The sequence below is a fragment of the Melozone crissalis genome, unplaced genomic scaffold (assembly GCF_028551555.1).
Source record: "Melozone crissalis strain CALT ecotype California unplaced genomic scaffold, PUWL_Pcris_2 ptg000033l_1, whole genome shotgun sequence".
Taxonomy (NCBI): Eukaryota; Metazoa; Chordata; class Aves; order Passeriformes; family Passerellidae; genus Melozone; species Melozone crissalis.
Window position 1 is genome coordinate 4,658,600 of NW_026535811.1, and position 243,793 is coordinate 4,902,392.

The window sequence follows — 243,793 nt, forward strand, 5'->3', positions numbered from 1 at the left end:
TGTCTTCATCATACCTGCATAACACCACCCATTGCACTTCAGCTGCAAGCTCTGTGTCCATCAGGAGTCCAAGACACATGAGTTTATAGAAAACTGGTTTCCTTATATTCCAGGACCCTGCTGGTCTTTGCAGAGGACACAAAACATTGAACTTTGTTAGAGAAAGAGGCAGAAGATAATGTTATTCCTCTTTCCCCATGCAAATCCTGAATTCTCCCTGAATTCTCCCTCTCTAAACATTTTTCCTCTTAGTTATTTGCTGACATAAAGGAGAGAATGAGCATGACTTCTACCCAGTGTTTAGAGAGCTCACTTGGTGCATAGGAGGGTTGTGATGTAGTTTCACTAAATAATTAACCCAAAATAGTGACAGCAGAAGTCTGAGAGAACCACCCACACAAGGCAGGATTTCAATCATTTTCCTCAGATCTAATTCAAGATAGAAAAGAAAAAAATCACTTCTCTAGCTGTCATGTAAAAGCAATTTTTCTTCATTCTTTTAAATGAAGTTATTCAAGTCCATCAGTGACTAAAATTAAAGAACAACCAAAGTCACAAGTCAGGGAGAAAAAAAGCACCTAATCTTCCAAATATCCATGAACACAATGACCCGCATCCAATTTCTAGTACTAAATAACTAACTAAATAACTAAATAACTAGTGATCTACTGTTAAAATTAATCCCTATGTTTGTAGGAACCCAAAATGCTCACTTCTCATTTGTGGTAAGCTGCACACCTAATTCTGGGCCCCAAATTCTGCTAGACAGCCCAAATGATTAAGCAGCGACCATGACAACATTTCACCATTTTTGTTACATTTGATCCCCAGCTATAGAGATGATCTAGTAATATTTTCTAACCACACAAGAGTATAATGAAACTCACATTCGTGCTCTAGCAATTAAAAGGCCTTGAAAACTTCATTGAAAGACACTGTTTAAAAGCAAGTTGCTCTGGAATGTACAAAACCAAAATTAGATTTTATTAGGAATAATCTTTGGTGAGGAAAAAAGTATATGGGAGAAATGCTTTAGTGCTTATTTGGAATACAGTGGCAGCAAAATAATTAAGGTTTGGCCTTTGGAAGGCCTTTCTTGGTAAAATCATGCTACACAATGAGATTGAATATAAAATACATTTTGGGATAAACACTCATTTCCTCATTAGGATTTAATTAGTTTCAGGAAATAAAATTATTATTGATTAAATAGACTGATACAGCTTAATAGCTTCTCTTTTCAAGAACAAAAGTCATCTAACTCATCCTATGTCATAATTCTTTGAATAAATGTTAGCTATCTGTACTCTGGAGAGAGGGAGATTCATGAGTGTGATTAAAACACTCTTAAAATACAATAAAATAAGAACTGCAGGCCTGACACTATTGTTGCTGGACATAGAAAAATTCTACTAAAAATTTTAAACCACGTCAAGGCTGCTTACTGCAAGTCATCAGTGCAAATTATTTCTGGCAAAGCCTGGCAAGCAAGAAGCCATCTACCTGGTTTTGGACAGGAAAAAAACCAAATCCTTCCTTTACTCCTACAAAATATCCAGGAGAATCACACAAAAGAAAAAAATAATTTTTTGGCCAATGAAATTTGGGATGTAAGAGAGACTATCATGGCAGAAACATTTCCTCTTCAGCAGGTGAAAATGTAAAAGTTGTAAGGTTTGCTTTTCAGGTTTTAGATTTAGTTACCTTGGACATAAAATATGACTCAGTCCCTATATTTATGTCCACCTATGTAGGTCCTGACATTTTTGGCATCTTCAGTTCAACTCATCATGCAAAACCTCACAGCAGAGTGGAGTTGGATAAAGCAGCCACGATTTGTGGTGCTCACTGTATGTAAAACTACTGCCAAAGCCAGCTTGCTGAGCAGCACAATATAAACAGCCTTTAAATCTTCTTTACTTATAATAAATGGGCAAAGGCAAAGCTGGGCAAAATTTATCTGCCTTTTTATTGGTTTATAGAGAAAGAAAGCTCAACTTGCACTCTGGGCAATGCTGGCAATCTGAAAACTGCGTATATAAAGAGCACAAACAGTTAAACAATTCCATCTCTTTAAAAAAATTGAAACTATGACATTCACATCAGTATGCCTGGGAGAAAACTCTGCTGCAGGTGAGCTTGTGTCAAACCTTAAGCTCAGGAGAATTTGGGATGTAGGACTGATCTTTCTGCAGCTAAGGCTCATTTTACTCACTGGGTAAAACCTTCCAAGCCCATGTCCATCATACTCAAAGTAAGCCAAACCCTCTTCCAAAACTCTTAGGAAGAAAAATAATCTGACTATTGGTTTTGACCAAGTTAAAGGACATTTTCCACCCTTCCATTTCAGAAAAAAAAATATTATTACAATATTCAACACACTTCCATGTTCATCTAAGGAGAAACTCCTTCCTGGCACAAAGATCCACAAAGATTTAGCACCATGCTGACCTGATGATAAATAAGAGTTCTTGATAAAGAAGTTAAACAGAATAATTGTGCCTCTCATGCACTGCAGCAAGAAGTTATGGATTAAATAATGGGATCCACAAAATATGTGGAAGGAACAGAGAATTTAAATGTGCCTGCACAAGGGTTTATTTTTAATAGAAGCAATGTGAATGGGACTAAAATACAAAAGGTCAAAGATAGGAAAAGATAACCATCTATGCATTCTGTTATAATTTTGATATTACTGAAAATTTCAATATAGTTAAAGTTATAGGATGGTTAATCCTATATAAAAGAAACAGCAATCTACATCAATTCTATTAATTATTACATTTAATATTTTTATTGTAGGCTACTTCTGACAAGATTTCACTGGAAAAATGAAAGGCAGTGTGCAAAAAATATTACCTTTCTTTCAGAAGTAGAAAATAGTCTTGCTTATCCGTATTGACAATCCAGACTTCCAGAAAACCATGTAATAATGTGGAAAGTTGTCATCCTGTCATAATATCAGCAAACAAAAGAGATGTTAATCCTCTTTGCAGTCCTTTCTTGTCTTTGTTTTTTAGCAAAGAAAGGAGAACTGGAAAAACAAGCAAGGTTTTAATTTTATATCACCAGGTTTAAATTTCAATAATTGATATAGCCACACCTAAATCCAAAGATTTACAATTAGCAATCTCTTAGAGGACACACCTAAGGGATTCCCAGCCCAAAATTAAAACTGACAAACTCAAAGTTAAGTTGTTACCCTTCGGAACACCAAGACTTCTGAAAAAAAAATTAGTAGGGAGCAATAGAAGTGCGGCAAGTTATATTTATTAACACATTCAAATAGGCCCATTGTGCTAGATACCTTCAAGGAAAATGGCAAAGAAAGGTTTTTCCCCACACTTTCCAGAGAAAAGCCATTATGCCCAGATTTCAGAAAAGATTTTTCTAAAAACACATTCTTAATCTGCAATATCTGGTTTCAGCTCATTTCAAAACCAGAAGCTGAGTGAATGCAGCAGGTCTGTTTGGAGGCCTTACCTCTGCAGCTTTTGCATTCTTCCAGTTCACTTGGATTTAGCTTTGATACACATAATTCTTAAAGTTTTCTTAAGCATTACACACAAGGTTTTCTGCTTCATTTGCAAGGTCAGAAAGCGCATTGAAAGAAACTATTTACTAATGCCACGAGAAATCTGAAAGTTACCAAAAATAAGAGTGAAAACACTGGGGAAAATAGAAAGGAAGGAAAGAATATTATAGCCATTAGAAAAGCCTAAAAACGGGAATAGTAGCAAGCCTGTATTACCTAAAGATTGAAAATATAAAACCTCACTCAAAGGATTCAAGGACATTGAGATTGTGGCTGCTTGAAGGACACCAGCCTCAGGAAAGGTACAATTCCTTTGCACAAAAGCTGACATGAAAACTGATCTTGTATTTTCCCATCTCCCACTCTCACAATCCATGAGTTCTTTCCCTTCTTTAAGATAATAAAATAATAATGATGATAAAAAGGCTTCCCAAGCACAGCCATGTGCAATGTGATATAATTTCTATCTAAAACAGCACTGGCTGATCAGCAAACCTGAAAGGTTCCGCTCTGGCTGGGAAAAGCAGAGGTGTTTCCTGTGCAATCTCATTTATTTTCAGCTAGAATGCTTTGGGGTGGGGATTTCCAGCAGCACCCTCCTGTCTGGGCTCTGGGAGATCAGCTCTCCCTGGAAGGAGGTGGTTTTTGGCAATGGCCAGGATGACAATAATGACACAGAGGATGCACACCACGTCACTGGTGGCTCAGTTTTCCATGCCAGTGTCCCAGCTTTCCCTGCTCCCAGAAATCTGAAATCTGCTGGGCTCTGCCTCAACCCCTGCCATGCTCATTCCTGCTGACACAGGATTTGATCATAGGGGTTTTTTTTTTTTCCCTTCATTTTCCCCCAAACTGAGACCGTGGTATTTCCCATTTATTTCTCCTTTTTTTATTCCCTTTGCTTTTTCCAGAGGGAAACAGCAAATATAACAACAAATACAAATGGGATTTCATTTTAAAGGCTTTAAGGCTTTGCCCTGGGGACAAGCCTTATGTTTCTCTAACACCTTTTCAAAAGTTTTGTACATTCAGCTTCTGCCCCCACTCAAAATGCAGACATTTCATTAGCAGGGTCTGTTTGCAGCATAGTTGACATTTCTGAATGCAGATCCTCACTCCATGTAAAGCAGTGGCAAAGTTAATACTAGAGGAGTTAAAAGCTACACTAGAGGAGTTAGAAAGAACCCCTCTATTCCCAAAAATAAAAACAATTTTTAAAATTAATGATAAAAACCTTTACCTTTGAACAAGTCATCTTTAAAACAATACCCCATAAATTAACATAACCCATAAACCCAACTGTAAAAAACCTTATAACAATAGAAAAAAACTTCACAATGACATATTTCCCTAAACAGCTACACCTCATTAAAGAAGCCACAAAAAACCTTATTTTCTCATATAAAAAGTCTCTATAACATTTACAAAAAAATTTCTCTCCCTAAATTAACCAAAAAAGTTATTCTAAAAATAATAAACTAACTAAAAAATTAGGTTTTCTTTCTTTACATTATCAATATGGAAAAAAATATAAAGAAAAGTATTCTGAAAATTGTACTCTAATTATTATTATTCTTTCTTTTAATGGCTATTAATAAAATTCTCTTTATACCCTTTTAAAGTTTTAAACCTACTTTACCTTTCTCCTAATCCTACCTCACAACAAAAAATAAATACATTAATAATTAACCAACACTAAACCCACCACACTCTTTAATACAATAACAAAAAAAAAATCTCAAAATTAACAAAATCTCAAATTAACAAAGGAAAACCATTACAAGAATGGACACACACAGATGCAAACTGGTTGGTGGTGAAGTGAGAACAGTTTAATCAGCCTGTTGTCTTCAAGTCAAATTTGATATTTCAGAAAACACAGCACTGGGTACTGGGATCAGCACACACTTGGGGAGCCAAGGAAATGTAGGAAGGAAAAGCTACAATGGGAGAAAGAGCGATTCTTTGGGGCTGGTTTTTGGCTCGTTTCATGGATTTCAAGAAAGGCAGGAATTACATTTAATTTTTTTTTCAGTTGTCCAAATAATCCCTTAAAACACTTATGAAATGCCCTATATTATATATATTATATGCATTTATACATTTTATTGTACGTATTTTTATATATTATATACATTTTTTTCTGTTTTAATTTTGGCCCAGACCCCTTGATAGCATCCTGTTCAAGCGGAGAAAGGATTTTGTTTTGAGACTTCTGAGTTCAGTGACATTTTTGAGGTCCATGCTCCTTCTCAAATTATGCTCCAAAGAATGTCAAGGTTTTGGTGGTGAGAGTGTGAAGTTTGAAAATATGAACAATCAGCTGAGGAGAAAAGGAAAAGAGGGAGGATGAGCTATAGGAATGATCCTGCAAACTGAGAGCCTGCTGCAATCCAGGGAATTGAAAATTGCCATGGAAAAACAAGCTATAGGAGAGGTAAAAACAACTTTGGAAAAATTTTATCTATTGAAAAGTGTTAAGGATAAGAAGTAAAAACTCCTCAGAAGAGAAATTAAAGATGTACAGGCTTGCTCTGAGTTAGAAGGAAATAAAATGCAGGAGCTGTGAGTTCCAGAGAAAAGGGTAATTCTGTATTACTGTAGCTTCAAGCTGAGTCTCTTTTTTCCAGTCTTTGTGCTCTTAAAGCCTCAACCCCCTGCATCTCTGCTCTCAGTTATTTCTCACTCCAAATCTCTGAATTAACTGGCGAAATCAGGGAGGACAGGCCAGCGCCAGTTCAGCACAGTACCATGGTAATTCCCTGATTCACTCTTTTTTAGACACAAAAATGCCATCATCATCATCATCCTCTAAGGATTTCAGACCTACTGAGCCTGGGTCCAACTGTAATCAGAGGCCCATTGAAAGAGAACTCAGTGACTCACTAGGTAGGACACTACATCCTCCTCACAGGGCAATAAGCCAGCACCCAGCCCAAGAGAAAGAATAATCCCAGTTTCCCCTCTCCTTCCCTATCTATCAGATATTATTTATCTATATCTATCTATATATACATAATATATTTAAATATAAAATATCTATATAGTAGATACAATAATAGATGTTATATTATCCATTATCTATAATATATCATATATCATATATTATACTATATAATATTATATTAATAGTAGTACTATATAAATAATATATACAGTACTAGTAGCAATATACTAAGAGTGTAATATATATTAATAGTACATATTATATATATTATATATATATAATATTGTATATATAACACTGATATTCAGGAAATTATTATTATTATGCTGATATTCAGGAAATTAACATCAGGAAATTACACTGATAGATATATTTTTATATGTTTTATATATTATATAGTATAATATATATTATATAAAATATATAATATATATAATATATAGTGTATATATATAAGATATATATAAGATATATATATATATAAGATAGATATATATATATAAGATAGATATATATATATAGTGATAGATAGACAGATAGATAGATAGATCGATATAGATATAGATATAGATATATCAGTGTAATTTCCTTCAATATGTATTTGGCCAAAGAATCAAACAAAACCCCCAAAAATATCAGTTTTCACTCCTGATTTTTCAGTTATGAAAGAGCTTGGATTTTTTGCCCTATTTCCTGCATCAGGGCTTTAAGAGCTTTTAGGAAATGATCCAGAAGTGCAGCGACACAACAGAAACAAAATGCCCCAAGTCCTGAAGATGCTGAGTTCTACAAGAATAGCAGCACAGCTGACAGGGGGTTATTTATATTTACCTTGTCAGGAAAGCTGCACAAAGCTCACACACTTCTTTGGTGCTGGAGGGGTTCAGAGGCACTCAGCAGCCAAGCACATAATGTGTTTGCTGTGAGGAGCCAGGAACTTTCATTTCTATTCCAAAACTCACTTTTCCAAATTAAAGAAAGCACTGCCAAGCCAGGAATCACTTTGGCTCCATTGCTAAGCTTATTAACTGTGGTATTAAACAGCACATGAAATGTGTGCGATGAGATTTACCACACAACTCTTCAAATCACGAGAGCGTCTGGGAAAAGAAGAAACCCTCTCTCAAAATTACTCCCAGAAAAGCTAGCATTATCCTCAATCCTGGAATACAAAAAAATCAATCCCAAAAATGTTCCTGAACACAATCTTATGGGATTTATTGTTGGATGTAAAAATATATGGTTTTTTTAAGGCTATCCCAGAAAATAAAGATTTTTTTTTACTGAAGGAAAGACATTAATAAGATGGTTTAGAGAGTAGCTGTCTCTTACCTCTGTTGTAGACATCATTCCAAATTTAATCATAACAGTTCTTTCCTGAGAAGTAATCCTTGATAAATTATCATGACTGTATATATGACTTCCCCATAAATGTCTCCAATACAATGTTAAAAAAAAAAAGGGATGCAGCAAATTTTACAGGAGTTTCAATAAAAAGGAAATAAAGCATTAAATAAATAAAAATGTTCATTTGCTTACATTTGGATCTTCGTCCAAACCAAGGAAGAGGGTATAAACCCCTAAATCCAAAGATAATAATGGTCAAACTTCAGTGACCTTAAATTTAGAAAATGGACCCAAAGACTGAGCCTGTTTCTGTTCAAGGAATAAGACAAGACAGAGGTGATAAAGAGAGCAGCATCTTTTCACTTTGTTTGGCTTGCTTTGCTTTCTTTGCTTTTCAGGGATTCTAGAAACTTTACTAAGGTTTGCTAATTACTTACTTACTTTTGGACATGCAATTTACTTTGATGGGCAGAAGCTCTCCGTACCTCCAGACTTCAAAACAGCCACATCCACCTAGAAAAGTTTCTGCATCAAAAAAAAAAACCAAAAAACCAACACCATACAACCAAAAAACCAAACCAACAAAAACACCCCAACCCACCTAAACCAATAAAGATCAAAAAAATCTTGGTACGTGCAACCAAGAATAAAGGGATGTGGCATCACAACAGTCTCCCACATGACCACCATGCAACCTGATCACTCCAGCTCCACAAATATGCATGGACCTTCCCCAGAAAAGTGAATACCATCAGGTGAGGACAAAGAAATTTACACACAGGGCACAATTTCCAGCCCTCAGCAGCAGCCTGTCCAAACCCCTCCAGGCACTCTGGTGTTTTCCCTCCTCTTTTCCACAAATTTATTTTCAGCTCAATTTTTCTACTGATGGATTTCCTGCAGGCATTAACGTCCCACCAGCAGGAGCAAAGGCATCCCTCAGTGCTCTGTTTGGATTTCAGACTGACAGGAAACTCAGTCCCCTCCATCAGCTGGGGAAAAGGCAGAGTTTCATCCCTGGACCTGTTTGCAACACTCCTCCAGAACTGCAAAGGAAATGGGAGCATCAGGAAGTTGTACAGGAGTTGGAAAAGAGAAAGGAAAAGAAGTCAGAGAAAACAGAGAGGAAGAATCCAAAGCACAGCCACGGTGTGATCAAAAAATGAAATATATCCAACCCACCAAACTGCTACATCCTTTAAGAAAAAGCAAGTTTTCCAAGTACAGAAGGACTGAAGTAAATCAAGTACAAAGCCTGTGATTTGGAGTATGAAATTTACTTCAGCCACTACAGCACTGAGTAAAAAGAAATGAGCATTGCCAGTAGCAAAATCCAATATTCACTTTCAATACAAAATTATGATAATACTATTGGGCAGCCAAGAGAAGCACTTGCCTGCTGTGTAGAATTTTGTGAAATAAATTTAATTTCCTTGCAACTGAAAAAAAGAAAGAAGTTGGAAGTTCACGATATCTACAGCTAGTCTTAATGATTGATTTTTTTTATCTGAAAATATTCTGGTGCATGCGTGCAGGGCCCTTATGCAGCAAGGATAGAAGTAATGCCCCTTAAGACACCAAAAACCTTCTTCATCTCAGCACCTAAGAGCATTCTGGTTTAGAAACTACCACATTATCAGTCCACATTATCCTAAACTCCCTCTATATCAAATAAACTGGATAAACCCACTGAAGTCAATGGAAATATTCTATTGGTTAAATTTAATTTTATGGCTTTGACTTTGTTAGACAACCTTTTTTCTTGTATCTTGAAGAAAATTGGCTCCAAAATTGATGCTTCCCTTTTAACTGAATGGTCACATGGTGTTATTGATTTGCAATTTTTACACTGCTTCAAGTTTTTCTGTTGGAAATATACTTCCAGTTGCAAGTAGGGAAATATCCACTCTAAAAGTTCAGTTATGGTCAGAAGATTGGCATTGTGGAAATTTCTGGGTCTGGGGGAAGCTTCAATTCTGAAATGCACCGGGTGAATAAAGTATTTATTTCTGATTCACTGCTGGGCCCTGGCCAGAACAGGAGAGGAATCTGACACTGGGAATCATTATGAGGGCTGTCAGCAAAAATCAGACTGAAGTAATTGTCATTGCAGAGTGACACAGGAGGTGGAAGGAACATATTTGGCATTTCAAACTCTGATGGTTTAGGCTGCAAGAGATTGTCCTACATAATCCTGCTTGCAGGTTAAGAGATTGATTCACACAGGTAAGGCTGCAGAAGAACAAATAGAGCCTTCCACAGCCATTTCCACAGGGATGTTTTCCAACTCTAATTCCGTTAGGCAGCCTAGGACTGGCAGAAGTTTTAAATGACTGTTCAGGGAGATTTCCCAGCCTGTAGCTGCTTGTGGCACTAATGAGTTTGGTCTTTGGGGAAGAAATCCAAATTCCTGATTGTTCAGCATAAATTTGCAAAGGTAAATGGGAAGGCTCCCTCTTTTCTAAAAGGCAAAAAGAAATTGGAGTGATAGCTGCAAGTTATAACATTTTGATAAAGATTAAAATATAAATCTGGGGTTTTTTCCAGACTCAAAGTGTTTGTAACTGATTGATAATTTGCATTGTAGTAATTTTGCTCCACTTTAAGCAAGATCAAATTCAAGATGGTATTTGTTTACTCAGTAATTAGGCAAGGAGACTTGTAGAGAATGTACAGAGAATGTAGCTGTAAATGATGCCAGATTCACAAATACACATATCTTGATTTATCAATGAGTACAATGAGAGATTTCTGCAAGTTTTGTTGCCTTTCTGGAATGATTCAAAGGGATAGATATGGCAGGGGCTGTGAATGCCTACAAATATTTAAATAGATGTTTACTAGAAACAGTCCTGCATATTTCTACTGACTAGTTTTCATTATTTCAGCATGATATTAAAAAATCCTGTTCTGTAGATGAGTGACAGCCTTGTTCCAACTGGTAAAAGAAAAAAAAAAAAAAAAGAAAACATATATAAAGAAAAAGGAAATAACAACAAAATACAACCAGGTTCAGAATAATTCTGATACAGAACAAGCCACAATAAAGTCAAGGGTAAATTTTGTTTCAAATCATAAACTCTCATTTGACCTGCATTAGGATTGCAATGCACAAGTCTCACTATGCCAAATTCTGTTTGAAGCTGAGTGTGTTTTCAAAGCAGACCTGCAGAATTAATCAGCCATCTCCAGACCCCAAACCAGTTTTGTTAACATCCTGCAGATGCCATCACAAGACCCAGGAACTTGGATAGTGCCTGGAATTGCAGAAAACCATGTATTTAACTGGTGTTTGGGGTTTGAATTCTGCCACCAGCTGAGGATGTCCCAGCCTGGCCATCGGAGCTGTGGGCAGACAGGGATGCCACACTGCAGGTGAAACTTCCACTGATGTCTGTTCTCCTTCCCAGGCCCCACTGCTGGGCACTATGCACTTGAAATATCCTGATTTTATCTCAGACTCTTGTATAATTGAAATATTTTAGGGAATAAGTTAAAAAAGTAAAACAATTCAACAGAAGTCAGATGAAAGTCATAAGTCTAGTTTGCAAAGGTCAAAATGTTTTAAAGAGATCAGTATAACAATAACTTTTTAACAATGCTTTCAATCTGCATAGAATTTTTTTTGGTCATTGTTACAATTTAATGAGCTTACCCAAAGGTCAGTGCAGTCAGAGGGAGCATTTCCATTTACATCCACAGGCTCTGGATTCAGCCAACAGCTTGACAACTACTCTGGGACAATTTTGGGTGAAATCATCTGCACAAATGAAAGCTTAAGCATCTCTAATGAAGCAGTATGGATTTCAAATTGCAAAGAGACAAAGGATGAAGAAACCTGATTATATATCCCTGGAGGTGTAGCCACTTTTGTATTTTCAAAAAAAATGTTGTCATGAAATGTAATAATTGTATTTCTGAAGCAGCTTTATCATAAATAGAAAACTGCACTCACAGGTTTGGGGAGAAGGAGGGAGGAGTTAAATGACAGGTACCAGCATTGAGGGGCTTTGCTCAGCTCACTTTCTGAGATGAAAATACACTTGTGCAAATACAATATCCAGTAGCTTCCAGTATGGTTGTGTTCCATTGTCAAATGACTAAAATGGTCCATAAATCTAAGCATGTTCTCATTTTAAAATGATTTGGTGAGATTTGGTGATGTTCTAAGGCCCACAGAATTCAGCAGATCAAGGACATCTTCACTTTGCATTGTCACTTGCAGCGGCAAAATCAACTTCAAAATAAAAAAAATAAAAAAGCAGAGATAAATAACTAAAGAAATCATAGTGTAAAAATTTTTTTTACTGGGTTTCCTCTGGCATTCATCCTTTCCCACAGCTTAGAGGGTCACACCAGTGGAGGTTCTCATGTAGGAAGTGCCACAAAGAGATTTACTCCCAATGTTCTCTGTCAACAGGCTCTGTCTCCTCAGTGCTAAACCAAACACACTAACGTGCATTTTCCCCACAGAAAGCTCCAGAAAAAACTCCGAGTTTCAGGTTGAGCAGAGCTGAATCGCAGGGAGTGATCCCAGGTTAAATTCCTGTTAATGCACTGGAAGTGGATTAGGAGATCAAAGCAGCTGCTGCCAAAACCCATCCGTGTGCATCTCAGGGCTTTCCCTCAGAGCAGCTCCAGAGTGGACTCTGAACCACGCTGTTCATGCAGTTCAAAGGACGATTATGCTCTCAACTTCTGTTTTCTTGGGCATGAGGCTCTCAGTGGGTCAGTCTGGGAAGTGCCATTCAGCCTTTGTTTCCCACAGAGAGAGAGCAGCAAACTGCTCAGCCCCTGGCAGAGTGTACAAATACATGCAGACCTCACTTCTGCCCCTGATTTTGCTCCTGTTCTAATTCTTTCCATCCCTATAAAACAAAAAAACAAAACAAAACAAACTCAAAGATAATAATAACAACAGTAGAGTGCTTGAAAGCAGAACATTCAGTGTGTGCACAGAGAATCCTACTATACCAGTATGAATAAAAACATATCTGAAAAACTAATAGGGTTTTTATTCTAATAAAATACTTTATTAGCTTAAAAAAAATGCTTCTTAGGGCATAGAAAATAGATTCCATGGGTTACCTGTATGTTTGGAAATGCTTCTTAAACCACCAAGAATTAAATAAGGTATCAGCGCTGGGCAAAATTCTCAGGTATGGAGAAACTCAGGCCACAGATCTGAGGGATCACATAAAATTCTCTTTTTAGCTGATGAAAAAATGAGTTATTTATCCCACAAAAATACCCTCAAAATTTGATAACAAAAATAATTAAGTTGGGTAGTGATCTAATAATCCCAGTTACCACCACTTCCTTAGCATCTTGAAAATTCCAGAATTAAGACACTTCTAGGCCAATATGGAAAAAGAAAAAAACTCTTCCCAGTTCTTTGGCTTGGCTTTCTTGTCTTCCAGAGACCAAATTTATTTTGACCTGCTTTTTCTGGAGAACTTCCTTCTCACATCCTCTTCCTCCTAAGGATTCCTACCCACACTCTGCTCAGCTGGAGCAGCAAATCAATCCCTGCTCCTCACTCTTTAGAACTTCCATCACATTTAAATTGCTTCAAAGAAATGCTGAATGTACAGTGAAATTTATTTGCTCACATTTGGTGGAGACATTATCTAGATTCAGGATTTTTGCTTCCCATCTATCTCAGCAATTTTATCCATGGATTATCAGCTAATATTTGAAATTACGTGGAAGGAACTGAAATTTCCAGCTGATGACCAGGTGGTGAATTGTCAAAACACCCACAAGCTGGAGAGAACAGAAGATGGAGAGGGATATTCAGGCAGCATTTCCTGGCTAAAAAAAATCTGGAATTGTCTTCTTCTGGTCACTTTAGTGCAATACAACACTTAGGCATCACTGGCCCCCAGTGCTGTGCTCAGCTGAGACACCAGTGAACTGAAAACAGAGCTCAGCAAACCCCAGCAATTCACTGGAAGGCACTCCAGGGAATTGACAGACAATGTATGGCAACAAATCTTGTTTTCTTGCTAAGAGCAAAGCTTAACTATTCCTTCCCAGCATTTTGTGCCCTAAAGCATAACCATGAATGGCTACAGACACTGATGCGAGCTAAACCAAAGCAGTTTGGAAAAATAAGGGAATAAATAAATGGATAGAAGTAGTGATTTTTGACTGCTTTCCTTTAACATCTGTTCTGCAGATTCTTTTCCTTGTCAGTGCTTTTAAACTTTGTTACCTATGAAGAGGGTTTTATATAGGTGAACTCAAATTCAAGGAGTTCAGGAGAGCAGAAGGGAAACACTGCATCAAGGAACTGGATATTACCAGATAGATTTCAATAAATCAGGTTACCATCATTTTATATAAGGTGCTCTTATCCTCAATACTCGGAATTTAGATCTGTTTGCTTTGATTATTGGAAGTTGGCCTCTGACCAAATACATTTTAGGAGAAATTTCTTTTAATTTTTTTAAACGTGGAACTACATCCTGATAAAACTAGTATAAATTCAGACAGTCCCTCTACAATCACTGATCATCTGATTTGTTTTTTGGAATTTACTTAAATCTACCTTATTATTCATACTCTCCTTGCATAGCAAGAAATTGCTGCAGGTATTTCAGAGCACCAGAATCCAGCCACAGAAAGGACAGAAGTGTTTCAGGGACAAGGTTTCAAGCAACAAATGCACCCAACAAAAACAGAATGCTGAATGTTGATAGCCCTGCACTGAAGGTGTTTCTATTCATTCCTTCTCTATTAAGCAAGACTCCTTTTGTTTCCAATGCAAACCTATTGTTACCATAGCTGTATTTAACACAACTGGAGAATGGAGAGGGCCTTGCCTTTCTCCATTTACAAATCTGTTATGCTCAGCCTTATTCCTAGCCAAGGACAACAACACACCTTAAGGCAACAAGAAGGGGAGGTTAATCAGGGAATGTAACACTTAAATCTACTTTACATCGAATTTAAATCTACTTTACAAGGAAAGGCAAGGCAGAGGCACAAGCAACTCTCCTGCTACCATCAGATTTCTCAAGGAAGGCTCTATCCCTGTCCTTTGTCTCAAATTTTGCCCAGAATTCCACCTTTTGCCCTGGTTTCCACACCAGAGGTCAAGCAGAGCGAGGATGAGGGAGCTGCACTCATAGAAGCACAGAGGGGAAGGAGAGGGCTCTGTGGGCTCTTTCAGGTGATTGAGATGTTCTAAACAAAGTTTCTAGAAATCCTAACTCTGGGTGGGCACACAGGTGTTAATAGCAGGCAAGGAGATCTCTTTCATGACTCATTTTCTCTCTGCTTGCTGGCAAAGCTCTGTTGTGCTTTCAAAGATGCAAAGCATCCTCATTGATATGGGAGAATGTATGATAAAATATTGCTTACTTTTAAAGTCCTAAAGATATCAGAATGTCAAGATTTAACTTCTTTTTTTATACTGGGAAATCTAATAAGAAGGCAAGGAACTGAAGACAGGGACCACATCCTACTTAGAAGTTGAAAGAAGTTAAATATATTTTTATAAATATTCCCTCCTTTTCATCCCAATACAAGGGTCACACTGAACATTTTGTGCTTGAAAAATCTCTTTCATTCTCAACTCCTCAGCTTACGGTCAAATTCTAAAGCAAGACCAGGCAATGATTTAAAGAAATCCAAACTATCTAATTTGTTTTTTAAAGATCAGAATCCCTAATTATTTTCCTATTACAACGCAGACAAAACTGTTGAAAGGAGCAAAGGAAGGAATGAGAGAAGAGGAAGAGGCAAAACATAAGCAAATTCCCCCTGCCATTTGGAAAGCTGATTGTGCTCTGAGAAGTTAGGATGCTGCACATGAGTGCCAGAAGATTGTTGGGATTAGACTTTATCACAACATTTCCAGAAATATCCCCACAAAATGTGTATCTGGGTCAAGATGTCCCAGGAAATCACAGCATTCACCTGGACTGAGGTGTTCAAGTGAGAAGCCAAGCAAACTGCAGCTTCCAACTGCTCCACACCATGGTTTTGAGACTCAACCCAAAGTTTTTGGCTCAAATTTGAATCCCCATGTTACATTTTCTTAGAACTCAATGACTGTCCTTCATTCTCATTAACAAGCAGCTGCCTCTCAATGTTTTCCCTGTATTTTGGTGACTAATTTGTTTTGAATGCTCTCTCCCATCCAAGTATTTCACGGAAAAGTGTGTTTCTGCAAATTTCCTGTGAGAGGTCCTCAAAGTCAAAGCACCATCACAGAAGCTCCTGCACTGAATGTTTCAATGCCATTCTGTTTGGTCTTAACACACAATAAACATCTTGAAATCATTCAAATTCCCACAAAACATGCAGTTCCCAAGCAGTCTTCCCTGAAGTTATCACACAGAGGGGCATCAACCCCACTGCTGGCTGACACCCAGAGGTTAAGGTCATCATCTCCCTCATCAAAGCCTATGTTTCATCTGAAGGTAACAACATCCTTCAGTTTTACGTTCTGCTTAGAGATAGATTCTGGGCAGACACTGCTGAAACACATGATGAAGAAGCAGAAGGTCAAAGAGCAGAGCAAACAACAGCACCCTACACCCTGCAAACTAAACAGCAGCACAGGAATACCAAAGCAACATTTTGGGCTTATTATCACAGCAACTGCAAAAAGAAAATCCTGGTCTGCTCCAAACGAGAGAGGTTTAACAGGGACATCAGCAGAACTGAAGTACAAATGATAAAGGTGATGGTTCAGATAAGACAATGAACAAATCAATCTCCAATCAGAATTTCTCTATTTACAGCATGTAAGACAAACTGTGAGCATAACAAAGTGACCCAGGGAATTCCATGCCCAGCAGAGTCAATTTTTTTTCTCACATTCACTCCCCATAACAGCAACAACTTCTCTCTAAGTTTGGATTTTTCCTTTGCAGCTGCAGAGATGAGGAGAATAAAGATTTCACACCCTTTTCACAAAAGAGAACTATTTTCTTTGTATTTTTCTTTTAGGAAAAATGCAAGCATCCACACACACGTTGTAAATTGCATGTGAACTAAATAAAGAAACTGTTCAAATGGTTCTTGTTAAGAAAGCCAAATATAACAAATGCTGAAAGCCTCTGTAGCTAGAGGATATAAAATGCATTGTAAACCATTGAGACAACAATGAGGAATAAACAATATTTTGTATATATTGCCACTTGGAAACAATTCTCCCCATCTTATATAAGTAATCTACTAGAAAGATTAAAAAATGCAATAAAATGGGAATTAAAAAAAAAAAAGGAAAAAAAAAAACCATGGAAATACTAATAAACAGCACCCTATAAAGATGAGTGAATGGATTAGCAGCAGTAATCCTAAAGACTGGGAAAATAAATTTTTTTTTTTCCCCTCACAAACTCCTCTCCTGACATTTCCCTTGTCCATCAGATAAACTGATTTGCAGCATTCCCTCATTCACCTGGAGTCTGCTGAACGACCTCTTGACAGAGTAATACTCCCAAAGAGCAGACACCAAAGGAGCAGCGCTGAGCAATTTCCCAGATAAATGGCTTTTCACGGCTTCCAGGTAACAGTGCCACAACTCAGGCACCTTTGAGTAATGACCTTGAGCAATCTGGAGCTGCTGCAGGAAGGCAGGAGCACAGAGATTGGGTACTGGGAAAAACTTCTTCACAGAAATTGTTATCAAACACTGGAACAGGCTGCCCAGGAGAGCAGGTGATTCACCATCCCAAAGGATAATTAAAAGATGTGTAGGTGTGGCATCTGGGGACACGGCTAGTGGTGGGCTGGACAGTAAAAGCTGGAATTCAATGACCTAAAATGGTCTTTTCAGCCCCAATGATTCTGTGATTGTATGGAAATCGAAAGAGCAGATTGCAAAGTGAGAGGCAAGATGAGAAATGCATTGCTCAGAGTTTCACCAGAAGAATAACTGCAATGTCATTTTTTGGGAGCCAAGGTAGCTAGCATCCCCATGGAATAAAGTGAGGTGATGAGTGTGAGGAAGAAAGAAAATTGATATGGCAGTTTCACCCTCAGGAGAACAAAGGCTGGTGGTAAAGATGAGTAAATGCATCTTATGAGAAAAAGGTGGGGTTTTATGTGCCATAAACCACTCAACATACACATATTTCTGGAATCCACCAGCAACATGAACTGCAGCATCATGAATTGTAGGTTTTGAGCTCATCTTTGGTATTTTTGCAGCAAGGGACCAAGAGAGGTCTGACCAGGACCAGAGTGATCACTTTCTGCAGAACATTTCCCCATTGTCATCACAGTTTTGCCCTTCACAGTTTGCCAGTGAGAGCTCATTCTGCTGCAGAGTGGTTGCTTGGCATCACACCTGCAGGAACACCTTGGGCATGTTCCTGGAAGGGCAGAGGCAGAATCTGGGAATGCCTAAAGTGCTTTTATGTGGGGAATTTACTGTTGCAGATATGGACAGATGAATTCTGTATGTTTTTTTAGGTGTGTTATGAGAGCTGCTTTGCTTGTACTCAAGGTAATGCAGACAGGGATTTGTAGGAAGTCCAGCACAAATTCTGATTCTGGGCAGGTTTCTTTCCATACACACACCCTTCTCTAGTAAAGTTGTGAAGGCTTAATGGATTTCCATACAAGGACCAGAGAAAAATGGTGTTTAAGGGGTGTAAAACTACCTGGACTTCCTTCATACTGAAGTATTTCCTCAAAGTTCAAGTAGCTCTCTCAAAAGCATGCTTCTTCCTCTGGAAAAGTATTCCTTATGGGGAAAAATCACCTTCAGAATAGAGTTTGATGACTCTTCTACTATGACTTGATACCTCTCATTATGGTTGATGAATTTAATAACAGCAGTTGCACCAGCTGCAATTCTTCTTTATAGATAGTTATCTGTACTTACTCCTCACAAAAATCCCCATTCTTCAGCACAGAGATCAGATCAGAGATGCTCCTTTCTTCTTTAGTCTGAGGGAGAGGTTCCAGGGCATTACAGCAAATCAATCCTGCAGTTTTACCTCAAGTTTTAGAAGGGATTTAAAATCAAAGTACCAGTGAGAGGCACACCCATGTGAAGGCAGAGAGAAGGGATTTAAACAGAACCTGCTAGACTTTAAAGCACTCATCAGTTCAGTAACAGGCAACTCCAAACCTTGCATGCACTCCTGCAGAGTTCCAGGGGAGAATAGCCCAAGTATTTTCAAGAAACTATAGCTTAGGAGTTTAATGCTGTTGGTTTCTCATCTCAGAGGCTCACTGGCACAGGCATCATGCTGTGAGCTCCAAGCCTTGGTGTCTAAGTAGAAACAGCCACCAAAAACCCAGATTTGAATCCTTTGTTTGAGTACAGAATCATTTTCAATACCAGCATTCAATCTCAAAATATATTATCAACAACTGAGCTGGAAAGATTTTGTTCCCTAATTAAAGTGCACAAAGTGTTACACTCAAGTTCCTCTTATGGAAACCAGGACTGAGCTAGACTTGACTGGTGGTGCAACTGCTCCAGCAATCACCACTATGTATTTTAGATTTAAATGGCATTCTGCTTCCAGCTCTAGAATGGTTTATTTCCATGTTGCTCTCCTAAAGCTGCATGCCATCTCTCACCTAGCAATAGTTACACAGAAAGTGGATCCCAGATGGCCAAACCAAGATGATCCTTCCAGCTAAGGTTGAACAGGTTCAGTGAAGATGTTGATCCTATTAGTAAAAGTGTCCGTGTTTGCAAATTTAGAAAATTTGGTCCAAGGGAAAGGAAGTGCTCTAATGCAGATATTAGGAGTCCAAGCTATCATTTGTAGATAGAAGAACTTACCTGACATTCATCAAGCTATGCAGCAGCAGTGTCCACAATCATGTTGTTGATATTTGCCAGTTTTTAGTTCCAATTTCTGTTTCCCCCAAGCTTCCGATCTTTGTTACCCTTCTGCTCATAAATACTGTAACAAATCAGATGATAATATTTATTAAAACATCTCTCTATAACACCAAAAACTTTACAGAACCAGCTCACCTTGTGGTTGCATACAGGCTGCTGGAAACAGATGAACAAAGAATTTGAATTTCAGGGGTGTCAATGTTACTTATGATGGTAGACAGGTAAGTCAAAACATGTAACATACTTGTCTAAATCTTCATCTTTTTTTTAACTAGAAAACAGCTACAACCTTTTCTCTTTTTTAAAATAATTTCTCCCTTTCTACCCAGGGCTACTTGTCCTGTTCCTGACTCTGAAGTCCCCCTTATGCCATCAGCGATCAATTTAGTGGTCTTCCCACTAAGATTTTTATCTTATATCTGACCTGGTCTTCCCCAAAATCTATCATTTTATGGCATGGAAAAAGCAGCTAGCAGTGAGGGCCCAGCACAGTGCACTTAGGGGTTTTCAATATCATCTCTTCTTGCCACACAAGGGGAATTTTTCCTCCTCAGACCACCAACCTTAACACCAAGGCCAGCCAGTTCATAAGCCCACAAATATCACAGCCACTACCAGAAAATACAGTTTGAGACAACTTTTCCATCTGCAGTGTTTGACTTGCATTCAATGCCACCAACATGAGGTGAAGGAAATTCCCTTATCAGGCCTTTGTTGAAGAACTGGAAGATTCTCGTGCCTGCTCAACAAAAGCTAAACTGTGCTTGATCTCCTTAGCAACCGTAGCAAATAAATATGCTCAGAAAGGGGGGAACAATCTACTAACATGGAATCAGGTTCAGGTTTTATCTACATTGTCAACACATTTTAATGCTAACCAAGTCCCAGCTGGGCAATAGCAGCTATAAATCTATATCCCTTCCTGAAGGCATCTGAAATCACCCAGTTGGGGCACAAGCCATGCAACTTCTTTTCAGCATGTGCACACCTTGAGAACTTATTTTTAAGGAAGCAGAATCAGTTTTATAGCTTTTAGCTTGTGGTACTTTCCTCTGAGTGGTGGGCTCTTCCATCCCTTTTTATTTTCACTTCTGCCATTGAAACATCTTTTCACAAGTTCAAGATAAATAAAGAAGCCAAGTCACATAAAGAAGATGACATTTTTCAAGAAAAACCCATATTCAGCTAAAAGCCAAGCTCTATCCCCAACTGAAGGGAAATAAATTGAGAAAAGACCATTTCCCAAAGTTACCAAGCATTGTTCTGGCTGAAGCTTTTCAACTACATCAGATAGTCCCAGACCAATACTACACAGCTCAGAAACACAAACTATTCCTACAGCTTCAGTGAAACTCACTCCAAACTCTTGATGCATCAGTCTGATACTTCTGTTTTGTTTCTAACTACTAGTTCAGTTTATACACCCTTCCCAATGACTGACATCAGACTGACAGTTCAGAGAGACAATAAAAATGAAGTCACCACTTGTTCTAAGCAAAAAGAGAAATTGGGATTTCTTTGTAGACTTCATGGCTTAGAAAGAAGCATTTGACTGTGTCCGATTGTAATTAATACCTCTGATTCTTCAATTAGCAGCAACATGTCAATCTGGTGACTTCACTTGGAAATCAACATTTTGATAGTTAACAATTGTGAAAGAAGGACTTTAAATCCAGGTGGTTGCTCTTGATCCTTCTCTAGGGTAGTTGAAAGAGGGGTAGGGGAACAGAGGAAAATAAAAATAAATAAACAAATAAAATAAAATAAAAACAACAATAAAAACACCCAAACCTGGAACAAGTTTTAAGTCTAATCTTGGGTGTTCTTCCAGGAAGAAAACCCAACTTAATGATAAACCTGTCCTGCTTATTTGCAAGTGGGCCATATCACAGCTTTATGTGCCCTAGGGAAATATTATTTTATCATTTTTTCTATTCCTCACTAAAAAAGTGGATATAATAGTACTGATTTGACTTGTGAGCTTAGAATAAAGATAAAACCATTTCTAAATGTAGGCAAGCTCTTCAACTTTGATCACGGACTTCAGGGCAAAATGTTAAAGGTTTTAGGTGGAGCTGAGAGCACTAGAAGCAAGGTGGTAAAATAAAACCCCAAAACTCTAATGGCATCTCAAATGGCCAAACTTTAAACATGTAACCAGTTTCTTCTCCCACTCTGAGAGTGAGAGAACTCTTTTTTTAAACTATTTTCATTTAGAAATGAAGAAACAAAGACGAGTAGGAATAGACAGGGGAAAGATGTCAGCTCTGGCACTTGGGGCATTCTTAGCACCCTTTGTAAGTGACACCCTCCCATCATCCCTGCTGACTCAAGTGATTGTGCATGGTGATGTGACACAGAAGAAGGGAGGGATTGGAAGGGACTGCACACCACAGCTCAGCAATCCACCAGCCCACACAGCTGGAGTACAAGTGGGAATTAATCAGACCAGTTAAGGCTCCTGAGGAGCACAATGACCCTGGCTCTGTTGTGCACAGAAACTTCCACATGCTCTGTGATTAACATAGAAAACATATCAAATTTACCATACAAAACATACCAAATTTATCATCCAAAACACACCAAATTTAACATGCAAACCTAAAGCAGCACAAATGTGTCTCTGCCGTTCCACAATCCAGAGCCTGCCATCCTTCAAGGAGCTGAGTGCAGTCCAGCACAGACAGCATGTGTAGCCATGATATTTTCTGAAAAATCCTTTCCTTAGGATTTTTCCTCCTGAGAAGCTGAGAGGCCTCAGGCACAAAATGCAAACAATGATTATCTGCTGCTGTGGAATGCAACAGGTGCATCTGTGATTGGTCTCATGTGGTGGTTTTTAATTAATGGCCAATCACAGTCAGCTGTCTCGGACTCCGAGCCACAAGGCTTTGTTATTCATTCTTTCTTTTTCTATTCTTAGCCAGCCTTCTGATGAAATCCTTTCTTCTATTCTTTTAGTATAGTTTTAATATAATATATATCATAAAACAATAAATCAAGCCTCCTGAAACATGGAGTCAGATCCTCATCTCTTCCCTCATCCTAAGATGAACACCATCACACAGCAAGCCCTGTGCAAATGCAAATTAGGTGCTTACTTAATTGTTCCCCTCTCTGGCCTTTCATCCAGGTTTTGGCAGGAGAAATTTGCTGTGCATGCAATGGTGGCACTGAAGCAGTTCAGATTCCCTGGTGCTCCCCCCGTATCCAAGGGGTTTGCATGTTGAATCATGTTCCTGGCCTCTGAAACACCTTTATTTGCCATGGTTTTCCCACAGGTGTCTAATGAACATAACCACAGGTCCATGAAAGTTTTAAAGTGCCTCTCTACCACTCTGATAGCCCTGGAACCAAAGCACAGACACCTTCCTCTCCAAACCCACTCACATTGTCAGTCCATGTGCATCCCTGCTTGTGGAAAGGACCAGAATTTATGGCAGCCTTCCAGTCTGGGCTGGATCAATGACTCACCCCAAACACACAAAATCCTCCTCCTCCTCTGCTCCCACATCTGAAGATTTTGGACAATAGACCTCAATTCAGCAAGACATCCGCAGACAAGGTGAAGGTGTTGCCCACACTCACCCAGATGCCAGGATGAGTTTTGGTGGCACTCCTTGCCTCCTCTGTCTTTGGTGAGGCACCACACACAGCTCCTGCAGAGGTTCCTGCCCTCCCCATCCCCACCTCTGATAGCCCCAAAATTCCACAGAGTCACCACTGATAGCAGAGTGCACCAGGAGAGAGGGCACTGTGCAACAAAACACATGCAGAGATATTTTGGCAAAAAACAGAGCACCTGTTACATGAGTCTTTGAAAATCTGGCATCAAACACAGCAAAAAGCAATCATCATTGTTACACACAATATTATGTGTAAGTTCAAGAGGCATATAACTCTATAGAGAGAGATTTTTAGGGGATGATTTAATGCTTGTCCTTAACTTTTTAACTCTTTGTTTATTGCTTCTCCATAATTTTTTTACTCTTTGTTTAATGCTTCTCCATAATTTTTTTACTCTTGGTTACAAAAGTTATCATTGACCCTCAAAACAAATAAAAATCTGATCCTTGTTTGGATTGGAAAAATAGCTTGAAATCTGAGGGATTCTGGGCAAAAGACTCAATGCCTCTGTGAAAAATAAAACCAGCTTAGGCCTGAAGTCCTGTTTCCTATCTCCTGCCTGATTCCCCAGTAAATTACTACAAAGAATGGGAGCTTAGTTTCTCCTCACTCAAAGTCACACCCATTCCTGAAGGAATGCCTTTATTCCCATTGCCCATTTGAAAAGTCAGAATGTACTGCACTGCCTAAAAAATTATCTATACTTGCAGCTTATGGAAACAGGTTTTGAAATAGATTAAATTAGGTTTAACCATCTCTCACACATCCCAGCCTGAAGGAGCACCCTAGCAACAACCTTCAGCATTTTGCAAACATTTGCTACTAATTATGGGTTCTTAGAACAATAATACAAGGCTCCATGCTTCACAGAAAGAGGCCAAAAGCAGTCTCAAAAGTGAGCCTTGGGCTTTAATTTAAACCAGTGCCATACAAATTCTCAAATATACATTGCAAAGGCTTCCCAAAACACTGCTCTCCAGAACCTTGTAAAAGCTCAGCTGTCAAGCATTAAAATGTAGGCTGAGAAAAAGCTCATGTAGAGCTAAATAAAATAGTTAAATAAAAATCCTTTTAAACTTTTCCTTTTAAAGCTTTTCCCTGCACCTTAAGCAATGGCAACACAGCAGAGCAGCCCACAGGAGAGCTCCCAAGAGCTGTGGGGCTTGCTCTGAGCCTGCCCAAGGGCTCCCATGTTGCAGACATCTTTTATGAAAATCCTTTCCTTAGGATTTTTCCTCCTGAGAAGCTGAGAGGCCTCAGGCACAAAATGCAAACAATGGTTATCTGCTGCTGTGGAATGCAACAGGTGCATCTGTGATTGGTCTCATGTGTTTTTTTTCTAATTAATGGCCAATCAGTCAGCTGGCTCAGACAGAGAGCAGAGCCACAAACCTTCGTTATCATTCCTTCCTATTCTATTCTTAGCAAGCCTTCTGATGAAACCTTTTATTCTATTCTTTTAGTATAGTTTTAATGTAATATATATCATCAAATAATAAATCAAGCTTTCTGAAACATGGAGTCAGATCCTTGTCTCTTCCCCCATTCCAAGAACCCCAGTGAACACTGTCACACTCCCATATCTGCTTCCAGCCGTGAATCAGACCCTGGGACAGCCCAGGCTGCCCCATCCATCCCATCTGTGATCTCTCAGCCAGCCCTCCATGGCTCATCCCTTCACATCACCAGGCACTCCCTAAATCTCCTCTGGTACTGCCTGAGCTCCTTTCAGCCTTCAAGTGCTCTTTGCTTCCCTTGACCCTAAGCAGGAGACGGGCACAGAGGCAGCATTTTCCTCTCCAGGTCCCTCTTGTTCTGATTCTCAGATATTTTTAGCCTCAGCAAGTGGCCAAGCAGTGTCCAGCCCTTCTCCTCTGGGTGACACCACTTGGGCAAGATGAGGTTCTGAGGTTCTTCCAACCTTAGCCCTTCTCTGATTCACATTATCTGGGCTTAAGAGAGACATTTACCACAGAAAGCTCAGCCATAATCCCTGAGAAAATGCACTGACAGAAACCCCTTCAGCAAGAGACTCTGGAAGATGCAACATCTGCTCAGGATGCACCTGGGTCTTAGGAGAAAATAGCATCCTTGCTGAGAAAACAAGGGGTCAATTTTTGTGGTTAATTTTTATTTGTTCTCTTCTCATTCTGTTCAACATTTAACTGTTTAACACTCACTATTTAGCAATTCCCGGGTAATTTTTAGTGAAACAAATTTGTGGCCACAGCCTCTGCAATGCATTTTGAGTTTTCTCTATGAAGGAAAAAGGAAGGTGTTATGAAACTTTTCTGTTTGTCTTTAATGCAAAAACTGCATTGGCTCAGAAACTTCAAAAGCAGAATGACAGAAAAGAATAAGCACAACAGATTACTGGCATTGCCTACCACATATTCCAATGATTTACATGATGGCAGAATCACTTTTACTCATAGAAACTGAGAATATGAGAAACATCAAGGAACAAAAAGAGTTTGCTCAAGTTGGAGTTTCCTTCCATGGATTTCAGCATCAGAGGCTTTCTGGTTCCCTGTGTGTGGAGAAGCAGAAAGGAAAAAAGAAACAGCAGGATGGTTTTAGCATGTAATACACTGGGAAAGCAATGTCCCTGCAGTGAACCAGCTACTTTGTCCTGTGGGACTGAAGCCTGCTCATACTCTGCAAAACTGTTCCTACAGCAGACAAAACTGCCCCCAAATTTCCCTGGATCTGACAGCTGATTTACTGCCAAATATTCACCACATCTCGCAAAATTCCAACCTGTCCATGCTGCCTGACAAATCACTTCTGATATGCTGTGGAAAGGGGGGATTAAAGCCTTTCTCCCCCACTCCCAAGTACTGTGGAACAGCACTCCCCTGGCTACTTCACAAACTTACTGGAAATCCACTGGCTGTGTGAGGGAGGAGAAGAAAAGAGGAGCCAGAGGCCTCCTAGAGACAGGTTTGATATTCCCATAAAAAAAAAGCCCAGGGGCTTTATCAATGTTTCATCAAAACACTGAACCTGCAGCTGTGTGATCATGGTCCTGTTTTGTTTTATGATCTTATTTGGAGGATTTGGGTAGCTATAGAGGTGAAGCAAAGAAAAAAGAAAACTGCTGGATCTGATCTTCCCCCAGGCATAAAAAAAACCCAAACAAAAAATCCTTGGATCTGAGTCTTCTGGAAGTTTGGGAAAAGCTAAACTCCAAGTGCTGCAGTTCTGGACAGTCCTCACCTAAAACTTGCATTATATTGGATTCTCACAGGTCTGGGTTATCATGAGATCACCATGAATTAAAAACTGCTGGGTTTGAAAAATTTGATAGTGATGTCAAAACAATGATTTTTTTTTTTCCCTTGTGCTTCAGGGGGAAAAATGCATTCCAACAAAAGTAGGCTTCTACCCAAAGGCATCTCAAGATTCCACTAAATTATGGGGTCTGGTTTATGAAACAGAAGAGTGTGTTTTTAAAATAGCAAGAATTTTTGCTTTGTCACAAAACCAGAATATATATATTATATATATATATAATACAGCAAAAGTATATACATGTGCTGAATTGTTTGGAAATGACAGGTATGTGTAATTCTCTGAAAAATAGTGGTGATAAACTTCTTGCATTATTACCCTTGTGACAGACAGAAAACAGACCTTTAAAATGAGAATTTTGGTGAATTTCAGCAGTAAGTGTATCTGTGCTATGATTTTATCATTAGACAAAGGCTGAGATGACACAGCTGCTACAACATTGAACAAGCTAGAAACATGAAAGGGGACAAAGTTTGCCATCAGATCTGAAATTAACAATAAATACATCATTTAAAACATACCTGGTGGTGCTAATTTTTGAAGATATGCTCATACTTGTTTTAAATTTTGTCTTTTGAGGGGCTGAAACAACAGCAGAGCTTCTGTTGCCCATTCTTCCCTGCTGCTCATCCACATGGCAGCTTGGGATTCACAAAGAACTCCTTGTCCACCTCTGACATCCTCCAGCCCCTGTGCTTGAGAGGACAGTGCTTCCAAACAGGTCAATACTCAAGCTGTGAGGCTTCCTGTTATTTGTGGCTCCTTGCATGTCTCTCCCAGCACTTCCAGGGGCTTTTCCTAATTAACCCAGCCTCAGCCCCTGCTGCAAGCACCAGCATGTGTTTTCCTGGTGTGATTCATGCCTGGCTGCTTTGCAGATGACATGAAGGCTGGAGATACAGCCCATAATGCTGAATCCAACTGCAAAGCAGGGCAGGTGCCATTAAAGTGTGAGTCAATAAAGAGGGATGGGGCACTCCTGGCTCTCACATTCCCCTAGGAAGGAATAAAAATAAACAGCCCACAATGGAGGACAGATAAAAGCAAGTGAAGGCAGTGAATAATTTAAAGAGAATAGTTTCCTATCTGCTTTCTTTCTTACTCTTAAGTTTCGAAGCTGTTCATTCCCTGAGGTGCTGGACTCCTGTTGCAATAATGCAGAAGGTAAAGACGAGAAGTTCTTCTGCCTGAAACAATTAATTGCTCTTTTCTCTTGCAAGCCAGGGCATAGGGTGCAAATCAGGGCTCCTGTGTGTTTTTTGGGTCAAGCTTTCTGTCTCTCTCAAGCTACAGGAAAGGTTAAAAGGGAAAACCCCCTTGCACTAATGGAGTGGCATTGTGTTAAGGAGGTGTCAGAAGTGGGAGAAGAGCATGAAACAGCAGCACCTGTTAGCTGTTCCTGGGTCTAATTACCACCCAATACCATGTTCTTTTTACCTTCTTTTACAAAGAATTTACGCCTGAAGAAAGGGCACTGGGGTCAGCAGATAACTCATGTGGATGCTCTACAAATGGGGGATATGGCATGTCCCAAAGCTTCTAAACATTCAAAGTTCTACTGCTTTAATTGTTAATTGTCTCTTAGTTAACAGAGAGAGTAAACAAGGCTTATAAATAGTTACCTATTTCGATTTTTGACCCCCTCACCTGCTTCCATCTTTTTGTGCCACTATTTACTATGCATTTCCCCCTGTGGAGCTCCTCAACTCATTTAAAACGTGCTTTTCTTCATACATCACAAATATTACTTATTTGCTATTTATTATTCACTTACTACTACTTATTTACTATTCACTTATTTACTATTATTTACTTATTACTACTTATTTACTATTTATTATTTACTTATTTACTATTTTTTATTTACTTATTACTATTTCTTTACTGTTTATTGTTTATTATTTACTTTTTATTTTCTTATTACTATTTATTATTTATTTATTTACTATTACTTACTTATTTCGGTTTTTAGCCCCCTCACCTGCTTCCATCATTTTGTGCTAATATTTACTATGTATTTCCTGCTGTGGAGCTCCTCATCTCATTTAAAACATGCTTTTCTTCACACATAACCAATATTTAAATTATTTGCCATATCAGAATAATGAATAATCCCTTAATAAACAATCCATCACCAGTGCTTAGTGTTACTTTGACAAGCGAAATTCAAATAAATGGCAATATGAAAAACTTACAGGTGAAACGGATCTTGGGTAGATTTCCTGCCAGTTCCAGGTGCAGCTACAGAGCTGGATTTGCTCTCCTGTGAGGAACCAGCCCAAACCATAAATCTGCAGCATTTATGGTGGGTCAGAAGGGAACAGAAGCACTTTGCTGACAGGAGCACGAGGCTTCCATTAGCCTCAGTCCCAGGACTCAGAGGTGCCATCTCCCAGCATCTCTGACAACTTTTTCTGAGCTGCAGCAAGACACAAAGAAAACTGAATATAGAAGTCAAAGGTGTCCAGATATAAGCGAGGTGAACACGCTCGAGTGCTTTTTCCAAACAGCAGGACAGGCAAACACAAGAAATGACCTTTTCAGTGTATCCCCTATGGATGCTAGATTATCCTTCTCTGCATTTTTCTTATATGCTGCAGTCAGACGTGAAGAATAAGGCAAGATGGATTGTACGAGAAGTTTTTGGTGCTAACTCCTCGCGCCTCTTTGTCTCCAGCACGCAGCAAGCCCAGAGGTAACAGGACCCCAGGGGGAGATTAAAGAGCCATCACTCTGAGCAAATCACCTAAAACACAAAGGGGTGATGGAACACGGGGATGTCAGTGCAGATTCAGAGTTTGGTGCTTAGGCAACAGACTGGGGGAGCAGCAGGGGTCAAGCCTCACTCCCTGGGCACTGTTCTCCAAGGATTCCCAGCAGAGGGGCTGCTCTGTGGGGAATCCTGCAGGATCTGTGGGGCAGAATTCTGCAGGATTCCCAGGACGCAAAGCCCCGACCCCACAGACCCCATGGTAAGGGAGAGTTCTTGGAGTGAGTTTTGTCACAGCCAACTCTCTGTGCAAAAGAATTCCACCAACTCCCAGGCAGAAATGACCCAGCTGAAGGGAATACAGAGAAAATAACAGCGGCCAGATACTTTATATAAAATACCTAGTGGCAAAAATAACAGTAAAATCTAAAAACAGATTAACAAAGGTGTGCATTGCCACATCCTCACAGAGGCAAGAGAGACAACAGCAGCCATGCAAAATAAATCTCTGTCCTGACAGAACAGCGAAGGACTTCAAGGGAGAACTGGCAACACACAGAGTGGGTACAAAAGGAGCTGAGAAATAAAAGGAAGGTCAAAAGTGGTGCAAAAATTTTGAAATTTAAAAAGGGGAAAATGCGCTGAACAATGCAACCCTGCAAAAAACAGCTGAATTTAAGTCTCTGAATTTTGGGGATGAAGGATTATTTTACAAAGCCCTGTACCACAAACTCAATGAAAAATAAGATTTCATCTTTGTATTTCCTCAGGATCTCTCTGGGTTTGGAAAATAAAGTTGATCTGTAACAGGTGTGAAAAAAAGAAAGTACTGACAATCTTCCTCTTAGTCACAACAAAGAGCCATTAGACAGGAGTACTTGCTACACATCATGGTCTCTATTTAGTGTGAGGAACTGTTTCTAGGTTTTGTGGTGTTGTGTTGAGTGTGTTTTTTGTTGTTTTGGTTTTTAAATGGTGACTTTTCAAACAAAAAACCCCATAAAACCGTATATTTTAATGGCCACAGGGAAGTAAATAAATTTAAATAAGGTTAAATAGAGGAATTCAGCTTGATAGATTCCACAAAAAAATCAAACTCATGTGATCTTCCTGTGAAAAGGAAAACCTGTTTAATGGCTTTATAGACTTGAGCAAATTAGAAATTTGCTGAGTTATGCCTCTCTTGAACCAGCACTTCCCTTCTCTCACCCCTTGCTCACTAACGGCAAAATGTTTAAAACTGTGGTAAACTGAGACACCCTTGAGCAGAGCGTTGTCATTCCTGCAAAACGCAACAATAAATTCGAGCTCTCTTTAAACAAGTCATAACAGACCCGCTAACACAAAGTACAAATCACAAAACCAGCGAGGATGAAAACATCTGCAAATGTCTTTGTGTGCTGCAGTGCCTTTCCAGGGGCTCAGGCCGGACTGAGGGGTGATAACATCCATTAGAGCCGTGTCAAATGCTGAACACACAGCCCAGAGCCAGCCTGCCAGGAGCCCAGGGAAGGCAGATTCCAGCTTGGGTGCTGGACCATTGCTGTGCCTCATCCTGGCTCACACAAACATCAAGCCCTCAAGTAACTGCTTTACCAAACACTTAATCCCCATGTAAAATAATGAAGGTAAGTGTGCAACAGCTACAAAAATGACTTTAACCAGCCACAGGCAGCTGAGGGCTCAAAAGGTGGGAGAAATCCCAGCAGAACTCGTTGGTGCCAACACAACTCTTTACAGTTGGAAAGGTCTCTGATGTTAATTTCAGGATTTCAGAACGTTTTGCCCAAAAGCTGTGGATGTCTGAAGCAGAAGCTGGTGCAGTGCATCCTGGAAAGAACATCCAACAGCATTTACATGATCAGCAGGTGCATACATAGAACAGCTTGGCTAAAAACCATAAAGACTCCTAAACACCAGATAAAGATTTTTGTGGGAGTATCAAATTGAAATTCCACCTTGCTTGTCTGCTACATTTTCCAAGACAAAGAAGACTCCAACTACTCCAGTATCCTTTTTTTCTCCTCTAGTATGGATCCATCATCATGCACACACTTTTCCTTCCCTTCCCAGTTCCGTCTTTCCTCTGGGGCTTAAGCATCCAAAATGTTTTTATAAATCCATCTCTAGTCTGACATTTAATTGTGGAGTTCATTGTTTAGAAATAACCACCAAAATCCCTTTTCTGATGGCCAAGGTTTTTTGTTTGGTTGTCTTTTCATTGTTTTGGGTTTTTTTTTCTTTTGTTGAGTTTGTTCCTGTTGTTTGGGTGGGGTTTTTTTTGTTTTGGTTTTTGTTTTGGGGTTTTTTCCAAGTTTTTTTTTGTTTGGTTTTTTTTTTTTACATCTAATTCATCCTTTTGCTTAGGAGAGTCAAAAAAGTGAAAATGTCTTTCTTGGAATCACAACTATATTCCCCAAAATAAAATTATTTCAGAGCACCCAAGATGCTTTCCTGTGACATGTGTAAAGGGTTGGGGTACTAAGTACTGATTTGGATATGGGAATTCTAAGGGACCTTCTCCTAATTTGTCTATCTCATTCCTACTTTACTTTTTCATTTTTCTCCCTTGTAAGAGGAGAAAACACAGTCCCAGCCTCAGGGCTGATGAGATTAGGAGTGTTAATAGGGGTCAGCCTAACTACAAAGGTAAAACCTGAGTTTGCATGGCATGCTGAGGATGTCAGGCATCAGTTTTACATTGAGGACAAATGTATTCATATCTGCAACCACTAACTAGGACTATCCTGAGCCATTTGCTCCAATGAATATATCACAAATTCATTTCAGTACATAGATAATGCCTTCAAAACAGCTGTAAACCATAATCCATGGCTGAAAAATACATGGTGGAAGTGGTGAGGTTTGGAGGGGAAGCTCATTGGTTTGCATTAGGAGATACATTATTAAATTAGCATCCCTAGCAATTAATTTCAGTCCACTGGGCAGATTTGCAAACCATTTCACTGCATTTGAGACTTAATCTTCACATCTGCTTTGCTGTACACATTAGCTGTGGGATAAAGCATTGGAAGAGTGATTGCAGAGAGTTTGTGCCAAAAGCAGGGTCTGCTCCCTGCAGAACCATAAAACCACAAACCATGCCAGCTCCTCTCCCTCTGGAAAGCTCATCCTGCACTCAGTGTGCAGCTTGCAGATGTCATTGCCATCAGGTCAGCTGTTATTCCCTCCACTCCTCCACACTGGCCCTGTCTGAATGGTGCCTTTTTTAAAATTTTCAGAGGATTTCTTGTGCTTCCAAAGGATGCACACCCTGCAGAACAGCTGCTCCCTGAGATGTTCAGCAGCATTGATGGCTTGTGAAGGCTGCCCTAGAACAGAAGCTGGGCAGAGTTACAGAATAAAGCAGGGATTTATGAAAAGGCCTCAATGGATCCACCTTGGGCGGCACAAGAGCCCAGCCAGGGCTGCACCCAAGATGAACCAAAATGGTCCCAAAACGGACAACTGGTCACAGGGTCTCTCACTTTTATAAATTCTGCTCTATTTGCATATTGGAGTTAATTGACCAATTACAGCTTTAGCTTTTACGAAACCACATCTTTCTTATTTTTCTCTCTGGTCCACACTGTTTATGCTCTTGGGCCTGAAATTTGGGTGGTTGTCCTTAGCCCCCAGCTAGAGAAGGAATTGTTTTCTCTACCTACTCTGTAAAGAGAGCTCACCATCCCCTTGCTATGAAGCTCAGAACTACACTATACAGCAATACAGAACCTGAAAAATATAAAAGCTAAACCCTGAGGCATCAGTATAGAAACCCATGAATATTCACTCAGTAATGCCAGCTCAGCTGGATTTACAGAACTTTCCTCTGCATGTGATGGGATGGGGAGGCTCTTGTGGCAGGGCAGCACAGAAACCCCCTATGTTCCATTGAGGGAAAGGTCAATGGGACAAGGCTTTCAGCCTTGCAGGGGCTTCTGAGAGCAGCAGCAAAGTTACAACAAAATCCTGTGGTTTTTAGCAAGAACGCTCAGTGAAAACGTGCATTTGAGCAGAATTTGGGGTGACCATCCATAAAGATGATCAGACACACAACTACAGCAATCCACAGGGATGTGTGCAGCTCCCAGACTTATCCAATGGTGACATTCCACCTCTCCTCACCTTTAACAGGCAATTCCCACTCTCAGAGGGGCACAGCCAAAACACAAAAAGTTCAAGTCCTAAGATTGCGTTGAAAAGTCAGGTTTCTATGTACCAGAATAACTTTTTAAACACTTGGGACAGACCCAGTTTAAAGAAGGCTGTTGCCTTATTTACCTCACCCCTGTGGAATTCTGAAGTCTACCGAGGTTATTTATAGACAAATATTCATTTTTCTATTGTTCAGCATTTTTGCAATCCAAGTATTCTCTGGTAATATCCTAATCCCAAGTGCCATACTCACATACAGATTTCCTGACAAACACAACCATGTAATTTTGTGGTGGCAGTTATTCCAAAGTATATTTTTAAGGACCAGGAAATGTGGGAAAGAGATAAAATAAATAGCATATCACAGAATAATCATAATAATATGAATCACACAGCACATTTTTTTATGTTAGCAATGTGTAAATGATCCAGTTTAAAGTTTAGCTGAGGCTGCTGCAATCTCTTCATTTTAACTGATCTGGAGTGCCACCAAAAATAACATGTCCTGACTGTAAATCAAGGTGAGACAACTTATGTAAAGCCTTAGATGTTATTCCTGCCCATGATTCTCCTTTTCTGCTTTTCATCCCTGGCCCTTTTGGACCCTGGGGGTTTGTTCTGGAAAAGGAAAAGTTGTTTTTTCCCACCAGCCTGCACTGCTTGGGTGGGGGCTGCAGGGTCCTTGCCAAGGAGCCTGAGCTCTGGGGGTTTGCTCCAAGTGCACCAAAGCTTTCCAAGAGAATATCACCTCACCATGAAGCTGTTTCCAGAAGCCTGTAACAGCAGAAGATAAAGGATTCTCACACAACTTCCTCAGCTTCTAAATATGATTTGAAACAAGCTGATTTCGTTCCAGAAACCAAACCATCTCAGTTTAGAATATTCTCAGCAATTATACATTCAGTCACTTGGTTTAAACTTAAGCTTGTTAGAAGACAAGGCAACTTAAAATATCAGTATTTGGAGCTGGTGGATGAACAAATACATCAAGAAAAGAGGAAATGGTCCAAACACTTGCTTAAAGAACATTTGTCTTTGCACCATGGCTGGAAATACAACACAGAACTGTAACCTTTAATGATAAAAGGGTTAAAGACTTGAAAGATTCTCTTCCATACTTTTGATTTTGTGGAAGCCCTGTTCTAAGACTCACCTGCTTCCTTTCTTAATGGACATTACCCAGCAATGGTGGACAGGGATTGATGTCCCCGGCTCCATCATCATCTTCTTCCCCACACGAGCCGCAGACCAAAACCAAATCCTGGCTCCTGGCAGCCCTTAGAGGTATAATCTTATAATCTTCTGAGTACTTTGAAAATCAGAACACCTACAAAACATAACTGAGGGACCCTTGAATCACGAGACAAAGAGGTGAAAGAAACCTTCAGCTAATTTACCTCCCTGGCATGTCTGATACCAACCATAATATCACTTAATTGATGCTCAAGAAAAACGTCAGAGATGCGCAAAATAAATCATAGACTTTTTGTAAAGTTTACCCTACAACTTTTAGTTAAATATTCAGCCTTAATGTTGACCTTGTTCATGTTCTTGTTCTCCATTACCATGAGGACTTGACTTTCTTTCACCTAAGCTGAAAAAAGACACTACAAGCTGAAAAAAAAAATAATCAGATATCAAAGGATTAAAAGAAAAACACAAGAATTGTCTATTTTATACTCCCTTCCTCTTGTTGCTGTGATAATGTTTTACTGGTAACCTTTTACCAGCAGAGAAATTAAAAAGAGCTTGTGGGAGGCTCTCATCTGTGGAAGAAAGGGAGGGAAATGCCACTCAAAGCAGCAGCTCCCTGCATGCTTCAAACTGCTCAGAGACACCCAAAGGAGTGGAGGAGCCTCCTCTGACACCAAGGAACACAATCCATGCTGGAGGAATTATAACTGACCCTATTGCTCCCGCAAACACAATGGGGGCTGATGAATGGAGCTGGAGCTCAGCAGCAGCCAGGATTTGTTTTCTAGCATGGCAATATGTCAGGTGAAAAAGCCAGGCAGACTCTGGTACCCATTACAGTGCCAAATGTCACAGACAAGCTGAGTAAACAGGGTCACGCCAGGCATTTCTGGAGATAAAGACTCCTCTCCTTCAATTTCTATATAGGGCAAGAGTGGGGTTCATCCAGAGCTGCTCTGACTGCGAAAACCTCCCACATCTGCTCTTACCACACCCTTAGTGTGTCCAACAGGCTGCTTCACAAAAATCCCATCACTAAATGCAACTTCTCAGTAAAACACAAGCAAAGCTCACCAAGTACTCACAGAATCTGTGACATCTCTTCATGGTTCCTACCTCCAACATTAGGACAACTTGCTTTTCCATGCTCTTTACTTTTCTCTCAGAGAAACAGAGAAGTCCAGATGAACACTGAAAGTCCTTTGAACTGGGAGGTAGAGGGAGAATTTAATTTTTAAGAAATTATTAAAAATATTACGGAGATATTTTATTTGCTCCTTGAGGTTCCACAGGATATTTGAAGAACAAGATAAAGGTACAGGAAAGCAAGCTAAATTTGCTTAGGTGTTTATTCTAATTAGGGAACATAGTGGGATAAATAGCACTTGTAACAAATATCTGAGCATCATAAAATTTCAAATCTAAAGTACATAGGGAAAAACACCTGAACTATTGACTTTTTAATTTTACCTCATTTTCGGGGGCTATTTCCAACATGAACAGCTCTGAGCAACTTATACAAGGCAGTCATTCATTACTAAAGTATCCCTTGGTCTTTTTACTGTTTTGTCAAACCTAAAGCAAGAAAATCTTTATCTTCCATATGAGAGCCGCATTTTTATTTTTCATAGCTGAGCACAATGTCATGGACACATATTTCCCCAGAACTAAAAGAAGGATCTAGTAACACCTGCAGCTCTTCATGGAGCAAATCAAAACACCAAGAGCACAGATGGAGATGCTTCTCTGTAGATCCACAGCACTAAACAAATCCGAGCCTGTTTTGGTTGGCTCAGTGCTCTTGAAATAAAAAGCAGCTCTAAATTCAGATCTCAAGTTACAGACAAGCATTCAAAGATGCTCAGACTGTGACGAAGTTTAATTTTCTGCAGGGAAGGTAAGAGGGGAAATAGGGTTTCTGGAAAAGAAAGGAAGGAAATGAATGCAGAACTAAAGATGTGAGTTGGGGAGAGCAAGAAAGGAACCTTAAACCCAGCACCATGATGGATTTCCAGTCTGGATTGCACACCCAGACTGTCTGAAATGCTGCACAGTATCAGGGACATGGGGGAAACCAAACCAAAGGGCTGGGGCATGATCCCTGCTGCAATCTGAGCATGGAGAAATGGGAAAACAGGGTCCCAGGAAGGCGTGGGGTCCTTTTGAGCATTACAAAGAACCTAAGCACTCCAAACCAGTTACTGCAGGCAACCTCCTGATAAGAATGAATATCTCACTACGTTTTTGGAAGGATTTATCCCTTTGCCAAGCCAGATGCACTCAGGTGCAGGGAGGGAATTCAGGGACCCAGCTCCAGCTGTGCGGACTCGGTTAAGCAGACCCCACCTGACAGCAACCAGCTTGCACAGGTTTTCACCTACAGGACAGGGCTCAGCCACCTGCCCTGGGGTGAGGTGAATCACCTTGGGGAGGGAGCTCTCATGGCTCTTTGGCCTGCCACAGCAGGCTCTATGGGTGGGTGAGATGCAGGATGGAAGTGTCTCAAAGCACTTGCACCATCATGTCCCATTAATCCCTGCACTAATTGGGTGGCACCAGCAGCATCAGGAGCCAGGGTGGGCAGGACCTTTTTGTTTTCCTTCCCAGGGACAGGAGCCAGCTCCCACCCCAGCCAGTGTAGCTGTCAGCTGCAGAAACCCAGAATTATAGCCGGCTTAAAATAACCCCCTTCCCTCCTCTCAGGAGCTGGTGCAGCATCGTTCCCCACTCAAAAGCTGTTCAGCAGCTCTGGGAAAAGAGCAAGGCCTATTTGCATCAACTTTCAGAATGCAGTTTATATAATGCCTCACCAGCCTTTCTGAGAGAAAGGACAGCAGCTGTGGAAGCTCTGCAAGTGTTTTGCAGCACACACAAGGTTGGGAACAATCATAAGGGAAAGCTCTTCTCTCAAGATCTCTCTCCTTCCTTTCTGCCACAGTGACCATGCCAGCTGAAATCAAATTGGGAAGGAATGAGCCAGATCCCACAGGTGGGGATGCTCAGATCTGAGATGATGATTGCCAGTTGCAGAGCTAAATAAAGTACACCTACAAAATCAGAAAGAAGGTTCATGCAGCAGCATCCATCCATTTGTCTTACTCGGATTCAGGCTGCTGTCTGGGGATATCTTTAATTTGTAATCCTCATCATAGATTGCAAGGAACAAAAAAATAAAAAAGAAACAAAAAAGAAAAAGAGACAAGGCAAACTTCTCCCAAAGAAGCATAGAATCAACTCAACCCATCACTTCAATCCTTTCTTCACAACTTACTGCAAGCCTGAACGTCTTTGGGGCTTAAATAGAAAAAAAAGAAAAAAAGGAAGAAAAAGAATCAATATGTTTCAATATAGCTGCCTTTTGCTCCTGTCTCCATTCTGTTCTCCACTGAAAAGCATGGAAGATGTGCCAAAATAACACAAAATTGCTGTTCTTCCTCCCATGCTCCCAGCAAGACAGGAAACACTATGGCCTCATGAGAATATTTTTTAAAAAACAACTGTGGCTGATCCTGCACTGAGCTCCATGGAAACTACAATGGAACTCATTGCTGGACTGCAGCCTAAATCTGGGGTTTAGCTCCATTTTTTTGAGTTTGTTCTCATTTTCTCCAAAACAGCCTACACATCCCTGGTACAGCTCTGCTGATCCATCAGGAGCTAAGCTGAGCTCTCCAACTTCTTTTTAAAGAAGATACCAAGCAGCCATGAAATGGTAATGACTTTGAGTACTTGGCCCAGTAACCCACAGGAGGAATGCAGGTAAAACTTTGTTGACTAATGCTGCATTATGTAAAGCCAGGATCAGATAAGTGCTGATATTTTTTCTATGCTTGCCACAATGAATAAAAGCACACAAAGCTCTATTTCAAAATATAAATGAGGTTGGGCTGAACAATTCCTGTAGCTCTTTTAAAAATTAGGCAGTTGAAAAAGAATTGTCAATCAGTTTTATAGGGAACAATGAATGCTAAACCTCATTCAAGACTGTTTCTGTACTGGTCTTATTTTCCTAGCATAGAGTGCATTTTGATCCACATATCAGATGGTATCTTTATGCCCTGCTCTTTGAATGATTTCATCTTTTGTGCACAAAGCCACCAGAGAATCCTGAAAGACCTTTTCAATTTGTTGATCTGAAAGAGTGTTTGAACACTGGAGAAGCCCAGCCATTTTATATCCTTGACTTCATTATTTTTACAAAGTACAGCTACATGTGTTCCACTTTAGCCAATAAGGATGCCATTGAAAAGCATAAATATGCCACTCAGTATGCAGGGCTTTTTTCCCTGGCTGCAACAAGATGTTCTGCCAACTAATTCACATTTGCATGACATTGTAATATTTCCATTAGCATAGCTGATAAAAGTTTTGAAGGTCTGGACATTTTGGCAATCTTCACCATTTGTTTAAGAAACTTCTGCCCTAACTCTTCTTGAGGAAAGGAAACAACAAAAGAGCCAACCTGAAGAACTAAACCAAACCATCATGACTTAGAGAAACGATGGGTTTAGTTTAAGTTTTATATTTGTTTTAGGTAGGAAAGCAATTCCATTTTTTAATGTTATGCTGTTTTAAATGTTTTGAAGAAATTGGCATCACAAGCAAAACAGACATTGAGAAAAGTTGGGCATAAAGCCAGAACTGGTCACACTTGTGAGTCAGCGCAGTCCAGAATTCTCCCATGCACAAAGACATGAGTCAAACACTGGAAGCAGCCAAAGGCCAGGAGGATGAGATAAAGGATAGCAAGGAGATAACTTTGAGCAGCTTCTACTTTATAAATCCTGGGAGCAGTTGGCAGATCTTGTCCAGAGAAACCCAACTTTGGATGGGCAAACAGAACCCACAAAAAGTCGACTCAAATCCCTCAAACAGCAAAAGGCCAAAGCACCAGAAATTCATGCAGCAAAGGAAAGAATAAATAAGGAAACCGATATTTCTGATGGAAAGCAAGCAGCTAATCAGGATGCTAAAGCCTCTGCTGCTCTAAGAAACAAGGGTCAAAGAAATCACGTGGGGTAACCGCTCTGTTTGCATCCTCAGATCCCCTTACGTCACCTGAGATGGGCTCACAAATCCTGTAAGAGGGAAGTTTTTTTTCTTCTTTCCATAAATAAAGCCAACTAAAATATAAAGCTTGAATAAACACAGCAAAAAGAATAAATTCAGCTCAAGAATATTGGACAAGAACCCAGGCAAAGAACACCAACAGCTCCTTTCTCCTCACTCAGAGCTTCAGACCCAGCTGCTGGTGGCAAGGGGAAAGAACACAACCCCTAAAAACCTCACAAGTTTCCTGTTGTGAGGCAACATTAACCACCTACTTTAACACCCTGAATAACCACAGATTGAGGCACTCAACTTCACCATTAATTAGCTCATCAGCATCTTGCAATCAGTAGTGTGCAGCATAAACAATCCCAGCCCTGCCCCACTCAAAGCTAACTTAATTCTGATGAGTATTTTGTGCATCACTGATTGTAAGTGTGAGTTGCTTTCAGAACTGATAATTGAAGCCTCACTAAGTGACGGAGCTGGAGCATTAATTTTTCTGGAGTGTTTCACAGGGGTAATATTTGGGGCTTCTGGAACCATCATACAGATGAGGAATTCAACCTATCCTCTCATGACAGTATTTCTTTCAACATGGAATCATTCACAAAGTATTTTTACTGAAAGTCTACACATTCATAAAGTATTTTTACTTAAAGTTTGAGCACACATTACACTCATTACCTGTAAATTCTTGCACCCATCTACTGCCCCATGTAACACAGCAGAGTCTCACACCGGAACAACTCAACCAGGCCCTAAGTAAGGCAACATCTTAGAGTCCAAAGTTATGTTCCAACTTAAGAATTTTAATGCTCTGCAAAGGTCCCTGGCCAGTGGAAGAAAGATACTTTTGCTTCTTTTGCTCTTGGTGTGCAAGGCAGACCTGGTACCCATTGGAACAACTCAGTTTTCACTGGGATCATCCCAGGGATTACACAGCTTCTGCATTAAATCCTTTCTCAAGGAGCAGGAATAAAGAGGAGCAGACTCCATCATATCTCTAATGTGTGGCCATGCAAAAGCTCTGGTAGGAAGCAGTTTAGAGGCCCATGTTCATCCCCCCTCTGCAGGGCAGCATGATGCTCCTGCTAATTTAAGTCAATTTAACCTTTGGGTTTAAACTTCCTCATGATTTTGCCACTAATTTGTTCACACTGCTCTTATGAATTGAAAACAAGCCTTTGAGGGACCTTTCCAAATGTCTTTACGTGTCCATACCACTAACTCAGACCAAGAATAGCTCCAACCTAACTAAATACAGCCTTTAACATCTCCAACAGCAGTGGGTGAGAAAGAGCCACCCCTAATGAGCCTCAGTCCACCAGAGCATATGTTTGTCAGCACTGCAGATTGATGCCAGGATGCATTATGTAAATTATTACACAACCATTTCTTGAGTCTCCACTACTAATGGCTTGCTGTGAAAATAGATCATAAGCAGAAAAAAAAATGAAGAAAGAAACCACATTATTCATATCTGAGTGGTTTTACTTCTGCCATCCATTCCCCAGCCAGAGCAATTCTTGAGATAAATCCCTTAATCCACCAGTGACTGCCAATGAGTTTCTGTGTTTGTGTCAGCAAAGGGGCCTAATAATAGTACAGACAGTGTGGTACACACTGAGAACCAGAAAGGGAAACAAAAGAACCTCTGACTCAGAAGATCATCTCACTTTGTACCCTTTGAATTCCATAAGGAGGTATGCTTACACAGCTCATTAAAGATCTGTTTTTTACAGATGCTGGTGCCATCCATTGATGGCCTGATGTTTCAATGACTGCTGCTCAGAAACCTCCCATTTAAAGGTACATATTCTGCATCATTTTGAAATTATTTTGCAGAAATAAAGGGTTAAAAATGTATGCTCACAGCAGCATCTTTCCACAGGTGTGTAACACCTGCCATGGAAGCAAAGGCAGGCAACATGAACCATGGAAAGAATATTTTATGGTGCCTCAGCTCCTTGCTGTGGAGCTCACCCTTTCCAAAGCACCGGTCAAAACTCCACATAAGTGAGCACTTACAACCAAAACCCATCCTTTTCTATTGTTTTGATTTTTATATCTGCTCCAAGTCTCACCTGCTTTTTTCTTATTTAAAAAAAAATTAGTTCTGACCTCTGTCAGAAAGAAACACATTTCAAGTTAACAAGCTACCTCTAAAAACATCTATGCTGCAGCCTTAAAAGTGACTGACAGATGAGCAGCTCCCAGCCCTGTGCTAACTAATTTTAGACACTTCACTGCTGTCACCCTGAGCACTCCAGGAAACAGCAAGGCCCCTCCTGACAGCAGCTGAGATCACGGTGGGACAGGCTGCTCATTTCTCTCTCAAACTGCAGGGGAGACAGCACAATTATTTTCCTAACTGAAGTGCATTAATTACACACCTAAAGCCATCCAGGCTTATGCAGACATAACATTTACAGAGAATCACTGCACTTAAAGCACTTCTGTGGAGAGCTCCTACTTTCTAAGAGTTTTTAAAGCTCCTGTTACATCTTCAGGTACCTCGTTCCCACTGAATTAACTGGGAGCTGGTGAACACTGTTTAATGAAGACTTTTCCTCAAAACAACTGTGGAAACAGGTGAAAGCTCTGCTTTCAAATTGAGTTACCTTACAGGTATTTCCAGCACCTCCTGGAGAATCCTGCTGGCTTTGTGATTGATGTAATTCATGAAGGCCAAGAGGGCAGCAGCAGCTGTGGATGGCACAGCTGGCAGTGCTGCAGAGGGGCACAAGGCAGTGACAGCATGCAGAGTTTCCCTCTGTGGGATGCACCACTTTAACCCTTCATTAAAACACGCTTACAGAGGGCTTGTGCATTTATCTGCTAGATAAAAATCGTCCTTTTTGGCAAAAATAAACTGTTACAGACTAAACAAAACTTGTGTTGAAAGTAAACAGAGGCTCAGAGGAGAAAAGCAGCACACACACATGAAATTGGCCAGGCTTATTTAAGCCTGCAAAAAGAGAGTGGAGGATTTACCAGAGCAGATCTGATAACATCTCATATGTAATTAGAAAAAGGAAAACAAATACATCCTACTGTATCTAGCACATCTCCACTGTGTGTTATGGGAAAAAGTGCAATCTCCTCCTCCCTGCTAAAATGGGCTATTTAAACCAATAAAAATACATCAGCTGGGTTTTAATGTGTATTTTCACATTAATAAGAAGCATAACACAAAATACTGAGAGGTGTAGGCAAAAAAAAATTAGGAAGGAACACACAGACACACAGCTCCACACTTCCTACAGCTTCCAGCATGCAAAGAATAAGATGCAATACCAAATTAATCATGCAATGCCAGCCTATCCTTTATCATTAATTACTTAGGAAAAATAATGAGTTAGGAAAAAAGTGTTATCCCATTGGTGAGAATTTCAAATACATCTCCACATGGTCTGATCCTTAGCTCTAAAATGCCCAGTTTTCCAAATACCAGACTCTTCACTTCAGACACAGCTGACAGAATTTAATCTTTTAGTTAATACTAGGATACACTACAAAGCAATGTGCAACTTAATGTGAAAGGCTGATTTGACAACCTTGGGTCACTGCTGCCAATATTTACTTGTGAAAGGGATAGATAAAGGTTTTTCCATGGAGAAAAGCCAATTCTTTGCAAAACAATTTGTCACAAAGTGTAACATAATCCATTTAATTTTTCTAAGATACAGCAAAATATATTGCACTGGGTGTGCTCCTAAATGGGATGAAGGGTGGAATGCCTATACCCTTCTAGTTTAAATTATATTTAATTATGTTTTTTATTTTGGCTGAGCCAAATGTCTGCATTCAGCCATGAAAAATGCTGCATCAGGCTTCCTGATCCTGCAGCTGCAGGTGAATGTGGTTTACAGAAGCTGAGGTAATATTGGAAACTGGTGTCAGCACTCAGCTGGAGAAAAACCAGCACTTCAGGGCAAGTCTGCTCATTGTATTAAATAAAGGCTGGATTTTAAGTAAGTTGTGGTCCATTTTCTTAATTATAACACATGTGATAGCTGGGCTCAGTAAATAAAAAAGCTTAAAAAAATCTCTGGCCCAGAGCAGGTTATGTTTCTACAGCAAAAAATTAATGACAACATCTAATAATCTCTGCAAGTCTCTAAAATTCTCTGGATCTAATAGTTCCCCTCCATGAAACAGATATGACGTGTATTACCCTCACAAAAATCACCAAGATGATGAAAAATATTTCTTCTATCTAACCCTTCTTTCAAGGAAAAAAAAAAATCCTTAAAAAAAGATTAAAAACCTGATGGATACACAAGCTTGATGGAAGCTCAGGCACATTTTCCCTCGTTACAGAAGACACAAAACACATGCTCATATGGGACCTTGTGGCTCCTCTTTGTGAATTCGCTCTCTGCTGGAATTCGGAGGATTTTTAGCTCCTTGTCGAGGTGCGCGGTGGCCTCTAGTGGTGTCCCTGGTAATGGGACACTTCCCTCTCCCGGGACATCCCAGTGAGATCCCTGATCCCAAACCATCCCTGTCTGAGCTCTCCCATTCTCCCAATCGGGAAAGGTGTGAAAGAGCTCATAAGGAAAGCCCTTCCATAGTTTGCATTTTGGGATGACAAATACAGTGAAGAAATAACTCAATTTGCTCTCTATCTCTTTGCAACAAGCTCAGCGAATCCTCACTTTATATATCTTAATCTTTTATCCTGGTGCCTTGAATTAGTCCTCTTCCCTAGAGTTGCCCCCAAAGTCTCCAGGGCCTCCAGTCTTTTAAATATACCTGAATTCACCCTCAGCCCAGGGATAAAGAAATCTGGGGATGCTCTTTCCTGACAGAGACACAGGTAAACTTCCAAAACCATTGGGACACAGTCTGCAACAATGAGCAATGATGAGGATAGTTTTAGGGTCTGATTTTCTCCCAGGAGAATTGTTTTTGAACTTCATTCCTTAAGCTGCCCTTTAAATATTCCTCAGGTTCACTTCAGAAGCAGAACACTACCCTCTGCTGAGAGAAGCACACACATTTTTCCTCTCACCATGTGAGGAAACATTTCTGCATACACTCTCAGGCCTCAATGACTTCTTTGCTAGATGTCATTTATCATTCCTCTCTTTTCTGTCTTGAAATCATCCTCATGAAGAGACTAAATCATCCAAACCCTCTGCTGTACCACTGCAAAAATCTTTTAATGGTTGTGCTTTTTCCTCTTCCTCACCTCAGACCTGCACTAGAGGCTCTAAAACCAGCAGGAATTTGTAGCTGCCATGGCAGTGATAATTTCAGCCATCCCATTATTTAGTGTCTCTGAGACAGTTTATTCCCAAGGCACTTGCTAGCAGAAATCAGGAGCACAGAATGTTTGTCAGAGGTGTTTGAACTGGATGTGTTGGGGGAGAGCCTAATGCAAGGTGAATCTGCCCAAAACACACAGAGCTTTTTTTTTTTTAACTCCCATTTTTTCAATGGCTTGTACAGAACTCATTCTGTTCAGCTTTTCATTTCGTCTGAAATATAGAGCATTGAACAGACAACTTAATAATGGAGGCTGCCTTTCAGCAGCTCAGCTGGGCTCCCACAAGAGCCAGAAGCCTCCTGGAGGAGCCCAGGGAAGAGCTTTGAAGTGAGGACTTTTGTGGGCTGGGAACGGAGTCACAGATAGAGCAGCACACAGATAGGATGTGACAAGGTCAGGAATAAACTCCAATTTTCCCAGTTCCTAGGATCCCATCCTAATCCCTGAACACATTCTTCATCTTGGGAGGGTTATTCCATAATGAACCCTTAAATCCCACCACCATTCTCATCTTCCTCTGGCCAAATGATACCACATGTTGCTTTCATTACTGGTTTGTACTATCCTTTGGCTCTCCTGCTCCACTCCAGCTCACTTGGCTTGGCCCACAATCTTTCCAAAAGCACAGTGCAAGCATTAATTCTGTTCTATGCAAAGCTTGCCTAAATTTGTGGCAAGGAAGAGGCTGCAGAAGAACTGTATCGTGTGACTCCCAAATGAAACCAGCTGCCTGTGATTTCCATAGCTGTAACTTCAGACCAAATTCTGTGAGCTGGAAAGCCAATCTTTGGCCACCCTTTGACAAAGGGAGCGTTCATAATTATTTTTATTTACATTTTGCACTGTTAGCATAGAAATTTGATTGCAAATGTGACCTTGTTGTCATCTCCTCTCGCTCAGCCAATTTTGCTGCTACGCTAATTACAGTGGTATGGAAAATTTGCCTTAATGGGTCATTTCACTGCAAGTCTACTAATAAGAAACCAAAATTCAGTGGCACCACCTCCCATAGGTCATTGCAAAGCCCTCCTGCAGTCCTTGCCCTGCTTCCTGGCATATTGTCATCGTTATTGCAAAAGTTCCATACCTTCCCAGTGATTTCTCATGTGCAGCTCCTCACAGCACTGACTCCTCCTTCACAGCAGAACCAACAAACTCCATCCCTCTCCTCACCCAGCTCACCCTCTCTTTTGGAGCACTCATCTCCTCACTGGACACAGCTGTGGCCTATTAAGGGCAGGGCTGTTCCTAATCTTTGGTGATTAGCACAGCTGCAACTCCTCAGGTGTGAGATTACCTTCTGCACTATCTTTATTTTCTTACATTCTATCCCTCCACACTGGCAGGCTGTGAAGGCTTCTGCCAAACTCCATGGTACTACAGACCATCCCTGTCTGCAACCAAAATTAAAATTTCAGCACACAGGAGCTGCATCTCTTCAGGCCTTGAGTACCAAAACAGCTGTGATCCACAGCTCTTACCTCACTGCAAGTTGTCTGTGTCTACAGCTCATCTGATCTGCATAGACTTCCCCTTTTTGTGCTTTTTCACTTCTCACCTTTTCAAAAGCCAAAGACTCACACAAGTCAATGCTCAAAATGGCTTCTGCAACTCAGTGAGAGATAGGCAACACGAATGAGGCTGCAGATTTGTAGCAGGCAGAAATAACAGATGACATGAGATACTTTACAGTATTCCAAAGAAGGAAGAAGGTATCTGCCACTGATATTATGGGAAATGTGAGCATCCAAAAATAGAAGGTGGTGGAAGCAGGATGATGCCTCAGTGCCAGGCCTGGATTGCTATGGTCCATTCACAGCCAGCACCTTGAGGCTCAGAGTAAATCCCGCAATATATTTCCTCCTGAAAGGAATTTATGGGCAGGAAGAAAGCTGGCTAGTGGTATGAACTCATTGTAAAACAAACACATGCACAAATCCTGCTATTCTTCGAAGGGTAATAGATTCAAATCGACTTCCATCCAATTATTTCTTAATTTTCAGAGGGCACAGTGGAATGAAAGTGTTCAGAGGAATGAAAGCAGTGAAGCTTTATCCTAACCCTGCCAGATCTGCATAAGAGAATGTGGTTTATAGCTTAAGGCAAAAACACAGTTATTTGCAGAACCTTTGGCTTCCTGGCTGCATATCCCACGGGTGGTGAGCATCCCACATCCTCATCTGGTTCTCAGTCTCCAGTTCAGCAGAACATACCAGAGAAAGTGAAAAACTCTCAGTTACCCAGCAAGCAAGGCATGCAACAAGCTCAGCATCTCCTCTGACAACATCAAAGTGCAGATGATGTCCGTGGCATTCCCAGAATAATTGTTATCTTTTAATTTCCAGAAAAATGAATCCAGAAATAAAAACATCTTAGTTGAGAACAACAACAGCAACAAAAGGCAGACGGGAAAAATCCTAGATCTATGCTCACAGATTTTGCCTTTCAGAGATAACTCAGAAGAAAGTTCCCAACTCTTCATGGTTCTACAGATTTCATTTTCTTGCATAGCTTTGCCAAAGTTTTAGGGTTTGAAAGCCAGCACAAGACTCTCTGGAACATGCTAAGTTATGAAAGTCACCCTTGTAGTTCTAAATTAATATATGCACATATTTCTTAGATATATATTTATCTAAGTATCAAGCTGATAAATATGCTGATAAATAAGCTGATAAACATGCAAACAAGTCCTGGAGAGTCTAAATTACAGCTTGCTTCTGGTAGAGTCAGTAATCATTTGGTTTGCCTATTGATTTTCAATCTATTGCTCCTTCTAATATACTCATTGCTCCTAAAAGCTTGCTTGTATTATTATCAGTACTGATGGCTGCTTTACACGCACTTGGAGACCAAAGCCTCTTACTCGTACATGCTGTGTGCAGCAGGCAGAAATGCTCTGTGATTGGTTTTAGAGGAGTTTCTGAGCTCTGATGTGACCATAATCCAACAGAGCCACGTGGGCTCAGCCCAGCCCCAGCTCAGAAACCCTTCCCACTGTCCCTGTGCCCCATGCAGGGGACAGGAGCAAAATCCTGGCAGGATTCTGGCAGCTCACAGTACCTAGAATACACATGCTACTGCAGGGTTCACAGGTTATTGTTAAGGCAAATTCCCATAGGATTCTGCTGTGATTTCTACTGATTACAACATTTTCAATCATTTAAGTTTGCTTACATTTAAAATTAATTTTCTTCATATATATATATATATATATATATATATATATATATATGAATAAATATAAATATAAATATAATTTTTTTCTTTTTTTTTTTAGTCTTGGAAAAACTGATCATAGCAATTCCTTTAGTTAAATAATCCACACTAAAGTGACTGAAGCAAAGGTATTTTTTATAGAAACTTTGCAATGAATAAACAATTTGAAATGGAATAAAATGTAGCCTGAAAATATTTCTGGTCCTTCTGCTTTCCCACTACACTGTCAGAGCATAGCTAAACCCTCTAAAGTGGCAGTGCTGGGCTTGTACCCACTTTGGGATGCCCAGCCTGAAGCTCCAGCTTGCACAGACAGGGTTTGCAGCCAAGAATTACCATCAGCAGATGAAATCCAACCTGGTCTTGATCCAGCCATCACAGTTACAATATTTCATAGGGAAAAAAATATTCCCAACAGATCTGAAGATTTCACTCCTATGTCTAACCCTAGACACCATTCTTGGATTCTCTTGAAAACAGCTTCCTCCTCAGCGCCTGCAATTATGTCTTTTCTGTCTTGCATTTTTATTATTCCCATTTTATCCTTTCAATAAAGTTAATAAATAGTAAAAGTTTAGCAGTACAATAAAATTTTCCTTCACAGCTTCAGTTAGTGTCTCTTCAGCCAACCTCAATATACAAACTTACTATAACCAATGCAACATGAATGGAAGCTTTTTGAACATTTGAGCAGCCCATTTGAACAGCAGAAATTCTAAACCCAGTAAGACTCTTTATAAAGGTTTGGGATTTCTTCTGTTTTGGAACAAATGCAGAAGTTTGCTCCATTGTTTTCAGAGTCACTATGACCAGGCTCAACATTTCTGGTCTGTCAGGCTGCAAGAACTGATCCAGTCACTAAGATAATTTACTCTGTTAATAGACCTAATTTCTAACCTTAACTCACCTTTGACACAGCAGATTAAGTGCTTTGACACAGCAGATTTAGTGCCAGCAAGTGCCAAGCCATGTGGAGCTGTGCTTTGCTGCTCCTCACAGCAGAAGCACTTATTTTTCACTTGTACAACAATCAGAGTGATGATTACAGGAGGAAGCTTCTTATTATATGGAATTGCAGGCTGGGGATCTAGACTAACTCTCTCCATTTTTCTCTACATGAAAAGAAATCGAGTTCAGCTTGGGCTGGGTCACACTGCAAGCACTCAGATGCAGCATTTGACCAATATTGACCACAACAATTCTTGGTCTGCGCCCTCTAACCTTGCCCCAGGTATCTCAGCCACAGAAACATCTCAGAACAGACAAAATATCAGTTTTCTAGTTTCAGCTAGCAATTTGCTGCAAATCATTTAACATTCTAAGCGAGGCTGAGAGGGTGCAAGGCTTTGAACATTTTACTGCCTTGCATCCCACTCCATGTTGGTCATGATTAAAAAGACTCCTTTAACTTGAAAATAAAGATGTTTATGAATAATATGCTACCTCATTAAAATGATAAATAAGATGGACAAAGTAAGCCTCTTTCACAGCTCTTGTCTCGAAGTGAAATAAGCTGGAAAAAGGATGAAGCTCTGGTTGAAACTTCAAAGCACCTGAAGGCCTCCACTGATTTAATAAGGCCAAGTATTTTATCATTTCCAATTTCTTCCTTTATTATTTTTTCCTATTTCCCTTTGAGCACACAAAACTAATAAGTATTTTTTTATCACAGAGAAATAAAGTAGCACTGCTGAAATCTGCAAGAGCAAGTGGGCATGGAAATGCCTTCTCTTTTTTTTATAATAAAAGCTTTAATAAAGATGTATGTATAAGCCTTGAAGCTCTTCAATAAAAGCCTGAGCCTGCATGGTGCTATAGACCTCAACTTCCCCTGAAGTTGGCAAACTATTTCACAGGAAACAATCTTTTATTTCTGGATTTATTTTTCTGGTCCCAAGGCAATGAACAATATTGTCCAATATATCTTTCCTATCTTGAACCTCTGTGATGAAGTTCTTAATTATATCAGTTGGAGACTATTAGGAACACAGGAGAGTGGATATGCAGATCCCAGCTATTTTTTCTCCTGGTGCAAGACGTAGGGGACACACTCCAGGACTTGTTTACATGTTTATCAGCTTATTTATCAGCTTGATACTTAGATAAATATATATCTAAGAAATCTGTGCATATATTGATTTAGAACTACAAGGGTGACTTCTATAATGAAGCATATTCCAGAGAGTCATGTGCTGGCATTCAAACCCTAAAACTCTGGCAAAGGTCTGCAAGAAAATGAAATCCGCAGAACCATGAAGATTTGGGAACTTTCTTCTGAGTTATCTCTGAAATGCAAAATCAGTGAGCATAGGATCTAGGATTTTCACATTTGGCTTCCATTGCTGTTGTCCTTGACTTAGATGTTTTTATTTCTGGATTAATTTTTCTGGTCCCAAGGCAATGAACAATATTGTCTTATATACATTTCCTATCTAGAACCTCTGTGATGAGGTTCTTAATTACGTCAGTTGGAGACTACTAGGAGCACAGGAGATGGACATGCAGATCTCAGCTATTTTTGCTCCCAGTGCAAGAGGTGGGGGACACACTCCCAGTCTTTTCCAGTGCGTGCTGGGGGAAGAGAAAGCTCCCAGGGTCCCATCCACTCTGCCATGCCTTGTGCTGCTGCAAAAATGCTTCAATTGCAGGCTCTGATATAGAAATGTGGCAGCCAAGGCCTTGGTGGCCAACAGGCCTTGCTGCTACTAAAGGTGTTAGAACCCAGGAGCCAGGGATTCATGAAATCATTTAGTCTGGAAAAGAGCTCTGAGATCACAGAGTCTGATTTACCCCAGCACTAAACCAAGTCCACAGGTGCCACATGTGCACTCCTTTTAAATCCCTTCAGGGCTGGGGACTCCACTCTGTGGCAGTTGTGGGTTTCTCTGGGTCTGGATTGAAGGCACTTGAGACAGCAATTCATGTTTGGACTCAGGCGTTGATTATTTCTTATCAGTAAAACAGTCTCACTACTGTGAGTTCAGCAGCACAAAATGGCCAACGATCTCTTGTTATAAGGTCTTTTAAGGACTAAACTCTCCCATTAAGAACTGACACCTGGATTATTTTCCCTTTTAACCCAATAACTGATCCCAAAGAGCCCCCAGTGGGGACTTTTCTGCCCAATTACAAAATGCCACCCAAACCCATGGAGAAGAAGGAAGAAGAAGCATGAAGAAGAAACCCAGCACAGCACCCTGTGCCCTCCATCTTGCTTCCATCCACAACACACTAAAAATCCCAAAACCTCAATTTCTCTCCAAGTGATTCACCTACACTGCTCTCTATAATCTATTTCACACTTTTATGGATTCCAGTTTATCTTGAAGTCTGGGAAACTTTCTCCATGAATGAGGGTCAGAGTCAGTGCTGCCCTGGGGGTCAGGGCACCCCAGAGCAGACGCAGAAATATCCCCAGTGCCCTGGGTTTCCACACCACTCCCTGGGGACTGTTCCAGTGCTTGACAACAGTTTCCATGAGGAAATTTTTCCTAATATCCAACCTAAACCTCCACTGGTGCTGCTCCAGGCCATTTCCTCTTGTCCTGTTTCCTTTTCACTTGGGAAAAGAAAGCAACTCTCAATTGCAGTAAGCAGTGAATATGTTCCAGGAGGAGTACCTCAAAAATAATTTTGGAGCCAGTCATTGATATTTTTTTTCAAAGTAAATGAATCAATGCTGGTAGCAAGAGATTTCTGTTTCAAAAGGGAAGACTTGCTAAATTGGAAGCACCAGTTAATAAAACGAACTAGGCTAGTCAACCAGACAGAGAAACCTGGGGATCTGAATGCCTGCCTGCAATTTCTGCAAGTTCATAAAAGGCACATAAACTCATAAATTCACAGCAAGTTCATAAAAGGCTTTATAACACACGCTGCCTGTGAGAGCAAGAAAGATCTTTCCATCCTCCTCCCAAACCATCCCACATGCTCAGCCTCAAAGGGACTCTCAGACCTCACTGGTGTCCAGCCACCATCTCAGACATGGGTATCCTCAGCACAAGGAGCAATTCTGCCTTCAGGCCAGAGGAAAAGCTGGAATAAAATTTTGTTTCTCTTGCTTACGGCTTCGACACGCTCTGCTCAAAATGGAACTCCAGAAAATTCAACTTACATTAGCGGTTTTTTAAAAACGTCTTATTTGTGTTGGTATTCAAAATTGTGCTCAGAGTTGATTTACACTGTAATAAAGAAGTAATATTCCTCTGGCAAGTATTGTAGCTACTTAGATATTCCAGTGGGAGCATTGCTTTAATGAAAGCAGAAACAGTAAGAAAAACAGACAAACAAACAATTTTCTCTGCCTGTTGAACTGTGACAACTGTTTTACCTCCTATCAACCTTCATTAACAGGGGGAACAGTTTTATCCAATAAATATTTACAATAAAACCTGTAGGCAGCTCCAAGTTTGTGGAGATCAGCACTTTGAATTTAATTGCAGAGGCTTTTTAGAACACAAAAAACATTAAAAAATTAAAAAAATTAAAAATTGAAAAAATTACAAGTTGTGTGCTACAAGACACATCCAATTAAGGAATAAGCAGATCAGTTATTTACCAGAAGAACTGATTTTGTTTTAAGGCTAAGTCACACTTAAAACCAGCATAAAGGGTACAACACACAGATTTACAGATGTGGGAGGCCAGGCTGGAGGTATGGAATAGAAACAGCAGCTGAAAGGATGTCTCCTTTCATGAATCATTCTGACAAGTCAGAGACTTCTACTGTCTTTTACTGTTTTACTGTCTTTTACTGTCATTTTTTTCAGGTTACAGGAACACTCAGAGGAGCAGAGTATATGAAACTGAGACAATGATGAAAATTGATTTTAGTAGCAACCAGCCCAGGCAAGTGCTGCTGTGCCACAAACAGCCACACTTGGGTTCAGGTAAAACCAGAAATCTGCAATTCAGTACTTGAATAAAAGTTAAATATAAGGTATTGCTGTTACTGCCTGGTAAAAACACTGGAAAAGTTACAGAAAATTTAATTTCTGAGGCTCAGGAGTATAACATGTCACAACACATCTCCCTCACTTTCTCCCTTGTGTCTCAGTTTTACCATTGCTACCAGATAACCAAAATAGCCAAAGCTGCAGAGTTCTTCAAACTTGAGTTTCATCCTCTCTTTTGACATCTAACATAGAAACTGAGCAAAATGTGAGCACTTCAGAACACTGGCCAACAGGATGGAAAGCACAAAACCCAAAATCCAACTCTTGATTCTACAACTACTTTGTGTCACTTTCAAGTCCAAGAGGTAAAAGGTACCAGCAAGAAAATGACAACCATTAAAATACAAAAGCTAGGAACAGAAACTCTCATAAATTATATAAATGACATCATAAGCAGCCACAGTTATTATAGGCCCTGAAATGTATAGAAAAAATCCTTTGTAGGTATGACACTATAACTTACTTATCTCCTTAAAAGCAATCTGGATGCAAAATAAAAACTGGATCTGTGAGGGATTGCTGAAGAAAGGGAGAGGAAAATAAAGGTCTTAATTTGCAATCCATTCCAAGCATGCTACCTCCAAGGGACTTAATTCAGCAAAAAATCTAGATCTGTGTGCAAAGACAATCTGGATGCAAATCTAATCTGGATGCAAAGAAATCAGGTATTTACATAATCTCAATCTTTACATGATCATAATCTTATTGCTACAGATTGTACATAAAAACTCAAGTATACTTAATGCAGGCTTAAGGAATAAGGGAGGAGGGAAATAATTAAACAGAAAAGAAGCTGCCCATGTAAAAGTCTTGTCTAGTGTCAAATTTTATGAGCACAAAAAGCTTGCCTACCTTCTGATTTTGGGATTTCCACAGCAAAGCTCACCACTTGGACATCCACCATACCCAGTGCCTTCATGGGAGGATGTTCTTGTTGGATTTTTTGGGGGAGATTTTTTTTTTTTTTAACACAGTGGGTCAGCACAGAGTATAGGAAAGTTACAGCCCTTTTACAGGGAAAAAATCAAGAAGAAAAAATACCCAAACAAACCACAGAATTATCAGTATCCTGATGGTATCAGCTGAACTCACTGTGTCTGATCAAGCCAAGTCCCCATTTGCTCCAAGAGGGAGTGTAAGAAAGGCCAGGTGAGGCTGAATGTGCATCCATAGGGTCCTGGCCCAAATATCTCCAATGTCTCTTTCCCCCCAGATTTTGCTTATCTAAAGATAACTACAAAGCAACAAGCAGGGTATTGTCTTGTCTTCCTGAAATGCAAAATCTGCCCTGTGTTCAGCAGTGAAATCCAGGTGTTGTCCTAAGCCAGGAGTTCAATTTAGTGTCAAATTAGAAAAGAACACATTTTCACTTGTGCTGCATGAAAAAAACACCCATGACACAGTCACTTTTGCAGCCCTAGTGACTCACAGCAAAGGATGCATAAATTGAGGTAGTCTGGCTATTCAGAGCCACAGCAACCAAATGGAAGGAAAACTGTGCCCACTGGAGACACAGACAAGTGATTTATGTATAGAAACATTCAGCTTTTCAACTAAATTTGAGCCAAAAAGCAGCTAATTTCTCGGGCGCTGTCAGCAGTGCAGAGAGAAGAACTTGAATGAAAAGAGGAGAAAAGAGGAGAGGCCACTGCCTGCTCTGAGCAGAAGGGCAAGGATTTGATTCCTTCATATTCAAGTTCTTCAAGCATGGAGCTCTCACAGTCAGGCTCATGGCTTGACCATCTCCCTGCTGTTATGGTTTTTTAATTTATATATGGTTGAGTATTCCCCCTTAAGAGTTTATATATGGTAGAGTATTTATATATGGCAAAGTATTCCCCCTTAAGAGTTTCAAATGGGGAAGTATTTAATAACGACAGGAAAATAGAGGGGAACAAAACCCAACAAACAAATAAAAAACCCCAAACTACTGTATGCAGTTCTGGCACTGCTGCCTTGAATTAAATCAGGGGGAAAGTGTTACAGAAATTTTCATTGTGGGCAGAAACAGAAGGCTGACTCCAAAAGCATTGATTTGATGCCACACAATATAAACCTTATTTTAACTGTGTTTGTCCGCAAAGCTAAAAGAAGCAGTGAGTCCAGAAGTAAATGGGACTTTGGAGGAGATGAATGCAAGCAGGAGGAGAAGGAAAGGGAGAGGAGAAGCCAAGCACCTCGTGGGAAATAAAACAACAAGGAAGAGCCACACACAGCTGTGGGACCAGGCACTGCACCCTACACGAAGGTGGATCAGATTGCAGTTTGGTATTTAGATGAAATTATCAGGCCCACAAGACAAACAAATATTCTGTAAGTATCCATTAGCAAACCAGACCAATACTTCATTCAGCTCTGGGTGCAGTTTGCTCAGAGCAGTCACAGGCTGCACCTCCCACAGAATGCTGTTACTTAGCAGAAATTACAGATAACAAATCATCCTGTTTGCTTTGCTTGTAATCTTCACAGCAGTGTGCAAATAAGGGCATGAAGTAAAAGAAAAAAATCAACAGGAAAACATGGTGCCATAAAACAGAGTGAAAGTAGCCTGGTGTAAGTGGCAAGGAAAAGGTTTGTGCTCCTAGCAAACATCCCTGTTCTCAAGGATCATACAAAGTCAATCCTTCCCTCAAATTAAATTTGAATATTTCTGAGGGGGAATCTCCTGTGTAAAAGGAAAATGTTTTGAGTGGAAACCATAGGCAGAGCTGTATTGTCATGAATCTAGAGGTCAAGAAAGACTATTACTTGTTAGTTGAAGTCTCAGCTAGTCAAGAATCATTTTCTTCTTCCTTATCCACCTACCACACCAATAGCCATCACCTCTGATGATAAATTGCATAATAGCTATAGTTATTATGCTATAATAATAATAGCTGATAGTTGTGATGGATAGTACAACAAAGGCTATCATCTTCAGAAATGAAAATGCACAGATTTTTCTCTACTCTCTGTGGACCTGATTGGAGCCTGTAAAGATCTGGATGAGAGAAAAAAGAAATAATCACATGGTGGCACATATCATGGGTTCTTACAGGAGTGCTGGAGAAACCTGACATGATTTTCAATAGAGAGATGTAAGCATTAGAAAAACCATTCTGAAGCTGACAATTGTAAGGAAGACTAAATAAATATTACAAGACTACTTTATGCCATTGGCTCAAAGAAATACGAATTAGCCAAGAGAGAAGATCTGTGATTTGTAGTGATATGGCAAGGATTTAAAAATCCACCAGAAAGATGGGAAAAAAAAATAGCAATTCCAAAAGTTTCCATAAAATTAAAAATCAAAGATCTTCCTTTGTGACTATGAGGAGGAGTCAACTAACAAGACTATAGAAGTCAGTGAAATGGTAAATGCAGTAATGTATTTACAGCTAAGGTACAGCAGCAGAGTAACAAGCACAGCTGTGATGGTGTGGTCAGAATTTCAGAAACACATTAAAAGAACTCCATGCCCAAAATAGCACACCAGTATTTAACACACCTGATTGCATGGATGTCTTCCAGCATTTATAACAAAACACTTGGAAGCAGACAGGTATTTTATCTCAGCACATTTTCTATGGGTCAAATTAGCAATAGGCTTTGTTTGCAAATCAGCAGCACAGGAGAAATGAATTCCACACATAAATCCAACAATGTGAAATAAAAGAGACTGTATAACAAAGCTTTAATGAAACTGCATCCAGCATTTGGGGACACTAATTATTTATGGAAAAGATAGAGAAGCTTCTTCTCAAGAATTCAGCAAAATAACATTTGCAACGCTCTGATAAAACAGGAAGAACCGTGTAATCTTCTTGCAGCCTGCTGGAGTGTAAAAGAGCAACATTCATAAAAGTCATTAGAATTTCAGAAGTGGATTGTTCAAGAGACTTGTAAGTGATTTTTTTTTTTTCCCCAATTGATGTAAGATGTTAACAGCAAAATGGAACTTCTGCAAGTTTCTGTCTCCACCACCAAGCCAGAATTATACAAGGAGAAAAATCAGAGTTCCTGATGCCAACCTACAGCAGCAGCTCAGGAGAGACAAATTCTTCTCAGCCTTTCCAGAACACACAGCTGAGACCTCCCATTCAGGTGGATCTTCTGACTATCAAGAAGATCAGCAAGACACTGAGCAAATCTAAATATTCAGATCGTTTCCAGTAGGTATATTGTGCTTATTCTTATTGCCTCTGGTTTTTGGTATTTTTCCCTGCTGCACAAGAAGTGACCAAACAAATGGCTTCTCTTTTACACAGTATTTAACTTTGGAATTTCTAAAGTGGAAAGGAGAAAGATGATTGCTCTTTTAGTAACAGCAATCTATTTTTAAGATGTAGGGAATGTTCAAAGCCCAACAGCCATGAATTCCTGTTATTCAGAGAGGACACAAAGTACCTGCACAAATAATGAGGGTTGTCTTTAATACCTCAAGTTTTGGTATTGTTTTTTAAGAAAACATCTCAATGGGTACAAGAACTACTTCTGCTGGGGGAAAAATAATCAGTCAGCATGACACTTAGAAATAAACATGCCAAATGTCCTTAGTTAAAGGCACTACAAAGAGTTTATCTTCATGGAGTTATAAAATATGTTTCATTCTGGAGAGCTAATTCAGTGTAAAAATGCAGCAAAAATTAAAGCCTGTGTTGGTTTTATGTGAGCTATTTAGTTAGGATAACATCTATAAAGGACTGACTGAAGTGAAAACTACCATCTGCTCTGCATTAGGATCTTACCACCCAGCCTTTCTGAAGTTACTTTTCTCTTTTTTGAAGTCACTTAGCAAACCCAGCACCAAAGGATTTTTCTCTCTCCCTGCTCTAATCCAGTTTGCTTCCTCTCTGTCAGATCTGTCAAGCAGTGAATGGTTGGTGCATTTCTGGGCATGTTTTAGTTCAGCTGGTCATGGCAACCGAGCTGACATCTACCAACCCACTTTTGGGCTACTCCCTTTTTGAAAGAGCTGCTGGGGAAAAAAAATCAAAAATCAAAAACAAACAAACAAACAAAAAAAACCAAAAAAAACCACACAAACCACCACAAAAACAAAAAAACCCAAACAAACAAACAAACAAACCCAAAAAAAACCAACTTTGCTGAAAGATCAACTTTGAATCAGCTCTTCCTCCCTCCCTGGCATCAATTGCTCCAAGCCTGTGGCTGCAGCTGCCATTGAGAACTCCAGTGGCAGCAGCACCTGCCTTTCCATAAAGTTGTCCCTCCCCATCTATTAAAAAATCCCTTCCCTTCACAAACAAAAACATTCCCTGTATTTTCAAATGGCAAATTCATTGCAGGAACACCACTGGAAGTACCAGAAATGTTCCAGGTTTTATAAATTATTTCTTGCAATAAGGGACTTTTTTGCAAAATTAAGTCCCTTGGAGGCAGCATGTTTGGAATGAATTGCAAACTAAGACTTTTCTTTTCCTCTGCTTTCTTCAGCAATCCCTCACAGATCTAGTTTTTATTTTAGAATTCTTATTTATCGCCGTTCCCCATTCCACTTTTGACGGATGCCAAATTGCCAAATTCATATCAACCTCTATCAGTTTCTTTACTAAAGTAAGTTTTTAATAGAAAAATGAAAGAATCAAAGACATCAGCAAAAAGGACTAAAATTAATGGGTTTTTTGTTCTCTTAGCAAAACTCTCTGTCAATTCTCATGCCCTAGGATACATGGAAAATAAAATTAACACTGCAGTCAGATTTCTAAAAGTGTCAGCTGATAATAAAGAATGTAATGACAATATCTGGAAACAATAAATTGTCCTACATACAGAGAATATTATCCAAGGATGCATAAAGTCCCTCTGGCTTCCTTCTTACCACTCTTAGCTCAATAAAATATTAGTTATTGCACTGTCAAAATAATTGCACATTAAACTTCTCCACTCAGACCAGGCTGGCCTTAAAATTCTGGCCTGGAGCTGTGTCCAGCTGGGGTCTCAGCATCCCAGCACCTCACAGAGCAGCTGGCAGCTCCACGCCAGGTTTCTGTGTGGCACCACTCCCCTGCCACCAGCCACACACACTTGGGGCACAAAGAGGAAGGAAAAGGAAAAAAGGAAAAAAGGAAAAAAAGGATAAAAGGAAAATAGGAAAAGGAAAAAAAGGAAAAGGAAAAAAGGAAAAGGAAAAAGGGAAAGGAAAAAAAGGAAATGAAAAAAAAGGAAAAGCCTTGGCTGCTTAGGGAGGAGATTCTCCCCCATCCATGCACATAAATGAATCTCTAGACACTGTTTCATCTTCCATCAGGTGTAGCTCTGTCTGGGCCCTACAGAGGCTCTCTCATGCACTCCTGTATATTTTTAATTAATTAACAAGGAAGCCTGTAGAGTAATTCCCTGATCCTGAGGCCTCCATCACCTAATGAGCCATGGACTGCAATAAGCTCCAGCACCAGTGTTCTCCCTGCCCCTGCCTGGCCCTGCAGGAACCTGGGAGGAATTGAACATTTTTACAGCTGGGAGCCCCCACCTTCCCTACCTATTGTATTTGTGGAGCTCTCAGACAGAGGAAGGAATGATGGATCTGACTCCATGTTCTCAGAAGCCCAATTTATTGTTTTATGATACTATATTATATTAAAGAATGCTATACTAAACTATACTACAGAATACAGAAAGGATGCTTACAGAATGCTAAAAAGATAATAATGAAAAACTTGTGACTCTTTCTAGCCTCGACACAGCTTGGCCCTGATTGGCCAATAAGTCAAAACAATTCACATGAAACCAATGAAACAATCACCTATGGGTAAACAATCTCCAAACACATTCCACATGTGAGCACAACACAGGAGAAGCAAATCAGATGATTATTGGTTTCCTTTTTCTCTGAGGCTTCTTAGCTTCCCAGGAGAAAATCCTGTGTGAAGGGATTTTTCCAGAAAATGTGAATGTGACACCCACCCAAGGAAGGGCCACCCTGCAGCTCCTCACACACCTCTCTCTAAATTATTAGAATAGAAACATCACTGTTTTATAACAGAGCTGCAAATGGGTACATAACAGGCCCCAAGCCTTTAATCTTTCCTTTGTGAAGAGTAGCACTTCTCTTCCTTACCAAATTATATAATGATGCTGTGTTCTTCCTTGCAGGTCTAAACCTTGCAATTCCTGGAATCAAAGAAGACAACAAGATTATCATGATGATGGTAATACAGCTGCTGCAAGACTGCCCTAATAATATCTTCAAATCAATCAACTTATTTACAATTAATCATTTTCATCTTAGACAACTGCACGCTCAGCCTTAATCAGAGTTATTAAAAATCTCCAAATACAAATTACACTATCTAAGCAACTCATTTTGAAACTCCTGACCAAAAGACTTGCAGTGGGTAGCAATAAGTGGCAAGATTAAATTTTCCTACTGTTTTTCAGCAGGATCAAGGCCAAGCCTCAAGGACGATTTTGTGTTTTCTCCAGTATCACCATCACCTGTAGTCAATGAGAACATGAGGGTCTGTGCTGGGCCTTGGCACAATTTTGCTTCTTGACCTCCTTGGTTGATTTTATTTTTTTTTTGGTTAATTATTTTTGGTTGGGTTTTTTCCTCATCAACCCAAAGATGAGATATAAGCAAGTCAATGCAAAAGAAGGTTTTGCTACAGTCAGAAAATTAATGAGACTTCCTTAAAAAGAGCCCCACAAAGAATTCTGACCAAATACAGAGACCTAAATTTAAGTGCACATTCATTCCTACACAAAGGCTAATCATGCAAATCCCACCAAACAATATGGTAACCCAGCCTTTTCACAGCTGGAATGAAGACTATGAATTAAAAACAAAACACAAATGAACAGAAATAAAGAAACTGGAAAAAAATAATAAAAACCTTGTTATGAAACATGGGAAGTTGGACAAGTTAGACAAGTTTCACCACCACACACTAACAACTTTCTCGCCCCTCCCTTGACAGGTATTTTAAAGTTTGAGGGATTATTTCCCTAATAATACTGCTCTAATTGAGTGGTAGTGAAGCATTTGTTTTGATTTGCAGAACAGAATGGCTTTCTTTGAAAGCAGAGAAGCTTTATCCCAGAAACCCCTACACTTTAAAAGCAGTTTTTTGGCCTTAACATTGCAGTCACACTTTCTCCCATTGAAGACCTCTGCTAAATCACTGAAAATAAATGAAGTGAAATAATAATGATGTCTCAGCTATTTTATTCTCTTGTTCTAGATACTGCTGAAATCATGTGAAAGTAAAATGTGGAACCAAAGTCATGTAGTTTATCATTTACCCCCACTATTTCCATGATATGAAAGAAACCACTTAAAGCTGGAAGCAAGAATTTAAGCAGAAACTGTTAGCCAGAAGTAATACCCAGATTAAAATCAGCCAGAAAGCAGAAAAACAGAGATGATGAAGAAGAAAACATCCAGTTAGGGAAAGAGAGAAGATGACAAGGGACCAAATTACACTAGGTTAGAAAGAATTGCTATTAAAGAATAAAACACTTCTGCCAATTAAAAGGCAACAGCCCTAATTTCAGTAATAAATGCTTTTATCTCCATTTTTGTTACAATGACATTTCTAGAGAGGATCTTGGTGCTGATGAACAGTTGCTACAAGTTACCAGAGAAGCAAAATGCACCAGCAGAATGAAATAATTCTGCTTCTTCTTAGCAAAGTGGAGATTTTGCACCCTCTGCAGGTCCAGGAAGATACAAAGAACCTCGAAGTATTCCATCCTGTGGTAAAATGCATTTTATACTTTATTTATCGGTGCTGCCTTGCTGTGGCAATGTCTGTTTTCCCCCTTTAAGACATCCCTGAGCGTTGTCCTTCCCAAACAAAGCAATATAGGATATTTCATTTTCCCTTTCTCTTTTGTCTGTAGCTCAGAGCACTTCCCTGCCAGCTGGGTTCAGGCCACTTGCAGTGACCACAGCCTTCTTTAGACAGTGTTCTTTCCTTCCCTACTTGGAAATATTATTAGAATGAAGGGGTTTCAAATGACCAAAGCCTATGGTACACACAGCCTCACCTAAACATGATGCCCTTGTACTCCACTGTATATTGGTTTTTTCCTTCATGTTCTAGTTCAGATTCTTTGTACTTCTCTGTATGAGACTCTTTTGACCACAGACAGACTGAAAAAACAGCAGCCATCACACAATTCCTTGAAGAAACAAAATTATTTCAGGTAAAGCACACCTTTTCCCAGAAATAAAGAAAAAAATAAATAAAAGAAAAAAGAAGAGGGGCCAATTTTTAAAGTCAATATATATCAATTTAATAATGTAATGAAAGTTCACTGTGTAAACATCATCTAACCCAATACACTGTCACAAAATATCAATATAAATAGACATAAGGAATTCAATCAACGGACTTTGAACTTTATTTCCTCAAAAGCAAGTAATCCTCTAAAATATTAAAAGAGAAAAATCTTGACAGTGCCTGATAAAAAAAAAAAGGGAAAAAACACTGTATTTAAGATGAAAGTGAGTTTGATGGATTTGGTAAAGCCAGTTATATATTACTGTGCACCCTTATCGGATACAGCTGCTCCAGTACATGTCCCACTGCAGCAAACATAAACAAAGCCAGCAACTGATGATTAAAATTTGTGATGAAAAGACATATTGGACTGGTCTCAAGTATATTCCAGGGAAAGACTCTACACCACTTTTCCTGATGACTTCAACATGTGTTTGAAGCAGGCAGCTGCTTTCAATTGCCTTTGAAACCTCCATTGACGTCAGCGAGAAAACAATGTCAGCAAAAGATCCATGACCAAACAAGATGAGCGAGTGTTAAGAGCAACTGTGCTTTTGGTTATTTATTTTTAAAGTACTTTGTTGCTTCCAGTGGGACTCAGATGAAAAACACATTTACATTTAAGGGTATGAATCCCCTGTTTTTCCTGCTTCTTTCCCTTTTGGATCCCTCATTTCTCATTTCACACCCTGCACCTCCTACACAGAAGCCATTCCTAAGCCTTCCCCTGGTTTCACCACCAGTTACAATTCCACTTTCCTTCCCATTTACTAAAGATCAGCAATAAATTTGTTCTCTTAAATCATTGTTACCAGATTTTATAGAATATCAGCCTAAGAAAGAACTAAGAAAACTTAGAACAGACTATGCACTAGGTTTAAACATTGTAATTTAATTTTCACAATCAAAAGACCTACAAGTATAGTACTTTCTTATTAAAAGCCCACAGCTGACATCCAGGTAATGCTAATATTTTATGGGGGTCACATAAATACGTTAGGAAGGTTGGAACATATCTCCAGCTAAAGAAATAGCTTTAAGATCAAGATTATGCCAAAATTGAAGGATGAATGGCAATACAGCTTGCCCACAATCTTGGGAAAGGTGGAGCCTGACATCTTCATTCTTTTATAACAGCAGACAGGTTTTCAAGCTTTCTTACAGTTTTAACTGTTTCACTGTTTTAACAGTGAAAAGAAAGAAAAAAACCACTTTTTCCCCCCTCTTTTTACTTAAAACATGGTTAAGTTGGCTGTTTTTCCTAAAGGTATTTAAAAGGTGCACTCTTTGTTACAGGATTGTTAGCATAGTCCAGCTTTGCTGATAGTTTGATTTTCTGAACAGAAGAAAACAAAATTGTCACTTGACCTGCCCTGAACTGGTTTCAGCACATGGTTGTCTTCTCTTGCCAAAGAAGTTACAAAATTCCATTTGGAAACTGATCTGCAGGCAGTTACAGAACCCCTCCTTTTTACCCATATGCACCAACCATACTGAAAACTGCTGCAAGATACAAGTGGATATGTGAGGAAAAAAGAATTGAACTTCGAGTGTAGCAGTGTAATAAAAACAAACAACTCTGTTTACATAAGTGTGGTTACTCACCATTTCTACATGTGTGAGTCAGCTGGGGCGGCCACAAACTCAGAACAAAAACACAAAGAGAATGTTAATTTCTGTCGCTTCACCCAGAGGGGGATGCCCGAAGCAGCACCTGGGCAGAGGCACAAGACAAAAAAGCAAAAAAGACAAAAAGGCAAAAAAGACAAAAAGGCAAAAAAGACAAAAATGCAGAAAGGCAAAGGCACTGTTGAACTCTGTCCATGCTGGAGGACCACTGGACTTGTGGGCGCCAAGTCAGTGAGGTGAGTGTGGAGAAGGACGGGCAGAGCAGATTCTGCATTAATGTCATCCCCAGCTGGACATGTGGAGACTGCAGCAAACTGTGCCATGCCAGGAAAGAGCCTCAGAGCCTCCTGCCCTTCCTCCAGACCAGGACTGGTGTGTCCTTGCATCAGGACATTTTAGAGAGATGCTGTGGTAAATGAAAGAAGCCAAATAGTGTTTACATTAATATCTGCTATTCAGAGCCAGTTTTCTTTTTTTTTTTTTTTTTGCTTTCCACCCTTTGAATTTCTTTGGTTTTCTCCTTGATTATTGAAGTTCTATTAAATAAAAGTTCTATTAAATAAAAGGCAGCAATGCCAACATCCACCCCATTTAAAAATCCACCATTCTCAGTTAGTAAATGTAAATATCTTCTCAGGGATGTCACCCTGGCGTATCTGTTTGTTCATATTCACAAACAAGGGCCTCTATGAACACTTCAGAGTGCAGAGAGCTGGATTCCTGCCAGAGCAGTACATTTCCTCATCCATCACAGCTTTTCTGCACTCTTCTCGATGAGCAGCCACCCCCGCTTCCTTTGTGTGGCTAATCTCAGGTGATCTGAGCTGTCAATGTTCTTATCTGGATCAAAGGTGTTGTCTCAGCTCTTTTCAAAACACTGCAGTGGAAGAGATCCAAGATTCAGAGGGGGAAAGGCCCTAAAAGCAAGGAATAAGCAGCAACCAGACTGTACAACTGGAGAAAGCCCTTACAGGATTTAACTCAAGGCTCCTCTGAACACAGTTGGAGTGTGCGCTTATGGATGTGGCAAATGAATGTGTTAGGCTGCTTAAAGGTATTAGTGAAAGCAGCTTTTAACATAAATTCGTAAAGATGCAATTTAACAGAATTCAGTGGCAAGACCGACTCCATTACTTACCGCACAGGTGAAGCATGCAAAGGAAAATTGCATTAGAATCAGTTCAGAATAATTTACATGGGGAACAAAAAAGAAAAGGTGCAAAGGGTAATGGTGCAAAAGGGTAAGGTACAAAAGGCCTTAACAGTACTTGGTCATTGACTAATTTAATATTTATAAAGTGATTAAATAAGACTTATTACAATTACTAGAATGACCTAGCTACAGTTTCAAGATAGCACCATTGCTACTGGAGAGGGTATTTGAATTAATTCAGATACATGCATAAACAGAGATACCACTATCTATACCTGTTAAAATTCCCCTTGAGTGCAGTGGAATACTTACATTTGATGCCTTTGCATCTCTCAGTGGGTGGAGGAATGGAGTTATCAGCCCAGGCCCTGCCATCAGCTTTTGGAACAGCCTTCCAAGGATCAGAATTGAGGGCTCATGAGCTCTGAGAGGATTCCACTCACAGAGAGGTGCTGGCACAGCCCACTGTGGCCCAGGAGAGCTCAAAAGGTCTCACTTAGGACCTAACAAGAATCCCAAAGGTTGTAGAGCAGCCCCAAGGAGAGGGGAGCAAAGGAACCACCATAATGGAGAAACAGCACATAGCTTGGGATTCAGTGGACACAGCTCTGGTGATTCTTTCCAAGGAATTTCTAAACCTGCCCTCAGAGTTTTGGTGAAAAGTTTCACTTCAGTGTTTTGAAAATTGGTCTTGCAACCACTCCAAAGGCAGCTGCTGCAGGGAAATTATTTCAGTAAAAAAATCCACAGCTTGCTGATAAATGTAGGCACTGTCCATTGCACTCACTGAGGAGGGAATCAACCAAAGCATTCTACAGATGTTTCTCTCACATATAAACTTTCTTCACTGCTGATGTACCACTTCCTACTGACATTGTCAGATCCGTGAACATGATGTTGTGCAAGTAAGACTGACAGTAGATCTGTCTCAGTAAGAGTAGACCTCTTCTGCTTTAAGTTACTGCCATTGGTTTATTTTTGTTTTTAGAGAGAGGCTGAGAGCATGCACCAATTCACAAACACGCTGAAGACTGGGACAGGCTACAGCATAAAAGGGAAAAATTTGGGTTCCACAGGCATCCCACAAGGTGGATTTGGGCTGCCCAGGGCATGACAGGGAGGTGACTCAGCCAAAGCACAGGGAATTAATTAATTAATTAAGGGATTGAATCCTCCCTCCTGTTAGGAGAGACTGAGAGAGATGAGGACCCTTAGTTGGAGAGCAGAAGGTTCAAGGGGGATCTTGTCAATGTACATAAATACCTGAAGGGAAGGTGCAAAGAGGACAGAGCCAGGCTCTTTTCAGTGGTGCCCAGTGCCAAGATGAGAGTCAATGGGCACAAAGTGACACAGAGGAAGGCCCCTCTACTATTACAAAACACTTTTCCACTCCAAAGGTGACTGAGCATTGGCACAGTTTGCCCAGAGATGTTGTGGTGTCTCCATCTGTACATAGCTCTGAGCAACCTGCTTGAGCAGGGAAGAGGTTCAACATGAATTCTAGAGATCCCTTCCCATCTCAGTATTCTGTGATTCTGTGCAATGTCTCGATCTTCACCCATTGCATATCCTGAAAATGTGCCCAGTATGCCTTTAAAACCACAGGAAAAAACCCCAAGTTTACTAAAATATAAATAGTGATACTTACCTTCTTAGCGGTTAAAAAAATCACATTTGCTGTTTCACTGGTGTTGCAATCAATACATTGCAATGTTTTGTCAGCCACGCAGGAATAGACATTTGTGACAGGCTCCTCAGCATTATTAGTTCAGGAAAACAATGCAAATTGTTTCCCCAAGGAACCCTATCAGCCAGGCTGACTCATGTTGGGACTTTCTACATAAAAACTTCCATATCTAACAGCTGGACCTGATGGTCTTGGAGATCTTTTCCAGCCTTAATGGTTCTGTGATTGTCACTGTGATATTTTCTGAAAAATCCCTTCGCCAGGATTTCTTCTCCTGGGAAGATGAGAAACTTCAGCTTCTCCCTGTTTTGCTGCTCTGAAATGTGATTTGGAGATTGTTTACCCAGCAGGTGAATGGTTTTAACTTAATGACCAATCCCAGTCCAGCTGTGTCAGGGTCTGTCATGAGTTTTTATTATTCATTCTTGTCTATCCTCTCTCTTTCTTTAGTATAGTTTTAGTACACCATTTCTTTTAATACAATATATATCATAAAATAATAAATCAGCCTTCTGACTACTTAGAGTCAAATTCTCATCTCTCACCTCATCCTGGGGACCTCACAACACCACATATGATTGTGTCCAGACAAAACACTCCCATTGGACTGCCCACATAAGAGATTTGCATTTTTTTGCCTTTCACCAAAATCTGCCATGCAGGATCACCATTACTCTCTAGAAAAGTCACTCCAAAGGAGGGACAGCTCCGAATCAGACACTAGGAAATTTCCAGTCAGGTGGTAGCGACCCATGGGCATGATTAACAAGGCTGTGGACAAGTCTCCACCTGTGCCTGCAGGCTCTGATTCATTAAATATCAGGGCAGGATGCCCGAGGGAGCTGCCAGGCTCTGCAAGGAGTGAAATCACCGTGACTCAGCTAAAAATTGAGGTGAATGGGCTCCAGCCACCACCCACACTGCATCCAGCAAATAATAGCAGTTAGAAAAAAATTAAAGCCTCTTAAACCCTCATAAAGTCAGGTTTTATGTGGCTCTGAATGATGAGTTGCCTTCCTCCGTACAGATAAAGAAATCAGAACAAAAAAAATGTTGGAATAGAAAAGCTTGTACACATAACAGAGTCCTTCCAGCAGTTCTGCTCTGCCAGCCCATGCTGGGGCTGAGTTGCCAAAATCTCTCCCTGCTCCTCCCTGGCCTGCAGGAAGTTCACTCCAAAATCATTAATGTCTTCAAAAAAAATTTATAGGGAGGAAAATTGTTGATGGCTCTGTTAAACAAATGGGTAAAAAAAAAAAAGAGGCAATTATGTGGGGTTTGTACCTTCCACACCAAGATTTATTGCAATTAAAGCAATAAATAGCAATTAATAGCTCCATCTCAGCATTTCCTAGTCTAATCTGTACATAATTTTAATCAGTTCCTATTGCTGTAACACCCAAGTGCCCTTAATAAAAAAATTAAGCAATATGGATATGACAAAGACTTGGTATAAAATCTTTTCAATGTAATTGGAGATCAGTGTAAGAAGAATAGTGTGGTCCTTTCTAGCCTCAAAAACAATGTACCATTACTAAATTTATAAAATCCCAACAGATTTTTTTTCCTTTTTTTTTTAACATCTTTCTTTTCTGTCAAATTCATCACATCTCTCACAGTAGCTTTGTCTTTTTCTTGTTTTGGGTGGGGTTGTATGATCTATGTATTTTTTCATATTTGTTTTCAATAGAAGACACCTCCTCTCACTGCTCCAATTTGACTATATTGGAATTATCAGCCACTTTGAAAAATCTGATTCCCTGCTTCTCTGTCTCTACTTCATATCAGTTTGGGGTTTTTTCCCATTCTGGAATGTGTGATGACATCCAAGGCAACAGAAAGATGACAATAAAGCCTGCTTAAGCCAATGGCTTAGAAAGCAGGCCAAGGAAACCAGGAAGAGATTTTGTTTATATTTAAACACAGAACATGAATTTGCTAGCCAGCTGAAAATACTGCCCCACAAAAGCAGTTTAAATAATGAAAAATGCACATAAATTTTAACAAATCACATCAAACATTGATTTAGTGGCTCAATAATTCATGGTTGCTTCTACATTTTGGTAGGCAAACATTGAAAACTAAGTATAAAATATTTAATTCTGGCTTACACCATACAAGTCACAAGATGACACCAGTGGAACTTCCACAGCATTTAAGCTGGTGGTCAGGGATCAGCAGTGAGCAAGTAAGAGTTTATAGCAATAGAAGGAAAAAAACCCCAGCAGACTCAAGCAGGAAAGCATCCCTGCTGTGACAACTAAACACAAAGTCCCTGCGACATGTGAGATGCCTAAGGAAGGGTGTTGAACTTACATCAGCTCCACGGTGTGAAGCATCTTTTCTTCCAGTCTGCTGCCAGCCAAGCAGCCCAGTCCCTCCAGGCTCTGCCTCTTCATTTCTGAGGCACTGCTCTCATACAGAGCCTCCTGCCGCCTTTAAATATCACTTCTTGTGGAAGAGGTTTTACAGAGACCTCTGTGAGCCAGAGGGAAGTTTTGATAAGATGATCCATTTTTACCCCTAGAAGAATTTCCTAGCAAGGTCATGGACACAGAAACCAAGACAGAAAGAAGGATAAATAAGAGAAACCTGCAACTGTTTATTCCAATGAGCACTTTGTCTTTCCTGACCAATGGGTAAAGTGCAAACTCCTGAGTTTTGTAAGAATGTATAAAAACGGGTTTGAAAACTTCTGAAAACAGAGTTCTGTTTTGTATTGTGACCATCTCAACTAAGACAACTTTTCACCCTTTGCAAAAAATCAGGGAGGTTATTGGGACTAAAGCCCCCATGTTGACAAACTGTAATCACAAATCGTGCAGCACCTGACACCCTACCAGCAGTGGGTGAAATTTTAACTGGGGGCCAGGGAAGAGATCCCTTCACAAAGACTGGCAGTCCAGCAGGGAGCCCAGCCCTCTGCAGAGACAGGGAACACAGAAATGAGCTCAAAGGTAAGGCCACGTTCCCTTTTAATGAATTCTTCTCTGAACAACAGGCAAGCCTAGTATTTTTGAGGAAAAATATGAAAAATTCAGTCCATTTGCCACCACTGAAGAAAATCCTCCAATGGGCACCCATTGCCTTGGGCAAAAATTCTCACAGCAGCCCACAGGCTCTGCCAGCTGTGGTACCATAGATTGATCAGAGATAGAAAAGACTCCAAAGTCATCGAGTCCAACCAGTCCCCATCACATCTGCCACCAACCCATGTCCCCAAGTGTGGATGCCATGGGACAGAGAGAAAGAAAGGGCATGCATTTCTCACAGCAGCTTGTGAGAATTCTCAGGGAGTTGTAAGGATGTGATAACCTGTTAAGTACAAAAAATCTGCGGGTGATGTTTTTCTACTTCATCTTTCTGTTCTTCTCAAGGACAGTGAGGAAGGTGTTTTTGTTAGCTAGCCAATTAAATAGAATGCATCGTATCACTCTATAAAAACCACGTGGCTCTCTCGAATAAGCCTTCTTTGCTTTCTACAACACTGCCTGTTCCTGTGTCATTCTCAGCGCAAGAGTGACGCCCAAGTGCCACATCCATACACCTTTTGAGACCTTCCAGGGGTGCTGATTCTTTGCAGCAGAACGCGTGCAAAGCGCGCCAGGTCGGCTGCTGACACATTTTGCTCTGGGTTTGCTGAGACATTTGTTTTGGGTTTCTGAGACTTTTGCTCTGGATTTGCTGAGACGTTTTGCTCTGGGTTTGCTGAGACATTTTGCTCTGGGTTTTTTGCTGAGACATTTTGCTCTGGGTTTTTTGCTGAGACATTTGCTCTGGGTTTCCTCATTTTCAACAAGTAGCTAAATCATCCCCAAGCCTCCCTGCAGGCTGACGGGCATCGCATCCCATCCCATCCCGTGTGTGCGGCCGGTGACGAGGCGGGGAGGGGCGAGGCGGGGCCGGGCCGGCTCCGGTGCTTATAGCGGCTCCGAGCGACGGACGGACAGGCGGACAGCTGCACCATGGCCATCCCCTGCGTGGAGCTCAGCAACAAGATGAAGATACCCGCCCTGGGGCTGGGCACCTGGCAGGTACCGGCGCAGGAGGCAGGGCGGGGATGCGGCGGGAGATGCCGAGATGCCGAAATCAAGATAAAAACAATAAAATAGAGAAGGAACCAGCCCTGCAAGAGCGGGATCTGTGCCCTGCGTGGGCCGATGGCGGCCGCTTGTGTAACCGGGCGGGATGCCAGGCAAGGGGGGGGCAGCGGGGAGCAACGGGCGAGGGGGAAAAGGCAGGAAAAAAATAGAATTTAAAGGCTGGGGAAGGGGGAAGGAGGTGCAGAATAAAAGAAAGAAACGAACAAAAAGAGCGAGCGGCAGCCCCCGCAGCCCCGCGATGGGGTCGCGGTCGGAGTTGGGGTCGGGGCACGGACCCGCCCTGGCCGGGAGGATTCGGGGAAGGTGAAGTGGCGAAACTGCTTGGGCAACACGGGGGCAAAGAGGGGAAATGACAGTGCGGGCTGCGCTGCTGGCAGCGGCAGAGCTGGAGGTCTTGCAGAAATAAACTCCTTTCCTACAGAAACGCTGCTGTGCCTGGAAACTCCGTCGGGTTTCAGCGAAATGCAGGGGATCAGCAAACCCCTGGAGCAGCTGGAAAGGGGGACAGTGAGATGTCACTGCCAAGGGGACATGGCAGAGCTCATGGCTGGCTTCTGCTTGCCCCCAGGCTCCTCCGGGAAAGGTGGAAGAGGTGGTGAAGTTTGCCATCGACGCCGGCTACCGCCACTTCGACTGCGCCTACTTCTACCAGAACGAGAATGAAATCGGGAACGCGGTCCAGCAGAAGATCAAGGAGGGAGCTGTGAAACGGGGAGACCTCTTCATTGTCACTAAGGTACAAGGATGCAGGATTATTGCGGCATTTAGCTTTTCTTGCAGAGAAACCCTTGTTGTAGCTGTAAAGTCACATAGGGACCTATTCCCTCCTCCGACATTCACTTAATGGTTTTCTTTTTGTGTATTTGCATCTCATCCTATATTTGCAGTTTGGATTCGGCTTTATCAGGAACTGCTGAGAACTTAGGAAAGATATCACAGCTATTGATTATCCAATAATTTCCTGACATCGATTAAGTCAATTGTACCGGATGTTCAATTGGACACACCCAAGATAAGGAGGGAAAAAGTAAAAAAAAAAAAAAAAAAAAGGCAAGATAGTTGTCTGGATTCATCAGTGCTAAGCAAGACATTTGAAATTTCTGTTATGTACAAATGGTACATAACAGAGATTTCAAACGAAAAATTTGAAATTTCAAATGAAAAATTTGAAATAAAATACTTTGATTTCTGCTCTGAAAGGGAGCAGAAATCAAAGTATTTTATAGGTGTCTTCTTTGTTCCTTATCTCATTCACTTGTCCCAGACGTTCTTCTTAACAAAAAGAACAGTTCAGCTAATAAATTTGGGGGTTTTCACCAGCAAAACCAGAAAACTTTATGTAACTAAGTGTATAAGAGTATAACTAAGACTTCCCATGTTGAACTTTGTTTTTGTTAAAGAACATGGTTTCTTTTAATAATACTTGCTCTTCTATTTAAACTACTTGAATTTTGATTTTGAAAATGAAGTAAAATTGACAACCATTCTCCATTCTCTCCTCTTTTCTGTCCCAGCTAAAAGGGACAGAATGAAGGTATCTATGAGCTGTTCAATAGTCAAAATTAAGGGTGAAAAAAATAACTGTAACACTGACAGCTTTGCTGCGTCCAATGCCAGATTTTTATATTTACACCTAAGAATATTTTCTCATAAGTGGGAATCCTGACTCCACCTTCATGACAGTTGGCTTTGGGGTCTGTTTGTCCTGCCTTTCACTGTGAAATGTCACATCCTCATCTTCAGCATGCTCTGACTTCAGTGGGGAGGGAGTTTTCCTCCCACCTCCAAGTGAGAAGCTTCTGTGCCCTGGTCTGCCCTGTGGGAGCTGTAAAGTGACATTCAGGCTTGTTCTCTTCCCACAGCTGTGGAACACCTTCCATGAGAAGTCCCTGGTGAAGGTAGGGTTCCAGAAGAGCCTTGCTGCCCTCCAGCTGGACTACCTGGACCTCTACCTGATGCACTTCCCCATGGGATTCAAGGTACTCCTGCTCTCCACACCTTTCCTCCTTTCCTGCCCACGAACACACTGAGTTCTCTCATCTTTGCTGGGGCCATCTTCGTCACACAGCTGGGATTTGGGGTTCATTTGATCCCTGTAGTAGCAAGAATTAGGTGTGTTATATCACAGGGGTCTGGCTTTTCATGCCTTTTGGAACGAGGTGTAGGTGTGAGCACCCTGGGTCCTCTGGTAACCAGCACAGGGTATAGCATGGACATCTTGATTTTTGGGGATGTTGGCTTGGCCTGAAGTAACCAGCAGTGAAAAATGAAGCGTAGCACAGAAGGAATGTGTTTCTTCCCCCAGTCTACATCTGTGTGAAACTAGAATAAAGGGGCTGTGGAGTGTCAGTTCCCTCATTTCCAGGCCTGCCAAAGTTACATAATTATTACTAATCCCCACACTCTTCGCATGCAGAGACTCATTTTGCAAAATATGGCCTTCATCCAAAAGAAAATACTAATGGACAAGCATAATTTTTAGTTATGCAAGATGTTTAAACAACCTGCTAACTCGCTGTAAATGCAGTCCAAAGTCATGGCACACTGTGGGAAATCCAATACATTAAAAAGTCAGTGAATTATCTGCTTTAACAGGCTGGTGAAGAGCTGCATCCCCTGGATGACAAGGGGCACAGTGTTCCCAGTGACACAGATTTCCTGGACACATGGGAGGTAAGTCACTATTTGCTCTTCAGAGAAAGTATCAGCTCTAAAGATGGAGCAGAGATATGTGTGCAAAATGAAATTGAGAGATATGTTTGAGTGTGAAGGACAGCCACACAAAATTGTATTTCAGCCAGCTTGTATCTCTTGTTTTGGGGAGCATGAAGGGGATGTTTTAGTAAGGCTAAAGAGAAGGAAGCTGTCAGCTCTGTAGTTACTGTTCCTAAAACATTTGGGTACACACAATGGTAGAACCAACCCTTCAGATTAGTCTAGGTGTGGCTGTTAATTTACTGGGTGTTCATACTCTTAGGATTCTATTTTCTTTTATGAACTGAGATACTTTTATGTAATCTAATCTAGAGTTGTTTGTTCATTTGCCACAAGCTTGACAGAAATAAAATAATGCAGTTTGACAGCAATACCACCAACTCACACCCACCTTGGTTGTCCTTACTCACTAGGCCATGGAGGAGCTGGTGGATGCTGGCCTGGTAAAAGCCATTGGAGTCTCCAACTTCAACCATGAGCAGATTGAAAGAATCTTGAACAAGCCAGGACTGAAACACAAGCCTGTAATGAACCAGGTGAGAATTTTCTTTCCCTTCCTCAGCTAACCTTGCAGTCTGGAATCATAGAATGGATTAGGGTTGGAATCATGGAATGGATTAGGATTGGAATCCATACTTTAAGGATTGCCTAGATCCCCTTTCCATGAGGCTGGGACCTTCCACTTAGGAGTGTTCCTAAATATATTTAGAATATATGTGTGTGTGTATATAATCAGAGTATACCTAAATTCATATAATATATAATATACATAGTCTATAAATTATATATAATATGTATTTATAAATAATATATAATATATAATAATATATTCTATATAAATATCTATTTAGATATATAAATAATATATAATATATATTTAGAGTAATCTTAAATATATTCAGCAAAATCCCCACTGGGAGTTTCTACACCAGCATGGGACTATCCAGGGATGCACAGGATTTACCCATTTTTCAACACAAAATAAACCACTCAACTTCATTATAGAAAGGAGGTTGAAGAGTACAGTTGCATAACAAATTCTCATCACATACCTCACAAATGTAATCACAGGACAGCAGGAGCTTAGGGATCTTCTGATTTTCTTCCATTTCCAAAACTCTTTGCACGCAGCTGAGGCTGCTGAATGCCCATCTCTTCCAGATGGGGAGTACCCAGGGGAATCCCCACACCAGCTCAGGTGTAAGTTAACCACTGTGCACGTTTTTCACGTCACCATGCCTGGTGGTGAAGCCCCAGTGTCAGAGACAGCTGTGTGTGAGCACAGGGCCAGGTGAGGAGCACAGACACAGCCCTGTGGCCCTGCCATGGCTTGTGGCAGCTGAGCAGCACATCCCCATGGACCTCCTGTTGATTTCAGGATGCTTTACCCAAACATCTGTTTGCAAACTGAGCTTGCTTCCTTAGGTTAGCTCAGATCACCTCCCCAGGCTTCTACAGGAATGAGAGAGGCTCCTCGAGGCAAGGAGAGGTTGGGTGCATCAGAGCAGAGAATAAACTTGAGGCATTCTGAGCTGCCCCTCTGACGGTGCAATCCTGCCCTGCAGTAGTCCAGGAAAGCTCATTGCCCAAATTGCACATAGATAACACTCTTCTCATCTATTTTTTGCTTTCTGTGGGTAATACATAGCATGAGAAAGCTCTGTCCTCTAGATACTGTGACTTTAATAACTGTTTTATAAGATGGATTTGAATCATGATACTGGAAGTCAAGTCTTCACATTTTCTTTGACCCAAGAAGATTTAAAATGTAATGCTCTGCATCTCAGCAAGGTCTGCCTCTTTCATCAACCATCTTTCTGTGCTTGCAGGTGGAGTGTCACCCATACCTGACCCAGGAGAAGCTGGTCAAGTACTGTAAATCCAAAGGGATTGCTGTGACAGCCTACAGCCCCCTGGGCTCTCCTAACCGCCCCTGGTAAGAGAGCTCTGCAGCCTTTCTGAACACAAAACACTGCAATTGAACTAGGGAGGTTATATTGTTATTATTATAATAATTATCATTATTATCATTATCACTATTATTATTATTGAATTAGGTAAATGATACAGTTAAAATGAGAAAAGTTCTGTTGTATTGATGCAGATTGTCACATGATGTGACAGTCCTCCAGAGAAGCCATCACCTTTCTACTGCCACCATCTCTGTTTTTTAACAGGGCTAAGCCAGGGGAGCCCACACTTATGGACGACCCCAAGATTAAAGACATTGCAGCCAGACATCATAAAAGCCCTGCCCAGGTAAGTTGTCAGAGAAAACCATTGCTCCTCCTCAGATGTCTTACAGGCCAGTCCCAGCAGATGCTGCCTTCTCTAGAGATCCATTATAATGTATGACTCGTCACATTTGAAGAGTCTCTTCACATATGAAGAGTCAAATGAATGACTCTTCATTATGCCCAAGTTCTTAAGAGCATTCACAAAAATTATCAGCTGTTTTCAAGGAGGTCTTGAGTGCCAACTTTTGGGTTGGACTTATTAGGAATGGTACATGCTTACCTCAGGTGTTCACCTTCCTAAATTTTTATTCCTTTCTCCAGCTAATTGATTCTTCAGAGGAGTCCTGTAATTTGGAGACACATTTGATTGCTTCCATTCTGCTTGTGTTCACAAGGAATTATTGAAAGCTGCTTGATTATTTAAGAATTTTTTTTTCTCTATTAGTTTGCTAGTCACACAAATTAGTTGTTGCCTGGGGTGTGCAGAACTTGCACTTCAAACAAAGCCACATGTTCACATGCATTCATATTTTAAGGCAGAGCATGATGAAAACATGAATGCAACAGTTGCGTTTTTGGAGGGGGAACTTTTAAATTCTGTAAATATGTTTTTCCTTTTATGGACTTCCAAAAGCTGAACCTTTGTGGGTACTTACCTGTGAGCCCAAAATAATCTGTGGTGGCATTATGCTCATTGAATCTGAGCACTCACATAATACAAGCCACAGCATCATCATTTTTCTCCCCCTGCTACTACCCTAAATAAAACCAAAACAAATCCTGCAAAAGCCACAATGTAGAAACAACATAGGCTAGAAGAAAATATGGTTTTCCAATCTTCTGTCAAATACATGAGCAAATCCTGGCATATCAAACTCCTGTGTGCAAAGTGGTAGTCTTCCAAAGAGTGAAAAGTAAATTGTAGATTAAAAGGAAATAAAATCCACAAAATGTGTTTGAATAGATTTTCTGGCACCTCAATGTTCATGCTCCTTGTTCTTTCCTAGGTCCTGATTCGCTTTCTGGTGCAAAGAGACATCATTGTCATTCCCAAGTCTGACAAACCTCACCGTGTTGAGGAGAACATGAAGGTGAAATTCCCTTGGGAAATGCAGCTGCCTGGTTTTGTGCAGGATGGGCACCCACACCCAGAGCCCCTCTGTGTTTCCAAGCAGCACCTGAGGCACTGGAATGGGCGTACAGAGATTTGAAAATCTGGGGAGAAGCATTTTGTTCCTGGTAGGAGAAAAATGGGTTACACCAGGGCTGCGCCAGGTTTGGACTTGCCCTTGGGGAAAAGGTTAACAAGTCCTTAGGGTGTAAAGGAACAAGCTGAGAACAAACACCAGATCTGTTAGGGTTTGTCTCACTGTGAGGCTGTGGCTCCCCTTGGCATTGAAGTTTGAAGTTTAGCTGGAGGTTTGCTCATAAAGTGTGGCATCTTATATAATACCTCTGTATTGCTTTCAATCTATGGTGAGAGGGTTTGGAGTTATTTTTCCCATGAACCTCTATCAATAACTCTTCAGATGATGACCTGTGAGGCAACTATTTGCAGTTGATACCCAGTAGCCCTCTCTGGTAGCAGAAAATTTACCTCCAGTTCAGTATTTGTGACACATCCTGAGCACCTGAAGTCTTCTCTGTGTGCATTACAACCCAAAGCGCAGCAGTGTTGGAATTCAGCTACCCAGAAATGTAAGACTTTGGTATGAGCAGCAGCTCAGAAACAAAAGGACTGTCTTGATGATTTCAAGGGTTCTTATTTGCCTGAGAAATAATGCTTAACTGTGCTTAATGCATTCCTGCCTCAAGTCCTAAGTGCATGAAGCACACTTAGGAGCTAACTACTCACAAACCTAACTAAAAAGAACTTCTTTTTTCTCTTTCCCTGCTAGGTGTTTGATTTTGAACTGTCCAAAAAGGAGATGGATGTCATCCTCAGCTTTAACAGGAACTGGAGGGCAGTTCCAGTGATCCAGTACGTTCCTTATCATCCTTACTATCCATTTGTCCTATTTCTGCCTGTATTCTCACTCACCCTGTCTTGAAAACATACATGACCAAAGCTTTAAACTTGAATGAGGCATGTCCTGGATCTTCAGGAGGGAGATTCATTTGGAGTGTTCCCTCCAGCATGTTGGTGTTCCAGGGGCTTTCTCCAGGCCTGTGTTCAGTTTAATTACACCTGCAGAGTACATTTGCATTTGGGGAGGGAGGCTGCAAAGGGAAATGCTGCCCAGGGTATTTTCTGCAGTGCTTGAATAATGTCTCTCTCTTTTCAGAGCTGTCAACCACAAGGACTACCCATTCAAAGCAGAGTATTAAATGCAGGTGGTTCCTGCAGGACCTCCGTTTACCTCCTTCCAGATTAGATGTGCTCTGCAGCTTGATCTTCATTTCTTCTTTTGTACCTGATAATTGTTATGAGCAGTTATTTTTTCCGCCTTTTTTTTTAAGGAGGAGACCACTAACTGATATAAGAATGCAGCAATAAGGGTGGGGTTTTTGTAAAGATGCTTAGCAGAAATCAGGTTTTGATTAGTAGTAAAAAGACAATGTCTTTTCCTTTTCCTTCCTTTTAATCTGGGTAATTAGAGACATACTTAACAAAAAAACAGGGACTTACATAAACTTTTTATATGTTACTTCCAGTGTGGTCAGTCATACTGACTCATGAGTCACTGTCTAAGAATGCTCTAATTGCATTGCTTTTTTATATATTTGTGATTTTCATAGAGTATTTCCAATGCTTTAAAATTTTATATGAATAAAGTTTATCAACCACAAAAGTTGATCAGTGTGGTCCTTAAATTGTTTTATATAGTTTTTCTACAGTCTGGGGTTTTACAAATTTAAATACAGATAGAAATAAGTTTCTATAATTTCTGTACCAGGACATACAGATCAGTTTGTGGATTATTCTTCAAAACAAGATTGAGCTCTAGGAAGGACCTAAAGGACAAAGGTTTCCTCACACAACCCTTCCTCTGAACACCCAGAAATTGAATTCCTGTGTGATTCGTGGGGAAAGCTGAAGGCAGCATCATGGGCAGGGATAACTCACAGTAAAACCCAGGCACCTGAACACAAGGGCTGTCTCCAACACCAGACTGGGAGTCTCAAACATGAACTTAAGATTTTTGGAGCTCTGCTGGCAGCACCCAGGACATTACACTCAGACACAGGCTGGCTTTATCTAAGGAAAGCACAGAAAAAACTCCTCTTAAAAAATCACCAAAGCAAACCCTGAGACAGCCTCACAGTTATTTGCTCTAAGATATTTACAGACAGATTTTGCTAGGCCAAATCCAAGCTGATTTGTGGCATCAGGAGGGACATCCTTAGGGGTTTTTCACCTTATCTCACAGGGACTCAGCACAATTCCTACCCCATTTACAACAACTGCTCCATTCCTGCTCATTGACAAACGGGGCTGCTGATGGAAATATTCCATTTATTGCAGATGCAGTTTCAGAATACATTGTTTGAACAAATGGTTTTTATTGCAGCTATCAGATGCATTCGAAAGACTCAGAGGAGTGTTCACAAAAGCCCCAAACGAAACCACGACAACCCACAGACAATGTCAGGCACAGTTTCACCCCCTACAGATAACTTTGTGCATCCTTATATGTAAACAAGGTGTTTCAGCCAGGCAGGGGAGCCCAGCTTTGGGTTGGAACAGGAATTTACACTTCTTTAGGAAGAAGTAAGGCATGGAAGTGGTGATAAGGGAGGTCCTGGGGGTTCTGGTGCACAACAAAGCTGTTATCAATGTGCCCAGGGGCTGCCTGAGTTGCTCAGTTTATGCCACCCATACACTGTAGGATGAAAATGCTAAACTGCAGGGCATGTAAATCCAAACCAAGCTGACGTCCTAAAGCCATGTGTTTACTATGTACAAATCAAAACATCTGTCAAGAAGATATTCAGGGGAGAGAGGTAAAAAGAAGCATGACAAAGATAGAGGTTTACTTCATTTTCTCTGGACCTGGTGTAGGGCACTGATGGATGGCAAGATTTAGTGTACAGTCATTTGAAACAAGCTCCAACTCTGTTTACAGTTTTTTCTTTTTAATTATGGTAGTTTTATATAAATTAAACTACAACGTTTTATACAAGTGACCTATTTTTGATCCTCTATACCCTTACCTTTTCCTCTTTTAAAAACTATACTTTCTTTTTAATTACCCATTACTGGGCAACTGACATTTAAATTTTTTTAATACTTATCTCACCATACCTCTAATGACAATTATGAAATCTTACTATAGAAAAGTGTGTGATTTTGTCTTTATTTTTTTAAGCTGTGATACTGGCTAATTATGTATGTTTATTGCTAAATATAATACTCTAGCACATATTAAAGCATTCTACCATTAGTAGTGCCTTTAGGCTAAACTTTGTAAAGCTATGTGTGTATATATATTCTAGATTGCATTCAATTACTAGTCACTAACAACAAAAAGAAATATCAGTACCGCTGTCAGCTAACATAATCATCCAAATTTAGGTATTAACTTAAACTAGAATGGAAAAATTGATACTTAAAAAAAAGTATAAAACAAAAATTAAAACACGTTATTGATGCAGTATTTCTCATGACATGGGCAACTTACAGAAAATATTACATTGTCAACTAAAGATATTTCTTCCATGCCTTAGTCTAAAGTGCAGAAAGAAAAAAGACTTCTGTATTACAAAAGTAACCATCGGTTTCATAGGTTTACTGCACACCTTTCCCAAGCAACTTCACTTTACATGTGTTTTGGGTTGACCTCTAAAGCCAGCTGAAATCACTGTTCAGATACATATTTATGACTTTCAGTAGGAGAGTCTATATATTTCACAGCATGGGTTTCTTTAGGAATAAAGGCTCTTGTGCAAAGGCAGTACTATTCTGATGAATGTCTAGACTGATTATTAAATACAGTGCTAATATACATGGTTTAACTGGGATAATGCAAAAAAAAGAGAGACATTTTGGTAAATAAACATAAATATAAAAAGAACAATTTAGCACTTTTTCCTTTTTTTGTTTTTTCCCCCAAACTGATTGGTCCAGCGTCTTTAGTGGCCTTCTAGGGTTCTTGTCTCACACCTGCTGAGAAAGAGACAGATTAAATATGGCTTGAAATAACCCAGACACATCCCTAGAACAGAAAAAGCTCTCTAGGATAACATGTAGGAAGGCAGGACAGAGCTGGGTGCTGCTCTGCTGCTGTATTGGGGTGGTTTCCAGGTGGACAAAAATCAGGATTTCAGCCTCTGGGGAGAGGCTCAGCAGTGTCCAAACCCCTGTGCTGGGACTGCTCCTGTGGGTGGAAAACAGCCCAAAAACCCCTCTCCTGACACTTTGGTTAGAAAAGCACAAGAGGAGCAAAACTATTCTGCTTTGGACAACTCTCAACCAAAAATAAATGTTCACAGGTGTACCATACATCTGGCTTTACATAAAACCACTAAAAATGTGTGGGCACACATGGAAGTGTAAAAAAACCAAGAGTTTTTCTCTATTTGATCATTTCATTCTTAGCAAAGAATAGAGGGATGCTGCAAAGCATTCTTAAAGCTATTAAATTGGTCAGTGAACTTCCATTCTTCCCCACTGGTTCTTAGCCATACAATTCATTTAATTTGCTTTATTTGGAGTGCTTTACAATAAAAAATAAAATTAAAAAAAAATAAAAATAAGTACATATTAAATAAAATTTAAAATAAAAATAAAAAATATGAGGGATATTTTGCCGATTTCTTTCTGTAAAACTAGGTTGTGTTTCACCAGCCAGTGGTTTCAAAATTACAATAGCATAACTATTTTTGCCCTGAAAAGACAACAATGCACAGCTCCAGCAAAAGCAGCTTCTCAACCATTCGTGTTTCAATGATATTTTGATGGAGTTTTTGAAAGGCAAAGGCAAAAAGGGGCTTCTGCATCAACATGAACAGCTGCAGAATTTCAAAACACAGGCACACCTATGCAAAAATGTGGCAATGTTTCTGTATAATAATAGGTATTACAATGTTTGCATTGTATCATTATATGTATATAATCAAATATTGTATGTATTTTATTAAATATATTAATCTAAATATTAATATAATTATAATAACATAACATAATAATGCTATTAATATAATTATTAATATCATACAAAATAGTGTATGTTTACACTATCTGCATAACATGATTATATGATATGTATGTCATAATATGTATTGAACAATAGAAACAGTTGCAATATATGCATTATGGCATTACTTACCATTAGTCTCTGATTTTTTCCCTGTAGCTGATACCTGTTTGATAAAGCAAAAACACATTATTAAAATCTCATATAGGAGAAAATTGCTATTTATAACAGGAAAAAAAAAATCAAGAGATGTCCAGACATAACACAGCTCTGCCCAACATGAATATAAAAGTGATACGCTGCTTTCTGAACCTCATTGTGCCTTCTTTTATAGACAAAAAGGTGGGTTAGCAACAGAATATTATCCTCTAACTGCTGCCCAGAAGTGTTATTACCTTAGAAGCAGCACCTGGCTTCTCCACTGACTGCTTCTCCCAGAGATTACGTTTGCCAGAGACATCTCCTGGTCTTAAATCCTGTATTTTTAATGTCAGAGAACAGAAACCAACATTAGTTCAGGTATATTTCCACTCGTTAAAGAAAAAGATAAAATGCAACTTCCTCACGAGAGAAACTGAGGAATATCCACAGAGATAAACATTACATTGTCTATCAGTTATAAAGAATTATATTTCATAAAATACCTCCACACATATCCTTGTTTTAAGACAAAAAACAATCCTGTTGTATCTATTTTATATGACACAGACTGGTCTTAACTAAGTATGTTCAACTTAAGAAGTGTAGTGAAGAGTTACTGCACCCTCAGATTTTTGTAAAAAAACCAAATGCAATTTTTTGCAGAAAGAAACCAAAAAACCCCACATTTTTTTTAGGGAAAGTGTTTCTGCTAGGGAGGAATTCAAAAGTGGATCAAAATAAAAATCTTTTTAGATTTTAGATCAAAATATTTTAGATCAAAATAAACATCTTTTCTTTAAAAAATTATGTAAAAAACAGAGTTGTAGTTTTAATACAACAGAAGAGCAGATCCTGCTCTACATCCTTAAATACATATTTCAGCCCTTATCACTGTAGTCCTTCGTATCCATTTAAATTTCCATTTCCATTGCATCCTTAGGATGTGCCAATCACTAGCCCGATAGAAAAAAAAAAAAGAAAAAAACAACCAAAACAAACCACATGAGGTAAAGTGATTAAAGAATAGTAGTAATCTCTGAAAATGAGCATATTATTGAGACTTTAATCAAAGCTCCATAAAAACGTCAATTAGCTTCTTGGAGAAAAGGAGGGCTGCAAATGAAAATGAAAACTGCTGGGCAGCTGGATTGATATCCACCTTTGGGCATGGCAAACAAGAGACTCAAGCAATTTTGCACATAAATAATCTCCTTTTCAGGAAGCATTCAAGTCCTGCATGGCTTCCAGGATTTTGTACTGGCCATCCATAGGGAGGTAAGTTTTCTGCACATGAGAATTTCTACCTGTAAAATGCTCAGTAATGAATGGAAATTAGATTCTTGCAAGGGGTTTTTACACCCAGCAGAAACCCCAGAACTGATCATAATTTGCAGCCACACAGGGTTGCTGATGATTAAAATTTGAAGCCAATTCTGCTCCTTAAAAAGGCAGTTCAGTAATAACAAAGGAAGGAAGAAAGCAATTTTGACCTTATCACAAAGCCATTTGCAGGGAACATCATCACAAATCCACTTCCATAATCCTGAAATAATTTGGGATCTGTGACTTTGATTCACTGTAAAATTGAAATCTTTGCTCTGCCTTGAATTCAATATTTTTCCAAAACCCACAAGAATCCTGCTGGTCACAAAAACTTTGAACATTTTTCAATTTTGGTGGAATGTGATGAGTGTGAGAAGTTATTTGCTAAATAAGAAATTCTAGCCTTCCCTTTGGTTTATCCTGACTAAAAAAAAGTACAAATCACATATTATAGATGTACATAAACCTTCATAGTCAATGATAAACAGGTTTACCTGACCAACTTAGCAAACAGACCCCCAAAGAAGAAGAATAGGAGGAGGGCGCGTTCCTTCAAGCAGAGACATTGAAAGAAGAAAGAACAATCTATTGAGAAAGAGGGAAATCAAGACATAGACAGAAACAGTTGGCTGAGGGAAAAACAAGAGATTAGTTGTACATTGTCTGAAAGATACAATTTAAAAGAAAAGATAGAAAAATCTGGAGGCAGATTCTGTAGTGGACAATGCTGCAAATTTCAAACTCCTCTTCAGGACAAATAGGAGTGTGAAATGAGAAAGTGTTTTTCAGGCTGCACTTTGCATAAAGGGCAGGTGAAAAAAGAAAAACACTTGGCAGAAAAACACTGCACAAGGATACAGGCATAAATCAGTTCTTTAACAAAATCCTGAAGTTGAATCATTAACATCACAAACAATTCTCCAACATGTATATTTAGGTTTCTCATCTTTACCCTTCCCCATCCCACAGTTACCTCTTCCTGCTGTTTCCCACATCCCCAGTTTATTACCTGAACATCATTTTTTGCTCTGATTCCTGCTGAACTAATGGGCAGGCTAAAGGGCCTTCATTAGGAGTTACATTTAGGCTCATAAAGATCTAAATTATTTCAGTTGCATTTTAAAACATACTCGGAAGATTTCTACAGGGCAAGGGCCAAACTCCAAGTATAAGTGTGCAACCTGGGGTCTGTGGCTGGTAATTTCTAAATTAATGGTAAGCCCTTCACAGGTGGCAAATTAAAGTCATCCTCTACCAGAGAAGTGCTTCTCTGAGCTTTAAGGTGAGAGCTGCCCTGTTTCCTTTCCCCATTTTCTGGCTACAAGGAGCCAGCATCCAGAGGGCTGTGAGCTGCCAAGAGGACACACAGCAGAGCTCCTCCAAAGACCACCAGCTGAAGGAGGAGGCACCCCCTGCCCCAGGAGAGAGCCCACCTGCTGAAGAGATGGCTGTTCCAAGGTTACTTACAGAAGGTTTTGGAGCAGGGGATTTGTTGCCCTCTGGGGTCTTGGTCAACCACTCGTTGATACGACTGGAGACACCAACCTTCAGCCCAGCAGTTTCCTGCAAAATGGTAAAATCCAATCAGACAACTTTCAGAATGGCTTTTGACCTGTTTGCCATGGTTTAGATTTAAAAGCCAAGCCTGGTTTAATAGAGATGTCCTCACTGAGCCTCTGGCTTGCTCAGAGACATCCTGTGTGCTCTGAAAGTTTTGTCCCTATGAATTACACAGTGCTGCTGCCCTCTAGTTTTCAAAAATTGTATACATGAACTGACAAAAACATCTCCACTTTACTGCTACCCCAGTATATAAATGTCAGACATAAACATGCTGTTTCTACCACAAGCCCTAACTCCAAAAATCTTTAGCTTAATAGAAGAGACATCAGTTCAAACCTACTTTTTTTTCCTCTTGTGAAACTAATTTTTTTCAAAAGAAATATACAATAGAGAAGTGGCCTAAAATTTAAAACATTAAATCTTTAAAATGCAAGAACAAATTACTAACATTTAATTGCTATCTGTAATAACCCACTTCAATCCACAGCTCATCTTTTTGCCTATGATAAATGCCCAGCAACTCACATCAATTTATAGAAAGAAAAATATTGCTTTAAGGATTTACACAGAAAAGATAAAGGTCTCACAAGTACTTCTATGAACTACCTAGAAAATATCATCACTATCCTGCCTGTTCAAAGCTCTTCTGCTCCCCAGAAGAATTCTGCCCAACTCAAAGAATTTCTTTGTACTCTGCTTGAATGACCCAGATGTATTTTTCTAAGATATCTGATGTGGCTCTGGAATGTCTCATAACTGAGCTCAGTAGGTCACTGAATTCTTCCATTATTCTCAATATTGCAGCCACAAAATCTTGTGGCTTTCTGAGGCCTTCGGGATCCTTTGGGATACCCTTCACCAGTGATGCCAACAGGAGCAGACAGGAATATGAATGCAAGGCTAGGTCCTTAATAATAAGAGCATAATTCTTTATAATTGTTAGGATAATTAAACACATACCTTATTTGGTGTTCCTGTCCCAGAAGGTGATGAGAAAACATTCCCTTTCTCCCACATGCTCTTGATGTTACGGACGCCCTCGGCCGGAACGTGCAGGTCGGAGGCTTTAGGTCTTGAAGCCTTTGCGCCCTGGGGAAAAATTGGGGCCAGTTGGTGTTTGGCATTGAGAGCTGGATTTGCAGGGTGGTCTGACCCTGGGGAATGCAGCATTTCCATGTGGCTCTAGCACTGGCTACGCAAAGATGAGCAGGAGTACCCAGCTCAAGAGGTGCCACTGAGACTCTCTCACCTTTTAGATTTGCAGTTTCACCCTTGATACAACCAGCTGGGAAAGTGGCACTCCCTTATTTTTTGTGTTTATTGCCTTTCTAAAAGCTATGGCAAACCTTATCTCTGCACACAACTGATGCAAGGATTTAAAATCTTAGCTTATACCTGGCTCCTGGAAGCCTGGGTCCATCTTTTAGGGACCAAGCTAGGGGAATTCCTTTGCAGGGGTAGGGCAAAAGGCTGTTCTGTCATTCAGCATCAGACTGCTCCATCTGCCCCAGACAACAGAACCTCAGCATTCTAGGGGTAAATCTCAGCAATTAAAATGTTTTTAAAAATGTGTTCTTTTGAAGAGTGGAGAATTGGGTGTGAGTTTTTGGCTGGTTTTTGGGGGGAAATGTGTCTTTTGTATGGTTACTAAAAACACTGGCCAAATTCTCCTCTTCTTCCTCTTTCTTCTTTTCAGAATTCTTGCACATTTTACATATCATTGATTGGATGAGAATAAGAACCTGTATGAGTGATGCTTTGCTTCTCTCATCGCAAAGCAAGGCAGATATGGCAACTTGTGGACAAATCAGAAAGTCAGCAAAGGAAATATTTCAAGTCAGATGGCAGCTGGATACAGTGGTGTCAATCTCCTATTTTACCTTGGGGACAGAAAAAGGCCTCAGTTCTGGCTCTTAGCCACAGTTGTCAAAATCATGTGGGGTCAAGTTCTGCATTTTAATGTGATTTTGATTTCCCTTTTGTCACTGCTTAACTGGTTCCCTGTCTTTGCCAAGTAATTCACTGTGGGGTGGCAGCCAGCAGCACAGAGCCAGTTCTTTGTTCTCCTAAATCAGCTGCTAGGTCAGCTCTGCTCAGGATAACCATCAGCTCTGTGCTGACAGGGCTCTCACCAGCCAAGCAGAGGCTGTGACTGTCACTCAAGATGCTGGCTGAACCCTCCAAAGCTACTGCCAGCTCACAAAACAGTAAATTACAGCATAAAAAGGAAGACCTAAATCTGAGGTTTTGTTTAGATGCATCTCTAGATGTTGGTTACAGATGTGCCTCAAGCACTTTGTTCTTGAAGTCACATTAAAGAAGAGTTTGTGATCAAAAACCCCTGCAATTCTTGAACAGCAAAACAAAGGCTGATTAAAGGCCCCAGAGCCATTAGTAACCAGATCCATTTACTGGAATTAACTTACCCCAAGTGCACTAGTGTATTGCTCAAGTCTACTGTCAATCTTTGAGACAACTGCTGTTGTCTGGGTGGGCTTCATTCCACTGTAGGAAGTAGGGAAGAAAAAAATATATTAAGAATTATTCTTCCCTCCACTTAAACACTGCTGTTTGAACAGAACGTACTGTTTCTTTGCTTTACCTCTTTTGAGCAGATTTGTTCAAAAATTCTGTTCGCTCCTCTATCTAGAAAAGAGAGAAACAAAAGCTTTAAGTTTAAAGTTCATAAAGGGTCAGCCTGTGCAAGGCCAGCCTGAAATGCCATTTTAAATGTCAAAAAAGTCAATTTCAAAGATATGCATTCCAACAGAAATTTCACAGACACACACAAAGGTTTTATAGACAGGAGCCTGTTATGCTACAATTCATAAGAGTGGATATATTTTCTGCATGAATGTTTGCATCCTACACATTTCCTCAGTGTCTCATACGTAGCAAGAAAATAAATGAACAACACAGAAAGAAGAAAAGGGAAGAAGTCTATCTCATGGAAGGGACTTATATGCACAAAAATCTATGTCATCCTCACATCTCCCACACAAGAGCAAGAATGTATCTCTTGAGACAGATAATAAAGTTTTTGCAAATTTAATAAAGTTTTTCTGAGCTGAGAGACCAGACTAGGCCAGGTTTGGAGCTCAGCCATAAAGCCTCCCTTACTCATGTCTTTGGAAGACACGATCAGTTTGAATTTGGGCTCCAAAAAAAACCATCAGTGTAAACTCTTCTCATGTTCAGGATACTGCTGAATCAGTATCTACAAGCTGTTATTATACAAACTGGTATCTGACATTTTATCATGTTTTTCTACTCTGTAAATACAAAATATTGTGATACCTCCAAGGAGGATGACTCATTAAAGTCTCAAATGGCTTCTGTCAAATCTCTCAATACTTTGAAAACAAAAAACTCCATCCCTGAATAAAGTTTTAAAACATTTCCCTTTGGGTAGTGGAGGGATGGGGAGTGTGTACTTCTATTTGTATTCAGGGTCAAGAAATATTTTCATCAAACTTCCTCAAGTCTTATCAACATTGCATTGTTCCACTTCTCATGCCAGGCTCTACAGTTTCACTTAAAAGTAAAACACATGCAAGCAGGTCCAGGGGATTGAAATGATTAATAATCAGCCTGGCTGGATTCCTGGGGATTCCCCAGTCTCAGCAGGGGATCTCCATTTTCAATTTGCTTTAACCCTGACTGCTCTGGCACTCGTGCCTTTAAAACAAGGCAATGACAGCCGTTCCTTTAAATGGTTCTCTTCAGTGCCTTAAGCATCCAAGGCTATCCCAGCACACCAAACCCCACAGCAATCCCATCAAAGGGCATGCACAGTTTATTTCCCAAGCCCTTGCAAGCAGGCAGTTCACTCGGGTGCAGAATTTGCCAGAGCAGCTCACTGGAGGAGCTCCAGCTGCCACCCACCCAGCTCAAAGGCACCTTGAAACTCTAAAACGTACATACAGTTTACAGAGTCATTTCCATCACCACTTTCAGCTGCCAAAACATGAGCTAAAAGCAGTCCTGAGTGCAAAGATGGGCTTTGCCAGGACAAATCCCCTGTTTCAGTGGAAGGATGTCACAAGGTGGCAGCAAAAGACCAACAGAAGCAGTGTACACCCGCAGAGAAAGATTACAGCTCTCGCCCAGAGGAGATGGCAATGCCATAAAACCAGCAGGGAAATGGTTCAAAAGTGACCAAACAGACCGAGGATGGTCACTTAAAACACATGGCCTCACTTCTGCTATGGTACAATAGGAGTTTCCCCAATGCGGACTTCTGGGTCATAACCAGCAGCGCAGGAAAATAATGAGTTACTCCAGCAAGAGCCTCCAGCTTATCCCCAGATAAACATCAGTGAAACCATGGTGGGCAGCAAGGACAAATAATAGGGACTGTCTCAAAGAACCAGGACTCAAGGCAACTGCCCAATAATTCATTTATAGGATCTTCACATTCTTTTTATGTGCAGGCAGGAGAGATGCTTCTGCACAGCAGGAAAACCAGGCTCGAGTGGGCACTAGTGGAAGAGGTGGGAAAAAAGAGGAACATTTTTCTTTTGGTTGTAGTAAAAAGACAAAAGTGGGGTTGTTCTTTACCCACTGGTAACAGAGGTTCTCAGTTACCAGTTACCACTGTGTATTACTCCGTTATCAGCTGTGGGATCAGGAAAAACTCAGGGGTTGTTCAGAAGAGGAAAATGGAAAAGCAAAACCAGAAAATAAACAGAAAAGAGTTATGAAGAAACCCTCAGAGCTGAGCAAGGTCTCTGGCTGGGGAAGAAGGCGCTTTGCATGGAGGGATAAAATACCTTCTGCACATTTATGTGAGGATTTATTCCAGAATATCCTCCTCAAAAGGTAGCAGAAGCAGACATTGAATACACTTAGAGCAAACAAACCTCTACACACGTGTATTCAACATAAAAGTCAAACACATTTAGACTGCACAGCAACATCTAAAGGTCATTTACCCACTGCACATCACACAAACTCCATGCAAAGAATTTAAAATGTTTGGCACATACAGTAAACAGTATGACAAAATAGATCTGTAAAACAAACAGGCAAAGCAAGGTGGTTAACATAAAATTCAAGATGTTTTCTCAGTTTTCAGGAAATAAGAATAATCTTTTTACTGCATTCATCTTATCAGGATCTTGTTAAATAGCATGGACTATGTTTTGTGACCATGGAATACTTTCAGAACACACATGTACTCAAAAAAGTCAACTCTAATTAAATTATGAGCAGAAAGAATGAGTTAACACACAATATGAGACCATGAGTTGGGAAACAAAAATCATTGGGTATTCCCAGTAAAACTTGTTTTAAAAAAAGGTATTACATTGATTCATAGGAGTTTTAAACTGTGTATTGGATATTATGAACTTGTAAATGGATCTATCTTCAAAAAATGAAGGAGGAAGTGGAATAAAAAACAAACACAGAAAATCCTCCCTGGGAGAGGCTTCTCCTTATCCCCCCCGAGTGGCTCACACAGCCTTTTGCTTCACTAAGCACAGTTCTGCTTTTCCCTGCTGTCAGCAGCACCTGAGCAGAGGGTGCCAATTCAGCTCAGTTTACCTTCCAGACCCCAGTGCTGCCATCAGCATCAAAGACGGGGAAAAACAAATGTCACATATCCTGCTCTTACCATTTTGTTTTCCCTCTGCCTCGAGAATAGCTCATCTAGGGAGAACTGATTGTGTGGAGTCTAATTCTCCAAAGACAGGGATTTGGAGAAAATCCTGCCATTGCTCCCTCCCCTCAACACCTAACTGCTTTTCCATTTCTCTAGTCGTGGTGTTCACCCCCAAGAGGAGACTTAGTACTGTTCTTTCCTAATTAACCCAGAGAACAGAATAAAAAGACTCAGTAACCTTCCTTCTCAAAGGAAATATGAGGAATGAACTTGTCTGAAAAGCAAAATGATCAAAGATTTTTCAGGAAACATCATTCTTTGAATGCATCATGTTTTGCATTAACTAAATTAGGGAAACGACAAGCTGGAGGCAGACGGGAGAGCAGCAGAGCTTGTTCCAGGCCTTGTCCTTATTAAAAAAAAAAAAAAAACAACAAGATACAGGACAGAGGCTGAACAGAAGTTTGGTACCACTGCAGCCCACAGGGTGTCAACCCAGCGGCGAGAAATCCAAGCTGCTTCTGTGCCTGAGCTGGGGATGAACTTGGCCTGTATTTACTGGGCTTGTTTCCTTTTCACTGTCCCCTCAGAAGGAACCAACCCTCAAGCTGTCACTGAGAGGACTCCACACTGTGGTATCTCTGCTGAAGTTTTGCCTCAGGTTTGAGGGAAATTTACCAGTTAAAACAACAGGAGCTGCCAACACTGTGATTTTTAGAGGCCAGACCTGACAATCACAGCAGGTTTTCCTAAATATAAGCAGACATGTATATTTTGCCCATGTTCATGTGTGCACATGTACATTTGAGCACCCATGAGCTGTGTCATACATGGGGAGGAGCTGCACATCTTTGTCTCTCAGTTCTGGGTCTGCAAGCCCAGCCAGCCCATGGCCTGCCTGGTGGGCAGATGCAGCACCCATGGGATGGCAATATTCCACCCTGCTGCTCAGTTCAGTTCCCTTCTTCCCTTTGTTCTTGTAGTTCCCTTGGCAATCAGCACACCCTACTTCCCTCATACCCGCCACTCCTATGAACTTCTTCTTCTTCCCAAAAGCTTATCACATCAGGGAGGACAGGGAAGGAGTAAAAAAGGTGCTTTGCCAGATTGTTACCCAGAAGGAGTCAGAATGTGCACATGTATCATGCATTATTTTTACACAGAGCCTCCCTTTTTTCAGTATTAATTCCAGCCACCCACCCACCCCTGTGCATTTGGGATTCTCACATGACTCATGGCAGATCTGAGCTGATACATCCATCACAGGAGAAAACCTGTGCCAGATGCTTTACAAATCAAGAGATAACTTGGGCAGTGCAGAGCAGACAACGAGAGAGCTGCATGCCAGCCAGCTGAGACCAGCCTGGGAAGTCAGTCCAAATTAAATCCAAATTAAAGGTAACAAAACAGACTTTCTTCTCACAACTGGATTTTGACATCAAGTTTCGCATCAGGTTAATAAACTCAGATTACTCTCCCCGCAGCTCTTGACCACAGGATGCCAAGAAACAGTTTGGGGTGTGAACTTTTACAACATTACACATCCACACTGGCCACCCACAGACACTGGGCTGGAATCTGCAGAGTATCACCAATTTCTCAGAGAGAGAAACAGAGAAAGGAAAAAATGTGCAGAGTTCCATATATCAGGTTTTGTAGCAAAAAAACTTCTACCTAACAAGACACAAAACCCAGCATAAAAAAAATGTACCTTGCAGCCTAACAACATTTTAAAAATGTCAGCTTTCCTCTGAAAATACACTTAGAATACTGTAGCATCCAGTACAAAAGGTATCTGAAAGCTTTCAGCCTCCTGCCAAATCCAGTGTTGTTTTACACTTTCCCCAAAACTAGGATCTATATCCTTTTTACTTTGTGTTTTCAAGTACAATTTCCTCCATCCTGAGCCTTCTGTGAATTAAAGCTCCAAATGTATGTCATAAAAGGCATCTCAATAAACAGAAGAAAAGGAAGCCCTCCCAGGGGGGCTGGGAAGAAGCTGTACATTTACAGCGTCTGTTAGAGACATCACCTTTAGCAACCAAAATGGCAAGACCAGGTTTACCTAATCACAATAAGCCATGAAGATTTGCAATCTTTGTTTACAACTGTGTGCATTCTGTCCCAGTATTTCAGGTTCAAATGTTCAAAAACATTTGGACTCAGTATTTGCTAGAACTGGACCCAAAACAGACCCAAATCTCCAGACTGAATCAAAGTGTAGCTAAATCTAATTTTGTCCAAATGCAATTTTTCACTCAATATTTACAGTTTTAATCTTATGGAGATCCAATTCATGGTTCAATGAGCTCCTACTTGCTTCTTTTCTCTCCTATTTTTTCCCATTAAGTGGCCTTTTTGACAAATGTTTTGTATTCTTAAATGACTAATGACACAAAATGCAAAAAGGAAAAGAACTTTGAAAACATTAATAGATCTGCAGTTTGAGATTGAGCTGAGAAAGCAACTGGACTGAATTCCAAAACAATACTCCCAATAATTTCAGTGGGGCCAGGATTCCTCTTCCATGCTGAAAGACCATTTAATTGATTTATCACACTTCTAATATAATTTGGCCACAAAAGACCATTTAGAAATCCTGCAGCAACAGAAGGGTGAGGTTTGTAATTTTTTGTTATGTAAGAAAATGAAATCCAGCCCAGTACTTCTAGATGTTATTTTTAGGGGGATTAGACATAAGCTAGAATTCCCATGCAGGTCAGTTATAATTAATGATGATTTGGTTGAATATGCTTAAGGACAAAGCAATCTGGCAAGCAAGACAATAACTGTGCATGTGGAAGGAGGGAGAGAACATTTGTGACTTAATGCTCTTAAGAGATCTTTTCCAACCTAAATGATTCTGTGATTCTACTCCAGTTCACAAAGCACTCCCATAATAAATTTAAAACAACACAGTATTACTGCTCTAAGTTTCAAAAATCATTTTCTCTTGGAGATGAGGGTCCTTCTTGGAGATTCTTCATCAAGAAGAGACAGCTGCCAGTCTACTCTCTATTTCTAAGCAGGAACTCTAATTTTCAATCATCCCAATGAGTTAAAGTCTTTCAGCTAGAAGTTTCAGGTTAAATCTATCAAAGCATTTTCCTGGGTTTGATTACAAGTATTTCAATGTTGCTTTTGATGTTTTTTATGTCCTGTATAGATGCTAATGGGAAGGTTACCTTGAGAGATGAACCTTTAGGACTCAAACATTTAAATGGCTTCTTGTCTTCAGACACACCATCTTCTGGCATCTTTTGGCGCTTCTCAGCAGCTTCAGCCCTTCTTTTTTCGATTTCTTCCTTCATCCTCCTCTTTTCCTCCTTGAAAAATATGAATGTTTACTCGTTCTTTCAGAATCTACATCACCACCACAGGGCTGTGCAGCCCTGCAAACATTTACCAGATATTTCTAAATACAGGTTTTTATGCCAGTTGAAACAGTTCAGTGATCTGCCTGAAATTTTTAAAGGTGTTAATGCCAATCCATGCCGGGAAGACAATTAGAGTGTGCTGCTCTAGTGGCTCCTCACGGTAAAGTCACCAAATTTACTGCCATAGAGTTCCACTTAAACAGAGAAAAAGGCTCAAGCTCAGTTTCTCAGTATTCTCATGTGTCATATTGGTATTGTTCTCGTGTCCCTGTACTCTGACACTCATTGTGCCAAGGTTAATATTTAACATGAAAAAATCAGTAGGTGGCCAAGAAACCCAAGATTAAACGCTTGCAGATCTCCCTCCAGAGATGAGTTTTGCTTCACGAGCCACAAGTCAAACCATGAGCCCTCAAAGCAACACCAGTGTGAGCACTGGTCAGTGGGGTCTGTGCAGTCTTGGGGCATTGTGCAATCTTGGCATCTGCTGAGTTCTGCTGCAAAGAGCTCAGAGCATTAAAGGAATTGGCATTCAGCTGCCAGATACTATCGGTATTATTCATTTACCATTTGTTTTCCAAACAACTAGGATTCCTAAATGATGCACCAGAGACTTGGAAATCCTATTTGTAGAATCCCTTGGCAGAGGAAGTACAAGAAAACAGATGTGTTGGATACTCAATATTTAAATAGACAAGAATATCTCCCTAATGAGATCTAGCCCATTGTAACTATATATAACATTAGCATTCCAGCCCATATGCAGCAGATAAATTTTGACATGCACTTTGTAATTCAATCTGTATAAGGTACTAAAAAAAAAAAAAACTGTGGCTATAGCACTGCCCCAAGATTCTGAATCCCCAAGAAAATAAGAAATTTGCAGCTATCTCTGAGGAAATCCTGACTCATAAAAACAGATTTTAGAGCCCTGTCTGTCCTAAGGCTAGAATTAGAACATTTTTTCATACCCTGGGTGTTGTGGTGTGTTTTTACTCCTAATGGTATGTTCTGTTATTTCCTAAGTTAATGGTTTGGTCCAAATTATACCCTCCCATCACTCCATTGTCAATCTACCCTGAGCTCCCTGTCAATCCTACCTGGTGCCAATGTCCTGCTTGGAATTCCCCTTCAGAAATCCCCTAAAGTGAGACCTCCCATTAGTCCATATGGCCCAACCCTCCCTTCCATGTCCATGTGGCCCTTCCCTCTTTGAAAGATGCTTTTGTGAACCATGCCTTTTACCCCTGCCCAGGATATCTCAGATTAGCTTCTGATTTATCCCCTCCCCTTGAACTGCCCCCGTTTAAAATCCCCTCCACACCTGTGTTCTGTGTTTTTTGGTCCCTGACCCTTCCATAGAATAAATCCTTTTGGAAACCATACTAAAGACCTCTCTCTTGTCCTTGCTCCTGCTCTTGAGGATTATCAGCTTGTGTTGCAGAGATAAAGCCCCACAGGTGTATCCCAGACTGTGCTGCTTTCTGGGAACAGCCCACTCCTGTCATGGAGCTGGGAGCTGGCTGGGGAAAAATCCAGCACTGCATCACCTGGATGTTGCATGTTTTACCTCAGGTCTTCACTAGACAATGCTGCAAAGAGCTGTTGACTAACGCAAGGAGAGTGAAAGTAAAATAGTAATTGTTACTATCATATTTTCTGAAAAATCCCTTTGCTAGGATTTTTTCCTCCCGGGAAGCCGAAAAATCTTAGAGAAAAATGAAAACAATAATTACTCGATTTGCTTTTTTTGTGCTTTGTTGCTTTGGAATGTGATATAAGCACTGTTTATCAACTGGCCATTGTTTGATTAGTTTCATGCGAATTGTTTTGACTTGATGACCAATCACAGTCCAGCTGTGTCGAGGCTCTAGAGAGTAATGAGTTTTTCATTATTATCTTGTTAAGCCTTCTGTAAGTATCCTTTCTTTAGTATAATTTAGCATAACATACTTTAATATAATATAGTAACATAATACTTTATCCTTCTAAGAACATAGAGTCAGATTCGTCATTTCCTTGCTGCCACAGGGCACCCTAAAAATACCACAAGTATATAAAAACACCACAAGTAATAATGGAATAAACCCAAGTGCAACACTCCGTACTTCACACTCACCTCCTCTCTGATTTTCCTCTCAGCCTCCTCCTGCTTCTTCTTCTGCTCCTCTTCCTCCAGGACTTTCCGGCGCTCCTCCCGCTTTTTCTTCAGCTCGCCCAGCTCTGCCGCCGCCTCCTGCTGCTTCTCCTTCAGCTTCTCCAGCTCCTCGCTCTCACTCTCACCCCGGCGGCGCCGCTGATCCTCCAACCTCTTCAGGGCCTCCACGCCCGGCTTCGCCTCCTCCGCGGCGCCCTTCGCACCGGAGCGCCTGGGAAGGCAAGAACAGTGACAATGGGGCCATGCTGTCATTTCAGGGTTTATCCGAGAAGCTCTAGTCCCTCCCTGAAGATTCCCTCCCAGGTGTATCAATCACCTCTCCTTTCTCCCCACTGTCGGTCCTGGAATTCCAGAAGGGCATCAAGGGATTGGCAGATTCAAAGGATGCCCTCTACCCCGACCTCCTCTCCTGTACCTGGTTGGTGGCTCCCTACCCCTTCCCTGCCCCTTTGTCTGGACAGTTCCAGACAAAGCCCAACTCTGTAGGGGCAGTTCATTATAAAATAGCCCTAATTCATACCTAACAACCCAACAAACATTGGCACCTCTGCTGATGCTGCCAACCCCAATCTTCTACTCAGCTGATAAAGGGTCACTGAACAGGGTTCTTCACAACTTCATGAAACAGAAGAACAAAAAACAAAACAAAACAAACAAACAAAAAAAATCCAAACAAAAAAAAAAGGAGTGGAAACTCAAATCTACATTTTGCCACTAATGCCTCTCTCCCACAGGAAATAAAGCAAATGAAAACACATCAAAAATATTTTTAGAAAATCATTGTCGTTACTGATGATGTGACCCAAGTTTTGAGCAAGGCCAATTTCCTGCTGTTCCATCTCCATCACTGCCTGTCTTTTGGCCTGAGGTCAGGGTGTCTCCAGGGTCTTTTGAACTGCATTTTATTTTGAGAAAGTTTGTTTTTCCCGGCAGAATCATGAGGGGAATGCTGAGATACAACAGCAAATCCCAGCTGCCATGCTCAGATTTCTCAAAGTGCCTGGAGAGCTTAACCTTTCCCTTGCCTGTGTCAATGTAAAAGAGGAAGAGAGATGCAAAAGGAGAAAAATTTTGATTTCTAACCTACTCATTACTGGTTTCCTGCTGAAAGGAAGAATTTCATTTCTATTTCATCTATCCCACGCTTTTAGCAGGCAGGATCTTTTTAAATTAAATTTTCACTAGAAAAATGTTACCTTCTTTGAATTTCCCGATATAACCACGAGCCAAATATTTCCTTTAAAAAGAATCAAACTGTGACACAGATTATAAAAAGGAAGGGGGAAAAAAAAAAGAAAAAATATTATTTTGGCTAGGAGAGGTTTTTACCTAACTTGAAAAACACTTTTCTAGAGAAGCCATTAATTTCAATGTTTGCCTTGAAATTAAGAGAGAAAGAGCTTCTCTCTTGGACATTTGAGAAAGCACATAAAGCACAACTGGATTGTGCTTTATTCTGCTAATTAAAGATAGGTGAGTAATTGGAAATACGTTACTACAGTAAAAGTTGAGATTGGGCTAAAAAAATTGGAGAACACAAAATATAGGGTTTTGTCACTTTTGGCCTCTGTGTAGATATTAGAAATAAGGCAGCAAAGCTCTAGCAGAACAAAACCAAGCCTCTTGTCTCTGCTGGGAGAGCAAGGCCATTTCCATCTGCTTTCAGGACTTCATTTTGTTCCTGCAGCAGAGTGGGGACAGCTCAGAAACTGCAGAACCCAGGGAACACCTGAGCCACTACTGATGGTGCCAGCCCAGTTCCTCCACTCAGAGCCCCATAGGTGGCCCCTGTAGCACCAGCAAGCCCAGTTCTCCTGTGTCACTCACCCAAAAGCATTCTCAGTGGGTTTCAGTTTGGAGGCAGGGGGTTCCCGTTCCCCATTCTGCGCCTTCTGTTCAGGAGCGCCCTTCTTGCGATCCCAGACACTTTTCATTTCCTCTTTGGGGGCTTTACCTTTGTCATCCTGCTCAGAAGACAGCACAAATCACAGAAAAAAACACAAGACACAACAAAAAAGAAGAAAAAAAAATGTCAGAATGAGGCATTCTAAATAACAGCTGAGAAATACAAATTTCTTGGCAAGATTGGGAACCGTCTTCAAACTGTTTATGTGCTGTAGGGCAGAAGTAGTCTGCAAAGCTCTAAATTGTGATCAACTCTCTCTTTGCTGTCCTGACCTGAATTCCAGGTCCAAACATCTTGAAAATTATATTATCAGTCTTCTAATAATATTTTGGAAAAATCAAGTCAAAGTTGGCTGTGGCCATAGGATCATGCCACCACACTGCTTCACTCCGCAACTGCACCCCCAACTCTTCCTCCCACTGCAGCATCATTCACCTCTTGCTTCTTAAGATTGTGGGTTGCCAACTCTCTGGGACTTGCCAACACTTTTTTGGTGCCAGGTTCAGGGCATTGGTGCAATAAAAATAACACATAACCTCCAACAAATGTCAAGCTTGTTTGACAAAGTTTATGCTCTTTTCAGTGTCACAGCAGAGGGAAACTTCATTACTGCAAGAATAATGGCCAAAACACAAAATCATCTTGATATCAGAGCAAAATACTCTGATAAAAAGCACAGTCCTGCCTGGGGCTGGTCATGGGTAGCATTATCAGACATGAATACTTAAACCTGTGAAGAAGGAAAGGCTCTGGAAAACATGAGTAAAAGTTCCCTTTATCCTTAAAAAAGTTTTGTCTTATGATTCTTAGTAGTAATCAAGAATATTTTGTGCATAAATTTAATTCTCCAGTATTTCTTCAGAGTTATGAGCTTGAAGTATTTATGAATACCACAGATGGCCTGACCCCAGCATGCTGAGTCATGGCTAGATGCTGGTAAAGGAGAAAGTGAACTGATTCAAGTTAGCATCCTCAGGTAGAAATATTCTCTGTTAGTTAAGACTAACAGCCAAAACCAACTTCCAACAGCACATGAAACATTTACCTCCAAAATATTTATTTGCTTTCCCCAGCTCTGTGCTGAAGGAAGAAGAAATACCTTCTGTGTAGAATTCAAATGGAGGCCTTTAGAAAATAAACACTTTGGAAGCCTGTTGCAATCCCATTTGCTAACTAGAAAGATAAAGAACTTCTGTAACTTTCCTGTCTGCAACACAGCTGCTCTTAAAGGTGTCTTAACATGTACCTTGAAATGAAAAAGTAGAACACTGCTTCACACCCCAAATCAAAAGAAATTTCTGTTCTTCCTCATCAAAGAGGAAGAGCATCCATTCATCTCAACTCTTGGAGAAGCAAAATCTTTACCTACAAAGGATGAGTTCAGAGCCTTCAAAGCCAAGATGCTCCTAAGGCTGGTGCAGAGTGAAGCCCCAGAGTCAGAGCCTGACTCTACCTGAGGCCAGTTTGCTGCTCAGAGAAGCTAAGCAGTGGATGCCACCATGGCAGCACATGTTAGAAGTGAGCACAGGATGCTTAAATCACTTCAGCAAATTTGCTGCTGCTGGGGGATGTTCGGCACAACCAACAGAGGGATTTGCTCTGCTCTGAGAGCAGATTTTCCCACCCTATCCTGCCAGCAAGGCCTGGCAGCAGCTCCCTGAGGGACAGGAGGGGAGCTCAGCTTCCATGGCCATGCATTCTTTGGCCATGATGCTGCAAGAGAGGGCCTCAAGGAATGGTCCTGCTGGGCTGGGACAAGCAGGGCTGTTCATTTATCCTGCTGAATGCCACCAGACAGCAGGATCATCTTGTGGGCCTTCCCAACTCAAATGGGTGATCACGTTCACAGCAGCAATGTCCCAGCCCTTCAGCCCCACTCAGGGTGATGCTGAAACAGGCAGTGCTGATGGTGCAAGATTCCTTGTGCCAGGATGTCTGTCCTGGGGTTTTGAGAGCATAAGATTTCCTTTTGCTGAGATTTTCATCAGGACCTTCCTAAGTCTTATTTAAAAAGCCAACACTTCCAGCTGCCTTATGGATTCAGGTCCACTGGGGAGGGTTGTATCTCTTACATCTTAATTGAAACCACTGAGAAAACCAATATTAAAACAGTATAGTTTAAAAATTAATAGGTTAGGAAATAGCATTTCAGAAGCCAGTATGATTTATGACAATGTGTCTGCATTTGAGAAAACCATTAACACAGCTTGGCCTCTTCATTCAAAAAGATGGCAAAACAAGATAATACAGAAACATTTCTGTAATCACATCTTTTGGGCTCAATCCTTCTCCTGCTAATTTTAACACCAAAGCAGAGATTGATTAGCAAAGAAGCAGCATCCTTTGTATCTCAAAGACAGACAACAAAATAAATTCTTTTAACTTTGTCTCACTGCCTAATTACAGACTAATTCAGCTTCTGCTAAATTCAGAAAGGACTCCACTTGGAGCAGACAGGTGATATTACCTGAACTGAAATAGCTCACGTGATAAATCTCACAAATCGTGATATCAAGCTACAACATGACCAAAGGCATAGTTAACAAATTTCCAAATTTATATCTATATTTTTATCTTTTTCCATACTGCCTCTTTTCTGTTCAATTTTTATGCTATTATTTGAGAGCTGAGATTTCTAAATCTTGAATTTGAACACCTTCAGACTGAAGCAAAACAGTTACTGAGGCTGGGGCCCATCTGGCAGACCTGATTCCTCACTTGGGCTCAGTTATTTGGGGAGTTAAAAGCTGTGGGCATCTGGGTCTGGGGCTCCCCTGTGGAGTCAGCTGCCACCCCCAAACACCATGAGAAAAGCAACTGCTGCAGCATGTCTGGCCAAACTGGAAGCAGGAAATACCAGGAGTCTCACATCATGAGAAAGCTTGGTCTTGTGAGCTTCTCAGGTCACTTTCAAGAACGAAAAACTGTGCAGAAGTTCAGAAAAAGAGACAAATTTTTTCTTGCCAAATTAATCAAAAAACCTGAACTCCGAGGTCCAAAGCAAAAGCAAAACCTGATTATGCAGATACATTCTGTTCCCCCAGGGTCTTGTTCATGGAACACTGGCATCCTCTCAGCTGCATGCACATTCAGAAAGAGACCTCACTGAATTTGTGTGTCCTGAAAAGAGGGGGGAAAAGTGGAGATGGGAGCCTGATCTTGCCTGGTCATCAATTTTTGTTCACAGGTAAAGAAGCAACAACTGAGATTTTCAAGACATTTTGAATGTTCAGGATGGGTATTAAGCACTGCACTAGAAGTGGGATTCTATTAAGTTTTCTCAGCTTCAGCATCCAAAGATGGAAACACTAAAAATCACAAGTAACTTTCCTAAGTCTTGCCAATTTCCTGGAATAATCCACCCAGTGGGTAGGGTTTGAAAACATGATGAGAGCTCCAGGAGAGCTGGCCAAGTTCTCCAAAAGAACAAGCAGGACAACTGTGTCTCGAGTTCCCACAAATCAAACTCTGTGGTCAGCTACAGACTCCTCTTTACATTTACTTGTGATATTCAAAGACTGCATGCAAAAGTGAATAATGGAAATTTATTCTGTCTTAATATAATCCATCCCTTTTTTTGTGCAGCTATTTACGCTGCTCTCTGAGGGTGAGCTAAGCATATTCCAAACTCATCTGCGAGCTAAGGACCCTGCAGTGGACCCTCCACAGCCCTCAATGGTCCCAATCTACTGGATAGACAGAAATCTGTGCTGTGGCTCCCTTTAAGCCACACAGACCTGTCTGAACCCAAATGGGTCCAAATTTCCAAGGCTCTGAGCAGTCTCCCCTAACCAGGATCAGGGACTGGTTTGAGATCTGCTGCACTGACCCAAGACCACTGCACAGCACTGAGCATGGCTCCCTGTGTCCAGTGTACCCTGAAGAGCAAATGGTCCCCAAATCTTATTTACTTACCATACAGTAAAACACCATGGCACCAGCTCCTGTGTTTACAGTGGAAATGCAATGCAGTAATTTTGGTGGGTTTTTCTCTTCAAAACAAAAGAAGAATCTTGGGTATGCACAGTTTACATCATGGGGTGTTGCAGCTTGCAGGGGAATTATTAGTTAAGGCAGTCTGCTGGCCAAAGGGCCTAGATTATTGTTATCATTATGATTATTATTATTAATTATGATGATGATGATTAGAGTAGGTTTTGTTCATAGGGAAAAAGTTCACAGTAAAGTGAGAGGAAACCAGAGAAGGATGATTAGTTGACGCTGTCCTGAAAAATTCATCCCCAGAGGGAAAACCATACTTGTGTTGTTGACTGAACTGAGTTTCCTGAAACATTTGTTTTAAGACAAACAGGAATTGGTCCTAAAGCCCCAAAAGAACAAACTACTTAAGAATTTACTTAATTTTAAGCACTTAAGGAGCTTCATCCCTATTTATTTCAGCAGGATTACCCATGTTCTTGAAGTGGAGCACAAGCTTAAGTACTTTGCTGAAGAATCAACATTCACTTATAGGTGCCTTATTTGTTTTCATATCTCTAGTTTCCCTATCACATGTACATCAGTGCTTTATGAGTTACCTGATCTTGTACGGAGGTAGCTTGGGGCTTCTCTTCTGGCAGCTTTTCCTTTTTAGCTTCCACTTTTTCTTCCTCCTTTGTTTTTGGGTTTTCAATAATTTATTTATTTTTTAACAAAAAAACATTGCACCTGTTTGCATTTTTTGTTTCTCCACGCTGTGTTCACGTACCAATCCAGTGTGCAGCCACCACTCCATCAAGTGCTGCTGTGCCCGCACCTCTGTGTGCAGCTGTGCCCCCTCCACCCTCTCCAAATCCTCCCAATTTCCCCCCTTTGGGCCTTTCTCCCTGGTGTGGCATCATGCTCACGTGTCCCAATACAGAATCTTTTCTTGTGATTGCATTTAGCACACAGCATTCCTTACACACTTCAACAGGTGCTCATAATATTTTCTGCCAATGTGTCTGCCTCCACCTCATGGGTTACTGCATTAGGCCAGTTTTTATAGCAGCTGAGGGGGAAAAAAGGCAGCAAAAGCACATGCAGAGGTCTGAACATTCAAGGTTTTCTCTGAAGGATGGGGTGAGGTCAGGCCTGTTGTGCACCGAATTATTGGTAAGCAGGAGGGGATTTATTTTTAAAAATAGAGAGCAACAGCACAAGTGTTAGTAACTTCATACAGGACTAGATCTGTGACGAAATTCCAATTCAATCTTTTCTTGCATTACATTTCACACAAACCACAGGTGTCTTATTTTGGTGCAAAATGCTTACTGTACCTGTTTTTTTAAGGCAGCTGCTTGACGTTTTTCTTCTTCTATTTTCTGTTCTTCCATCTTTTGTTTTTCCTTTAATTTCTCTGCCTCTAGCTTAGCCTTTTCCTCAGCTGCCCTCTTTTCCTCTTCTGCCTTTGCCCTCTCCTCAGCTGCCCTCCTTTCCTCCTCTGCTTTCTGTTTTTCCTCAGCTGCCCTCCTCTCCTCTTCAGCTTTAGCCCTTTCCCTTTCCTCAGCTGCCCTCCTCTCCTCCTCTGCCTTTGCCCTCTCTTCAGCTGCCCTCTTTTCTTCCTCTGCTCTCTGTTTTTCCTCAGCTGCCCTCTTTTCCTCCTCTGCCTTTGCCCTCTCCTCAGCTGCCCTCTTTTCCTCCTCTGCTTTTAACCTTTCCTTTTCTTCTGCTTCCTTCCTTTCTTGCTCAGCCTTTTCCTCATCCCTGAGCTTCTCTTTATCTGCAGCATCAGCTACACTTTGCATCCCCTCTGGCACAGCATTTGTATCATTCTCTGCTTTGTGTTCCTCTGCATTTACAGTTACTGCCTCTTCTTTATCAGTGGGTTTTTCTGCTGTCACATCTACCTGATTTTCCTCCTCCTTTGGTTTCTCCTCCTCCTTGTCTTTTTCTTCTTTTTTCCCCTCTTCTTCCCCATCTTGCCTCCAGTTGTTCCTCTGGTAGGATTTGGTAACTGTTTCAGTCTCCTCTTTCCCCGTGGTCGCGTTTTCTTCCACGTTGTTCACTTCTCTCCTGCTGGGCGCTGACAAGCTCCCGTCTGTGATCGTGGGGTCCAATTCCTTCTGCCGTTCCAGGGCCTCCTGCAGGCGCTTCTGGCGCCTCTCCTCCCGCCTCGCCAGCCTCTCCAGCAACGCGGCTTCATCGTCCAAGGAGCGCTTGCTTTCCTCTCCTGCCACGCTGGGCGAAAGGGACAGGCTTGCATTAAAAAACACAACCCACAAAAAGTCTTTCTAACAACATATGCACTTCAGTCTTTCTAGGAAAAAAGCTTGTATCGTCATTCCACAGGTGGAAAACTCAACAGGTTACACACTTCAAAATTTAGCTGCTGTTTTGTTATCTACATTCATTCTCCTTGCCTTAAATAAATTGCTTCTTGTGCAGTTTATGATAATAATAGATACTGATCTATTAGCACTTGCCATCACAATTTGGGTTTTTTCTATTGGTTGTGTTATGGCCACTGGAAATCTGGGTATATTATTTCTATTAATCTTTGTATGAACTAAACAAATGATGGACAGACAGGAAGGCCATCTCTGGATGGACAGGGAGTCCACTCAGCTTTGTGGTGGGTGGTGATAGGAGTGATGGTGTAAAGCTTTAGGGGCCAGCAGTGTCTGGGTTGATGGTTGGACTTGATGATCCTAAAGGCCTCTTCCAACTTGGATGATTCCACAATTTCAAGTGTCACCTCCTTCCATGAGCTTTTCTGCTCTTTATACCTGTGTGACATTGACAATGCCAGGTGAGGGCTGTGCTCTGGAGCTCACACCCAGCACCTTGCAGGTGTATTGCAGCCAAAGCTTGAGGACTGGGTGCCCCCATGGTGCCACGACCCCTGTGAGCAGAACCAGAGCTGTGGTGTTTTGTGAGGCCAGATGCACCCATTCCTGAGAGCCTCCATGAGCTCTGGCTGAATTACCCCACAGACAGCCTTGAGGATACCTGGATATGCGCCATGAGCCAGATGTGGGATGCTCCCACCCTACCACACAGACACAGCCAGGCTGATCCTCACTGTGTGAGGTCCTTCTCCAGTTTAAGGATGGCCAAACCCAGCACTTCAAACTCAAGCACCACAGCAAACCTCTTCCAGGCCCTTCTCTACTCTGAACAAAAACTACCATTGCCTTGTCAGTAAACAACATCAGACATTTACCTGTTCTGGGCATTGACGTCAGATTTCTCTGTTGCTTCTCCTGAGAGATCTCCTTCCTCCTTTTGCCTCAGCCTCTCCTGCCGAGCCCGCCGGCGCCGTTCCCTGGCGGCTTCTTCATCATCATCATCGTTCCTCTGGTAGGACAGCCTGCAACAGAGACACATTGGTGCTATGGCATGTTGGACACTGAAAAAAGTCACAGAAAGCAGTTTTCTTGGGCAAAGTAAGCATGGCTACAGTGGCTGCTCCATGTGCTGTTGTGAAAATATTCTGTGAAGTTGAGATGCATCATTTCAAACCCTGGTTTTCTTTTCTTTCTCAGAGAAGAACTCGAGAAAATAGTCCCTGTGAAAGCAGCAGCCACACCACACTGGCTCCTAGAAAACACCAAGTCCATAAAAGCCCAGCTCTATAGCTGAGCAAATATCCTCCTAGCCTGCACCATGATCCTGTTGGAGCACTCACAGGATTTGAGCAGACTTGATCAAGCCCACATAACTGAAACTGGACTCAGCAAAGCAGCTTTTCATTAGTCTCCTCTAAACATCACATGCTGAAAACAGTGACAGAATTCTACATTTTAAAGACTAGAAAGCAAAGAGACACAAGTATGACAGCAGTGGGTGGTTCTGAGTGCCAAACATCTGACACCCACAAAATGTTTGTGAGCCCGGAGCCCTGCCAGGCCAAATCACACAAGATCTCTGCTGTGATGAAAGCCTACAGCTGAGAACCCATTGTATTCATCTGCCCCAACAGATTACATTTAGTTTCATCCTGCTTGAAAAGGAAAGCAAGACCTTAAAATCCTAATAATCCTGTGTCCCATTCAAATCTTTGCTGAGGTTATTACTGTAGGAGATAAAGGGAGAGGCCTGCATTCCTCTTATCTTTTTGAGCAGGGAAAGTGAATTAGGAAGCTAACATGTGCCAGACCCAGTCAGGACATTCATTTACTTTGCTTTTTGCAGTGGTCTGACACATCATGGTTAAGAAGCCTCCCCTCTTTACACAGTCACGTATTTAAGTTAGCAGGGCAGCCATGAGCACAGAAAAAAGCCAGAGTTCTGCACTTATAAAATCAAGTACAGATAATGTTAGTTTTGCAAATATTTAAACATTAAAAGCAACTAAATTTTGATTTAGCCATCAATCAGACTCTTTGGGGCCAAACCTCTCCCATCACCATGTTCTGATACTACTTTTCTCCTTTGCTGAAAGAAGGGTGAAAGTATAGATTCAGCAGCAGTACAGCTACTCCAATTTTGCCTTAAGAATTTAAAGTGTAAAACATGGCTGAGCCACTTGCCAGACCTAGAACAACATTTTCATCCTCAGTGCACCAAAGAGTTTAATTTGCTATTTCCATGCTCTGCTTTAAGAGGTTTTTCTTTATAGAAACAACTCTTCTCAAAGAGAGAGCAAACCATGAGCATGGCCATGGGGGAACACAGTGGGGGATGAGGAACAAAGGAAGGAGCTGAATTAAAAGCACTAAAGGTGTGATACAGTAAAGGCAAGGAAAAGCAATTCCTGCCATTTGTAAGCAACTTCAAGGGTTATCAACATTTCATTTAGGTCTGGAACAGAAAGAATATGAATACAATAATAAACCAGTGGGGTCTTTAATTTCCACAGGAAGCAGACTCTGGAATAAAACTGCAATAGCAAACTGACCAGACACCACCTTCATTAGTAAGATGTTCTGGCTGCAAGAAGCCTGTGATCTTTTCAGCTCTGAAGTCCAGCTGTAAGGGCACAGGAGAGGACACACTGCTCCCAGCCTGGGGCAGCTGGACAATGGCCACAACTGAGTCAACACCCAGCGTCTACAGCTCAGGATTTGTCTTTGCAGTGAGACCACACAAAGATGAAGAAGTTTATTCCACTCTCTGTACCCACACAGAGCACCCCTACACAGCAAGGAGAACAACTGCTTCTAAAAGCCTCTTTAAAATGCCTTATTTAAACCACCAGTGGCTCAGCAAACTAAAAAAGGAAGCAAAAAGAATACCCCAAGGAAAAAATTCCCATAAAATCTTATCTGTTAAACAGATATGTACTTCCTGTCCTTGGACACTTATCACATAGATCATCTGTTAAGAAAGCTGAAAATGTCTCTTATTATGATTCTAAGCACATCCATTGCCTTGCTACATATCACAGCAGTTTCCTACAGTGAGCAAGCACACCAGGCTCTTCATGAGAATCACCTTAAATATTCATTTCTGTTCACCAGCAATCATGAAATCTGCTCAGTAATCCAGAAACAGTCATAAGGAACAACTAGTTGCAGGTTTTTTATGAGAAGTGTTTCTTGGTTTCCTTACAATTGTGTTAACACTGCTTTCAGTGTTAACACAATTGAGTGTAAGGGGTGACCCTCATTCTCCCACTGCAACAGATCTCTGTAGCAACCTACCATGAGCAAAATCAATTTGGGAGCTCTTCAGAGCTTATCTTCTAATTGCCTACATCTTTTGACATCCTTCAGCAATAGTAAATAAATAATGAAAAGTATGTCTTCCAAGATTTCAGCTCTCTTTATCAGACAGATGGAAATCTGATGGTCCACGCTGGCCTGCGCTGTTCCTCCACCCTTGGAGACCAGCCTTGCTGCCCAGCACACACCCAGCAACTCAATTAAACTGAACTTATATCCATTTGTGGCTTTGCAGGCAAGTTTCTCTCCACAAGCAGCTGTTCCAGCTGTCTCAGCGGGACCACAGCACAGCATCATCTCCAAGAGGTGTGCCAAGCCTGCTGATAACACTCCCTTGGGGAATATTCAGATCACAGAATATTCTGAGCTGGAAGGGACCCACAAGGAACATCAAGTGCAGCTCTCAAGGACTGAAATCCCAGGCCTGAAGAACTCAACAACAAATCTCATTAACATCTGAGTAAGTCTAAAAATGCTGCCCTCAGATTGAATGGGGGGGACTTTGAGTGAAAAATAAATCTGCTGGATTGGGAACACAGGAGATGTGGCCATCTGCTTCAGACCTTTTTCAGAGAAATACAGCACTCTGCATTTTACACCAAACACTGAATTTATGTAAAGTTATAACCCAGCAAGAAACTTGGTAATAGCTGGGATGATCATGGGGCTGAAACCATTTCATACAATCCAGCTTTAGCTGGTTTCCACGTGAAACCTCAAATCAGCCCGAGCATAATCTAAGGCACTTTGGGTTTGGAGTTCCTTGCTCAGTACTAGTACATTATTATTTTCTGAATTATGACAGCACTGAAATTTCCTGATCAAGATCATGGGCTTCTACAATAGGCAATTTATGAAGATTAGGCAAAATCTGGTCCCCATTCTAAAGAGTGTGCATTCTGATTAAAGAGAAACCTTATAATTTGTAGCACAATCTGCCCTCAGTGATTCAAAAATAAACCTGATGAACCTAAATTCTTTTTTTCATTTTTCACAGGAGTAGAAAAAACCTGCCTAATTTGAGCTGGATCCCACTACTCCATTCTAGAGGAGGCAGGGAGAAAGAACTGCAGTGGATCTGAACTCTGACTCCATTTCAAGATTCAGAAATACATGAAAAAAATTCCAAACAGAACAAAAGCCTTTAAGATTTTTAAGCAGTTCATATCTGGCTTTTCTTTCCTCCATGGTTCACTCAAATGCCAGTCTGGTTTTTATGCCTGCAGAAACACCTTGCATCCTCCTCAGCAGTGCCCTCAATTAGACACAACTGCACCTATTCAGCAAGCTCTTTCCCACACTGCTTTGTTATCCTGGAGCTTTTACATGTGTTACAGATTGATTTTGCCCATGGTCCACCCCAAGAAATGAGATCATCCATCCTGTACCAAACTGCTGCACCTCCAACTTGCTACCTAACCTACTTCTAAGACCTCTGCCCTTTATTACGTAAAACCACAGCAGCTGAGGTGATATCTGCTGATTTGTGGCTCCAGATTTATGTCAGATGGAGGATGTCAGTAAAATGTCCTCAATGACAGATTTCACTGCCAGACTCAGCCCATAAAAGCTGAATTTGTTGGCCTTCTGTGCTCTTAGAAAGTCTTTCTGTTTACCCAGGCTCTTCCTGAAAGGATGGGTGGGGTGAGGATGGACTTTGTTAAAAAACCCACTGGGGAGTGCTCTTTGTGCCACTGTTGACATTCAGCCCCGTTTTATTTATGATGAAATATGTTTTTAGACTTTTTATTGTTTGCTTAATTTGTGTTGTGATAGGCACACTTCAAAACCTGAATATAAACAACTGATCAATCTTCACCTCAAAATAAAAAAATAAAACCATAACAAGGGCACATGCTTCCACAGAGGGCTGTGCCTCTCTCTTTCAGGCTCTGCGGTGTCAATCTCAGCTGCATTTCATTCAAGTCATACCTAAAAATGTGCTGAATGGTGGGGGGCAGTTGTGGGGAAAACTGTTTTTTCTAATCATCCCTCCATCATTCAGTGAGAGCTGCCAGAATTCTGCTCAGACCTGCTCAAGAAGTTGCATTTTTTTTATGAGGGAATGAGCAGAATTTCAGTCCAAAATGTTCATGCTTCAAAAAGATGTAGTGAGTGAAAACAGGAGATTATGGTGGAGACATGCAGACATGCCACCACAGTTCTCAGTCCAATGTTGTGCAAAAATGATGCTATTAACACCCATATTTTTCACATATTTCTCAATTTGACATGCATAATTTTTTTTTTCCACATTGAATGTAGGAGAGACAAGTGGATAAAATTAACCAATGGCTGGGAATGAAACCCAGACAAATTAAAACTGGAAATTTAGCACATGTTTCGAACAGTGAGGATAATTACACACACAAGAAATGAAGGAACATCCATCTCTTGCATCGCTGCATTAAGATGGATGCCTTTTTGGAAGTTATACTACAAAATAATTCTGATTTTTGGGTACATTGTAGATAGCTTGGTGAAATTCCACTAACACTTATGTATAGGAAGTTAGACTAGATTATATAGTGGAACATGTTGGACTTAAACACTACAGCCTTCCATTTACAAACACTACATGTTTCTCATTTTGCCCACAATTTATCTCTGTCTCAGAAATATTTTTACTCTGTTTATCCATCCATTCTCCACAAGTACACAGCCTGTTCTTCTGAGCAGGCAAATTGCCCAGATATGTCCACAGATCTTAGGCCAAAACAGACACTGGTGCACCTTTCAGTGTATCATATTCTCATTCACTTAATTTTCACACTGTGTTCCTAATACACTTTCTTCTTTTTCATAGCTCCAAAAATTTCAAGGATTATTGTTTTTTTCGTATCAAATATGTTTTCAGAAAAACATTTTTCTGTCAGACCTGGCATCCTTTATTTCCTACTATACCTTTAGAAGCATTTCTTCTACCATAATCCTTGATCTAAAATACCTAAAAGGCTAAAACTTTTGGCCATTTTAACAGCAGTTTTTTTGTTTCAGCTGAGCAAAACCTTTGGATTATTTACTTTGGTTAAGGAGTTGGCTGGGAGGTTGTTATTTTGTTTACATGACAAAACAGTTAAGCATGGGAAAGAAAAGGTCTTCTGAGAGTTTCAGTTTCTGACTTTTTTTTTGGTTTCTTTTTTTGATGCTTTTGACATTTACATTTTTTTAACAGGTAAGGAAAGAGTAGGTAAACTCATCTCTCTAACAGTGTGATTCTGAAATCCAGGGTGCAAGCCATCCACATTAAAGAATGAAGGATAAAAAGTGACACGCAAAGTAGAAACCACAAGGAAAAAGGACTCCATAGGGACAACAAAAATCCTTGGTGACTACCAAACAATTAATGCCAAAACCATCCAGAGATTTGATTTCTTTGCTGGGGATGCTGGTGAAGCCTCTAGGAAAGTCCCTGGCTTCCCAAATTACTGGTTTCCATTAAAAATGCAAATTTCAGTTTTGTAGATGTCCAAGATTTTCCCATGCCCTGTCTCTTTTCCTTTTTCCTGCTCGTAACAGCAGAGTGCCTTTAGTTTTAGACTCAAGCCCTAAACCTGGGCCTCGCAGTTAGATCCATCTGTACCACCACAGCATCTCTCTGCACAAAGGCAGAATGACTCATGCACCGGCCTATTTTTCTTTTTTCTTTTTTTTTCCTCCCTTTCCTCATGGCTTAAAACTGATGATCTGTTTCATAATATGAAATGCAAGCAGATTCTGCAACCACAGCCACATAGCTCTGGTAAATTGCCTCTGAGCACCTCAGCATAAATCCAACACAGGGCTGCAAACATGAAGGGTAAAACCCTTCTGCTACCGAAACAATGTCAAATTTGCCTCCAACGTATATTATATTTAGATAAAAGCGCTTGCTGGAAATGTACCAGGGGGAAAGCACATAATTCTCTCAATATGTGAAGCCTAATGCTCTGCAGTTTTACTGCATAACAATAGACATGGCATTGACCTGCCAGAGAGCAGAGCAGCTTATCCAATCTGTTCTAATTTAGAAGTTTCACATGGAAAAAAAAAAAGAAAACAGAATAAAAAAAAAAGGCAGAAAACAATAATTGGCCTTCTACTTGATAATTTTTTACTGTTTTCCTTGAAGCTTGGTGGAGTTCACCCAGATCTCTGTTTCCCTGGCATATGCAAACATTCAAAAAAAGTGTACAAAACAAGTTTGCTTTTCCAAACGTGGAAAAAGTGGGAGCAAATCCCAATCAGTGTGCATACCACTGTGGTTAATGTGGTATTTGTTGACTCTGGAGCAAATTGCTTGCTGCCACCACCTCCAGCTTTTAGTGCTTTATTGCATATAAAATCCAAAATAATTTATGCCACAGCCTTACCCAGTAAGTAATATTTCAGGCACATGACTTGAGAACAATGGGCATCTTGCCTAGCTGAGGCATAAGTCAGGCTTTACAGGATTTGCCCTAGAATGCACAATCCACAATTTCTACAAAGACAAATAAGAAGTTTTCTTTCTTGTGGTTTTGGGCTGCTATATTTCATATGGCTTTCAAGGCAATTTTATATGTCAGATTGCTAGCTTACTGATTGCATCCAAAATCAAGACCCAACTCAATGTGCAGTTTAGCCCAGTAGCTGCAGCACACAATATTTTTTGAAAAGATGTCGTTTCAACTTTAAAAAAAAATGTTTCTGGTGTGGTCTTTTTTTTGTTTTTTTTTTTTTTTTTTTTTTTTATTATTTCAAAGCTGCATCCTCAGAAATTAGCAAACAAGAACAAATTGATGATTTCAGGAAAGCACAAATTGAATTTACAATAAATCATGTATGAATTCCTGACCTGGAAACCCAGCCTTCAATTTCTTTTGCTCATCTACTTTCACCCTGTTTACCAGCTCTGGAGGCTTCTTTAATGCAGCACTCTGGGAAATAAAGGGCCTCTTAACAAACCAACAATTCCACTTCATTTCCTCCACAAAGACCAATAGGATTGCTGCATTTTAAGAGTGCTGTATTTTAAAAGGAGATGCAGGACCATGAGGATAAGGTCCCATACACACAAAGCTTTAATTTCAACCTGTTCTTGCTCCACTGAATATCATGTAAGGACAAAAATTAACAAAGTTAACTCAGAGAATCACTTGTTTGAGGAATGAAACATTAACATCCAAACCAATCTCAGTCACACACCCTATTCCTCCATCACCCTGCCCAATCTACTCACAGTCAACTCCCAGCATGGATTCATTCACCATCCACCCTGATAAAACAAGAGATTTGTGAAACTGGAGATGGAACAAGGCTTTGGTTTTCAGAGATGACAAATTTCTGAGCAGAAATGCCTTTTGCACTCCTGCAGTTTCTTCTCTTTGCAGGGTATAATGAAGGACCACAAGCCAGGACTCCACAGAAGGCGAGTGCTGAAAGGAAGAAAAATCCCAGCATCCCATGGATTGATATCAAGCACAATGCCCACCAGTAGTGCTGGAGCCACCCTGGAAGGAGTTTTTTCATCTGTCACTGAAATGCTGCCATGCCTGGGGTGGATCAGATTGTGGATGGCTTCACACCCAAACCAGAGGTCTCTGATTTAGCGCTGACCCTGAAATTCATGCTGGATTTGGGACAGAGGTACTAAGTGGGGCAGGAAGGAGGAATGTGGAAGCAGGAATAGCAGGCTAGGTCTGTAGCACAGGAACAAGAAATGTCCAGGGAGAGAGGAGACAGACCACAGCAAATGGATGAGGAGCCTCCATCCCTGCAGTAGGGGATGGAGAACATTGATAGAGAAATACTGGGAGAACAGGGAAAAGGGAAACGGATCCTTCCAGGAATAGCAAGGACAGGGCAAGTGGCTGTTACCAACACCCAGCCAGCTCCAGAGGGCTGTCCAGGGCCTGGAAAACCACAACCATGACTGATGGAAGGGAAACCGTAACATAGCAGGTTGTGACTACCCAGGTTACACATCACTCAGTAACCTCTGAAGTGTTCTGTGGTCTGAAACACCTACAAACAGCCCGGACACAGCATTTCTGCTACTTGCTCCATTGAAGGTATGGGTGTTAGCATTAGTCTGGTCTCTGTGAATCGTCAGAACTGCTCTGTCTTTCCCAGGGGACTAGAGATTGTCATTAAATGACTATTACTCAGAGCCAGGCAGGTCCCCAAGGATGTCTGCTGCAGCTTTCAGAAATACAGCAAACACTGTGCTGACCAGCAAAGTACAAGGCATGTACAGGGAGTCTGGAAAAATACTTTCACCAGATAATTCCTCAGATAATAATAGAATAATCTTTTTTTATCCACTCTTCCCAGCACAAAATATGCACTAGAAGGACACAGGCTGAACATAGCACAGCAGACTATTGAAATAAATGCCACAAACAGGATAGCAGACAAAATGCAAGGCCAGAACATGCACCAAAACAGAGCAGACTGTGAACCCTTATGCTAACTGAAATAAACCACTTGAGGGGAAATATGGCATTACAAATACATCCAGTGCTGCAGCATGTGGTGAGTAGAAAAAAAAGTTAATGAAAATCAGATGTCTCAACATGTTCTGGTACTGATTCCCCACGCACACAACTCACGGATGCTGTGCAGGTGTGGATTTTGTTTCAAGGGAAATTCATGGCTGTTTGCTTTTAGCATGGGCAAGCATCTCCCTCTTTCTGAGGTGTTTAAGAAGCCTACTGTCAGCAGCCAAGGTGATTAGGAGACACTTTCAGTGAGGCAGCAGAGGAATTATTAGTGCAGATCCCGTCATTTGCTAACAGGATTAGGGGCAGACACATTCCATGAATCCCTGTGAAAGCTAATCCTGATGTGTCTTTCACCTCCATGAAAGGTAAAGAACCCTTCCATAAAACAGGTCTGTACAGATCTGCAGGGTCACATACAGCACTTTGAACAGCACACTAACGGTACAACAATTTGCAGACATCGTAGAACAGCACTGTGCAAATTAAACAGCTGGAGATTTGAAATGCAGCCATTGTAACTACACCCACACAAACACAATAAAAGATCCTGCCTTTATCCTTTCAATTAGTTTTCCCTTACATGTGCTTGTTCTTCTCATATTGCTGCACTGGAATCCTTATTCCAGAGATGTTACTCTAAGAAATTACCAAGCTCAGTACTGGAGATTCTGTCAGGAAAGCTGGCTGAGCTCATGAGAGCTGATTAATCACACTGCAAATACAAATCCAAAAGCCACTGTTCTTTTAAAAGGGGGGAGAGGGACAACAGAACTCTAGCATCCAACAAAAACCTCTTCTATTTAAAAGACTCACTAGCAAATTATCCACCATTTATAAGCTGTTCACAGAAGTGTCCAGATAAAAACCAGAAATCACTAGAAAAGAACAATTTGCTTGCCCTAAAAGTGCCCACAGCCTGGAGACTTCCAAAGGGACATAGGCAGCTGTAAAGAGGCACCTAACACAGAGAAACTGCCCTGTGGAGATATAGGGACAGGGTGCATTTCAAATTCAGTGTGATTTCAAACCACAGCAGTTATTATGGCACCCCTGTTGGTGCTGCTGCTGATAATTTCAGTTTCTTTCTGGGAAAGCAGCTCCACACAGGAAGCCAGTCAGTAATAGTAATAGTTTCAATAGCCAGTCAGTTGCAAAATGCTTTACACAGGTGGGCAACAAGACAGGAAGGACAGCAAAGAGCTGCTGTGATAAGAAAGCAATGCAGCCACTGGAAACAGACTGCAAGGGCTGCCAAAAGAGGATCTGATCCCAAAGGTGAGAGGAGACAAGCCATGATTGCCACCAGTTTCCATCACCAAGAGGCAAAGCTGTCTAACAGATTCAACTGACATTTTTACAGAGAAGGCAATCAAGAAATTCATCATTAAATGTACACACCCACAGATGTTTAAGCCAAGGCTTCTGGTATAATCCATTAGATTCCAGAAGTGCATGCAGACTGACGGCTATTTCCCCCTTGTCATTATACTAGTTCTTGGCACTGGTTAAATTCTTTCCATCAAAAGATCTCAACATGTTTTACAAATGTTAAGCAATCCTTGCAACCCTTCTGACTTCTGTGTGATGAGTACCATGGCTGTTATAATGCCAGTTTATGGAATGGAAAAACAGATATATGGATGAATTTACTACTTCTAGTCTAAACACAGCAGATTTGGTTTTCTTTTGGCTGCACTACTTCACACCTGCTCCAAAAACTTGTAGAAGCTACAAGGAACTCTTCCAGCATCTTCTGAAGGGAGTTGTCGTGGGTATGTGGGCTCCTTTCTCCCAGTCCCATCTCCAGCAGCTGCCCTGTGCTGACTTCCACTGCTGCTCTGACAGAAATCATCCTGAGATAGATATTATCAGGATACCCACATCCTGATCATGTCAGTGAAAGCCACTGACAATTATCCTGAGATGTCTTTTTCTGGCATACTGAACAGAGAGACATGCTACCCTGAGTTCTCTCTGATCAAGTGATGGCCTCGCTCTCCTCTACATTTTAAATAAAGCCTTCTATTGCTCATTTCCAAGGTGTTTCCAAGGTCTTTCCAAGTCAGTAGTCTACATTTTTAAAAATATGTATGCCTGCTGGGAAATAGGAAAGGAAGGGCCAAAAGCAAGTTTAACCCAGGGGTTCTTGTGGCCTTGTCACTGCAAAAGCACCTCAGACTTTTCACAGGGCTCAACACAGTCTGCAACCTTTTGGAGCACTTGGTTTTGAACTGAGATACACTTAAATGCCTGAAAGTATGAAAGAAATGGGATCGTCATTGGGAAACAAGGAGCAGAAACAAGGTGTGGCCTGCTGCCACACCCTTCTGCTTCTCAAGCTTCCACAGGTACAGGAAGCTCAGCAGGACTTGGTGAGGCAGGACTCCCAAAAGCTGATGGAATGAGAAAAACCAGAGAGGTTTTAGTCCTAGAGAAACTGCAGGAAGTCACATGGGAATGCTTCTGTGCATTTCCACAGCTCTCGGTGCTCCCTCTTTGGTCCCACAGGGGAGATGGGACTGACCTGAATTCCAGCCAACCCTTCCAACACCAGCTCTTGCAGGGTTGGTCTTGATTCAAAGTCAAAACTTCTCCCCTCTCACCTGGACTGCAAGACAGAGTGTTTTGGGGTGTCAGTGAGACTTCTGCCACATTTGCACAGCAGATGGATCCCAGAAGTAACACCAGAGAGCAGACTTTACACTTGATCCAGCCAGGCACTGCTCATCCAAGCATTTTCCTCCCAGCAATCCACTGTAACCATTCACAGACACACATCAAGGCCATTGCAAGGGAGGTGCAATTCCATCTGTCCTTTGATAAAAGTTCTCACTGAATTTAAGTCATGCAGCCTGAAAGGCACTGGGAGGGGCCAAACCCCAAGCACTGGACAGTAAATTCACACTTAATATACTTTTGAGAAAGTTCAACATTTGCAAAGCGAGGATTTGGCAACGCAAAATGACAAATACCTGGCACAACATAGAATTAGGACAAGTGTAAGAGAATTTGAATTCTACTCACACAGAGTAGGAATTCAACATTTCAAGTTGAAATGTTACCACATTTCAACTGAGATTACTGAGTAAACAAGAATAGGGTCATTATCTATCTGAAGCAGATAACCTTTAGCAGCTACAAGGTAACAAAAAGGTCTAGGGATCAGCAATACTCTAAATTGAAAAAGTTAAGACTACTTTTAGTTCAAGCTATTAATTCTTAATTAATTTAATTCTTAATTCAAGCTATCTTAATTCTGCCAATGAGGTGCACCTGGATGTACTTAGGGGTGCTTCTGCCAGCTCAAGATGAGCAAGAGACACACTGCCAGTGTTGGTGCATAACCATAATCACACACAGACAGGTTTTCTGGACATTTGATCAAAATACCACCACCCAAAATTGTTCAGGTGCAATAAACATAGAGCTGGGTGGGAGACACTGTTTCCTACCTCAGCACTTCACAGGGTGTTGGGTGAGCTTGAAAGGCAGAGAAGAATCCAGGAATTCAGGTAGGTAATTAACCCCATGGCTTTCCCAAAATGCCAAAGGACCAAATGCAGCTCTTAGAGATGCAAGAAAGGAATATTTGTTCTCAGCTGAATGGGCTGCAAATTATCACTAAAGCACATGCAATCAGTGGGAAGATTTCACAGCCATATAGATAAGGACTATGGGAACAACAAGATAGCTCTGCTACAATGTCAAGAGAGTTTTGTGAGTTTAGTAAGCCTTGAGTAAAAGTTATGTTTTCAGAGAACAACAAAACTGCTTTGCCTTTATGGCAAATTTAACAGAGGAAGCAAGGAGGACGTTAGTCCTCAAACTTCATCTTTCTAAGCAAAGTAAAAATTTAGCTGGTTTTGGAAACAATGTGGCCTCTGCTAATGAGGCTTTTGGGCTTTCTGCAATCCTGAGAAAGAAAACTGCTGACATGATGTGTCTGACCACTCCTGTTCCAGGAGGAGGGAGATGACTAAGGCCAAGATGCGCAACACCATCTTACACACCCAGAGCACATGCCAGTGATTTTCCTCTTGCAGGACAAACAGAATCCTAAAAAAAACCTCAGGCTTCATAGAGAAAAGATGAGTGTTATACAGAACACACACCCTGATTTAAAAATAGAATTCTTCTTTTATAGACATCAGTGTGCAAGAGAATACAGTGAGGTTGGAACACATTTCATTTGGATTTTGCAAAATAATCAAATAAACACTATCAAGAGATGACTGACAGGAAAAATTTAAAAAAGGGGAGAAAGGAAACACATGATAATGGAGAATGCCACTGTAGCTCATGGGAGCTAGAAAGCCAGGAACAACCTAAAAATGACCCAAGAGACTGCACAGGTTCCACCATGGCCATGTCAGTGAACATGTAGCACATGATGATAGTAGCACACATCATTGAGTCACAAACTCCACTAAATCAGGTACAACAAAAGAAGTACAAACAAACAAGCAAAAACAAACTCAAAACAACAAAAAAAACCCAAAAAACCAAAAATCCATGGTAAGGAAGAAGCCAGGACAGCAACAGTTGTGATGTTAAAAGGTATTTCTGTAATCACACCGCAGCAACTCCAGTGCTGAACGAATTGCAGATGGAATCTGGCAAGCCAAAAAAACCTCCTGTTCAGAAACATGTAATATATTTTTATGCTTAAAAAGGCCTGTGGGCAATTTGGCTTCAGCAAACCAAACAGAAGCCAGAATTTTACATCCTGTACTGTCAAGTGCATTGGTCTCAAGGACACACCTCTAGGACAGGCCTCCACCTTTCCAGAAGAATCGTGAGAAGAAAAACAAATGCACATGGATGGCTTCTCCAGGAGCTTTTTTCTCAATTTTTTAAAATACATAGCACACAATTTAGGAGATATTTCTCAATAATATTCAGTCTGCAGCCAGAATCATCTTTTATTCTTTTGTTCTGTAATACAGCAACATTTGCCTTGAGGACCTGCAGCAGGACCAGATCCTGCTAAAGAGAGGTATAAAGCAGATTGAAAGTGATCTGAAAAAGATTCAGAGTTCAGAGTGAAACTTCTTGCAGAGAGTTATTCCTCTCCAATTGGTAGGTGAGGTTCTGCCAGAGCCAGTCTTGCTCATGAGAAACTGAATATTTCTCACTCTTGCTCAGTCAAGGTATGTGGAAAAGTGATGGATGGAAATTAAAAAAGAAGACAAAGTTAGCCAAGTCCCTGATCTTCCAGAGAAATGCTGGCTAAGGAAGGGTCTGAATACAAATAAGCATCTTGCAAAAATAAAACCCCAAACCCTACCAATCCCCCCCCCCAAATTTGTTTATTAAGCTTTTGGGAGTAGCCCACACCTAATGGTGTATCTGTATATTTTGCTTAATGTGAACTGGTACCTCCAACCCCTGCTAATAAAGCTGTTTATTTTCCTTTTCTGGTTTATTATCATCCATTTGTCTTTCACATCCTTTCCATACAGCAAGCTAACCTCAATTATGCCAGGATATGTACTCTAGGATTACTATGGTGGGGAGCAGAGGAAAAAAAAGGCTTCACAAGTGATGCCAGCAAATGTACAGCATTCAGAAGAAAATAAGCAAAAGAGTGACAGAGAAAACTGGGTATTAGTCATTAAGTTAACCATTACTCCTCCTACAATCAATATGCACATCAGAGCACCAGGTGGAAAGGGGGCAGCCACTTTACATCAGTTTCAGTCTCCTGTTGCAGCACAAAGTGAATTTAGACAGAGCCAATATTTGGCTTGATATTCTTTTACCAAGAGATAAAAGAATAGAGAGACTGAGAAACAAAAAACCCCAAAACTCCAGCTTCTGCCCTCATTTGAAACTTTGTTCACCATAATTCAGCCTAAAAGTCAAGGAAATACATTGAGTTCAGATGTGAAGCCTGTACTTAAGCCTGGGATGTGCTGCTCATCTCTGGAATTCAATATGCACATCCAAAGCAATTGGAAGGAAAAAACAGATGAGCCATCAGCTAAATCTTGTAGCTAGTACTTTGCTTCAATAGTGGGTTTTGGAGAAGAGAGAAATTGCATTGAAATACTTTGGAGTACGGTGTGATTTTTCTGACATCTTCACAAACTGCTTAAATGCTTTAGAGGTAAAAAAAGAAACCCACATGGAAAACAGTTTTCCAAAGTGCTTGCTGTTCCCCAAAAAGGTGATTACAGCACTGCACTGCTGGACTCACAAAAATGCCTCGTTACCACATCCATCTTGAGTGTCAGGGTGAGACTGCACAGCAGCAGCTGAGCACTCGTGAAAAGGAGAAGGAAGAGAGGAGGGCAAGGCAAAAGGGGGAGCGGGGGAAGCCCTCCCTGCCTGCCCTGCAAAGGATTTGAGCTGCAGAAAAGAGGAACCGCGTCAGCAAATGCCAAACCAATGCGGTACCTGCCAAACCGCACCTTATCCCTCTCAATCAGCAAAAGAAAAAATCATCCACTGCCTGATTTCTCTTACCTCACCAATAAAGGGCTGGTTTTTTTCCCTTATTAGGACAGTCTCCATGCTGTAAAATTCCGGCTCTAATAAGTGCCTTTAACAATATGTGCTGCACATCAGCACAAAAAGAAAGCAGCGAATAAAAGGAAAGCACATAAGGAGAATAAAAGGGCTGAGTCCTAAATTAAAAAGGACAGCATCAGCTTAGCTTGGGCTCCAAAATTTGATCATAGATTTTATGAAATGGGGAATTAAAATTGGAATGGATAAATGCATGAAGGCTAACATTATACAGAGATATAATTATAAACTTGGCTCTGCAGCCACTTATACATGCAAGCTGCCTTACTGAACTCAAGGAGACTTTTTCACCACATTTAAGAGCTTACACATCCCAAAACATAAATCAAATAGTCAGTACATGAAAATAGTGCAAGAAAGGGTTTTTCAAATGTTTTGGAGTTTTTTTACAAAGTAAAATCTTGACAGAGTGAAAAGTTACAGTAAGTTGAGCCTCTATGTTTTAATTATTTCAATGACTGATGGAAGTGTTTTTCTTGGTTGCATTTTTAAGCATTGGATTTAATTTACTGGACATAATTGACTTCATCTACTTTATATGGAAATATGTACATATATATGAACTGAGAAGCAAAGAGGGCCTGAAGCAATCACCAGAGAATTTCCCTGAGTTTTTCCTGATTTACTCTGAATTGGAAGAGGGTGGATGGGCAGTGCAGGCTTGGCAGGAAGGGAGAAGGCAGGGGTAGGAAGAAGCAGGATAAAGCTCTACCACCCCCATCCTGCACTGGTTGAACACCTATGCCAACAGTGTGACTGTGGAGGAGCTATCTGGATTAAAGATCTGCACTAACAATGAATTTTCTAGTTTTGCTGAAGCAGAAGCAAAAACCCTTGTCAGAGTGAAGTGGTATGGAAAATGTTCAGGGCTGTTTTTTTTTTTTTTAATTCAGCCTGGAACAAGAAAGCAAATCTTCCATGTAAGTTTTTTTTCTTTTTACTTTTCTCTTTGAAAGGTAGGTGAATTGGAATCAAAATATTTTTAAACATCAGTATTCTTTATTTACAAAAAGAGCAAAGGTGCAACTCACTAATTTTTTATGTAGGAAGTGTAGAAAAAAATTAAAAAATAAAGTATTTCCTATTCTTTTAATTTAGACAAAGCCAATTTCAGAAACCTGACACAAACTCATAACCAGCTCTGCTCTGAACCATTCTGAAAGAGTTCCGGCCAAAACTCTCCCATATTTCTTAGGTTTTACTAAATTTACCTTTCATCAGAAGCAGTTCTCACAGCTCATTTGAGGCATTTGGATTCCAAGTTCCTGGCCTGAACCAAGGCTTGCACAGGGTAGAGAATTTAGCTCAGAATTTTTATAAAACTCTTCCAAGTCACTTGTTCTCTGACAAAACTTCAGATGCTTGATGCTCACAGTCTCGAACTAAGACTGAGGTGCATGCTCCAATCTCCACTCCAGCTTTGTGCTCCTGAGAGCTTTTCTTATGCTGAAAACATCTTTCACTGAGGCAAGCAGGCTCAGAAATTTCAGATGTCTCCCTATAGACCTGTCCTTTCTCTGCCACAGAAATTCCCACTCAAAAATGTTTCAGGTCTTTGTGTAGACTTGTCCCTGCTGGGGAAGAGCCTCTTTCACAAGTTGAGACTGGGATTCTTTGCTTCCAAACCAGAAAAATAACCTCACTATGGGCAAACATCTTCATATGTTTTGTTTGTAGTTACATTATATCCTTCTTGTAGAACCTCAGCAATGTGAAAAGGCTTTTACAAATTAAGGATTCAGGCCTTTGCCCACTGGAGAACAGGGATGAAGAGCATGGTCAAAACAGAAGACCAGAAGAAGAAAGCTTCAAATGAAAATTAACAGCATCAATTTTTGGAGCAGAATTAACCAGACAACACAGCGCCAGCAACACCACTGCTATCTGTGGAGGAGTCCTCTTAAACCCTTCTCTTCTCCTAAAAAATTAGCTGAAATCAGTCTTGAGCATCCAGCCAAGATACAGAAAAGATAACCTACAACACAAAGAAAATTCTGCAAAAAGTGAGCTCCAACAACCAAACTGAAGTTTGAGCAGAAGTTATCATTTGCTGGAAGAAAATATTCTACCTGTTGGCAAAGAGAACTTCTGTTTTCTCTAGGAACTTGCACAGTAAACACTTTAGTGTCCAGCACAGCGAGCCAAGCCAATCCCTATACATTCATTAAACAGACTTCATGTTTTCAGGCCAACCAGAATTTCTTGGCTCCACTGAGAGCTTCTGCTTTTAATTTCTAGTGTATCAAATGCTAACAGGATTATATTCAGCTATTTAGCAATTACAGAATTTTCTACAAATACCACAAGTCCACTGAAAGCACAGAAAATATCTTTAAGCGACGCAGATGAAATGATCATATAGAGGGGCCATTAGAGGACATTTGCAAGAAGTTAACAATCACATTGTACCTCATTCAAAATAATGCAATAACAGCCTCCTCCTTTTCCCTGGAGAGTCTCCAGAAAGTGAACTTATAAGGATTTGAATACTCCTTTTCTTTTCCCCTGCGATGAGAAGCCATGAGCCCTTGGAATGATTACGTTATGCCTCAGCCTGGGAAGGGCAGTATTTCATCATGTATTTATTTCTCTGAGCAATGCTTTGAAGAAACCTTTGTGGGTAATGCTAAAGGTGTCTTCCCTCTTTTGGCCTGAGGTCATGGAGATGTTTGTTACAAGGAAATAAATCAGTTTCCAAGTTCTGGCCACACATTTGATTTCTCTTCAGAGTCCTTGCCAAAGAGAACTTTGCTTTTCTTCCCCAAGCATGCTACTGTGAGTCTTGACAAAAGAAACCCATGTCTGGTTTTCAAGGTGCGTCTGCTTTCGTTAGAAGCTGTTGCAGGACGCAGGACTCTCAAAATGCAGCAAAAAAACACTGCAGTACCTACCCAGGCTTCAAGAGAGAAGGACTGTTTTCACTAAGGCAGAATTTCACTGATTTCAGTGAACTCACTTCACACTCAAGCTAAGACTTTGCTCCCAGCTTTTACTCCCCAAACACATCAGATATGCCAAGTATAAAGGCAGCACACTGGGACTGGAGGAGAATATCTCCCAGCAAGGATATCCAGTGGCTCCCAGTATTTTAAACAAAACAGCCAGACTGACACATCACTAAACTAGGTACAGCACAGACTAAAAAGGATCTCAAGGTCACCTCAGAGGTCCAGCCTGCACTCAGGGCCAGCTCCCCACATCAGGTATCACAAGGCAATTATATAATTATACATGATTTTATATATATATAATTATGATTACATAATCACTAAAGTGTCCAAATCTCATCCACTTTGCCCTTTCCCCTCCCTTGCTTTCCCCTTGCAGTGAGTACAGAGAAATTGGTGCTCCCTGTTCCCATACAGAACTATGGGAGGGCTGGCTACTGTGGCTTGTGGCTGTGTTTCACCACAGAACAACACACAAAAAAATGTCATCTGACATGCCCTTAGTTAAATTATTATTCACTACCCAGTTTCTGAAATCACAGTGAAGGATTTCAGATTCCTGGAAGGGACTTCTTGGAGGGGCTGAGTTTCAGAAATCCCTGAGCTCCCTCTCCCTCCAAGAGCACAGGATTTCATGCTGGAAACTCTAAAAAACAGGCATAGAAATCTCAGTTGCTCTTCAAAACCTCTCCCAAGCTTTAAACCAAACCCTTATATAAATCACAGCAATTTAGAAACATAGCAGTGCCCTGTTTCCTACCCATCAACTCACAAAGCAGACCAACAAAACAATACAGGACAGGAGTAAAGCAGATTATATTACTGGCAATATTATACAGGCTAATTGATTTTCTCCTCTTGCTTTCCCTTCCACATTCAGGCATGAATGTGCCATGAGGACTGTATTTACTCAGTGAATTAAACAATCTGAGTTATGCGAAAGCTTTCACACTAACTATGAAACTTCTGCAAACTTCCCACCAACAGAACTCCAATCAGCAGCCAGTTCTCCCAACATATCCTTCTACCACTGAACAATTTGAATTCTGCAATCCAGGTAAGAGAAACTCACGAATACAAAGATTTTAGAAAACAGAGCACAATATAGCAAAATAGAAGCAAAATAACCCTATCTGTTGCTTATTTCCCAGTTCAGCCAGCTTCCCAGCTGTTCTGTTCCCATTGCCATTTGCACCACCCCAGCATCAAAAGGCTGAATCCATACAGATAAAACAAACTGGCCACTCACTTGGAAAGGCTGGACAAGTTCTGCCTGCAGTGTGATCTGCTGATCATGTCTGCAGAGAATGAATCAGTGCAAGCTGCTGGCAGCTCCAGGGAGCAAATGGACGGATGATCAGGGCGTGGAATGAGATAATAAAAATGCCATTATCCTTTCAGGCATGTGAGGCTCATTGGATGCTCTTTCCAGCCCACAGGTTAACCATTTGGTTGGTCCTGCAGCTCCTGGAATGACACTGGGTATTTGCCTGTTGTCAAGCTCATTATCTCTCTCATATCCCCCTCCCCTCTGCTCTCTGATCCTATGATTATTTTTTTTACTGTATTCTCTCTAATAGATCCTCCTCCTCATTTCTGGGCCCCCAGTTAGAGAAATTCCTGCAGATTCCTCAGCTGCTTAAGCTGCCGGACAAACTCTTGCTTCCCATTCAGCTTTCACAAGAAGGAATTCTGTTCAGGCAGCTCATCCAAGCAGCCTCAGCACTACACAGAGGTGTTTTTACAAGTGCTTGCTCACAGGAAAGTCACATTCCAGCCTGCTGAGAGATGAGAGCACCCAGATATAAAATAATGGTCCAGGGAGCAGTGCTCCCTTTTGATAGTAAATCACTGCCTAAGCATTGTGCAGGCACTTTCATCCAGTCTAACTCGTGAAAGGCGAGGCTGGATCAGTCAGCTCAAGACTGAGGGTGATTTCTAAACACAAACAAATCCAAGGAGGTGAGGAGGTGCTGCAAGCTCAACTTGCAGTCAAGGTAAAACCATCTTTTGTTTAACAACAGGATTGAAACCAGGGCTGGAGCTGAACCCAGCCTAACAGACTGTCCGTCCTCAGTGTTCTTCCATGTAATGCAGTGAGCAGGGCAGGAAATATAAATGAAAACGGATTTAAATGGAGACACCATCAGTTACCAGTTTCAGTCTGGCTGTCATACCCCTTCCCCTCAAAGCCCAGAAATGTGAGCAAACTGGAACCACTCACTGTGCTGTCCTGCAGCTCTTCCACCCCAGGCTGTGATCTTGTTACCCCTCATAAATTACCAGACTGGGTGTGGATGGATCAGCACCCCAAAGGGAAATGTCTGCTGTGAGCTCTCCTGTCTGTGGGGAGGAACATGGGGTTCAGCAGGTGGCACTCTCACCTTGGGGTGACACCCAGGCCACCCTCTGCACAGAGCCAGGGACAATGCACAGCCAGGGGAGCAGCAACTCTGACTCCTCTTTCCTCAGAGCTTTCCAGAATCCAACAGCTGCACGTTGCTCAGGGCACTGTTATTAATTCAAGTTCTGCTTAAGTCCCATAGGCCTTAACTGGTTCTTTTTTCCTCCCAAAAACTCTCTCCACACTTTTGATGGGATAGATTCTTTGTGAAAAGTAACAATCCTGTGCTTTATGGAGAGCAGCACTAACAGAACCAGAGGCCACAGTGTCAAACTGCTTCGGGAGAGATATAGGTTGGATAGTAGGAAAAAGTTTTTACGGAAGGGACGATAAAGTTCTGGAAAGGCTGTCTGGTTAGGTGGTGGAGTCACCATCCCTGGGTGCGTTTAACAAAGCCTGGGTCTAGCTGAGGTGATATCAGGCCATGGGCTGGACTCAATGATCTTGAAGGTCTCTTCCAACCCAGTGTTTCTGTGAATGAAATTCTGTGAATTCAGCTGTGTGTGAATCCAGCAGCTCCCTAAGCTTACAGCAGAACTGGCTCCCCTGAAAGAAGCTGAAACACATTGTGCCATACTTGCAATCCCTTGGAAAAGAAGTGGGAGCAGGATCTGAAGCAGCTATAGAGGAAAAGAAGTGGGAGCAAGAGGATCTGAAGCAGCTATAGATCCTTGCACTTCATAATCTCTTAATTATTTGGAAGCCAAATGTTTGCTGTTTACTTCAGCACCTTAACCAAGAGGGATACTTTCAGTACACTGTGGCCCTGAGGTGAAGATCTTGCATATGGAGCAGGAAGAGGCAAATCACCTCCCAGATAATCTCAAAAATTCACATGGGCACCTAAAGCACAAAAACTGATGGGGCAGGAGACATGTCTCAACCTGCATTCCTTGTATGTCCTGATGCTTCAGAGATCTAGGACACCAAAACCCCCAAAGAAGACACTAGAAAGAGAAGAAAAACCAGAGCAAACAAATGCTAACCACACTAGAGCACTTGTGAGGTGTCATTCATGCCAATGAACTCAAGGCAAATGGCTCCAGCAGAGGGGTAAGGTCATCTATTGCAGCAAGGAAAGGAACTACAGGGCCTTTCCTATTTTCTGAACATTAAAAGCAGTGAAATGAGGAGGAGGAAGGAGACATGAGAGCTTTCCAAAAAGGAAATTATTACTGGGAGGTTGCAATGTCTACTCATACTAACAATAAGAATGTCCAGAGGTCATCCAGAGAGCCACTTAATATTTTGTTATTTTTACTTTAACCATTCCTGCAGGCAAGGCAGAGTTTTCAGTGAGCTGATCAAAAAAGCCTGTGAACCTTTGTTTCTTTTGAAATGACAGTGAATTTAGAACCTGACAGAGGCACATGTCCAGACCATTACTTTCCATATGTAGCTTATTCTTTTCTGTACCTATTTGTCAACAGGGATTTCTCTGTGATGCTCACTGGTCTTGTCCTGTTATTCAAATACCTTCATGTTTCTTTAGCTGTTTGGTCCATGTTGAGGCAATTTTAAAATGGAAAACTTAGAGAAACACACCTGATTGGTTTCAGAGACAGTAAATAACTCTCCCTGCACTGCCCCTTCTCTGTGCCACAAGTCTGAAAAAAGCAGGCAGAACTTGCAGAGGAGTTTGCAGAGCTACTGGCATTTTGCAAGAGAACAACTGTTTTTTATGAAAATCCATTCTAATGACATTAACATCTGCTCCTTATTTGAAGAATATTTTTAACTGTTCCCTCCCTGGGAAAATGAAGGATGCCACAGTTTCTTTCATGTTCTCACGGAGCAGACAAACTCTGCTGGTTTTTTTAAGGTCTGTTCTGAAATGCCCCAATAGAGTTCACTGCAGGGAACTCAGTGGATGCATCTCACAGGGCAAAAAGCATCTGCATTCACCATCCTTGGAGATTTCCTTCTAGGACACTGGCATGTGAGCAGGGAATTTATTTCACAGATGAGCAACACTTTGTGTATTAAATCACATGCTGAAGGTAAAGTCTGGCTGCTCATACATGAGCTCTTGGAGTATATCTCTTGAGCACTTACAAAAACAAGAGTTTGCACTTTGTCATCAAATAATGCTGAGCTGTCTCTTACTATATATATTTTTTCCAAGTCAAGCTGTAAATATCCCAAGTGAAGGAGATTCTGCCATTTCCCAGTCATTAGTTTTCCAAGCTCTTTCAGGATTCAGGACTAAGAATCCATCCTACAGCTATGATATCTATTCTTCCCTTCATTCTTTAACTACTTGGGTGCCTATAAAGAGCAGCAGTTTAATTTAATGTGTTCAATGAAACCTGTGAGTACCCAGCTGCCAATAATGTAGATCGAAGTTCTCTTTGCCCCAACTGTTCCTGGGAATAGGTAATTTCAACAACAGGTTTTATATGAGATTGTTATTTTTAAAATATTGGAGGCATGCTGCAAAGATAACTATTCACTTCAGCTTGGCCACAAAAGCCAAGCTCTTTCAAGATTCAAGACTAAGAATCCATCCTACAGCTATGATAACCATTCTTCCCTTCATTCTTTAACTCCATCCCATATTTATAACTACTTGAGTGCCCAAAAAGAGCAGCAGTGTCAAAAAATTTAATGTGTTCAATGAAACCTGTGAGTACCCAGCTACATATGTGGATTTATGTATTAAAACACATACTCAAATTGGAATATGTAGGTTTGGGCATCTGCATGTGCAAATCATGGAGCCACACACAAGCAGAATTTGCATGTTCACACTGACACATTACCAGGTAGCAAATGTCTTATCAGAAAACAGAACTATTTGCATAGACCGGTTCTGCAGGATTAGGAGCACAAGCCTTGTACATTAGAATGCAAGAGCCTGCAGCCCAGAACTATAAACACATCCAAAATATGGAGCTCCAGATAAGACCCATATAGAGTCCATGCAGCATTCAATCCTATCTGATGCCTGCTTTGCTGAGACAGGATGGATTTTGGAAGAGAATTCAATTTTCTCTGACTGTCCTCAGTTTTTGAGGTAATATTATCCTGCTTTTCATATGGAAAATTTACTGACTGCACGCATGGTTGAAACAATAAGCAAAACAAACTCCAAGACAAGAGTTAAAACCATATTCCAAGAAGAGCTATCACTGTAAATTGAAACTTGAATAGAAAGACATATTTGCTGGTGTTTCCATTTTCTATCAGTCACTTATGGGGAAATCCAGAAATAAAGCAGCATCACATTTCCTGGGTGTGAGAGACCATTTCCACCAAAGCACAGCTTTTGTTTTATGTCATGTTTTCACTGCTTCCAAATAAACATGGAGATCCAAACAACAGTCCAGGATATAACCACCAGGATACAGATAATTTCTGGTCACCAGACAAGTAGAATAGAGGAAAGTGTGAGAGGGAAGCAATCACAAAGGTTTTATCATTTCTCCCTATGCCCTGGCACTGTCACAGGTTAGGGACAGACTCTGGTGCCCTCCTGCTTTGAGCAGGAGCCCATTTCTCTCCCCACTCAACTCCATGCCCATTCTTTTGTGTTTTATGCATTTCAGGGACACATGGTAGTTCTCACAGCAATAAAAAGCAATAAATTATTTTGGCTTTCAATCTTTAAAATTTGCTGTCTCTCATTTATACCTGAATCACAATGGCTATTAATAAATTTCAGCTTTACCAGTGTGAAGGATAACACTCAAAGCCCAGACCTGTAGCACTTCTGCTCACAGCCGTGTAGGATAATACTTGCAGAGCCCACAAAACAGAAAGCTGCATAAAGTTGCCAACAATGTAGATGTAAGCCCTCTTTGCCCCAACTGTTCCTGGCAATAGGTAGTTTCAACAACAGGTTTTAATACGAGATTATTGTTGTTTTTAAAATATTGGAGGCATGCTGCAAAGACAACTATTCACTTCAAGCTTGGCCACAAAAGTCAGAAGGAGCCACAATGTGGTAGGTGTGATACAAATACAGATGAGAGATGCATCTCCAGGCAAAACGGGCTCTGCCTTGATTTTACTGCTGAGAGGGCATGGGTGGAGGCCTCAGCCACAGCTCCTGAGCAGACAGATCAGTAAACAACAGCAAGCTCAGAGTGTGAAATGTTGGATCTGTTCACCCCTGTGTGCCACTGCATGCCAGCAAGAGCATCCAATGTCCTGCTCCAGTCTGAATCCAGGCTTTGGGCTTGATCCTTCACTGCTGGGAGAGTTTTATATGAATGTGTGCACACATGCACACAGCTCTGGGAGGAGAAGAGCTTTTCCTGCCAGGCCAATTTATGGAGACCTTCCTGTACCAAAAGCTCCTGTCTTACGACACTCTGAATTTTACTCGTGAGCGGTAAAATGCAGAGTATCGCAAGACAGGAGATTTTGGTACAGGAAGGTGTCCATAAATGACCTGTAAATTGGTCATTTACAGGTGCCCCAGTCAGGATCTCACTTCACAAACAACCCCATAAACTCACCCAGCAAAAGCCATCCAAACTCCATCAAAGGCACCAACTGTTCAACAGCTCAGAAGTATTCAAAATGCAAACTTGACCAGAAACACTCAGTTTGGACCTTTTTTATCCCTCAGCTGAAAGTGGATCCTCAGACCAGGCCCCTGCTCCATGCAGGTTAATGCTCAGTTATGCAACCCTGTCTGACTGGACCAGTCATTTTTAATATCTGGTGCTGGCCCTTAGGTGTTTTAGGAGCAGCTTTATTTCGCTGGCTGCACAGGGATTACCAGCTAACCGGATGCTCCCAGGAACTTTTGGAGAGCAAACAGTGTCAGTTTATTTAATAACTTTCAAAGTGAAACTAAAATCTTGTCCAAATCATGTCTCTTCTGATTTAATTAAAAGGCACCACACATACTGCACTGCTCTGTTAATCATTAACTAAGTTAATTCAAGACAGAAGATGAGTCTTTTCTTTTCTTTCCTTCAAAAGCCTCCAGCCAGCGGAAAACTTAAAAAAATCCAAAAAAAGACCAGAACAGTATGATTTTTGTTAGAATGGTCAACACTTCAGTATGCTTTTCCCCTTTCTTCTGTATTTCTGATTCCTACAGGAATGCATGTTAAAAGAGAGGGTCTGGGTTTTTTTCTCTTGCTTGGCAAAATACCTTTCCTAAATTTTCTAAATATTGCCTGGTATTTGCGTCAATATGACAGTCATTGGGTTTGACAGGAATCAGATTGCTAAACCCACACAAAAACGCTTTGGAAATTAGGAGCTAGTTGTACATTCAGTTTCATTCAAATCCACTTCAGCAAACTGGCAGAGGGTGGATCTGAACTGTCTCTGTTGCTCCTTCCTTCCATGGCTCACTGCAGAGGTTCCTGCAGCACATTCATCTCCACACTGAGTTTGAGACACAGCTCCTGTCTGATAAATCTCCTTAGCACTCCCATCCCAACCCATTTTTAGTTTCCAAGATGAGCTAGCAACATCCAACTTACTCTCCCTGTACAGCAAGCCTTGCTAGCTTCCTCCAGGGAGGAACCAAACAGGACATTAAATGGTATTAGATGTGCAACACTGCATGGACTACTCAAGAAAAAGGAAACATCCAACACCTCTTTTTCCAACAGTTCTCCTTTCTTGAAGGAGACCAAAACAAAACCACACACACAAAAAAAGATTTCTTTCCTTTCTTTTCATTTTAGGAAAACCTAAATATGAACTCTTCCAAGTCTCATCTGTACAATCTAACAGGATTTCCCTCTTGAAAGCAACAAAGGGTAGGGGCTGAACACTTCCACAAGTCCTGTCCTATCAGATCAGGACAGTGCTCCATCAAGGCTGGATTCTTGCCTCCAGCCATGGCTCACGCCTAACATTTTAGAGGGAAGCAGTGGGAAAAGGAGAAAATGCAAACCCCACTGCACCTGGCCCATGGAGCAGAGTTCTCCCTGCACACAGAATTCCTCTTCGCCTGCTCTGCTGGGGCTCTGCCCTATCCAGGCCTTGCAGGCTTTCAAAAGAAGAAAAAAGTGTTTATTGCATGGTAATAGACACAAAAGGGCACCAAGAAATTAAAATTGAATCGCCATAGCACAGGACATAGTCTCAAGCTGCACCAGGGGGGTTTAGGTCGGACATTGGGAGGAATTTCTTCACAGAAAATTGGGAGAAATTTCTTCACTGATGAGACCTTTCTGCGATTAGACCATTAGAAACCTGGTCAGCATGCAGGGAGCTGGTGGAGTCACCATCCCTGGAGGTGTGTAAGAAAAGGCTGGATGTGGCTCTCAGTACCACAGTACCAGTCTAGCTCACTGTGGTCATAGGCTGGATTTCATCTCAAAAGCCTCTTCCAAATTAATTGATTCTGTGATAAATGTTCATCATAGCATGTGCATCAAGGGCATGATGATCTGAGAGCTGAAATTACTTAAATTTAGTGTAATAAAAGACCAAACTATATTTTTTCTCTGATACTTCTCTGCATATCCAAGTGCTCATCCTTATTTCTGCACTGAAGTACCTGGAAGCTGTTATAATTTATAAAAACACCATGTGAATAACTCTGATTTTAGGCACTCCATATCTGCTTCCTAGCTTCTCCTGGAAAATGGCTCTCTGGCCATACCTGACGCCACCAGGACACGGCTGAGCCAGCTCTCGAGCCCCTGGTTTCTCCCCATCTGCAGTGACAGATGATAGCAGGAAAAGCAGCTGCAAGTGTTTCAGGCAACTGGAAAATGCTGAATTACTTCCTTCTCAGCATCTCTGGAACCAAGTGGCTTGACCACTCTCACAAGGATCAGCATCCCTGTGCATCTCCTGGGTCTGCCATGTCACTGCACTTTGCCAAATTTGCACCACCCTGTAGGGGTTTCTGGTGTGCTGCAAGAAAAGCTCTGAACTCCAGCTGTTCTTTTGCTCCTCAAAGAACAGGAAAATCCCCTTTGTCACCACTAAACAAGAAAGAAATCCTTGTCAGCCCTCACTGGCTGGGATGGGTTTGCATCCTCTGCAACCTGCCACTAACCAATACCCTCCCTTTAAACTCAGCACCTCACAGAAGCTGAAAAAATTGAAAAACCTGTCAATAAGAGGCTTAAGAGAAATGTAGCCTTCCCCAAAACAGACAGATTTATCTTCAAGGAGATTTCAATAAAATAGCTATCAATAGAGTCAGTAGCAATCCAGTTTGCAAAGAGAATATCAACCACTGGCTACAAAGAAAAATAATTTCCTTTTTCCAATGGCAAACCTGCCCTTCAAGATCTGCCAAAAGCTGCAGCCTGAGTTTTAGAGCTGTGGCCATACTTTCATGCCCTGATGATGTTTTCTGCCTTGAGACATGGCTTCAGAGTGTCACATTTTATGAATAAACCTCATGGGATGGGAAGGATTCCAGGAACTCCTCCTGCAGGGGCTCTTACAGGATTTGGAGGTTCAGGAGAGATTAAAGCATATGCAGTATTACAAACTTCCTCCCAAAATTAGCCATTATAACAGGAACTTACCCTTCCAATCTAAAAAACTTAACATTCAGAAAGTGAATTTTCTATCATTCCAAAGCACAGGCAACTGAAGACAACCTTGTTCTTAAGGCATCATCTTCACACTTAGAGAGATTCTGACATTTCAAGGTTTCCATAGGAATAATTAGAAATATCTCATTAAAATGGCCACCAGACATTTTTTAATTTCACTAGGGCTCTTCAAAAATATTAAAATAAACATTTCAGAAAAGTCTGAAAGAAATCAGAAGCATTTTCAAAAACTTGACAGGAATTCAAGCACTTCTAATACTTGAGAGCATTTTTTTTTTCTTTTGGGAAAGGTTTGCAGCTTTTTCCTCAGCGTTCATTTATTTACACCAAAGCTGCTGTGAAATTCTGTCCTTAAGACTAAGAAAGGATTTCAGAACACAAAGAAAGTAGAAAAATCCCTGCAGCTCCAAATGCCAAGGTAGAACCTAAAAGCAGGATGGAAGCATTAAACCACTTGTTCAATTCAAATTAATTTTGGTCTGGCAAAGAGTAAGCTAACAACTATTGCTGTGATGTTCTGTGATTTAACTTGGCTCTTTTTTAATGTTGGAAATAGAGAGCTGGGAGAAACTGGAGCAATTCCCAGAGGAGATGTCCCCCCTTTGGCAGTGGGACCAGCAGCAGGTCCTGCCTCTCTGAACACCACCATGGACAAAGGCTCCTACATCACTTTATGCAATTTAAGTTAACAACCACAACCCTTAAGAAATTATACAAAAACAGCTGGTCTGGACCAATTCTGAACAAAAAGATTGATAGTAGATATTTTGTATTTGGATATACACTTGTTTCTTTCTGCACAGATAAGAAACTGTGCAGAAAAGAAACAAGTGTATATCCTTTGCTGGCATTTTATTCCTATCAGCATTGTTTAAAATGCATTCTTCTTAAATACAGCCTTTTTTTCCAAAACCCAGCTTTGTCCGCACCCTTCCATTTGAATCCCAAACACATTTTTTAAAAGTGTACTTCTTAAAAACACAAAACCCAGACTATATACATCTCAAATAACCCAACCAAATTATGGGATGTTTTCTTTCTCCATTGTTCCTTAGTAGGAAAAATATGAGTAATAATATTGACTAGACAGGAGACTATTTTTATGTTTACATTTTTATAATTTACAAAAACAAAACAGGGACAATTTTCCAACCATTATAACTTTCTGTGATGTTTTTTCCTCTAAAATATTCCCCAAAAAAGACTTCTCACCTATGATAAGATATGACATGCAGAATTTCAGGGGATATAAAATTCTTTGAAGAAAGTCAAGAGGAATTGATTGAACTGGGAAGATAAGCCCTGATCCTCAGCTGTAACTGAGTTACTCCTGGTGCACAAAACAAGGCTTAACAGGTTAAATGTGGCCGTGAGAGGAGCACGGTGCCTTTTTGTTTTTAGAAACTCCACATTTAATTGAAACTGGAGATAAAGAAAATGATCCTTTGATGAAGGATGAGCGGGGCCTGGCTTTAGGCATTTTCTTATCAAGATGGACATGTTGAGAACCCACCCACCAACATACCAGAAACCACAGTTGGCAAATGCTGCACAAAGGCATTTCCTGCCTCCTGACTCTCTAGCTGAGGGCCAGATGCTCCACAATCCTTCCTTAAAAGCACAGCTAAAGCAGTGGGAGTGCAGAGCCTGGCCCAGTCTTGCATGGAGCATGGAAAGGCCAGGCAGCATCCCAGCATCAAACAGGCCACGGTTCCTTCCCTGATCCTCAGCTCCCTGTCCTAGTGGAAGCCTGGGCCAAAGAACAGCTTTTCCTAACCCATCACCTCAAAAGTTAGACTTTACCATTTGAACCTTGAAGTGTCAATTCTTTAACTTCTTTTCTGCCACTCTCAAGGTCAGGATTGAAGAACTAAGGATGATATTTCATATTCGGGCTCAAATGTTTATGATTTCTTATCTGTATCACAGTTCTGCAAGTTGTGAGTTCTACAGCATTCTACTAACAAGCTACAAAATGCCTAACTCTCTTTCCCTACAAGGTCTCTTAAGGCTAAACTATCCAATTAAGAAAAGACACCTAAATGATTTTTACTTTTAACCCAACAACTAATCCCCTCATGCCCTGCAATGTGGACTTTTCTGTCCAATTACAAAACACCACCCAAACTCACGGAGAAGAAGGTAAAGAAGAAGGACCAGCCACTGCCATAAAACCTCCATCTTGCTTTAAATATATTACTATATTCTAAAACCTTAAACTGTAAGTTTTCCACCCTATGATATCACACACTTCTATTCAAACTGCACACCCATAATCCCAGTGCTATCAATCAATTTTGGAAGCTTTCTCCATGGCCTCAGGTCAAATGTAATGTTCTCTTAAGGATCAGAGCCTCTCAGCTCATAAAGTTTAAAATTCTCAGCATCCAGGGTTCCAGCATCTCCCCCAAGAGCTTTGTGCATCCCCAAAAACACACACAAAGAACTTCATTAATTCTGTAACTGATGTCAGAAACCTTGCAGTTAAGAGGTGCTCCAGCCCTTGTCTGTGGGTCCATTTTAGCCTCTTTACACCAAATATTCTCCTCTATTTATCCAGAGAACCAGATACAGTCCACACACCCAGCACACATGGCTGCCACCTCCAAATGATGTTCTCAGAAACAAACATCACATGGTGTTTCTTTTTTCCCCTGAAGAAGGATGACAAATGTCCCCAAAGGAAATATGGTAAGAAGTGAACCCAAGCCTGGGATCAAATTGCCCTCTTGTAGCTGCAGAGGAAAGAAAATGATCCTTTCCTCTTCCTGCTTTGGCTCTTTTATTCTTTTAAGCTAAATTAGGCAGGAAAATAGAGCAGGTTATGATGGACAGGCAGATATTATTATTTTATTATTGGTTTTTTGACCACATTTGCCCTATACTGATCTTGGCTCCGGCCATATTATAGCTATGTTAAAAAGAAGGGGAAAAAAAAGGAAGCAAGAGTTAAACAAAGAGTCTTTAAGTACTAGCAAAACATTTGGATTCAGGCACTCATTCATGCGCTTTAAAGCCATTATTTTAAAAAATGTTTATGCAGCAGGGGCATTTCTCCTGCACATAAAAATTCTTGAAAAACAGGAAAAGGAAATTAATGCTTCCTTCGAAATTAACAACTATTGGCACAGTCTTGGGTTTCTTACTGTGATACTCTGTGGTGCCCTTACCTTTGTCCATATTTACAAGAGCCTGTGTTTATTTGGAATTTAAGATCTGAACATTTTTACTCATGTCAAACACTTTGCCAAAATTATTTTTAAATTGCCATCAAATTACAGGAACGCTATAAACAAACTATCCAGACTATCATACTTTCAGAATTACAGGCAGAATTTCAAGGAATTTGCATTGTCCCATCGAGGCTCTAGGATGACACAGTCAGGCATCACTTTAGCACAGACCAGTTAGCAAAATTTTGTTGTTCTGGCAGTGTTTCTCCTCTGTAGCAATTTCCATCCTCTGCCCAGCATGCTGTCACCTTGCTGCATTATTGGGAAGGCTCCCCACACCTCAGGTGACCTCTAGCACACCTGTGCACTACCTGAAATCGCATGCCCTCCATACTTGCACTGGTGGAGTTAAACAGGGCCTGTCTTGATGGAAAGATGATGAGCTGAAAAAATCTTGAATCTAATCCAGAAATGCAAGGGGGCACTTCTAAACCATCCAGGCTGAAACACAGCAAAGCTCCTCAAAACTTCCTTAAATCTTGCTGACAGCAAGAAGTGTGTACAAGCCCGAGTCTTGTAGCCCACACAGATGGATTAGAAGCCACCACATAAATTTTGGAGGCATCCTTACCCAGGGAAAACATGGCAATGATATTGATATTCTGTGACACGCTGCAGTTCATTTCTGCTATTAAAGTGCTGCATTTTTGCAGTAGTCAGAGGCTCAATTTGGATTTACAATAGCAATGAAAAACTTTCAGCAGACTGTGCTGAAGGGAGCACCTGCCATGCTGGCAATGGGAGCACAAAGGATTGCAGAGATAACCCCTCAAGCTATTACAGCTCATCCCAAAGAGATAACACCAACCAAGGAAAGGAGCCCTCCTTGCTCCTCCCCACGGAGGCTGGGCACAGAATGTCTGCAGCACAAATTCTTACCACATAAGTGTTGCATCAACCATTACCATGTCTAACAGCTTTGGAAGACTTTAAGAAAAGGTTTGATCAAGCAGTGGCTGTGTTTCAGCAGTGCCTATGTGATGCCTCAGGGTTTAGCTTTTATATTTTTCAGATTCTGTACTGCTTCAGTGTGCAGTTCTGAGCTTCATATTATGGGATGGTGAGCTCTGTGCACAGAGCAGGGAGACAAAACAATTTCTGCTCCAGCTGGGCACCAAGGACAAATGATCCCAATCTCAGCCCAGGAGCACAAACACGGTGGGCTGGAGAGAGAAAAACAAGCAGGGTGGGACTGCAGGGGCTAATGCTGGAATGGGACAATGAACTGCAAGGTGCAAATGGAGCAGAACTGATCCCAGGGACAGACCCCGTGCCCAGCCGTGCATTTTGGGGCCATTTTGGTTCATCTTGGGTGCAGCCCTGGTCGGGCTCTTGTGCTGCCCAAGGTGGATCCATGGAGGAAATCCTTTGAATAAATCCCTGCTTTATTCTGTAACTCTGTCCAGCCTCTGTTCTAGGTCAGCCCTCCCAAGGCATCCTCTGTGTCTGAAGTCACCTCTGGCAAGGAGCTGTGCTAGACAGCTCCTGACAAAGTTCAAGCCAAACTCCATCCCAGTGCAGCTTCCCTGATGACAGAGCCCCCACAAATCACATCCTGTGTTTACTTCATGGAGGGGAGCCCATAAGCACCAAGTGAGTGGACACATCTCTTTGTTTACAGTAAACTTTTCAATACTGAGGGCTCAGTTGTATTTTCATGTCAGAAGACACTTGAAGGGGAGATCCCTTTGGCAAAAAGTTTTTCTTTCAGTGAAATTTGCACTAAATTTCTTGTCCTGACATTCTCTGAAAATTATCACATATGGCCTCACAGTTTTCAAACAGCAAATATATCCCCAGTCATCTAGGATAGAGGAAAAATTATATCAGAAATAGACAAATATTAATGAAGAAAATGACACAAGTTTTACAGTTGGTTAGCTTCCCCCTGGGTCACCATTCCTCCACTCACAGTGAAACCACTAAAGGCACATTAAAGCACATTAAAGCTTTTCCTCTGACATGAATAGTTCCTGTAAGGATGATTGTGAGCTAGAGCTGACCAGGCTGACCAGGAAGGACACAGAGGCAACACAAGATATAATAACACAAAAGAACTCTGGGAAGACCCTGTACATCTATAAAAATGCTGATTTTTAATCCTAGACACTTTGGATTCAAAGCCACTGGATGTGCATACAATACCAATATCTAAAAATTCTGCAGTTACAAAGTTTTTCTTTCCTTAGCCTCTGGGAGAAGAAGCCCAAAGGCTTTTTAGTTTTACCTCACAACTAAAAAATTTAGGATACTAAAAACTGTGCAATGCAATGGGCCTAAAAATGGCGTCATCTTTCATGGATCAAGTCTCATGAATTATGGTGGGCAGTAGCAAAATCCTGCAAAAAAAATCTTCCCAGGGCATTTTCATTTCCATGACCAGAGTCCTAATAAGTGAGGTAGATTCTGTTATGATTACTGTGACCTTGAATATTATATAACTACAGTCTGGGAGAGATTTTACTGTTGAAAAAGGTTCATGTAAGAAAAAAACCTAAGCTACTAATGGTCATGACAGAAGGGAGAAATTTGATCTGGTCACATTCTCAACAACAGAGAAAGGAAAAAAAATACTGAGATTGAATAAAGCCACGGTTTCATCAGATAAGAAAGGCAAGGTAACAGTGAAAGAAATCATTTGACTGCATCCCATAAACTGGGAATGTAATAAACTTGGAGGTCTGCAGCCAGGTTTTATGGACTCATTGCACCTAGCACCCTTGCAGGCTCACTCAGCAAAGCCACCTCTGAGTCAAGGCAGTGGCACATGCAGGAAAATTCCATTTGGAGCACACCCTGCCACCTTTGGCTTGGGAGCCAAGACACCACTGTGGCTGCAATCCATCACCTTTATCCCTGCTGACCTCCAGAGGTTTCTGGCCTCCCTGCTGGAATAACACAGCCAGTACTGACTCTGCAGCAGGGCACAGCACCAAGTCCTGCTTCCATCTGCTTGTTGCTTTTTCTCCTGGGCTTTGTCTGCACAGGGCCAGAGTTCCACCAGAGTAGCTGCTTATTTCATATTGTTCTTATCTGTGGGATTTCACACTGCTGAGATTTTTTTAAACTCAGGTGCTTTTACAAACAGATTTGGCCATAAACCCTGGCAGGCCGGGCGCTGAGGGGAGGGGACACCTGACCAGGCCACAGTGGGATCCGTGGGTTCTTGAGAGCCAGTGTGCTAATAAAACCTTCCTACATTTGGTCAAGTTTCCAGTTTTCTGGTCAAGTTTCCAGATTTCCTTCACCATTAGTCAAGATTTTTTCTTATAAGATCATGTTTAAGTTCACCTTTCTGTGTCCCTGTACCTGGCTGGGTTTGCCCTGCCCCAAAGGGTCTTTAGGAGTTTAGTCCCTGTACCTGCACCACATTTGTTCCTTTCCATTATTAAAGTTTTTATTTTTTGGCTAGCTCCATTGCTCCTGTCCCTCTTTATTAGCCAGCTCCTCCTGGCCAATCCAAGCAAGGGGATCACATTGGGCTTCAAAGCTCACATTTTCCAGGTGGGTTCTTGAAAGTCTCTTTCAGCAGAGACTTTCCAAGACTACATAAATCTGCCTGGGGGAGTCATCAGCTGTCTTTGGGCAGCAGGTCCCAACCCTTTTGCTGATCTGGGCACAGACCACGCTTTCCCCAGTGAGGCCTATCTGAGCCCTCAGCCTCTCTTCACCCACCAAGCTCCTTTCTCCAACATTTGCATAGCCTGGAAGGTCAGATTTTCTGCTTAGTAGTCATGTTTAATAACCTCTCATCTTCAAGCAAACAACATTATAGATGGGAAATTAAGCCCTGATCTTGGTGATCATGACATTGCTCACTCAGCAGGCCAAACAGAGTTACAGGCTGCAGTGAAGGTGTTTTTTTTTTTTTAAATTTTCCTGTCCTCATAATTAATTTTCTTTACCCATTAATGCAGCAAATGAGCGGTGTGGCCTCCAGCACAGCAGCATTTGAAAGCTGCAGGGTATGTGTGCACATCGACCTACACATTTATTTGGCAAACACAAATTAAATAGTCAAATTAACAATAAAACAAGCTGTCAAAAACACAAATACAGTTCCCATGAAGTCAACAGCACTGTTTTACAAACATGGGCAGGTAGGTTACAGGCCACAAATCCTTATCAACTGTGCAGAGAAAAAGAGGCTTAAAACATCTTTTATCTTCTAAATAAACACCATCCCCTCATGCAGGCTAAAAGATGCTCCAGGGCTGTTGGGAATAGCAGAGAGCTTGGGTGAGGTTTTCAAGAGAACACAGACTGTCTTTGGTGCAGCCCCATGAGATGAAAAGAGACTTCAAAGGCAAATCTCAAGAGGTATTGAAATACCTTTTAAAATCTGACTATGTACAGGACAGATCTCACATATTTTTTGCTGTCAAATAATCCTCCATACTGACAATTTAGGTTATCCCTGTCTAGAAGGTACCCAATTCCCATTTATTGTTCGGCTTCGCAAGTGTCAGTCTTTTTGGACTAAAGAGAATTGTGAAAAATAAAAAAGGTCTGACTAGATTGCATCACAGGTAAAACTGTGAACTTCTCTCAAAGGCTGCACATCAAATTATGTCAAATTTTACCTGCTTTCAATCTGGCCCACAGTCTGCATCTTTCAATTTAACACATATTTGATGATTTTGTAGATTCAAATTATGTATTGGCTTGTGTAAGAACAAGCTTTGTTATGGACAATATTTTTAATTTGCAAGTCTAGTTCAGCATAATGCCTTTATTTTTATTTTTTCCGTGGTCCAGCATTAAGTATTGGTACAAGCAGCAGCTCTCACAAACTTGCCAAAATAAAGTGGAATACTTTCTGTGGGAGTATAAAATAGATTGGCCCCTGTTACTCTATCAAGCACATGAGTTCCATGCAGGAGAGAAGCAGAAATAAAGTGCTCATTCATTACCCAATTTACGGGGACAGCCTGGTGAGATATCCCGTTTACATTCTGATAGCCCCATGAAATGAACCCAATTCCCACACAGTCACAAAAGGCCAAAGTGAGCATTTTCCTTTTAAAAAAATAATAAACTCTAGTCTGCCTCTGGAGCAGATTGGCTGTAACCTTGAACCTTAAAGGAAATTAGAGGGAGAAAGAGTGAGCAAGGCACACACCATAAGAGGGGGTGGGGAAAAGCTAATGGCACTGGGAATGGAAAATGTGGGCATTAAAAGAATTTCCTACTCTAAACAATGTGCAAAGTTAAAAATATCTTCTCCTGAGATTATCCTCAGCATAAATACTCACGACAGCTATTTATAGCTGTCTGGTAGCCTCCAACAAAGATTTTTATTCCAACAAAGGAGCTACATACAAATGCAGGACCTGTTTAAAGAGTTATTAAAATGGAAAATAAACCACTCTTGCGTCAGCTAGCCGTACTGGTACCCTTTTCCAACTCAGTCTAAACACAGCTTTCCTGAATGCTGACAATGGAGCTTTAAGTACTCAAGGGAGGGAAGGAAAAACCCCTTGGTGCATTTATCACAGGTCAAATACCCACTGCCATAGAGGCTGACACCTGAGCACTGCAGGGCTAGGTGCTGAGCTGAAATAAAGAGTGAGCAAATGTCTCAGCCCTACCTTGGCTGCCCAGGAGCTCTCTCACAGCAAGAATCTGGAGCCAGGATTGCCTGGGACAATTCAGGAGCACCCCCACACCCTGGATATGATCCTGCACCACTGGGAAACCTCCTGGGGCAGAGTCACCAACTCAGCTCATGGGAGATGCTTTAAAAATTTCCTCCTCCTAATGCGTTCTCCCTCTTTTAAATCTTTTAACTACCCTTGGTCTGAGCACTCCCAGCACTTGCCAACTTCTCATTGTTTTGGTTGCCTTCAGCCTTGAACAAGGAAAAATAAAATTGCTTGTAAATATACTTTTAAAATCTATAGGAGTCTTCATTTGGATAACTCATGGTAGTGAATTGCAGCCATTATGGTATAATTTTTTAGACCAAGGCACACCTGTGATCCAAGCGGGGTAAGGTATCCCCACACCTGTACATGACAAAGGGCCTGTGTCCCAGTAGGTGGATCTAACAGGGTCACAAATGGCCCACCTTAACTCCCCCCAAGGAACTGTGTCCTTCGTTTTTGTCTCAGGGAAGCAGCAACATCCTGGAGTGTAGAAGTAGGTGAGAGATTTTGCTTTGTTCCTTTTAACTCTTCCTATAAAACTCATCCTTCAGTGAAATCCCTGCGTCTGGGTCACATTTGCCAGCGACTCCACAGTCAGTCTGATGAGTCCTGACCCCAGTTTGTGTTATCTGTAATTGCCTGACTCTATGTTCTGCCATTTCACTGTCAATCAGCTGTGCACACCCTGTGTTAATTAAGACAGCAAGAATTTCAGAGCAGAGGTCCTTCCCTTGCACATGTGTAAGCAACTCTGCAGTACAACTCTGCTCATAAAGTTCAACTGATGTACACTTTTCAGCTCAGCTTTGGTTTGGTTTCAGTTTGGCTCCTTCAATTCAAGTTAATATATGAATTTTAAAAAGACTTTTAAAAGTCATTATTTGGACTGAGTTGCTTTTCAGGAAAAGAATAACAGCTTAAGTTAAATATGACCTTGAAACTTGTTTAAGATTTTGATGTTGGTTTCCAATTTGTGACTCCAAATAATACTGAAAAACACTGATTTGAAGTACAGCAAAAAGAGGAGTTACTAAGCACAATTTAGGGACACCAGGGTCACAGCTCAGTGAAGGCAAGGCCTCTATCCTTATTTCTCAATGGAGCCATCATCAGAAAACGTTCTCCATCTGGAGAAAACCAGAGCTGCTCATTGTCACCTTGCAGGAAATGTAGAATTTGTCCCCTTCCCCTTCACTTTCATACATGAGAAAGGGTTTGGGGTAAGCATTCCCAGTTTTCAGCACTCTTTCCTAGCTCCCCACCAGCCATCCAGGTTTTCATGGAAAACAAGCCTACAAACATTTCATCCCATTTTTGTAATGAAGTTAATCAGGATTTTACTGGCAGCAGGAACAGCAAACAGGCACCTTGGAGTGCCTGAGTGATAAGACTGTCATCCCTTGCATGTAACTTTCAGTGGAAGCAAACTCTTTGCAGCAAAATAAGCTGTTTTGAGGCATGGAATTTAAATGGCAGTGTAATCAATCACACACAGTGTAGCAACATAATGAGGAGCCTGTGAACCCCACAAGACCTCCAGACTGACATCCACATTTCATTCATAATGTATGGTTTGCAACAACCACGGCTGGATAGTGCAGAACATTCTGTTCTACCAATGGCAACTCAACAGCATCCTCTCCATCTGCCTCTCATTCTTTCTGGTATCCATATTACAGCTTTTGGAACAGGATAACAACTATTACCCCCCTCCCTGATTTCGTGGTCAACAGCTCACTACTCTCAGCATATTTAATTGATAAATAATGAAGAACCAGGCTAGGGAGGAGGAAGTCTAGAAGGGGGAAAAGGAAAGAGGGGAAAAGGAAAGAGAGGAAAAGGAAAGGGGAAAAGGAAAGGGGAAAAGGAAAGGGGAAAAGGAAAGGGGAAAAGGAAAGGGGAAAAGGAAAAAAACCAGGGAAAAAATACTATCTGACATGGCCATAGCTGCTGTCCCAGATGATGAATCCAGTTTAAATGGCAGAAGAGCACCTCCACTCAAAGGGTCTGGTATTGCTCCTGCCCTGGTTTCTGATTGCTTTCCCAAAAATGCAGCATCATGGTTGTTAGTTTTGGACAGAATAAGTCTCCAGATGTCTCCCGTGTCCTCCTCTCACACACACATTCAGCAACAGTACAGTGCCCTATCCACTGACCATTCAAGATGTGACTCCAAAGCTCGCACAGACATTTGAAACACCCTTCAGTCTCCTCAAACAAAACCTGTAGAGGTGAAATCCCACAAAATCCAGGTGGAAAGGAGTTACAAGGAGGCGTTACTGCTCTCCAGCTTCTGAAGAGGTTTATTAAGAGCACAACTGCTCCATAAAAGCCCTGCAGTCCATGCAAATCACCTCAGTGCCAGCCACCCAACAGCCATTGGGCCCAGCATTATCAGGGTATCCACCTTATCAGCCTCCCTTGCCAGGAGAAATCATCAGCAGACACACTGCAAGATCTCCCTATCAGCATCCAGGAGCCAACAGCCAGTGGCAGAGATAAGCAGTGGCTCCACATGCAATTTTCCCTGCCATAAAACACACACAGAGTCCTTATTAGATGTAACAGAGGTGGGACAATCTCCAAAGATCTTAAAACTTCTGTAGAATGTTTGCTGAAGTCTGTGACCAAGGCTGATTTTCATGGCTTCTCCTTCTAAAAGTGGCCTGTACCAAAGTGCAGGTGCTAAAAGCTGTGGGCCTGGATGGTTTGCACATCGTTCTCCAAATCCTGCAGCCTGGAGAAGATCTGGTAAGCAAAGAGGCAAGCAAAAAGCACTAATACCTCTCTTCTGATAGGTTTGTGGCTGAGTCCCTCCTCATTCCCCATTTGGAAAGGTAAAGGAACAGAACTACCCTGCTAAAAGGATTATACATACATATATATATATATATATATATGTATAGATAGATAGATGTATATACACATATATACATTTAGTAAATAATTGATAAAATTAAAAGTTCTAGTTATAGAGGTGTACAAAGCAGCTTTCATCATGAGAAGCACTACAGTCCTAAAATGAGGAGCAAAAGCAGTAAAAAATAGCATTTCTAATCCCAATAGAAGGAATCACTTTCAGCTACCTTTCAAGAAGTCTGCCCTGGCCACATTTCTTTATGTTTATGCTTACATCCTTATTTCACCTAATTAAGCATTTAAGCTTTAATGAGTCTGCTAGCTAGCAAAGTTGTTGTCCTACTAGGAAAGTCTCAATTTTAAACCCATTCTGCAACTCCGTTTACCCTGTGCTGCAGAACAGCTTGAAGGCGCCACAGAAGCAGGCCATGAACACAGAAACCCTTTCCTTGTGGAAGGTGACAATTCACATGATAACAGCTTACATTTACAGAAGCATCTTTCATATCAAAAGTGTTTCACAAACTATAGAGACACACATCTCCAGCAAAATGCAGTAAAAGGTGGCAGCCTACAAAATCACGCACTCCAACGGGACAAGGAAACATTTTTAGCTGAGAACACTCCATGTTGCCCATTAAAATGGCACATTCTTTACCTCAGAGCACTGAAGACCCCAACATCTACCATATGCAACGCAAATAAAGACAACATCCAGAATATTTTGATTGAAAACAATTGTCTGGAATACAAGCGGCCGAATTTACAACGTGTTGGGTTGCTGCCGGATGTCAATAGAAAATGAACACATGCTGTAAATTCAGTGCTGGCTAATTAGGAAAATCTGTACATTTCCCAAGCCTGCTTCTCTGTAGGTAGGACTAAAGGGCAACATTATGTCATTTCCCTTTGCGCAGGGACTCCCTGTTGGCTTCCATAAAGAATTTGGCTTGGAAACTGATGACAGGGTACAGCCCAAGCTGAGGGAAGAACCACCAATAAATAAATGAAGATGGGCTGGTGATGGAAAAGTCATTGCTAGTCACCAAGACATCTTAGCAGGATTTCTGCCAGCAGTTGAATGAGGATGGGACAGAAGAACCCTGCTCTCAGTTATACCAATCCCTCAAATCCAGAGTAATTGTTAAACATGCACAACCACCAAAAACAGGATTCAGAATGAAACGAGGGCAAGCCTTGAAAGAGAATGCAATTTAACATGGAATAGCTTTGAATGTATGACATGGCCTGTTAAATGGGTCCCCTGAGTTTAACTGGCAGCCAACCCTTTCCTCATAGACCTACCCTGCTTTAAAACATTTTCATTTGTATTCACTTGAATTTCAGAATTCTTCTGTTATCTCCAAGCAAAGAGAGGAGTTTAAAAGCTTTCATCAGCTAAACTGCATGTTTTGTGGTCTTTGCTCCACTTCTGTGCATTTATGCCTTTATCTCCTCAAAGCAAGATATTCTATCCAGCAAAACCACACAGCCAACAGACTGAGAAGTCACATTTCCTCCAAAGTCAGCACAACCACAAGCATGCAAGACCAGTGGTGATATCAAAGGCAGTACATCAGCATCTCATTGAAAGGGTGATGTGAGCACCGTAGGTGAAATCAGGATGGAGCTAGCAAAGAGAAACAGATGAAGAAAGTTAGACTTTCAAGATATGAGTCACCGAAACAACACCTTCAAGCACTTCTCTTCACTCAAACAGTGTCAGAGCTGGTGACACAGCTGAAGTCTTTCATTATGTTCATAGTTTATTAGGTACTGTATCAGGCCATCTGATAATAATCAGTAAACTAAAAATTAGATTACAAGTCCATTGGATTTGCCTGAACATTTCAGGTTTGCCTCGAAGATATATTTTCTTCATTCAATTCATGTATATCCTCCACTTATATTCAGGCCTGAAAAAACATGATGATATTTTCATTACTTAGTAGGAGGTTTTCTTATATTAATTTAATCGCCAATATATTCCTTCTTGTTAGAATTTTGAAATGACTCATCCATGCCAGCAAAAATTTGGGTGAGAAATGAGAATATAGCCCTGAAGGAACTTACTCAATCCTCCAGTCTAAGACAATTACATGCTAATGAGAGAAAATACTCTCTAGTTTGTATGAGAGAGAGGGGGAAGGGGGGCTGGAATTAAATCTGTTCCTTAAACAAATTCCTCTTGTGGCATTCCAGCACAGACAAACCCTCCAGCTATCATAACTCACTGGTTTGAAAAGGTCATTAGCACTCTATCTCATTTTTCTGGGAGAAGGAAGAGCCAAATTCATGGCCATGACAGGAAAATTTGCCCTTGGTATTGCTGTGGGATGACCTGATCCCTGAAATCCTGCAGAGGACATTCTGAGGGGCCTTTTTTGCAAAATAACAGCAAAATCCATCCATCCTGATAGTCACAAATCCATCCATCCTGCGGCAATAGCATCAGTGCCAAATACACAGAACTTCAGGCCCTGCTTTTTCCCCTTTATTCCACACTTCCCTACCCAACTATTTCTTTCTCCTCCTCAGAACAGCCTGGATGTGTGGCACCAGATAAATGATGCCTGGACTCAAAAAATAAGCAGCAGTGGGAAGCACTTTGTTATCCGTGTCCTGACCTTCAGAGGAATACCCCACTGTGCAAGCTGGACCATAAAAGGAATCCATGTGTAGCCTGTGTTTAGAAAATCCATCTCCTTGTCCTTCCCAGCTCTGGCACTGCCTTATTAAGACACTGAAGTAGTGGCTGCTGGAGAATCTCGGGAATGATTCGGGCAACAGTGCCCAGAACAAGCTTGTCAGTTTGTGTGGGCTGAAAATGAGCTTGTAAAAGCTCTGAGGACTGCTCAGCTTGGTGATCACAGGCTAGCCAAAGAAACCTCTTCTGAAGAAACTGCATCATCCTATTCCTGTGGAAATACACACAATTTTCTTTTTTTTTTTTTTTTCATTTCTAGCCAAGCATTTTCTATGTGGGAAAAAGGGACAAAACACACTGCAGGTGGAAGTCTTTGGGATGGCATGATGTGACATGCCAATACAATGATATAATCATCTCATGAGGGGGCAGAAGGACAAAAAAACCCCTTCTGTTTATGGATTTCCAGTCTCTGCTGTGCTCTGGTCCTCTGAAGAAATTATAGCACTGAAAAGTGGGAGGTATAGAAGCAGCTTTTGTGGTGGTTCACATCCCAGGTGTAAGCATTTCTGTGAAAATCTGATGGCTATGTTTTGAGTAAAAATTCTGGAGTTCAGGTGAAGATCAAAAAACAAATTTGTGAGGTTTACTGCTTGTTGTTTTTCCCTGCTCCCAAAAGGTCCATTTCATTTAAAGCCATTTATACCACCATATTTTTTTTCTCTGCTAAAAACCACAGATGGATAAAGTTTTATTCTTTACATTAAGTAAGCATTCTGCTCTGGAGCCAACTTCAGTCCTATATCTTTCTCACCATTGTAATTATAACTCTGCCTTTCAGAAATTCCCAAGATTGATACACTGAGTATCTGATCTTCTCCCTATCACTAGAGGGCTGACAGTGTTATAAATGAAACCAGCTTGCTCCTGTTAACACTGTCTGCTCATTGGAATTCTGCTCAAAAGCAACCTCCCAACCTCAAAAGATATATTTCTCCAAATTAAGTTATTACACATAGGAACCTGTCTGGTGGTGGGAAGATGTGACTTGTGAACACATGACTGCCTGTGTTCTCAGTGACTTTAGACGAGCATCACAGCTACAGAGTCCTTGCTTTTGCACAGAAATAGAGAAAATTACCTCAAACCTGGTTTGAAACCAAGTGCATTAAATGTGTGCAAATCTCCCAGTGCAAATGTGACTGTGCTCACCCTCCCAAGCTGTTTCACAACAAAACCTGCCTTGAGAGAGGCTCAGCTGACCAGCAGTAAATCCAGTCACAGTGATTCGGTTTCTTTCCACTCTGTGCATTTAATTGACTCTAAAATTTGCCATGATATTCAGGCATCAGGTCAAAGAGGTCTCACCAAGAAGGGAGTACTTGCTCAATTCAATCAATCAATCCATACACCAAAATGTTGCCTACACCAAAATGTGGTCTCAGGCTGGTGAAAGAGGGAAGTAGGAGTATGGAGCAGTAACTTCACCAAACCTTTGAAGAAGTTTTTGGGCACCAATTTAGAGCACCTCTTCTGGTCCCACCACAAAAACCCAGCCCACCTAGAAGACAACCTTTGCTAGAGCAGTCCTTGCTGTCTGCTTCAATTATGTCTGCATTGAAAATGGGTCACAATCTACCTTAAAGGAAACTGAGGCATGTTTTTAGAAAAATGCTAGAGAACAAAACCCAAAACCCAAAAAAGATAGTCACAACTTGCTGTTGAGTGTCAGCCTTCCCTTGATTTCCTATGTCAGCATGACAAACTTGCTGGCCTTTTATTCAAGACTATCTAGCAAAGATAAGCAAGTTTACTTGGACCAACCAACAGATTTTGACATAAAAAGGAGCAAAACAGCATCTATTTATATTTCCTTAATGTCAACCAACATGAAGCTAACCTTTCGCTGTCACACACACTACCCACTGGTTTATACTCTCCAATAAACAAAAAGAAATGCATCCTGCTTACTCTTCCACTTCCCATCACCCTCGCTGCTCCCGAGGAAGAGGAGGGTTCAGCTGCAGCACCAACACAACCACTACTGATCCTAATCTGTGGCTGTATCACTTGTTGACCTGTTCCTCTGCTCAGGCTCCTGGGGACTCTGCTGTCACCACACTTCTTCCTCAAGGACTGGTTGCCCACTTATTTCTGGCCAGGAACATTTCCTGTGCTGTGTGCTGATGAATTAATTATCCCAAGAAGCACAGCCACCTGATGAGTTCCTTCATGCCATGAAAGACCTTGATCAGGCAAGGACAATCTGCTGGCAAGAGGGATTCTCCTTGTTTAGCATGAGCTAATAAGTAGGTTATGATGAGAGAAATAAAGCTGCTTATAAACATTTATCTTCAGTAATTAAAAACTTGTTTAAAGGCACAAAGCCAAAAATGCAGAAGCTAATTGACCAAATGAGATGCTTCTGCAAGTTGAAATCAGTTTGGAGTTTCATTTATAAATCACATTTTTCGTCTGTGGTTCTTTGAACTGAGCTGTGAAGGGATGGCTTTGCCTGGGCTGCCAGCAATCTGATGGTGTTTACATAACTCTGCTTATTCGTGTGTAAAACTTGTTAGCATTTGACTTCATTTCATCTATTATCCTGCAAACCAGTTGGCCTCAGCTTTTTAAGGGGAAGTCTCATCTCCTGATTATCTGGTTTAATTTCAGATATTAGATCATAAAGACATTAATGAAATGCAAACTCACACTGAGAAGCAGATGCTCCTAGAAATACTCTGGCTAAATTTATTTTCATCTCACTCCTTAAAGAGTGTTACAGCTGGGCAATAACTGCAATTTCTCTCATGCCTGATAATTTCTATCATTCTGAGCCCAGAATGCCCTGAAAAAAAGTAACATCATTAAGCAATAAGCTCAACAATGCCCTTGTTCTCTTAGAAGAAGGCAGTTAAATGTAATAACTAAGAGATATCGTTCCAAGTCTGCAAATTTGCAGTTTTAAAGGCTGACATGAGCTGTTCTTCATGTATTCTGTAGGCTGCATATGTGTGTTGCAAGGATCTGTCCAGACCCTTGCAACACACATATGCAGTCTACAGAATACATGACTGCAGGTAAATATATCAAACATATTTGCCTGAAGATTGTTTTTAAACCTTTCCTAAGACACAGGGATATTCAACCATCAGCTTCTTCTGTATGGGAACAACACACTATTCCCTTTTCTTTTCTTTAAACTGAATGAAATTTGTTGCTGAGCATCACTATTAAATATAAGGCCTTATTTAGTCAAAAGAAGAGTTAATGCAGATTTTTCAGGCAACTCATTTGTAAGCACAGGGTGAGGTAAACTCTTATGGCATGAGAATGCTTTATACAGTGAATTAAATTAACTCTGCCCCTTGCACTAGTTGTGGATATCAGGCACATGGAAAATTACTAACCAGCTGAGAGCTCAATTACATCCCTATAGTCTAGGAAGAAATACAGAAATAGAGGGATTTCCCTGCCTAAGAGTCTGACAGAAGTAGACCAGGGACCAAGAACAGAACCATTTTTAACTCTGAGTCAGTTTAGAACAATGCTCCTGGTCTCTGCCATGTGGAGATAAGAGAAGTTAAGCTGTGTGCCCTGCTGTGGATGGCACAGGAAGTTTGAAGCATCTGTGCCTTCCCAACCTTAGGCCAATGTTCATTGACACAGCCTTTTTGCATTTCAAGTATCGGAAGTCTTTTGTATGAGAAAATTCTGGTGGCAGATATGACTTACACTGTTTGAAGGGCAGAGATGCAAGAGTGCTGCAGTCTGCCCTGCCTTAACAGACTGCATACTGCCAATTTCCATCTAAGATACTAAACATATGTAATTTTTTGAACACAAACATGGCAGGAAAGCCATTGACACTTATTTGTACTATATCAGCTACATTTCTTGAGACTCGCTGTTTTCTTTGTGCTGTACCTGTGTTTTGGTCTAATCCTGAAAATCATGATAAAATTCCATTTTATATTTCTTCTCACATGGTGCTCTTTTAAGCAGGCATGCTTGTCAGAATTATCAACAATAAGCACAAAAATCTGTGTCTCCATGCCTGTATTTATTAGATGTTTAAATAAGATCCAGCTCATGAGGGACATCAGTCCAGTTAAAGCTAATAAATTTACAGTAGGAAACAAAGGGCAGGTTTTCCACTGGCAGAAGGTGGGTTACCTGATTACAGGATTGGAGGGGACTCTTTTAGACCCAATTATTTCCAAAATTCCTTGGTGATTGCAAGAGATGAAAGATGGGCATTTTGCCAACTGTCTGGGTGCTAGATTGGAGCTGCCCTCCTAAAAGCTTGGCTGGTACAGGATACAGAGTACACAGATTACAGAATGATGTTAATTTACTATAATCCATAATCTGGATTGTCATACGAAATACTAAGGAGCTGATTTTGTTTTCTGCTTAGGAATTGCAGTGGGTTCAGCTCAGTAAAGTCTGTGCTCTGTATGACTAGCTCTCTCTGGAAGAACAAAACTGCTTTTATGAAACACTTCTCTTGCATTTTAAAGAAAATGCAATCTGAAAAACACACAAAAAAAAATTAACTACTAAATTCTACCAAGCTTTCCATACATCTGATTATTTCCTCCAGGGCATTTGAAATGCTGCAATAGCAAAGATTTGTTTAATATCCACTCTCACTTGAGAGTGGCTGCAGTAGAGAAGGTTTTAGTGAGCCACTGGGTCATGCTTTTCTGCCTGGGTTGAGAATGAACTCCAAAAATTGCACAACAGAGATTCAGCGTGAAGGGCCAAATCCACCCCAACAACCCAAATATGTCCTGTCAGTCCTGGAATTCCAGGCAGCTGTGAAGACAGGTTAACAGCTGGAGCACTCTGCTTCAATTTGTTCTCAACTCTCACGCATCTCTAATCTTATTTACTCAGTGCCTCGATATTTAACTCCTGGGCAGAAGATGTCATGTCTTGGCTCTAGTAAAAAGTAAGTATTTTACAGAAAGACAAACAGAAATCCCCAAAATATTTGCAACTTCAGGATATATGAAATTCATGGAGAGAGAAAACCACTGTAGGTTTTTTTCTAGTGGAAAAAGAGACTTGCAATAGACAGGAGCACAGCCCTTAGGAGGACAGAGGCTAAACTTTTGGGAAAGTAAATTCTGAAATAAAACATGAACATTGGGAAATTACATGGAACACATATGGAGCCAGATTCTCTTATGGTCAAACATGCACTCATTGAAAACTTGTATTAAGATCATATTCTTCTTTCCTCAACACCAACCTGAATTGAAGCATAATCTCTGAAAACTCTTCATAAAAACATAACCAGATGCTTGAGAACAAGAAATGGGCCACTCCTAGTGTTTCAAGAAAAAGGAAACCAGAAAGGAACCATTTTTGTGTGATTCCTAAACTCCGAACTGTCTAACATTTCTCACTAATGTACACCCCGTACCAGGGCTAACTCCACTGCAGGAATGAAAACAGCTTCAAAAGTTATTTGTGGTCATTCACATTGATCTGACATGGACACAGCCTTACCCCGCTGTCCTGGACAGGAGAAGGGCATTTTTTACTTTCTGTGGCTGGCAAAGACGACATAACCTTGCTCTCCAGAAGCATTAAGATGCTATGGACACAAATGTGTCCAGTGTTAACTTCTCCAGAAGATAAAAAATGTGCTTCTCATTGTCCTGCAAAGATGTACCCTGCTGGCTTGACCTTCTTAACTTGCTGAATCAGTCCTTTGTGTGCTGCCAGAGCTGCAGCAGCCTCAACAGGAACAGCAAAAAGCACATTAAATGTCTTTCTGGTTCTCTACACACCTTCAGAGATCCAAACTGAAATCCATTTCACTTCTTTTTCAGTTATACCAAGTTGGGATTAACCACATATCTTGTTTTAGCAGAACTTCCAATAATCAATTTACTAACCCAGGAGATTTTTAGCCTTCTGGAGGTTGCTGCCATCCCCAACCTGCAGGATCTTTTTAAAAAAAAATAAAGAAATCTTTAGCCACTGCTTTTAGAAATTAATGATATCAGGAACCATACAGCTTTGTGGCAGTGTTTTTCTCTATGTCCTACTCACATAATGTTTTTTAGGGTGAATATAGTAATTACTAGTAAATAAATAACTAGCAATAGTACTTGATCTAGTTAACCCCTTCTCTTTGTCATATTTTCACAACAGGATGACCAACATCTCTCCTTCCCCATGATATGATCTGCAATCCCTTAGGGAAGAGCATGACACAGGGCAAAACTCTGGTTCAGATTCAAAGTTAAGCTTCATCTAAACGGAGGCCAGCCTGACAATGCCCCTAAGACCTTCCTGAAGTCTGCAGCAGTGATGATGTGACAATGGAGCAAATTGGATCAGCTTTCCAGTATAATTTAAAAATAAATAAATAAAATCAACAAACAAAAAGCAAATTCAAACAAAATAACAACCACAAAAAGTAGAAGCGAAAATTCATTGCTGGTTCAATGGCAAGTCAGCCACTTGTAAATTTGAGGCTTTAGTGCTCAACAGATTAACCTAAGAAATATTCTTTAGAGAGTTCAAGAGGCTTATTTTTGCTCTCAGTTATGCTGAAGTCAAGGAATTAGGTCCACTGTCATTACAAGAATTATTTCATCTCATTTTTTCAGTGCAGCTGCAGCAGACTGAAGTGGACCAGCAAGACACTCAGAAAGCACCACCCCTGCAGACACTCACAAACTACCCAGCTCCAGGCTAAATTCCTCCAGCATCACTTACAACATCAAAATGACGAAACCTGATGGTTTTGTTCAAGAGGACATCTTTTACTGCCTAGGAAGAGGCACAAAGCAGCAGGTGGTATTTGCTTTTTCCCTTGCTGAAAGCAGTCAGTCCCCTGTGCTCCAGTTCCACGTGGGATTCTTCCTGTCAGCTACGTGCAGCTCCCTTGTGTGACAGCCCTGACACCCCAGCACACAATGTACCCTGTGCTGGGAAGGCAAAGCCTTCACCCAGCTCCTTCCAGGGCTGCCACTGCCTCATAAATCAGCTGGCTGGAATAGCTCAGGTAGGGCTTAATCCAAAGGCCACTGAAATCAGTGCAAAGGTTCCTTCTGTCTCCAGGCTGGTACCTCAGGGCTTCATAAAACCCAGGCAGAGCAGTCCCTCTGCCCCTGGGGACAGCACAAAGCCTCAGCTTTGCCACAGAGCCATTAAAGATGCAGCACATCCCATCACCCCAACAGCTGGAGGTTTTCCTTTTTTCCCTGACCTCACAGCAGATACAGAATGCTGCCAGATGGGCACAAGCTAACACTGCCATACTTTGTCCTGGCTTTCCCAGGCTGTGCCTGAAAAGTCTCCTTCCCCCCAAAGTACCTGAGCTGCCGCTGGGTCCCTGCCAGGCTGAGCACAAGCAATAAATCTGACAGCCTGGGAGAGAGCTGGACAAGGTCCCACATGTCTGCTGTTGGAAATGTGCCCCCTAGACAGGTCTGCAGTGCTGCTCCAAACACATTGACAGGCCTCCAGAGATCCAGACAAATATAAATAGTTTAAAAAAATAACTCTGGCTGGACAACATTTCTGGGTGGGCACAGTGAGCCTGTGTGGGGAATCCAGAATGTCTGGAGTACCTTCAAATTATAAGAACTTAAAATGCAAAAAAAACCTCACTTTGTTTTTGGGTTGGTGTCAATTTTTATCTGAGTTGCCTCTGCATGAACTACTAGCCACAGCACATACTAGGGGTGAAATGCAATGTTGGTATTCAAAAGATAAAATGACTCCTCAGGATCAGTCTTAAGCATATGAACCCAGAATACACAGCACAAGAAAATATCATTTCCAACATGGAAAATTGAATAAAACCCCAAAACACAAAGCCTAACACCAGACCTCAAGGACTGAGCTTACACTGAGCTTCTCCTAATATTGAATAGCTGGACATGAGTGGCCCCAGCATCACAAACACTTGGGAACCTGACAGCTTCTGTATCCTCACCACTCCCAACACAGCCTCTGGCTCTGATGAAGGCATGATAACACCAAGCCACTTGGGCATGTGGTGCAGGAGTCCATGCTGCTGCATTTTCACCCCTCAGTCTTTCTTGGGCACAGCATCCAGCTAGAAAGAGGCTTCCAATAAACATTTATTCCAGGAAAAGGCAAAATGCTGAGTTCCAACACTGCTGGTGGGAATGGCTGCTGGCATTTCTGGCTTTGCTGTTCTGCTCAAAGCCTAAACAGTGTTTGAGAGACCTGGCAAGCATGTTATAGCCTACACAGATATCCATCTCTCCATCTCCCAGCAGAAATGTCTTCAACCAGTGCTGGATTCCCCACAGCAAGGCTCCAGCCACTGATGGGAGGGCTGGGGAAGTGGCCTCTGCTTATGAAGGAACATTTCCAACCTCCATGCTGCGCAACCTACTTTATAAAACACCTGAAAGCATTCAGAGGCAAGTCTGGCAAGCAGATTTCTGCAGCTTATGACATGTGAACATGTTGTGGTTATATTATTAAAGGCAAAGATGATCCCCAAATCCCCAAAAATCTGAATTTGCCAAAACCAATGCAGCATCACATGTTCATTTGTTAATAACAGCCCCAGTGCTGCTGCCCTTCCCTCTGTGTGAGCCCTGCAATTGGGGCAGATGCTCAGCTCAGCTCCTGCCCCACTTTGCGCCCCATCTGGGGCAGGATTTGGGAGGTGTCAGCTCCCAGTTTCACACCCCAACTTGAGAATCAGGCTCTGTTATTGTTAAGGCAAACCAAAAATAAAAAGGCCAGACTAAATTATTTTTAAGATCCTGAGATTTTTAAAGCAGTCTTGTGACTTTTAAGGGGTCTGAGTCATTGTGCTTGAATGCTTGAAGCTGGCAGCAGCAAAGGGAGGACAGCAGGATTTAGCGTACAGTAATTTATTGTTGAAAGCCTTCAACTGTGTGGGAAAGGGCATGGGGCACATCTGCAGTGATTAGGGGAAAAAGGGACACAGGCCCACACAGGCCCAAGCCCTTCTCCTCCAGCCAGGCTGCCACCAGGCTACTCCTCCATGAAATCACCACATTAAACCCCAACAAGGCACCCCAGACATGGAAAATCCACTTCCCATTAGCAGGATGGGACACAGGTGACACCCTGGATTCCAGTTCCAGGGATGGCAAGGGCAGAGCCCACTGTCCCCAACCCTGGGGCTGTCCCTGCCTGCCCAAACCAGCCACACCACAGGGCTGATGCCCAGGTCACCCTGCAGCCTCTGAATGCTCAATGGGAGCCTGGAGGCCTTCAAAGAGAAGTCAAGTTGCATTTTTCTACAGAAAATCCCAAACTACAGCCCCTAACATCCTCCACAGACCACCCAAGGCCTCTATTCCCAGCAAACCCCAAGGTCTTGGCCTTTCCTTTAACAGCTTTGCTCAAAGAAGAAGAAATGAAGTCCCTATTCAGAATTAAGTACAAAAATTAGAACAAAATGTGCTTAAACCTAGCTTTTTTTTTTAATCAATGCAGTGTTAATAAACTAAATCAAATCTTTTTATCACTGAAGACATTTCAAAAATAAATGGAGCCTTTCTTCCTGCTTACACTGGTATAAATCCTGACATTTCATTAAAGCAAACAACACTGTACAGATGTAAAATGGGTTTAGTTAATGAAATGTCATTGCTAGTATTTTCATAGTATTTCTTTCATAAATTGACATCATCATCATACCCATATCAAATTCTGCTCTCATTTCACCAAGGTAAATTTGTGACAAGTGACAGCAAATGCTGCTCTTGCTGCCCACATAAAGTGACTGAAAATGAATAAAAAGCAGCAGGCAGTACAAACACAACAGCAACTGCCCAGTAATGGCAGACAACTCACACATATGCTACATATACCAATTGTATCCCAGCTTTCAAGTTATAATATATAACTTTACCTTTAGTATATATAATATCTGATATATAAATATCTGGCAAACACAATCCTTTCTGCACAGCACTCACACAGCATCTGAGGATGAGCTTTCCTTTCCATGATTTCCATAGAAATATTGCCATATTTCTATGCCATATTCCACCACCTCTGCTGTTTACATTTATCCATGTAGCAAAATAACTAGGAGCCAGACATTTCCAGCAGTCTAAGGAAATTAGAGAACACAAAACCCACAATATTAACTAAAGCTGATATTTTGGCACATATCTTTAGCTCAAAGACTCTTTGGAAGGTAAGGCAGAAATTCTCACAGCCACTGCTAATCAAAGGCCAGGCACCAGCACCATTTTCCAGCTGCAGTAACTCACCTCTCTGCTTCCAGGCGCATTTCCTCACGCTTTTGCCTCCTGAGCTCTCTGCGGCGTTCAAAGTCATCCATGGTGGGTGTTTAAGTGTTCCAAGCTCCGGGAAGATCCAAATCTAAAAGGGAGATGATCACTTAGATGAGAGTGAAAGCACAAGGCATGCATCTAACCAACTGAGTCCATTTAGTTTTGTTTTGCTGTCTTAGCTCTGCTGTAACTATTTTCTTTTTCCATCAAAAAATTCAACTTCCTCGGTATTGTTGAGATAAACAAGATTAATGAAACGTCTTGAAGGATAAACATAGCCCGTGCCTGCGTTTAGTTTCCTAGTTAAAATTAAATCAACATGCTTCAAGCAAGGACTGTATACATCTGCTAGCCACAGACTAGCTATTTGTAACGTCACAGGTCTTTTCCACTAACAAAAGCAACAATTCAGCAGGATTTTTAACTTCCAGTTTTCAATTTTTCACCGCAAGCGATAAAAGCACTGCACAAAAAGAGCTCTTGTTTTCTTTAGCTGCACAGATAATTAAAAGTTCTGCAAAAGTTAGTCCCCGGCTGTTCCCACCCCCACATTCAGAAAAGCAGAAAAAAAGTGAAGAGAAAATGAGAGAAGAAAGAAAAAGAAAAAAGAGGGGAGGGGAAGAAAAAAAAGTAAAGGGAAACAAGAAAAATAAACCTCTGCTTTTAAATACTAGCAAGAGAAGTCAAACTCTGTACAAACCCTGCTCAAAGAACGAAGAGCAGCAATACGTTCGTTGCAGCTGAATCCGCGCGTTTTGCCCGTGCCCTACCTTCTTCTTTATGATTTAGTCCATGAAGTATTTTCCCCTTTACAGTTCTTCATATACAAAGCCTTCCCAGCCTCGGTTTATATCCCATCAAGCCGACTATTACAGAATTCCCCTGCAGCCCCCAAACCAAAAATGACTACCAGAAAAGGGAAAGCTGTTCTCTTTTTGTCCCTGCTTTGTTTACAGAGCTGTCAGTGGTTAGTTAAACTCTGCCTGGAATCTGGCATTTAAGGCCTGCTCTGAGATTGCTTCCTGTGCAGGGCTGGAGGCCTCAGCTTCCTCTGCAATCCCAGCCCCCAAAATCCACTTTTCCCAGCCCCTCACTCCGCAAGAAAAGCCCAAAACTTCCAAAGGTGGCTCAGGAGCTGCTTGCAGCTGGGGGCAAACCAAGCCAAGGTGTATTTGGGCATTATTTGAAGGGGTCTGTTTGCAGATGGAGATCTGTCTTGTGGCATTATTTATGTTCCTGCCAAGTGCCCTCCCCATAAAATCACTGGCACCAGCAAAGCCTTGCTTGGCTTCAGGGAATTTGTGGCTTTTTCTGCCCCCTTTTTTGGATTAAAACACTGCTGAGGGCAGGGGTTTTGTGGAGGTTATTTTATTAGTTTACTTTCCCTGGGGGTATTTTTCTTTCTGATTTGTTCCCAGATTGGGGGATTTAAATTTTTGATGTTGCTGATGCGATTTTCCTTGCGTTTGTCTGGGGTTGTTTTGTGGAGATTCAAGGGAAAGATTAATTTTGCAAATCTGATAGAGACATTACAATTGCTGCCTTTTTATAAATTCAGTTATACCATGCATCTAAAAAACAAGTTGCAAACAGATTTTTTTGCCAATCTTGTGTTTACTGTTAGTGCAGGGTACTCCTTGAAGAGGCCAGAACAGCAAATCTTCCATTTTCTCCCAAGAAGTGCTTCCATCTCAGCCCACACGTGCAGCTAAATCTGGAGGACTGTGAGTTGCAGGGCTGATGTGGTTCCCCCTGGCTGGGAGACAAGGATCAAAGGAGGAATAGCACACTACAGAACAAGTTCAAAGCAGCACACTGGGTTTCTATGCAATGGCAGTGTGCTCAGGAATTAGGACTTTACCAAGCAGCAGCATTTAGTCTGTGTAGCACAGTCACCATCAGGAATTTAAACAAAGAGCTGGCTGTTGGGATGACAGCTCACATGCTAGAAACAAGAATCCCAAAGCTTTTTCCTGCTTTGCCTCTCCAAAGCAGACGTGCTTTGATATTTGATTTATGTGCACGTTCATCAGCTCCCACCCAGCCAGGCACATCCCTCACTGCATCTCTCAAGGTTTTGTGCACCAACATTACCCCCATGCCCTCTCCAAATATCCCAGCCCATCCTCCACATGGTCCTCAGCACCACCTCCCATCTCCAAAAGCTCAAGCTCTTCCTCGCTGAGGAAGTCTGAGGATGACAATAACAACAACCCAGAACTATTTCTGTTCTTCCTCCCCTCTTTTCCTCCCCAGGAGCACTGGGGAGATTGCCCAGCAGTGATAAGGAGTTCCCTGATGCAGCAGATTTTCCCCATCCTCAGGATACTTTTCTGTCTTGCAATGAAGATCAGATGGACTGATGTCCTGGGAGGATGTCAAGGTTTATCCCAGAGTAATGTTCCCTCTCAAAGGACTGAGGCACAGCCACTGCATGACATTCAGAAAGCTTTCAATCCAAATCTCTCTTTCAGAACTCAGGAAGCCACTTGGGTAATGGAGTTCAGGTCAGCAGTTTGACCTTTAGCTAGCAAGGACATATTAGTGCAAGAAAAGGAGGCATCAGCCAGAAGGTTCACTTGAAGAAGTCACTTATTCAGTGCTGTTCACTGTCTCCCCAAAAATAACAAGATGTCTTTCACCTCTCAGAACCACTTGATAATAACACCTAAAAATTCTTCCAATTTCCACAAAAATATGTAACATATAATATAATACACATTTTTATATATGGTATAAAATCTAAGATTCTCAAAAGACTCAAAAATTACATATTGATGTAGATATCAATAATTAAAAGTGTTTTCTACAAGCCCTTTTTTTTTTTTTTTTTGGAGTGTGTACATTTTAATGCTTCTTTTTTAAGATTAAAATTATTCATGAGTAAAAACATCCTGGGACAAAATGTAACACTCCACCCAGCTCCCCCTCCATGACCTGGCTTCAAAGCCACTTGGGAAAATGTCTTTGCACACTTTGGAAGGTCACGCAAAGACATTTCATTTTTCTACTCTTTGATTGCATATTTATTTTCCTGTAACACTTATTTTTAATAAGTTGGTATCAAACCAAAAAAGTTTTATTTTCTGAAAAGAGAAAAACTATCCCAAGAAAACTGTTTCAAAAGCAATGTTTCATTCAACCTCAAAATGGAAAATTCCCTAGTTTTATTTTAAACATAAAATTTTGGGGCTTCAAATAAAAATGGAAAATATTTTTATATGTCAATTTATTTTTTTCCAAATTATTTTCAGGTATGTTTTTCATCAAATTCACCTAGACACCAATAAATTTTAAAGAAGCATAAATATATATATATTTATGAATAAATATATATATATATTGAATAATATATATATAAATATTTATTGAATAAATGTGGATGTCTGAAATTATTTGAGCAGTTCTATTCCCTGGCATCCAGACCTATGTGCAAATTACTGGAAGATGGGCTACTCTTGCAGTGTGAAAAGATCCACCACTTACTATTTAGTTGTTTCTACTTCAAAACAAGACCCTCAGCATCTTTTCAGCTTCTACACCACTGAAATAATCTGAATTAAACTTGTGGGGTTTTTCCACCACCAGGTTCAAAAGAGGGACCTGTGGAAGACTTTACCTACATTGCCACGTTGCTTGAACCAGAATTACAGCAAACTATGTGCCCTGAAAATGTCACGTGTCCCAAAAAAATCCTTTAAAAGCAATACCAGTCCCTCCCTCCCTCCCCCTCACATAATGCCTTTGATCTTCAGCTGACTATGGTTTATTGTTAAAATTTGTTGAGTTTTTCATTGTCTTGATAAAAAGTATTTTCTTCAAGGACAGCCACATTTAATCCCTCCCAGAACAAAGCACACACATGCAAATTCCACTCCCCTTTACATCTCATCCCATGAGAGACTTTGAAAATTTTATCTCCTTTCCTAAGCTTTCCAGGTAGAAAGCAGATGGTAATCGCAAATATGTGATAAAATATTTTACTAGTACTTGGTGGGAATATGCCTTTTGAAAGCAAACAATAAATTGGCTGAGTATAAATACACACACAACTATATAATTGTATAATCCACTATGGAGAGCAAAATAACCTCCTGCTCTGGCTCAGATTTAACACTGCCCTCACCCTATTCTCAGCACTGCTTTCAGTGACAACTCGGCATCCAGGGGGTCTAAAAAACAGACAAGCCAGTCTGGCAGACAGCAAAATGCAAACTACTACTCAGGTCTTGAGCAAGAAATGTCTTTCAAGACCTCCCAGTCACCTTTCTGTGAGGTTCAGGCTGAACTTCTACACCAGCTTCAACCTGGCTGAGCCAAGAAACTTCAAACAAAAGCAAATCCCCTGATATGACATGGCCATGTACTGCACTGATGCCTCAGGTTTGAGCTTTGATATTTTTCAGATTCTGTGCTGCTTTAGTGTGCAGTTCTGAGCTTCATATTAGGGAATAGTGAGCTCTGTGCACAGAGCAGGGAGACAAAACAATTCCTGCTCCAGCTGGGCACCAAGGACAAATGATCCCAATCTCAGCCCAGGAGCACAAACCCCATGGGCTGGAGAGAGAAAAACAAGCAGGGTGGGACTGCCTGGGCTAAAGCTGGGATGGGACAATGAACTGCAAGGTGCAAATGGAGCAGAACTTATCCCAGGGACAGACCCCGTGCCCGGTCGGGCATTTTGGGGCCATTTTGGTTCATCTTGGGTGCAGCCCTGGCTGGGCTCTGGTGCTGCCCAAGGTGGATCCATGGAGGAGAACCTCTGAATAAATCCCTGCTTTATTCTTTAGCTCTGTTCTAGCTCAGTCTTCTCAAGGTATCAGCACAAGGCTCTGTGCTGGCCATGCCTGTTGACTGCATCGCACAAGCATGTTCCATCTTATTTCCCTCTTAGTACAACAGCAAATTTCCCAATTTCCTCATTCACCTGAAAGGAAGCAAGGGGATTTGGCTTAGGTTTCTTTGTAACCAGAGAAATCTGCTGAATTTCCCATCGTATCTCAAGACCTCTGCACGCTGTGCCTCGGGTGTGTCCCCTCCCTTTCTGAGCCCAAAAAGCCTCTCAGGATGGTGAATAAAGGTGGGCTACCAGCACAGGCCCATCCTGCAGAATAATCCCAGTTCTGCAGGAGCTGGTAAAAATTTCAGGACCCTTCCAAGTCCAGCTACACAAAGGTTTCCCATTGTCATGGTTTGCATGCAAAGCTTTGCATCAGTTCCCTCAATGTCTCTCATGCCAAACCATGACACCCATGTGCTTGCAATTAAACATTCGATTGTCTTCTGACCTAAGTTGTTGCTGTCATTGCCCTCTTTATTTTTCTTAATACTACCACCAAAACCATCAAATTTCAACTTAAACCAAGACTTCATGCAGCTTTTTGACTTGCACTCCATTAATCCAAGTGTCCCATTTTCCTATTTGTGTCCACTTCAGGTGGCTCAAAGCCCCGGTGTCAAAGCATGGACCTTCCAAAAGCCAGCAAAGGACTGGTCAGTGAGGAGCACAAAGGATATTTCACATTAGCTGGCTAAATGCCATGACATGCACTGTATCCCTAAGACTACCATTGCCCTTTCTTTTTACCTCCTCCACCTCAGAAGTGAAAACATAACCTCTCTATTGCCCCTTTTGAAGCTGAAAGCAACTCGGCAAGCAACACTCATTGTCTAAATGTGACTTGTTTAATCTGGCACCCGTGAAATGCAGGTATGACAGGCATTCTACTGCAATATCTGGGAGAATTAGAGTTCCTTAATCTATCTTCAGTCAAAACAAATAAATGTGTTTTTTATTAAAATCTGTCAGAAAACATTTGGAAATTATTTTCATTGCTCCCCTATTAATTCTGCTTTAGAAGCATTCCATGCCATTCAGGTCTTTCAGAAACAGGCATGACTTCATTGAAATCAAAAGGTGCAGTTCAAAGGATTGATTTCTCCTTTGTCACACCTCATGCATGCTCCTTCTTTAATCCAAGATGTTACATATCACTGGAATTATATATTACCAACAGTAAGGCTCCATAAATTCATTTTCAATGTTCCTTTCATGCAAAACCACATCTGCAATTGTTTCTGTAAATTTGGCCAAGCATTCACAATGACTGCAGAAAATAAACTCTTGTACATATACATATATACACACATACCCACAAACCAGTATCAAGCAGCTTTATTCCTTCCCAAACAGAATAGCTCATTTGGGATTTGAGGCAAAATAAATATACTAGGTCACATGAACACAGTTTTATTCCTATTTAGCTCTTCTTTGTTTCATCTGACCATGCTTCTTAGGACTTGCAAGGGCAATTAATCAATGGCAAGCCAACCTCAGCATAAGAAAATTCAACTTTGGTGTTTTCACAAGGTCCCTGTTTTAGTTCTTTGAACATTTCACTTAGAGCTACATGAGTATTTCCAAACTGACCTATGAGAAGAAGGCAGTCAATTACAAAGAATTTCAACAAGGAAATCAAACCCATCATCTGTTAAAATCTCTGCTTTTGGTATGAAGTACATTTTCCATCTCATCTTCCATGGAAGTGAAAGAAGCTCATGCACATTGGTGGGTGAGGCATTTGCAAACCTGATGAATAGATTAGCGAACACCTCTGTGGCACCCTAAGCAAAAATCTGCAGTAATTACATAGAATAGAGATTTGCATCCTGAGCAAAAATCTGCAGTGATTACACAGAAAAGAGATTCCCATCTGGTGCTTTGCAAGCTACTGGTGGCCCAAAGGACCAGGCCATGGTCCAGACCCTCAAGTGCAGTAGGTGCTGAACAGGTTTCACCAACCCTGCCTCCAGCACAGGCTGCCAAAGTGTACATCACAAATGTTCTTGAAGGTGCCAGGCCCTGTGACAGCTCCCACTGCTACAGAACCCCATGAAAATATTGACAGGGAACTTTTCATAGAATTTTGTTCCTGCCAGAGTTCACTCCTTGGGTTGATGCCTTTTCAGACTACCTAAAAACAGAGGCCAGACAAAATTAAAGGAATAAAAAGCAGTTATATGTATTGAAGGGCCTTCAGGTACTCCTAGGGCAGACAAGGCCCCTCAGGGGCTACACCCAAAAATGGAAAACGGGTCACAGCTTTCATACTTTTATAAATTTGGTCCATTTGCATCTTGAGGGTGAATCTTCCAATTACAGCTTCACTTGAAGTAATGAAGCTGTTTCCCCCAAGTTTGCTCCCTGCTCCCAACTCACTTTCCTCTACATTTCTTGAGGCCTGACACAGTGAGTGTCCTTGATTCCCAGGCCTGGAGAGGAAATTGTTTTGTATGACCAAAATGGGAAGACAGGAGCCAACACTTCGTATGGAAGTTACAGTTAAGAATTGCAGGATTGCAAATATACGAAAACTACAAAAGCTAAAACCCTAAGGCATCAGGGTCTGCAGCTCAAAGATCCATGGCTGGTCCATTTCTTGTATCCATGATCAATTCAGCCCTGGGGCAGGAGCTGCACTGCCCCAGAGGTGTCAGCAAACACTGGTGCAGCTGCAGCAGCAGGAGCTCTCATCTCAGAGCCAGCCAGTTGCAGTGGAAAGTCCCCATTTATCTTTACTCCCTTAGGCAGACTGACTGCCATTTCCACTCCTCCTCCTTCCTTCCTCTCCTCTCCTCCACTGCACACTGACTCAAGAGCCAGGCAGAGCTTTCTCTTGACATTTGGATTTGCATGTACTGGTCCCACCCCTGATCTCTGTGACATTTGTCCATCATTTCCCATTAGCAGAAGAAGGAAGAAACAGGACATAGCTGGAAGCTGCTGGCACAGCCACTGGTTCTCATGGCAGGAGCATCGACCCTTGACTCTCCCCTCCAAGTGTCCTCTGAATTATTTCAAATATGTGGTCCCCAAAGATCAGAAGGCACTGAAATATTATTCATATACAAGCTAGAGCTGAAATCTTGGGTCCTGTTGGAATCTTTGGCACAATTCCCAGAGACTTCAATCAGGGCTGGATTCCACCCTCACAGGCCAGATTCATCTAATATGCACAATGGAAGTTCCACGGGCATACTCTGCATGCCAGAAGCTGGTGTAATCTCAGATTTTGCCAATATAGGCTGCTTCATGCACTCGTATCTTTATGCACACACATGCAAAGACAGAATTGCTTTTACACTTTCAATCCTTACTTGTGGGAAATGAGTTATTTTCACATGCACTATTGCCACTGAGGAAACAGCCTTTGCTGTAGACACAAAGTGCAGAGAAAGCTTCATTGCCCCTTACCAATGTTTAACCATCAGTGAGAATAACCCAGAATAATGTCAATGAGGCAAAACACAAAAAATATAAGGGATTTTGTAGTCCACAAAACCGTTTGTAAAAGTGCTTCATCCCCAACTGAGCTCTGACTTGTGATCACTTTTTCCTGCAATCAAACACTTGGAAGCAAGCTCATGGGGTATCATTCACTAGTCACCCTTGCCTTTTATCTGCTTCTACCAGCAAAGATCTTCATTTTGCTAATTAATCACAAGAATAATGCACTTCTTGCCCTGTTAAATGACAATGCCAATTTCCCACCAATTTCTATTAGAAAAAAAAAAAAAAAGAGAATAGAAAAGAGTATCACACAGGCAGAAGCAGCTGCACAACTGTGGAGAAGCTTCACCAATACATTTCTGAATGTATTTGCTTCCAAGCAGGTTTTACAAACGTTTTAGCGTTCTATTTACACACTTTCTCTGTATCTCTCAGGTCTTGAATTAAAAGGCTAAGGCAATGCCATTAAAAATAATGAAATGTTTGAGCAAATCTTAAGGTGAGGTTCCAACAGCAATATTCACTCAGCCAGGCTTCAGACTCCACATGCTTTCTGGAACGTGCTTCAAAACAGAAAATCATGATACATTAAGCTACATAGTCAGTCATAAAATAGTAATAGAAAGTAATATGAAGGTACAATGCAGCCAGCTTACTGTGGTTTCAGTTTTGTGTTTTCAACCCCTTTTTGTGCTAAAACATGCAGCTCCAGGATCCAGCTCCAGGATCAACTCTAATGAGAATTGAGGGAGTCTCTGTTGCTTGCTCTATTGAGCCAACACCAAGCAACAATACTAGGTTTTAGACATCATTCCTGCATTTTTAAAGAAAAAAGAAATATGACCAAAAACCCCACAACTAACCTTTTTTGGTTTGCTGATGCTTAACTAGTTTTGCCCTAAGAGATGCTGAGTATTTTGTATTCAAACAGTTCCTAGGAAGAAATGAATCATAAATTTTCAAGGTGCTGCCAGTTGCTTTTAACTCTCAACTCATCTTCCCGCCCAATATCTTTACACTTACACTAAAAAACACATGTCACCATAATGGACACACACCAGCTCAAAGTCCAGTTATTCCATGGCAGAATATCATGGAAACCTCTGGAATTCCACCTGGCATGGATCCAGCTGCAGAAATTTCTGCTGGGCCTTCCCAGCTCACATTTCTGGTCATCTTTAAAAATGAAACCCAGATTGTTTCCTGCCAAGTAGGTCTATTAATTTATCTCTAATGAGCAGCAGTTCCATGTCATTTTGGCTGAAAGCTGAAGCAGGAGGTCAGACCTGGCTTTAAAGAGGCAAAGCAGGGCAGCACAAACACAAAGCCTTTCAACATGACCATGCAAACAGGGTATCACAAAATAGATGTATATCCCTCAAAGTCTACATTATAAACCCCCACTAAAGGCTGAGTTCAGCTGAAAACAAGGAAACAATGTCACCAAAAACAGTGAGGATTTGGCCTGGCTCAGAGTCAAATAAAGAAGACAGATGAGACCTGGAAGTGTCCTGTGGGCACAAAGTCACACATAAATGCTTTGTATTAATGTGACAAAAGAAAGTTACACTTGAGCACTGCATAATGCAAATAAATTTTCAAATTGTTTCATTTATTTAGGAACAGTGCCTCAAATATCTGTGTGGTCCAGAGGCAAAAAAAAAAAAAAAAAAAAAAAAAAGAAAAAAGAAAAAATCCATCAAAGAAATAGGTGGGGGGAAAAAAATCATTTCTGTACTAAATGTTACCTACTACCATTCCCTAAATCCTCTTCCCTATGTTTCCAAAACCCCTATGGGCTCTCCTCCAGCCTCCCCTGTTGCCATGTAATTCCACCCAGCTCAGACTGAGACACAGAGCACACATGACTGCTCACAGTGTAAGTTCTGGGCACCAAAGGCACACGAGGCCCCTTTTTCACAGCCCCAGGGTGCAGTTGGATGTGTACAGAGAAGAATCAAACCAAAATCCCAGATGATAACACTTGCAAACTTGGAGGATTCTTACAATCCATACTCCAGATTTAAAAAAAAAATAAACCAAAACACACTAACCTGAAAATAGCTTGCACTCTTAAGGAGAATAAAGAAAATAAAATCCATATCTGAAAATCATAAATAAACAGCTAGATTTTTCAATGCTTACCTGAACCTAATAAAACCTTTACTACTTGTAAATACTGACAAATGTCACTTCAGATCCTGTTAAAGGAGTCCCTTAAATATAAAAGACAGGTTTCTCTCTAGTTAAATCCTTTCTCCCTTACTTTTCCACTACTGAAAGTAATTGAAAACAGAAGACATGCATCTTGGTGCAGCCTGACTTTTCAGGAAGTACAAATGTAATTATTTACATCACATTGCACATCAAGTTTGCTCTCAGTTGTACCCATCTACCTTTACACAAAGCCAATTAAAATCCAAATGCATCAACACTTAGAGTCACATAAAATAAATGAACTATTAGGCAATACCATCTGCAAGACACCCCTAATAAAATCCACATAAAGATAGCACCAGTTTTCTTAGCCAGGGAGTGCTACAGAAGACACAAATTCATGATGTGCAAACTCATAAAATTACCTCAAAGAAAATGGTGTCACAAACATTATAAAACCACTGCCCAAAGCAAGGTGTTTTATAAGGAATACATGTGATTTCAAAGTCTGAAGGATGTGCATATAACTCAAAGAGGGCACACCCAGGGAACAGATCTGAATTTTTACTATCTTTGCCACTGCTTTAAACCCATACTGTTTTGGTATTTATATTAAAAAGGAGACAGAAATATCTTTGGAGATGACTAAGCAGTTTCTTGATTTCTATTAAGCACCAAAAAGCAGCCTTGCCAATTTATCCATATTTAAGTTTCTACAACTTAATATAAACTCACTTCCAAGAACTACATAGGTCTTCTTAAAGTATGTGCAGCAAGAAGTCAATGCTGTGCCAGCTGGCAGATTAAACAAGCCATTAAATAGGCTCCTACTGAATTTAAGGGATTGTTTTTCATCTTTTCCTTCTCTTCTCCTCCACATCCAGATGTATTATTTAGGGGATATTTTCCAGCACCGGTAGAAAAAGTCAAAGAAATGCCCTTGGCACATAATGAGTTTTCCCTCCAATGTGGTCTCCTGCTGCACTTGGAATTTCTTCCATTACTGTATGGCTTGCAGTGGTCCCAAAATACCTCTGACTATGTGAAAAGATGGGGAAAATGTGTTTGGGGTAGGTATGGTTCTGGTTCTTCATTTGAAAGCAGGGATGCTCTGGGGTGATGATTTCACTTGGATCATCGCTGTCCCAGTGTACCATCCCACAGCCCACATCATGCAGCCTCCTGTGCAGAACAGCGTTGCTCCCTACACATTATAGCTCAGAAAGGAAGAGTCCACCAGGATTAAGGACAAGGCCACCAGCCTGTCCTTGGATTGGCAGAGAAGCCCATTCTCTGCAGTCCCTGCAGGACTCAGTGATGAGAATTAAAAACCAGCTGTAGTAAAACCCCTCAGAGGACAGAGGTCTTCAGTATTTCATTTTTCCCTCAGAGGTTCAATCTTAAAGTTATCTGATGGGGAAGAGGTTTTACAGAGACCTCTCTGAGGCAGAGAGAATTTTGATAAGAGGATCCACATTTACTCCTGAAAGAATTTCCTATCAAGGTTGTTAACACAGAAACCAAGAAAGAAAGGATAAATAAGAGAAACCTGCAACTGTCTACACCAATAAGCACTTTGTCTTTCCTGACCAAGTGTAAACTCCTGAGTTTTGTAAGAAAGTATGAAAGCATGCATGCTATAATAAAAACAGGGTTTGAAGCCTTCTGAAAATGGAGAGTTGCTTTGTATTGCGATCACCTCAACTACAACAATCTGAACGTCATGATCCAGCAGGATTCAGAGGATCAATGAGCCTAGAACAAACACAGATATTAAACCAGCCCTGGTGTCATCTACAAAGGAAAACCAAAAAAAGCAGCAAAGCTAAGTAGCATTATTTCAGATAAAAATGCCCGTATTTAAGTTTTCGAGATAAAACATCCCAAAAGATCCAAGCCGCATCTGCTCCCTGTGGCCATTTCAGGCTGACTGGAACTGAAGGAGCAGCAGTGCCTTCTGGAATGCCTGATAAATAATTTTACAAAAATTGAAATTTTCAGGCCTCTCAGTATTTCAATTCCAAGGTAGTAAAAAGGAGCTCAGCCCCATAAGCCTGCTACTGAGCAAGAAAAGCAAGAAAGGCTTAAAACCAAGAAAAGGCACACAAGGAGAGGCTGGGATGGCCAGCACTGGAATTTGCCCATGGATTGGAGCATCCCCTTTCCCAGGGCAAGCAGCCCCTCCAGGCTGGTCCCACAAGGGGACTGAACCCCTTTTCTCCCAGCCAGACCCACAGAACATCCTGCAATGACTTCAGCACTTGGCTCCAGCACGGTGTGATTTGCCAGAATTGTTCTGGGGGTCACAAACATCCCCCGCTCCCTTCTTGAGGGGTAGTTTAGCTATTAATTGCAAAAGCTGAAGTGTAAAAACCTGTGTTTTGCATGTATTCTTTGTTTCTAATCCCCAGCATCCGTAAGGGGACTCCCTCACTTGGCTAGCAGTCAGGATTCATTAGAGCTTTTACGATGATTCTTTCTGTTGTGCAGATAGATGATGAATCTCAGATGTTTAAATAGCATATAACAGTGCTCCATTGACCTTGCTGAGTACAGTTGGAGGGGAAAAAAGGTAATTTTCCTCAAAGAAATGTTAAAAATGTGTCTCCACTACAGCCCAGATGCAGAGGATAAAGAAACTCCAGAGGGATTAAAATATTTTAGATTAATTTGGAAGAAGGCCACATTGTGTAAAGCCTGGTTAGTTTGGGCCTTTCCAATTCCACGCCGTATAAACAAACCCATTTAAACTGCATTTGTTAGAAGGAATGTTTTAGAGAAAAAAAAAATCCCCCAAAGCAGTTGTAACTCAAATGACCTCCAGTTCTGTATTCTCTCCTTACTGCCTAAAGAACAAACATATGTACAATATATTCTAGCCAGAGTTTGTGCAGTTGCTGCATGATTCATACTGCTTGAAAATAAAATCATTTCAGTAAAGGGATTCTGGCTCCCTCAAGTAAAGTTTTAAAACTGAAGCAAGGTTGGTTTTGGAGCCAGCTTCCATGCTTTGAAGAAGACCATTGCTTATAGATTTTTGCTTTGGGCTAAGTGGAAGAAATTAAAAGATGAAAGTAAATTGAAAGAAAGAGATGGAAAGGGGAAAAGGGGGGGAAAGAAAAGAACCTGTAAGATCAATACAGATATATAAGAATGAACCTAATGTTCAGCATGTCACTGACTGGCAGGAGAAAATCCTTAAATGTTTACTCACTTCCAAGGTCAAATTTGGCCAATTTTACTCCTACAGAATAGAGGTTTTGCTCCCTCCAAAGGGAAAACTCAGATTCTAAATAACCATAACAAATAAAGATTTGCTGACAAATTAATTAATTTGAGACATAAATGAACATGAGGGTAGCAGCCAGAGGAGTAACAAATCAAACACCCACACTTGAGCCATTTTGCATGATCAGCATCTGCAAAACAGTGGGAACTTAAAGGGATTTTCCTTATCAACCATAAATCCCAGAGTAACTCAACTTTAGGAATAACCTGTCTGCCCTGTGGATAAAGAGGCTTCTCCAGAAGCCCCAGGTCTCCTTGCAATGTTGAAACAACACCCAAATATTTCACTGCAACCAAATCACTGCACAAATTCCTTGTCCCAGAGGATGGGAGGCAGCTGGCACATCTGAGTACAAACTGCCCTCTCCCAAATACCCAAAAGAGCCAATATTATTTATCATTTCATCACTGAATGTCAGCATCTTGGAGAACAATATGGCAACTTGAAGCTCAGAAAAATACTACTCAATAGTTTTGGACTCAAAATGAAGGGGGGAAGTTGTTGTCATTAAAAGGAATGAATTTTCAGATAATAAAAAGATTAATTTAAATTCTGGGATTTGGAGGCTAGCATCCCTTCTCATATCTCATGGCCATAAAACTCAACTGGGATGATGGCTTCTGCAGCTACCACACATTTGATAGCACACAATTTTCTTGCTAAAATGCTGCCCTGTTTCAGTTCTCCATGTCATTTTTCCTCTTGGTTGTTTCTTCCCATTTGTGATTAACACGTTTCTCTAGCATCTCACACACATTTTCACTTTGGCTGCCTCTTTAGCCAGCCCTGTGCTCCCATACCCAGCCTCCTTGCATGGATGGAAGGGATGCATTAAGCTCTCCTTGGAGATACTCCAGGTTTGCAAGGATATAACCATGAGGAGAAAGCTGGCTAAGGGGACTCTGACATCAACAAAAAAATCAAGACAGAATGTGGAACTCCTTGTGGTTGGGTTTTGTTCTTCAAATGTCATGTATGGACCTTTGTTTGTTGACATACCCCTCTACATACTCATGAAAACAAGATGTTCTCTTGTCACTTAGACTATCATGGTAAGACATTTTAAATAAATACTTCACATAATTTCAGAAACAGATGTTAGGCAGTAAAATTGGATGTTTGCAATAGAAATGGCTGAGTCCTATTTAGTAGTGCTCGGAATTTGCTGGTTTATGCTTCATTTTATCACCAGTAATGCATGAAAACTCAACAGCTATTACACCCTCAGCTTTTCTTTTGAAATGTATTTATCTTTAAAATTTACTCCAAGAAGTTTACAAGTAGAAGTGAGTATTTTTCAATACAAGTAGAAGTGAGTATTTTTCAATACACTTAACTCTGCCCTTTCACTCCCATGCCTGCTACAATTCTACCTAAACGTATTTTTTATTTTCTGCATCTTCAGTAGGAGGTGGGTTTGTTTGCTCTCCCATCTCTCACAGTGGCTAAGAAAGTGTGAAAGATACTCAGCCTAAATTTTGCTTTTCTGGGCAGTTCTAGCCCCAGTGTTACTCCTTGTAGTACTCCTGGTTAAGTATTTGTGCACTAATAACATAACTCCATTGTTAATATTGCCCTTCCCTGCCTGATTCAAATGGAGTATGTCTGGTACCTGTAGTAATAAATTTTGAAAAATTGCTGGCTCTTAGTCCATTGGCAGAAGTAAGATTAATTTGATTTTTTCATAAACTCCATTGTTTCAGTTTATTTACATGCTACAGCCAAATTTCTGCTGTCTGAGTGAGCCAGGGTCAGTGTGGTGTTACGGTCAGAGATATAGCAGGGACATCTCAGTTCGTGCTCATTGTTACTTTTTAGAGACTATGTAGACTTTTTACGGAATAAAATGCCCTAAAAATTCTGATAACAAAAAAAAATTTGAGAGAAAAATTAATATAAATTACTAAATCAATTAAATTTTATGTTGAGTTTTGTAGACTTCACTCATGTTTTGTCATCCAGGATTTTCTTGGTACGTGTAAGGAAAACAGCACTTAGATTATCCTCACTTCTAACAGGAGGGAAAAACATGACAGAGATTTGTGTCTCAGTGATAAAACCAGCAAAAATAGAACACTTATGATAACCCAGACTTTGAAAAACATCAGTAAAAAGCCCCCTGAGCTCCATGAACATGTTGCAGGCTGCACATGTCACATAACTACGGACTACGATTTTTTTTTGCCTGAGGCTCCCACATTTAACAAAGGGAAACACTGCTTTCAACAAAAGATGCTATTCTAGTTATGTGCCCTTTTACCCTGTCAGAGGAACAGCTGGTATCATAAAGTCACAGCTAATTTGTATCATATCTGCACAAACAGTCAGATTTAGTTTGTATCAAACTCTCAAAGTTGGACTTAATGCCACTTGATGGATGACAGCTTTTCTTGCCTCCCCCCTTCTCAAAATATTTAAATGTTGCCTCCCACATAAAAAAAAGCCCTCCCAATATTCAAAATACAGAGTCTTTAACATGCTCACATAACCAAAATGCATGTTAAATGGAAATATTAAAACTAGCAAATTGAAAAATCCTAAAGAAGGGTGCAAATAGTATACCAGCAGTTCTAAAGTTCAGTGACAAACAAATAGTGCTTTAAGACAGACTTGTGGGTACCAAGTGCAATGGAAAAGAATTTTATCCTAAAAAGAAGAGCAGAAAAGACCCTGCCTCAGGTAATCTCTTGAAGTTTGGGGTATCTGTTCTCCAGATTCCAGTCTGCTTGCAGAGACTGTAAGGGTTTTTTCAAGGTCAGCACTCAACAATTTAGGGAAGACCAATTTCACTTATTTTTTTAGGGGACCTGTTTCTCATTTAAGCTATTAAATGTCATCTACTTTCATTTTAAGACCCCTGTAGCAGAATGGCTTAACTGTGTAAAAAGACTCAAGTGCAAGTGAGGTTCAGGCCAAAGACCCAACAGTTCCAAACCCACAGAGCTCACGGGAGAAAAAGTTGCAAAAAAATTTCAAAAAAATTAAAAAAAAAAACAAACCAGTCTTTTGTTAGCAAACAGGCATGGGGAACTTCCAGAGATTAGGAGTTCAAGCTCAGTTCATACCAACATCTAGAAATGGTGGTGTGCTTCTGAGGCTACCCCAGCACAACATCTGAGTACACAACATGAGCTAGAGACAAGACACTCTTTAAAATTTATTCTCACTTCCACATTATATAGAAATACTGGGTCAAGGCATATTATGATCTGAAAGCCTCACCATACTGTGGGCAAGGACAATTACACAATTACACAGTGTAATGCTGCACAGTGTAATTATAATCAGGGTTCTGAACAACTGGCCCCATTTATCAGAGGGAGATTGGTGTGCTCTGTGAAGTTACACACACTAAGCCAACAATGGCCCTGGGAAGTTCAAAGCAGCAGCAACAGAAATGCAGTTTTTAGGTGACAGGAGAGCTCATTGTGATGGAGCTGAGAGAGAGCAGCTCTCAATGAAGACTGAAGAACTCCAGCTCCCAGCCTGTCTTCCCTCTGTGCTTGCATTGCCTGACTCAGAAGGGCAATATTGCATAGAGGACAAAGTCACAGCTTCTGCTTGTCACTGCTCCCTGATGTGAGCAGAGCCAGAGTGCAGCACATTCCTGCCACCTCCTCTCCAGTGAGCTGGATCTGCTCCCCACCTACTGAGAAGATGCAAATAACCAACTCCACTCCCTTCACCCCAAGCACAGGAGTGATTCCGCCCTTACATATCATCTTTCTTCTTGTTCAGATTTTTTTAAAATATTTTTTTTTAAAATGTTCTTAAACCTCTATCTGACAAGGTTCTGCCATGGTCTGTCAGAAGGTTCTGCCAAGGTTCTGACATGGTCTTCAGCTACCCAATGCGTCCATTGTACAAATCCTAGGTGCTGTAATTTCTAGAAAATAAAAAAAAGTTCTTCGTCCAAAACTTGGGATGAGTCACAACAGGTTTGGGTTCACTCTTAAATGAAGAATAACTTTCTATATCTAAATGATGCTCTGACTTTGTTTACAGCCATTCCAACAGTTGTAACACCTCCTCCGCAAAACAAAACCCACCAGGCTGTGATCTCTCACTTAAAAGTTTTTCCCAAAAAGTGCCCCAGTTGTACTCAGAGGTCTCTTGAGGTCCCAGAAGTTATAGGGAAACTTGGGCAAGATTGAGTTCTGCCCCTCCTTTCCAAGTAACAGAGAGAATGGATGAAAGAAGGAAGACCCTCTGTCCATCTAACTTTACCTCACAAAGCCATAGAAAATATATTCAGAGACTCTACAAAAATGCTTTTCTCCTAAATGATTATTTAGGAGAAAAGCTGACCAAACCCATTCTTACACAATGTTTCCTAATGGCAAACATCTTTCAACAAAACAAACATTTCCAAGGAAAAATAAAAACCAATCATCCTTACCCAGTGACTCTGAACCTTAATTGAGGGTAGCACTTATTCTTGAAGGTAATTCATACAAGCATGTCACATTGCCTTCCAAAGTCAGGTTTGACTGTAATCAAAAACTAGCAGAAGACTTAAAAGGACTGTCATGATAATACTAAACTGTTACTGCCTTTTATATTCAGATAAAGAGATGTGTCTCATTTCTAGTACTGAGATAATGCTGGCTTTTTCCTTTCCAAATGAGTGTATTGGTCCACAACATTTGCTTTAATGATTTTTTAAAGGCAAATAATGGCCTGTTCCATGGTATTTTCATTCACATTCCCTAAAACCCATCCCCCTGTTCAGCCAGCTTTGCCATGTGAAAGTGGAGGTTAAGTATGGAAAATATTATCAGATTTTACTTTACTTTCTTGTGACAGAATTCTTTTGCCACCTTGACAAGTGCTGGGGAAGCACCAGAGGGACTTCAGCATGAGTGGAGTGACATTTACCCTGCATCCAACACTTGGAGAAGATGACTGAGTCCCTGGAGGATGGATTTCAGATGCAATTTATGAACCAAAATAAGGAACCAGCCCCAGCTCAGCCTCAGTTTTGAGGATTAAGGTGTCTTCTTTCAACACCTGTCTACAGATACAACTCCAACTGCTGAGGTATCAGAAACACTCTGGAGGGCAGTCACTGCTCGATTTGAACATCCAATCCTCAGCACAGGGGAAAAGGACTCACATTTATGACCCCACTTGCTATTGGACAGCATGGCCTCCTTTGCCTGGATTCATATTTTTAAGGAATTTAAATACCTCATAAACACACTACTTGTGGAAGCATGTGGGAACTTTAAGCTAGACATCTCATGGGAAGAATTGTTCCATGGGAAATTCCACAACATTTTGGCCAGTTCTGAATCGAAAAGAAATCCTAATTTTGAAACATCAGCATTTCCTACAACTGGAAATACCAGATTACATCTGGCTTCAGTTTTAAACACTCCCCCCACCGAAGGCTCGAAAGTAACACAGAACTGCAGAACAGCACCCAGGGCAGAGAACAGCCTGCAACGATTATCAGCCCGTTCAGCACTTGCACAAACCTTCCCAGAAGTGCAGACAAAGTTAAATTCGCTTCCCCAAGGACGATGACAAAACCTGCTGAAATGGGCCCGGGCCCAGCAATGCTGAAATGGGGAGGGAAGGCAATGCAAACAGTGTCCTGCCTTCTGCTGTGTGTGCCTCCTCCTCCACACTGCTCTTGACAAAAAAAGAGGGGCAGAGGAGGCCCAGGCACAGAAATTGATCCCCTACCAGTGACCAGCAGCTCCTTATACCCTGAATTAACTTAAAATGATGGTATTTAAGGGGGCTGACTGAATGCTGGGGCAATATTTCTGACCCATCATTCTGCTATCACAGGCACTGCCTTAAGCTTTAGAGCCAGTCCACAGTTTGTCTCCAGCCTGGAATTTCCGTATATTGAGGGGCTAAAGTTTACACACGTTATAAACACTTCCTTTAAATGGTTTGTGAGCCCTCACTTGTTCTGGCAGCGAAAGAACAATGTTTGTAAAAAAAAAATGTCTAAGTGTTCCATGTTGTAAATGGTCAGTAAACACAGTTACTTGGTCTGTCACACACTTCTCAGAGACTGCTTGCTCTGAAAAGAAGACACAACAGGATAGCAGCACTCCAGCATACGATCATAACACAAATAAATATGATTTAAGACTCCCACTGCAAGAAAAAGACTGCTAAAATCCAATGGAGAAACAGAGCTTTTAGAAGAATGGCCATACACCAACAAAATGATTACTGTAAAATGCAATGATTTTTGAGTTGAAGGTAAAATTCCATGTGAAATGCTTTAAATTAATTATCAATTCTGAACAAAGTAATCACTGGTGTCAGTGACACCAGAGGGACAGGACCCAAGGGTCTGCTGCAGGGTTGTCCACTGATTTTCACAGGAATTTGGATCAGCCTCCAAAGAAATAATAAAAGCCTCAAATAAACCCCCCAGCTTCTGAATACCACAGGAAAGGAAGTCTGAGGTAACTTCTTTGATCATACTCACAGGAAGGCAATCAGAGGAAATATTCTGAGCTTTTCAGTAACAAACCAGCTGCTTGATGAATCAAAACGACGACTCCAGAAAAATGAGGTGAACTCTATACAAAAACAGAAAAAAAGAACCTTATTTAGCAAAGGTATAATTACTCTGCATTCTTCATTTTTCTTTGGTAAAGTCTGCTTTAATGACACTCCTAGAAAATTGGAGTTTTCTTAAGTATGGAATAAAACTTTAAAAGTTTTAAGACACCAATAAAACCCACTGTCAAAATCTCTAGAAATTAGAATTTGACAAAGGAGATTTTGATTTCCCAATACCTCTTAACCAAATCAGTCACTAAAACATCTTTAAGAAGTGAAGCTTATACAGATTCTTGTTTTTAGAACAAGATGAAACATCTTGTCTGACCACCAGTGAATTCTCGCAGCACAGACAGGTTTCCAGGCCACCCCCCTAAGGATAAAGGATATTCCATGCAGTATAAAAATGTTACAAAAAGCACTCTGCAAAAGCAAATAAACAGTAAGATGACAGCCTGTAGATGATGCAAAACTATTCAGTTTAATCAAACTTAAAATTCAGTACTACAAACAGGGGAAAGAGTTCATAGCAATGAATTTCTACAAGCAAACTGAACTCATTTTGCAGAACTAAAGGTACAGGAGGGAAAAAAGAAACCCTGAGATCATTCTACAAACAGCAATCAAATCTAAATGAGCCAATGACACTCAAAACTTCTTGGAGTGTGAGGAGGAGCTCTCTGAGAATATCAGGTGTCTCCCTAAAAGGGCTGCCATGCATTGGAATGGACTTCCCACCCTGAAAAATTTCTGGGTGACCTGGCAGAAACCCACAATCAGGAAATGCAGAAAGGACCAGATTCAGTGAACTGGGGTATTTTTCCCTCTGCATTCAGCTACTTCTTTGGTAGTGTACAGACAAACCAGAGGAAGAATAAAAACTGCAAGCTTTCTTCAGAGAGCCTCTAGTGGTCTGTTCTCTTTAGAACCAAAGACCTTCATGTTGAACATCTGCTGCCAACAGAGGAAATGGATTATTTAAAAATCAACCTATTTTCAGTCATTTTAAGATAATAGCATGGTGTTGGTGCTTGCATTCATTTCTGGTTATTCACTGGAAACTCAGACTTTTGAGGACTCAATATAAATGGCTGCTCTGTAATTTCAACAACAATTTTACCGTCTGGTCTCTAGGTTTTAAGACACCTGTCACTAATTCACATTATTGCAAATACTGGGTGGCCAAAGGCAGGAATTTGATCCAGTGTATCAGGAGTTTCAGTACTAGATTCAAGAGATCTCAACCCCAGTTTTGTCCTGAGCATTACTGTGCACATATCACCTAAGAAAAAAGAACAATGTAGAAAACAACCCTGATTTTCAGGGTTGAAAATAACAACAAGAACTTTAAATCATCTTCTTCCTCTCTCTGGTTACACCTGCTAACAGCAAGAGCAGACCAGGCTCTATCAGTCCAGAGCTTCAACTCATGAATAACAAGGCCCTTCCAGGTCACTGAATTAATTCCAACTTTTCCACTAAATTGAAAATCTTACTTTGCTCATTTCTACGGTTTAATGTGCCCCATTTGACTCTCAGCAGGAATAACTTCAAGACATTCAGATCATGCTTTAGGAGGTTCCTGGGTCCAAAAGCCCTTTTCTGCTTCAGACCATTTGTTCTCTTTCAACCTCTTCAAGATCTCTAAAATGGAGACAACCCCCAAAAATATTTCCATTTTATTTCCCACAATCATGAAGACCTCTTCTGCTGCTCTCCTTGTATTTGCTCTGTTCTAAATCAACACTTTTCTGAATCAAGTTCAACATAACTTGTGATATCAATAAAATGACTGAAATATTCTCTCACAGTGCTTGCCTTCCAAAAAGGCTTCTCTCTCGCCACAATTCCATTGTAAGCTGACCATGGAGGGTTATGAACAATTTAACAAAAAGGTAATTTCCAATTTACAACTTAAGCGTGAAGGAAGTTCAGGCTCAGGTCAAAAAACAGACTCCATAAATCCAAACCCTCCAATCCAACAAACATCCCTCAGGTTTGGACACACTTTGGGCTGTAATCTTCAGTGGTAAAATTGGCACCATTTTTCCTGATTCTTCAGTCCTTCGAATTCCCCTGACCATAAACTTTGGGTTCATGTTCTGCTCTCATTTGTGCAATGGCATTAAAAGCACCCCAGGCCTTGGCACGCACCCAGCACTGCACATTCAACATTCAATTTCCAGCTAAGAGGGGCACTGTTTTTCCTAGTGGGAATTCTGAGAATCATAGATTCCCAGATAACACAGGACAGTAGCCATTAAACACAATTTCAGTAACTGAAGTGCTTTTATTGGAAGTTCTTAAAAATGCTTCATCAGAAGTACTTTGTGGCTTAAGTTCAGGAGTTGCTGCTCTCTTGATTATAGAAACTGGAGAAAGCAAATCCCATCCAAGGTCATTCAGCAGTTGACCTGTGACATTTAAATGTGGGTTGGGGAGGGCTATTAAAATATATGCACACACACACAAAGAAAAGCATGGTTTCATTGCCCTCTGCTCTGTTAATGAATTAAGTTCCATTACACCTGGCAGTTTTGAATGGAAATAAAGTTTTGGGGCCCAGTTATCAAACTCTGTGTTGCAGGTATTCCATTTTATCCAAAACATCCCAGCAGTGATCAATATCAGATGTTTAGAGTAGAACACAGGGACAGGGAAAGTATATAATGGTGCTTCCCACAAATACTCTACAGCAGCTTGTGACTTCCAGAATGCCTGAGTCAAAGGTGGAATCCATATATTTACTGATCTCCATGGCAGCCTTTTTCCATTAGGTTCAGCAGCTGCCAACACTGAAAAAAATCCTGTGACAGAGTCTTCCCTCACCTAGAGCACAGCTAGCTCTGGTATGCACACAAAGCGTTCAGCATTGCATCCCATACAATGGAGCAATCCCAAACCTGACAGCAAGGTGGTTAAAAAGCTGCCTTGGAAATAGCACATCTGGGTTTCAGTCCCACTTTCATGTGCAACCACTTAGGAAAATGAAATTACATCAGTAGAAGAGAGTGGGAACAAAGAGTAGTTGAAAAGTGCATTTGAATGTTCTTTGTGACAAAGGAGGTAACCCAGTCTACATACTGCACTCTGAGTTAGCAACTTGTTAGATAAGAGGACTCATCCTCTAGTCTGTAAAAATAGCAAATATTTCACAGAATCACAGAACAGTGCAGGTTAGATGACACCTCTGGAGATCACCTAGCTCAATTCCCTGCCCCAAGCAGGCTGCCCCAGCACCAGGTCCACCTGGGGTTTGAGTATTTCCAAGGATGGAGACACCACAGCCTCTCTTGGAAATCTGTTCCAGTGTTCATCTCTCACAGTAATGAAATTCTTCCCTACATCTAAATGGATTTTTTTAAAATTTCAGTTTTGGTCCTTTCACTAGCACCTTTAGGAAGACTCTGGTTTGGTTGTTTTTATTGTCATCTGTCCTCACTCCCATGGTGACAGAGTCATACTGCATGACAGTCATAGAGTTAAGCTTGAATCTCACCCCAGTTACAGCTAGGAATTTTTATCCATAGATTTCAATATTGACTGTTGTGCAAATAATTTCTTTTCCCTCGAGTCATGAAAACAACAGCAGGAAACCACCTTTTTAAAAAAACATAATCTAGGTCAGGTATTTCTTTGAATACCCAGTTCTTCCAGAACTACTTTTTTCTTTTGATTTTTATGTTGTTATTGTTGTCATGTAATTTATTTACATGGGAAGACATTACAGAGGGAGCAATTAAAACTTTTCCTTGGACATGCTATGTGCAAGAAGAAGATTTTTCAATACAGGATTTGGCAAACAGCAGCTGAGGGGACAAGAAGCTTCAAACTCATCCATCACTAGGATACCCAAAAAAAGGTGCCCAAGGAATTTGACCTGGAAAGGGGACGTGTGTTCACACCTGTGAGCTGCTCACCCAGACACTTGCACACAGCTTATCAGCACAAAATAACAAAATAACAGTTCAAAGGAAATAAAAACACCTCATGCAGCAATATGATTGAGTTACATTTAAAAACCATAGTCAAATCCCACTGGCTTCAGGCTAAACACACATTTACATGCTCTGCTGAACACAGTTTGCTGTACCTGAGCTCCTCCTCCCAGAGGGGTGCAGCCACCTCCTGGGGGAAAAGTTGTGCGAAGGAGAAAGCAGTATGGCAGAAGGGAAGGGGAAGATCTAAGATCCTCCTAATGACAAACTCATCAAAGCTTCAGAAAATGACCAATTTCCCCTCCACCATCTTAAAATTCTAATTATCCTTACACTGAGTAGTACATTGACAGTAGCAGGACACACTGATATTTTGGAGGAAAGTCACTCCTCTTGCATTCACAATGATTTTCTCTCAACAAAAGTGAAAATCTTTCAGATACAGTGACTGCCCTACATAATGGGTTTCATTCTGCACATCCTGGCATGGAACAGGAAAGAAAGTCAAGTGCTTCCCGAGGTTAAACACAACCAAAAAGAAGGCTAGGTACAGCTCTGAGTGAAAGTAGATGGTGAGATCTGCACTTGGTAATTCCTGAAAGTAGAGAATAACAAATAAAGTATGTGTGCATCTGAGCAGAGGCTAACAAATAAGCAAAGTATGTGTGCATCTGAGCAGATGTGGGCTGGAACAGCATCCTTGGCCATGCAAATATAGCACTTGCTTCCTTCTTTGGCCACATTTGTGCTGCTAAGCAGAAACCATTTGCTAACCACACAGCAGTGGCATCCATATGAGCAGCAAACCAGACTCCTCGTCTCTTCCTGCTTTGCTCAGCACTTACTGACCACAGGAACAAACAGAGGGCTGCGCTCCTCAGCTGCTCCATGCAGGATCTGCTGTTCTCACAGAGACATCAGGAGCAGGCCAGGCCTGTTCCAGAGCAGCCATTTGTCCTCACGTAAACCTCACTGCCAACAAAGCAGCGACACGCACAGAGAGGCAGAGACAGCCGAAGGGGAGCATTCCCCTCTCAAATTCTGTGTTTGCAAGAGAAAACATTTTAAATTTTAAAAGCCAAAGCTGGTGATATCCCTGTTTTTAATCTGTAAATTGAACATGAGCTCCCCTGCACCACTGGCAGTGGATACAGGCCTGTCTGCTGCAGAACGTGCTTCTGAGGGGAACTCTTTACTGCTAATAAAAAGTCCCAAATTCCTTGCAAATTCGCTGTCCCTTTCAGAAGAGGGTTCCAGAAAGCGCAGAGCTCTAATCCAAGTTGTTAATAATCCATAAAAAATACGGCATAATAATTCAAAAATAGCCTCTTCCAACAGACAGTAAATGGAGACTGCCTGCTTTAAAGCATATTTTGACAGCTGCTAGCATCATTCAACATTTCAAATAAAAGAATCTGCTCAAAAGAAACAGAGTCAGTAAGCTAAAAAATTTGAAACAACAAAAAGGTCTCTTGTGACAGCTCTGATTTTCTTCTCTTCTGTGTCATCTTCAGCTATTGAATGGAAACACACTAGTGGAATGGAAGAGAGAAGGCTGCAGGGAAAATTCTGTGAGCTGTATCCTTTTCGGGGAAGTTTAATTAATGGCATTTCTGAGAAGAATTTTGATTGACAGGATTAGTGCCAGCACTAAAAGTTTCTATTTGTGGATCCTGGAGCTCACAGCTCCCATAAAAAATAAAAAGAGTACAGAAAAGAGCTTTGTGCAAATGAAGGCATTCCCTCAGCAGGGAAGGTTCATGTGAACCTCTTCTGTGGCTTCCCTTCACATGGGTTTTTCTGTGGAGATAGGATAGCACAAAGTCCCTGGAGAACACCCTCTCCATGAGGCAAAAGGTTTGCTTCCATTTTCTAGCTTGGTCCTTGGGGAAGGTTTCTAAAAGGAGTCAAAATCAAACCCTAAGAATGAGTGTTCCCAAATTCCGTGGAGGGAAACATTTGGTTCCACTTTCTTTTCTTTTGGATTTATTTCAGCTTTTAGTTCAGACTAACTTTTACTTTCTAAATTCCTACCTCCTTCCTGCTAAGACAATCTAGTATTTTCCCAGCAACACTCAGCTCAAAAGATTTCAAATCTCTAATCATCTATAAAGACTTGGGACATATGATTAAGTTATCACAAGCACTGTGTTTTATTTGATTATTGTCAAATCTTTAAGTACTATCTCAAACCATCTTTACAAGGGGTAATGCATTACATTCCAAAACAAGAAATTGGAAATGAACCAATGCTGCTCCATTGCAAAAACAAGGGAAGGACACAGCATTCCAGTTCCCACAGGAAGCACACACCAGTTTGCTGAACCATCCTCCAGGAACTTTGAAATGGAAGAAAAAGAGGAAAAAAATTATCCTCTTCACTTTCTACATCCCTTCTCTACCACCTTCCTCACAGGATAACCTAGTTCAGATCCACTTATTCCATCCCAGAAGTTTTTGTGCATCTTGTTTGCATCACATCTGGATGGTTTTGCCCCATTTTTTCCTCTGCTCTTCTGTTTTCCCTCAACTCTACTGTTCTCCAGCTTATTTGCTCACTCCTGTTCACATTCTTGCTCTACCAAACTTAAACCAATGTCTTGGCCCAGATCCTCTTCCTCCTACTCCTTATTGTTATTGTCCTGGTATTTCCTACCTCTGATCCTACCTGTTTTGGGGGTTGTTCCCATAAACCTCCAATCTCTCCCTTCTTGCACCTTAACAATTCTTGGATAATGTAATTTCCTCAAATTATAAGCATCCCTCTGCATTTGGGCTTAAAAATTTCTGCATTTTGACTGAGGCAAGATGAACAGAGCTAAACTTCCACAGAGGAAAAGTATCACAATGCACCAGAATACTGCCACTTACTCAGGAACCATGCAAAAACCCAATGCAAAAAAACTCTTAAGTGGCTTTATTAGGTATGGAAAGCTTGCAAATCAGGCATCACAAAGAATGTCCCAGTAGTCACATTATTGGTGATTAATATATATATCTTCCTCCATAGGCTGTTTCAGTGACCCAACAAACCACTGCTTTTATTCCAGCCACTGTCTGGGAGCAGCTGGAGCTTTGATGCTTTCAGCTCCCACTGCTGGCAGTGTTTAATAGTGATGACTGGTACACAACCCTTTGAGTTCAGAGCCACTTATTCTACCCCAGAATTTTTCATGCATCTTATTTACATCACATCTTGATGGTTTTGCCCCATTTTTTTCTCTGCTCTACTGTCCTCCAGCTTATTTGCTCACTCCTGTTCACATTCTTGCTACACCAACCCTAAGGCTGCAGCATTACTAACTCAACTTTAATTTAATTAAAAATGCCTGCAGAAAGGAGCAGATAGGCCTGAATACTCAAGAGCCTCTATGGCTACACAAATACTGAAATTTTGGTCTGCTCAGGAGACCAGACTAATTATAGATGGGCACCATCAGGAACCAGCTTTGTCACCACATGCTGGAAAATGGATCATCACTCTGACTTCTTCCTGTTCTGCCCCATGGATGGAGGAAATGAAGCTGCAGAAGAAGGCATGGCAAGCATTGTCTACTTTCTACCTGTTCACTCCTTGTGCAAACACAAGACCTGGCAGTTTGCAATCCATCATCTGGAGGAAAACCACCAAGGCTGCCTGTCAGCCTTCAAACACTACCTGTGTGCTCAGTGATGCCTGAGCTTTGCCAAACCCACTCCATTTATTTTAATGAACTACAAGTCATAACTTCAAAATGCAGTTTTGAATCTCTCCTCATATAAACAGCAAGGAATGTGCACATGGAAAAAAGTTATCCTGGTCACACCTAGAACTTCTCCAAGAGGAAGGGCATGCTCAGGTACTGCAGATGAGAATCAAGATGACTGAACCCCAGCTACTTGTTTAGACTGTTAGTCTTGCTTTCAGTGGTAGGAAATATTACATAAAATCCATGTAACACATACAAGCTAAGTGCAAATGATGAAAGAAATCAGCAAGAGAAAAGAGGCCAGAGAGCTGTTGTGATGGAAGAATAGCAGCTGGGAAAACTGAAGTCGACCCAGCTATGTTATTTTTTAATTAAAAATAAACATAGCCTTTGTTGCCAAGGGATTGGTTAGCATTCCATTAAAAAAAAAAAAAAGGAATTTTGTTTTACCTCATTCTCATTTCCCTCCTAACCTCCCTCCCCTCCCTGTCCTCTCCTTCCCCCTCCAAAAAAGTATTTATAGATTTTGCAAAAAAGAACATGGTCATAAAGTTTAGTTTAGAATCTGCAGCACCACACAGAACCACCTATTTTTAAGGCATTCTCTTCCTCTCACACCAATGCCTTTTGATTAAAAACATTCAGATCACAATTTAATTTTGTTAATTATTTTGTCTTCTGCTGCTGAGGTCTGTGCTAGCTGTACAAGTATGCATGACTAAAGTGCACATGTGTGAAGGGTAAAAACCCTGTTTGGACAGCCCTTCTGATGGAGGTTTCAGCAGAGCCATGTTCATCCTTCCAAGTTGAGCCTTGCTTCTCTTTGACACCAAAGCAGCTTTTTCTCACATCTGGTTAGGGGTTTGTCCCAGTTTTTATGAAATTTGTTTGTGTCCAAGACCAGTGAAGATTTTTTTTTTTTTTTTTTTTTTTTTTCAGTCCTCACTTCACAAAGAGGAGTGTGGAGTCACTTAGCAGAGAAAAACCAAAGCATCCAAAGACTCAGTTGAGGATTTTCACACATTCCAAGGACTCAAAGGTTAACTATTTTTAAAGGCTGACTACCTCATTAGCCTCTTTACCCACAGCTTTTCATTCATTCATCTTTGACATTTCTTGTGTGCTTTTATTATGCCTGACCTCAGAGAAGGTTCCTGCGACCAAGCTCTTCTCTACACAGCTTCCACATCACATTTCAGAATTTTATCAGGCATAACCAACTCCTCTTTTCCCATTCACCATCTGCTTTGCTAGTTACACATTTTATTTAAGATGTTTTAGGCCATTACTCATGAAATACATATGCAGAGGCAGTTTCAATTGTTCTGATAAAACACATAGGAGTTGAGGGGGCAAACCTCCCCAAACCAGATCAATGAAATGGATGTTTTCTGCAGAAATATCCATCTTCAGCTGAGCAAATAGATCAGTTCTAGTTGAATCAAATAAAGATCTATCTAATAATTAGGCACTAAGCTAAAGGGTGAGAAAAGAGAATTAAGGGGAAGTAAAAATAACTGCATGTACATCCTGCATCTTAGGGAAGTACCATCACATCATCCACATAAAGGGTGTTCAGGAATGGGATTGTTCCCTGCCTGGACTGTCTGGAATCACTTCAGCTTACATTAAAAGAAAAAAGGAAAATAATGCATTGTTCATTCAGTGCAGAGCAACTATAAAGAGAATCATGACCAGTAGCAGCAGAGTACAGGATGGCAAATGCACTCACATTTTCACAAGAGAAAGACTCAATATTCGGCCCCAGCTGCACAGAGGGCATTTCAACCTTTAATCTTACAAAGAGATCTGAAAATAGTTTAGACTGGAAGTGTGTCTCTTTCTGCTTTTCTATTTAACACACTCTTTCTATGCATCCTGATGAGCTTCCAGAAAGATTTTGAATTCATGAAAATTTAAAGACAGAAGTAATTTTTCACCCAGCTCTGGTCAGTATGTGCTGACTCACATCCAGATTCCTCCAGTATTTGAATCTTCCATTGACTCCAGAGAAAATTTGTGGCTGACCACAGAGCAAAATCTTAGCTAACTAAATACCATAATGCATATTATTAGCCATACAACAGCAAACACAGGAGAAAGAGGATCCGAGGTTGCAAAACCTTTTTCTTTATGCTTTGCATATTTTTTAGAATAAGAAACATAACCACATTAGGCAAAGCAATGTGTTTGTTTTGTCTCAAGGACATTGGCTCACAAATAAATGTTACTGCAGCTAGTCAGAGTTCAAGTCATTGGTGCCCAAACCATAAAAGAAAAAAGGAAAAAGACAAGGCCTTTGGAAATGAAATGTTATTCCTCATCCCAACAAAATATAAATAACTCAACAGTTTAGTGACCAGCAGTACACAACAGAATGAATTCTGGGTATCCAAGCATCAAAGCATGACAATGAAACATTCCATGAACATTAACTCTTATGTGGCAACACAAAATTGGGTTAGAAAATAAGAGAAACTCAGTGGGACACGTAACTTGGCACTGGCAGACCCTACCCATGCTAAGCTTCAGCCTTCTTGGGTTTTACACCAATTTCCCTGCAAGAATAGATTTTAGCTGAATTAAACATGATTGGAGGGATGGTTTTATCTTTCAGAGGGTCACTTGCTGCCAAAGCCTAAGGGTTACCTGAACATGGACAAGTCCGAGAGGCTTCTCAGCTAAACTTTCTTTTCCAGGTAGGGTGACTCTCTGACTACCAAATTAGAAACTTGCTAATTCTTTCTACTGAGGAGGATTCTATTATCATTCTCACAGTGTTTTTGCTTTTCATCAAGAGCTGCAACAGCTCAGTCTAAAAACCAAACTCAAGCAAAAGCTTTAGGAGGTTCCTTCCATTCCCTTTCAAATGGGAGGGAGGGTAAAATGATGAATTCTAAGCAGGACAGGGGAACCAAAATAAACCTCAAAAGTGCAAGGGGAAGACAGACTATCCTGCCTAGAGGGAAGGAGTTGTAGTAACCTAAGAAATACCATCTTTTTATTCAGAAGAACGGTCACAGCAGCAAGAATAACAGTGATTTTGCTGTTTTAAAATGCTGGAAGGTTTCTCTCACCACATAACAGCACTATTTCGTCTGTTACATCTCAGACCAAGCAGCTAAAGCCACTGAAAATGCAAGCATGTTCCAAAACGGGCAAAACATTCAAAACCATCCACATGTCCCATCTTCATCTGGCAAACAGAAAATGGAATGCTATTTACAGCCCTTTGATATTTCTTTGTTTGTCATGGGAGACTAGTTGATGTCATCTACTGCCAGCTCTCATTGTTAGCAACACTCACAGAGAGTTTATTAATTTTATGTCTTGATGCCATTTGTCCAAAGCAACCCTTCTACAAGGGTCACATTAGATTGATAAACAGCAAAAGTATCATATGGACATCAGAACTCATTCACCAAGTGGAATTCAAGAAGACTGATACTTAAATTTTATGTATTTCTTATTTAAAAAAAAAAATCCTCTTGTCAGGCAAATCAGGATTTCCTTGATCTCTAAGTTGTCGAAATATACAAAACTAAACAATAGCCACCCACTCCAATAATTTCTCCTATTCTGCAATACACAAAACCACAGTTCAAAGCACATTGCTATTTGAATACTCTCCATCTTCCTTTCCCAGCCCTGTTGCAAATCTGTGAATGAAGCAGAAATGCTGCCTGTATTCATCCACACTGCGGAGCCAAGTTAACACTTCTCCCAGTTGATAGCAGGATAATTTTACCTGGATTGGCAGAGAACTTCACCAGAACTGCCAGATTGTGACAATGACATGAAGGTACCACCAGTTTAGGTTCATTTCTTTTGGTGTAAGTCACAGAGAGGATCTCTGGTCTCTGCAGACCCCAATGCTTTTAAATTTATTAGGCCTCACTACCTATCACAGCTTAAATCTCCTTTATGAATACTTAAAATAACATTTCCACCTGTAGATCAGTGAAAAAAAGGTGACAGGAGCAATAAAATCTGCACTGTGCTTCAGATAAAAACACACCCAGAACACACAACACAATGATGAAAGAGAACCTGGAAAATTAAAGCAATGGAAAGATGTTAAAAACAAAGAGAAGCAGTGATACACAGGCATCAAAGAAGGTGAAAAAGATGGGCAGAATGATTGGTACAAAGAGAATGAGAAAGACTTAGCAATATACTTGGATAAGCCCATTACACCAAGGCCCAGAGCAGCTCTTACAGCACCTCCAGCTTCATGGTGTCACTTCAAGGCATTATGAAATTATTCTTTTATATTTAGAATATATATTTAGTATATACAGGATCCTCAGTGGTGCTCATCCCCTCTTCAGGCACCAAAACCACAGATATTCTGCCCCATATGATTTTGTGTCTAGTAAAGAGGCCCACACACCAGCAGAGAAGGAATCTCTGTTGGTTAGGCGTCAGATAGGAGGAGTGCGCAAAAAGCCTTGTTATCACAAATACTGCTTGCAACAGGGCTTGTTCTACCTGTGTGTCCAGAAACTGGAGATTAAAAATAGATAATCAAAGAAAAGAGGGGGAAAAAAGAGAAGAATGAGGGTTTGAGAAGTTAAATGGCTGGTGCTGTAGCTCTGACTTTAATCTACCAAACAGCTTTCATCAGAACAATTAGATAGTTCTCCTCTGGGCCATTCATCATCTCGGATATTTTTCTAATTTTGACTTCTACCCACCAGAGATCAGAAACCTTCTGAAAAAAATTATCATCTAGGGAATCCTCCAGTGGAATTTGGACTGGCCTCCATCATTGCTCCAGTCAGTGCTCCTTGACTCTTTCCCATCGAGCTCAGTGCTGCACAGCAATGCCTGGAATGGCAGCTCTGGCAGCCCACTTAGGCACAGGGTGACTTCCAATAAATGTCTGAATACTCTGAATTTTCCTCCCAGGATGTCAGAAATGGACAGTAGTTTTAGTGATCCTTCTAGCAGCAAATCCCTGTCCCACTCATGGCTTGTGCCTATTTGTGGGAAATGAAAAGAGCTGCATTCCAGCCTGAGGAAAACACAGCTGAAACTCCACACAGAGGAGTTTCAGGTAATACTTAATTATCTCTTCACCTGGCTAAATCCCCACGTTTTTTTTCAATACACAACCACAAATATATTTCTCCTCACTTTTATAGTCAACACTCAACCACATTGCAGTTTTTGTTTCTGTCTGTGCTATGCATAGGATTTCCACTGCAATAATGAGTGATTCAAAGTTTTCACTCTCACAACAAACTTGTGAAAGAAGCAGTGATTTCTGTTCTCATTTTTCAAAAGGCTCATTATAAAAGAAAATAACTTGCACAGCCACAGATATGTTCTGTGAATGAAGACACCTTACATGGGGGCCTCCCAGTGTGTGAAACATTTTTAGTATTATTATTTGGTTTTCTTTACAGGGGGGAAAAATTTTTTAAAAACAGACACTTTTTCTGAAAAGAACAAATTATTCATTTCCTAGAAACACAAAACTGGTTTCTGTCAAATTCTTTCAGTGGTATGCTCTGAAAAGGGAGAGAGGGCAGTGACAAATGTGGCAGAAGATGATGAGCTGCTGCCTTCTCCAGAAACAGCAAATCCATGGGTGTCAGCTTCCTTGCTTGAGCCAGAACCAAAGCACACATTTTACACAGGCTGAAGGGCCTCTTTATACAGCCATAAATGACATCTAAATCATTTAAAATAATGGAGGAAAGAGGAGGATATAGAAAACAGAAGAAGGGCTGACAAGTCCCAAGTATTGTCTTGTTCTAAGCCTACAAAAGAGCAGGAATATCTTTGGTGTCCCTCTAGAACTGCCACAGGATCTCCTGTGCTTGCCCAAACATCTCTGAAGACAACACATGAAAATCTCCATGGAGTTAATGCAGACACAGGGATTTCTCAGCCCCCAAAGAGTGTGCCATTCTTCCACCTTCAAGCCAGATATTAGAGCATTTCACACCGACATTCATGAGAAAGCTGTCTATAATAAGTTTCTGCTTATGTGGCAGATTTATCTCCATTTTTAAATACCTGCCTCAATACAAAGGCAGACATAGCAGTGGTGGGCTGGTTTGCTCTCTTTGGTACCCTGCACACCTTGGTGACATGTCCACAGCCAAAAAATAGTGGATCACACCATCAATGTAAACTTTAGAGCAGAAAAAGGGGGGGAAAAGAAAATAAAAGAAATAAACAAAAAACCCTAAATCAAAAACCTCACACCAGTTCAATCCTGCCTTTACAACTGCAGCCTTTGGCTAATACACAAACAGCTTCTCCTAGGAAGAAAAAGTTGCACTACTTCAATGAGAAGTACAACGCTGAACAGATGCAGCTGAGCCCTGACAAATCCCTGGGCAGATAGAGTTATTTCAGTTTGAGAGTTTGGAGTGTGACTGGAAGTCCAAACACTTTGAAGATGACATAAATCAAAGTGGCCTCTCCTTCAACATGGTGATTTTCTCTGATGGGAGCCCCTTCCACTTTGAGAGAATGGATATAAGCTGTTCTCTCAAAGCCATACACACTGTTCACTATGGATTATGTGAAGTACTTTTTTCAAGAAGAGAAAAATGAGCTTTTTTCCTCACGCTTGCCTGTACAGTTTAAAATCTTATTATAATGACATGGTGCTGGGTGACTCTTTTGGCTGTAGAGCAATGACAGAAAATCAACTTTTCTCCAAGTTAAATGCAGAGGGAAATCTCAGTACCATGGCATGAGGGAGGTGTGGTGACACAGGACAAGCCCTCTTGTAGCCAAGGCAGGTTTCAGTTCATTTTTGAAGACTACAGGCTATAGGGTCCATGGTGGGTTTCTGGTTCTGCAATTTCTCCCACCTCCACTCCAGGATCATTAGGGCAATCAAATAATTAGCTCTGATTTCTTTGGGATGTCTTTAGATGTCCCATGTGAAGGGAGCCAGCTCAGTTACCAGAACAGCAGTCATTTCAAGAAAGTGAGATTCAGGTGGAGAATTGCTCAGGTTTAACAGTACAAACTACCATGGCTGTGCAGCAAAAATCCTGGGATCACTCTGTACCAGAGAGGAACTGCAGGATTATGCCTGTCCAGCTGGTCTGAAGGGTGAGAACACTTTCTGGATCTTGTTCTTGCTACAGCTTTCCCCTGCTCTTTCCTCTACTATGAAATACCAAACACCACACAGACAATGCAACATGAGGCTTTTCACAAGCTTTGCACAATCCAAAGACTGATTTCCAGCTTCCAGACTATAATTTGTCCACAAGACATAAGCTGAATTTCATTTATATAGCAGCATCCCCACTGGGGGTATTGGTGCACCATGAATTATCATATTCACCTCCAATAACTCCAGAGAAAAATCCCTATTTGGGCCTACAGATCAAATAGACTTTTATATACACATGTGATCTATCTTGGAACAGATGTAGCACAAAAATAGTATGCAAACATACACACACCATACTATCTTCCATAGTCTAAATAAAGTACAGCAGGGCACTTCCTCAGGTAGGAACTTTTTTGTAGAAAAATGCACATTAATAAGATTTTGCTCTAAGGTTAGGGAAAATGCACATTAAAAAGGTTTTGCTCAAAAGAATAAGCTTCAATGGTAAACTGATAAAAATGTATCTACTGGAACAATTATCTTTAAAAACTCAGCATCTTACAAGGAACTGCTCTAATTGCTGCCTTAATCAACATCATAGCTTCTAATACAACTTGCAATTAACATATGGTAAATAGCATCTGCCAATTAGCCTGTGATGTGCACTGTACATCTGATTCCTGTTTCCACTGGAATGCAGCTATTAGTGCTGGAACTTGTCCAGGGTCTCTGCTTTGGCCTCTAATGCTCTGTAGATGAGCAGCCCTCAGCTTTATGCAGCAGTTAAGAGGAAGACAAGATTGCTGCACACATGAATTAGGTCATAGATATGAACCTTGAAAGGAGGTTCATTAGTCATTTTTAGAGCTCCACTACTTTAAAGTAGAAGAAAATAAATCACAGAATACATCCACTTCATCACTGCATAGTGTCATCACAGACAGCGAAGTTAAAACTGTATTAATCACACATATCCCACCATTTCTTCTTTTCTTGCCTGGCCATCCTTTCCCTTTTCCTTTGTTAAACTTCATAGACTGGAATAAAACCACAGACATTTTATTTAATTGTTCAAGATCTAATCTCTGGTATCGTCAAGTGTCTTCTATGGGTGGCTAAAGATTCACACTTTCCAAGACCACCTACATTTGCTCAGCATCTGTAAGGACAGTTTTGCACAGAGCCCACAGTTTTTGCTCCTGATCAAGCTGCAATTCTCAAATACCCAATGCTTAGCAAGTCACAGACGTAAGAGATGTGAAGCCCCCTAAACTTCTTGCACATTAAAAAAACACAAGACAATGAGGGATTTTAAGTAACTGCATGATCAAAGCAAGAAGAAAAAAAGAGAGCTATCTTAAAACTTCCATAGGTGTTGATTTAAGTTTCTGAAACCAAAATCATTCAAAGGGGCATGTTCCAAACTTAAAAATAATTTTTAAAAACCATACCACGGAAAGCCTATGTTTTTGCCTGTCTTGGTAACTCGTTCTAGAGTGGCAAAAAAGCCTTTATCGAAAAGATTCCACAACTGGTGAGGGTGACAATTTTTGTCAGGGTTCCAGAAATAAAGAATGCCACAGCTATCAATCAAAGCCTATTAAAAACATCCTTTTAGCAGCAGGAGAAAGCTGTGACCTAGGACTCAAGATGAGAATTCTCTTCCTAACTCTGTCATGTGATTTTGGGGTGAGACTGGGGACAGGGGGTTACCTCAATGCTGCTTCTTCCCCTGCTGCCCTTTGGTTCTCATCTCATCAGATTTTAAGTCCTTGAGGCCTTGGAATGCTTTTCAACATAAACAGTGCTTAAGCTTCCCCTAAGTGTGGTATAAAACTTTTAATACAGAAAATAGAAAGTGTTTTGGTTTCTTCTCCCAGGGATAGAAAGAATACCAATAGAAAGTCAAGGGAAGCACGCGAAATTTTCCACACTGATCTATTGACTGCATGCTGCAGAGTCAAGGTCCATTAGGAGCAATGTGGGCCTTGCTCCAGCCTGAAAGCCAAAGCTCAGCTGTCATTTCCATCTGTGCAATGTACACAGCAAAGGTTTCTGTGCACCATTCCATCAGGTGCTCCTGCTGCTGTCAAATGCAGAAAGAGAAGAAAATGGAAACATGAAGCAATGAAGTAATTTTCCTTCCCATATACAACCTCAGGCTGAGATGATGTCAGGTTTCACAAGCAAAACCAGTTGGAATGACAGTAACATTTGAGAGGAGAAAATCCACAGGAAACCTGTATTTTTCAAAAAGTCCTTCTGTTGATTCAACAGGCAGCATTCTTACTGCAAAGTCTGAAACTAATCAGGACTGTGTGTGACACATGGATGTCACTTTGGCCTTCACAGATTGGGAAAATATTGCCCAAAAGCAATTTTCTACTAGGGAAAAATTTTCCAAAAGCTGTACTCTCTTCTATGCCAAACAACTCCTGAAGGGATGAAAAGGCTGGTTACCTTTACTCTCAAGATATGCAACATCCTGCTGAACCATTACAAATTGTATTGGTCTAGTAACTGCTGTAATTTCTGAGAGCTCTCAATCATCTCTACTAAATTATGAATCATACACTAAAAAAAGGAAAGAAAAAAAACCAGGTCCCTTTGATCCTCTTACTGGAAAAAAAAATGGGAAGGGTGGACATGGTGGGAGGGAGCAGTCATGCTGGCATTATTACAGCAGCACTGAAGTGCTGGTCCTTCCAAGGAATTTCTCTGCAGGACAGCTGTGGTTGGGCTGCATCATTTTCCAGGTGTAAGAGGACAAGACTTGGACTGAGCACACAACCCTCACTCTTGACCGTTAGTCACTGCTGAAAAGTCACACTGTAATTTTTACAAGAGGAGTAGAAGCAGTTGGGAGAACTACAGAGTGAGGGGAACTTGAATTTGTCCCCACTGTAGATTCAGATGCATGCATACTCTACCTAAATGTATTAGGTCCTGCATACCAGGATTCATCTGGCTGTATCAAAACATGGATCTGCTGCCTTCCTCTTTCCTCCTCACAACCAAGCAGTCTTTAGCAAAAGCAGAGATGGAAGAGAACAAAACAATCTGTGTCTCCACATTCATTCCTCTTGCTCCTGGCTTGCTGCTACTTGACATGCACTACTATTCAGGACAGCAGCCTCCTTTTGAGGTAGGATTTGAAAAAGATGAGGGGAAAACTGACCCATTTTTTCCCCCCTTGCATAGGGCTACGTAGAAAAACAGGTAAGGAAGGTACGCAACACTTTGGCTGATGTATTAGTGACTCCTGTCATTTTGGGGTAAACTTGTACTTGGAAAAAATGCAGCAAGCTTGAATCACATTAAAGCCCTGATTTAGCAAAGTGCTCTGAAACACATGCTTATAGTTAAGCCTGTGCCTAAATGCTTTGCTGAATTAGGACCTCTGTTGGTAAAAGGGGCAATTGATTAATGGCTTCTGACAACCACCAGAAACTAATGAGCCACAGACCTCTGCTTTTTCCTCCAAATGACTGTACTTAAACCCAAAGGAAATTTCATTATGGAAACAGAAAACACTTATAAATAAATCATACGTGTCTCCTTCACAAATATTAATTTTTATCTGCAATTAGTGGTAAACCCAAAACTTCCTTTCATACAGTAATCGGCGACAGTGCCATTTGCCCTACAAAGCTGGTTATTCTTTCAAACCCATAAATTTCTCCCTAGAACTCCATGGTTTACAGAAAGCTCTGTGCACCCAGCTAAATCAACCATGAAATATGCAGGATCCGAGAGAGGAACCAAAAGGTTGCCTGAGACAAACTCCAGGGTGAATCATGCCAGCACTGCACAACCCACCTAAAACAGAGAGAGCTCAGCAACATGCTGAAGTCTGCTTCGTGCTGCTTCCCTCTGAGACACATCAAATCCCAGGGAATTCACATATTTTCTAGCTCCCACATGAGAGGTGGAAAAGCTATAGAACAGTGAGAGGATAACTTCAATCCTCAAAGATCCAATCCAGCTATTTGCCAAGTGTTCACCATTGTGGAGGTTTTCTGAGCAGCCATGTGTCTTGGCTTTTACTTTAGGATCATATTTAGGGGCAGGAAAATCCTCTTGCACATGTACAGGACCCATGACATTCAAGCCTAATGTCAGCCTTACCTAAATCTCATTAAACAACTCAACTTGGTTTGCCTAGCAGCATCTCTGCAGCACAGCACCGATACTCTGCCAGCAGCATGAAAGGAATCACTTCTGTTAACACTGATCTAACAGATCCAACTTCAAGGTAGTAAGTTGCAAAACAGGGACAATAATATCTGAGGTCTCATTGTTATCACTCATAAGGTATGCAAAAATATTCTCCCTTTTTCCATTTTTGCATTGGTGTTTTAGTCATCTAAATCAGCTTTCAAGAGTAGGTATATGTTATGGAATGAAAACACAAGAAATAGACAATTGATGCCATTCAATGGGTGTTTACAGTGGCTCCAGGGCAGAAATGGAGTGGCATTCATGCCACATGGGAACTGTGAGCAGTTAATTTCCTTAATTCACACCCTCTTTCTTGAAAGAGCACTACTTCACCTGCAATTTGAAGGATTACCAACTATGAGCATTCATGGACAATTTGTCACTGAACCATGACCTAATGATAAGATGGAGACTTCAGCTGCCACAGTTTTATTGAAATGTTTCTTGAATATCCATTATGGCCTTTGTAACAGGGATGAACTCTTAAGGGCAGTTCTGAGGAAAGAAGAGTGACATCACTCACTAGCATTCCTGAACCTTGGGGAAATGACCAAACCCAGGTTTTGTTGTTATTTTTTTAATCCAGAAATAAATTCAGCTCCCTGGGATCAGATCTCCATGGATCAGACAGATTCTAACAATGCCCCAGAGGAAAGGGTGGGGAGGGAAAAGGAAAACATTTGATTTTTTTTTTTCCACAAATCTACAAAATTATTACATTACTAAGTAAATGTTCAATGCTTACACTTCTGTTTCACTGTAAAGAGGAAAACAAATATCTACCTTTGCACAAGTGACTTATCAATATGTTTATTGTAATTCAGATCCTGCCTCAAAACATACTTGAAAGTCTATTTCATGTTTCCATGGATTTCAATTACCATTTTGTAAATGCACAAACAGAATTTTATAAACAATAAGTAGCAGCCAGCTGAGGTCTACATATTCAACAGAGTACCATGCACAAAATATTCTTAAGGTTCAGATGGAAAATTTCCAGCAGTTTCAAAAGGAAGACAAGGTGGTGAGTTTAAAAACATATGTCCTTACCCACAGAGTGCATGGGAAAGTTTGAAACAGCAGGTATTTCCTTTTCCTAGCCCTGTGAAAATGCACAGTGTATCAGTTATCACCCTCAGAGATAAGCTTGGATAGTTCTGAAGGTGAATGCTGTGGCTGGGAAGTCACCAACACAACAAAGCTCATCCCTTTAGGAGGTCTCTTCTGAGAATCTTGGCCAGATTCAGCTTTGCCCACACTGACCCCATAGATGTACACCACTGATATCTGGCCCCATCCATCACACCCACACCTGGGCAAATAACATAAAATACCCCTTGTATTCTTCAGGGGATTAGAGCTTTTCCTCTGCTTCATTACAGTGACAGATCCATTGTGAATTATCACCATTATGCTTCATGACACTAATGAGTCCAATTTTATATTTCCTAGGCCTTGTATTTCCAAAGCTGTTTTCTGTACTGCATATTTCCACCGACAGGGCCTCTTTTTCATTCCCTCTCTCTGGCCTGGACTGAAAGAACAGCTTGGCATTACAGGACAGTGATGAACCCTTCCCTCCAAATGTGCTGCTGTGAACTCAGCAGGCCCAAACCCTGGCAATCAGGTGCTAGGAACTCACAATCTCACTGCTACACCAATGCAGGTGTTCTCAATTCACTTCTTCAGGGAATTTATAAGACCTTATCTTCATCAACAACCATCTGAGCATTTAGGAAGCCAGGCTGGAGGAGATCAGGATGAGTCCCCCAATACTATGGGAAATTTACTTCAAAGACTGCAAAGTCTTTAAGTCATGGTGTTGCAAGGGGGATTAGAGGAGCAAGCACCTTGCTTTAAGCTATCCCTCGTCAATGGAAGGAGGTGGCTTCCATTTTAATAACAAGATATTTTTCACAGGACTCACTCTACTTTCAGCAAAATATGTTTGTTCTTCTGTCACGGCATTATCTCTTCTTTCTCAAGATTTCTAAAAGCAGATATTAAAAATTAATGTGAAGCACACCCATAGGTGTTGAAGAAACTTGGCTCCAGACACATCCTGCTGTCCCAAAGTGTTTCTCTAATTGCTTTTCTAAGCACTTGCAAGAGCCTCACTGAAGCATTTCATGCATGCATTTTCATTCCCCTCCTTGCTCTAGGGCTTGTCTCCCTGTTTCAATGTATTTTGTTTTTCAGCTTGACCTATTCCATGAATCTGAATGTGGCTGAATAAATCAGGCAGCCCAAGCCATTGAGAGAGATCACTGACAATATTCATTGACACAAATCTTGCTATTAATGTCTTTAAAAAAAAAAAAAAACATTAAAGTTAAGAATTACAAGTGAAGAGACAAGCAGCCAGAACGTGCAAAATTAGGCCACTTCCAGCTTTGGGCTAAATCTCTCAAAAAAATATGATAGTGGCTTGGTAATTGCTTTCGCAAACACTAGGTAATGTTTTACTGAGGCAGTAATTGACAGATAAAATATAAAAAGGAGTCAAAAAGCTCTAACCCAGGGCTGGTGGCAAATCACACTCATGCCATTTGTTTGGAAACACAGCAGCTACAAACAGCACTCCTTCCCTCCTGGGTACTGCTCAGTTCCTGGCTGGAAACCTGAATATATCCACAGGTACACATTGCTTCAGGAAATGAGGAACTATTGGAAAAGAGCAAGCAAAGTTCCCAGAGCTCCAGGAAACATGGTGTCCATGGAGAATTTGGAAGGGTCAAGCTTGCCAAGCCTAAAAACCAGTAATTTTCACACATATATTAGAGTATGATAAACCCTTCACATCCCCTGAGGGCAGGAGGAGATGCAGTGTGCTTAAAATAGAGCAACAGAGACTGATTTTTGTCCCTTGACACCAGCAATTTCCCTACCAATTAAGACCCTTGGGAAAACTGTGTAAAGGGAAGGATAATTAAGCACTGTAACAGGTCAAGTGAGGCAAACTGCAAAGATCTGCATGGGACACTTCCAGAACAAAACACACCACTCAAAAATCACTTTAAATAGTAAACTCTGTTTTGGGTCAATAGAATGAGCTGGATTTGACATCAACATTTTTTTTCCACTCTATATTATTAATACTTCTATATTATTTAATCTATTTTTAATACTGCCTGCCATTTTCAGCCCAAGTTCTGCCTGTGTGTGTTCACAAGAACATCAGAAGCTGCAGCTCCTCATAAGAGCACAGCACTGAGGAAGTTCATGGTCATCACCTCCACAGAGACACTTGCAAAGGTTCCTAAGGATTCAACTGGCAGACAGCAAATCCTCAGAGCCAGAAGGTATCAAAAGTCAAGGACAGATGTAACAAAACCAGAACCCAAGACACTTTGACTGTGGACATTGTTAACCATAGATAACAATCGACCCACCATACAGAACCCCCATCTAAAGCCAGACTGGGATGCCTAAGTGTAATGAACTCAAGATGCAGATTTTTTTTTTTTTTTGCCAAGCATACAGTTTTAAAGTCCATTAAATGAATTCCTTTTCCTTAAAGTAAAATAATCTGAACATTTAAAGAAATACAATGGACAGATACCAGCTTTGACTTCCACTGAGTACTGATTTCCTATCCTTGACATTCTCCCCTTAACCACCACTACTTTCTCTTCAATTTCCCCACCTATTGAATTTATAGCATTCTTTTTCCTATTATTATAGAGCTCTGCTCTGTTACTCTTGTTTGGATCACAAGCATAACATGAGAGGGTATTAGCTACAGCTGCCACTCTACCAACATCAGCATTCTGTCTCCAAAAATGGCTATAACATATTTGTAAGGAGGTGAAATAAATCCACAATTTACCTATGAAATCATGCAATTAAACACAGGATAAAACAGGAGAAATTCTTCTGCTGCATCCCTTAGCATTCAGCTTAGAGTCTGGAGCATGAAATGCATTTTTAACTTCACATGCACATCTATGCATATTATTAAGAGTCATAAAACAATCTTTTTTTTATATCCAAGCTACTCAATCAAATTCTTGGCAAGGTGATTAAAGTTATGAAATAGAAAGGATAGGGAGTAGGGAATAAGGGAGGGAAAATAGCAATAAGCAGAATGGCATTTAATTAAATTGATCACTTGTATGTACTTGAATTGCTTTTAATTGATCACTTGTATGTGACATCCAAATGCACCTCAAATAACCAAATTCATAACAGGACCCAATCTGGCTCTCTCAGGTCAGCTTGTCCCAAACAGGAAAACTGAGGTACCAAAAAAGCCCAAAGCATCTTGCTGAATATTCCTGTATCTGCCCACAGAGTTCAAATCCAGTCCTGGTGGTTTAGGATTAAATCTGGGAAAGGTCTACATGCAGATGCTAAGTAATTCAGCAATAAGTGAATTAGCTGTGGCAGAAAGAATTTCTGCTAAGGCTGCTCAAAGCCATCCAAACCAGGCTGTATTTCCCACAAGAGCAGTGTGGGTCACTTTTTTTTTTTTGTGCCACGTTCCCCTGCCATAATCTGCCTTCTCACTGTCCTCTGCTCCTGCCTGTGGTTCAAAATATACCTTAGTCTAGTCAAATACAAGTTCTGTACAACATTTTTACTCTCATATTCTTTATAAGGGGTCATTTGGGGGTGTTGCTTGGTTGGGGTGTTCTTCTTTTGACCATTTTATGTGCAAGCTGGACCGTGTAGAGAGGAGCCATTTAGATCCAAATCAGAGCCTCCTCTGTTCCTCTCCCAGCTCAAGTTGGAGCAGACCTCAGATGAAATAGTGCCAACATTTCAAACTGCTCTCAGAAGATTTTAGCTGGAATATCTTCTGGACAGTAGCTGTTTTTGGGAAGTCCACCTAATGCCAAAATTCCATAGAAATGCTTCCTGCATTGAATTACAGCCCTACAGCAGTTCTTTTTGTAATGGACCTCAAATGGAAACCAACAGAAATGTTTCCTTCTTCATTTTCCTTAAGTGGATTCAGTATTGAGGCTGCATTTCTATTTATTTTGTTTTAGTGTGATGTGGGCATGAAAAGGCAATGCAAAATCCCTTCCCTCCCACCCCAAGAGCCCATGCATCTTTGCATACCCTCCTTACAATTTTTAAATGTTTCATGAACCTTCCAGTCCTCATCCATGGCTCCAGAGAAGCCTTCACCTGGGCAGTAACTTTCACACAAGTGGTTCCGTAACCTTCCAAAAACCAAATTCTACAATGCAGTGGAAAATTGAACTACCACTAAAAGATTTCTTCTACTGCTTATCCTCAGCCACCTCAGAGTATCCACTTCCAAATATAAACTTAGCTTGTTAAAACTGTCTATGGTGCATGGCTTTGTAAACCTCAGGGACCATCCCTGCAAATTTCTCAGCTCACAGGAGTAGTACTGGACCTGGTTAAGAATACTGCCCATGAGTGAGCCTGGATTTCAGGTGTGTTACAACACTCAGACCCCCTCACCAGATATATATCACTAATAATGACCTGGTCCTCACAAATTAGCATCAACTGAATGCAGGTTCAGTGGTTTTAAACCTGGTAAATCCATATGCTGTGCCAGTGAAGGGATTTACCGACCTGGATTCAGAAGAATAATTTGTGATGTGCCTTAATTTACATGAATTCAGAGTATATGTAAAAATACTTTATTCTCTCCATCCCCTGCTACAATTACTACTACAAACACAGTTACTACAACAATTAGAAATTACTCCTAGCTCTGCTACAAATTTATGATACTGCATTCATTTTGTGCTGATATCAACATGCCTAAATAAAAGACAGGCTTACTTCCTCTTTTCCATTTGTGTTATTCTATCAAACCTGCTAGCTGTCCATTTGTGTTATTTTAGCAAACCTGCTAGTTTTTAAGCAAAGCAGTGGCTGCCTACTCCATAAAATGTGAGCACAAGCAGCAAGTCCATCCAGGGCTGGCCAATTTCCACATATCCTAATATGGTTAAGAAAATGTTTGAGCGGAGCCCAGAGCAGAGTGCCAAATTTAACAGCCCTGCAGCAAGCAGGGTGCCACAGAGCCCTCTGCTTAGGCTCACTCTAACCCCAGCCTGTTAGCTGGGCAGCTGGTTCAGCCTGCTGACATGGGCTAGACCATAATTGTCCTTGTGCACAGTCACAGAGCCCACAGCCTCTGCTCTCCCTGCCCTGGCAGGGAAGGTCCAGGCTCGCTGCCCTACAAGGCTCTCAGGGACAGCAGCTCATTGGAGAGTTTCCCTTCTTGGGCTAAATATATTGAGGAAATCCTGGGCATCCCGAGGATATAAAAGAACATGGGCTGCATGAGGCACTCTGTGTTTGTGTAAAGAACAAGGTTTTCAAAACTTCTTTTTCTTTCACTTTCTTCACTTTCTTTTTCTACTGCTAATGTCCACAAGAGGTTTTACAGTATCAAAAATTATGAAAACATTTATATATTTCTTTATATATCTGCCCTTTATACAGTTATATATATTATATATATACACACATATATATACACATACACACCTGTATAAAGCGCAGATATCTTTCTTGCAGTTTTGCTACTACTGCCCTTCATGAAACCTGGCAAGGTTCAGGCTGCTCACCTGCCTCTGAGTCCTCTGCAAAATAAACCTTGCCCACTTGTGTTGTGCGTTTGGATTTCAGCCTTCCAAATTTCACTGGGTTTAGGATTTTTGAAATGGCTGAGACAAAGGGTGACATAGCAAATGAATGATAATATTGAGGACAGACTTCAAATCACGCTTCAGTCTTCCCACTATTCTCTTTTGCCACCAAAATCATTGCAAAGCCTGATAATAGAGATTTGCTGACAGGACAGGAGGGGATTATTGAGTTTATAACAGTGAAAACTCACTTTAGGCATTAAAAGAACAATGCTACCTTGATTATGCAAAAGGGTTAGCTGGCCTCTCCCAGATCATTTCCTATGAGATCATATGCAGACTTGGAAACAGAAGGGACTGGTTTCAGGAAGTTTGAAAGCCTTTTATGGATTATATTAACAAGGCACAGGCTGTTCCCTAAAACTGATTGTACATCAAATTCCACTGCAGCCACATGCCCTGGGTTGGAATGCTTCAGCATATATGATAGTACCAACAGCCACCAAAAAAAGCAGCAATTCTGTCATTTAATCCCTGTGTCTTTTCTCCTTTTCCTTTTTTTTTTTTTTGAGTACAGAGAATGAATTTTAATTTTTTGGGGTACAAAGAGCATACAACAGGCTACAGTGGGAAATCACTTCAATTCTCAAAAGTTTCAAAGTAGGAAATCACTTCAGTTCTCAAAAGTACTCCTGCAGAGTACAGATACAACCTTTTACAGAGTTAAATACCTGTCTTACATCAGCAGAAATAAATGCTCAACTGCAAGATTTTGGAATTTTTTCCTAATAGCTGTTAGAAGTCAGTTTTACTTTTTCTTCTCTGGTAAGTACTAGCAAAAAAAAATATATCTGCACAAAAGCACATCAGTGTCTGAAAAATACTTTTTCCTGCCATTTGAGGTCTTTGCTAATACCAAACATTTGTTATTTAGTGTTTACTACCAAAGATTTTCCTGTCAGTTCAGTTACTCTATATTTAATCTTGATACAGAAAATTAGAAAGCAAATGAGAAACTGCATTCCTTTTCCAATAAATAATGCTGTACATGTTCTGATTTTTTTTAATTTATGGGTCCAGCAGAGTCATGAGCCTGTAAAGACACCTCAGATGCTGGGCTCCTGTTTGGAAGTGTCACAGCATCCCTGGAAGCTCTGGCCCCCAGGCTCCTCAGCAAGGCTTGTGTCTCATTTGGGTTTCATGTTAGCTCTTTGGTGATGCAGAAATTGCATCCTGAACTGTACAAGAGCTACACTGTGAGAGACCGAGTTTCACTGTGGGAGGCAAACTAACCTGCTAATGGAATTAGATAACACTCACCTATTTATTAGCAGTGGCACCAAGCAGATTTAGCTTTCAGTGGAAAGTCACAACACTTTCAAACAGCTTCTCTCTAAGGAAAGTTAAAATCTCCCATCCTATTTACAGACAGGGGAAGAGAGGAGTGCATAAATGAAATGCAGCTCCCTGTCAAAGCCCAGCTAGTCAAAAGCAGCACTTCTTGTGCCCCAGGTAAGTTCCTTCCCCATGGGGTTGCACCTTCTCCTGCCACCTCTCTGATGCCACAGCTGGAGAACCAAAACATTAATCATGAACATTCCCCCCAGCACTAAACTGCCATCTCTTACTGGAAACAAAATACATTTTAGTTCCTGTTAGGACTGGAGAGAAGAAAGAGAGGAGTAAAACCCTCAAATTTATAATAATTATTTGCTATCTGTTTAATAGTGCTGTTCTCTGTGCCAAAGAAGATGGAACAATTAAAAGACAACCACTGCCTTTGCTTAGTTTGGGGAATAACTATCCCTGATACAATCTTCCAGGAATCCATCCTTAGAGCCTTGCCCATCACTATTTTTAACTGAGTAAATATTAGAGGATTCACTTCTTTTGCCCTGAAAAAACAAGACCTTTGGCCTTAACATATTTTTGGAAAGTGTTTCAGAGAAGGCTGTTGCTCTGCAGCAATGTTTCCTTCCATTAAAATTCCCTCTTAAAATATATGGCCCAAAGGAGGAACACTAGACCTCAAATATACCACAAATATGGACAAGTCTGCCTGCAGGCATTTGGAGGCTGGGAATTTGCCCAAAACATTATCCTTCATGAATTAACCAACTCTCTGTCAGCACAGTTAACAGCCTCAAAAACCCCAATTTACTCTGACATGCCTTTGTCAGGGCAGCTCACTAATAGAATATTGCACTGTTTATCACTGCTTAAGGTTTAATTATTCCCAAGGACTGAAACTGGAGCCTTTATACATGCACATGCAAATAAAAAATGTGTTTGGGAGCCACTATTGCCCAACAAATTCACTTTTAGGTTTCTCTCCTCCTGGCTTCAGCCCACCTCTTCTTTCCCTCATCTGCTGACACAATCTGTGATGGCCAGGGACCAGAAGAGCAGGCAGGGTGACCACAGGAGCTCTGTGCTCAGGACTTTGCTCTGCTTGGCCACTTAAACCTGCCTGTGAACATCAGCAATGAGAAAAAAGAAACCGAGGAAAGAAAACTCAGTGGCAGAAACTCACTATAAGGGTATGCAGATAAAAGAGTTGTCAGCTCTACCACACGTGTGGCCATAATTCCTTGGGATTATCCTTTCTAAGGATAATTCCTTACAAACCTGGCCCTTAAATAATAATCAGATAATGCAAACACAGCCCCTGGTAGAGACAATAACTCCAGAGTGATGCTTAACAGACAGAGAAACCCTTCAAGGCAAGCCCTTTCTTCACCTCCTCATCAAGGCTGGCTGCTTCAATTAAATTTTCCATGTTTTCCTTAGTTTCCTGAAATTGAACTAACTTTCTTTAGTTTCCACTACTGCATGGTGTTACTATTTTATGAAAATGCTCCATCCTTTTGCATCAATGAATTTGCTGCACATGACATCATAACCTCCACCTGTGTAGCCAGAATGATGGAGTGTCCTCACTCAGAGCAATTTGGGCTAAACAGCCCAAATTATAGACCAAGTGCAGCCTAGAAACATTTATTATTATTAGCAGGACTCCTATCAAGTGCTGAATCTTTTGAAAGGCAAATTTTCTCCCACCTGGCAAGCAGAATTTTTGTTTCGTGTCCCTATCAAACCAAAACCAGAACACCTGGGGAACAGAGAGAGCCCTTGGCTTTGCTGACATATTCAGCACCATTATTATCTTAATGACACATAATGGTCTCCATATTCATAACCTTTCACCAAAGGAAAGCCGAGTGTGGCTGTTGGGCTGACCTCATTACCTCAGGCTGTGTGTGCAAAGATGGCCACATGTAGGGTTAATGACAAAGACACAAGAGTTCAACATTCCCAGGGAAAAACACCTCCTTCCCATTCAGGTAATTTCCAGGAAGCAGATTAACATGGAGCCACAACATGGAAAAATTTCTCAGTGTTTTAGAGAGCTAAATTACCATGCACATACTTAGCTATAATCCTTGGCATGCAAAACACTACCAAAAATAAAGGGAAGAATTGGGGTGGAAAATTCCCAAATATACAAGTAATTTCTGGCACTCGGTTTGATCAAGGACTACCACAAATTGTCTTCCAAATCAGGCTGATCACTAACCCAAAACAACCTTTTCCTATACCAGACTTTGGGTTTCAAAGGAAACTAAGCTAACACTGAAATGCAACTCATGATAGAAGTAGTCTCAACTGAACAAAATATAGCTCCAGGAAAAAAATAAAAAAATCCAAAGGTATAAAAAGCATATATCTCACCAGATATGATGCCCCTGAGCCTGGAAGATGCTGCCTCTTCAGCTCCCAAGGGATTCTTTGAGTAGGCCAATGGTTATCACAGGCACTGTAAAGATAGAAGTGTTTACGTGGGGGGGGCTGAAGAGGGCACCAAAGGCAGAAAAATCTTTACATTTAGGATGATCTAGAAAGCAAAACAGATCTTGATCCTTGCTGCAGTGGCTAGATGCAATTGCACCACTGACTAAATTGATTTGCTGCTCCTTTTCTTTTTCCAGGGATTCCTCTGTGAGGGAGAAACTCCCAAGCAAGCAAAGACAGATACTCTGCGCATCTGAGCCCCCATCAGGGGAAAAGAGTGGCTCCCACTTGCAAGGAAAACTCCTCCATCCATTCACCTGCTCCTGCTGCCATGACTGCAACCCAACCACAGAGTAATTCCATCCTCAAAACACCCTGGGAAGCACCAGCCACAGAACTGACAATTTTAACATCCAAACTGCACCGATTAATATGGAGCCAAACCTGATTATGCCCTCATTAATCACTTCAGAGAAGAAAAAAACAACTGAGGGAATTCCCTATTTCTTTTGGCTGTAGACCAGCGCAGTTTCTTGATTGCTGGCTGCCTCCAGTCAAAGATGCAAAAACCTTCTGGCTATTTGTGCATAGCTGCTGGATTGCATTTACACGGGTTACAGTGACAGGTTGTCTGTCTGTACATGTAATTTCACTGAAACAGTGGTACAACAGCCACCTTCAAGCAATGGCTGGGACAAATGATAACTCAGCATGTGGTGAGAAAAAATTGCCTCTGAGCCATGCCTTAGGGGAAGAACTGAGACAGCTCTTGGGAGAACAGACTCAGATCTCCAATTTGGAGTAACCTCAGCCAGCTGGAAAAGCTGCTCAGGGGCTCTGGTGATTCCCATCCCCTTCCATGTACAGAAGCAGCAAAAAACAACTTTCAAATGTTCATATACTCAGAAGACAAAAGGCTGTAATTACAAGGTGCAGAGAAATTTTCTTTTATCTGTTAAACCAGGTGAAGAAAGATACCAAAACCAAGCTTGCTTCACAATCAGCATTTAATTAACAAATAGAGTTTACCTTCCCACCTGATCAACACAATCAGCAGGTGGGCTTAAGAGTATTCATTAGACTCACTGTCTTTAGCAAGAGATGAGACTAAGCCCTGAAAAAAATACTTCATGCTTTTGCAAGTGGCAGTGCAATCTTACAGGACTTCCCCTACAACCATAAGCAGCAGTGTCAGGGGCAGGATTTGCTTATCTTAGAGAATTTTGAGGTGTTTGTTTCAATTTCATACTGCCTGCTAAGGGGGATTTTGAAGGTAGTGATGAAATGGGGAGGGAGGCAAAGTCTCCCCCTCACAAGCAGCACTGTGCTCCACCGTGGCTAAACACATGGGGTACCCTGTTATTTTACAAAAACAAGCACCTTTGCTGTCCCCCTAGAGCTGCCAAGACAGAAAATCACATCTGTGACCAGCTAAGATGGCAATTCCTCCAGCAAACTTCATTCTGAACTTCCCAGGGCTGTATCACAGTAAATACTGATGAATGCAGCTTTTCCCAAATCCAGCAGAGCTGGTGAAAGGAATGCAGGTCCTCTTTGTGCAATGCATCAATCCAGGTTACAGGACTATCTCAGCCTTAATAAAACTCCCATTAAAGTCAGTTGCAGTTGTATGTTCTAACCCAGAGAAAATCCAGATCTACCCTTCCATCAATAAAATGCCAAACTACTCCAACCACTAATAAAATCCAAGGACTGACATGTCCTTCAGGATTCATGGAGCTACACGAAGCGATCCAGGTCTTGCAACAGAAACTCTGCTTAATTTACTGTAGCTGTGAGAAAAAATGCCCCAGTTACATCCAAAGAAGAAAATACAAATTGAAATGTACAACACAGTACAGTGAAACACCTTTAAGTTGTGTAACCTCCTGACTGCTGAGATGTTTTGCAGACAAAGCCCTGAAGGTGGACATCAGTGTTAATCAGAACATCTTGTTTTCTTCACTTAGCCTTGTTTCCTGTGATACCTTAACACCAAGTCCTTCCTGAGAGCTCTCATTCACAGGGTACTTAAGTGTTCTCCTCACCAACCAAACAAGATTACTCACCTCCTTTAAGTTAGGCTCACGTTTGCTGAGGCACAGCCAAAACACACAAATACACACACATATATTCCTGACCAAGGACATGTTTTTCTTTCTTGGGCTGTTTTTACTCCGTAGTCCTAAGTACAGTACCAAAAAATTTTTTAAAAAGGAATTCATTTTGCCAAATATCTTCAGGAATTCCTTATTGAAACAAAACTCACAAATACACTTCAGACCTTTTCCAACTCACACCACTCTGTGATTCTGTGATCTATCAAGTGAAATACCATGAATGAGCAAATGCTGACAACACTGAGCCAGAGGAATTTTTTAATCTACTTGCTGATATAATTTTATAATGTTTCATACCACATAGCCTGCAAAATATCAAAGTCAAGGGGCACCAGTAACTAAAAAGCTTCTATAAAATTAATTTATTTGGTTCAAACTCAAGAAATGTCTGGTTGACACACACAAAGGAAAGCTGAGACAATTACCTTGTACTTCATTCTTAAAAGGAGCACTAAGTGCAACACAAATTAATTTACTTTATTTACCTCATTATTTCTTCAACCTCCTATAGATCATCTCATCCCTATATTTACTTACATACTGATCAACTAATTACCAGGTGGGAGAAATTGAGGTTTGAGTACCAAACCCAAACAGTTGTGGAAATAAAAACTTTCTCTTCCTTTTCAAGGAGCCCGTACTGTCTTTCTTTCATAACTTTATACTTAGAGATGGCTACTTCTAAACAGAGCAGTAGACCATTGAGCATTTTATAAGCAAACTAAATTATGTTTTTCCATTGTTCTTTTCCAATGGGAAGTTCAGTTCTCTGTAGCAAGGGGAAATGATCATTTCCAAAAATGTTTCTCACAGAGGGCAATCCTCATGGCCCTGTTCTGTGGGATTAAGTATGGGTACACTTAGATGGTAAAGCCTTTTCGGCAAGCAAAGCCAACAGTACTGAGGGCTACTGGAAAAAGCTTGATCCTCCTTTCCATAACCTAAACAAAGAAAAAAGTGCTTTCTTTCATTGCAACACCCTGGAAACGGCAAAGCCTGTGAAATTCTGTTTGATCAAAGTGCTGAGGACAACTCTCCATTATTGCACCAACATTTGAAAACCTACAGAAACCACACCTGGATTTCTGAACATCTTTGGAGCCCTGGCTCAGGGCTATTTAAGCAGGAAAAGCAGCCAAAACACCCATTGAAACCATATCAGTATGGCTCCAATTCAGAGGAAAGCATCAGATGTGCTGAATTTCCCTGCTTCCTAGCAATTCTGGTAGCAGAAGTTCCCAAGGATTACTTGGCCAGGTTTTATTCAGCCCCTATGACCAAAGGACATAACCCAAGCAGATCTGGGTTGCAGGCATTTTCAAGGAGGCAAATGGCAAAGAAAAATCTCTTTCAGTGCAGCTAGAAACATCATTCTCCATTTACAATCACCTGTAGAGACAACATGAAAACCACCACTCATCACAGAGAGCATCATCTCTTTGGTGTCCTTACAGCAAGCAACCCACACATTTACAAAAGCACATTGAAATGCTCTGTAGGATCATCCTCAAATTCCCAACTCTCCCAGCTGACCACTGAAATGTGACAGAAAGGAGCCACAGACTTCTCATGTGCTCTTGAAAACCTCCCTTAAGGTGTCTGTTTTCATAGGACATAGAAAGACATTTTTGGTTAATACTTCTACCACCCATCTGTCTATCCTTCTGCCTCTAATCAAGTCTGTAATCAATCCTAAACATTGGCATTTTAGAAAAAATAATACCCTCTTTTGAGGATCCTTTAATTCCTCCATATGTGTACTCCAAAGAAGGTCATGTCCTGTTTTACTTATTTTTTTTCCCCCCAACATTCTTGCTCCGTGTTTTTCTTTACAGGAGACCAAAAGATGGAGATTCTGTACATTTTTGTGGGACAACTACAAAATTGGGCAGGCAGCCATTTCCTCAGCCAATATCAGCAGTGAATTTATAGCTCAGAGAGAACTCTGAAGAGACAGAGGTTTGGGGACAAAGGTTTTGTTTGTTTGTTTTTTTTTCCTGAGACCCGAAAAACTCTTTTGACAAGTTTGCCACAAAGAAAAGGAGAATTTAAAGCCTCATCTGCTCTGGAGGGTCTCTGGTACCATGCTGAGCACTCACCTACACCCCATGAATGAGGTGATCAACTCCAGCTTTGGGACACACCACCAGACCTGCTGAGTGCTCCCTTCAAACTACTGGTAGCCTGTGTTATAAACCACATAATTTTTACTCCACCACTCATTTTCTTACCTTAGTTGTCTTCAGTTTCAATGTGTGTGGATGTAAGGACTAAAATACAAGCCAAACAACATTTTCCCTAGACAGAGACTATGCTACAAGGCTGAAATTGACCTTTTTTTAAAAAAAAAAACAACTTTGAAACGAAGGTTTTCTGACAGGCATTGGTAGGATAATTAGAATTCTGTAAGTGGGACATGTACTGAGCACCAAACACTGAATTTTGGCAAATGATGTATTGACAGAATGCATCCAGCACAGCTTCGTGACAGGCTGAGTGTGGGATGGGACTGAAGGTTGTGTGGCAATATGAAGGCACAGCACAATCACAGAGCTGTCAAAGCCACACATTTAGACACAAAACCCAAGATAAGGCAGCAAACAACCAAAAAACTGTGTATCAGAAACATGGGAGAGAGGAAAACACAAACAACATTAATTAACAAAACCCTAACCCCCAACCCAAAAACGATAAAAAGTTTCTTTTGAGATGTTTCTAGTTGAAATATGTTTGGGAAAATGTTGGAATGAGCCACTGGAAAAAAACATAGTACCAACAAAAAATACTGCGTCTTTTCAATTTGGTACAAGTCCACTTCATTCCACAGATTTTGAGATGTGTTTAAGATCCCATAGGTTTGGTGTTGCATCAGTGATTGTTCATAATGAAATTCCAGGCAGTAGCAAAAAAAGATTTCATGATAGTACCACCCAAAATATGGATATGCTGGCTTTCTTTGAGCAGATTTATTGATAGGAATGTTGAGTATGGGTTAAAACAGAGTTGTCTGGCTCACCTGTGCATGCTAAAATGTCAGGTGACAGAGCACAGGTTATGCTATTTCTTGAATCTCTCTTAAGAAATTAATCTAATTCTAGCCTTTGCTGGATTTTTCAAAATATTTGTCATGTGCTACAGCTCTATGACACTATCAGCTGTTTTTAAAAGTGTATTCCCTGCTTTCATATCCCATCTATCTCCTTGAGGAATAATATTTTGATGGTTTTAGGAACACGTTTGATGTTGTTTGGACTGGGAGATTTGTGCCCTTCAAAGCACAGCATGACACACTGGACAAAGCACTTGACTGGCATCACCTCCAGTTTGGTGCTGTCACAGGAATCATTTTTCTTTTTTTGTGCTTCATTTTGTCAGAGTGACAAAAGGGAAAATGACGCCAAAGTCCTATGCAAAGAGCTTGGAGATAGACTCAGAAAAAGCAGTGCCTAGCAGCTTGATCATAAAGCCATTTCACACTACAGAAAGAAAGTATCTTTTAAAGATTTCATTAAAAATAAGTACCAAGAAATCCACCTGACACCTTGCAGCTAACACAGGGTGGAAAGTAATTCAGAATCATCACCTATTTTCTGCAGGTAGATAACCTGAGGCTGGGAGAGATGATCTCCCAGATCAAGTTGGAGTCCAATACCATATAAACAGGCAATCTTTGTACAGGAAATCTTACAAACTCCAAGGTATTCACTGTAACAACCCTTGATTTGGGACTAAAAGAGAGTTTGATATAATATCTCAAACTGTTGCTTTCATAGTTGCCCCAGAAATAATACTGATTAGAGCTGTTCAGTTTTATGGGTTTTTTATGCCAGAAGCAGATAAAGAAAGCAAAACATGGCAGAAAAACCAAGTTTAAAAGAAGACTTTGGAACAATGTATTTGAAGAATCACCTTTGAAATGCAGGATACAACTGTGTCAGAGGTGGAACAAGCCATGAATAATGGGGTTTTTTTTCCCCGGCTATTTGAGGAACAGGATAAAATAAAAGAAACAGATGAGCTGTTGAAATTCTCCTGCTTTGAACAGAAGGATGCCACCTGTGGGTCACCCAGTGATCCGTGCCCCAGGCATCAGACAGACCTGGGCTCAAGCAGCCTCTCCCTTCAGGAGATGGGAAATGCTGAAGAGATTCACACCCAAGAAGGTGCTTCCACCCAGTGGAGCTGCTCCTCACCTCTGGGAGACAGGGAGGGCACACACCCAGCCTGGACGCTGCAGCTCAGACTCCCAGAACCCAGCTCAGAATTCAATTTTATGCATCCATAAAAGAGAAGGAATCCCAAGCACAGAAAGAAACTTCTGCTACAGCAACGAGAACACAGCATATGCCATCTTTTGCTCTTCAAAGGAGACAATTTTGGTTAAAAACTGATGTAAGACAGAAGATATGAATCCCCTGCTAAGCTTACAATTAGTGCCTTGCTGTTTTGTGCAGCTGAACAGAACTATATCTTTGGATGAATTTTTTTGGAACACTTTTAATGACTTTGGCTGCCTGTATTGAGCTGCTGCAACATTTGATTTCCAGGGTAATGACAGCCAGGTCTAAAATATCCTAATCAGACATCCAAGAATCAAGGCCTTTCAAAAATAACTTGGAAAAAAACCCTGCCCTTTCTTTTGGCATCTTCTCTTTGACACAAAGTGTGTCCACTTGCCAACTGAAGGAGAAATATGAAAGAACAAACAGGCCCTTGACCTATAGCCAGACTATTGTTATGCATTCCATGACTGTGTGACAGTGTAAAACATGGATTTAACAAGACTGGCTGGCAGCTCTCTATTATGCATGCACACTCATTCTCATGGTGATTTTTATGAGGTTTTTTTTTTTGTTCAGCTGGTCCATTTTACTCTAGAAGAATGCTGGGGTTACATGAAAACTCACCAGTTTCTGTGCAGAGTTTTCCCCCCTGCCAACAGTGACAAGTCAAAATAAGTAGGTCTGAAATATTTCTCTATTAGAATTAATTTATGCTGCACTGATTGACACAGCATTCAACTGGAATCAATCCAAAGCATCAGGCATACCAAGACGTGTCATGAAAATGCCCTGCATTTATGTCCTACACACTCACACAGGATTCAGAGACATGAAATAGCCTAGGGCACTGGACATGCAGCCAGCTGGTGTATTATGGCCAGAGGTTATTGCTAAAAACAGTAAACAGCCAGAAAACCAGAGAGTCTGCCAGACCTGAGGGCTACAACTGAACAGGAGAGAAGCTTCATCATTGTTTCAGCAGGGCCAAAAAAATCAGCATCTGTTTATTACACGCTGACTTTCACTTTTCTTAGAAATCACTAGAATGGCCTCATTCCTTGATTTAGAAGAATCACAAACACTTATTCCAACCATATTTTTAACGTCTTTTTATATGTATATAAAGAGTCTGGTCTCCAATAAAATCTATTATTAAATCTAAATTCTGTGGTGTTTCATAGGCAAACTGTTTCATGATCTGATCCAAAAGTCACTGAAGATTTTCCATTGGGCTCTTCATTGTGTGGCTACTGAAAATAAGTGCTGCTAAATGACATCCTGACATCTTTACTTCTGTAAAGCATCCAGAACCACCCATGTCATGGAATAAAGCTCAAGGACTTCCCTGCTCTGTGGAACTTCAGACTCCAGCTTTATTAACCTGACAACAGCTCCTTGGAGGACTTCTTTCCATTGGAAGTTAGGAAAATAAATGTAAAATATATATGCTCGCACATCATAAAAGTGAGGGTTTGTTTCATTTTAGACTATGAGATTAAAAAAAATTACAGTATGAAAAATAAAATGGAACTTACAAACCCCTAAACAACAAAGGGTTGTGCACTATGGAGCTGTTTCTGGTCAGCTTCTCTCATCAAAAGGAAGAAGGCATCAAAAATTACGAAGTCAGCATCTCTGATATTTGTAAATGTCTCTGGTACCCTTTTTGAAGCAGTAGTTTTATATGTTAGTGTTATTTTCCAGGAAAAGACCTCAAAATCTTGTCAGGTAACTAGCCCACTAGTCATGAATCAGGTTTCTAATTTGCCCTCTCCCATTTCAAGTGTAAATTAAGACTAAATCTTCATGCTCACTGTGCTTTAGTCTTGGTAATCCAAGTGATACTTCCAATGAGCTTTAGCACAAAACTCACCTTTGGAAAGATCTTGGAGACCTTTCAGATGAAATGTTTTCACCCATGATTAATTATTAGGGACACTTCACCAAATGTAAAATCTCATTTGAACATGAGGTTATTCTTACTTATAAGCAACCTTTATTTTTTTCCAATCAGCACACTAATATTGTACTTGAAGGAGTGGGATCATCTTTAACTTCTGATTCCCAAATTTCTGAGGATATTTCCCAAGTGTCCCAACAAAAATCTCCATTATGTTGCACACTAAACATTGCACCTGACAACTTTCCCCAAATTAACAATAACATGTGTCAGTATTGAACAGTTTTACCCCAAAACCAGCAGAATTTCTGTTTATGTATAAATGCTAACAGTTCAAAGAGAAGGAAAGCACAATTTCAACAGATAATTATACCTCAGTTTACTACAGTGATGGTCTGCTCAAGAGAAACTTTGATTCTCTGCTTGTACAATGAGCTATCACTTAAAATTTCCATCCTCAAGGTACAACGACAGTTTTTCTTTCTTCTCTGCTTTTAAGAAAATTCATGCTGTGAGGGTGCCAAGTGAGAACTTCCTGCACTGTAAGAAAAGGTCTCTCTCGAAAAATGAGTTCTTGCTTAAGTGAATTCACTTTGTACAGCACAAAACTCCCAACAGGCAATAGAGCACTTTCAAACTCCAGGGGCATGAAAGGGTTATAACCATCATAACCATCCCAGGGTTGTAATTGTGGCTCCATCTCTGTGTATTATACTGAACCCAAGACAATAAAATCACCCTCCTGGCAGGAAGGACAGGACTGTCCCATGGCTGAAGGAGGATTCATCACTGCTCTACGTGCACAGAAAACAGAACCTAACTGGACACAACAGAAACAGCACCAGGAATTCACAGGGTAAAACAGCAAAAGGCACACTCAGAGAGGATGAAGCCATTCTCTCACTCCCCTGGCCCTGCAGCCCTGGCAGATGAAATATGGCACACAAGCTGGCCAGCAGAGTAAAAATTAACATGTTTCTTGGTCTCAGAGCTCAAGAATTGCATTCCAGGAGACCTCTCTGCTTGGTGGCTGCTGCTGGCCAGTCCTGCTCCTCCAGGGCCATTCCCTTCAATGCCAAGGAAGGGCAACCCAACCTTTTGTTCAGTCACACCCAAAACACCACCATCATTGCAGCCACCAGCCACACATTTCAAACATTTGAGTCCAAGTCATTCGCCAGAGAATAAAGAGGAAAATCTGAAGGGAACGGTGGCTCTGCCAAATTGTAGGCAGTACTTTACTCATTAGATAACCCTTTCTCTCAGATCTCTTTGTTATTGCATCTGGGGGAAAGGAAAAAAAAAAAAACATTTAGGCAGCTTTAGTAGTACAATTCTGCTTCTGCTATCTTGGAGATGTTAATGTCACACATAAATCTCCATGTTTTACTAATGACATCATATATCTTCCCAGGCATTTCTAATTCACCCCTTGTTGTGCTATCTATGTACTTTATCACACAGAGTTACTCTCTGTCAGTTATTAATATTAAGACACTGTGCCTTGTCTTTTGTAGGAAAGTACATGCCCTTATCTAAATTGCTGAGACTAATAACTTGAAATATTGTCCCTGCAAACATACTTGAATGGTCTATATTCAGATAACCAGAGCTTTCATTTCTCCTTCTCCCCTTCCCTCCCAGCAAGTGAACATAAATTAAGTCTCCACAGGAGTTAACCCATGAATAATGTGCTTTCCCAGTTTGGAGGCAGGGAAGGATGCTGTCCTTCGATCACATCCCACACCAGGCAGGGCTCCCAGGGGTGGCACAGTCCTCTTATTCCCCAGCAAACCCTTCCCTGCAGAAACATGAGCTGGGAAACTGAGCTGCTTTCCCCCTGGAAGCTTCTTCTTTGCAAGTAAACACTTTTGTGCACAGTCCCTGCTGCTTAATCCCTCTGGTGGGCTCTGTGCCTTGGAACTTGGATACCTGACAGCTAAATTGTTATCAACTGATAGCTGGCCTAAGGATGCCCCCTCTGCTTATTATTTCTTTGATCCAGATAAGCACTTGGTTGTTTAATCAGTCACAAAGCTAAAGCAGAGAGAGAGAACATTGAAAAGCCTTACAACTCCACGTACTTAATTTAGCCTAGAAGTAATTTCTGGACAGAAAGGGAAAATTTAATTAACTCTTGTCTATAAAAATGCATAGTAAGATGTGTAGCAAGATCTTATACATTCCTTTGAAGTTTGTCATACATTCCTGAATACCTTTGACAGCCTAAGAAGTTGTGTCTGCTTCTGATTAGATAATTGAAATAAATCTACACCAAATAAATTCAGATCTCTTAAAATAAACTGCAGAGGTACATGAACTTTGTAAAATGCATGCAGTGCTTCAACCAAAAGGCATTTCTGAAAAAATCAGCTATCATGAAGGAATTTATTTCTCTATTATTTTTTTTTCATGCATGGGGTGTGCAGCTAGTGTCCAGATTTTAATCCAGATTTAATTCTAGTCACTACCAAATATTGTTACATGGACTGCAAACCACTGCAGCAGGGGAAATCCTATCTTTTACACTTAGTACTTTCTCCATTTCACACCTAACAGTTAAATGCTCATTAAAAATGACAGATAACACAGTGTCAGCCACTTGGAGTAAGTGACTCCAAGTCCAGCAAATATCTGCCTGCTATTTCAACTTGAGACAGCTCTGTCAAAGCACTGAACTTATAGAGAGGTCCATTTCAATTCACTGCTCCCAAACCAACAAACCATCAACCAATCCAGGTTGCAATACTGTTTTGGCCAGACTACAAAGCCTGGAAAGGTGTGTGTGTACATATATATGTAATAATATATACTACAATGCAATACAATACATAGACCCAGACATATTACATAAAATGGAAGGTGGCAATAAAATTGCATGTATTACCTGGCAAGCAGAACAAGGAGAACTTGAGAGTACAACTGGGTAATAAGTGGTTAAAGCTACCTGAGACTCAAACAGAGCACACAGACATCAAAACTGGGAGTGACCACACACACCTGAGTCATGCTGAGCAGATGGATCTTATCACACTTATCAATCAGGCAGCCCTGCCAATCATTGTGCAATGCCCTGCTGAAACCACAAAGAGGATGACACACATGGGATCATCTTGATAAAAATCCTCATAAACAGTTTACAGCACCATGACCAAACAGACACAAGAGCATGCTGCACTTCCAGCTGTGTGACAGAGATCTTGCTAAAATGCTGAGATGCTATCACACTCCATGCAGCCAGGAACTTTTTTGGCAACACATTCTGCAGCTCACAGCCATGGGGAGAGAATATTCCCCTTGTCCTTGATCCTGGGACCCTGCCAGATCCAAAAGCAGGCAAAGAGGGCAGGTTTGGGCAGTGGGATAGCTCAGAGCGAGGGCTGCAATCACTCAGCCATCTCTCTGCAGGTCCAGCCCAAAGCACAAGTGGTGATGACAGGACAAACACACTTGTAGGATATCCCAGGCCACCAGCCCTGCATGAAGGTACATGAAGTCATGGAGGTGCTGAAGTGCCTGACATTTACAGGGAGACATCTGAAAATGGTGATGAAAGATGCAGCAGAGAAGCCTTTGCAAGCACTCATTTGGAAATGTAACTTTGAGTCACGAAAGAGCAAATCACAAATGTGTCCTGGAATCCTACTGGGAAGTCAGGACTCAAACTCATGGGCAGAGAAAATGGAAGCAAAAGTACTGAATACACAAAAAAGATGAAAAACTCTACATTAGATTTGGGTCCGTCTCAAACTAACCCAAGTATTCAGGTGAAAATTTCCTTCTAAAAGCTCATGTGATGGCAGATCCACCTTCTGTCATTTTCCATGAGGTTCACACTGAGCCAGTTAATCACAGTCAGAGCACAAGTCTGATACTTTGCCATGATGTGTCCAGGACATCAACTCTGGAACACTGACCTGGGGCCAGAGTAGTAGAAACAGATTAAGCATTTTATCCTGTACATATTTTAATGCTTTTCAATTAAAAAAAAAAAAAAAAAAAAAAAAAGAAAACCAAACCAAAAAAAAAAAATAAAACACCCACCATGCTCCTAAATTTCACAAAAACCAACAATTTTTTTTCTGTGCTTACCAAAAGAATTTTAAAAAGACATGGAACTACAACCAGGCCTATCACAGAAGACAGCAAGTCGATACTGCCTACAAACACTTTACAGAAAAATACAAGACAAACCTTTGTTTCTAAAACACTGATGATAAGTAGGAAGATAGTGTGGATAGCGATCAAAAACTTCTGGAGAGCAGAGAATTATACAAAATATACCTGTAATATCATATGTTGCATGTACATTTTTCACTTGCACTACTTTTTCCCCCTCAGGACTTTAAAGTGTAGTTATTTGCTTTTGGGGCATTGAAACACATGGGGAAGGGGGTGGGGGTGGATTTTCCAATCACTTTTTATACCATCAGATATGTGAAGTGTCCATGCTAAACAGGAAAAAATTATTTTCCACCAGATGGAGCAGTGCCACAATTAACAAAATTGCTGCTACTAGTCTAAAATACACTGAATAACATCACACCTAAATGAAAATACAGCAGCCTTCAAAACCTGTGGTAAACAGTTTATCACCTCCAGCAGTGCCCAGAGCTGGTATTCCTGATTTCATTCCATGACAGTATCATTACAATTACCTATAAATCTTCTGTTCATCCCTTCCTACCCTTTTTCACAGCTTTATTTCAGACTGGTTCTTCAAAAACCTGCCCCCATCTTCCTTGTTTCTGTCTGTCCTTTCTATCACTCCTGACAGCTCTGCCCTCCTTCCTCTCTCTCATCTCAAACTTGCAGACCCAATGCCATCTTCATTTCTTCCCCTCACATTTCCTCCCAGTTTCAAGTCTCTTGCTAAATTCTGTCATTTCTCATAATTCTTTTCTCTTAGCCCTCCTCAGGAATATTAATGCAAACCTGGGGGGGGAAGAAAACCCACAAAAATAATAATAAAAAGACCCTAAACCACAGAACTCACGAAATTTTCTGATTTTCTGATTCTTCATAATATCTGCTTTACTTGGCAACCTTTCCAGTTACTTGACTTTATAAATGCCAAAAAAAAAAAAAAAAAATCAGCCTTCCCTTTCACACCCATTTTCTTACAGTATAACACTTCAAAAAAATACCAAAATAGTCATCCACCCTGGCTGGTGGATGTACAGAGTAAGCATGTAAACATTCTAAAGGAATGGGGCTTAGTTTCTAATTCAGGTCCACGCTGTCTTATAAAACTGTTCGTCAGCTGTCACTAATTTGATCTCTTGAGAAATGCCTAACGGAAGATAGTATTTCTTTATTCCTAAAGCTCTAAAAACAAACCTAACATGGAAGGTACAGATAACTCAAAGTAAATTCATTCCATTCTGCATAGGTTTATATATAAAGCAAGCATTAAACAACATTTTCTTGTTCTGTTCTGTCACTGAGGTTCCTGCTGTCTACTGACACATTCAGTGACCCAAGAACACATTTAGTAGCTATATCATTATTAGTCATCAAAACAGTTCACTCTCCTTCTGGAGATGCAGCAGAGCAATGCATCTCACTTACATCACCTCATTTTTCTCCAGTGGATGTGTGTTTTTAATGTGAAGTTCAACCTGAAATAAATTCCAACCTGAAAGAATTGGAATTCAGAAAAGAAAGAACCCATGCAGGAAAAGCCTCTAGAGTGTGTGCCTTGCTGGTTATCCCCAGTCTCTGGTTCCTTAATGCATGGGACCTCAAAAACCATTTTGCAATAGTCCAACAACAGCTTTCACATCTAGTGCGTAGCACCTCATTTTCCACACATTTTATTTTGCGTTTCTTGTCTTTGCAGACATCTCTGATCACTTTTCTGTGACAGCTCCAGACAGGCTCCATAGCACAGTTTATTAATCACTGTAACAAAATTATTCCTGTTGGAATTTTAATTAAACAAGCTCAATACTCCTGCTGCAATAGATTTGCACTTCAGGGGCAGTCAGAAAAGTTCCAACTTTGTGCAGTGGGAATTTTGACCCTGTGCACACATAATCCCCAAATCAGTTTTTAGATAGAACTTGGGGGGACTTCTGCCACAAGAAAGAACTAAAAGAAAAACAAAACTGTGGGCTCTGTGACATAAGGCAGATGTCACATTTTCTTACCACCACCAAGAGAAGAATCAACCAAACATTGTTCTTCGCCCTGAGCACAAAAATGTGTGTCTAATTTACTTGTCTGGTCTCAGACTCCAGCTATTGCACAGGATTTTCTCTGCTAGAATCACAGAGCCAGTTAGTAGCCAATATCTGTCCCCAAGGAGGTACCAAGATTTGATTTTTATTAGAGTCTTCCATATTGTTCATACACAGAACATACAGTCCTTCATTCCATTTTTCTTGTTCCTTAATATATGATTTTGGTTTTGGCTGCATTACAACAATTTATCTGAACAAAGTCACTTTATTAAATGGTACAGATTGCACTCTACAGCTGCCTTATCTTCATCACCCTCCTCATCCTGGTATCCTCTGTGCTTTTTATCTCAATTCTAAGTAGCAGCAGCTGTAATATCACCCAGTAGTGACTCTCCTTCACTTCTGCTCCTCGCTTCATATTTTTTCCCCCGAGTTTTCCAGTTCTGGAGCTCTGTAACAACAACTGTTCAAAGAGACCAGCGTGCCTGGCACACCTTTCCCAAAACCACGTTGGAATTCCACAGGGACCATCTGCCCAAGGATCACCAGGCAGAAATACTGACAGAGAGACCAGGCCTGCCCTGCTGCCCCGTTCCTCAGGGATAATCCCAGAGGAGCTGGGGCATTTTCATGCTGCAAAGGAGTGTTTATGGGAGTTACAGGTTACAGGAGTACAGCCACAGCATGCTCTGTTGGCCTTGGAAATTATCCCACCATTGATATAATGGACAAAGTTTCCAGGCCCTGCTTCTCCCACCACCCTCATGCTGTAAAAACCTTGTTCAGTAGGGAACCTACTGAAAGATTTCTTTCTCTCCTTGTTCCAGTGTGTTAACTTCTCTTCTTCTTCTAATTAATTGTTTTTAAAATTGTAAAACTAACAGCTAGACAAGCGGCAAAATTTTTTAGATATATTTTTTATATATTTTTAGGGACAGGGCAGACCACAGAATTTCCACAGCCACTGAGTAAGTTCAGGGAATCTCTAAAATATCATTCCTGCATGTCATCGGCAACAGTGTGGATAAATGCAAATATTTGATAAGTACTTTTATTTTTCCCTAAGGTTTCAAACACAACAATGAAACTGGAAGCACTTGGAGCATTCCCAGTACCAACTGGACACTCTTAACCTCTAAATTCTCCACTATATAAATGTGTCATGGGCTTGCTGAGTAGATGTTTACATGCACTTCCTGTTTCAGTGCTAACTTTTTCATTACTGGAAAAAAAACCCAGAAGCTCTCTAACCCCTTGGGAATCATTTTCCATTAAAGAGGCTTTAGATAGACCATTTGTTTTTTCAGATTTGGAAAGAATACCCAAGTCAGTGTGTATTTTGAGTATCTTTACTCGTTTTACAATAACAGTCCAGGGCTGTATGGCTGGAAAAATTTGCAAATTTATTTTTACTAATCTACCTCATGACACCTGATGAGGCTTTGCACCAATGGAACACAATTTCCTTAGACAGGACCCTGACAGTTTTTCACTTGCTCACACAAACAGTTGTTATAAATGAGCAGCCCTTCCAACAGCCTGCACAAAAAAAGCCAAGAATTGTGTGAGAATGAGCCCTGCACACATCCCTTCCCACTTCCTAACAGCTGGGCCCTCCCAGGGCAGGAGAGAAGCCTGATAAAAGCTCCTGTTTGGGCTATTTCTTCTAGAAAGCAAATTAATTTCATTTCAGCACCGCTCATCCAGTACTTCTAACAAGCCAGCTTCCAATAAATTGTATTTTTCAAGAAACAGAACATGAACGATCAGGCCAGGTACTGGGGTAGCTCAGCATTAGCATGTTTTGTCACAATGGAAATCAGAGGACATGGAACAACCAGGAACTGAATAATAGAAAAGGTTGTTTAGTACAAGTAGAAACTTCTTTTTATTACTGCCCTAGGCTTGACAGTAATGGAGAATCATTGTAGAAAGAATTAGAAACCTAAAAAGACATAGGAAGGACAGCAGTAAATCAGCAGTCTAAAATATCTCAGTGGATACTGTTCTAAGGAAATATTCCAGATCACAGCATTCAGGAAAATTCAGGAAAAGGTGACCAGATTTCAAAGGGAGGATAAACTGGAGGAAAAGAAAAGAAATTAAGACATGAGTTGGTGATTTAAGCATCCCCATCTGGATCAATATTCTGTCTTTACTTATTTCACTGCAGCCAGAGTAAACTGTTTTAAAGCATGCATCTGGATTTCTACCAGTGAAAGCTAAAAAAAGAATGTCTGCTTTTCTCAAGTGTGATCTCTGAAAAACCCTACTTCCAAAATGCCACTTCGCTTTAACTGGTTCATGTCTTTAGTGGTGCTTTCAGCAATCACAGTATTACCTTCAGCTGGCTCACAATGTGACACTTTCACATTTGAATGTCTGTACCAATCACCTATCAATCATTCACTGCAACCTTTTTGCTTTAGATTTTCTTTACCCTTCCAGCAACCATCATGCAACTTCTCAACACCTAGGTAGAAGAAATATCAAAATGAATGTAAGTCTCAGATAATATTTGAGTATGTTTAGCCAAATGCAAAATTTTTCCAGCAATGGCAGATTCAGCATTTAGAGGAATTATTCCAATTATTCCATGAAAACAAGAAGCAGCAAGTTGCTTCAAAAGTAGAGAAGCCAGATGCCCTATATAGCCACAGCCATGTCTAAGTATATGCATTATAATAAACTCTTTTTTTCTCTCTGGGGGGATCCCTTGAGTTTATGTCACTGTTTCACAGCACTGCAGGTTTCACTCTTTCAGCAGAACATTGCAAACACCCCCAGTGAAGGTGACTGTGAGAGGCGACTGCAGCATCACAAACTGAGGGAATCCAGGGCTGGTGAAATGCTGGCTGTGAAATCCTCTATTTAGAAAAAAGTCACAGCAGACACTAAGCAACACAGATCTCATTATGCTTCCCTAAAGACACCACCAAGTCCTGAGCAGCAATCTACTAGAGATTAGAATGAATATACACAGGCGTAGTGGAAAAATAGGTCTTCAGTTCTGAGCTGAAGAGCATTTCCTGAACACTGCTGGAATATATTGCTTTGTGTGCTTTAAATCACTGTGAACTGTCAGACAGCAACAGCTCTCAGTAATTTCTGACTTCAGCTGGATCTGACCTTGCAATTCTGCATCACACTGTGCCTTTCAGTGCCCAGAAATTCAAGTCTTGTAGTCTCATTTAGCAGGTATCTCTCTGAAAATCAGTCATTAAAGTAAAGGAGTAATAAGACTAAACTAACCAATTAAGAACGGACACCTAGATTGTTTTCCCTTTTAACCCAATAACTGATCCCACAGAGCCCCCAGTGCAGACTTTTCTGCCCAATTACAGAATGCCACCCAAACCCCTGAAGGAGGAAGAAGGAGCATGAAGAAACAACCCAGGACAAAACCCCGTGCCCTCCATCTTGCTGCCATCCACAACCCACTAAAAATCCCAAAACCTCAATTTCTCACCAAGTGATTCACCTACACTGCTCTCTATAACCTATTTCACACTTTTGTGGGTTCCAGTCTATCTTGAAGCCCAGGAAACTTTCTCCATGGATGAGGGTCAGAGTCAGTGCTGCCCTGGGGGTCAGGGCAGCCCAGAGCAGACACAGAAATATTCCCTGTTCTCTGGGTTTCCAGAAGAGCAGGAACTGCACATGGCTCACATGCAGGCTAACTAAAACAGGGATAAAGCACTTTGCTGCTCTACACCATCACTTTTCTGCCTCCATAACCCCAAGGAGTTACAATCCTGCAATAGTGGGACTAGATCTACTGAGATTTCTTTAACAGATAGCACAGAGTTTATCCTCCTTGATGTTTGAGTGTATTTTTCACATTCTTTTCAGATGGGAGGACCCAAAGTGCAATAAAGTATCTGTTCTAATGTCACATAACTCGTCATTTCCAGTGTCCTACCCAGAAAATCTACTCTTTCCAGTCACACACTGGCATAGAAGCAAGATCTGTGATGAGTGGAGCCACATCAGTGAGGAGAAATCATGGATTGATTTGATCCAGGTCATGGAGGCTAGACATTGCCTCACTTGTTCATTTTATTTGTTTTAATTTTTTTTAGTCAATGATACCAACTACAAACTTTCATACACTCCAAGCTACTGCCCATCAATATAACATATAACTCCTATTAAACCTCCTATGCATCCAGAGAAATTAGGTTTGTGTAAAATAAAAAACCAAAACAGATGCCCAAGAGATGTAAATCAGTAAAGACCCACTGATGTTACAGTGATTTATAGAGCCCAGGAGCTCAGCTCAGCCAGGCTTTCTGCATTTGGCATTCTCAGAGCTCACACAATTCTGTCCCTTCCCCTCCTCAGATTCCCATCAAACGCAGCCCTGTAACAGAGCTGTTCTTTTCCCAACTTGGCTTCAAGTCATGGCTGCAACTCTCAATAGTATATAACCTGTCAAGATAAAATATGTTTGGGGACATGCAATCTCTACTGAGCATTTTATTGACTTAACTCCACCATTTCTGAAAGGCAGCCAAAATTCTTTAAGGTTTTTAAATGACTTTGTTTGCTAAGTATTATCCATGAACACATATAAGAACACAAAAATCCTCAGTTGTTTGTGTAATTTGACTTATGTGCCATGCATTGCCCATCATGATATATTAATTTTCTTTTGCAAGCAAACAAAACAAATCCCAGCGACAAGTTGCTTGGGATCTACACAATGCAGAGTTATCCTGGGAACCATTCAGAGCAGGAATTTTGCCTGCATAATAGCTGCAGGTCATTCAGAAACTACAGCTTTGCTTCTTTAAAAAAAAAAAAAGGGGCAACCCAAAGCAAAACAAAAAACCCCACAAAGTTTAGGATTTCACTGCAGCTTTTATTTCCAGATGCTGCATGAGGCCCAGGATGGTCAAGATCAAGATACAGAGTTGTTAATGATGCCACAAAAAGCATTCCCACTAACATCTCACAGGAGAAAAATGACTCTTGGAAAGACCAGAATACGTGAGAACAAGAGTGAGGCCACGTCTCAGGAAGATCCCACAGGTACTCTTGTCCTGTAACACACCCTGGCTACTCAAGACAGTTGTTGTTCCTAAATGTTAAGACTCCCAGAAAGCAATTCTAAAAATCCCAATGCTCTAAATTGAGCCTGAAACTGTAAACCTAATAATTTGCTCCAGTTGTTTGAATTAGTGATCCAAAAATTCAGTTGTTCAACATTACTTCAACAGGTGGTTCTTTGTGAGGAGGAATTGAAAACTGCTGAAGTGGAAGAGCTAGAAACCTGCAAGATCAAAGAGCAGGAACAGAAAAGCTTAGCAGTTGATGATAGCTTTATCTACCTCTAGCTCTTGGTAGGCATCACTTGAGTTAATAACATCACAGTGCACTTGTCACTTCCAGGGCACCTCTCATTAAGGCCTCTAAACACTTCCTGGGCCCTAATTAAGCCTCAAGCCACAGCATTCCTGTGAAAAATAGCTGCTGAAATTTCCAAAAGGTCAGAAACAAGTGTGCTCTTATGGCAGATTAATAAGGTTCTGTCCACATCAGGAAGTGGCAGCAAAGTCTGGAGAATAATGAAGAAACCCACACCAGTGCCAGCAGTGCTTTGTGCCAGTGCCCTGACCAGAGAGAGATCTTGTCCAGCCTTTCATGATCTTATTTTTACCACAGAAATCACTGGCCAATGCTGAAAAGCTTTGCTGCAGTCAGCCCTTCATCTCTGTGCTGCTGCAGAAATCTCAAATATGTTTGCTAGATAAGTAAATAAGGGAAAAAGGGCAAAAATTCTGCTAAAGCAAAACAAAAGCAGCAGCAGTGATGGAGTGCAAGAGTCCCACCTCCTGCTCTAGCAAACTCCCACCTTGAAAGAGATCAGTCACAGCTCAGCGTTCTCCAGATTTTATCAAGTGTTCAATTTTGAAGCTGCCCACTTAACCACAGTTTTACCAGAGATTTTGAAATTAAAAAAAAACTACTCTCAGCAAGATGCTTTAAACAGAAGAAAAAAGTGGGAAGAAGTGTCAGAGATCAGATCTGCGAGTCTGTTTAGTTCACTTTAATGCACACACAGAAGAATGCAAAGCAATAATTTTTCTGCTCCATTCTGCCTGCAAAGCACAGCCCAAGCCATCACCTCTGTCTTCTGACACTGGGCAGCCATGAGAAACAGGTACCTCAATGTCAAACCTGGCCAGCTGTAACACATTTGCCAAAGTAATTACATTTATTTTTACAGATTACATGGGCTTAGGTTTCACTCACTGATGTACCAGAAAATCAGAACTTTCAATTTTGCAGCTCAAGTTCAGCACTGTTATAATCAAAGACAGCACCAAGTGCCTAAAGCTGCTAACCATACACACATTTTAGGAACTGAAATACTGCAGCTAGCATGTACTACAGGATCTATATTTCTTATCTCGTGGCTCAAAGTAACTTATATCCTTTTCTCTTTTTCCCTGTCACGTTACCAAGGCTATGATAATTAGACAGCAATTACCTAAATGTTTAAATCTTTGGTCTCTGTCAAATGAAGCCTTTCTCAATCTACATAAATTTTTGCACAAGAAATTATGTTATTCTTAGGCTGATGTCAACAGCTGAAGGTCCTAACAAAATCAGGTATTTGCGGCCATGGATCAGTGACTGAGCTGTTTGAAGACAGAATAGCATTCAAAAATAACATTTCAGGTCCCCTCAGCTCCCTTCACTGAACACAACTAGAATCTAGGAAATGTGAAGCCACTGAATGGATTCAGATGGGTCAAAGTCAAGGGCAGGCACACATTTCTTTGGGCAGTCTACATCAGCAGGAGAAGAAATGCTAAAATAATGTTGAACAGGAAATATTGTAGAAAGTCCCCACAACAGCCAGAGCTGCTCTTTTAGGAGAGCAACTCCCAATCCAAATGATGGCAATTAAAAGTTCCCAAAAGCACTGTTTTGGGGAAATCCACATTATATTGTGCATGTGCCATGGGACAACCCAGAGGAAGAATGATTACTTTCATTCTGGAAATTCACATTTACATTTCATTCAAAGCTGCTGGAAATAGCATGACACAGAGCACAAACAGGAGAATGCCTACAACTTCTGATGTGGAGCTCCTCTAAAGGTATTTCACTGCCTGTAAGGGTCATCTCTGAATATTTTCTGGCAGGTTCCAAAGCAGACCTTTTTGTCTAGAACTTTTTATTTAGTAATCTAGTGAACATAGAAGCTTTTTTCAATCTTCAGGGAGAGGGAAAACAATTGCTTTTTTTGCACCACTTTGAGATATATTCTGTAGAATGACAAACAGTTAGAAATTAATGTCACCAGAGGTAAACCTGGACATAGATTGCTCTGGTTTCAACGCAATAAGCAGTATATTGCTACAATATAATTCCCAAAATCTATTTAAATAAAATGTCCACAAGGTTCCTATTGCTGTGATATTAAACCAGAAGTAGCAGAGATCAATAAAGTAAATCAAAATACATCCAAAATAAAGCAATCAGGTAAAAGAGAAAGCTGTCTGGGATAGCATTGTCCCTCAGTTTCCCACAAATCAGCTTTTTTTGACACCTCTTAGCATGGCTGGCACACCCTAAAGTTTTGAACTGGCACCTTTGCCCTGATAGGGAGAAATTGGATGAGAGCACAGCTGGCTCCCCAAAAGAGATTTTAGGGATTGCTGAATTGAAAAGGTGAGTATTGGGTGGTGAATTAACTTGATTCTTCAATATAATACAACAGTTCAATATTTAATCCCTTAAATTCACAGGATAGCAGCTTACTTCTATTCAGTCTCCTTTGTTTCTATCCCTTAAAAAAAACCCCACAAAATAAAAATAAGTTCCTGATGTCACCTAAGGAGATTAATTAAGCTTGACAAAGCTTCTTACTTACAGTGGGAATTTGAACTTAAAATTGGCCATCCCAGTCAGAATTTTTTTGCACAATGCTTATTGTAGGTCACATTAAAATGGACTGGAATAAGATCCAGCTGGTGCTATCCATAGAAACATGGTAAACCACTAATTGCATTTTTTTAACAAAGAAAAAAATGTATCAACAAATTCCACGTGCAGAATCAGTGATTTCAGCTGGGTGGAATTCTGCAAATGCCTCTCCTCATCAAGCAGCCAAGTTGGGTAGCCACTGGTGTCTTTATGAATGCTGAATAGGGGCATTATGTCCATACAGAAAATGCATCTGGGGAAAGAGGACAGGTCATCTTTCATGCACACAGGAGCACCAACACAAGTGCAGTGTGTTTGTTTTCTACTACTCATAGAAACGTCAAAATGTAATTTATATCTAAGACATAAATGAGACATTCTATCTCCTCAAAATGGCCCTTCAGTTGAAGCCAATTGCACCTGTATAAATGCAAAGTCACATGCAGTACATGAAGATTTTCTTTCTGGTACTTCAGAGATAGTTTTGCGCTCCTTTGTGCAGCACCAAGGCTGGATGAGCAACAGCTGCTCACAGGTACCTTCCTGTCCTTCTGCCATAGAGGTGTTCCAGCAGAAAATTCTGTGTGGGGGTCCCAGTTGTGGCTTTCTCTGGGTCTGGATTGAAGGCACTTGAGACAGTAATTTGCATTGGGACTCCAGAGTTGATTATTTCTTATCAGTAAAACAATCTCACCACTGTGAGTTCAGCAGCACAAAATGGCCAACAATCTCTTGTTACAACGTCTTTTAAGACTAAACTATCCAATTAAGAACTGACACCTGGTTTATTTTCCCTTTTAACCCAATAACTGATCTCACAGAGCCCCCAATGCAGACTTTTCTGCCCAATTACAAAATGCCACCCAAACCCATGAAAGAAGGAAGAAGCATGAAGAAGAAACCCAGGATGACACCCTGTGCCCTCCATTTTGCTTCCACAACAAACTAAAAATCCCAAAACCTAAATTTCTCACCAAGTGATGCACCTACACTGCTCTCTATAACCTATATCACACTTTTGTGGGTTCCAGTCTATCTTGAAGTCTGGGAAACTTTCTCCATGAATGAGGGTCAAAGTCTTCTCTCATTGACTTTCTACATGACCTTGGGCATTTTTGTCTCAGTTAAAGGACCTACAACATGCACAGTGTTGTTTAGCACACACCAAATTGAAATTCTGCCTCGTAAGTGCTGTTCAACTAAAGACAACATTAAAATAGAAATATGGGGTGGTTTATAAGACAGAAGAATGCTGGAAGCAAGCAGAAGAAAAGGATTTCTGTGCTGTATTCAAACATGAGCTCTCCCAGCAGCGTTGAATTTCCTCAGGGGGAAGGTCTAGGGAGAGCTAAAAAAAACTCATCTCAAATGCTTCCAGCAACAGGCTCTCTAGTTTGTGCTGCCACTGTGAAGCTGGCAGGAGTCATTCCAGCCTGGTGCAGAACTGCATCTATGTGAAACAAGTTGGTGATCTCAGACCAATTATGTAAGAACACATTTCAGCATCACCACTGGAAATAATTAGCAGTTGTGTGAGCCACAGGGACACCAGCTTCTGCTGTGCTTTTTCTATGGACAATATAATTAGCTTTGGCTCAGACACTGAGCACTTAGAAACCTGTAATAGGCTGAGAAGAGGCTTGTAACCCCAATCCCTAAGAGCTCCCTTTAAATAAGCAGATAGGGCCATTTAAAACATTCCCTACACTTTATTGCCTTCCCCCCCTCAATTTTGGGCTACAGATCAAGCTTAATTACCATCATTCTGCTTTCCTTCAAGTCCTCAAGGAAAGCAAAAACGAAAGTTAACACTACTGAATTCCATGGTCTTAAAACATTTTCCCTCCATCACAGGGAGTGCACAGCATCAGCTGCGAACCACATTACAGTGAAACCCTACACCACACACCTGAAAACATCGCTGCCTCAAACACTGAGCAAAGCAAAAAGCATCTGAAACCAGTGTTTACACTGGTGGGAAACCCTGCTAAAACCAGCTCTGCACCTAAAGCACAACATCTCAAAGCTCACACCCAGGCTCTGGCTCCAGGTGCGCCTGACCTCAGGTGCGGCTGCACAGGAGAACAGCAAGCAGGGCTACCAAAACAAGGAGAGCAAGAAAACAGGACAGAAAAATCCCTCTCTTGTGTCCTTTACTCACTCTTAACCAATGCCTGTCACATCTTGAACTGCATTTCCTCACGCCCAGAAAAACAGCAAAGCCCATGCCACACCTGCAGACTGTCACACCAAAATATTCCTCTGAACTAACACCTCTGCTGGACCTGAAGAAGTTTTAAAGCTCTTCTGCCTTTTTGAGACCATGGCCACATTTTCAACAGAGCACAGCCACCTTCCTCCAATTTTGCAATATTTAGCTGTATTTAAAAAAATGTATATTTTTTGAGTCAACTCTTCAAAACTGGGCAATATTGCATCATCTTCCAAGCTCAGAAAGAAGATGCAATATTGCCCAATTTTGAAGAGTTGACTCAGAAATTATACAGTTCTTATTTCACTGCTCCTTCTGTATTTTCAAGACAGAATAATGTGGTGCTTTTGTCTGAACTGGTTTCACAATCAACACACTTTTTTTGGTATGATTGAAATAAGTAGCTAAAAACATGAAGCCCACTGAGAACAGTCTAATTCTGCTGTATTTTCTAACCATCTAATCAAGGAAACCTGAGAAATCCAGTAAGAAAAATGCACTCCAGCACTCAAAAGAAAATTAGATACTCCTTTAGTCCTCCCTGGCACGTTTTCCCTGCAGTCCATTTTGGATTTACACAGGTGCTCCTCAAAGCAGAACTTGGCCTCTTTCTCTCAGGTGGCCTGACACATTTACTGCAGTGTGCAGATATGCCCATATATTTTATATGCATGTAAAGCACATTTCCCAGACTAAAACCCTCTCCCAGAGAGTTTCCCTAGGTCTCTGTCTGATTCTGGCTTCATTTACTCCCTTGCAAATGAAAAGCATTTCCATGGAAGCCAGTGAGGTAACACTTAAACGTGTCTGAGATCATGGCAGAGCCATGGTCCATAATAAAAGCAGCTGCTGGTAACTCTTCTGCAAGTTTCCATTCATTAGGGGTTTTGGGGTTTTTTTTTTGCTTGAATTCACATGAGCAATATCCGTGGGCCAAGAAACACATTTTAGAATGATAGCTATTTCCCTTTGCTAAAACCTAGAAAGTGCAGCAAACTATCCTCACTGGAAAAAAAAAAAAAAAAGTTTATTGTATTTTGTTAATAAACAGAAGTGTTTATGGACAAAACATGTCTGAATGTACTTTTGGGAATTGTCCTACACTGCCTACAGGATAGGGACAAGTTGACCTGTATATGGCTTTCCCAGCTTTTTTGGTTTTGTGGGGGGAGATTGGTGTTGGTTATAGGGATTTTTTTACACCTATAGCTCCTGGTATTTAATTCTAAATTGGGAAATACTGAGTGTACCTATTTAAATTCAGCCTCAGAGATCTCTGAGCATGGAACCAGGACCAATGAAACCAGCTCTGTGCCTGCTAATGCCAACAGCCTTTCCATCAGTGACTTTCCATTGCCTTGAAGGGCCACAGGAGAGACAGAAATAACCTGCTCAGATTATAATGTTTTTTCCAGTTCATCACACCAGTCTCCAGGCTTCCAGAAGTGTATAACTGTATTTTGTCATGTAAGTCAGACTCATAGCCTGTCACCACCTCAATCTGTTCATTTATAACAAAACCTATTTCCTGCACACACAGTAAATTCCTTTCATTTTTCACTAAGATGAACTGATCTTTATCAGATACTCTGACACAGAAGGCAAACACACCATTACTCCCTCTCCACTTGTTAATAATAAGTTTGCTATATATTGGCTCCAAGAAAGGAGCTCACATCTCTTTACAGATGATAGTGAACAGAATGGGGGGAAAATCAAAACAAAACAAAAATTGCCTATTTCAGAACAGCAATTAGGTAACTACGGCAGATGGCACAAGAATGACAAAGCAGTTTTTGGTTTGACAGGTGAAGCAATAAACATCTTTACTAAGCATGGGGACAGTGCAGAGCAGCAGAGTTAAACACCAGGAGCTGCTGCAAAGCTGCTCTACAGGCAGCCACAATGAGATTGCACAAACACTGAGCTGGGTCACAAATCAGTCAGGGGAGAGAAAAACCAAAAGGAAAAAATACTCCAAAACATGTTTTGTTTACTCTTCCCTATTTTAAGAGGTAAAAAAGCCAAAGCAGTCTCCCTTCTCCCTTTTGAATCATGGAGATGGTAAAAATAGAATAAATTAAAAGCATTTTTGACCATGCAATAATACTTATTGCATTCAATGTGATTATTGCCCAAGGACCTTTTCCAAAGGCTCCAGATGCCATTTAAAAAGCTGATATAATGCAGAGTTTCTCCCAATCCAAATCCTGAATGAAAAAAACATGAGTGATATTAGATAAGTAGTTATTTTGGTCTCCAAATTGGCTACCCCTGATCCTTCTAAGAGCTGGAAAACAGAATTATTCGTGTGCTACTACTGCACTACCCAGCAGTCACAACTTGACCGTGCTTCTTTTGGCCACATCAGTGGGCAGGTCTTGGCATGACTTTGTGATAATGGTCAAATGCCACCTCCTCAGAATGCTGCTGGCCAGGGATGAAAAGGATTTGCTGGTTTTAAATCCAGGCAACCTGTGTCTGACTGTAACACCCATGTCCAACACAGCCTCAAAACATGAGCGTGGTGTGGAGTGAGGTGTAGTCTGGGAAATCCAACTGATCCATCAGCCCTCCTGGCCACAAAGATGTGGGTTTTCAGCAAAATTATATAGGAGATATCAGAGAATCTCTACACATACCAATATGACGCAAACAATGTATTTCTAAGATGGTCAATGCAAAACAATGAAAACTCCAGAAAAATCTCCATCAAGCAAAGCACATCTTGCCTTAAAGTACATTATTGCACTTAAACTGTCCTTCTCCATGTGAAATAAAACCCAGCTACTTTACCCCCATGATTTTGATGGCAGAGAGCACCAGCCCCCAAACAAAATAAACTGAAAAGCAAGAATGTAAACACGACTGTGCTCCAGTGACTTTGCATCTCAGTGCTGTCTGCGTGGGGTTTCACTGCCTGGAAATTGATGTGGTGGAAAGGAAACCCCTGAGACCTGCATGGAACCCTTTCTGCAGCTCCCATCCAAAGCACATTGCTCCCTTCCTCCCCCAGAACTCATCCCTATTTATACACACACAGGTATTTGTTTCACTCCTGTGGTCCCATCCCTGGAACACTGGCATTTAATCATTGCTTTCCTCAAAGTTACTGCTTTATACCTAGTGAGAATGAGATTTTGTCCACTAATCCCAGTTTTTAGCCATATAAATGCACACTAGGTGCACTGAAAAACCAAGGAACTGCATTTATATATGCACTGGTAAAGGAAATGTTCTTTTCTTGTTTGGGTTATATAGGGGGGAGGAGAGGAAATAGGCTGGTGTGTGTGGTTTTAGAAGGAGGGTTAAGTGGCAAACAAAACTGACTGAAGTTTACAGGGATCTAAATAAAGGAACAAGGAAAAAAAGCTGCTCTCAAAGCTTCTAATAACACACAGCAGAGAAAGCAGACTACATAGAAAAGTTTTTGCTTTTCCTCTTTATTGTCAATCTGCTCCTTGATTGCATACTGTGTCCAGTGAACAAGCCATTTACTATTGTGGTTGGAGTGAATGAAGCTCAGACCCTTCCCATATATGGCAGGGCCTTTTAATCACCAGGGAGTGAGGAGCAATGGAATTTTCCTGGCTTTCTGGGTTTGCAGTGCCCTCTCTTGTACAAAATATCATTTCCCAGTGAGTGCTTGTTACTGGGATCTTGACCCAATTTCCTGCTGTCATTGTCCTTCAGGGGATGTGTAAAAAATCAAACAAAAAGGGCCAGCTTCTTGATAGCATGCATCTCACAGGGAATTCTGAGTTCCTCCAACTCAAGGAAATCAAACTAGATGCAATATATATATTTTAAAAACCCTCAGTATCATTTACATCACGAAACGTATCCCAGTACAGCCACTGAAATGAAGTTCAGATTCAGGCCAGCTAATGCCCAGGTTCTCCCTCATTTTCCCCAATGCAGCAGAAAAGAGATTAGTGGTGTTTTCAATTACTGGGACAGCAGTAGGCAAATTCTCAGCTGGCCTGCTTTTGTCAGGATAATATACATTAGCCACAGAAATGCTTGGCTCTGGATCATCTGGATTGCCTAAATGCTCTCGTTCATATTTACAGCAATTAAAATGCTGCACTTCACTCTTTATAACCCAAGCTCTGTTTGAAGTGGCAAAGCAACAGCTGTGGCTTATCAGAGATCTGAATGAAACTCCTCATTTTCATAGGAGGGGTGTGGCTCTGCACATGGGGAGATGCTGTTCCCAAAGCCAAACAAAGCAACAAAACCTCTCCAAAGCAGGGCTGACCAGAGGCATCCTGCAGCACCAGTGCAGGTTAAGCTGTGCAGGTAAATCAGAGCTGACCAAACACTTCTCTAATTTTCACACATTTTAGCCAAGCTCTTGGAATTTCTTTTGCAAACTTATGAGTTTTAACTCTGCCAGAGCAAAGCCAAATTCTCCCCAGCTCAATGGCTGTTGAAATTGCTCAGAGCAATGAGGTTATCATGAGGTCATTAGGAAGGTGCAGATAAAAATCCTTTTGCCTCCTCCCTCTGCAGCTGAACCTACTCAGACCGAGAAGAAATTGTCCTCAGTACAGCTGATATTAGAAAGCAATGGTCTGGGCTATCACACTAGCACTGCTAGGTCCCCTGAAATTGAGAGGAATCATAAAAGGTCATGCCTTTGTGCTTCTGGGATGAAAGATTTCACCAGGGTGAACGCTGTGGCTCGGGGGGGGGGGGGGGGGGGGGGAAGAAACCAAAAAGAAGCCAAGTGAGGGCCATTTCACCATGACAGAGCTCACTGTCAAAGAAAAGAATGGAGTGGGAAAAGGGTAGTAACATGCCCTGTGGCAGTGAGAAAGGCAAGAGGGAACATCAAAGCCTTGCAAATGAGAAACAAACAATGGCCTGATCACAGGCTGCTCCATCTGGGCAGGGCTGCCTTTGAAGATGACTGGAATCCAATGGGCACCAGCCTGCAGGATCCAACCTTGACCTCTGCAGGAGCCCAGGAGTTGCTGCTGGGCGAGGGCTGGTCCAGCCCTGCCCAGCTCCTCCCTAGGGACGATCAGCTCCTTTGGGCCAGCACACAAAACGAGTTGCCAGCACACCTCCTTTGTTTGCATTGCTGCTACAGGTTCAGACCCCTCAGCCATTTAACATCATGGACACCAATTTTTCCTCTCACCAAGGTATTTAACTTTTATAGGGACACAGTGATTTCCATGCCCCTGAGGTCTCCACAATTTTAGGGGAAGATTGGGAAGGTCACACCTACACGTATGTGCAGTGACACTGTCCTCCTGCATTTAGCAATACCTTTCCTCTTCATATCTGTTGTCCTATCCTTCTGAATAGATCCCAAACCAGAGCATTTACAGCAAAGCTTTATCTCCACAAATCTATTTATAACCCTCCTATGAGCTAAATTCCAAAGATTTTTTTTTTCCTTTGCCATTTAAGGACATAAACCAGAAAATGTGCAAACGGGTGGGTCCCACTTTGCTTCACACCCTCCACAGCCAGTCTCAAGGGAAAATGCTCTTTATTTGTATTCTGTACACAAGAGGGTGTGGAAACATGTAATGTTTCCATTGCCTGAAATCCTTTCCCTAATATTTTCCCCACTGCAGCTTGGCCTGGCCTCAGGGGTTCCAATTTCAACTGCCCTCATCAACATGAGACTGAACAAGCAGATAAGGTCCAGCAGCTTGCTGAGGAGTTTTGCTTCCAAGCTTGTGACACTATGGTGGATCTGTAAGCAAAAGCTGCCTTTGTGCATTTTTGGAGCACACATGACAGCTTCACAGGGAGACTGGTCCAGATGCAGCACAAACAATTCCAAACAACTCCAAAAAACCCAAACAACTCCATCTCCAAGCACAGAGGAAATGCCCTCTAGACATGACAGCAGTGTCACCACTGAGCCTGGTCTGCCTTCACCTCATTCCCTGGGCTTCAGTGGTTTTAGACCCTTAATCTAGAAAACTAATACATAATCTGTGTGAACACACCAAGAAAAAACATCTAAGATGATCTGGGAAACCAGTCAAAAATAAGGTTTTAGGTAGTGCCTAAACTTGTCATTTTGATATTGCAAATTCTTTATAAACACTAATAAACCAAGCCCCAGCAGAGCCATGGGCTAAATACAGAAAGGTACAGCTTATCCTTGACTTGGAGATAGGGAAACAGACACACGGCCATTAAGTGACTCACCAGGTATTTATGACCACAGGAAAAAATTCAAAGGAGAAATTACTCCAGTGGCCTGAGAGGTTGCTGCTTTTTTCCCTTTCTTTTACCTGCTTCCTCAGCTATTTTGTCCTCACTGCAAGCCAGCAGGACAGTCCCCACAAGCAATTCTGGTTTCCATACTGAGGATTTTCTGATCAGGAGGTGCCCCTGTGCTTCATGGACAGTTTTGAGGGGCAGGAAGAGGGAAAGAGACATCAGTTTGTGGTGGAGGTTCCAAAGGAAAAACCCATGGAAAGGAGAACTTCCTTAAAGCAGGATGCAAAGCACACAGCTAACACACCAGCTGAGTAACAGTGTGATATTCCCTAACCTTTTTGGTTGATCCAGTCTGTTTCAAGAAATCTAGAAGCAATCTCCCCCGGGGGTGGGAGGGACCCCAAATTAGAGAGTGCTGAGCCTCCTTCCCTGCTGGGCCAGTTGAATGCACAAAAGCATCAGGAAAGAGAAAAAAAAATGTTCTATAGTTCAACAGTGCTGTGACCTCGGTGTTTCATCCAGAGAGGTCAGATCTAATATGACCTTCAAATACCTCTGAGTCAAATTTCAGCCTCAGCCAAGCCCCAGACAAGCTACACCTTCCAAGCAGGAGCAGCACCCCAAGAGGAGGTGCCTACACAGAGGGGAGGTGATTTCCCTCCAGTGCATTGCCCCCAAATCCATTCCCACCCATTTAACCCCTCAGCAGCGTGCACAAAGCCAGCAAACAATCCCCTGCACACAAACCTTTCCCAAAGCAGCAACTCTCTCCCTGCAAGCTGCCAGGGGGGAGTTACTAAGAGGAGACCATTTTTAAAGAATGAAAGCTTGCTTTGAATGCAGGCTCCACTCTCTGCACTCACAAGCCTGTGCCCCTCAGGCTTTGTGCACCTGGAGCCCAATCCTGCACACTCCCCATAAAGCTCCTCTCAAAGGCAGCGAAATGCTCCCAGGACTGCACTTCCCATTCTGCCCTGTGTTACCTTTTTTGGTGCTTTCTCCCACACCCAGGAGAGCCCAGACAAGCCCTGCACATGGACAGTTGTGCTCTCCTGGCCCTCTCTTTCTTAGGCATATATGGTTTCCTGTCCCTCTGTGCTCACACACTGGGATCAAATGTTCCAAGCTGCACCCTTGGCAGAGAGGGGTTAAGAACTCCAGTGATCTTTCACACAAAGTAAAACTCAGTCATCCCACAAGTAGGTCTCATGTAAGAAGCTACTGAGAAAACAGAGTATTTTCCACAGTCCCAGGGCATTCAAGCTCTATTTGTCCTGCAGGCTCTCACTTTTCTACAGTGAAAAGATCACCCTCACAGGCAGGGCTGCTCCAGCAGTGCAAAGGGAAGTGTGGAACAAGGAGGATTTCCAGTCAGGCTCCTGATGGAGCCTCCCTGGCATCTTCATAGCACAGAAGCCATGAGAAAAGTCTTGACCTGCACCTTTGTGGTCTCCCCATCTGGAATAAGCAGCACTGCTCAATAATCCTGGATGGGATTGAGCAAATACTCCATGTCACATGTAGCCCCATGAATGAGATCAATAAAAAAACCTTCCCATCTAAATGAGCTTCAATTTTCCCTCTAATGCCAGCCAAAGGAACTTCCAACCTTCCCCACTCTCCTTTCAAATCTTTCAGTGTCATTATTGCATTGTGCATATCAGTGTTGAACAAGAAATAAAAGCACAAGGGAAGTGACCCCTTTCTCTGCTCCATGCCAGAATAATGCTGTGAGTATAGGAAGAAGCAGTTGTAGAAAACCCCTCATTCTCCTAAAAAGTGCTTACATCACTCACTGTCAAAGTGTATTCAGAGTACACAGGACCCCTGAATCCATTAATGATGGTATTGATTTCACCAGCACTAATCCTGTGAATGAAGGCTGTGGAATTGATCCTCTTGTCATTGCAAGTGGCAACAAAGAGGAGTTTTCAGGAAAAACAAATTATTTCAATTGAGTCTCTTGTTCACAGTCATGTCATCTGGTATTTCTTCCCTCCCATCATGACTTAGGAGTCTACATTAACATATGCAGGTTTTTTTAAGATTGCCTATCAAAGCAGTTTCTCCAGTAAAGACAGAGCTATCATTTCTTCAAATACATTGAGAAAATAAGGATAAAGAAGGGCAGAACTTATCAATTACCTTTACCTCATTACCAATTTAATAAAACAAATGGGCTAAAAGGTTTGCTCCATTTGTAATTTATGTTAAAAGAGTCTGTTCTGTTGATTTTGTTGTGTGTAGTTTTGGGGTCCCATCCTGTCTAAATGGCAGGAGAGAAAGATGAGACTTGCTGCAGATGAGGACTTAGTGCTACATTTAATGAGACAGAAAAATAATGGAGGCAGAGTCTGAGGGTTCTCCAATGGCAAATCATACAAACACAGTCATTTCACAGTATGGTATCTAAAATAGACAAATTGTAATAAATACATGGTTCTTACAAAAAGAATTCTGCCTCCTTGTTTTCTTTGAGCTGCTGCCAAGGAGGGAATGTGTTATTTTCCCAAATTATTCTCCTGTCTGCCTTTTAGCAGGGGAAGCCTTCTCAGGCAGAGTCGTACAACAACTGTATACTCTGAAAAGAAGTTCTCCTCTGAAAACAAGTACTCCATAAAAAAGTAACTTTAAAACAGTTATGTTCTCATTCTTCCAAACAACACTTGACACATGAGACCAATCTGTTCCATCCCTGCAGGTCTGGCCAGAGATTAGCAGCTCGGTCAGTGTCTGCAGCTACCAAGCATTCATCTGCAGCTAACTTCCTCCCTTCATTTTCCCAGCCCTTTCCCTGAGAAATTCCCTGCCATGCAAGAACATGGTGCTATCAGCAGCCATCCTTGCACAACGCTTTCCAACTGTCCCAACATGTCAAAGGAGCTGGGGAGGGGAGCCTGCGAGCCAGCTCTCCCCAGCAGCACTCTGACAAACACAGAGCCAGGCTTCCAAGAGAGCTCCAGTCCCACCCAGGCACATTCTTTAATCCCCCCCTTCTTTTAACAGGAAAGACAACTTCACAAGAAGCATTCTGGCAACGCGCTGCCGAGCATGTTGGAGGCTGAAAACAAAAACTGATGCCATCTATTGTCAACAACACTTCTGTGAAAGGCTGCCATGAGGGACATCTGCTTCAGCGAGTATCAGATCACTCACATTAAGCAGAGCTTCTCTGTGTCTGTATCAGTTACACCCCGAGACTGCCCTTGCAGTGTGGAAGTGCACGTATTAAGTTGCAAAATTAAAAGCAATTCAGCAGACCTTAACACGCTGAGAGGTTTCTCATTGTAATGCCTCCATTAAGAAAAAATAATAAAAAAGGGGAGGGGGGGATTAAAAATAAAGAAAATAAGGGTTATTAGAATGGGTTATTGCTACTAACGAGCCCAGCAAAGGATGAAAAATGGAGTGGTGGGACCAGCACAGATCCTACCCAGTGGGGTGAGCAGACATGCATCCCCCTCCATCCAAGATCCCCCTCAGATCACCACGAACATCTGGAAAGGGGGAGCAGCCACAGAGAAAGAGCAGCAGAGCAGAGCCAGCCTCCCACAGCCCGTTCAGAGCCGGGGCTGCTCCATCTGCAAGGCAAACCCGTCCCGCAAGCCCTCCCTTACCTCTGGCTGCAAAGTTCTCAGCTCTGGTAGGAAGGAAATGAATAACCGGCTGCTTGGGCAGGAGCGCAGCGAGAGAGGCACAGCAGCAGCCTCACACACACACACACACACACAGCCCTATTCAATAAAAGTGCAGCTTTTCCTTGGCCCCTCCCAAAAGTCAATGCTAAGTGAATACATATCCCTTATGTTTACAATTGGCGGGCGGCGGAATGCATTGTCCTCAATTTATTCCGAGGGGCAGCCAATGGCTGTGAGCAAGCCAAGGTGGGCTCAGCCTGCCTGCAGAGATGCCTGTCATTCCCCAGGCATGCTCAGGAAGCCACTCATCAGAAAACCAAGACCTAAAAAGCTCCGAAAATTCGTGCGAGCTGCCAAAAGTGTCTTGCTACATGCCCTTTTTTGGTTATCCTTAGCAGGGCCTCTGAAAGTAAATCCTCTGTCAGGAACAATCATAAGAAATGTTAATCTTGGAGAAGGAGGCTGTCTTGTTGGACACAAACGGGGCTTAAAAAAAGGAAATGCTCTGAATGGAAAGGGATACAGTAAACATATTTACTTTTTGCACCAGGATTTTTTTTTGTTGGTTTTTTTTTTTCTTAATCAAATAATTTCACCACAGCTAAACTACATTGTATTTTTTTTTTAACGAGGACCACATGTAAAAGGCAACAGAAACACTCTGCTGTGCAGGCTTGATTCTGCAGAGAGAGACACCAGTGGGAAAGGCACATGAAAGATGAGTTGGCAGGCTTCACAGCCTGATTCCATTTCAAACAGCACAATAGAAGTTACAGATAGGATAGCCATGTTCTGAAAAATAACTTTTAAAGAGATTCAAAACTTTGACAGTGATCCTTGGCAAGCTGGATTATTTGGGTGCACAGGTTTAGTTTATAGCTCCACAACTATTCCTTTAGAATTAAGCCTGGCTCATTTACTAAGAGAATAGCCCTACATCTCCTTAATATGACCAATACTTGAACAGTCTTTAAATATCATCAATAAAGTAAGCTTGGATTAATTTTTATCTTTGCTTTGCTTTAGTGATCGCATGCTGCTGAAAGCTTTGCAAATTATGCAGGCATCTTAAAAATGGACAAACAGATAAAGACTGGTCATGGAAACATACAAAGTACATAAACCAAGGGTGAGAATAAAGATGAAAATGATTGCCTAGAAAACAGCACAGTACAGAGATCCCAACATGTACCAGCCACCAAGGAAGGCTGCAGAGCAGCTGACTGCTCTAAGGGAATGAGATTCCAGACCAGGAGATGTTCTGCAGATTCATATTTGACAATAACATACACAAAACCAGTTAGAGGGAAACTATGTGTGAGATGACTTTGCAGCTGAATGGGCTAAACTATTTTAATGCCTTTCTGGGTCCTTCTTTCTGGCCACTGGGCCCCACAGATTCAGTCACATGTGTAATGCAAGAAGGATCCAGTCCACAGACAGTAAACTAATCCTTATAGCATAACAAAAATTCAAAGAGCCAAATCTATGCAGATTTACAGCAAGAAATCAATTATTAAAATGCCATTTTAAATTT

At 41.0% G+C, this 243,793-nt stretch overlaps 2 protein-coding genes across 7 annotated transcripts; one reads left to right on the forward strand and one right to left on the reverse strand.

The window, feature by feature from the left end:
- The first annotated feature begins 70,734 nt into the window (after positions 1–70,734).
- On the forward strand, positions 70,735–78,629 carry LOC128940478 (aldo-keto reductase family 1 member B7-like). The gene is made up of 10 exons (XM_054281912.1): positions 70,735–70,867; positions 71,505–71,672; positions 72,799–72,915; positions 73,532–73,609; positions 74,065–74,187; positions 75,481–75,587; positions 75,829–75,910; positions 76,896–76,979; positions 77,787–77,869; positions 78,174–78,629. Exons 1-10 carry the CDS (start codon positions 70,799–70,801, stop codon positions 78,214–78,216), a joined length of 954 nt encoding a protein of 317 aa, XP_054137887.1. The 5' UTR covers positions 70,735–70,798; the 3' UTR covers positions 78,217–78,629.
- A 977-nt stretch (positions 78,630–79,606) lies between these two features.
- CALD1 (caldesmon 1) lies at positions 79,607–242,309 on the reverse strand. Of its 6 annotated transcripts, XM_054282121.1 has the most exons (17): positions 242,236–242,309; positions 207,723–207,807; positions 178,392–178,485; positions 158,175–158,286; positions 105,243–105,389; positions 103,357–104,257; positions 102,625–102,711; positions 98,020–98,156; positions 96,154–96,403; positions 93,843–93,983; positions 87,655–87,698; positions 87,479–87,557; positions 86,013–86,141; positions 84,957–85,052; positions 82,421–82,501; positions 82,158–82,191; positions 79,607–80,995 (listed from the first exon to the last, which is right to left on the reverse strand). In XM_054282121.1, exons 4-17 carry the CDS (start codon positions 158,243–158,245, stop codon positions 80,973–80,975), a joined length of 2,220 nt encoding a protein of 739 aa, XP_054138096.1. In that variant the 5' UTR covers positions 158,246–158,286; positions 178,392–178,485; positions 207,723–207,807; positions 242,236–242,309; the 3' UTR covers positions 79,607–80,972. The 6 variants fall into 6 exon arrangements, with proteins under 6 accessions (XP_054138096.1, XP_054138093.1, XP_054138091.1 ...); XM_054282118.1 differs by lacking the exon at positions 102,625–102,711 and having other exon boundaries at positions 103,927–104,257; XM_054282116.1 differs by lacking the exon at positions 102,625–102,711 and having other exon boundaries at positions 79,607–80,992; positions 103,927–104,275.
- Between the last annotated feature and the right edge of the window lie 1,484 nt (positions 242,310–243,793).

What these genes read in the sequence shown, in the direction of transcription:
- CALD1 (XM_054282121.1), bottom strand. Translation starts at nt 158,245, where the DNA reads ATGGATGACTTTGAACGCCGCAGAGAGCTCAGGAGGCAAAAGCGTGAG. An exon ending in ATGCGCCTGGAAGCAGAGAG is followed by an intron (nt 105,390 to 158,174) that starts GTGAGTTACTGC and finishes TCTCTGTTGCAG; the next exon opens with GCTGTCCTACCAGAGGAACG. An exon ending in CCCCTGCTCCAAAACCTTCT is followed by an intron (nt 82,502 to 84,956) that starts GTAAGTAACCTT and finishes TTAAAAATACAG; the next exon opens with GATTTAAGACCAGGAGATGT.
- LOC128940478 (XM_054281912.1), top strand. Translation starts at nt 70,799, where the DNA reads ATGGCCATCCCCTGCGTGGAGCTCAGCAACAAGATGAAGATACCCGCC. An exon ending in ACAAGCCTGTAATGAACCAG is followed by an intron (nt 74,188 to 75,480) that starts GTGAGAATTTTC and finishes CTGTGCTTGCAG; the next exon opens with GTGGAGTGTCACCCATACCT. An exon ending in AGGGCAGTTCCAGTGATCCA is followed by an intron (nt 77,870 to 78,173) that starts GTACGTTCCTTA and finishes CTCTCTTTTCAG; the next exon opens with AGCTGTCAACCACAAGGACT.